Genomic DNA, 271,988 nt, shown 5'->3' on the forward strand with positions numbered 1-271,988 from the left:
AAAAATCTCATTGGTAATCATTGTTTTACAATGATTACTAATTTTTACAATGATTCCCTTTTTTGTATTCATGCGAATTCAAATTAATGGATCTCAAATCCTGCAGTTTTCTAATATTAAATATGTCGGGAGTGGGACGGAGTTAAATCTCTTATCGGATAAAATGTGTAGATTTGTCTCTATATTACAACGTATAATAAATATATGCAAACATAATTGGCATTTTTTTTTATTTTGAAAAAAATAAAAAAATAACCTAACGGTATGACATAAGTTCTATTAATAAGAAACCATACCATTGATCTAAAACTTTATTTTTTGTTAACGAACTTGAAATATACGGACAATAAAGCTTGTAATTCTTCCCTTTTTTGATTAAGACTAACCAAGACATTAGTTTAACGTACAAGTACAACACGAATAAGAAGCATTACTCCCACTGGGAACTGGGAACTTCTTTGGGTGATGGATTGAGTCCTTGACTCTATCCCTTTATCTGAGTTTTAGTTTGTGGATGAGGGGATTATTGTGGGTATTTTACCCGCTCTTTGTGAGCATTTTGTGCTGTATCAGATTTATCTTGCGATGAAGGATTTCAATTTCTATGTTTGAAAATCTGAGGGTTTGTAGTCAGCTGCCTGTCGAATTATCTGATTTAGGTGATTATTTGTGACTGAAGAATTTTCTGCAATGCTTATCATGTGGGTCTTGATATTTGGCAGGTTGAATTCTCGGTGTAACTAGAGGCTTCTGATGAACCAAGGGGCATTAAACGCCATTCTTAGACATTTGTTCTGGATCTTTTGTAACCTGTGGATGATGTTTCTTTTAGACGTGTGTCCACAGGCTGGTGAGGCATAAGTTAGTTGAGGTCTTATTATTATTCGTAGAGGAGAATTTTGCTGTTTATGTTTAGGAAGCTGTTCCTATTCAGGAGTGGACATAGCTGTGCTCTGGTCTGGTTGGCTTTAGTGGAGACATTGTTTATGTGTGTCTTGAAGTTTAGGCATTTTTTCAAGCTGAACTCCTAGATGTTTGGCTGAGCTGTGCCAAGGGATGATTTTTCCAAACATTTGTAGGTTCCGTTTTAGGTCTGGTGAATAGTATTGCGGAGTTTTTTCTGGATTGATTGAGATATGCCATTTTCTTTACCAGTTCTCTGATTCGTCGATTGCTATCTGCAGTTTGTTTACCGCCAGTTGTGGTCTTGGGAATCTAGCTATGACGATCGTGTCATCGGCATAGAGAGCGGTGATGGATGGGGACAACTTGGACAGATCTGCTATGTATAAGGAGAAGAGTAAGGGAGATAGAGAGAGCCTTGATGGACTCCAGCCGTGATTCTCCTCTCTGTGGATCTCATTCCACTGATTTTTATCCTAAATTTCCAGTTGTTCAGATATGATATGATTTGATGAGTAGATTGAGTAATGGGATTTCTAATTGGAGTAGCTTGAAAATTAGTCCATAATGCCAGATTCTGTGAAATGATTGAGTTATATCCAGGAAGGTTGCGCCAGTGTTGGTGCATTCATATCCTTGGTGATGTATTCAATGACTCTATAGATTTGGAGAGTTGTGGAATGCTCTTTCCTAAGCCGAATTGTTTGTCTTGTATGACGTGGTTGTTTTCTGCTGCCTCTTGAATCCGTGTAAGTATAGTGCATTCGGCTATCTTGCCCACGCATGATAGAAGGCTGATGGGTCGATAGTTCTGTCGAAATTGTGTATTTTTCCTGGTTTTGGAATTAGGAAGATATCTGTAAGTTGCCACCGTTCTGGAAAGTAATTTAGCCTTAGGATGGCATTGGTCATGACCACTAAATGCATGATACCTTTATATGAAGTTTGAGCGCCTTGTTCGTGATTCCATCCGGACCCAGTGCCTTTTTGTTATTTAGTTTTCTTATGATTTGATGTATTTCTGTCGGCGATATGGGTTTGCTTTTTATTGGGGTTTGGCGTTCTGCGTTATTTTATGCACTTGCGTGTGGAATTTTTTTATGAAGTTTAAGTCTACTTGGGCATAACTGGGGCTGCATTGTCTTTCCATGCTATCTACAAATGCTTCTCTTTTTCTACATCTTTATAGCTATTCCACATTCACCTTGGCTTGGATGTGTTGTGTTTTGAGCGAAGCGATCTCATAATTTTCCATGATTGATCTGTGTTTAGGTGATGTATCTTGTTATTCCAAAGTTGGTTTCAGTGGTCTTTTAGTGCACACTGAACCTGGTTAGTTGCTCTATTAGCTGCTTATTTATCTGTGGGATACATTGTTCTATGATATTGTCTTCGTAACTTGTTTTTTTTCTCGGATAAATTGTTTTATGTCCTCTGGGAGTCTCGTTGGCGGTTTGTGCATGTGTCGTTATATTTGTTACATGTGATATTGCTGTTGATATTTGTTTTTCAAAGGTTTTCACTGCCTTTTCTGTTTCTTCAGTGGATATTATATGTGGTACTGGGCCAAGGTTTTACTGGAAGGCTGAGGGGATTCGTTTCCAGTTAATAAAGGTGATGGTGTTTTCAGTTAAATCTTATATGGTGCCTAGTTGCAATATGATGGGGTTGTTATCAGAACTCAAGTCATTAATTGCTTGTATTTGATACACATGCGCTATGTTTTTTAGTATTGCTATATCGAGTGTATCTGGACAGCCAGTTGCTCCTTATGTGAGTTCTGTGAGTCCTATTACTGTCATAGTTCTCGTAGTAGAATATGAATGAAGTATCTGCCGTTGATATTTGAGTTTCTACTGTTTCAGATTGAATGCTTGGCATTAAGATCTCCAGCTATGATTACTACTCTACATGCTTTCAGATCTCATCCAGGTCTGATTCTAGGAGTTTTTTTTATTCGTAGTGGGGGTGGGGGTCGTAGGTTGCGAAGATCATGATACTGCTTGTGTTTTCCATATGTTTTTCTATTTCTATTCCTGATGTTTCCATGTGTTCTGTTTGGAGCTTGGCTATTGTGTTATGTTTTGTTCTTCTTTTGATAAACATGGCGGTGCCTCCTAGTACTAAGGTATCGCTGTGAGGTAGATTTAATTGCTGGGGGTTAATTCCCTCCTTATCAAAAAGTAACTAAATTCGCCCCCGTCGAACTGGTTTTGTGGGTGGTCGTACTAGTCGGACTGGTTTCGTTTTGAAATCAGCTGAAGTGACGTCATGTACATGTAACAGCATACGTTGCGGGTTTTCGTTTCTAGTTTTAATCGATGGTTTTAATTCCTCTCCTTATCAAAAAGTAATTAAATCTCCCCCCCTCTTGTCAGTCTCTGACTGAACTGCCTTGTCTCGTGGTTGACTGTAGTCGCCATTTGGTAGCTCCATGTCATGAATTCCTCTCCAAGGTAATTTTAATCGAAAGTTTTAATTTCTTCCCCTAATCAAAGTCATTAAATTCACCTCCCTCTTGACTATTCGTACCAGTTGGACTGGTTTCGTTTCGAGGTCATATGTAGTTGACGTCACGTGTTTGTTACTTCACCAATGATGAGAGAGTGAGTGAGGTCCCCGGACTGATCGGGCTTGGTTTCGTCTCGAGATCATCTGACACTAAGACTATGACCAATCACAGTCCTGATTATTCAGCTATGCCGGATAAAATTAGGTGTGTGTGTGTGGGGTAGATGGTGCCGTACTTCCCCATAAAAGGGTCTTCACGACCTATCATCATACGCTAAAAACAAACAAACAAAAAAAAACATGACCATGTGTTGTGTTAATACAAAAATGCCGTGTAACCCTTAGTAGGTAAAAACTGTTTGTTTCCACATTTGTTTGAATGGTCGTACATCCGTTTAAAGTTTCGAAGTCTGGGATACATCCATGGGTCACATAATTCATACTGTGAAATTAAGTAACCACGACGTTGCAATAATGTGTTCGAAGCTGGTTTTTATTTATTTATTTATGCGTAAACTGTCGAAATTTTTCAGAAATCTAAATAATTCACCTCATAATAATTCATCATCATCACGAACCATCGGATCACTGCCCGGTGATGTCCGATGCCTACTTCTCTATCTTCTTCCTCCTTATAATAATTGCTATAATTTAATTCTTCATAAAAATCTAACAAATTTCTGAACAGTGATCATTGCTTAATGAAAAACATGCGATGAATTGCTTGTTTGATATATAATCCTCTAAGAAGGATGCTCTACAATAGATCCCTGATCAGGATTTTCATTACTCTCTCAATAATACTTATATAAGATTAACTGAGTAAGAATTTAAGTCTCGGTAAAAACATTGCAATTTTCCAATAGAAAGAGATGATTTTTAATCTTAACGAATTATTGAAATTAATCTTGAGCCATTTAATTAATCCCGACATGCATTGTTATAATACAATAACTTGTTATTATTTCTTCTTCTAGCATAACAATATGCATATCAAAAATAGAGGAAAGGTTTTCTGCTGTTATTTCTGGCTTTATGTTGGTATGTAATGGAAAACTCATGAAGAGAATTACATTCTCGAGTTTCTTGAAATCCTGAAAGCGGTCGTCAAATTCTGCAATTACTTTCCGAATTTCACCAATATATTTATTTCCGTTGAAATTAGCAAAAGCAGTACTACTCACCATTGTGGGGTCATATTCGGAAAATTACATAAATTGTTATTTTCAAGCTTCACTATCAGTTAATTCAATTTTTCTTTAAAAGCATTGATAGAACTAATCATATCAAAAATTGTCTTTCCTGGACCCTGAAGTTCTAGGTTTAATTCATTTAATTTACTGGTTATGTCGGTCAAAAAAGCTAAATCCAATAGCCAAATATTATCCTTTAACTGTTCGCATTCGTCGCCCCTATCGGCAAGAAATTGTTTAGTTCTTTCAATTAAATCCCTAAATCTTTGAAGAAATTTGCCCCGACTTAACCACCTGACATCAGTATGCATAAGCAGCTCAGAAGGTCCATCATTATCACTTTCTTCCATTTGCAACTTAAAAAGGCGTCTTTGCCCGAATTGAATTGGAAATCTTGAAAGCTACGTTCATAATTTCTTTCATGTTTAAAACTTTGGCACACAGCACTTGTTGATGTATAATACAATGATACTGTAAGAAATTAGAAAAATCTTCATCATGCCTACAAAGCGTGATAAAACCATTGGGACGACCTGTTAAAGCTGGTGCTCCGTCTGTGGTAATTAACTAGTTTATAAAGAGGCAGTTGAATGGGCTTGCTGTAGCTCTTAAAACTGGCAAATTAAACATTCACCCTGTGTTTGACAGTAAGTAGTTTTTCTTTAGTAGAAAAGTCTTTAAAAACCATTCTGATAAAAATAATCATTTGGGCGATGTCAACTGCATCAGCAGATTCGTCCAACTGAAGTGAAAAGGCCTGACAATCTTTAATATCCTGCATTAGTTGCTTTTAGATCTGAATTTATTTCTACTCGTTTTGCAACTGTATTTCGTTGATAACAGCAACTATTTCTGATTTATTTTTAAAATTACAAAACGATTCAGCTGCTGCAAGAAATGCTTTTTTAAAAATTGCACCATCACTAAAGGGTTTATGTTTGGCAAGAATATGGCTCTCTTAACGATGCAGTTGTCTCTGATTTATATCATTTTAATGAAACATAACTGCTGTGATGACAAACTTTTCTTTAATTTTGACTTTTCGTAAATCAGTTACGTGGATACGCCGTTTCATAGCTGCTGTGCACCGATTTAAAGTGTCGTTCCAAGTTCCCTTTTTCCGGCAGAGAAACACTTCCATTGCAAATCAAACATTTGTCTTTGATCATAATAAAGAAATAATCATGTTCCTACTCTTGAAGTTAGGATAGTGATGTGTTTGCTTTTTTCGTAGTAGTCATGATGGTACAATTTTAAATTATATTAAAACACTTTAAACTTCAAATTTTAAACTTGTAGCAGAGCACTAGCACAAAACCAACCGAGTTTATAATACTGCTATCGTTTATACATCGAGCTTCACGTGTTACGTTTGTACAGTGCATCAAAGCGAACAAAAACCCAAAGTGGACGTATACATTTCCAAGTACACTCCATAACAAGTCTCATAGCAGAAAATTTAAATATTTTTAAAATAAAATTCTATTTAATATAATTGAATTATCGTTGTACAAAAAATTTTTACCGTATATATTATCACGTATAATACGACTAGAAATTTTGTTTGAAAACTAGCCCTAAAATGCCATGTCCAGGTATAATGCGATCTGTTAATCTTGTTCCATAACATTATAAATAATATAATACGAATTAACGAAAGAAATATTTATTTTAAAACAAAATGTCAAAATCCTTTAAATTCTTCATCTTTTGAGTCGTCAAACATTTCATTTATAAATTCATCTGTAGGGATTGCGTTATCAGTTTAGCAGTTGTCGTCTTCATGCTCTCCAATTTGTTGTGCGTCATCCTCGCTTTCGTATATGACGTGATCTTTGGATCCATCCATTGAATTACTTATTCCACATTTAAGAAATGAGCGTTGAATCATTTCAGATGCTATCGAATCCCATGCTTGTTTAACCCAGCTGGTGACTAGGGTGATCTCAGGTTTCTGAAAATTCCCACCCTTTGTCATCTTCACCAAACCAGATGACATCCATTCTCTCCATTTTTCACGTAAGTGATCTTTAAATGGCTTATTCAAGCTGACATCAAGCGGGCTGCAAAACGGAAGTTAGACCACCTGGTATGACTGCTAGGTCTGTACGTAGCTCACTTGCTTTCTCTTTGCTTGCCTCTGTTAAATGCGCACGGAACATATCCCAGACTAGCATGCTTTGTTGACGTAACAAGCTACCTGGACGTATGTTCCATGCTTGATCCAGCCACAAGTATACACCACCTTCATCCAACTTTTCTGATTGGTGAGAACAATTACACCTGGTGGAAATTTCATATGCTTCGGAATTTTCTTCCTTTTAAATATCACTGTTGGCTTTAATTTGGCTCCGTCTGCCATGCATGCTAGAACAACGGTAAAATGCGTTTTTTCATGTCCTGTTGTTTTTATGAAGACACCCTTTTCACCAACTGAGTTTACTGTTCGATTCCCAGGCATATCAATGTACATGGGGGTTTCATCCATATTGCCAATTTGGGAAAGTTCATATCCGTGACACTTCCGTAATTTTATGATAAATTTACGGAAAGACTGCACTTTTTTTCCCCAAGCTGCTTTGGTAATTTCTGCGCAATTTTTGTTTCGGTGTCGTAATGTTAATGCTTTGTGTTAACATTACGACAGTTGCACCACCAAGGCGAAGAAAGAAAAGATGAAATACCTGGTGTCCTTGAATTTACCATTCTTGAGTTGTAGAGCTCGAAAATGAATTGCATTTCTTGTTACTATAATGCCATCTTGTCGTTGCGTCAAAATCCATTCATTTAGGTCTTCGAGTTCTGGAAAGGATGCTACATCTCCACGACGGGGCTGTTTCGTTTTGGGGATTTTTTCAAGACTGTCTTTTTGCTTATGCCAAAGTCTAATATTACTCTCTGCTACACCAAACTCTCTCATAGCAACACTTATGTTCTTCTGCAAACTGCACGACACGCAATTTAAATCCTGCTTCAAAAGATGAACGTTTACGATTCTGTTGGCTCATTTTCGGACTAGGTTTGTTTAACGAATATTTAAAATGAACTGTGGTTAAACCGATATACCTCTGCTTTATCATTCGGCGACGGAGAGCGCATGCGCAGATATGATATGCGCTCAGTCGCCGAATGCGAGTGGGTCAAGTAGATTTGGTTGCATAGGCATTAGGTAGTATATATTCTGTGTGCAAGTCTAATAAGATGTTATATTTTTTTTTAGGATCCGCATATAATGCGAACCCCTAACTTTTAGTAGTATTTTTTACCATAAATTTTTCGGATTATACGCGATAATATACGGTATTTTGTTTTTAATTAAGGTAAATTTTAAATAGAACCATAATTTTGATAAATAGGTTAGCATTATTTATTTGCTTTATCGTATTCGGACTCATTATTATTCCTGATACCTCCAAGGAGTCCGAAGACTCATCGCGGGAGGACACCTACAACTGTCTCTACACCTAACCTCTACTACGAATCATCTCCATCAACGCCATCTACCGCCCACCTCCAACACCACAACTAGTAATTTTTGTCTGTATATATATTATCTATATATTATATTTATTATATTATTTTATTTTGAAAATTGAAACAAAATAAATTTACAATCGACCCCAAAGCATTATGCGATCTACGCGTAGATCGCGATCGATACCCATGATATATAGATAGAAGTAATGCATTAGAATAGAGTGAATTTGTCTCAGAGCCATCAATTAATGCAGACTGATCTCTTCTGAATATCAAGCATTTTTAAAGAAGTTTTTGGTACTATCTAAAAATGTGGGAACAGTATTCCCAAGTTTGCTGGAATCGAGATTTATAAAGAATTAGCAGCTGTGTCCCCGAATGGAAAATAAGTTTTTTTTAGGTTGAAGAGGCTATTGGTGAGATGCATGTCAAGAAAAGTTAACTAGTTTACTCCAAGGAGAGGGTGATCTGATCCTAACTACAGATGTATTATCAAAGGTAAGGGAAGTTGAAGTGAGATCTTTCTTATGAGAAATAAGACGACTACACGTTGGCAGCACTGAAATTCACTAGGTTGTTCTTGCCAAATTGGAGAATAGAAAGATCATAGTTTAAAGTGTTCATTATGAAAGATCTCGAAGTTAACATGGTTAAGCTACAAGATTTGTCAATTGAAGAGGAACAAATGTGCTGTCATCAACAGTTATGGATCTGTGGGATTATTCTCACCCACACACATATATAAAACACACATATATACACAAAACAAAATGGAAGTTACAAAGTTTAGGAGTGCAAATGCCACAGCACTGTCACCTTGCAATCAGGTAAGTCTCAACAGACAACCATAAAATGAATTTCATGGTTGTCAACCAAAATTTCAATTTCTTTCCTCAATGATGACTTTTTCTGTTTCATTGTTTCAATAGCAAAGTGGTTTACTTGCATGATGTTTAGAAATCGTTTAAATGGTCTCACGGCTGACAGCTTCTACAGGTTATATGGACACTACAAACTGAATATGTGATGCACATCACATTAACTACTCTTACTTCTGAATTTTTACTAGGTTAAAAAAAAAACAATAATAAAAAAAAAAAAAACATAATTGTTCTTTTCGGTGAGTCTACGAATTTTTTTTCATTTGTCCTTTCTCATTTTACTTGAAAGATTCAATGCTCTGACTAAAGGCAGTGAAACATTTTCAGACGAAATAAACAACAGAATGGGAAATACTCTTAAACAAGACCATTTCCTGTCTTATATTAGTTATTCTTATAAAAAGTTACTTCAAAATGTAGAAATCCTAAATCTCATTCCACTGTCTGTTGCTAATTCAGTGTTATATACCATGAAAACAATTATATTACTCAAGCAAACTGAGTTTTAGGTTTTTTTCAGAATTGAAAAATGTAAAACATTATGGTGTTCATAAAAAGAAGCGAACAAACATGAAGGGCAGCGATCACGCTCATCATACAAGTGTGGGAGATAATTTTTTTATTTTTTCTGTGAGAGAAAAATCAAGTGTGCCATAAAAATTGAAATTAAATTAAGATCAGAAACAAAGCAGATTTTTTTTTTTAATATGTGGTTTGATGACTGACAGTTTAATTTCATAATATCAAAAGACTGATATTATCCAACAATACATTTGACAAAACAATTTTATATATTTATGATTTTTTTTTTTTTTTTTTTTTTGCAAATGATACTATAAATCTCTGAAAAATTAAACAACTGTTAGGTCAATATTTTTTTTGCATGGATCACAAAATGAATACATAAAAATACATCTGCTAATAATTTACATGGAGTCAAAGTAATAATTAAGAAAATCTTAAAATGGTGCTAAAACATGATAGAATGATAATTTGTTCTAGAGATTTATTAACACTTAGTTACAAAAATTTTAGAGATATTGTACAATGATTGATGTTATTGTGTTGAACACAGTTTCAAAATTTCAAGATTAAAGTAACTCAATTGAAGTGAGCAGCTAAATTAATTTTCACAGGATGAGTTCTATCTTACAGTAAAAGGAAAAGTGAATGTTTTTCTATATTAAAAATAAATGTTAGAAATGATTTCTCTAAACTAAGTAGTTCAGTATTGCATACAAAGAGGACAATTTCCTTGACATGAATCATTATTAAAATGGTATAATGGAGGTATACATTATGTAACAAATCTTTATTTACAATATCTAATGATTATGAAGATATAGATGTCACAACCTAGTTCTAGAGGAAAATTTTCTTAAGGAGAATATACCACAAAGTAAAGAAATATATTCAAATTAATGAAAGTAACACCTGACAATTAATCTTGTAAATTATTTTAATCATTACAAGATCTTTCAAAATATAAACATAAAATATCTATTTATTATGGCAAAGTCTATAAATGGCTTACATGTTAGTAAGAAATCACTGTATTAGAGCAATAAATTCCTTGCTTTTATTTTCAAGTGATAAAGATTATCATGTTCTGATTGGTTATACATGGAGCAATCTCTGATGATTATAAACAGGATATACAGTCTTTTATATTACATATTTATTGTCCACAGATCATGTTAATATTTTAATCAATGCATAGTATTTTCCAAGTAAAATCATTTTACTCCAAGAAAGATAAAACATTAACAATACATTTCATTGTATCCAAGCAGAAATCTGATATTTGCAATTTATTATTATATTATATTTTTCATGCATTTATCATCCACACATAAGCTGTTATAGAATGAAAGAGAGAACATGAAGCAGATAATGAAGATGGCATAATTTTTAAACATTTACCAGGGTAAAGAAAAGCAGTTTGAAGTGATAAATGTACATAATGCAATAAAAAAATAATCATTTATTACATTAAAATCACCATTTATCTTTTCTATACATAGTTTAAGAAAAATAATATTTTCTTTCACAGTTTAATGTATATAACATTCTAAAAAGCTACAACTATCTAAATTATTACAAATTTATTTTCATATTTGTACATTTTTAAATTAATGTTTTACAAGGGTTTAAACCTATGAAAAACACTGAATATTTACAAAACACATACTGTATGTAAAATTTAACTTAATGATGATCTTTCAATTTGTCAAAATTTAGCACACAGCAACTGTATACAATGCCATTAAGTTGCAGTAAATACTTAATAGTTCATTGTTTATTCAAAAGACCTGTTATGGTTGACTAAAACCAAAACTTATTTCTCTCATAGAAATCTAATGTCAGAAGATATTTTTTTATATTACTGCCCAATTATAACAATTGCATAAATACTTATATAAAATTAAAAAAATTAATTTCTAGAACTTGGAAAACAAATATAAAGTTATCAGAATTTACAATTCTACTTCATTTTGGAAAACAATTTCTTCTAACAGTTAATATGCACATAAACTAACTGCTATTACAATTATACTGCTTAGAAAACAGTATATATACATTTAAATATATATATATATATTTAAAATTTTACAGTTTGGCATGCAGTGTTTAAAACAGCATAGCTTTATGTATTTATTTACATACAAATATGTAAGATATCAGTATGAAAGACTTGCATCTTTAGAGTGCACTAATCAAACATTTGTGAGCATTTTTAAATCTAGCCAAACTTGCCTCTTCATAGTGATTGATAAAATTTTTGTCATGTCAGTAAGAAATTTCATATTTACATTGTAAAATTACACAATTTTTAAAACAATTTCACTCATGAATCTGCATAGGACTGATGTTAACATGCATACAATAAAAACCTTAAAGTTTTTATGTATTTCTTTTCTAGAATAAATTATGAAACATACAAAATTAGTATGGTTTTATTATTGATTTTTTGCTGATTTTCCTCTTCACCTGTGATGTTTCCTACATAAAAGGATACAGGAGACTATAAAATAACCATTATGCAACATTGTTTATCAAACAGTTCTTTTAAATTTTAAAATAAATCATTAACACCACCATTAATATCCTGATATGTACCCCAAGGGGTGTTCAGGTTACTATGACAGTACATCATGATTAATATTACATTATTAATAATGTCAACTTATTAATAAGTTGACTATTATTAATTACTATTAATATATCTATCAACAATTTTCCTCCAAATCAATTTATTATTTGTGAGTACAACAATATTGTAATATCTAATATTTCGTGCTTCTAAGGCACTTCTGACCGAATCAATTCACTTAGACCTTGGTTTTCCTCTGGGTCTTCTTCCTGCCAACACATCAAACACCTATTTTGCTAATCTTTTGTCACCCATTCTATTTAAGTGGACATACCACCTTAGATTAGCTCTGCAGACACAATCTTGAATGCTAATAATGTCACGTACCTTTCTAATATAATTTGATTTTTAATGATTCTGCCACTGATACACTCCCCTAATTTTTCTCAAACCCTCATATTTGTGGCCTCTAGTTTTTGAGTGATTTATTTCTAACCCAACTCTCACATCTATAACTTAAAACTAGTTAAACACTGACTTGTATATTGCTAGTTTGGTGATTTGGCCAATTCTCTCTTATTCCATATAAATTTATTCGGCTGGCTATCTACCATACCAGTTTTGTTTATTCTGTGTCTATTTCCAGATTTAACATGCCATTTTCACTGAAAATTGTGCCTAAATAGCTAAAATATTTTACTTGTTCTATAGAGTCTCCATTCAGAATGTACCTGAAGTTTTCTATGCTACTGCCTATTTTCATAGTTTTGGTATTTTTATTGCTGACTTTCATGCCAAAATTTGTTACAGCTGTTATTCAATTTAGAGAATCTGAGACTTGTTTCTTTCATAATGTGATCCATACAGATGATGAATAAGAGTGGTGATAATGTGCATCCTTGTCTTACTCCTGATTTTACATCAAACCATCTTCCTCTATTTCTTTCTATTCTACTGACTGACAACTTTAATATAGACTATATATTGCTCTGTATAATGCTCCATTCATTCCATATAATTGTAGTGTTTTGAAAAGCTTTTCTCTGGGCACCTTGTCATATGCCTTTTCCAGATCTACAAAACTTAAGTACAGATCCTTGTCATATTCCCATGATTTCTCTGATCTTGACAACCTCTATTTGGCCTAAACCAGACTTGTTCTTCTCTAAGTTTCTCTTCCACAATCTTTCTCAACCTGTATTAAAGTATGCTTGCATAAATCTTATCTGGAGCACTTAGTAGAGAAATTCCTCTGTGATTCTCACATTCAGTTTTAGCCCCCCCCCCCTTTTTTTTTAACAGGTGGAAAGTATGAGAGCTCTACTCCAATCATTAGGAATTCACCCTTCTCAAAATACCCTCTGGATTACGCAGTGTAGCCACTGCAAAACTTTTATATCTCCATACTTAAGCATTTCTGATTGAATATCATCCACTCCAGCTGCCTTTCCACATTTCAAGTGTTTAATGACTTTTTTACCTCAAGTACTGATATGTACCCCTCTTTGCATTCCTCTTGAAAATTTTCTACTATGGTTCTGTCACTGTTTGGGTCATTAAACAGTCTTCCAAAGTAATTACTCTAGACACCTAGGATATCCTTATCTTCAGTTTTCATGTCACTTTCATCATCTTTGATTACTTTTACAGTACTCTTTTCTCCATTTCTAAGCTTCTTCAATAGCCTCCAGAACATTCTGCCACCTTCCTGATATTTATTTTCTATATTCTCACCAAAGTCTTCCCATGACTTTTGTTTAGCTACTTTTACAAACAGCTTAGCTCTCTCACATTTTTTTCTGTATTCTTTTCGGGCATATATCAACTTATTTACTAGGAAGGAACTTATATGCTTTCTGCTTTTCCAGGACTTCTTTAACTTGCTTCTTTAACTTCCTGTATTCCACCATGGTTTTCTTATTTTTCTATTTGTGCAGAGAACTTCACCATACCTCCGTAGCTGAATCAATTAATGTCTTCTTCAGGGTTTGCCAGTGAGACACCAAGATTTGGTTTAAGTTTTCAATTTGTTTCATTTTTTCATCAATCTGAGTCTCAGGTCTGGCTTAGTCCTCCCGAAGGTGTGGAAAGAGGGGAAAATAGTTTCACTGCATAAAGGAGGATCCAAGACTACGGTTGCAAATTACCGACCGATCAGCATATCAGGAGTCGTTGTCAAGGTCTTAGAGAAAGTAGTCAAGGAAAAAATACAGGAATGGATTGATGAAAACGATATACTGTACAGGGGACAGCATGGCTTTGTGAAGGGTAGATCATGCTTCAGTAACTTGCTCAAGTTTTATAACAAGGTGACGGCTGAACTGGATAAGGGAAATGGGTTTACAGTGATACTGCTGGACCTGGCAAAGGCGTTTGACAGGATACCACATAGAATACTAATCCGTAAACTACAACATATGGGAATGGATATAGGGTTGGTGAGATGGATAGGTGGTTGGTTGATGGAGAGATATCAAAGAGTAGTTTATTCAGGAGTAGAGTCCAAAAGACGGCCTGTGACTAGTGGTGTGCCGCAGGGTTCTGTTCTTGAACCACTGCTGTTTAATCTGTTCATTAACGATATAGGGAAGGATCTAAGTGGAACAATTCATTTGTTCGCTGATGATGAAAAGTTGGGTAGGGCAACAGTGAATGCAGAAGATGTCAAAGTCTTGCAGGATGACTTAGATAGATTGGAGTTCTGGGCTAATGAGAATGGATGTCAATTTAATGTGACAAAATGTAAGGTTATGAATTTTGGGGTGAAAAGATTAGCAGCAGTATACCACATTGGTGGAACTGTACTCCAAGAGATTGATGAGGCCATAGACTTGGGAGTGTTGGTGGATAAGGAGATGAAGTTTAGGGGGCACACCGCAAAAGTAGCTAAATCAGCTCATCAACTCACTTGGTTGTTGAAAAATACCTTGACGAGCAGAGACAAGCAAGTTATTGTACCCCTGTACCGAGCCTTGATAAGACCTCATCTCGATTACTGTGCCCAGATTTGGTCACCTCGGTTCCTTCTTGATGGGGAGGAGGTGGAGAGGATCCAGAGGAGAGTGACTAAGATGATAACAGGTCTATGGAATGAACCATATAAGAACAGGTTGAGGATTTGTGGGTTGCAGAAACTAGTTGATAGGCAGAGGAGGGGAGATATGATTGAGACATTCAAATTGCTAAAGGGATTCTATAGGATTAATTCAGAGGATATTTTTGAGATCAGGACTGGTGGTGGGAGAACTAGGGGACACCTATGGAAGCTGGGCAAGAGTGTGGTTAGCAGGGGTGTTAGAGCTGGGTTCTTTACTTTTAGAGTGGTAAATGAGTGGAATAAGCTGCCGGAGTCTGTTGTGGGTGCTATGATGGTGAACGAGTTCAAGACAAGGTATGATAGATACTGTGAGAATGTAATCGCATAGTTGTGTGGACATGATGTTTAGGGCCTCCCTCGATGAGTCTAAGGACTCCTGGAGTCACCCGAAATAATAATAATAATAATGTTTGTATCATTAATCAAAAATGTAATTCTCCAAGATTTCTTGATTTTGGTTTAGTGTCTTTAAGAGTTTTACATACTATGTTATATATATGTGAAATCATTATGATGAAAATCAAAATAAGTTCTGAAGATAGATAAGTATCTTTGCTTTCCAATCAGCAGACTATGGACTCAAATTATGATAAGGCAGGATGGGTCATTTCGAGTGACATCACTTTGGGACTGAAACCAAATAATTTTTGATTAACCAAAAAAAAGATCATTTGTTTTAATGACTGATTTCACTTTATTTCCATCATCATCATCATTATTGTAAAGCTAAAAGATTTTTTGCTTCTTATTGATTATGATATATGTTTATTAAATTACATTAACAAAACGGCAGAATAAACAACAAGAACAATAACAACAAAAAAAAAAAAAAACATACACTTTGTTCAAATAATAATTTTGAACAATTCTATTTAAAATTATACTTCACTTGATATTGTCATTACATGTCAAGAATGTATTTGCGAATACAGGTATGCTGCAGTGATATGACATGCTAAGTTCCTCACCACCATCATATAGCATATTGCTGCACCCCCCCCCCCCCCACACACACACACAGACATTTGAAGACGTGTTATGGTTTTATAAAGTTTTTAAGCAGTCACTCACTCACACATAAATAAAGCATTTACTTAGATCAGATATGCAAACGAAAAATTTTGAATCTTCTTCTACGCGTTATTCCCGCTTCCTATGCAGGGTCCGCGTGTTACTTTTAGATGCGACTTCTTGTTAGTACTACTCCCAACCGACCCGTCGCCTGGTCTGCCGCTGGGGGGGGGGATATATTTTTGACTGTAAAGGCGTATGTTCACGGGGCCGGTTTGCCTGTTTGCGGGATGAAAAACGCCAGATAAACTGGCGGAAAAAACCCTACTGACCGCGCCCAAGACCGGCTAACTTGGCTATGCCTGAGGAAGATCCTCAAATTCCTCACGTCTACAACGGGAATCGAACCTGGGACACTCCTTCCCCAGTCATATGGTTGCGAAGCGCAAAGCCACTAGGCTAACCGCGCGGTCAAACGAAAAATTTTGAATAATTTTCACAAATGAAAAAGTTATTCTGTGAATAGCCTGGCTTAAGGGAACATGCCAACCAGATTGGTCATCAATCTACAGCATAAAAACGTTTTCCTATTTCAGCAATAAGAATGTCATGCTTATGAATAACTAGTATTAATTAGTGCAGCAATTTTAACAACTGTAACAACAGTTGTGCGGTGTGTTTTGCCTGCAGCCTATCTCAGTATTCGATACACCATTACTAAATTTAATCTTACCATCCCTTGTAATAAGTTTACATCTTTTTTCTTTTCACTGGAGTAACATCATCCTTACTTTGAATTTTATCTGCTATTATTAATATCAATACAATATCACAGTTTATAATTCACATCAAAACACAAAAACCCAAAGAGATGTAGTGAGCAACAACATTGTAAACAAAGTTAATGAAAACTGCACATTGGTTGATTCACAGCATCATCATTGCTAAAACCATTGTATGAGTGGATCATTGTACAGTGAAAGGTCATAAGATGAACTTCTGACTCACTTTTAAGATATACTTCCAGATCCTCCTCCCTTTATCTGTCTTAAATGAACTAAATGTTTACATTTTTATTAATTTTAAACTTTTAAATTTTGCTTTTCCAATGTCTATTGCTATCACTTATTGCTGTTTTCATCTCTCTCTCTTGTTTAATGCTTGATTGCTTCTGAAGAATCTCTTGAACTCTAATAATTTTGACACTGTCAAAATTATTAGAGGTTTTAGGTGCACCACTCCAAACACATGAGCAGTGTTCTAAGGTGAGTTTGGGATTTGTACATTTAGTAGCTGGATGGGTAAAAAGTAGCAGCGGAAAATAATGCTTTTTTTAGAGGCCAAGAAAACCACAAATCTGATGCATTTACACTTGTTTCAACTCTCACCATTTACCTCTCTCCCCTAAAGGAGAGAGGTAAATGTCAGGCTGGGGGGGGGGGGGTGTGATACTGCTTAGATTTGTGTATTACTGAAGGCGAGTTTATTTTATTTTTTGTGAGAAAGAAGGCAAGACTGCATTTTGATAGCATTGAAGGTGACCATCCAGAGTTTAAGTCACTGAGTTGACTAAGTTTTGAAGCTTAAGATGTCAGTAAAACTGCTGATAGGATTATTGGTCTATATATATAATTTATATATAGATGCATTAGTGGAGAAGTTCAAAGAAATGAACCCATACAATATGACCCACAGTGGATGACTAGACAGAAAGTTGATTATCCAATTACAGAAGGTGGAGGGTAGCCCTCAATGTCATACACAAATGTTCCAGAAATAAAAAGTCTGTCATGGATCATAGTGGCAGGATCCACACCCAGTATTCACTGATTAATTGATATATCCCTAGGTAGTGGAGAAGTTAACTGTTAATGAACTTCTCCATTATTTTAGAGAGGATTGGAGTGCAGTCAGTCAGTCAATAGTTTGACGGCAGGTTTTGGAAGAGGCTAGATATATACTTGATTCCATGTAATAGGATAAGTTCCAGCCAAGTGCAAAATACTGTAGAGATGATACGGTACAGTTGTTAGTTCTAGAGAATAACTTTTGAGTACGGTTTGGCATATAGATCCAATCAGGACCAGAAGACTTTTTTTTATATCCAAGTTATATAAAATTTGTGTAATGTCTTTTTGCCAACAATGGAAGATCAGAGGTATGTGATGCAGTTTCTGGAATGACAGAAGGTGATTTACTGTGGTCATCTATGAAGGGATTGGAGGAGAGGAATGTCAGGAGGCAAGTTAAGTTTTGTCTGCTTTGCAAAAGACAAGAAGGCATCACTGTCATATGGAGAGGAAGAGGAGAGTATTCAGCTATTAGCCCTTTGCTGATAGTTGTTTTGTGGAGCATGAAGATGAATATCTTGTTGGAAGGCACCAGAAGTATCCTGGTCCTGGTTTTCCCTTTCAGTCATTTCTGACCATAGGTAACTTTGTAGGCATTGCCCACAAAGTATTCCTGGTGAGATTTTTTTACAGGATAGTTCACCATTGCTTTCTCCAAGCCCCCAATTTTATCCAGGTTCGGGACCACCCTATACCTGGGACGTATTCATGACTGTAATCCATGTGTGTTCACGGGGCCAGTTTGCCTGTTCTGGGGGATGAAAAACCCAGAGTTTCTGGGTGGAACCCCCCTCCCTCCATATGAGACTGGCTAACCCACCTTTAGTCGAAAGAGACCAGATAAAGGTTTCTCACATCACTGATGGGAATTGAACCCAGGTCTTATCGGCCAAAGGGCTTCGTTTCATCTATACTGACTGAGCTATGGAGGCTCTTTCTGCAAAGTACAGAAGTATATCAAGCTTCTTGCTGATTATTGGATGGGTGAAACAGCTGTGTACTTAGAATATTCTCAAATAAAAGGATTGCTTCCATTAATAGTAAACAGAGAATTAATTTTAACAATAATAAAGTTTATATTGATTAATAAAAAATAAACAAGTTCATCTTTAAGTTAATTAGACGTAATGATTTCAATAGATGTTTTGACCTGCCTGGAGCCTTTGTAATTAATGATTTATGAAGGTACATTAGATTGTTCTCTATAGCAATTGCTTTGGCTATCAACAAACTGTTCGCAGAGACAATATGAAATTGATTTCCTAAAAAAATGTTTTCTTTTATTGTCAAAGGTTGGTATGACAACCAAATATATTGGATGAAAACGTGTCATTGAACATCCAAGTTGTTTCTTGTGAATAATTTAAAGGAGCCTTTTGGAACTTAAGCAAAAATTTTGCATTTGGTAGAGATTATTCCATTAATCTTCACCTGCACTGTTCTGTCATTGAGGTATGATTTAGACATTAAATTTATTGGTCTATTTGTTTGAGGAGTTTATAAAGAAGTCCTTGGTGCCAGATTTTGTGAAAAGCTTTTGCAATGTCTAGGAATACAGCACTAGTGTGCTGTCTCCAGTAGTATCCTGTAGTACTATTCAACAAGTCGATGAATTTGCTGAACTCTACTGCTGTCTCATTGGAAACTGAATTTGGAATAAATGAACACTTGGAATAATATTTAATTTATCTGTTGTTTCTTGCAGCCTAGATAGGATGATTTTTCTGCAATTTTCCCTAAATTGGACAGTAATCTGATGGATCGATAGTTCGGAGAAAACTGCGGGTCTTTTCTCTTTTTTCAAAAGAGGTCTTTTACTCCATGTTGGAGAAAAATACTCCAATTTTAGTACTCCCTGGCTTACAGCAACAATCAACTGCATGTTTTGTTTTACTGGTCTTGATCTCACACCACACTGCTTCAAACGAACAGCCAGAAGTACACTGATCGTAATAATTTCAAGATTTAAATTCCAAATTTTCCTTAAAATTATATAATAGCCAAGTTGCAAAAGCTAAAAAGAGTGGTAATATGTACATGCTTTTTGTTCCATCAGCACTAAAACATTTTAATTTCAAATCCTGACTTGTAATGAAAGTATATGCTCAATAAGCAATTTGGGGTATTAAAAAATTTTTGCTTTCACAATCCATTTCACTCTCTTACAGAGAAGTTCAGTTTTTGCTGTAAATATTATCCACAGCACTTTCATGCTTACTGTTAATGCCTTGCTCAGTTCTAAATCTAGTAAAACACATGCCACAACTACAGCAGTCAAAATTCATCAATTCACCTTGAAAATCCACTAAATTTTCTGTCCAATTTTCCCTAAATTAGACAGTAATCTGATGGATCGATAGTTCTGAGAAAACTGCAGGTCTTTTCTCTTTTTTCAAAAGAGGTCTTTTACTCCATGTTGGAGGAAAATACTCCAATTTTAGTACTCCCTGGCCTACAGCAACAACCAACTGTATGTTTTGTTTTACTAGTCTTGATCTCACACCAGACTGCTTCAAACGAACAGCCAGAAGTATACTGATTGTAATAATTTCAAGATTAAATTCCAAATTTTCCTTAAAATTATATAATAGCCAAGTTTCAAAAGCTAAAAAGAGTGGCAATACATGCTTTATGTTCCATTTTAATTTCAAACCCTGACTTGCAATGAAAGTATATGCTCAATAAGCAATTTGGGATATTAATAAATCTTTGCTTTCAATCCATTTCACTCTCTTACAGAGGAGTTCAGTTTTTGCTGTAAATATTATCCACAGTACTTTCATGCTTACTGTTAATACCTTGCTCAGTTCTAAATCTAGTAAAACACTTGCCGCAACTACTGCAGTCAAAATTCATCAATTCACCTTGAAAACCCACTGAACATTTTTTTTATTTGTTACCAATGGGAACAAACAAACAGCTTATATGTTTGTTCTTATTACTGCTGCTCTCTGAAATAATCTCCCTTCATATGATTTTTACTTTATATATGTAATACATTATTGTGCTTATATGCAGCACCAAATTACCTCTCTTCTGTCACCTTGGCAATACCCATGCATTGTAATATGTCATAATTTCTCTCACCTTTCTTACATGAGATTAATTTATATACATAAACACAAACCAATATATATATATATATATATATATATATATATATATATTATAATAAAATATACTAACTATATAATTATTATTTTAATTCAAACTCATAATAAAATAATCAGTTACATATTGTAATGGTAAAATTATTAGAAAGATACCTTTCTTTTAACTGAAGTAGAGGACTTAAAGTTATCTGATTTATTAAAGTCTTCAGGTTTCCAAACACATATAACTGCATCTTCATCTCCTGTTATCAAAAGCTAGTGCACCAAAGAAAAAGGAAAGTATTAACGAGAAACAAAAAATAACATAATAGGAATATTTTAAATTATATAGGTACACAGATTAAAGAACTATTATTAGTTTTTTTAATTTATTTTTAATAGATATTTTGCAGAGAGAGAGGCATATGAAAAGTGATTTAATAAAGATGACACCTTCTATTCTTGTTTAAATTATCACAATGGTGTCCTCTTCTCTTCTTTAAAAATGGACACTTCTTGGTATATTTTTAAGTAGCTTCAAAAAAAAAACATTCCTTTTCTTAATTAAATCAATAATATTCTCACTGTTATAATTATAATATCCAATACATGTAATGTTACAGCTTCTATTGACAAAATTAGATGGAGGGAAACAAATGCACCAAGATAGCTAGAATAGGAATAACTAATTCCTGGATACGTATGTGTGTATCAGGTTCTGAATGAAGTATGAATGACAAAAGTGTTTAGCTGAAGAAAGGTAACACAAAGGGGTGCTTAAGGGTCAAAGCTGTATAACTGAGAGGAGACCTCCACATAGCCTTTAAAGGAATGCGGAGAACCGATCAGGGCTTCTGACCTAATTACCAATCCTCACCTTCTTGTGGTGCACCCATTTGGGTATCTACTTGGATACTGAACGAACGAGGATGGGCTGGCAATTTGGGATTTAGCCGACCAAATTGTATTCTTATTGGTTAAACCAAAATAAAAAATGATGGTACAACATGACAAAATTTCATGCTGGCTGGGGCGTCGCCCGGTTAAACAAGGCCCCCGTTGTTTTCACCAGGGAACCAGGGCGATTAGCGAAAAGTCGGCTACTGGAACAAATCTGAAAACAGACCCCAACTCAACATCACCAGAGTTAAAGATCGGTACTATCAACATAAGAAGCTTGAATGGCAAAGAAATGGAGCTAGCTGAGGAATTGATAAGTACCAGATAAGGGGTAACTGAAACAAAAAAGACCAAAACTGGTGAGATCTTTCTGAGCAATAAATACAAAATGTTATATTCAGGCAATGACAATCAAGGAAAAGAAGGAGTAGCCATAGTATTCAACACAAAATACGAGGCTAATCTTCTTGAATGGCAGTCAGTCTCAAGTAGAGTAATGTGGGAAAATATGAGAATAGGGAACTGGACAATGAGACTTATTTGTGCCTATGGTCCCACAGAAGGTTCTAAGGTAGAAGTGGAGGAATTTTTTGAGGCTTTAGAAAGAGCAACTGACACAATGAAAAAGGAAAATGTGGTCCTTGTTGGGGATCTAAATAGCAGAGTAGGAAATGATTGTGAGACATACAAAAATATTTTGGGAAAATTTGGAGAAAAGAGCAAAGCTAATAACAATGACAAATATCTGTTGGATTTCTGCTCAGGAGATGGATTGGTTATTACTAACACCATGTTCCAACATAAAAATGTACAAAAATTCACATGGAGAGAAGAGGCTAGGAATAAGAAAAGTCTCAATGACTATGTTATTGTTGATAGTGATGTTTTCTCCCTGGTGCAGGACACCAGAGTTTACAGAGGATTTGAAATTGGAAGTGATCACTATTTAGTCTTGAGCAGGATAAAATTGAATTTCGTATTGAAAAGAATAACATGTAAAAAAGTTTTAAAGCGAATAAAAGTTGAGCAGCTCTCAGATGTGAACTGTAGACTAAAATACACAAAGATTATTAAAGAAAAAATGAAAGGGTTTGAGAACAGGAATCAAACCTTGGAGATTCAGTGGCAAACTCTGAAGAAAACATTGATTGATTCTGCCAGAGAGGCATGTGGTGAGGTTGTTTGTAAGGATAAAAAAATCAGAACTCCCTGGTGGACACAAGAAGTTAAAGAGACAGTGAAGGAAAAGAAGAAAGCATATCAAAAGTTCCTGTCAAATAAGTCAGCTTGTGCTCTTAGAGAATATAGAGACAAATGCAAGAATGCTAAACACTGTGTAAAACTAGCTAAACAAAAGTCATGGGAGGACTTTGGCAAGAATATAGAAAATAAACATCAAGAAGATGGCAAAATATTGTGGAGGTTGTTGAAGAAGCTTAGGAATGGAGGAAAGAGTGCTGTAAAAGGAGTTAGAGATGATAAAGGTGACATGAAAACTGGAGAAAAAGATATCCTTGAAGTAAGGAGTAATTACTTTGAAAAACTGCTAAATGAAACAAGCAGTGATGACAGCACAGTGGCAAAAAACACTAACCAGGCATGCAGGCAGGAATATATATCCATACTTGAAGTAGAAAAAGCCATCAAAGGCTTGAAATGTGGAAAGGAAGCTGGAGTAGATGATATTCGACCAGAAATGCTAAGTATGGTGGTATAAGAGTCTTACAGTGGCTGCACTGCATAGTTCAGAAAGCCAGGACAGAGGTAATTACTTTGAAAAACTGCTAAATGAAACAAGCAGTGATGACAGCACAGTGGCAAAAAACACTAACCAGGCATGCAGGCAGGAATATATATCCATACTTGAAGTAGAAAAAGCCATCAAAGGCTTGAAATGTGGAAAGGAAGCTGGAGTAGATGATATTCGACCAGAAATGCTAAGTATGGTGGTATAAGAGTCTTACAGTGGCTGCACTGCATAGTTCAGAAAGCCAGGACAGAGGGACGAATTCCCGATGATTGGAGTAGAGCTCTCATGGTACCCATATATAAAAAGGGAAATAAAACTGAATGTGAGAATTACAGAGCTATTTCCCTACTGAGCGTTCCTGGCAAGATCTATGCAAGTATACTTGAGAAACAGTTGAGAAGAATTGTGGAAGAAAAGCTTGGTGAAGAACAAGCTGGATTCAGGCCAAACAGAGGCTGTCAGGATCAGATCTTCACTTTACGACAAATAGTCGAGAAAACATGGGAATATAACAAAGATCTGTATTTAAGTTTTGTCGATTTGGAAAAGGCATATGATAAGGTGCCAAGAGAGAAGCTATTCAATACGCTGCAGTTATGTGGTGTCAATAGAGCATTATATCAAGCAATACTTAGTCTTTATTTGAGTTGTAAGTCAGCAGTTAGAATTGAAGCAAGTACAGGAAGATGGTTTAATGTTAAATCTGGTGTGAGACAAGGATGTGCATTATCCCCTCTGTTATTCATTATCTATATGGATCACATTATGAAGGAAAGTGGTATTAAACAGGATATCAAAATTGGAGATGTTAATGTCACCTCTTTGCTTTATGCGGATGATGTTATACTTCTAAATAAATCCGCTACAAGTCTGCAAGATTCTCTGACTAAATTGAATAACTGTTGTAATAGATATGGTATGAAGGTCAGCAATAAAAAGACAAAGACAATGAAAATAGGAAGAATCATTGAAAATGTCAACTGTGTTGTGAATGGAGAACCTGTGGAACAAGTAAAACATTTCAGCTACTTAGGCATGATTTTTAGTGAAGATGGTAAATTAAATATAGAAATAGACAACAGAATCAGCAAAGCTGGTATGGTGGGAAGTCAATTGAATAAATTCATATGGAATAAGAGAGAAATTAGTTGGAACAGTAAATTAGCTGTATACAAGACAGTGTTCAAACCAGTTTTAACTTATGGATCTGAGAGCTGGGTCAGAAGTAAAACACTTGACCAAAGACAAGAGACCGCAGATATGAATAGGCATGAACAGATGGCATCAATGGTAGTATCATATTAAAAACGAGGATATTAGGAAACAACTTGACATTGTCAGCATCCAGGAATGTGTTAGCAGAGCTAATCTCAGGTGGTATGGTCACCTAAACAGAATGGGCGAGGAAAGATTAGCAAAACAAATGTTATCTGCCAGGTTGGCAGCAAAACGACCCAGAGGAAGACCAAGATATAGGTGGATTGATACGTTACAAAGTGCCTTAGACGATAGAAATATAAGATCTGATAATGTTGGAGTCTTGACAAGTAACAGACTGATTTGGAGGAAAATTGTAGATAGGGAGTTAGTAATGATATAATTTTTTCATGTAGTACTATCATATCCTGTACACCCCTTGTGGGTACCATGGCAGGAATTTGATGATGATGAGGTAACACAAAGGGATAAAGAGGAAGAGAGTATCAAAACTCCTTTAATGATTGAAACAGAATGCATACATGGAGTCATTCACAGAACAAAAGCATGAGCTACAGTACTCGAGAAGTGTCTGGCATATGGTATGGTGAAGAAGAGTGAAAAATTAGAGGTGAGAGGCACACTGAAGAGTTATGGCAATTCCATGATTAGGAATGCACTTATTTTAATGATGGTGTCATTAAGCCTCCGTATCTCAATAGGTATAGGTGAAGCCCTTTGGTCGGAAAGACCTGGGTTCGATTCCTGTCTATGAAATGAGAAAACTTTATCTGGTCTCTTTCGACTAAAGGTGAGTTAGCTGGTCTCATATGGAGGTAGAGGTTTTTCCCCTCCTAGAAACTTGAATTTTTTTGTCCCTCAAAACAGACAAACCAGTCCTGTGAACATACGCACACACACAGAACTACAGTCAAAAATACATCTTAGAAGTCCCTAAGATGACAACAACAACATTAAAAATAATAAAAACACATTCAAATTTCAAAAAGTGATAGTAAAACAGTTAATAATTTTGGCTGGAACAAATGATTTAAAAGGTGAAAGTATAGAATGGAATGTGAAAGAATAATGTTAATAAGTCTTTTGCCAAGGTATGATAGGAGTGAAATGGAAAGAAGGAACATGATTGCAAAGTCTATACATAGGCTATACAAGAGGAATGATATAAAATGTTTAGATGGTTGAAGTGAATCTCAATAAACAAAAGGACTTCTCCAAATTGGACTTAAACTCAGGCTACTTTCAAATTCCCCTTAGGAAGGAGGACAGGAAATACTTTGCCTTCACCACAAGATGGCAGAAGTATCAACTATGTCAACTTCCTCAGGAAGCCAGAAACTCAGCCATGAGTTTCCAAAGTCTGATGAATTCCATCCTCTCAGCCATGTTGGGAAGGGGAGTCATATACTTCCAAGATGATCTATTAATATACTCTTCTGATCTATTGAAGCACAAGGAAATTCTTTTGGCTGTTTTGGGCAGACTGAGTGAGGCCCGACTCTCCCTAAAGTATTCCAAGTGTCAGTTCTTTTTAAGAGAAGTGGAATATTTGGAGCACATTGTAAGTGAGGCCAGAATATTCCCCACCCGAGATAATATAACAGCTATTTAAAAGTCTAGAGTCTCCATCACTGCTAGACAAGTTTGCAGGTACCTAGGATTGATCAATTTCTACAGGAAATTCATTCCGGAGTGCTCGAGACTGATGCAACCCATAGTGAGACTAACAAAAAAAGGAGTGAAGTTTATGTGGGGGGAAAGAACAACAGGAGGCACACCAATCACTCAACCTGGCCTTGACTAGATCACCTGTTCTCACTTACCCCAAAACTCGGACAGAAATTTTTTCTTTCGGCTGATGCCTCCAGTGATACCATTGTCTCAGGTGTAGAGCAACAGGAAGAGGAGTGTTTTAGGCCCATTGCCTTTATAAGCAGGAAGCTCTCTCCTTCTGAAAAAAATTATTCGGTAATAGAAAAGGAGGCATTGTCGACGCTCTAAGAAAGTTTAGGTACATGTTGCTAGGGCAGCGGATCCTCCTGAGGTCAGATCACAAACCTTTGTCGTTTATCTCATCAATGAAGGATAAGAACCAAAAGACTATCTGCTGGATGCTAGAAATACAGGAATTTAACCTAGAAATAAAATATATCCCTGGGAAGGCCAACGTAGTGACAGACTACCTGTCTAGGTCATTAAGTTCTGACTCAGAGGAAAATACCGGTCAAAGGGAAGAGCTGATCAACTCCATACAAAGGGCCGGAAAACTAGAGGGAAACAAGAACACACCCCACGTGCAAGTGTGGGAAAAGTCCCTGATTATTGAGGTCCAGAAAGTGGACCGTATATGGGGAGAGGTATACCAGAGGTTTGTGAAAGGAGAAAAACTGTTAGAGGGGCATCAGTTCTCAAGAACGTTGTACCTGGACAAGGAAGATCTTCTGTTGTCCCAACAGGACGTCACTGGAAGGTGGAAGAACAAGATTCTGATCCCAAAGGTCATGATTCCAATGGGTGCTCCACACATTCCATGACTCGGATTTGGCAGGTCATCAGAGGTTTCCACAGGACTTGGAAGAGAGTGAGAGACAGATACTTATGGAGAGGTATGAGAGGGGACGTTGAGTCCTATGTATCCTCGTGCCGCTTTTGCCAACAAAAATCTAGCATTGTAGGAAAGGCCCCCTCTTCAACAATTTCCCATCCCCACGCATCCCTTTCAAGCTGTGGCCATGGATATAATTTGCCCACTTCCCACCACCACCACGAAAGGTAAAAGTATATCCTGGTAATGATAGATATGTTCTCGAGATTCCCGGAGGCCACAGCGATGAAAGATCAAACTGCAAAGACCATGGCGGATAAATTGTTTAAGTTTTTTATCACTAGATATGGCACCCCCAAACCCCTCCTCTCAGACCAAGGCTCCAACTTCACAGCTGAAGTCATGCTACAACTGTATAAGTTAAGATAAGGAAACTGTTCACTACCCCCTATCATCACCAAGGAAATGGAATGTGTGTGTGTGAGAGGCTAAATAGAACATTGAAACACACTATCTAAACTGGCAAACAGGCAGATATGCAACTGGGATGCTCATCTATCTCACACCCTGTTTGCTTGCAGGACCACACTTCATGTTGCTATTAAGGAAGCCCCCTGCAGTTGTGCTATATGGATTTGAGCCTCTGTTTCCAAGTGAGTTTAACAACTCGCAAGTCAATACGGGATTTCCTGATATTGATGAGTACTTGAACAACCTGATAATGGAGAACAGGGTGGCACATGAACTGGTAGCCGAATCCAGCAACAATAGCTCACAGAGAGCAAGAAATTATGCTAACAAGTTAAGGAAATATAAAGATCTGAGACCAAGGAATCTTGTCCTCCTGGAACATATCTCTAACAAGAAGAAAGGAGGAAAGCTTGGGAGAAGTGCCACTGGGCCTTATGAAATCTTAGAGAAGGTGTCACCGGTAAATTTCGAAATAAGGGAAAGCAAGGATAATGGGAGAACATGGGACAGACTAAAATTATACAAAAGTAGACCAGACAGACTAGTATGTCTAAGGAGACTCATTAGAAAGAGTGCTGGAACAAGAAGAAACACTCACACAGCTAAAAATCACTGGAGAGGGAACGACAAGATAGAGCAGCACGCTACCTTCCGAAGGGGAGAACAGAAAACTCAAGAAAGAGGAGGATATACTAATTCTAATGACCTAGACCCTATCTATTACAGATATAAGGCTTATTCTCAACAAGATCATGTAAGCGAGCGATCTGTGAACAGAAATGGAGAAGAAAGCACAACAAGAAGTAGAGATAATGAGTTTGTACAGACTAGGTATAACTTACAACCTAGGGAAAATAGGAAAATCCTCTCCAGTGATAGTGCATGAATGACATATTGAAAATTTTCTAATGCGAAAATTTTTTTGGAAAGGGAAACCTTTGTTAAATCTGGAATGAAAGGTTCAATTTGTTACTGAGTATTTCATTTGGGATTTAACTAGGATCAAAAAAACTCTATAAAAAGGGAATGCTTGTACATAGGTATAAGTGAAAACGTTAATGTATTAATATTTTGTTAACGAAATTTTGTAAGTGATAAATTGTAAACTGTCTTATAAATAACACACCAGAGTCTAAAAGATCTTAGTGAGGTTACTTTTTTTACTTTTTTTAAGCCAAATCCACCTTAGCCTAATCGACTTTTGAATATAACCCCGGGGCATCGCAACGCAAAGTCCGAGACACGTGTACGGCACCCACGTGATGGGGAACATATCGGGAGGAAGTGTAGGGGAGTGTGCAAAAACAAAGAGTTGGGTGTCGTGAGCAATCAGTGACGTAGTTGGGAGAGCGGACAAGGGGATATATAAGGATTTGGCAGCGAAAATAAGGCTCTCTCAGTCCTCTGTGGTCTCTCTCTCTCCCTCAGTTGTGGATTCTGATGGAAGCAGTTCGTGGCGACGACTAGAAGGATGGTCAACGACGACTACAAAGTCAGGGAGCAATCCGTTTCAAGCATAGCAGCGGCACAGCCATGCAGCCAATGGAGACCGCAGCTTTATGCAGAGCTTTATGTACCTATCCGTCGAAGCAGTGTCGCTAAAATTATAGGAACAGCAGTGGTTCATGATCGTAATCACTGGTGGTGGTAGGTCGGAGTAAATTACAGATAGCAGACCTAGGAACCTAATCGAAGGGAAATCAGCAAAAATTGATGTTATGTCCACGTGGTTCGGTAACGTAGAAACTTTTGTCTTTTGTACTGAGAACAAGACTAGAGTGAGTGAAAGTGCTAACCATATATGTGATAGGATTCATTGTTACTGAGTTATGCCCATGATAGAATTTTGGTATATTGTAGTCTAATCTGGAAAATTGAAAAATTGTTCATTTATATAACTGCGATAAGTTAACGAGAATTAGATTAATTGATCTGTTGAAAATATTTTAAGTGACTACTTAGTTATAATTAGATAGATTGTCTGAGGAATTTTGAGATATTCTTTCATGAACAAGTCACTATACGTCTAAAGTAAAATTTTGATCTTTATGTACAATACCTTAGTGTAAAATAAATGTTTTTGTGTTTTATACCTAAGAAACTTGCCTGATTTCTCACGGCAATGTACCGCTTGCTTAAAATTAGAACCTGTGGAAATTCAAGTTTATTAAGGAATAAACTAATAGGGTGTATAAAATAATAGATTCTAATGCAGTGTGATTATCTGCATGTTAACTCTCTGACAGGAATATTTTTTTGTATAGGAATCAAGATGGCACAGCTGTACTAACAAATAAATTTTCCTTGATTCCGAAAAGGAGCTAACTCCAGACCTGCAACAATAGAAAATTTGGCTCTTGCCCAGGGCATTCTCTTTGTCTGCAAGAATAGGACACACGATCCATCAGAAAGAAAGGTACCTGATAAATATCGGCTCTAATTAAGACTAAGCATAGTAAATTAGCTGCCAGAACAGGAGCAGCAGAACAATTAATCAAAAGACTTAACTATAGATAAGATTAATAAAGGACAATAAGACACGACATACTATGATATAACATAAGTAAGCATGAGTGGAGGCTCCCCTTGAGGTGAGTGAATGTGAGATTGAGAAAGAACACAGAATGCTAAATGCAGTGTCTAAGATCTCAGATATGAATGAGAAACTTATTAAAAGATACAATGGCACCTACCTATTGGTCCAAGCAGTTAATACAATCTTAATCTTAAAAACTCAATCTTAAGCGTAAAAATACTTTTTACGCTTAAGAATGATGAGTTTTTTTAGTACTCGTTAGCTTGATTGGCCAAACATTATAGCCATTAGTGGTGACCTGGGTTGGAAAGAAAATACTGTCACAGCAGTAGGAATGTAAGGAATGTTATATTTTTAGGAAGGAGAGAGACCACAATTGGAGATGAATGTTAATGATAGCAAAAATACATCTTAAGCAAAGCATAAGACAGAGATTGAAACAGTTTGAAGCTTTCTTTTTTTGGTGTTAGATAAAAGCCAATAGGACAATATCTCTCTCTCTCACACACACACACACACACACACAATAAATTCCAGCAGGTGATTAGTCCATTGGCAGCCATTTTATTGGGACAAATCCAAAAGAACAAAATCAAAATGAGAATATAACAGGGATTTGCTTCATTTATTTGGGGAATAATGCCGTTTAATTGGATCAGCTATAACCAATACCATATGGAGTGTTAAAAAATTATGTAATCTTGCTTCGAAAATTTAGTGCTAATACATCTGCAATGCTGACAAAAAAAAGATTACATAATTATGTAATCATGCCATATTGAGTGATTCCCTGTGTTATAAAACACTGCATCATTCAGATCAATGACACAATGAATCGTATAACAGTGCGATGTTGATTCAATATGCCAGGACCTGATAAACAAAAGCTGTTAGTTACTGAAATAAGAGATGGGTCTTGATGCTTTAAAGGGATTAGAATGGAGAATTTACCAGTTCAGTCAATACCATACAAACAAAAATGCATTGATGACATCTGCATTTTGATGAGTTTGGACATAGAATTACAACAGAAATTAATTTACTGGTTCTTGACAATTACTTAGGTCAGTGCAAAAGTAAATCTTTTACAGACAACATGGCTGATAGTTGGCAAGGAATAAGCAACAATACCATCCAAAACTGTTTTGCTCACTATGGTTTTCAATCCTGGATATGTCAGATAGTGAAAATAACATTCCATTAGATATGAATCACATAAGAAACTATGAAGAGTTTGCACCCATTAACGATAGTTTCCAATAATAGAATAAAAAGGAAGATTTTGAGAAGGAAACTGCAGCAGATCAGAGAACATTAGAACACAAAAGTGATGAGGATGATATTCCTGAGGTTGAATGACTGCTTGCCCAGGAATGCTAAAATATTTATTACTGGATTATGACAATTTTATGCAAGAAGGCAATACTATATTTGCATTAAATCAAGGAAAAAAAAAAACTATGCTTGACCAAACCCAACATCATTAACTGCTAATGACATTATTTTTATGGCAAATATTTACTTTAATTAAAGCCAACTGTTTATCTATAAGTTAGTAATTCTGCTACCCAATAAATAAAAAAAAAACTTGTCTAAGCTTGTATTTTGTCTTAAGTACACACACTCATTAAACTCTTGATATCAACTTTGTTTAATTGGGCCAAATCATGATATTCCTGATGTGGCCTAGCTCAATTTATCAGAATCCACTGTGTGTGCGCGCACACATACGTATTGCTGCCATAAGCCAGGGGAGCAAAAGGAGACATGGACAACATACATTGCCAAAGAAGTCCAACAGGCATAGAGCAAGTACTCATTACAAGGATTTCAACCATAGGAACACAGGCTGGAAAGAGCAGAAGTAGGAAATGAAATGGAATTTATGCAGCTACTGAAAAACAGTGATGGAAGGTATCCAGGTTTTGAGAGTATCAGAGAATTTGTCCAAAACTTTGATTCTGCATGGGCAGAGTGATTATGCGGTCATGACAGGGAGATGGCTAAACAGGTGGAATTTTCCATTAAGAATGGAACATAGCTGGTATTTATGACAAATTCAGGAGACAACTTAGCAGTGCATGGCTTAAGAAACTGCAAGGAAAAAAATGTCAGTAATGGATAGAAAATAGTCCAAGGGATTTAAAGTATCAGACTACATCCTACAGTTAGGAGGATAAATCAGGTGGAACTTAAATGGATGATAATTAGAATTATTAAGCAGAAAATGCAAGGAATGTTGTGGAGTATTTATTATAAAAGGAGAAAGGTGATCAGTAGGCTCATAAGAAATACAATATACAGGCAGGAAGGGCATAACCATCACGGTAAGAAAGACAAAATCACATTATGAAATTAGCTGAGAATGCTAAAGGGAATTCCAGAGTTCTTTTGCTACACGATGAGTAAAAGGAAGAATGATTATAGAAGGATAACTATAATGGATGCTGATGGCAGGGAGATGATAGAAGCATAAAAAATAGTTTAATTACTGAGTGATCAATAGAGATAACGTAGTGACTGATGTGACTTCATCTTAAGGTGTTTTCAGGATATTAAGAAATTTCTATACAAATACAACCATGGGAATGGATAAGATATCAGCCCATATGCTACAGGAAAGTAAGAGAAATGACAGTACATATTATTAGGTTGTTAAGTTTAAGCATCAGCACTGGCAGAACCACCAAAGGAGAGAGAAAACAGCATAGCTCTTTTACATGAAGTAATAAAGCAGGCCTCGAGACAGAGATAGATAATTACAGACAAATTAATAACTCAAGAAAGAGCATACAGGAATATGCCCTTTCCTGTTGTCACATTTCTCTATGGGTGAAACAACATGGCTTGTGAAGGGGAGGTGTAGTCTTAATAATTTACTTACTTTCTACAATAAAAGGGGCAGCCGAGCTGGATATGGGAAATTGAGGATATTATATAGCATTACATATTATACTGCATGCAAGATATTATTAGACTATGATAATACTGGATTTTGCCAGGATACTACATGGAACACTGATAGGTAAGCTGCAGCAATGGGGGGGATCGACATAAAACTAGTGCCATGGATAAGAGGGTAGCTGATGGACAGACACCAGAGTAGTACATGGTAGAATTGAATCAAAGAGAAGAAGGGGGAAAGCGACCAATGGTGTGCCACACAGCTCTGCACTTAGGCTGCTACTCTTCAATTTAATGATATTTGCAACGAATGGATTGGGAACATCCAGTTGCTTGCCAATAATGCTAAACTGTGGAAGTGAACAGTTTATAAAGGTAATGTAGAGATCCTGCAGGATGATCTAAATAAACTGGTAGTTTGGGCAAAAGATAATGGTTGCTAATTTGATGTGTCAGAGTGTCAAGTTATGCAGTTCAGGATGAAAAAAAAAAAACTATAGGTCATGTGTACCACATAGTTGGAACTGCACTGTAAGAAACTGATGAGGTGAGGGACTCAGAATTAGCCAGAGAGCTGGAGTTTAGAGGATATTGTAAAAGTGGGAAAAAAAATCTCAAAGAAACAACCTGATAAGCAGGAAGTTATTATCTCTCTTTATAATACTTTGATATGATCATCTCTGGACTGCTGTCCAGATGTCATCATATTAAAGTATTATTATTACCTGTGCATAAATTTAGTCACTTCGGTTTCTTTGAGATGTGGTAATGACGATTCAGAAGTGATCAAAATGGTGACTGATTTGTGGATTATAAAATTTAGCAAATAGGCAGAAAAGAGTAGATATGACAAAAATATAAAGTATGCAAAGATATGAGGAATAGATATTCTGCATAAAGAGTAGTCAATTAGTGGAAAAGATCACCACAGACAGTGGCAAGTGTTTTATCAAGGAACATTTTAAGGAAAGATGATTGACTTTGATGCTATTCATCAATAACATCTAGTGTGGGAGGAATCTTTGAATGCCAAGGAGAAGCTGACATAATAATAAGGAAAATGCAGTCTCTTTCCTTTAACTCAACTGTTGCTTTATTACAGAAAGTAAGTCAATTACTAAGAAAAGACCTCTTCAGAAAGCCATACTCTTCCCCATAGTATCATATTCCTACCAGAAGCCATAACTCTTGCTTTGCTAATGTTTAAATTAAGCCCAACTTTTTAAAACAGAATCAACTGCTCCACATCTTTCTCAGTTTCTACTATGAAGGTTGTATCATCTGCATACCTTAAATTATTTTTCTGCCACCAATTTTAATTCCAGCTGGTCTTTTATATTACAGTAAATATATATATATTTACTATAAATATTTTAATATTTATCTTTTTGAAAATAGGGAAATGATATACAACCCTTTTGCCACTCAAACACTGTTTCTCTGAAGACTATTTTGCCAAAGCTTCTTTGTTATCAGTGTTCACTGATTAAAAAAATTAATGTTCAGGTATTCATTCCCATTACTCTTATCAACATTTGACTGACTGTTATGAACAACACAGTCAAAATTTTCTCATAAAACAGACGAATACTTCCTTTTGAAATTTCCTTTCCATAATCAATCTCATGTTCTCTATATAGTCCCTAGTTCCTCTATCCCTCCTAAAACCTGCTTGCACTTCTGGCATTTCTATATTCACATATGGTTCCAGCCTTATTCTTTTTTTAAGCACCTTTCAACATAACTTTACTTGCATTTAAAATTAAAGCAATTGTTCTGTAACTCTCACAATCTTTGAGATTTGATGATTTTGGAATCAGGATGAATATGAGGGTATGTACATAGTCTGAAAAGTTCTCTGCCTCAACCATAGATGGCAACACTATTGGCACGATTTTTTTCCCCCTTTAAGTTGGTACATCTGTCATAAGCAACCACATGAAACTGCAAGTTATTCTATCAAGTAGTTTGTTTTATACAGCTGTCTGAAGCAAAAGTGTTGTCTGTATCCCTTGACATGGATAAAATTGAGTATCGTGCGGTTATAAAGTTCTTTGTAAAAGATGGTTTAACTCCAAAAGAAATTCATAAACGTTTATGGGCATTCTTCTCCTTCATTTTTGACATGTGAAGGACGTCCAAAAATTATAACACCAGAAATCATTGATCAAGTGCATGAAATTGCTGAGACTATATGCATTTCAAAAGAATGTGTAGGATATATTTTGCATGAAGAATTGCAAATGAAAAAGCTTTTCACAAGATGGGTGCTGTGCTTGTTCACAGCAGATCAAAAAACACACTTGCATGAAAATCTCTGAAGTGCTTGGAGTGTTTTAACAAGAATAAAACTGATTTTGTGCGTTGATTTATTACTATGAATGAGACTTTGATTCACCATTACAGACCAGAATCCAAACAACAGTCAAAACAGTGGACAGAAGCCAGTTGTTCAATGCCAAAATGGACAAAGTCGTTCCATCAGCAGGAAAAATCATGGAATTGGTGTTTTGGGATGCTAAAGGTATTTTGTTTATTAATTATCTTGAAAAGTGTAAAACAATAACCGAGGAATATAATTTCAATCTTTTAACCAGACTAGACGAAAAAATTTGTGAGAAAAGATCTTTGCAGAAGAAAAAAAATCATCTTTCATCAGGACAATGCACCTGCCCACAAAGGTCTTTTGGCAATAGGAAAATTAAGGTATCAGCACTATGAATTGCTGGAACATCCACCAGATTTTGCTCCCACTGACTTCTATTTCTTCCCAAAACTAAAACTCTTCCTCGCTGGTCAGCATTTTTCTGCAGAGAACCACTAGAGGATCGGGATAATGGCATTGGAATAATTGTATTAGTCTTAAGGGAGATTATGTTGAAAAATAAAAATAATTTTGAAAGTATAAATTTGTTTTTTCATTGTTAGACCGAGAACCTTTCAGACCACCCTTGTACATATATTTTCCAATCTCTAGGCCAGTATATTTCCTCAAAATCTGTTGCCAAATCTCAGTTAATATATTCACTATTTCATCCCCAGCTGTTTTTTCCTTTTTTGCAGGTGTTCCATTGGCTATATCACTTCACTTTTCATTCATCAACAAATTTTCCTTCAATATTAACCTTTCTTGTGCAAATCTTCTATATACTCTTTCCATCTTTTTTTTTTTTTTCATTTCTTCCATGAAAATTTTTCTCAAATTACTTTTTACTATTCCTAATTTATAGATAAACTTGCCTATAACTTAATTTAGCTTTTGAAGAGATCTCTTGTTCTACCTGTACTTGAATTTCTTTGCACTTTTTATTTAGAAAAATATCTTTTTTTCAACTGGTATCTGAAAATCTGCATTTAGCTCTCTAACCATTTCTTTGTTTCTCTGAAGTTTCATTTTTCTTCTAGTAAAAGAAAAATGAAACAAATGGATGGCTGGTAGAAGTTCAAATAGTATTTAAACTTCTTCTACCAGCCATCCATTTGTAATCTTTCTTGTCGATTTAATTATTATTATTATTACTGAGACCTCCAGGGAGTCCAAAGCCTCATTGAGGGAGGGCACCTACTCTACAGCTCTCTGTCTCCACCACTCAATCCACAAACACCACCTATCACCCACCACCACTAATATTTTTCAGACAATCACAAATATCCATGCCCATGGCGGGATTCAAACCTGCAGCCTTATTGCTGGAGAGCAGATATGCTACCCATTCAGCCAACCAGGCCAAATTAGATTCTTCTTTTTCATTGTTTCTTCTATCACTATATATCTGGTTTCTTCCCATGGGTCTTCTAATTCTCTTCCTACTGTAATATTCAAATGTTTTAATTTCTTTCCAACTTCTACTTTAAATGCTTCATTTATATGATTTAAATCAAATTTGATATAACCATTTTGTTTCTTCTTAGCCCTTAATTTCAATTTAACTTGAACTATTAATATATGATCTGCTCTACAGTCTGTTCAAAGCAATTGTTTGTAATAAAGAATTGTTCCTAACCATAAAACTCCAAACTATCCTTTTCACCTGCTTCATTCCTCGGTCCTAACCAAATTTCCTAGTAATGCCCTGGTCTCCCTTTTCTCTCACTTTTGCATTCCAATCACCTAATATCAATGGAAAAATCTTCCTCATCAAAACTGTAGACTATTATATCAATATTGCAATCTACTCAAAAATTCTTCTACCTCATCTTCACTTGCATCTGTAGTGGGTGAATACAACCCCCTGTATGAGTGTGATGACATTCACCAGATATGCCTTTATTCTGATTAGGATTTATTATTATTATTTTTTTTTTTTTTGTCAGACACTGGGCTGTAATCTGTATTTTCTATATTCTCTTCTAACTATGAAAGCTATTCCATTTCTTCTAAAATTTTCATGTCAAATGCAATAAATCCTGAAATCATCAGTATAAAAGTGATCCATTTCCGTCCATCTAAGTTCACAAATTCCTAGAATCTTAAGTTCTCATTTCTTACCGTGTTCCTATTTTATGTAAATCACTAAAATGGAGATATCTTCTTTTGAAATCAACTATCAGAAGATCAACTTCCTGAAGGTTTTGATCTGCCTTCATCATTTCATTACTTTTGCTGGAATCCCCCCACCCCTCTCTGCTCTTCCTTAGCAGCCATTTTGATGTCTTCTATCTGGGTGTCCTATGTTCTAGCACCATAGCTCAATAATTTAAATCTATGTGTTCATAAGATTTTCTTGGCAAAATATATACAGAAATGGTTTGCCATTGACTTCTGTATTTGTGGTGCACACTGGCCTTAGAGATCACTACTAGTCTGCAATGGGAGGACCTACCAGGAGAAACAATTCTCCAGACAGTGCAGTCAGCTTTGCCCAAGTTCACATCCCCACCACACTGAAGTGTGCATCTGACTTGGGTAGGGGAGTCAACATCAACAAGTACAATAATATGAATCAAGAGATATGAGAGAACTGCAAATTCCAATTGAGGATACTTGGCAATTTTATGACTCTCAAAATCCAGAACATTATCAAGAAAATGAAAAGGAAAAAAACTAAGATTTTTACACTTGCTATTAATTTAAGGATGTGAAATATGGTTAACAACAAAGGGTGATAAAAAGAAAACTTATTGCATGAAAGAAAAGTATATTTGAACCACATCTTGCAATCAAAATACTGGACTAGGAATGTAGACATAATGAACAACTCCAAAACCAGTTTCAAATATTAAGAATTCTATCATTCATAAGAAGAAGAATGAAAGCTGAATGGTTTTGCCATATCTGGAGAGCAGATGATCAACTGATGAAGTGAGACAATGAGAAGAAAAGACCTGCAAGAAGACCCTGGGCAAGATGGATGGATTAACAAAGTACCTAAAATAACTGGATGAGCATCTCACTTCAGATGTGGCCTATGATTGGGACAGATGGAAAGACCTGGTGGTAGCAGTATTACACCTAAATAGCCATTCAGCTGCTAATAGTGGTGCATGTGGCATACCACAGACACATAGTGCAGTTATCCTCAAATGATCAGACAAAAGGATTTATTTTTGTAAGTCTGGATTTTTTTTTTTTTTTTGGCCAGTATTCATTTTATAAATACCAATTTTTGAAAGTTTTTCAGCGTTTTGAGAATTTTCGATCAACTCTTCTGATTTCATATAGGAAGTCAGAATCAGTAAATCAAAAATGGAAGGAGAATAATTAGGTATGTATGAGCAAATTTAATGGGAATGTTCATTTAATTCGAAACTAATAACTTTAACACATTCACATTGGGCTGCGTTTTACACGTGTGCCTGCCCGATGCAGCACATTTTTAAACATTTATCGCTATATATATATATATATATATATATATATATACACACACACACACACACAACATGCAAATTTTTTTTTGGCAGAATTTTAGTTTAAGATTTTTTTCATATTTTGTTTGAGTTTATAAATATACAGCCATTCCTTGACTGTATATTTTGACAGTCATATTAGCACATTCAACAAATACCACATCACTCCTGTAACCCATGGACCAAAGTGTTATTGCTGCTACTGAGGGTTCCTCACTCTCAGTAGCAGCAATAACAGACTTTCGGAAGGAATATATCTTGCAGATGCAATATGGAGTGAGGTTGCAGCAGAGAGCCCAAATGGAGTTTGGTTGGTTGGTTTGTAGTTTATTTGGCACAAAGACAACACAGGTCATACTATGCCATACTCAAGGTTCCAACTATACATTAGCATTTCCAAAAAATTGTAAACAATATGTCTGTACAAGAATCTAGTTCCCCAAAGCAGCATCTACAGATAAACAGAACTGCAGAGGGCACAGCAACACACAAGGGCAGAGGTTATTACAGCAGTGCAAAAATAGTTAATATAAGTTAATACACAAAATACGAAATACTAAGCCAAGGAATGCAGTATCTACATACAGTGGTGCTTTGTAGTTCATATTTAATTCGTTCCAAGATTTTACATAAGAAATAATGGAAAGTGAAATAATCCGTTCCCATATCCAAAAAATTTCAACATTTTTTTTTATTTTATCTATTTTAGGTTTTTTAATGTTAATAACTTAGAAAAAATTAAACAAAATAATCTTACATTTTTTTATTAATTTTAATTATTACAACATAAAAATAACAGTGAAGAATGTTTTTTTAATATAAAAATCACAAAGACGAAAATAATGCTCCCACTGTTAAGCGTTTTCTTTCTGCTTCTTAGCTGGAGTTGAGAATGCTGATTCACATTCTAATTTTTCTGCAGAGAAGAACCTCCAAAATCCAACATATCCATTAGTGAATACAAGGCACTACAAGAATTGAAGAGAAACAAAAAAATAGTGATCACCAAAGCGGATAAGGGGAATGCCACTGTGGTACTCAATCTTAAAGACTACACAGGTAAGCTCAAGGCTTTATTATTAGATCGTTCCACTTACCTCCCCATTGATTACAATCCCACCAACTCACAAATTAGAAAACTCCATAGGCTCCTTAAGAAGGTCACTTTTTGGCCTGTGGAGATTACCAACAGACTAAAACCCTATAACTCTAGACCCCCCCCCCCCCGCATATATGGGCTCTCAAAAATACACAAAGAAAATGTGCCATTACGTCCCATAGTGGATGGCATTGATTCCCCCACTTACAAACTAGCCAAGCATTTAGCCAAAGCGCTCTCACACTATACTGGCAATACACCATCACACATAAAAAACTCAGCCCACTTCAAAGCCAGTATAGAAAACCTTACACTCCAACATAATGACAATGATCAGTTTTGATGTCTCCTCCCTATTCACGAATGTCCCCCTCAAAGAAACCTTAGAGCTAATCCAAGCTAAATTTCCTCCCGATATCTCAGCCCTATTTCAGTTTACAATGAACTCAGGCTATTTCGTTTGGCAGGAAAAATTCTACAAACAGATAGAGGGGACAGCCATGGGTTCACCACTTTCCCCACCCTTGGCCAACTTCTTCATGGAGACGTTTGAAGAGAAAGCCTTAAATTCAGCCCCACAAAAACCTACTATATGGATTCACTACGTTGATGATGTTTTCGCTATTTGGCCACATGGCCCGGATTCACTCCTCTCCTTCCTAACACACTTGAACAACCAACACCCTAGAATCAAATTCACCCTGGAAAAAGAGGAAAACAATAACCTCCCCTTCCTAGACACACTAGTCAACCGCCAACCTGATGGAACCTTGGTTTTCTCAGTTTATAGAAAACCCACCCATACAGGCAGATACATTCACCAACAACCCCCCCCCCCCTCACAACAATATGGAGTTATTAAAACATTATTCAACAGGGCAAAAATAATCTGTTCTAATGATCAAGCCCTAACCACTGAACTAAATCACATCCGTGACACTTTCTCAGCCAACAGCTACCCCCTCCAAAAAATACTTAACCCAGTTATCCACAACCCACCACCCCCTCCCCTTCACAAAAAAGATTACTCTAAATCCATCACCATTCCCTACATCCGGGGCACCTCGGAAAAAATCAATAAAATCTTAAAAAAACATGGCTTGACCACTTGTTACAGACCACATAGAAAACTGGCATCCCTTATCCGCTCCACCAAAGACCAACCACTTCCCCTAGACCTACCTGGTGTATACCAGGTCCCTTGCAGCTGTAAACTGTCCTACTTTGGCCAAACAGGCAGGACAGCAAATATCAGAATCTCAGAACACAAGGATTACATCCGATTTCACCAGTACAGCCACTCTGGGCTTGCAGACCACGCTCTGGATACTCGCCACAGAATAAGATGGAAGAAAGCCACAGTAATACACCGCAGCAAGTTCAAGTATGAAAGATTATTCATGGAATCAGCCTCGGCCCTTAGGAACATGCCAAACCTCAACAAATTTGGATGCATGAGACTGCCCCAAATTTGGGAAACTTTTATCAGAAGAACTTCAGCCCAAAGACCAAGAACTACCAATATAGCCCGCCAGGGGGCACCATCAGGATTTTAGGAAAACGCTAGCTTCCTAGCTTCAGTCTCCTTTGCTGTTATTAGTACTTGTGTGCACGTGTCTTTGTAGTAGATGGCAACGTGACGTTCGCCGAAATATCGGAAAGTATATATTAAAGTTTATTTAATCTATATTTCTAGTATATGCTGTCAATTCCTTAAATATTAGTTATCAACTATCTAATGTTGTTTGGCGCTAATGATTTTCTTTGATATTTTTAAAATAACCCATCACGTTGTCATTAAATAAGTTGATATTCCTGGTCACTACTGTCTTTTCCACATTAGAGTGCCATTTTTCAACAATAGCTTGTGTTCTAACCCAAACAGAGAACAATTCTTGAAGGTTGGCATTGAAAATGCATCCTTTGGCGTCCTCTTCCATAAAAATTTCTTTTTCCACTTCTTTTTGTTGTTGATTGTGAAAATGTTGAAGTTCTTCTGTGCTGAGTTCGGTTTTATGATCATCTATTAACTCCTCTACATCCTCATCACTCATCTCTAATCCCATAGCTTTACCCAAAGACACAATTTCATTTACAACAGACTCTTCTTCACAGCTTACTACTTCACTGACTGAAATACAATCTGGCCAGAGTTTTTTCCAAGCAGAAATCATTGTTTTAATAGAAACTTCTTTCCATGCCTTATCGAAGATCCTTAAGCAATGAAGAATGTTGTAATGCTCTTTCCAAAATTCTTTAAGAGTCAGTTCTGTGGCATTGGTTATTTATTTCAAAGCACTTTTGAAACATAGCCTTAATATACAGTTTTCTGAAGTTTGAAATCACTTGCTGGTCCATGGATTGTATAATAGAAGTGGTACTGGGTGGCAAAAACTTTATCTTGATGAAACTGAATTCACCAAGATCTTCCTCTAAATGAAACTAAATCCTCCTCTAAATTTGGGGATAAGCAGGAGCATTGTCCATCACTAGAAGAGCTTTTAATGGTAGATTTTTTTCAGTAAGATAATCTTTTACAGTGGGAACAAATTCTTGATAAATCCACTCAGTGAAAAACTCTCTGGTAACCCATGCTTTCATGTTGGCCCTCCACATAATACCGAATTTGCTCTTTATGACATTGTTCTTTTTAAAAATGCGTGGATTTTCAGAATGGTAAACGAGCAAAGACTTTATCTTACAGCCTCTACTAGCATTGCCACAAAGCAGCAAAGTTATTCTATCTTTCATAGGTTTATATCCTGGTACCATCTTTTCTTCTTTTGTGATATAGGTCCATTTGGGCATTTTTTCCAAAAAAGACTTGTTTCATCGCAATTAAAAACCTGTTGAGATACAAATCCCTCACTATCCACGTACTCCTTAAAGGTTTTTACAAATTTGTCCGCTTCTTTTACATCTCGCAGCCTCTACATGCATGACAACACTATGGATCCCAGATCGTATTTTGAATTTATCGAACCAGCCTTTACTTCCTTTAAACTCCCCATTTTCAGTATTGGTCTCAGGTGTGCGTTTCTTAAGTTCACTATGCAGATGTTTGGCTTTCTCACAAATAATTCTCACAGTAATAACGTCACCACATAATCGCTTCTCATTTATCCACACTAAAAGGAGTTTTTCCATCTCTTTAGTAACATGTGATCTCCTGGAGGTCAATGTTGTCACACCTTTAGCCACATTTGCTGCTTTTATTGCTTCCTTATTCTTAAGAATGCTACTCTTCGTTGACTTTGACATTTTAAACATCGTTGCCAGATCTGTCAAACGTGTACCACTTTCGTGTTTCGTGATAATTTCTTTTTTCATCTCAATTGTCGATACAACTTTTCTTTTAGGTTTTGTTTTTTCTACATTCTTGAATGCCATGGGAAAATGCTCTACACAAACGTATCGCGCAATGACTAGGCTGTGTAAAGTAAGAGACAACGCACAGCAGACTGAGACAGACACACACTGCACAAGCACGGGGAAGTGAGTGAGGAAAATTAGAGGGGGAGAAGCATGCCCAATGGCATGTGAAACTGTCTAATGCTATATGACTGAGTTCCTGGACTATAGTTCGAACTTAGAATCAAATTTGTTGCATTCTGAAGCTTTTGAACTCTGGAACTTTCGAAGCGTTCGAAGTATGAGGCACCACTGTATATGTAAAATTATAATAAATGCTTTTATAGCAGTACAAAAATAGGCAAAAAGGGATTATTATTATACAATATGCATGGATGAAAATTAAATTTAGCAATGCAGTATAAACAGAATTACTAGAAGGTACACATATAGACAAGGTGTCTTACAGCACTACATGATTAATCGAAAAAAAATGTATACACAAAATTTATGTTAAGCAATGCAGTATCTATATATAAACAAAATTACTGTAGAGGTTTCAGCAGTACAGGTTAACATATGTATATACAAAACAAGTCAAGGAAAGCAGTATCTACATATAGTAAGATTACAACAAACATTATTATACTAATACTTAAAAGAGTCAAAGGAATTATTATACAGCATATATGCATAAAATTTAAGTTTAGCATTATGGTATTTACATATTAACAAAATTACAACAGGGTGACACAAATATACAAGATCAAGGCCTATGGTAATACATGATTGGTCAAATTTAACCTAATGAATAATATGTATGTATAAAAGTTAAGTTAAGCAAAATAGTATTTACACATAAACAAATTTATAGTCAAATGTGTTTGAACAAATTAATTTTCTAAAAAATTATTTTTTAGAAAATTGTACAGGGTGTTCGGGATAAATTTGACAGTTTCGTAAGGAAAAAGAAAATCTTCTTTGTATCTATTAAATTTAATGAATTGACAAAAAAACATTACAGGCAGAGTTAATTACAATACTATCAACAAGATTTACTCAAAATAACCACCATTAGCATCGATCACAGCTTCAATTCTGCTTCGGAACCTCGAACAAGCTGATGCTACAGTCTCCCTGGGAAGGGCCGCAAAAACTGTTTTCATTTTATCCATTAACTGGGCTTTTGTATTACTGGAAGTGCGATTGGTGTCTTTTTCAACTGCGCCCCATACAAAATAATCCATGGGGTTAAGGTCTGGGGAGTTTGGAGGCCAAACATTTGGACTGGTGAAGTCGTAGAAATTTTCAGACAACCATTTTTGACTTTTCCCAGAGGTGTGGCAAGGGGCCGAATCCTGCTGCCATACATACGGCCTACCATTGGCTACCCTTGTTATCCAGGGCTTGACTACAGTTAGCAACTCCACGAACAAAGCCCGAATTCCAATGCCAGGGTTCTTCAACACCTGTTCCTGCAGATTTGCGAGGAATTCTGCTGTACGAACGCAATCAGATCGTCTGCTAGGGATCTTTCTTCTTGCTACATCCTCGTAGTCACCATTGCAAGTCTCTAGTTCATGCCTGATTGTTTTTACTGTATTCAGGGAGCATTGGGCAGCAGTCGTAATATCCTTATTTTGATGGCGGGCACGAATCATCATGATACAAGTTATTCTCTTCCATGATTCAGGTGGGTTCCAGCTATCCATCCTTTCTGACATCTTGTATATGAATGAAGAAGGGTCCAAACTTTTAAATGAAGAGAAGTGTGTGTTAATACATGTAACTTACGGAAAAATATAATTAATTATAAATATGTCAAATTTATCCCGAACACCCTGTATATGGCTTGGTTAGATAGGTGATAATTTCCTTCCTCTCTTGTGTGAATTTTTGACAATCTACCAGAATATGATAAATAGTGAGATGTCATCATCATCAAATTCCTGCCATGTACCCTCAAGGGGTGTACAGGATATGATAGTACTACATGAAAAAAATTACATCATCAATTTCCTATCTACAATTTTCCTCCAAATCAGTCTGTTACTTGTCAAGACTCCAACATTATCAGATCTTATATTTCTATCGTCTAAGGCACTTTGTACCGTATCAATCCACCTATATCTTGGTCTTCCTCTGGGTCGTTTTGCTGCCAACCTGGCAGAGAACACTTGTTTTGCTAATCTTTCCTCGCCCATTCTATTTAAGTGACCATACCACCTGAGATTAGCTCTGCTAACGCATTCCTGGATGCTGACAATGCCAAGTTCTTTCCAAATATCCTCGTTTTTAATATGATATTGCCATTGATGCCATCTGTTCACGCCTATAATCTTTCTCAGGACTCTCATATCTGTGGTCTCTAGTCTTTGGTGAAGTGTTTTACTTCTGACCCAGCTCTCAGATCCATAAGTTAAAACTGGTTTGAACACTGTCTTGTATACAGCTAATTTACTGTTCCGACTAATTTCTCTCTTATTCCATATGAATTTATTCAATTGACTTCCCACCATACCAGCTTTGCTGATTCTGTTGTCTATTTCTATATTTAATTTACCATCTTCAGTAAAAATCGTGCCTAAATAGCTGAAATGTTTTACTTGTTCCACAGGTTCTCCATTCACAACACAGTTGACATTTTCAATGATTCTGCCTATTTTCATTGTCTTTGTCTTTTTATTGCTGACCTTCATACCATATCTATTACAACAGCTATTCAATTTAGTCAGAGAATCTTGCAGACTTGTAGCAGATTTATTTAGAAGTATAACATCATCGCATAAAGCAAAGAGCTGACATTAACATCTCCAATTTTGATATCATGTTTAATACCACTTTCCTTCATAATGTGATCCATATAGATAATGAATAACAGAGGGGATAATGTACATCCTTGTCTCACACCAGATTTAACATTAAACCATCTTCCTGTACTTCCTTCAATTCTAACTGCTGACTTACAACTCAAATAAAGACTAAGTATTGCTTGATATAATGCCCCATTCACACCATATAACTGCAGCGTATTGAATAGCTTCTCTCTTGGCACCTTGTCATATGCCTTTTCCAGATCGACAAAACTTAAATACAGATCTTTGTTATAATCCCATGCTTTCTCGACTATTTGTCGTAAAGTGAAGATCTGATCCTGACAGCCTCTATTTGGCCTGAATCCAGCTTGTTCTTCACCAAGCTTTTCTTCCACAATTCTTCTCAACCGTTTCTCAAGTATACTTGCATAGATCTTGCCAGGAACACTCAGTAGGGAAATACCTCTGTAATTCTCACATTCAGTTTTATTTCCCTTTTTATATATGGGTACTATGAGAGCTCTACTCCAATCATCGGGAATTCGTCCCTCTGTCCAGGCTTTCTGAACTATGCAGTGCAGCCACTGTATGACTCTTATACCACCATACTTCAGCATTGCTGGTCGAATATCATCTACTCCTGCTGCCTTTCCACATTTCAAGCCCTTGATGGCTTTTTCTACTTCAAGTATGGATATGTATTCCTGACTGCATGCCTGGTCAGTGTTTTTTTACCACTGTGCTGTCATCACTGCTTGTTTCATTTAGCAGTTTTTCAAAGTAATTACTCTATACTTCAAGGATATCTTTTTCTCCTGTTTTCATGTCACCTTTATCATCTCTAATTCCGTTTACAGCACTCTTTTCTCCATTCCTAAGCTTCTTCAACAACCTCCAGAATATTTTGCCACCTTCTTGATATTTATTTTCTATATTTTTGCCAAAGTCCTCCCATGACTTTTGTTTAGCTAGTTTTACACAGTGTTTAGCATTCTTGCATTTGTCTCTATATTCTCTAAGAGCACAAGCTGACTTATTTGCCAGGAACTTTTGGTATGCTTTCTTCTTTTCCTTCACTGCCTCTTTAACTTCTTGTGTCCACCAGGGAGTTCTGATTTTTTTTATCCTTACAAACAACCTCACCACATGCCTCTCTGGCAGAATCAATCAATGTTTTCTTCAGAGTTTGCCACTGAATCTCCAAGGTTTGATTCCTGTTCTCAAACTCTTTCATTTTTTCTTCAATAATCTTTGTGTATTTTAGTCTACAGTTCACATATGAGAGCTGCTCAACTTTTATTCGCTTTAAAACTTTCTTACATGTTATTCTTTTCAATATGAAATTCAATTTTATCCTGCTCAAGACTAAATAGTGATCACTTCCAATTTCAAATCCTCTGTACACTCTGGTGTCCTGCACCAGGGAGAAAACATCACTATCAACAATAACATAGTCAATGAAACTTTTCTTATTCCTAGCCTCTTCTCTCCATGTGAATTTGTGCACATATTTATGTTGGAACATGGTGTTAGTAATGACCAGTCCATGTCCTGAGCAGAAATCCAACAGATATTTGCCATTATTATTAGCTTTGCTCTTTTCTCCAAATTTTCCCAAAATATTTTTGTATGTCTCACAATCATTTCCTACTCTGCTATTGCATTTTTCGCATATGGGAGGGTCATCTGCTCTCAGTAAATGAGAATGTGTAAGGTGACTGTCACCTATGCAAGCCTAGCAAGAACCACCACCTCCCTTCTCTTTGTATGTTGACTAAAATGCCAGTGTTTAATTTCAGGTTTAATGTTACATAATTTGTTTGTTAATGCTTCTTGACATGTTGACTCCCACTGAGCAGTTAGCTTTGATCGTATAATCTGTCTGTAGTCTGTATATGGAACTGTCAAACAGTATGAGGAGAAGGTATGGGCTGATTTAGCAGCTACATCTGCAGCCTCATTTACCTTTATTCTGATGTGGCTGGGAATCCAGCAGAACTGAACATCAAAATTAAAGATTTTCATTTTGTGAAACAGGTGTAGCACCTCATAAAGTACTGGATGTGAATTATACATAAGAGAGAAGATAGCCTGTAAAGAGCTCAATGAGTCTGTATAAATTATACACTTTTGGTAGCAATTTTCTTTTATATGCACAAGTGCAAGCTGAATGGCATGAAACTCTGCTGTATAATTACTGCAGTCTGGTGGGATCTGATTTGAGATAATAACGCTGAGAAACACAGCAGCACAGCCAAAGAGATATTATTTCATGAATCATCAGTAAAGGTGGGTAAGAAATCAGCGTGTGCTGCTCTGTGTGCATTAAACAATTGCAGGTAGATGGATGATGGAGTATAAGATTTCTGTAGCTGACAAAGTGAGAGGTTGCAGTATGGAGTGCAAACCTGCCATGGAGGAATGCTGTTATGTTTAGTGTAGCTAATGTTGTCAACATTTATACCAAAAGGATGTATAGCAGTTTGATGTGTGTGATATTGAGCTTCCCAATGCAGATAGAAGATACTATTCCATGTAGGGTGATCTGGGAGAGATTTTATTTTTAGGGCATAATTAAGAGATAACTGTTTCCGTCAAAGTGATAGAGCTGGTTCATTTGCTCCAACATAGAGATTTTGAGTAGGTGATGTGCAAAAGGCACCAGTGGCTATCTGTATACCCTGATGATGGATAGAATCCAACCATTGCAGGTTACTTTGTCTTGCAGAACCATAGACTTGGGACCCATAATCCAGCTTTGAACGTATAAGTGCACGATAAAGATGGAGCAATGAGGCTCGATCAGCACCCCACTCAGTAGAGAATAGAGTGTGAAGTTCAAAGTTCTTTTGCACTTTTCTCTTAGTTGACGAATGTGTGCTAGAAATGTAAGTTTTCTGGCAATAATGGATTCAAAGATGAGTCCCAAGAACTTGGTTTCTGTAGCTACTGGGTGTATGTCCAATTCTTAGTTCAGGATCTGGGTGATGAGTGCGTTTTCGACAGAAGCGTACACAGATACTTTTTTCTGTTGAAAACCTGAATCCATTATTAAGAGCCCACAGAGAGACATGATCAAATGCTTGCTGAAGTTGTCTTTCAATTACCCTCATGTTATGTGAGTGATAGTAAGTTGTGAAATCATCAACATATAGAGCATTGTTTACAGTGGGAGGAAGCTGTTCAATGATTAAGTTAATTTTAATAGCAAAAAAGGGTCACACTTAAGACAGAGTCTTGGGGAACACCCTGTTCTTGATGATATGGTCGAGATAGCATATTTCCCACTCTGACTTGGAAAGTTCATCTGGACAGAAAGGTTTTAATAAATATATGGAGGTGTCCTTTGAGATCTGGGTTATAGAGGTCTTTTAATATGCCATATCTCCAGGCTGTGTCATAAGCTTTTTCCATATCAAAAAAAAAGTGAGACAAGATGTTCTTGCTTCAGAAATGCATCTCTTATACAAGTTCCTAAACAAACCAAATGGTCTAAAGTTGATCGATGTCTATGGAAACCACATTGTGTATTGGAGAGAGAAGACTGTTGCTGTCTAAATACCAGAGAAGTCTGGCATTAACCATTTTCTCTAGTATCTTACAAAGACAGCTGGTCAGAGCAATGAGTCGATCATTTGGATCTTTTCCTGGTTTTGGGATAGCATTGACAATTGACTTATGCAAAGAATTTGAAACTCTTCCTCTGCAAGTATTCTATTGTATAATAAGAGAAGAAGATTCATAGAGGATGATGGTAGATGTTTTATCATTTCATAATTAATGTCATCAGGCCCTACTGCACTAGGGTGAGATTGCAGGAGAGTTCTTTTTTAGTTCTTCCTTAACATAGAGTTTGGAAGAAGCTTGAAAATACATACATTCACAGGATTTGACATAGACAAAACCTTATAAGAGAATGGTGAAAGAATAATGCTACTAGCTAGGGAGATGGAGGTTCGACAATGAAGATGCAAATCAGTTACCAGAAGCTGTGTGTGAAGAGTTCTCAGATGAAGACTGTATAGAGCTAGAAGCACAAAAAACTGCAGAAGAAAAGAGAGGAAGGAGGAGCCAAGCCATCAAAAACATTTACAATGAAAAAATTGGCAGAGACATTTGCCTCCACTTAATAAGGCAATTTGGTTGTTTGAAGAAATGGACCCCAACATGGAAAGAGATTTATCAAAGCACACAGAATCATGCCAGCTGCAGAAATGAAATGACTAACTGTGTAGGCTAATTGAATGTAACATACACATTTTTCAAGAAGTCCACTCCTGTTCTCACCTTACCACTGAAGATGAGCCTAGACCTACCACAAGTTATGCATCTCATGAACCATCCTCAGAATGCTTTGTTGAAATTTTTGAATTTGTTGTTGATGACTAAGCCACTCCATGTCTTCTCTTCTGATGAACTATTTAATAAAGCAGCAGCTTTATTAAACAATTAGTTTGTAATAACAGTATGCTCACAGAAGCTGTACACTCGTGTTTCATTATTTATTACAGTTCAGTACTGTATATAATAATTTTAAGTTTAATTTGCACATTGTGTTATTTTACTATAAAGAAAGAGTAACAGTTAAAAATATTATAAAACAGACCTACACATTTCAGCATTCAGACAGATTAATTGTTAACATATCTTTATGGTTCATATAGTGATTTCTGACTTATGATGAGATCACTGAAATGGAACCCATCATAAGTCAAAGACTGAAAGACTGACTGTGTGTGTTCGTACATTACATTTCCTTTTAAAAATATTATGATTTACATAAATGGGTTAGTTTGTTTCACGATTATATCATGTGCACTATCTGCAATATATATCTACAATACAAATTGTTAAAAGAAAACGAAGTCAATCACTGCAATTGGTAGTCTCCTCTCCTTATCTCTAGAATGTAGAATTGCACTTTCATGGGATAGTAAGTTAAACTGCTGTGACCTATACTTTTTACTTATATTTTCTATGATTTTCTTTTAAATTTAAGAAAACATTGATAATTTGAACACACATTCTTAATTCATAACTTATTTCAACCATACAAAAGTAATTTAAAAAAGGATGTTTATTAACCAGCATATATTTCACTGGATTTCAAAACAATCTTCAGAGCAAAACATTATAGTTCACATACAATAATGTAAAAGTGAAACAGTTCAAATTATAATGGATAAAAAGATCTAAAGTCCTACTTTAGTGCCCTCTAATATTGAATAAGAGAAGTATTCCCATTGAGCAGGAGTTGATCTTAAAATGACAGTTTCTAAAATTTTTGACATATTAATGCAACCATACTTGTTAAGGTTAGAAGATGGCCATTACTGAGACTAAAATAGTTTTTCTGACCTCTGTTGACTTCTATATAGCATGTTGGTTTTCTTCTGTCTAATCCTGTGAGAAGGGATATCCAAATCATGGTCTGCCAGTCCTGTCATAGTAATAACAATGAATATATATTTCTTATGTTCTCCAAGGTGGATGTTAACAGCTCTTCCTGTCTCATAGTAGAATAAGTCACAAGGAACTTCATGTACTCCAGGATATGCTAGAGTTTATCCTTAGGAGAGCAGATCAAAGTTGCTAATTTGATATGATTTGAAAGGGGTGAAGGTTATATTTTATTAATACTCTGACTGTCTTTTCAGATATACCACAAATATATGGAATAAGAATAGTGGTGTTTTTTTCTTATGTGTTAGTGGGAGGGCCATGTAGTAATTTATCTATTTTGTGCAAGCTGTAGCCATTGGCCAAGAAAGTATGTCAAAGAGAGTTGAGTTACGTGGAAAGAGGAGCATCATTAGAATTCCATAGTCCAATGGCAGGCTGGATGGTGATGTGATTGTTTGTGCAAACAACTTCCTGTGTTGGCTTTCCGTAAATGGAAAAAGACAAACAATCCAAAAGGTGAGTGAATAATGTGTCAAGAAAAGGCAAACAGTTATTTGATTATTTTTCTACTGGGAAGTGAATTTTGGGGTGTTGACTGTTAAGGCTAAGATAAGTTACAAAAGAATCCAAAGTACCTTGCTTATGGGGGCCAAATGGCAATACATCACCAATGAAACATTACTATACTAAGAGTTTGAAAGTGGCTATGGCAAGTACTTTGCTCTCAAATTATTCCACGTAAAAATTTGCTAAGTGGGGGAGAAGAGGAACCCGCTGCAGTAATCTGTTTATAGATATTTCCTTGCCAAGTAACCTGCATGCATAATAAATTGAATAATTCAAAGAGATCAGGAGGAGTTAGACTATTAAAACTGTAACCTTTAACCAATAGAGCCCACAATCTTTGTTCCAGTGGAATCTCTCTTTCAACAGAACTCAACCATATACAGTACTTACAGAATTAAAAAAAATAACCAATCTTCCTTTCCGTAAATGGAAAAAGACAAACAATCCAAAAGGTGAGTGAATAATGTGTCAAGAAAAGGCAAACAGTTATTTGATTATTTTTCTACTGGGAAGTGAATTTTGGGGTGTTGACTGTTAAGGCTAAGATAAGGATTTCAGAAATGCCATCACCATCCCCTACATCTAAGATACACCACAAAAAAATAGCCAGATCTTCAAAAAAGTACAGTCTCCATGCAGTCTTTAAGCCTCATGGGGAAACTTACCCTTATCTGTTCTACCAAAGATCAGATCAATCCTCTCTCAGTGACTGGAATATAAAAAGTACCCTGTTCCTGCTAGTTGGCATACTTCAGACAGACAGATAGATAGATAGATCAATCACCATCCATTTTGATTAACACAAAACTTACATCTGCAATCACCACTATGGTCAATCTGATCTTGTGGACCATATATTAGATACTACTGGATCTTCTGGAAGAAAACCACCACTGTTCTCCTTCACAGTAAATTTAAACAAATACAGGCACAAAAAAAATTTGGAGAATATTAATTGTCAGAGGTCCCAATTTATATCATAGGCAGCTTACAAATGCCCATAGAGGGCACACCCAGATAGGATTTTAGATCATAGCCATGTGTTTCATTGAGTATTGTGTTGTCTTTGTTACAATTGTGTGTGTGTGTGTGTGTGTGTGTGTGTGTGTGTGTGTGTGTGTGTGTGTGTGTGTGTGTGTGTGTGTTACAATAGTTGTACTCCCTGAAGATGTCTCAGTGACTGAGATGAAATATTGGAAACATTAAAATTAGAGTTTAATCCTTTCCTAGTGCTGTCAATAAGAGAAGTATTTTCCTTATTAAATCTCCAACATTCAACATGATGTCCTCTCAGCACCTAAGCCTTAACACGTGCAGACTTTGTTAAATCAAGAGTATCTGTTAGTGGTACATTAGTAAATAAGTAAGTGACATCAAAACTAACCATTACGTCTGAATTTTTAAGAATGCCATTTTTAACAAGTGATTTGAAATGAATTTTTTTTGTTTGTTTTTAAATAAAAGTAGAGTTACTAGTGGAGAAGGGGGGGGGGGGGAAACAAGTGACAGCTAACTGTTGAGCAAGTTTATAAGTTGGACTGGAAGTATGTGAATATTAGATTTATGGATTTTAAGTATCCTATAAACATGGGATGGTTTAACATAAACAGGTTTTATAGGGCTAGTAAGCATTCTTTTTTAAAATAAACCAGTTAGTAATAAAATAAAGTAATAATAAAAATATAAGCAGTTAATAAACATCTCTTATATATTAGTTTTATTTGGTGTTGTAATACAATTAAAATATTAAAAGTAATGTCCAACACCTAAACTTGTCAACTAGACACATTTTCAATGCAATCAATTTGTTAAACTCGCAATTATTGTATTCTATATATTGCAGCTGAACATTATTGTTTATGGAATTGGATAGTTTCCATTCTTATTTCCAGAAAAATTTGGTTGTTTCTTTCATAAAATAAAAATACTTATATATATATATATATATATATATATATATATATATATATATATATATATATATATAATTTATGGAAGAAGATTCAAAATCCTGTAATATAAAATTTCTCCTATATATCAGTCTCAAATAAAGTCTCTGGATACATCACCAGATTTAAAAATGCAGATTTTGCATAAAGCTTCACATTCCTCATTTCACCTTTTTACCTTAGATGATTTCTAAAAACTGAAGTATTTTCCTTCTTTGGGTTAAAGAACAGAAGGAATAGATGTGGGATCATGGAAAATTTTTAGAAAAAAATTTGCTTATCAATTGTTTTGAAACAGGTTTAGGATAATTTACTGTTCTTCCAGGGCACCTTTAACCAAAGTTCTTTATAAATGTACACATGCATAACTAGAGTTTATAGAATGACATGTAAACTGTTTCTTATCAGAGTAATTTATTGCATCACTCATAATACCTATCACAGTTGTAAACAGGATAGATTTGTTACAGATTTGTAACAATTTGTATTCATGCCTGTTCTTTGCCTTAGATGTGCTAGTCATATGTAAATGGTTTATATCCGATTACTGCAGGCTGTTGAAATATAGCTATGTATACCTCTCAGAAATTTAAACATACCAACCAATTATAGAAGTTCTCTTAATTGTTGTTTACTTATATATTATTATTATTATGTGACACTTCCAGGGAGTCCAAAGACTCGTCAAGGGAAGGTACCTACAATACAACTCTCCATCTCCGCCACTCATCCACAACTACAGTGAACCTTATCATCTACACCAACAAATTTGCTAACCTTTTCCTCTCCCATTCTGTTTAAGATTAAAACTGCCCATTCACTCTCTTAATTTTTCCCAGAACTTTAATATCTATGGTCTCTGGTATTTGATCAAGTATTTTATTTCAAAACCAGTGCACAAGCCCATAAGTTAAAATTGATTTGAATGCAGTCTTATATACAGCTAGTTTTGGGTTTTGACTAATTTCTCTTTTATTCCACATAAATTTATTCATTTGACTTCTATCACAACAGCTTTGCTAAGTTTGTCTATTTCCATATCTGGTTTGTAATCATCACTAAAACTTGTGCCTAAATAGTTAAAATTTACTTCTTGATATTTTCAATGTTCTGCCTGTTTTCATTGTCTTTGTATTGCCGATTTTCATACCAATTTTATTACAGTAGTTAATCAGTTTATTTAGTGAATCTATTTATATAATATTTATTTAGGGAATGTAGACATGATTTATTTATTTAAATAAATAAAGTATGCCTGCATAAAGTGAAGAGTCGAGATTAACGTGTTAAGTTATCTATCTTAACTTAACGTGTTAAGTTATGCTATCTTCCTTCGTAATGTGATGATCCATATAGATGATGAATAACTGTGAAGATAACGTGCATCCTTGTTTCGTGCTTGACTTAGTATCAAATCATCATCCTGTACATCTCCTTTAATTCTAACTACTGGCTTACAATTCAAATAAAAAAAATATGTATTGCTTGACACAATGTCCCATTTACACTATATAACTGCAATATTTTGAAGATGTTTCTCTTGGCATTTTGTCATATGACTTTTCCATAATTAAAGACATACATGATGATAATAGCTGTATCATAAAAATATTAGGAAAAATAAGTAAAGAGATACAAATTAGTACCAACAATATTCAATATAATAATGGATGAAATAATACAAAAAGTTAATAAAATACATAACACAGGAGTGAAAATAAATAATAGAATAATAAAAACTATATGTTATGCAGATGATCTGCCATTAATTGCAGAAAATGAAACTCAGCTACAATTGTTACTACATACATTTAATAAAGCAGCAAAATTACATAACATGAAGATATCAAAAACTAAAACAAAATGTATGAGAATAATATCACAAGAATCATTAAGATGCAAATTAAAATTGGAAGGTACTATTATTGAATAAATAACAATTTACAACTAGTTAGGTATACAACTGAATTGGGAAGGAAGGCTACATCTAGAAGTCAGGGAACAAGTTGCAAAAGCTGCAAGAATATCAGAATCTTAGAAACAAAAACCAGAATTTATAAAGCAGTAATCAAGCCTATTATGACACACGAGGTGGTATCAAAAAGTTGAGACTAGTTTTGTAACACACCAACAGATGGCAGTACAAGGCTGCACACACAGTCACAGGGAACACTGACCTTCATAAGTCAGTGTACCAAAAGACATTGTCCTGTATACATCGGGAGCTGTAAAACTGGTGCTATTCCGACCACGTGCATTACCACGTCTGCGATTTCATCATGGACAGCAAGTTAGAACAAAGAGTGAATGTGAAATTCTGCATGACTATAGACAAATCTGCTACAGAGACATTTGAGATGATTCGGCAAGTTTACGGAGATGCTGCAATGAGTCGTTCGAGGTGTTTTGAGTAGCATGCACGCTTCAAGAGCGGAAGAACATCACTGGAAGAAGACGAGAGATCAGGAAGACCCTCAACAAGCTCAACCCCCGAAAATATCAAAACCATTCAGCAACTTGTGCGTGAGGATCGTTGGAGAACACTGCACAACATTGCTGCTACTGTTGGTATGTCATACGGAACAGTCCAGACAATCCTCATGTGTGATTTGAACATGTGCTGTGTTGCTGTCAAGTTCATCCCCAGGAGCAGAAGGAACACCACATTGAAGTCTGCCAAGAACTCCGTCAGTGTACCGTGGATGAGCCATCCTTCATGTCGAGGATCACTACAGGTGACAAAACTTGGGTGTACGGGTACGACCCTGAAACGAAGCAACAGTCTTCACAGTGGAAGAGCCCATCATCTCCATGACTGAAAAAGGCAAGGCAGGTCCACAGCTCAACCAAATGCATGCTCATCGTCTTTTTTCAACATTTGTGGCATTGTGCATCGAGAATTCATCCCCAGGGGCCAGACAGCAGATAGCGAGTTCTACTTCCAGGTTTTAAGGCATCTGAGGGAGGACATTTGGCGAAAGCGACCAGATCTGTGGCACGCAAAAAACTGGATGCTCCATGATGACAGTGCACCCTGTCACCGAGCTCTCCTCACACTAGTTTCTTGTCAGAAACAACATGATCTCACTTCCACAACCACCCTACTCGCCAGATTTGGTTCCTGTGAACTTTGCCCTCTTCCCGAAGATGAAGACCAAGCTCAAAGGTCGTGATTTTGACACCATTGCGGAGATCCAGCACGAATCATAGAAGGTGCTTGACACGCTTTGAAAAGAAGACTTCCAGGACACATTCCAGAAATGGCAGGAACACTGGGAGCACTGTATTGCTATGCAAGGGGACTATTTTGAAGGTGATAAGTGTAAACGCAGATAAATAAAGTAATTTCTCGTAAACAGAGCATCTCAAAACTTTTTGATACCACCTCGTATAATGCAGAAACAAGACTAGACATTAGAAAAACAAGACAATGTTAAACACAGGTGAAATGAATATATTAAGAGAAATAGTAAATAAAGCTAGACGATAAAATAAAAAATACAGATATAAGAAAACAATATGAAATAAGCAATAAACAACTGGGTATCAACCCGAAGAATAAAATGGATCAAACATGTGGAGAGAAGTGAAGACAGAATAATAAAACAAAACAAATCTATAGTTAGAAACCAAAGAATAAGAGAAGAACAGGAAGACCTTAAAGAAGAAATCTTGGTCGCAACAGATATTACATCTAATGCATGAAGAAGAAGCCTTTTCCAGATCTAAAAAACTTAAATACAGATCCTTGTAAATATAATGATTTCTCAATTATTTGTCTTAAAGTGAAAATCCAATCTTGACAACTATTTGGGATGAACCCAGCTTGTTCTTCTCCAAGTTTCCCTTCCAGAATTTTTCTTAGCCTCTTCTCAAGAATGCTTATGTACATTTTACCTGAACACTCAGTAAGGAAATTCCTCTGTAATTTCCACACTCAGTTTTATTTCCTTTTTATAGATGGGTGCTATGAGAGCTCTGCCCCAAACATCTGAAATTCAACCCTGTGACCAGAGCTTCTTAACAATGCAGGTAGCCACTGAAAACATATCTCCATATTTGAGCATTTCTAGTTGATGTATTCTAGCTGTCTTTGCACATTTCAGGTTTTTTTAAAGGCTTTTTTTTTTCTATTTCTATTATTGATGTGCTCCTGATTGCATATTTCTTGAATATTTTCTAGCAAAATTAGTTGAACAGTGTTTTCTTCATTATCTGCCAATAAATCTTCAAGGTATATTTTTTTGTTTTCAAACTCTTCTTTTTTCCTTCTTCTCTGAATGATATTTGTATATTTGAGTCTAGAGATCATCTATGATGAAAGCTACACAACTTCTTTTTCAAACTTTTTTAAGCATTTCTTTTCAGTAAGATATTCAATTTTACCCAATTCCAAACTAAATGGTGATCACTTCATATTTCAGTTCCTCTGTATATATCTCTGAGTCCTAGACTATTGGGAAAACATCACTACTAATAATAGTCAATGAGACTTTTATTTCTTGCACCTCTCTATGTGAATTTGTTCACATCTTTATGTTAAAACATAGTTTTAGTAATAACTAGTCCATGTCCCGAACAGATATCCAGAATATACTTATCATTATTATTAGCTTTTCTCTAAAGTGTCCCAAAACATTTCAAAGTGTGTATCTTCAACAAGGACCAATTTTTCTTTTTCTTTGTGTCAACTGCCTTCTCTAATACCATGAATAATTACTCCACTTATTCCTTGGTAGAACCTTCTGCAAGACCATAGGTACAAATAAGTCTTATTTTCCAATTCCCCACTCTGATATCTGCCACATCACTCTACTTGATAGTGCCTGCCATTAACGAGGATTATCTTCATATTTAACATTGAATACTATAGCCATTTCTTCTTTTCACTAATTATTACTGCCTGAATATAACATCGTGTATTTTGATTGCCTTTATTTTCTTGAATAATCTCCAGCTGAAAGCTGCTTGATTATTTTTAAATTTTTCATATATAATTTTGTTTTATGCACAATATTCTTTATCCTGCTTTAAACTAAATACAATCACTTTCTATTTCAAATTTCCTGTATACTCTTGTGTCCAGAACCAGAATGAAGATATATCACTATTAAAAATAATGTAGATTTTTCTTATTTCTTGTGTCATCTTTCTACAAATTTACATACATTTTTTTGTTGGAATATGGTCTTGGTAATGATTGCACCATGTCCAGAGCAGCAATCAAAGGCTATTACCATTACAGTAATTTACTGTTTATCTGACATTCAAAACAACGACTCTTGCATGTTAAGTATCTTCTGGTATAACACCATGCAGTTGTTCAATTATCTAACTCTTCAATTATTAGAATGGCAAATTTGTCTTCCTGATGTGGTCAGATAAATGGTCGATTGCTGTATTATGTATTGTCCTCTTCTTCAAACATTTACAAAGCATTTCAATATGGCATTCATTTCCTACTCTGTTGTTTAGATCTCCAACATCAAGAATCAACTCTTCACTTTTCTTTGTCAACTGCTCTCTCCAATGACAAAAAAATTTGTTCCTCCCATCCCAAGTTTAGTTCTAATTTTTCCTTTTACACCTGTGAGATCACGAGCACAATAAGCCATTTCCCAATTTCTTATTTGAAAATTTGCCTACATCAACTCTACTTTGCATTCAAGAAGTTTATCTTATGTTTCGTATTCACTACAGCAGCTACTCATTCCGTTCCCTGATCATTATTGCCAGTATAACATATATCAACTTATTATAGCTGCATCCCACCTGTTTTAGTCTTTTTACTTTCAGTAATACCAATATGACACATCTGTGCAAAATGAAAACCATTGGGTTTATTTAACCTGATGACATTATAAGTGGCTTGCCATTTCATGATGTTTCGTTTGTATTGAGTCAATACAGAATACAATTTGCTTTGCCAAGTCCTATATTGCTAACACATTCTCATCTGTTCAGTATCCAATCAAATATCTAATGGAGTGCATAATGAGAAGATGAGAATTAGACTGACTCAGAAGCCTGGTCAGTTCTCTGCATTCCTTAAGGAAGGATATGTGGAACTCCTCTGTTATCTATTATCTGTTGATATTCTCTGTTATCTGCTGATACTAGTCCTACTAAGTAAATGAAAATCTTTCAAAAACAAACCCCTTTGTTCACAAAGTTAACTTTCTAAATGTGTTGCATGGATAATTATATCTAATCAGCTGATACAATTACTTCTAATATTTATCTGCACTGTTTACCTTAAACAAATACTATTTTCCTCAAAATTCTGAAGTAATAACCACAAGGGTAACTAATGCAAGAAGCTTCATTAAAACCACAAATGCTCAACTAGTTTTATGTATAATTCATCAAGAGCATGCTTATTTTATATAAGAATAATCGGAGACAAACTGTGTAACCCTGATATGTTTTATATCTTCAGATATTTACACAAAATAAGCATGATCTTAAAGCATACTTATCATCACATGAATATGATGATAAGTACACTTCATGTGGTTATTTATACTGGAATTTTGAAGAATGCCTTTACAACCAAAAGAAATCCAAAACTTTCAATTACCATTTCACACACAAATTTATGTTGTCTTAATTTTTTATATTTAAATATATTAAATTGATTGAAAATTTATATTAATATTAAATGAAATGTTTACCTCATCTTTCCAGCACAATTTTCGGACCACAGTACTATGCCCACTGTCTAAGTAGGTCCATAAATTTAGACTTTCTGCAGTGACATCCCACATGTGGCATGAACCACTGGAAATATACAAAATTATTATTTACAAGAAAGTATGAAGTGAATCTATAATTGATCTTTTATAGTAAAAAATAAACATGCTTTGCTCATGAAGCTGTACTACCAAAACAACTGTCATGCTGTTGCTGAACTCCACAAATTTCATTGCCTGAATAAATGATGAGGTTCACTAACTCCATGTGCTCTGCAATGAATGATTAGTCATTTTGAAGAAATGGGAATCATTGGGACTTAGACCTGGCAGAGGCCGCAAACCAATCAGTTCACAATAAGTGAAATAAGTTGCTACTGCCATTGTGAAGCAGGCCATGAATAACAGCGTTGGTTCCTGCAGTGCACATGCTGCATGCTGCAGACATGGATGTGCCTTACACAACCGTCTGGAAAATTCTACAGAAAGGATTCTGCATTTCTACACATTCAAAATAACCCTGACACAAGAGCTATGCCTGCAGGACTTTAAAAGTCGACTGACATTCACTTTAACATTCCTTGCTTGAGTTGGACACTGCGTGGCCACGGATGATTTTGTGGGGAGAGGCTCACTTTCACTTGAACAGAGCTGTGAATACCCACAAATGCTGCATATTGGCTATGCAAAACTTGCATCAACAAATTCCTTTGCATTCACCCAAAGTCGTCCATAAAACAACTGTCATCTTCTGGATAAAAAGTCAGCATTGCAGGATGGGCTCAATCGAGAACAATGTTCAGATATTCCTTGGAGGAACCTGACCTTCCAGTAATATCAGGGGACCCATTCTGTACCAACAGAACCTTGCCGTGTTTATAAGAAAAGCTGGGTTCACTGCTTTGTGGGATTTCTGCCAAACTCTCGGCCTACCATCGGTACAAAACAAGGTGTATGCAGTGACTCGTCAGATCATGCGACTTTTTTCCAGTCCTCCAGTGTCCAGTCACAGTGTTCCTGACACCACCACAGACAAACTTTCCAGGTCTTCGCAGAAATCAGTGGTTTCCGTATAGGAATGCGAGTACCAATACCAATCCTCTTCAATTCCCTGCACATAGTTCAGTGAGATATGAGTTGGGAACAGACTTCATTAAATGCTTCAGTGAACTGCTGCACACAGGAAGTTTGTCCACACTAACCTTCTCAGATAATGGCAATCTCGTAACTGAAAGAGTGCTCTAGGGCCAGTTACACACCTCTTAGTCAAGCAATGTGGATTATTTTTACATTGATTAAATGCCCAGAATATTGCACCTTTTGAGAAACCAGTCAACTTTGCTGTTTTCACCAGCCAGATGGCATCCACAACAAGTACTTTATCGAACTCTGAAAGATCCTTTGTTTTCCCCATTGTGATTAATACTATTCACAGTTACTGACCAGCAGCATTCATAAATAATTGCCCAAAACATGTAGTGATACATGTGACCAAGTATTTTGCATATATACTGCATAAGTGATGTTTATGCACATCTGCATTATGGTTTCTAAATTCAGTGGCTGGTATAAGTACATCAAATCAATTTCTCATCTTCTTCCCCCCTTCATTCAGCCTACCTCTGTTCTCGGGAAGAGCTTTCCCTATACTGTCACCCCCCCCCCCCCCCCCAACGAATACAAAAACCCTGCTTTTCAAGAAATTAAACTTGTTAGTAAACTCCTTTTTCCTTAACCACTTGTCCACACATAGCACAGTGATCTCTCATGTGTGGGATTATTAAAAAAAAGATTGAATTGGAGATGGAAATGAACATCACTGAGGTTGGAATTAAGACAGTGCATATTTATATAGTAGATCTGGAAAGTTTATTCCTACCCAATGACTTTAACAAATTGTATTCTCAGCATGACCCATCCTCACTCCGCATATATCATTATCCAGATTCCCTCCTCCATATACTTAGCAGAATTCAGGCAGCAAGATTATTTGCTAGCTGACTTGGAAAATTCCTAAGGCATCATAAGTTCAGTCTAGTATATTATTTATTGGTTGATCTACAAAATATTCTAAAGATGTCTCCTTAAAAGGAAGAAACATTGTGCCTTCCTATGAAGTCTGATGTCTGAGAATATCACTCGTATTGCATGCTAGAAGAAATTGGGAAAATGTCTTAAAACTCAGCTTTAAGTTGCTTCAGATTTTGAATAGGCAGAGTGATAGTCTTATGCTGGGCAATGAAACTCAAGAGAATTAGAAAAAATCACTTTTTTCTTTTTCTTTTTTTAATTAACAAGAAAATATATATGAAAAGAAGTAATTAATCATTATAATAATTTCCTTATTTGTTTTGTAATAGCATGTTTTTGGCATACATATTGTACATAAATTTTCTTTTGCCTGTCATTGAAGAGATTCAATTTGGGAAATAAAAGCCATTAGAAGATTTATTTGTATTTACTTATAATAAAACTAAATGAATTTTTTTATTAATTTATTTAAATAAATATTTTTATATAAATAAATGAACAAGTGAAAATAAATGTACATAAAAATAAATTTTATTATATTTCATCAAGTCAGGAAGGAATTACAAATATTCTGAATTATTATACAAATAAAAACAATCAAATTATGCAAGGAAAATAAAGAGAAAACAATCATAATTTTAACTGTACTAATGAAAACAAAATTATAATGACGGAAAAAAAAGCATTCATCCAGTAATCCATTCTCTTGAAACTATTGAAGAGAGGAAAGAGGGCAAATAATCCCATTACATCAAACATGTAATGGGATTATATGTTTGATATAATGGGATTGGTCTATCTACTACTTCTAAGATAGAAGTAGTATATAGACCAATTAGTATCTCCAGAGTGGAAATTAAGGGCAAAGTTCAAAAATGGTGGGCAGAAATATGGTAATCTATGGAAACATGGCTTACTTCACAAAGCTATGACTGTGAAGCCAGTACTTTATATTTCTCCTCTTAGTGACCCAGACCATAACTTCATCCAAGTCTCTTTTTCTAAAGAATTCCTTTGACCAATCCACTTGAATTCATACCGTTGGCAGTAAATGGGGAACCTTACATACCGCACAAAGTACATTTTGTAGATCAAATCGTTCAAATAAATTGTAAAGCATTTTTTTAAATTTCTTCTTAACAAAACAAAGCTGATACATTACCTTTTAGAGCCAGTTACAAGATAAATACAATCATCTTTTTGAAAGATATCCGCTAAATAGTCAACAGTTAAATTATCCTGAAAAACATCATAATACCAGAAATTTACTAATAATTGAGATATTACATAATACTAAATGCTATATTATTAATAACATTAAAACAAAATCAAGGCTAAGTAAAGAATCACTTTTATGAATTAGATTTTAAAATAATAACACCAAGTTAAATTATCAAATATGATAAGCCTATGTATTAACCCAATAACCCATGTAGTCAATCTAAAAATGATTTCAACATAATGGAATGACAAGTGGAGCTCATAATTTAAATAATAATGATGATATGAAGCAGTTGTGATGGTCATTTCTGTCAAATGAAACCCTCCTGCCAATTTGCTAAGGGAGGTGACCCTATCACATGTCTAATTTAACAATGTATGAAAAGAGCCTAATAAAATCTTTTCCATCACAGACATGCATAATTATCAGCTGCACAATCAGCAAGTGTCAGTATCATAGCAGGAAAATACACCTGTCATACCCTATCCAGAGTATTTAATTCAGCTTCAACTAAAAAAAATTCTATAAAGTGTTCCTTGCATCCTTGATGACAGGAGGATACAAACTTGATGTGTCAAAATCTCTTTCATAAAAATGACTCATGGTAAACCATTCAAGTACACAGTGATAGGCATATCAGACTCATCAAATGGCCTATTATGGGAAAGTGACTTGGATTATTATAAACCTAATTAATGCTATGTCTGCCAAATGAGTTCCTTGTTTAGTTTGCAGAAGTATGAGACCAAAGTTTTCTGGAGGAAAAACCTTACTATTTCCATATTAGACCATATCATTTTATTTTGGAAAAACTGGTTATTTAATTGAGATTTAATCTGGTTAACAATGGAAACGGAGACAACCTGTCAATATTTCCTATTTTGACATCAGACTTTAAACTATTTGAAGATAAAATCAGGAATTTTTCTATTCAGATCTGCAATCAGTACAATGTGAAGGGTGTGTGTTCAGGGAGGATAAAGAGAGAGAGAGAGAGAGAAAAAAATGAGAGAAGGAGTATTATTGATAATAGCCAATGAACTGCTACCAAAGAGAGAGCAGAAGTTCAATTGCAGGTCAGTTGAAAATAGCACATTTTAGGCTATCTGGTACACTTGGATGCTTCTATAGACCAGGATATGGAAAGGATGATGAGGACAGTATGCACTGGCAAATAAGTTCAATGAGTAGAGGATGGGTAATTATTATGGGGATTTCAACTATGGGAACATAGACTAGGAGGAGGAGATGACACATGGGAGGAAGGAACTAGAATTTATGCAGTTACTAAGAAATAATTACTTGAAGTGGCATGTGATGGAATATACTAGTGATTTGAGAGTGCTAGATCTAGTAAATGCATCAGAGAATTTGTCTATAACCAATATGATCATGTTGGCACCAACTGGTAAGAGTGATGATGAGATATTGACCTAGGCAATGGCTAAATGTGTGGAATTTTCAGTTTAGAGAGTACATGAGCAGTTACAAAGCTGGTAAATATGGCAAGTTTAGGAGATTACTTGTATCTGTGCCATGGCATGTGAAACTGCACAGACTGGATGTTGATAGTGCATGGGGAAGTGATAAAGGAGTGATTGAGGGAAGTAATCGCAGACTGCATACCTAGAGTGGAGAATAAATCAAGTGGGAGTTAAATGGATGAATATTATCATTAAGCTGGAGATTTAAAAAAAACCAAAAGGGAAAACTTATGGAGGAACTCAAGGAGAAAGGTGACACAGGCACATGAGCAGTACAAAGCACAGGCCAGAAGGGTAATAACCAATGTGGTAAGAAATTCAAAAGTAGAGTATGAAAGGAAATTAGTAGTGCAGGCCAAAGATAATTCCAAACAGTTCTTTCGATATGTTGCAAGTAAAAGGAAGAATGTTCATGAGAGAATGATTTTAAAGAATTCTCACTGTGGGGAAGGTAACTGAATCAGTCAAAATAGCAGAATTACTAAGTGAATACTTTGCAAGAGTATATTCTCCAGGTGGAGATATTGCAGTAAAGAAAGAGGCAAAAACTTGTGTAAATGAAAAAAAAAAAAAAGGAACTGAGGTAAATGAAATGGAGGTGCATAGCATATTAAAGAGCCTTGATGTGAATACAGCTATGGGATTAGATGGTATGCCAGCTTGAGTTTTATGTGAAGGTGCTAGGGAATTGTCAGTGAATTTGACTGCATTGTTTTATCTAAGTCTTGGCTCTAAGTTAGTCCCAAGGGAAGTGGAAAGAGGGGCAAAATAGTTCCATTGCATAAAGGAGGGCTCCAAGACTGATTTTGTAATTTCAAAATTATTTATATTTTTCAACATAAATCTCCCTTAAAGACTAATACATTTATTCCAGTGATGCTCCAGCACCATTATCCTATCCCTGTAGTGGTTCTCAGTAAGATTTGCAAAATACCCCTCTACAGCTGCAATCACCTCTTGATTCGAAGAAAACTGCTAACCAGTGAGGAAGAGTTTTTAGTTCTGGGAAGAGATAGAAGTGCGAGGGAGCCAAATCTGGGGAATAGGGTGGATGTTCCAACAATTCATAGTGCAGATCCCTTCATTTTTCCATTGCCAAAACACCTTTGTGGACAGGCGCATTGTCCTGATGAAAGATTATTTTTTACTTCTGTAAACGGTATTTTCTCACGAATTTTTTTGTCCAGTCTGGTTAAAAGATTGAAATAATATTCCTCGGTTATTGTTTTACACTTTTCAAGATAATTAACAAACAAAATGCCATTAGCATCCCAAAACACCAATTCCATGATCTTTTCTGACGGAACGACTTTGTCCATTTTGGCACTGAACAACCAGCTTCTGTCCACTGTTTGACTGCTGTTTGGATTCTGGTGTGTAATGGTGAATCCAAGCCTCATCCATAATAATAAATCAATGCACAAAATCAGTTTTATTCTTGTTAAAATGCTCCAAGCACTGTTCAGAGATTTTCATGCGAGTGCGTTTTTGATCTGCTGTGAGCAAGCATGGCAACCATCTTGTACAAAGCTTTTTCAATTGCAATTCTTCATACAAAACATATCCTACACATTCTTTTAAAATGCCTATAGTCTCAGCAATTTCAAGCACGTTGACTCGCTGGTCATCCAATATCATGCACTTGATCGATGATTTCTGGTATTGTTACACTTTTTGGACATCCTTGACGTGGATCATCTTAAAGGCTGGTATGGCCAGGTTTAAACTCGGCAGCCCATTTCTTAACTGTTGAAAACAAAGGAGAAGAGTGCCCATAAACTTTTATGAACTTTGAATGAATTTCTTTTGGAGTTAAACCTTCTTTTACAAAGAATTTTATAACCGCATGATACTCAATTTTGTCCATTTCAAGGGATAAGCACCTTTGCTTCAGACAGCTGTATAAAACAAACTACTTGATAGAATGACTTGTAATTTCACATCGATGCTTATGACAGATGTATCAACTTAAAAAAAAAATCTTGCCGATAGTGTTGTCATCTATGGTCAAGGCCGACAACTTTCCAGACCACTCTCATAGCAAATTACTGATCAATCAGCATATCAGCAGCTGTTGTCAAGGTACTGGAGAAGTTCGTCAAGAGCAAAATACAGGAATGGATGGATGAAAATGGGGTAATATATGGGGAATAACATGGTTTTGTGAAGGGTAGGTCATACTTCAGTAACTTGCTCACATTTTATAATACAGTGACAGCTGAGGTGGATAAAGCTAATGGGTATATAGTGATAATGGTGGACTTTGCAGAAGCCTTTGACAGGATACCATATGGAATTCTAATCAATAAACTGCAGCAAATGGGGACAGACACAAAGTTAGTGAAGTGGATAAGAGTGTAGTTGACACAGAGATATCGAGAGAGCAATTTATTCAAGAGTCAGATCCAGAAGAAGGCCTGTGACTAGTGGTGTGCCATAGGGCTCTGTTCTTAGGCTGCTACTATTTAATTTGTATATTAAGGATACAGGAAAGAATCTGAGAGGAACTGATCAGTTGTTTGCTATAGTGCAAAACTGGGTAGAACAACAGTTAGTACAGATTATGTTAAAATTTTGCAGGATGATTTGGATAGGCTGGGCAAATGAGAATGGATGTCAGTTTAATGTGGCAAAGTGTAAGGTTATGCATTTTGGGGTGAAAAGATTACCAGCTATATATATCACACTGATGGAATGTACTCCAGGAAATTGATGAAGCCAGAGATTTTGGAGTGTTAGTGCATATGGAGTTAAAGTTAAGAGGGCACAGAGCAAAAGTGGCTTAAGCAACTAATCAGATTACTTGGTTACTGAAGAATACTTTGACAAGCAGAGATAAGCAGGTTATTATTCCTCTTTATCGAGCCTTGATACAATCCCATTTTGACTACTGCATGCAAATCTGGTCAAGATCCAGAGGTGAGTGACCAAGATGCAGCAGGTCTACGGAATGAACCTCACAAGAATAGGCTGAAGATTTGTGGGTTACAAAAATTGGTTGACAGGTGGAAAAGAGGTGATATGATTGAGACATACAAATTACTGAAGGGTTTTTACAAGATTAATTCAAAGACAATTTTTCAGTCTGGAAATGGGAGAAGTGGGGGCCATCCTTGGAAACTGAGCAAGAGTGTAGTTAGCAAGGGTGTTAGAACTAGATTTTTTGCTTAGAGAGCAGTGAATGAGTAGAACAGGTTGCCAGAGTCTGTTGTGGGTGCCATGACTGTGAATGAGTTCAAAGCAAAGTATGACAGATACTGCACAAATGTTGGATAGTGTTTAGCATGATGTTTAGGGCCTTCCTTGATGAGTCCACAGAGTAGTCCATATTAATAATAATAATGCTCCCTTACATGATTAATTTTTGACTATTGGCGATTGGAGGCAATAGAGGTGAGTCCACTGCAAGACCATATAATTAGTAGGAAACTGTTCCTTTCCAAGTAAAGAATGAAGATTTTAGGCAATGTTGGAAAGGAAATTTTTATTACCAAATATATGGTCTTGCAATGGGCTCACATATCTCCACCATACATATGATTTTAAGGTTGAGATATGTGGATGATATCTTTATCATCTGGAAACAAACCCACAAAGACCTAGATGATTTTCTACATTGTCTGAATAATTACCATCAAAATTCATAAATTTTCATAAAAAAATAAAATTCATATTAGAAATAGCAAAGAAAAAAAAACATTACCATTTCTAGATATCTTTATTTAAAAAAAAAAAAAAAAAAAAAATCTCTGGAGGGTTATCATTAGAAATTTATTAAAAAAACCAGGAAGATAGTTAGAGCAAGAGTGTTAGAAATAGACGTTTTGCTTGGAGAGTGTTGAATGAGTGGAACAAGGTGACAGAGTCTGTTGTGGATGCCATGACTGTGAATGAGTTCAAAGAAAAGTATGAAAGATACTACACAAATGTTGGATAGTGCTTGGCATGATGTTTAGGGCCTCCTTTGATGCATCTAAGGATTTCATGAATATTGTCTTATATTTCTCTCCTATTCCTTTTAAGCAAATTCGGTGCATATTTTAGGTGGTAATCTTGTGCTTGGCAATGAATTTCATTGCCAAGCACAAGATTACTACTTCACTTATGGAAGGCCCTAAGTGGCTTGAGAAAGTTCCATGTTCAATCTGTAGTGTAGGGTTTCTGGACTACATAAAAAATAAGTAAAAAATACAAATACACGCATATATGTATGTATGTGAAATAAATGAAAAAAGTGTAGCATGCATTTCATTTATCTTTGTTTTTAACAACTGTAACAACAGTCATGTGAAGTAAGTTGATTATCAATATGTAAATTTTGCAGTCCACTTTGGACAACTGCTAGAGAAGAAAATGATTATTCACCATTTGCAAAAAATTACACAGGTACCTTTAAAGATTAGACTTATTCACCATCTGATTATGTCTGATGAGTCTCACTTTCATCTCAATGGTTTCATACACAACCAGAACTGCAGGATTTGGGGTTCAGAGAATGCAAGAGCAGCATGAATCAAATCCCGACAAGTGCAGAGTCTGATGTGGTATAACATCACAGGAATCATTGAACCTTAGTTCTTTCAAGATAATGATGATGATGATAATGCAGTGATGTCACTGGGGAGCAATGTACACCTTGTGGTCGAGGACAGACCTGAGATGTGGTTTCACATCTCAGGTCTGTCCAAGATGGAGCCAAGCCACTCCTACACCACTATAGCCACAATGGAACTTCTATGGCACACTTTTGGCAAGTGAATAATTAGCTTGCCAAAATCACATAAAAAAAATTATGAGATTTTCAATCATGAAAAGTCACAAATCTATAACATGTTAGTACTTTGGATGAAATATCATCATCATCAAATTCCTGCCATGTACCATCAAGGGGTGTACAAAATAAGATAGTACTACATGGAAAAAATTAGATCATCACTAACTTCCTATCTACATATAAGTCTGTTACTTGTCAAGACTCCAACATTATCAGATCTTATATTTCAATCGTCTAAGGCGCTTTGTACCATATCAATCCACCTATATCTTGGTCTTCCTCTGGGACGTTTTGCTGCCAACCTGGCAGAGAACACTTGTTTTGCTAATCTTTCTTCGCCCATTCTGTTTAAGTGACCATACCACCTGAGATTAGCTCTGCTAATGCATTCCTGGATGTTGACAATGTCAAGTTCTTTCCTAATATCCTCGTTTTTAATATGATACTGCCATTGATGCCATCTGTTCACGCCTATAATCTTTCTCAGGACTCTCATATCTGCAGTCTCTAGTCTTTGGTCAAGTGTTTTACTTCTGACCCAGCTCTAAGATCCATAAGTTAAAACTGGTTTGAACACTGTCTTGTATACAGCTAATTTAGTGTTCCGACTAATTTCACTCTTATTCCGTAAGAATTTATTCAGTTGACTTCCTACCATACCAACTTTCTGATTCTGTTGTCTATTTCTACATTTAATTTACCATCTTCAGTAAAAATTGTGCCTAAGTAGCTGAAATGTTTCACTTGTTCCACAGGTTCTCCATTCACAACCCAGTTGATATTTTCAATGATTCTGCCTATTTTCATTGTCTTTGTCTTTTTATTGCTGACCATCATACCATGGCTGAATCAATCAAGGTTTTTTCTTCAAGGCTTGCCACTGAATCTCCACTGTTCATATTTTCTTCAATAATCTTTGTGTATTTTAGGCTACAGTTCACATCTGAGAGCTGCTCAACTTTTATTCACTTTAAAACTTTCTTACATGTTATTCTTTTCAATAAGAAATTCAATTTTATCCTGCTCAAGACTAAATAGTGATCACTTCCAATTTCAAATCCTCTGTACACTCTGGTGTCCTGCACCAGGGAGAAAACATCATTATCAACAATAACATAGTCAATGATACTTTTCTTATTCCTTGCCTCTTCTCTCCATGTGAATTTGTGCACATTTTTATGTTGGAACATGGTGTGAGTAATAACCAGTCCATATCCTGAGCAGAAATCCAACAGATATTTACATTATTATTAGCTTTGCTCTTTTCTCCGAATTTTCCCAATATATTTTTGTATGTATGACAATCATTTCCTACTCTGCTATTTAGATCCCCAACAAGGACCAACTTTTCCTTTTTCATTGTGTCAGCTGCTTTCTCTAAATCCTCAAAAAATTCCTCCACTTCTACCTTAGTAAATAGAACCTTCTGTGGGACCATAGACACAAATAAGCCTCATCATGAAGGTTATTTTCTTGATCATAAATTAGTAAATAATAATATTTTTTGGTTTACCGATCAAGTGTTGATCAATTTTATTAACTGAACCAACTAGTTTCGCCACACTTATCTGTTGGCATCTTCAGGGCTTATATAGAGGTTTAAACAATCTCACAATTATGCGTAACTGCAAACTGACGAGAATAACTGTAAAAAACTGACTAGAATAATTAGAAATAAAATAGTATCAAGGCCTAATACTCCCAGAGATATGGAAAACCCTACTCAGAACCTTAAAAACAGAAGAAATAAACTTTAATACAAACTACAGAAAGTTCCTCAGCAACAACTATCTGATCTTGTACACACGATACGTGTTTCACTCACGTTCGATACTATTTTATTTGTAATTATTCTAGTCAGTTTGCAGTTACGCATAATTGTGAGATTGTTTAAACCTCTATGTAAGCCCTGAAGATGCCAACAGATAAGTGTGGCGAAACTAGTTGGTTCAGTTAATAAAATTGATCAACACTTGATCGGTAAACCAAAAAATATTATTATTTACTAATTGATGATCAAGAAAATAACCTTCATGATGAATAGAGTCAATGGTGATATGAAAATCAAGGTACGCCATTTTGAAATCCTAAAATGTAAAAAGGGAAGGTTACTAAACCATCTCACTTTTTTAAAACGTTGCCGAGATAACTGTATAATTCCTAAGTTTTTACATCTTAAACCTCGTTTCAATACTAGACAAGCTAAAAATATTTATTTGAAGACATCGATGTTACTCATTCGTGAAAGGTTACATCACACAAGATTTGTGCTTAGTCAAATTGACTCACAATGTTATGAACTGTTCATGGATCTCTCCAGCTCTTTAGATGAGGAAATTTGGCAAGTCTTAGATAAAATGATTAATACCAGTTTCACCAAAGCTTTTAACAAAAGCAGACAGAACCAGATTAAAAAATTTAACCACCTTTATACCACTCACAATGAGTCTAAACCTCCTCTACCAGACAACCAAGTTATTATTAATTTCTCAAACCACATCTTAAAGAAACCTGAAATCGATATTCTCAAAAAAGGTTTCAACTATGCAATAGCTCCTCAACAGATTCCTAAGGTAGATTTCATCTGTAGTCTAGAAAAAGGAATCTCATTATTACCGCCTCACACAGCAAATGATCTAAGACTAAAAAGTTGTATAGTACTTTCCTCTGCATATTCCACAAAACAAAACTTCTCCTCATTAGATAGAACTATTCGTAATTTAAAAAACAACAAAGACATTATAATACTTAAAGCAGATAAAGGAAACAGTACTGTAATAATGAACTCAAAGGACTATGAGGACAAAGTCAACCATCTACTATCTGACTTGTCTGTATACTGTCTTTTAACAAAAGCTCCAACATTAAAAAACCACAATGATACCAATGAATTACTATGCAATTTATCCAACTGGCCAACAGACTTGATTAAAAAACTAAAATCAATGCATCCTTTAACTCCGAGACTCTATGGTGTGCCAAAAGTGCACAAAGATGGTATTCCTTTACGCCCAATTGTTGATGCAATCAACTCTCCCACCTACTTATTGTCAAAACATCTCTCGAAACTCTTACAGCAACACATCCACAACTCAGAGAGTTACATTAAAAACTCCGGACATTTTGTGGAAAAGTTAAAAAAACATCAAGATATCGGATAATGATCTTCTAGCCAGCTTAGATGTCACCTCTCTCTTTGCATCCTATAGTAGAGGTCATTGACATCTTAAGTACCTTGTTCCCATAAGATATAACCTCATTGTTTACTCACTGCCTAAACTCCAATTACTTTTCTTGGAAAAATAAGATCTATCAACAATTAACAGGCTTGGCAATGGGGAGCCCACTCTCACCTTCATGTGCTGACCTCTTTATGGAAGACTTAGAAAACAAAATCTTATCGCAAATTTTTCCTAAACCTAAAATTTGGTTTAGATATGTGGACGATATCTTCATCGTATGGAACAATAACAAAGATGACATATATGATTTTCTCAAAAAGTTCAATGCCTTTCATCATTCTATTAAATTCACTCTGGAACTTGAAAGAGAAAAACAACTACCGTTTTTAGACATCTTAATCAAAAAACAAATTGATGGCAGTATAAATCTATCGGTGTACAGAAAACCGACCAATACAGGTCGCTACCTACATTTCAACTCCTCCCACCACATCTCACATAAACTCAGCATTGTACACATGTTAAAGAAAAGAGCGATTCGCATCACAACGGACAACAAGATCCTTCAAGATGAGTTAAAATTTATTTCCAACAATTTGTACTTGAATGGATATCCAAGAAGACTAGTCAATAAAATCCTTTTCTCTGAACCACCACAAAGAGAACAAGAAGATATTCAATATATAAAAACGATTGCAATTCCGTTTGTAAGTGGCATCTCCAACAAGCTCGCCAATCTCGTCAAACAACATAAAATAAGAGTAACATTCAAACCAATAGAATCTATTAGTAAACTACTAAGATCTCCAAAAGACAACCATCCTTTCTACAAATATGCTGGAGTTTATAATATTCCATGCTCATGTGGCTCTAGTTACATTGGACAGACTTCGAGAAGCCTCGAAATCAGGAAAAAGGAGCATATTGGCTATGTCAAAAATAACAGACAGGACATTTCTGGCCTCGTCTCATTTCTCTACAACTAACCATGTCATCGAGTGGGACAAAAGCTGTTCCCCTTACATAGAGGAAGATTACCATTCAAGAATTTTCAAACAGGCAGCCACAGTCGCCCGTTCTACTGTCAACCTTAACAGAAATCAAGGCCTAATACTCCCAGAGATATGGAAAACCCTAATCAGAACCTTAAAAACGGTAAACTATTATTAAAGTTCATTTCTTCCGAAATGAACTTTAATACAAACTACAAAAAGTTCCTCAGCAACAGCTATCTGATCTTGTACACGCGATACGTGTTTCACTCACATTCGATACTATTTTATTTGTAATTATTCTAGTCAGTTTGCAGTTACGCATAATTGTGAGATTGTTTAAACCTCTATGTACGCCCTGAAGATGCCAACAGATAAGTGTGGCGAAACTAGTTGGTTCAGTTAATAAAATTGATCAACACTTGATCGGTAAACCAAAAAATATTATTATTTACAAATAAGCCTCATTGTCCAGTTCCCCATTCTGATATTTGCCCACATCACTCTACTTGAGACTGGCTGCCATTCAAGATTAGCCTCGTATTTAGTGTTGAATACAATGGCTACTACTTCTTTTCCTTGATTATCATTGCCTGAATATAACATTTTGTATTTATTGCTCGGAAAGCTCTCACCAATTTTTGTCTTTTTTGTTTCAGTCACCCCTATTATGTCAATATGTTACTTATCTAATTCCTCAGTAAGCTCCATTTCTTTGCTATTCAGGCTTCTTATGTTGATGGTACTGATCTTTAACTCTGGTGATGTTGAGTTGGGGTGTTTTTTCAGATTTGTTCCAGTAGCTGACTTTTCGCTGTTCATCCTGGTGAATACAATGGAGGCCTTGTTTAACCGGGCAACGCCCCAGCCAGCATGAAATTTTGTCATGTTGTACCATCATTTTGTATTTTGTTTTAAGCTAAATTTAATAATTTGGTCGGTTAAATCCCAAATTGCCAGCCCATCCTCGTTCGTCCAGTATCCAGGTAGATACCCTACAGGGTGCACCACGAGAAGTTGAGGATTGGACATTAGGTCAGAAGCCCTGGTCGGTTCTCCGCAAGGGGATGTGCTTTACATTAGAGGAAAAATACTATGAAAAGTGATCAGAGCTTTATTCACCTTTACCACGAGTTGCCTCGACTGGCACTGCCTTAGGGATCAGTTGCATTAGACTTGCAGGAGCAAACTTGACTTTCTTGTCTGTTTACTTACTTGGGAAATAAGATTAAAAGCCAAGTTCATATAAAATTACTTGGTATCTTGAATACATACATACACATATATATATATGTATCGTGTACTATGATAGGAAGATGAAAATGGCTTGATATAAAATTAGGGATAAGACAAAAAAAGGATGCACATTATTTCCACTCTTATGCATCATCTGTATGGATTACATTATGAAAGAAAGTGACATTAGCCTTGATATTAGAATTGGACATGTCAAACTTAGTTCTTTGCTTTATGCAGATGAAGTACTCCAAAACATCTAGTTCAGTTCTTCAGGATTTTCAAAGTTGAATAATAGCTCTAACAAATTTGGCATGAAAATTAGCAGTATAAAGACCAAAAGTATGAAAATAGGCAGGGACATAGAAAACTTCAGCTGCATTCTGAATGGAGATCCTATAGAACAAGTAAAACATTTCAGCTATTTAGGCACAGTTTTTAGTGAAGATGGCAAATTAAATCTGGAAACAGACAAAAGAATAAGCAAAGCTGGTATTGTGGATAGCTGAATAGATTTATATGGTATAAGAGAGAATCTAGCAAAAATACCAAACTAACAGTATACAAGACAGTGTTCAAACCAGCTTTAAGATATGAATCTGAGAGTTGGGATAGAAATAAAGCACTTGTTCAAAGACTAGAGACCACAAATCGGTCTGAGAAAAATGGGGGAGAGGGGTGAATTGAGGGCATCAATGGCAGAATCATATTAAAAATGACGCTATTAAAAGCAACTTGACATTGTGTAAGGAGAGCTAATGTAAGGTGGTATGGTCAGGTTAGCAAATAGGTGTTTCATGCCAAGATGGCAGGAAAGAGACCCAGAGAAAGACCAAGTTCTAGGTGAATTGATTTAATCAGAAGTGCTTTAGAAGCATGAAATGTAAGATATGATGATATTGGAGTGCTGACAAATAACAAACTAATTTGTAGGAAAATTGTGGATAGGAGATTAATAATAATGTAAACTTAATCATGTAGTGCTTTTGCCATAGCCTGAACTCAACTCGAGGGTACATATCAGGAAGCTGATGATGTAATGTACCATCATAAAACTGATGTCAAATTTCATTTAGTACTCAAAACACTAGTTAATAAAACAACCTTGCCCTAAAAGAGAACATGAAGTAAGTTGTAGAATACCCAAACTAGGTGAGTTATGTTGCAATTCTTATTTTCATTTATTCAAAATTAACTTTTCCTTCTGAAATCACGAACTTATACATTCACAAAGTAAAAATTCAATAACCTAATCAGTCTTATGATAAATATTTGTCTACAATTAAGTACAAGAAGCTAACTTACCAAAAGAGAGCTTCCAAAATCTTCCCTAGCAAACATGTTGGATCTGTTGCCCTAAAATATAAAACATTTCTTAAATTAAAATCAGCAATTTTAATTAATCAGTATACTAATATTTAAATTTTCACATAATTTCAGTAAAACATCACTAAAATGACTTAGTGCAAACAAAGTTGAGTGCACTGTACAGGTGCAGTTGGCTTTGTTAATAAGAAGCCATTCATTTTTACTACTCTTAAGTATTTTTTTAATATTTAGTATTTAAGAGTATTTTTATTATTGCAAATTAATCTGAGTGTTTCATTTGGTTGTGTGTGTGCACACGCACATACACACATATATGCACATAGATGATTATCATATAGTTATTATTATTATATTATAGTTTATTATGTGAACTGATAAATGTATGAGAGCTATAAAAAACGCTAGAGTGAGTTCCATATTTGGATTTGAAAAAAATTTTGTTTGATGTGTAGTGTGTAGAACGTATACACTCAGGAATGTGAACAGTTTAGGAGAAATAGGAAACAATGGTGATAAAATATGCCAGAAGTATGTAACAATTAGGTAGACTGAGCAGCATACTACTAAGCAAGAATGGAGGTATTAGAATACAAGATGGTGAGAGTGATGTGAAAGAAGCAAGAGTGTAAAAAGGGAAATATGAAACAAACAAACAAAAAAAAGTTCAGCACAATACATAATCCTCATTATTCTCCCAACATTCTAGAACTTTCCTTAACCAGCTCCCCCTCCAAATACATTGCTGATATCAGCATTACTCTCAGCAAGTCTGATAATAACCTTGTCCACGTCTCCTTTTCTATATATCATCCTTCTCCCAATCATTCTCACCCTTGTATCCCGTCCTTTATAGGATGGTGCACTCAAAACCTCTCAAGAAATGCTTGATGTTGTCCAGAAGAAAGTTATTCAGTTAATTGTGACCTTCTCTTAAATACTTCATCCATCTACTATCTCATAAATGTATTGTTTATGCTTTGTGCTTCTTTTATAGGCATTTTCATGTGTACTGTTCTGCCAAACTGGCTGACACCATTCCTGCCAAAACCACAAACACACAGTATCTGTGCATCAGCTTCAATTCACAGTTCAGCTCCAAACATACAAACCAACTACTTGTCCTCTTTTATGCCTTCTCATACAGTTTCCCTAAGGACTACAACCTTCAGTTGTTCCAAAAACACATTAACAAGTTTCTTCCTTCTTGACTTCTCCACACAACACTAATGTGCCATAGGGGTCTCACAATCTCTTATGCATGGGACCGATAAAAAATTAAAATGAAATTAAAAAAAAAAAAAAAAAAAAAAAAAATCCATACCCACAGTGGGACGTAGGCTGTATTTTTGGTCAACCAGGACAGTTAGTTGTTCAAGAAACAAACGGGTTCATTCTCTCCCCTTCTCCATGCATGGTACTGTTGTGTTAAATAACAGAAATCATCAATAAGGCAAAAGTATCTTATATGCAAGTAATGGATTAAGTATATTGTCATTTTGTTTTAATATTTAAAAATAAGTCAGTCAGAAGACTTGTATCATTGTATTTTCCAAAAATGCTAAATTAATCAGTTAAACATTATCATTATCAAGTTATTTGTTTTGTTTTTTCACACATTACTTCTAATATGTTATCTCTTTTGCTTCCTTAAAATGCCAGAATAAATTCATCCAAAAAATTTTTAAAGCCGAACCTGAAGAATTCATGTTGCAAAGAGCCACTACAGAGTGCAACACAGTGATCTCATACACTAAGACACAATTTTCAGTCTGCTCACTAGTAATACAAAGTAACGTTTTGGTGGTAGCAACACAGAATAGCATTTTCTAGAATTTTCAAATCAGCATAAATCAGGGATGGACCTATTGCATTTTGTTATCCAATCTGAAAACAAAGTTTACTATTATCTTAAGCCAATTCTCACAAATAGTACTATAACTCAAACCAACCTTCATGTAATAAGTAATAACTAATTCAGATGCAATGCTTTTACATATTTTGTGAATCCAGTTCATGCAAGGTCAGGGTAAAACAGACACACTCATATCAAGAGACAGTTTAATGTAATTTTACTTTGTGCTATGAATTCCACACAAGGGATATCAGAACATATTAATGCCATGTACAAAAAACTTACAGAAGCTATAGCTTTATGGTACTCATAACAATTCTTAAACTTATTTTTTATTTTTTGAGAAATTCATTTAGTAAAGGTTGAAGAGGTTGTTATATACAGGGTGGGCCAAAAATTCCTAGGTGAGATTAAAAATCAATTACTTGTTTTTGAGACTTTTTAGGCTATTTTTTTTTTTTTTCCCAGAAGGGAAAAAACTACAAGCCTGGGAGGTTTATGATGAAGTGACTCACTCTGAACCAGAGAACGAAAAATGTGCAGTTTTACTTTGAAAATAATCATTCAATACATATAAATTAAGTAAATATAAATCCAACGTCATTTCAAAGCCGAATACAGAAACTATAAGAGTTTCTTGCGAAAATTGACTAGTGCTTTGAGCATTCATCTCTCCTATAAGGTTTGGCTAAGCCAACTCATAGTATGGCAGTGCATGTATTCCCACAAGCTCTCTCTGTGCTGGAAATTCAAAAATTGAATTTCTAGCACAATCTCCAGATTTAACAGCACCTGACTTCTTATGGGGTTATTTGAAAGGGAAGGTATACCAAAACAAACCCTTCAGCATTGCAGGACAACATCAGAGCTGAAATCTGAGCCGTAGAGAGACAGACTCTCAAAGCTATTAAGGAGAATACCCTACATTGAGAAGAGTCATGTGAAGCTGAAAACAGAAGACATTTACATGACGTTATTTTTGACACTTGATGTCAAAAAATCATTCTTTGTATTTTTTTTTTTTTTTTTTTGTAATTAAAATTTTAAAAGTTCATATACATCATACACAATAGAGTTATTACTATTTCAAATCACCTAGGAACCTTTGGCCAACGCTGTATATTATAGTATTGTGGCTGGACTAAATACTAATAAGATAATCCATGGTACTTTAAGGCCTGATCTACCCTGATTGAGTCACCTATGTTCGGAGGGGATAAAGAGGCTGTGGAAAGGGTGCAAAGAAGTTACAAAGATTATATTAGGATTATGGAATGTAGATTATGAGGACAGATTTAGAGCATGTAGACCACAGACACTGGTAAATAGGGTAATTAGGTATGATATAATAGAGGTCTATAAATGATTGAATGGATGTCATCTGATATCCTCTGATGAAAGTTTTTGCTATATGGAAGGTGGAGAGAGAGAGAGAGAGAGAACGGAGGCATCCAGTGAAGTTAAGTTTGTGCACAGTTAAATGGATAAGACTTGATCATTATTTTGCAGAGCAGTGAGTGCGTAGAAGTACCTGTTGAAGTTGTGGGTGCATCTAGAGATAGAGAGAATGAGTTTAAGAGAAGGAATGACAGCTAGTGTTGATGACATATGGTTCCCCTTAACTTGACTAGGTCTTAGATAATAATAATTTAGGATAGATGTTAGCTTTATGCCAAAATACACATTTTGTGGACTAATGGTGTTAAATCATTTGGAAGCCGTGCTGTAAAAAACATTTACAATTCACTTCAGGCCTAAATTAGAAGGATATTTATCAAAGACCAAAATATAATAACAATAAAAAGGATTCGATACATCTACTTACAAATAGACAAACAATATTAACCAAGAGCAAATCAACTAAGCAAAAAACAAATCTGTCTGATTTTTATAACACTTACTTCATCAACATTCCATACTTGAAGCTCCTCAGTATGTGTGATACAGCACAATCCATCCTGTGATCCAGTTGTCCAACTTAGTATACCCTAATCATTAGAAATACATTATTCAACAGACTTTGTTAATATGAAAACTGAAAATATATCTAGTTCAGATAATATTTAGAATGTTTAAATAAGTATTGGGCTGCACTAGTTTTCAGAGAAACCTATACAAAATCTGATCAAAAATATCCAGACACCTCTTCATAGTAGTGGCTATGGCTATATATATATATATATATATATATATATATATATATATATATATATATATATATATATATATTCATAACTGTGGCTCATACAGGTATAAAAAGAAAGCTCAGTCTTACAATTTTCATAGACAACATTAACAGTAAAATAGGCCGTACTGAAGAGCTTAACGTTTTCAACATGGCATTATCATAGGATGCCACGTCAGCAACAAAGATCAGAAAATCTCTGATCTTTGTCACTTACAGCCACTGATGTTATTGAAGTGAAAACACCTAGGAACCAAAACAGAACCAACTGTGACCTGGTAGGCCACACATAATATCACAGAGTGCAATAACCATCGCATGCTGAAGCATGTAGCACAAAAAAAAAAAAAAAAAAAAAAAAAAAAAAACCTGTCCTTGGTTGAAACTTGCTACCAAGTTCCAAAACGCCTCTGCAAGTAATGCCAGTAAATCAATTATTCATTCACTGGGAGATGAAGATCATGGGTTTCCATCAACATGTAGACCTCCCACAAGCCTAATAATCAGCAAGGGCAATGCCAAGTATCAGGCAATTCAAGTATCTGACTGCCATTGGACTCTGGAGCAATGGAAACCCATTTTCAAGTGATGAATCATGTCTCGCTATCTGGTAGTCTGACATATAAGTCAGGTTTAACAAATGCTAGGAGAAAGCTACTTACCTGAATATGATGTGCTAATTGTGAAGGAGGAGGAGACATCGTGGTCTGGGTCCCCTTGTTCCAGTGATGGAAAACAGGGAATCTTAACACTGTAGCCTATAATGACATTCTAGACAAGTCTGTGCTTCCAGTGTCATGGCAATAGTTTAGTGAATGTCCTTTTCCCTATCAACATGATGATTCCCGCTGTTCACAAAGCAAGGGCTTTGCAGGAATGATTTGATCAGATTGGTGTTGAAGAAGTTGACTGGCCTGCACAGAGCCCTGATCTCAACCCCATCAATCGCCTGTGGGATGAATTGGAATGACATTGCTAATGCTCTTCTGGAAGAATGAAAGGGAATTACCAATATACCAAAATCTAGTAGAAAGCCTACCCTGAAGATTGATATAACAGCAAAAGTTGGACCAACTCCACGCTAATGCCTTTCATATTATGGAATAAGCAGTGTCCAGATATTTTTGCTCACATTACTGTCTAAGTACACTGTGATCAAAAATATCTGGACATGTAGTTGAATCTTGAGAATGTTCACTCTGTTGCTGCAGCCAGATAAATAACAGTGAAATATGCCATTGTTTGTGTTAAAAATAATTGTAACAATAAAATTTCACAGTATTTTGTTTTTGCATACAAAGACTGGTTGACAGTGTAACTAGAAGTGCAGTAAGTATGAACAGCACTTCTAGTTACACTGTCAACCAGTCTACGTATGCAAAAACAAAATACTGTGAAATTTTATTGTTACAATTATTTTAAACACAAACAATGGCATATTTCACTGTTATTTATCTGGCTGCAGCAACAGAGTGAACATTCAAATGGTTCAACAAAAACAGTTTAAAAAAAAAAAAAAAAATTCAGAGCTGATAATAACATTGCACACTTTTTTTTATCAACTGTAGGCAGTTCCTATACAGTAAAGGTCTGATGTACTTTAAAACTGATAACTGTCATTCAATAATGCAAAATGAGACTAGTTCTTGTTCAGACTTCCCTGAGCAAATAACTTTGCTAGATCTCTTACAGAGAAAAGACAGGAAATTATTTTTGATAATGAAACCAAGGAGTAGCGTATTTTGTGATTTTTTGAGAAGACATGCAGGTTATTTCTAGAAAGGAGTATCATCTTTAGGAGGAGATTAAAAAAAAAAAGGCTTTGAAGTGTCTGAACTAGTTTATGCTGGATCCTGATGCCAATATCTTATATGCATTTCAAAATTAGATCCAAGTATGGTAAAGAAATAGTTTTTGCATCTTAAGCTTATGATGATACATGGAAGTTATTCTGTATACAGCGATTTATAGACAATTTTTTTTTTTTTAGCTAACTGTTGAGAATAACTTGGTTATAGAGTAGATCAAACACTTTCTTTTTTCATTTCTTCTTATCACTATCTTCTCAGATATGGATAACTTCTATTTTTTAGTGTAGTACTAATGCCGACATTTTGTTGAGGGTTGTGGAAAACAAGCTGGTATGAAGATACTGACTTGTAAACATCAAAGATATTCCACTGCCTGTTTTAAACCAGCTCATTCTACCATCCTCCACCAGAGTTCAGAATTATTACTTGAAAAATATATCTTAGAAGATGATTAGTGAAAAATATTTTCACCCTCTCCACAGCCAATTTATTCTTCATTCTTATCCAAAAAAGTGTTGTCCTGTCAATAAAATATTGCATACTAAAAATTTTCATGTGCCATCACAGACCAGATACAGAGAATATTTCTTTGCCATACTCAGATTTGACTTCAAATGTACAGCTTCTATTACAAGATGTGGACATCACAATCTCTTATAAGTTAGTTCAGACACTTTCAAGTCTTTTGATTTCTTCTAAAGACATCCTTTAATTTTTTTAAAAATACCTTGGTGTCTATAAATTCTATTGCTTACATGAAAGGCTTTCACAAGCAAGAGTAGAAGTTACAAAATCCAGGGAAGCAAACAGTGCAGTGAAGTCACCTGCAAAGATATAAATCATGTGTTTCTGCTCATATTCTTCACAGAAACCATGATATAGAATGGTCTTTTGCTTTAAGCCTTATTTCAAAAATAATCATCTGCTAAAGGGTCTCTAGCAAAGTTGCTTGCTCACATGCCATTCTGCAAGTCACTGGCCCAGTACTGTACATTATAACTTTACAATGCCAATAATCATTTAGAGGCTCTATATGAAACAATGATTTGCATCACACCTATGACTTGCTTTCAATCCTGAATTGTAATGTATTCGTTTTTATTTAGTCTTAGATTTTTTACACTTGTGTTTTCTAATTATTATACATATTTACTTTGATGCTACCAGATAAATGACAGCAAATCTTGTCAGTGTTCTTGTTTAAAACAAACTAATTTTAACAAGAGCATTCCCAGTATTTTATTGCTATATGAACTATTCTGATGATTAATTACTTCAAAAAAAGACCATGTACTGTTTTTGGATGTATATTTGTTTGCATTTAAACTCATCTAAAAGCATTCTAATGGTCAAGATCAAGACTGTACAGATCAGAAAAATTTTCTGCATCATGTTGCAATTAACATCTGCTGCTGTGTGACATGATATACTGTTATACTGAAAGGAACATGGGTCTCTTCCATGAAACTATTGCAGTATATAGGAAGCATTCGATTTTCCAAAGGTCTGAAAAGGTCTAAGTACATACCTGGAGCAGTCTTGGCTCTGTTACCAAATTTCACAGCTGAGATAATGCACACAGACATAAGGCATCTGATGCACCCACCTATCCAATCAGAAAAGGGTATAGCATGATTTGCTACTTCACATCAAACCTCCAACACTTTACTGAATCGACAATCTTGTTCTTTATACCAGCATAATATGTGCTGTGAGATGATGGTTGATGTTTGGCTCATGTGCAGGTACCCTTGCATGAATGCATGCACATACATATACACCAAGACTGGACAACTCCTTAAGTAGTATCCTAGTAATTATCCTAATCTCCCTGCAAACTTCTTGGACTTCTAGTTGATCTTTTCCATGTTGGATTACCAAAATTTCTACATCATATTTTTTTTTGTCCCTTGTTTAGCTATTTGTGTCCTCCTCTTGACACTGATAAAACACTTTCACAATTTCCATTGGCTGATAATGTTGATTACAGGTGATTTTGGATGATGCAATCTTTATTTTTTAGAAATATCATGAACAGAAAGGATATTGCATCCTAAAATAACACTTCTTTCAAAGTCAAAGTTGTTCATATGCCACTGAGAGTATGCAGGTGTACAATCAACTTTTAGAGTATATTTGTTATATTTGCCTTAATTAAAAATCAGAATAGAAAATGTGTGACAACAGGAATATATATATCATCCTGTCCTGGAAATATTTCTTAACTTAAAATATATCAAAGTTTTAACTCACCACAGAGGATTCTGTATTAAATGTATTTTTCAGTGCACCATTTTCTGTTCTTTCACCTATATCAAATATATTTATCAATCCATCAGTTGAGCCAGATGCTAAGTAATCTTTCTTCTCTGGATGAAACTTCACCTAGAATTGAAAGGCACAGAAAATCATATCATAAATATCAGACTGTATCGTATTTTTCAACACCATTTCTTATCAGATATAAGAGTTCCACGATGTATGCAATTATAATGTATTTGCTATATCATGGAAGTAGGTCTTAGTAGGACCAATGATTCATTATACTCACTTTTTTTTTGTTAAATAGTGTGTATAATAATATTTTATAATTTTGCACATTAAATTAAGAAGTTTAATAATTATGTAGATGATACTAAATATCCCAATTATTTAAAATTTTCAATAAAAAAAAGAAAGATAGAAGAAAAGGATCGAGTTATACATTAATAGCTCATTTAGTTTGTTTTTCTATTATGTATATTATTATTATTATTGCACAGGTATCTCCATAGAGTCCTAAGACTCATTGTGGAAGACTCAAACTATTCACATAATATCTATCATACCACTCCTTGAAACCATTAACAGACAAAGCACTCACAACTAACTCTGGCAGCCCATTCCATTAATTCACCACTCTCCAAGTGAAAAATCCGGTCCTCGCACCCTTGTTAAAAACCACACTTTACCCAACATCCAGGGATGACCTCTTGATCTTCCTTCTCTAGCCAACTGCTGAAACATTTCCCCTGCATCAATCCTATAAAAGCCCTTAAGTAACTTAAATACTTCCACCATAGAGCAATGCATGATTGGCACAGATTGCCTGTGGAGGCCATGATTGCTGGTGCGAGTGATGTGGCTTCCCTCGGTGAGCCCTGGAGGTCAACCTTGGATGTTGGGTAGTAATGAAGATGATAATAATAATCAGCGCTTTTTTTTTTTTTTTGTGGAAAACAATAGGTGTTGGTACACATCCTTTGTTAGCAGGAATAGTTGAATAAAATGATACCACATTCGTATGGCACTGTTAATAAAGGCACCAGCTATACCATTGCATAACGTTCCAAAATAAAAAGCACTGGTAATAATAATAAAAATGCTGAAGTTTACTTCATCATCCCGACCTTAACTTCAACAGTGTACTATCCATCCATGCCCACAATTTGGAACATTGTTTATCAGCAACTTTTTTTTTGTTTTGGATCCTATAATAATACAATACTTACCATCCTGGAAAATTAATTTCCATGATCTCCAGCACTACTGTCACTTTATTACAGAACTTGAATAGATTGCTAAAGCATGATCTACCTTCTCAAAAACTATACTGCACAGGAGACAATTAGTGTTATCTCTGCCTTTGGATATGATTCTTAACTGGCTTTTCTCATGCATTGATAACCATACCAGATACCGATGGTTTTGATGGTGAGGTAACTGATACTTTCTGATGTTTGTCAGTCAGCAATCAGAAAGCACTATAGATGTGCTGCTCAATTTTAAAGGATGATGAATATGAAGGTGTACTTCAGGGTTCTGTACTTTGAGGATTATCTACAGCAGCGTATTTAAACTGCGTTCTCTGGAATCCTGTGGGATCCATGAAAACTGTAGAGGTTCTCCAGAGCATACACGACCAGTGAATGGGGAAAATACTAATTTTTATTAAATTGACAATAAGAAATCAGATACAGTAGTTATGTTACTTTATTATTTGTAATATTATGTATCACATTTCCTTAAGATATTTTGTAGAAAACGGTTCGTTGTCATAATTCCTTTTCAATAATTTTTGAAAATTTTCATAGGATTTCTGTGAAAAAGAAATATGTTTAAATATGCTTCTGCAGTCTCAAAAAAAGTTTCAGAAACACTAGTCTAGAGCTGCTTTTTGTCTGAGGAGCCATTCTGCGGAAAATAGCATTCAATCAAATATTTCTAGAATTCCTGAAATAAATGCCACAATACAGAAATAAAACAATGAAATTTTCATTTGTTATGTTTGATTTTATTTTTATTTAGCGTATGATGTACAAGTCTCAGAATAAAACATACAAATTACATAAAACAGCATAAAAACAATATTATGTTTGATAAAAATTATATATCATGAATATAATAAAGGTTTTGCTATTATATTCGTTAAATATTGTTAATACAGCTGAACAATACTATGTTCCACTAACATTGTTCAGCTGTATTCTCAACTTTTTAATAAAATCATGCTAGAAAATGTTTGCTCAGACAAGCATTCTAATCTGAAAATTGAGAAATGCCCAAATGCACATCTTCTATTGGCTATATATGCTGAATAAACAATTCCACACATCGAAAACAATCTGATCTTACTTTATTAAGGTCATTTAACTTCAGGACTCTTGTGTCATATTGCAGATGATAATTTTTCTTTCAAAATCTCCAAGTTCAGTAATAAGATTTCTGAATTTTTATTTCCATAAATCTTTCATCTTTAGGTCATGTAGCTCAGGTTTTATTGTAGCCTCATCGATTCCAGGAATATGTGAAATTTTACTTCGGAAATAACATAATGTAGCTTCAGTAGGTTTTAATAGAAATATCATAATTTGCTTGTGCTTTCTCATCATCATGCATATCAAGGATTTAGGCCTAGCATGGCCTGTTTTGGCCTTAGAAGTCATTGTTGAATCGTTTAAGAGGACATCCTGGTTTTCTTTTTCCTAATGGCTTGTTTTGGTAATCTTTCTGTTTTCATTCTTTGAACGTGTTCCATCCATTTATGCTTATATTTTTAAATTTTTTCTTTTTTTAATCTTGTGCTTTCTGAACTCTTGAACTTCCTTAAATTCAGATTGCATTAGCAATATAATAATGTTGGTTCAAGATATGAGTATCCAGGGAATTTGAAAGAGGAAGTGATCATATTTTGTTTTGCACAGGATAGAAATTAATGTCATATTGAAAAGAAAAATGTGTAAAAAAAAGTTTTAAAAAAAATCAACGTTGAGCAGCTTTCAATAGTGAACTGTAGACTCAAATATACAAATACTGAAAGAGCTTGAAAACAAGACCAAGCCTTATAGACTCATTTGTAGACTGAAGAAAACATCCATTCTACCAGTCATGGGTTGAAGTTGCCTGCAAGGATATATCAGAACTCAATGGTGAATTTAGGGAGTTGGAGACAGTTATAGAAAAGAGGAAAGTGTATTGAAATTTCCTAGCAAGTAAGTGAGCATGCGCTTTGAGAGAATACAGAGAAAAATATAAAAAAAATCAAAGAAGTGTTTAAAAGAAGCTAAACAAAAATCATGGGAAGACTTGATAAGAATATAGAAGATAAATATCAAGAAGTAGCAGAATGTATTGTAAGCTACAGAAAAAGCTTATAAGTGGAGTAAAAAGTACTATAAAAGGAATCAAAGATAAATCTTGCATGAAAACTGAAAATAACAGATTAATTTGAAGGAAAATTACTGATAGAAGTTAGTACATTAAACATTTTATGTAGTACTGTCATATGTACACCCTTGAGAGAATATAGCAGAAATTTAATGATGAAGAAAGTGTAAAAACTATTCCTTTCTATTGGTCTTACCTAGACAAAGTTAACTTTGTTCAAATGAAAGTATTTCTTCAATAATATATTTAAATGTGTTGTCATATCATCATAAAATTGGATTTCTGTAAACCAGTCATGATCTTGTAGCTCAATATATTCAATATCTGTTTTATCTTCAAAACAACTTCTTTGTTTGAGATATGTTGCAAATTGCATTGAAACTTGTGCCCCTGGAATGCCATCTTATTCTGTTATTCAAAAAACATTGGCTATTTACTGATCACAAAATTGTCTATGATACAGCTTTTTAGCCATCTTTGTTCACAATTTGTACAGCTAAATCCATTACCTTTGCTATGTCACCTGAAAAGGTTTCTAAACAAAGTGACTCTTAATGAATAGTACAATGCAAGGAAAATACATCATGGGCAGTGTTCCCTCTAAGATGTATACATGTTCATGCATGTGTTGGTTAGAAAGAGAGGGCACATGCCTTATAACTATGCATGCAAAATTTTTGCTTTCAGAATTTCTAATTTCCAGTCAATAATTTTTGAACATACTATAAAAACAAATTATACAATAAATCATACTTATCACTTATTTCATTTAGTAATTTTTGCAATGTCTGCACTCCAATATTACCCTAACCAATTCCAACATAATACACACTTATTAATTACTTTTAGCTGCAGCATATTAGTAAACTGAGGCTGACATTAGCAATTGCAGAAGCATTTGTTTAGGGTGTCTACTGTCTAGACCAGCCTTTCTCAATCATTTTACACTGAAGAAATGAGTCATTTTAACTTAAGTTTTTTTTTTAACTCTGAAGAAAACATTGATTGATTCTGTCAGAGAGGCATGTGGTGAGGTTGTCTGCAAGGATAAAAAAATCAGAACTCGCTGGTGGACACAGGAAGTTAAAGAGGCAGTGAAGGAAAAGAGGAAAGCATATCAAAAGTTCCTGTCAAATAAGTTAGATTGTGCTCTTAGAGAATACAGAGACGAATGCAGGAATGATGCTAAACACTGTGTAAAACTAGCTAAACAAAAGTCATGGGAGGACTTTGGCAAGAATATAGAAAATAAATATCAAGGTGGCAAAATATTCTGGAGGTTGTTGAAGAAGCTTAGGAATGGAGAAAAAAGTGCTGTAAAAGGAGTTATAGATGATAAAGGTGACATGAAAATGGGAGAAAAAGATATCCTTGAAGTAATTACTTTGAAAAACTGCTAAATGAAACAAGCATTGAAGACAGCACAGTGGTAAAAAACAAATGACCAAGCATGCAGCCAGAAATACATATCCATACTTGAAGTAGAAAAATCCATCTAAGGCTTGAAATGTGGAAAGGCAGCAGGAGTAGATGATATTTGACCAGAAATGCTGAAGTATGGTGGTATAAGTCTTACAGTGTCTGCACTGCATAGTTCAGAAAGCCTGGACAGAGGGACGATATATAAAAAGGGAAATAAAACTGAATGTGAAAAGTACAGAGGTATTTCCCTACTGAGTGTTCCTGGCAAGATCTGTGCAAGTTTACTTGAGAAACGGTTCAAAAGAATTGTGGAAGAAAAGCTTGATGAAGAACAAGCTGGATTCAGTCCAAATAGAGGCTGTCAGGATCAGATCTTCACTTTACGACAAATAGTCGAGAAAGCATGGCAATATAACAGAGATCTGTATTTAAGTTTTGTTGATTTGGAAAAGGCATACGACAAGGTGCCAAGAGAGAAGCTATACAATACGCTACAGTTATATGGTGTGAATGGGGTATTATATCAAGTAATACTTAGTCTTTATTTGAGTTGTAAGTCAGCAGTTAGAATTGAAGGAAGTACAAGTAGATGGTTTAATGTTAAATCTGGTGTGAAACAAGGATGTACATTATCCTCTCTGTTATTCATTATCTATATGGATCACATTATGAAGGAAAGTGGTATTAAACATGATATCAAAATTGGAGATGTTAATGTCAGCTCTTTGCTTTATGTGGATGATGTTATACTTCTAAACAAATCCGCAACAAGTCTGTAAGATTCTCTGACTAAATTGAATAGCTGTTGTAATAGATATGGTATGAAGGTCAGCAATAAAAAGACAAAGACAATGAAAATAGGCAGAATCATTGAAAATGTCAACTGTGTTGTGAATGGAGAACCTGTGGAACAAGTAAAACATTTCAGCTATTTAGGCACGATTTTTACTGAAGATGGTAAATTAAATATAGAAATAGACAACAGAATCAGCAAAGCTGGTATGGTAGGAAGTCAATTGAATAAATTCATATGGAATAAGAGAGAGAAATTAGTTGGAACACTAAATTAGCTGTATACAAGACAGTGTTTAAACCAGTTTTAACTTATGGATCTGAGAGCTGGATCAGAATTAAAACACTTGACAAAAAACTAGAGACTGCAGATATGAGAGTCATGAGAAAGATTAGGAGCATGAACAGATGGTATCAATGGCAATATCATATTAAAAATGAGGATAATAGGAAAGAACTTGAGATTGTCAGCATCCAGGAATGCATTAGCAGAGCTAATCTCAGGTGGTATGGTCAGTTACATTAACAGAATGGGAAAGGAAAGATTAGCAAAACAAGTATTCTCTACCAGGTTGGCAGGAAAAAGTCCCAGAGGAAGACCAAGATATTGGTGGATTGATAAGGTAAAAAGTGCCTTAGAAGATAGAAATATAAGATCTGATAATGTTGGAGTCTTGACAAGTAACAGACTGATCTGGAGGAAAATTGTAGATAGGAAGTTAGTAATGATGTAATTTTTTTCATGTAGTACTATCATATCCTGTACACCCCTTGAGGGTACATGGCAGGAATTTGATGATGATGATGAAATAAGTAATTTTCAGGTCTCTATAAAAATTATTATATACTCATTTTCATGTAGTACTATCATATCCTGTATACCCTGTGTGTGTGTGTGTGTCATCAAATTCCTGACATGTACCCTCAAGAAGTGTACAGGATATGATAGTACTACATTAAAAACTTACATCATTGCTAACTTGCTATCTACAATTTTCCTTCAAATCGATCTGCTACCGGTCAAGACTCCAACATTATCAGATCTTACATTTCTCTCTTCTAAGGCAATTTTTACTGTATCAGTCAACCTATATCTTGGTCTTCCTCTGGGTCTTTTTTCCTGCCAACCTGGCAGAGAACACTTATTTTGCAAATCTTTCCTTTCCCATTCAAGTGATGACCATATCACCTGAGATTAGCTCTAACACATTCCTGAATGCTAACAATGGTAAGTTCTTTCCTAATATCCTAATTTTTAATGTGATACTGCCATTGATACTATCTGTTCACTCCATTAATCTTTCTCAGAACTCTCATATTGGAGATCTCTAGTCTTTGATCAAGTGTTTTATTTCTAACCCAGCCCTCAGATCCATAAATTCAAATTAGTTTGAACACTGTCTTGTATACAGCTAGTTTAGTGTTTCTCTTTTATTCCATATAAATATTCAGTTGACGTCCTACCATACCATCATGACTAATTCTTTTGTCTCTTTCCATATTTAATTTGCTATCTTTGCTAAAAATTGTTCCCTAAACAGCTGAAATATTTTACTTGTTCTATAGGCTCTTCATTCAGAATGCAGCTGAAGTTTTCTTTCTTCCTTCCTATTTCCATAGTTTCATCTTTATATTGCTGATTATCATGCCAAATCTGTTACAGCTGTTATGCAATTTAGTTAGAGAATCCTGGAGACTCGTACTAGATGTGTTTACGAGTACAATATCATCTGCATAAACCAAAGAACTAAGTTTGGTATTTTCAATTCTAATATCAGGTTTAATACTACTTTCTTTCCTAATGTGATCCATATAGATGATAAATAAGTGCAGCGACATCATTTTCTTACGTCTAATCATGTTCTTGTATTTCCTTCAATTCTAATTTCTGACTTACAACTTAAATACAGGGTGTTCGGGATAAATTTGACAGTTTCGTAAGGAAAAAGAAAATCTTCTTTGTATCTATTAAATTTAATGAATTGACAAAAAAACATTGCAGGCAGAGTTAATTACAATACTATCAACAAGATTTACTCAAAATAACCACCATTAGCATCGATCACAGCTTCAATTCTGCTTCGGAACCTCGAACAAGCTGATGCTACAGTCTCCCTGGGAAGGGCCGCAAAAACTGTTTTAATTTTATCCATTAACTGGGCTTTTGTATTACTGGAAGTGCGATTGGTGTCTTTTTCAACTGCGCCCCATACAAAATAATCCATGGGGTTAAGGTCTGGGGAGTTTGGAGGCCAAACATTTGGACTGGTGAAGTCGTAGAAATTTTCAGACAACCATTTTTGACTTTTCCCAGAGGTGTGGCAAGGGGCCGAATCCTGCTGCCATACATACGGCCTACCATTGGCTACCCTTGTTATCCAGGGCTTGACTACAGTTAGCAACTCCACGAACAAAGCCCGAATTCCAATGCCAGGGTTCTTCAACACCTGTTCCTGCAGATTTGCGAGGAATTCTGCTGTACGAACGCAATCAGATCGTCTGCTAGGGATCTTTCTTCTTGCTACATCCTCGTAGTCACCATTGCAAGTCTCTAGTTCATGCCTGATTGTTTTTACTGTATTCAGGGAGCATTGGGCAGCAGTCGTAATATCCTTATTTTGATGGCGGGCACGAATCATCATGATACAAGTTATTCTCTTCCATGATTCAGGTGGGTTCCAGCTATCCATCCTTTCTGACATCTTGTATATGAATGAAGACGGGTCCAAACTTTTAAATGAAGAGAAGTGTGTGTTAATACATGTAACTTACGGAAAAATAGAATTAATTATAAATATGTCAAATTTATCCCGAACACCCTGTATATGCTGTGTATTGCTCTGTATAATGTTCCATTTATACAGAGGGATAAATATACATTTATCCCATATCTTCAGCATCATCATCGTCAGGTGACTCAAATTCTTCAAACGCATTCCACACCACTCTTTCACATCACCTGTCCTCTCTTGCTTTGGCTATTGTACCAAGCATGAAAGTTTGATCTTTCTATGTTATCCATTCTTTAGATATAAAGTTCAAAAAACTCTAGCTCTAGTTTCCATTGTATTATTTTCTGCATTAGATTTTCTTTGCAGTTTACTTTGCAATACAGTTCTTCATTTGTTCCTTTTTGCACCATCCAATTCATAGAATCTTTCTATAACATGTTCTTTTGAGTTGATGTTTTCGATGTTTCTGTCTTTTTTTTATCCTCTCTCTTCTTCTTTTCCATTGTCTTAGCTGATTTTCATACCAATATATTATTTATACCATGTTTATTTTCTCAGCATCCCTAATGACATCTCCATTAACACTAGTTTTCTGCAGAACCCTGGTCTTGACCGTTCAGTCACTTGAACTCGTGCAAATAGTGATGATTGTTGTAGCTATGCAGATTTAAATGAATTAATTTAGATCTTGTAGCTTGTGATGTTTGTTGTTTAAGCACAGGTTACTGTACACATTGAGTCTGAGACTGGAAACTTGCACACAGAATGTTTTTCATGTGCACATGAGCTGGCAAAGATTAGAAGGAATATTGATCATGAGAAATTAGTCTTTTAAATAAAATAAAAAAAAAAAAAAACTATTTGTTCCCTTCGGCCCAGTGCCTCAACATTGGCAATAGAAATTATTTTGTTGATGCCAATTCCTTTATTTTTCAAGGTTCCAGTAATATACTTGATATATTTTCCCCAAATTTCTTCTTTGAGTGGTAACACACCAGTTAATTTTTCTTAGGTCCCAAGGAGTTGACACATCTGCCAATGAGAAAAACCTGTGCAATATCATATACCTTGCATGATTTATCACAAGCAATGGAAAATCCTGATGCTGAAATTAGATCTGTAGTCTGTTGAATGGATACATCTGTTATTTATGCAGTACTATCCCTTACAGTTTTCACAGATAGTGGAATATCTCACATCACTACATGAGAAAAAGGTAATCAGACATCTCAGGCAAAAATTTTTTTCATATACTCTTCATCTCTAAATGTAAAATCTTTTACATTTAGAGATGAAGAAAGTCTTGGAAATGTTTTGAATGTTTCACATGCAAAAGCATGTGAAACATTCTCCTTTTTAATAATCTCATGAGTAGCCACAAAACTAGCAACAGTTGTATTGATGAATTTATCCATATTACTAAGGGGCACTTAGTTAAATTTGAATTCTTTTGCTCTGCTCTTGTACTACTTTTTTCAGTGTCAACCATGGGATATGTATTTGCAAATGTAGTGGGTTAAGTAATGCCTTTCCCATTTGACTTTATTGTTTAGGAGTTTTTCATCGCATATGTGTTTAATTAAAGTCTTATCTCTGCAAAGAGTCCCAAGGGAGTGGATGAAGGGCAAAATAATTCCTTTGCATAAAGGAGAATCTAAGTCTAGGTAGCAAATTATAGACCAATTAGTATCTCAAGAGTGGTGGTAAAAGTATTGGAAAAGTTGGTCAACAAGAGAATTCAGGGATGTGTGGATAAAAACATGATACTCTGTGAGGTGTAGCATGTCTTTGTGAAGGGTTGATCATGTCTTAGTAATCCATTAACTTTTTATAATACAATAACAGCTAAGTTAGATAAAGGGAATGGCTACATGATGATACTGCTGGATGACTTTGCAAAGCTAATTGAACAAGATACCACATGGAAGTCTATTATGCGAGCTGCAACAAATGGGGTTGGGTATGAAACTGGTGATATGGATAAATACCAAAAAGTAGTATATGAAGGAGCAGAATCCAGGAGAAATAATTTGAAAGGAGATATTCAGTTGTTTGCTGATGATTCAAAGTTGGTGGGATGGTAGTTAATCAAGGTGATGTTATATAGCTTGCAGGATGATTTAAATTAGCTGACAGTATGGGGAAAACATAATAGATGTCAATTTAATGTGGAAAAGTGTAAAGTGTGGTCACCTGGGTTTCTTGGGAGATGAAGTGGTGGAGGGGATCCAGAGGTGAGTCACCAAGATGGTGAATGGTTGTAGAATGCTCCCATGAAGATAGATTGAGAGTCTGTGGATTGCTGAAAAATAAACTTTCAACATCGTTCTCTAAATCCAGAGTAATTTAATAAAAAGGTGGCACACCTTTTGGCAACTCCTATAGGTAAAGATGACCTCGCTATTGCTTCTGCCTGGTATCTCCACTTCTGGCCTGGCTCCCACTGAAGAGACCTCAATAAAGGTCAAAACTAGGTAGTGGCCCTTCCCTTAATGCATAACATTATACATATCTGCAAGGAGATGTGTTTTGCATTATGGGAGATACTACGATAGGAGTGATGTTAGCTTGCTCCACCTTTGCAATGAGTTAACCGGTGTTGTACTACCTTACCCCAGTCCTGAAGATACTTTCAGGGCAAACTTTGTTTGCTCATACTTGGATAAAGGATTAAACTAAATTTATTATAGTCTAACCAAGTGAAAAATAAACTTTCAACATCTTTCTCTAAATCCAGAGTAATTTAATAAAAAGACAGCACACCTTTTGGCAACTCCTATAGGTAAAGATGACCTCACTATTGCTTCTGCCTGGTATCTCCACTTCTGGCCTGGCTCCCACCGAAGAGACCTCAATAAAGGTCAAAACTAGGTAGTGGCCCTTCCCTTAATGCATAACATTATACATATCTGCAAGGAGATGTGTTTTGCATTATGGGAGATACTACGATAGGAGTGATGTTAGCTTGGTCCACCTTTGCAACGAGTTAACTGGTGTTGTACTACCTTACCCCAGTCCTGAAGATACTTTCAGGGCAAACTTTGTTTGCTCATACTTGGATAAAGGATTAAACTAAATTTATTATTACCTATCTATGCTTGTCAATATGTTCTTCAACATCCAAGTAATCCTCTGAATTCTGCAAACCTTTGCAAAGTTGTGTCAATTTCCTGTAATCCAGTACCATCAATATGATACAAAATATGTAACCTTTTCAACCCAAAGTGCATTATTTTACATTTTGCAATATTAAATGGACATTATCCTTTGTGCACATTGCCAATTTATTTAAATCATCCAGTAAGATACTTACATACCCATAACAATTATTACCTTCCCCAGTTTGACATCATCAGCAAACAACTGAACATCTTTCCTTAAATCTTCTGCTATATCATTAATACACAAAGAGCAGTAGCCCTAGTACAGAGCCGTGGAGCACTTAAATAGTCACTCTCATTTGCCTTGATTCCGGTCCACCATGCACTGCTCTCTGATGTCTGCCCCCCCCCCCCCCATATCCATATGGTAATCTGTCAAATGCCTCTGCAAAGTCCAGCAATATCAGCAGCTGTCCCCTATAGGAGTATCATATTCCTATCCACCCATTCCCGAATTTTACCTTTACCCACCAATACAGACACACTAATTGGTAATTTATTACTTCTGTCTTGGAGCCATCTTTATGTAATGGAACTATTGTGTCCTCTTTCTCCTCCCTTGGAACCTTGGTACAGCTGAGACTTAGACTGAACAACTTTATCAGAGGCAATGCTAATTCTCTTGCAGATTCATGTAGTACACAGGCTGCCATGCCAATCCAGTCCCACTGCTGTATTCACATCAATATTTTTAGTATGCTGAGTACCTCCACTTCATCTATTCAATTCTCACATCAACCTCTATCATATCAGTAACTTTAAAATCTCCACCTGTATGATATATCTTTGCAAAGTGATTACATAGTAACTACTATTTCTTCTGTCACTCAGTAACTTATCCTTCTATAGTCATTCTTTCTTGTAATTATTTGCTATGTAGCAAAAACACTTTTTTTGGATTTACTTTGGCCTATATAACTAATATTCTTAGTTAGGTAGTTACCCTTCTTGCCTGTACTTTGTATTGTTCATGAGCATGCTGATCACAAGTTTTGCTTATATTCTTCTACAAAGCTTTTTTTTCCCCCTCGCAGCTCCTGCTTTATAGTGCTTCTCATCCACTTAATCCCTATTCGGTTTATCCTCCTTACTCTTGGTAAGCTGCCTGATACTGCTTCTCTCAAATAATCACTGACCATTTCCCATGCAGCACTGACACTGATCCAGGTATCTTATGCCAGTATTGCACCAAGTTGCCACCAAGTTTGTTCATTATCGTTAAGCTTTGATTCCACAAACTCTTTCATGATGGAGAAATCTTCATGTTGAGCAACCTCCCAGAACAAGACTGATTGGTCACTTTCCTCAATCAAAGATAGAGTTGCTATTATGGTTATAGATAGATCTTCTGATGCTATTACCAGATCCAGCACTTGCAAACTCCTGGTCCCTACCATTACTTGATGTTTCAGATAATTATCCCTTAGTAACTGTATAAATTTCATTTCCATCCTGCCATGTGCTCTTTCCTTTTTTCCAATCTACAGTATATCCTGAAAGTTGAAGTCTCCCATGATAACTGCTTGACTTGCACTCATTGTGCTAATCTGCCAATGCATGGCATCCACATCTTCCTCTGAATACCTAAGATCTATAGCAGCAACAAACAATATATTTTGTCCTATTAGTCTCTATCTCACACCAGACAGGGACCTTAAATGAAACCATCTCCCTCAGATCTACAATCCTCCTTAACTTCTATTTTTGTTGGTTGAAGCTCTTCAGTTATCATTAATAATACCTTTCCTCTATCTTCTGCAAATACAATATCCCTTCTATCCCTGTAAACTACATCACTCTCTGCCAACCATGTCTTGCTGATGCCAAATCAAGCTGACCAATGCCAAAAACTTCTCTGCTTTATTTTTAATACTTCGGGCATTTGTGTACATGCATTTCACATCCCCTTGGGGCCCTACAGTTACCCTTGCATAACACATTGATATGCCGTATCTGCTACTCTCCAAATTGAAAATCTCCCGAATCTCTGACTTTTTGATCCCTTAAACTTGATTTTTTGCAGCAACTACTTAAACAGTAAGATCATCTTTCTTGGTGACTTTAAGACATACATATTCTGACTGGTTTAATTTTTTCCATCAACTGAACTAAAAATGGTACAAAATATCTGCTGTAGTTGATGATCTAATAAAAAATATTAATCTACTCACCAGAATACACATTACCTCTCTTTACTCTTTCAACATCCCTGCCAAGTAGAAGTCAACTCTCTTACAAAGCACTCCCAATTGTCTCAACCTCATATACATAGTCATAAAAGCACTAAATGTCACAAAAGCACATGAACTCTGAGATTTCTCTATTTCTTTCTATGGTCAGATACCACTTCCATTGCACTGATCATTCATTTGCTCTAAATAAATTCTAGAAATTACTCTAGCTAGAATGAAATCCATCATCTTGCATTCCATCAAAATTTCTGCCTGTTCATAGTTTGCCAACAAGTGTACCAAAATAGGCCAGGAGAAAACTTCAGTATATCAAAACAGCAGCTGAAACAAAAATTCTAACCCCATTCTCGGCAATGCTGAAGCATGTAGCAACTGCAAGCAACATAAACAAAATCTGACTTATAAGGAGCAAATACAGAAAATCTTTCTATTGCACAAATGAGAGACATGCCTTTGGTTCTATGCCAAGACTATTACGCAAAACTTCTGTCAGAAAGTAATAATGTTCAGCAACATTCAATCGAGAACCAGTTATGGCAGGTCAAACTGTGACTAATAGTTTTTGAAAGTAGCTATAAAGCGTTCAGGTTAAAAGTAACTGATGAGCCTTTTGATATTTCATATTTATCAAGAAATTTCTCTCAACATGCCATATCCAGGCAGATATTAATAATGAAATGCCTAAGGAAAGAAACAAGAATCATTTGAAATTCAAATGGTATAAAATGAAATTCATTAAAAAGAAAAATACAGAAAACAGAAAAAATTCAGATTACCTGTGTTATATCATCAGAATGTGAATCCCAATAGCCACCAAGTAATTCATACTTCCTGAAATCCCTACAAATTTACAGAAAGCAACTTAATGTAAATATATATATATAAATATAAAAATATTCATAGTGCTTTTAATTTTTCTATCATATTCTGAAATTAAATATAAACTCAGTGAGGCAATAAGCCTCACTGCAAACATCTTATGTTGCTAGTGATTTATTGCTGAATAAACACACAGAAAGAGTTAAGTGTTTCAGGAAAAAGATAAGTGCATGACATTTTGCAAAATGCATATACATACACACTAGAAAAGCATTCCTAAGTCCACATTTGGTGATGTCCCAACAATGAGTTCAAAATTAAACACAAATCTGTGATGGAGAAACTTGTCTTAATGAAAATGGAAAAAGATTAACTGACTCTGCATCTTACAATTTAGAAATAGTAAATAGTTTGTTTTTAGACGCAAAAATGCTCCTAAATTTACATAGGCAGCTACAGATCAAAGATCAATAAAGTGACTATTTGATAGCTAATAATAAATTAGCTATAGGCTATAGAGTGGTTTTAATAAATTTATAGGTAGCAGGTTTTTTAGTACATTATTGATTTAGATTATTTAGTACTGAAAAATTGGGTTAAAAGGGAAAAACAGAAAAAAACAGTAAAGAAAACAAGAACTCTTTATTGAGGCTGCAAATTATAATCAATCTAGCCAAGTAAGTAGTTATTACATCCACTCTCCAACCAACAGCCTGCGGGTTTGAATCTTGCTGTGGGCATAGATGTTTGTGATTGTTTTTACATTGCAGATGAATTTCATCATCTAGTGAGACCACCACCTCAATTATTGGAGGCCTGAAGTGGCTTGAAACAGTTCCATGTTTGGTCTCTAGAATAAGGTTTCTGAACAAGGGGGAAATAAAAGTTAAATTAAATAAATAATACAAAAAGTATATAAAATTAATAAAATAAAATAAAAATTTCTTAGCTACATGATGGCATGAATATCCCATGGGTTTATGATCTATTAAATGAGGCATTAAAATGAAAAATGGAAAATTACCAAAGATTGAAGAAAAAATGGCTTTAGAAAGGAAGAGCCTGCACAGATCTTATATTCACTCTTAAAATATTGAGAAGAGAATAACTTAGAAATTCATAGGCTATAAACGTTTTTGACAAGATAGATAGACCACCTGGTATACTAAAAAACCTTACCTATAAGTTTATTAAAATCACTCTACAGACTATAGGAAAAAACAGAAATTAGTATAAAAAAAGAGACAAGGATATCCTCTATTTCCAATAAGAATGAAATAATCAAAGAATAGGGGATAACCAACAAAAGAATCCAAACAGAAAATTTTATTTTTGATACCTTACTATTTTGCAGATGACCAAATGATATTTGGAATAACTAGACAATTTATAAAAAGCTGTATATAAACTGAACTTAATGATTGAATTCATACTATTCATAGTGAACTGATATCATAAGATGAGAAACTAATTAAGCAAGTAGATTTGAATTATTTGTACACAGGTAACAAATAAAGATTCAGACATTCCTAACAAAATAAATGAATTTTCGAAATTAAATGGAATAATAAACAAAACATTAAGACCAGAGAAACCAAAAGCAGAAAAAAAATGCAAAATATTTTATCAAAATAAACATTATATGGAGGTGTAGAAAGGACAAATACAGAAGGAGATAAGAAAATAATCACTGCAACAGAAATGAAATATGAGAAGAAAAGTAGTAAACCAATATTTCTAAATATTGGTTTACTAAACCAATATTTAGAAATATTGGTTTAGAAGAAACCAATATTTCTAAATATTGGTTTCTAAACTAAACCAATGTTGATAATGGAATAATCTATGATTATTTTTCATTTATCATTATTAATAACAGAACTTCATGAAGTCAGAATATACATACACTGTGGAAATCCCAGTAACATATAGCACACTGTACCTTAAAATAATTCAACACCTCAGAAAATACCAGAAAAAATCTGGATATACAAATTCTTCCTCACTCACCATTCTTATGTAAAAAATGTAGTCATCATTTCCACGCAACTTCCTGAAATGATTTCTCATTCCATATTTCTCCATTTTCCCTCACATATAGCCAGGGTTGATTGAGTAGACAGCGTTTCTGCTTTCCCAGAATCCATATTACTGTGGGTTTGAATCCCAGTTTTATAGCCTTTTGTGGATAGGAAATTACTCTGTAGTACATGGATTCTAGACCGCAGGACAATGCAATTGGTTTACATTTTCAACCCAAGAGAAAGTGCTGCTCAAAAAGACAAGATCAGCTGCACACAATGTTTTGGACACAAGAAAAAAATCAAGTAGCTGGCGAGTTTTTTTTTTCTCACCCAGCATATAGTCTAGACTTGGAACCATGTAATAATTGCTTCTCCAGATCAATTACTCATTTCCTGGAACTACATTATTAATCTTAAGAACATGACATCAATACTGGATGTTAAGGATTATGCCTGATATCATTAAGAGATTAAAATTGCTTGCAGATATAGTTCAAGCCAAATAATATGATGGCTTATATTTAGGAGAATAGGACAGTTATAATTAATTGCATGGTAATTAAATGAATGGATAACATTTTAAAGCAAAAGAGATGCAAAACAAGGCTATTGTGGAGCTTATATTTTGAGAAGGCTGACGAGACTTGGGAGTTTTAAAAAGAGCAGGCTAAGAGGGTAATAGTAATGGTGAGGAAGGTGAAATCAGATTATGAAAAGTGGTTAGCAAAACAGACCAAACAAAATTCAACAGAATTTGTTATGTAGCAAGTCAAAAGGAGAATGACCATGGAAGAATAACCTCAGTGAGTGCAGAAGAAAGAAAAATGTTCAGATACACAAGAAACAGTTAAGTGATCAATTTAGTAAATTATATATTCTAGAATATAATAAAATTAGTTTAATCCTTTATCCAAGTGTGAGCAAACAAAGTTTGCGCCTGAAAGTATCTTCAGGACTGGGGTAAGGTGGTACAACACCAGGACAACTCGTTGCAAAGGTGGAGTAAGATACCAACACTCCTATCTCAGTATCTCCTATAATGCAAAACACATCTCCTTGCGGATATGTCTAACGTTATGCATTAAGGGAAGGGCCACTACCCAGACTAGTTTCGACCTTTATTGAGGTCTCTTCAGTGGTAGCCAGGCCCAAGTGGAGATACCAGTTAGAAGCATTAGCAGGCCATCTCTACCTATAGGAGTTGCCAAATGGTGTGCCACCCTTTTTTAATAAATTACTCTGGATTTAGAGAAAGATGTTGAAAGTTTATTTTTCACTTGGTTAGAGTATAATAAAATTAGTTTAATTCTTTATCCAAGTGTGAGCAAACAAAGTTTGCACCTGAAAGTATCTTCAGGACTGGGGTAAGGTGGTACAACACCAGGACAACTCATTGCAAAGGTGGAGTAAGATACCAACACTCCTATCTCAGTATCTCCTATAATGCAAAACACATCTCCTTGCGGATATGTCTAACGTTATGCATTAAGGGAAGGGTCTTAACTTTCAAAACATATTCTAGGGAGACCCATTAGTTCTTTGGATGCCATGGGAGAGCTGAATGAAAGAATACTGGTAGATGAGGTAGAAGTATTAATGTTGTTACAAGAGTCTGAATCAAATACAACAGTTGGATTGGATGGGATATGGCAAGGGTGTTGAAGGAACGTTCAAAACAGTTAGCAATATCCCTGTTCTAGTCATGAGTCTCAAGACATGCAAGATTCCTAACAAGTGGAAAAAGAGCAAGATAATTCCATTACAGAAAGTGAAAACTGATGCAGCAAATTATAGACCAAACAGTATCTTCGTTATTATCATTTAGGTTTAAAATATTGGAAAGGATGGTTTAGTAATCGCATCTAAAGGTGGGTAGATAATTCTAGGATCCTCCACAACCCTTACCTTTAATGAAACCATGCTATCCCACAGAGGATAATGTGGTTTCATTAAAGGCAAGGCTTACTTTAGCAATCTTCTCATATTCTTAATAGAGTGACAGAGTTGCATAACAGGAATGGATATACCACAATACCTCTGGATTTTGGTGGATACTGGTGGTTGCTACATAAACCCAAAGGGATGGGTTTGCAAAATAAAATTGTGACATGGAGTGGAGAGTGGCGCACCATAGGATAGTGCTCTTAGGCCACTGTTTATATGGGGAAAGGTCTCAAGCATGATCTTCAGTTATTGCTTATGACGATAACTTCTGGAGACTGATAAGGAATGAAGCTGATACTGAATTCCAGCAGGATGATTTGAACATCATAGTTATATGAGCAAATTGCAATGAATGTTAGTTCAATACTGCCAAGAGTAAAGTTATGCTTTTTTGGACGGGACAATAAGGCAACATTATTATATTAATTGGAATTGGTTGGAAATAGTCAGTAAAGCTAAAGACTTGGGGATTATTGTGGACTCTTAGTAGAGTTTAAGCATCACACTGCATAGTGATTATTGTCTAGGTACAAAACTGTCCAATAGAACACTTCCCTGTAGGAATAAGGAAGCTATTTTCCAACTTTACAAGGCTTTGATAAAATCACATCTGGATTACTGCACCAGATATTGTCACTTGGGTTCAAGGAGACAGTAAGATAGATGAAAAGATATATTGGCAAGTAACAAAAATGATAACTGATCAGTGAAATTACAGGAGTTCATACCGAGGGAATATAGTCTTCAAAGTTGGAGAAATATAGATGATAGGAGCATAAGTTAATAAGAGGTTCTTTATAAGGGGAGACTAGAAAGTTCTGAGAAACACCTAGAACAAAAATTATATTTTTGTTCTAGGTGTTTCTCACTAGGAATGTTGCCTGGAAGCTGGCTTCCAGGCAACATTCCTAGCCTGGAAGCTGGCTAGGAATGTTGAGGAAGCATATTAGGTCCAGGTTCTTTTGCAACATTTTGTAATAACCCATTTATCCATTCAACTAATCAGCCTTGTCTGGTTGGACAAGCACAATTTAAATATTACTTTATTCTTAGCCCACTTACAGCACCAAAATGTGCTACAGATTTCCAAACATTTTATGGATGGAACCAACATAAAAAAAAATTATAAAAATTTAATATAAAACTGAGACCCATAAAGATGGGGATCTCGGTTTCAGTTAAAAGCTACAAATATGCAGTTATAACCTTAATATGGTATAACCTAAACTATAGCTGTTTAGGATTTCTTAAACCATATTGATAGAGGATTATGTAACATACCATATAATACCACAAGTATTACAAATTTTATATAAAAGCAACCCTGCTGTTATATAAAAATTGGACCTCCTCCTAATTCATTATAGTATGAATTCAGACTGTAATAAATTACCACCAAATCTCCAGAAAAATTACAGATCAAATAGTTTAATAAAATTTTAGAAAACATGATCTCATGGAATGAAGATAAGATTATTCAGCACCTAGGATGTATGAATTACCATGAATACAACATTTTACTAAGACACCAGCAGTGAGCTACAGTGACTGACATAGACCCAGTAAAACAACTGTTATTGGCCACCTTGGATTTCATAGGTAATTCTCCATATATCAAAAATGCCAATTTCAAAATAAGTTGTAAACTTCTCTTTCAGACAATTCTGACCAGCATAACCAATTTCTCTCTTCTCAGACAGTGGGAGGTTTGAGACTAGAGTTACTGAAAAAAAGACTTTCATCCAGAATACGAATTTCACTGTCAATGTGCAATATTGCTAATGTCAAGAAAAATTATATGAGCAAAATAAAAATGCAGAATTTCCAGCCATGTATCCTTAATTCCAACACATCTTATCATTCTTTATGAGCATGATGAGTATTCTTTATGTATGTTATATGGATAATATTTTTGTGATTCTGGAAATTCCTCTCAGATTGAATCACATGCCATTTCACATGAAATTTACTTCTTGAATCACAAAATTCACTTCACTTTAGAAATTGTATTCAGTAACTAACTATCTTCCATCTCTGAGAACTAGATGGAGTCTCAAGTTTTCTAATTACAGAAAGGACACCAACACAGGAAGATACATCGTTGTAAAGCCTCACCATCATTCTAGCTAAAGAATGATGGGTACGATCAAAATATTAATCCAGAATATTCCACACTTCTCATTCCACAGGTGCACTATTTACAAGAATTAGTTTATCAAGTCTACATTCTTTCTAAAAATTTTAACAATCATTCTCTCATTAATACATCCTTTTTTCAGAGCTCTCTAACATAAAGAGAGCTGTGAAGGTCTGACTCACAGATTAAATTTAAACAGGAAATTATTGCCTCAAACTCAGATTACACCTTTAACTATAGTTTTTCTGTTTAATTCCTATTAACAATCTTTCAGACTTAGCTCTTCATCTGTAACAGCACACACATCACATTATGAGATTAACTGTTTTTGTTTATGCCATCTTTGTAATATCACTGTTTGCATCAATCAAGACAACTGACTAAAAATTCTGCAAGAAATAAAGGTGGTGTAAGTTGAATATGGAATTTGTTTTCAACATTTAAATATACTCAAAAATAATTCATTATAAATTATGAAATATATATATATATATATATATATATATAATATACATAACATACCAAAACAAAAGAAACACATCATCTTTTATTAGTTCTGTTCCAGCACAAATAAAATTCTCAGTAAGATCAATATCAAAAGAACAAAGAGGTTTGGGCTTCCCTTCAGTATCATCTGAAAAATAATTCCAGTATTATATTCAAATATTCATGATTTCTTTTATGATTAAAATATACAGCTAATCCTCAACTTACAATGAATTTTTTTTTCTGACAATCCTGTCTTAAGTTGAAAGGTCGTAAGTTGGATATCACTATATGAACAATAAGGATATGTTAAGAATCAACATGCCTGAATGTTAAAATGTATAGAGAGGGGTCTGTTTAGTTATATTTATTATATAATTTTACTGTTTATAGCAAAATAATACAATGTACAATGCACAATAATACAAATACAGTCAGCCTTCGACCTATGTCCATTCGAAGATACGTCCGTGATCCCATAAGGATCACGGACGTATCTTTACTTTCAAACAAGCGAGCGTAAAGTAAAAAGGTTTCTGTTTAGCAAGAATGAGTCGTGCATTCAGCGGCAATCTCCCTCGGCACGTCTTCAACAGTTCGTCTGTTGATTTTGTGTTTGAGAAATAGGTTATTTGTGTATTTATCGTTAAATATTTCGCGATATTTTGTGCAACATGCCCCCCCCCCTACACGCCCAATCAAAAAACCCAGTGAAGAATCACAGAAAAAGAGGCATGCAATTGATCTTGAAACGAAGTTGCAAGTTATAAAGCAACATGAAGCTGGGTAAAGCCCATCAATGTGATCGTGCATGACTTCGGATGGTCTTATTCTACAGTGACGACCAATTTTGAAAAATAATGATAAAATCATAGACTGTGAAATGATCTGCTTCCATTAATCGATGATAGTGATAAAGCAACGACAAGATCCTATCAGTGATATGGAAAAGCTACTTGAATCACGGATAGAGGACCTGAACCAAAAGAGCATACTCCTTAGCACTAGAACCATAACTGCTAAGGCACCAAGTCTTGTCTCTTCAACATGTTGAAGGAGAAAGCAGGGCCCGATTATGACTATGAATTCAACGCTTCTTCCGGTTGGTTCATGAGATTCAAGCAGTGTTTTGTGCTGCATAATGTGAAAATGTATGGTGAATTTGCAAGTGCTGATGAGAAGGCTGCCACGAAGTTTGTGGAGAAATTGGATAAAATTATTATGGAGGAAAATTATTTGCCACAGCAAATATTTAATATGAATGAGACCTCCATGCTTCAGAAAAAAAAAAATGCCTGAGTGGACATTCATCCACAAAAAACCGAAATCTATGCCTGGTTTCAAAACTTTTAAAGACTGTTTTACGATTCTATTAGGAGGTAATATGGCCAAATATAAACTGAAACATTTGTGATATGGCACAATGAAAAACCACAAGCCTTCAAAAACATTAGGAAGCATACTCTTCTAGTTCATTATTGGAGCAATAAGAAGCAATGGAGGACTTAAAAATTGTTTCAGGAATTTTTAATCAACTATTATGCGAGTGAAATGGAAAGCTATTGTGTAAAAGAAAATGCAGAATTTAAAATTTTATTAATTCTAGATAATGCTCCAGGTCATCCATCTTATATCGGTGATCTCCACCAAGTTCAAGGTCATGCTTCTCCCTCCAAACTATGTCATTGATCCAACCAATGGAACAGTTCTTGCAGTGCTTAAGGTTTATTATCTACGGAGAACCTTTTCACAAGCGATTTCTGCCACTGAAGGAAATGACCACTCTCATGCAATTCTAGAAAGCATTCAATATTTATCATGCTATTAAAAATATTGCTGTGGTTTGGACAAAGTGACCTCTCAATGTATGAGTGGTAGAAAAAGACATTAAAAAGGTTTGTGCAAGATTTTGGAAGTTTTGAAAAAAATGAAGACCTTTCTAAATTGAGTAAAGAAATAGTGAGCCTAGCAAACAATCTGAATCTCGAAGTTAACAATGACGACATAGTTTGACTCATAGAAAGTGCCCATGAAGAGTTGACCAACGAAGAATTGGTTGAACTGAAGGAACAACATGTTGCAGAAGAAGAACGAGAAAAGGTAGAGTGAAAAGAGAAACAAGGAGTTAAACGATTTACAGGGAAGGGTCTTGCAGAAATGTTCTCTGCAGTTAGCGATGTTCACAAAATTACTGAAGATATGGACCCAATGTTGAACACTACTTATTAGTAGAAACGAAAGTACATGATGCTTTTGCTTGCTATAAACAAATTTATGATGAAAAGAAGAAGAGGAATAAACAAAGAACATTGGATATTTTTCATATTAAAAAAAAAAAAACAATGGTTACACCAGAAGAGTCACGGCCAGGTCCTTTACACAGGGATCATAATGAATATGTGATTGTGGAGGAAGATTTGGATGATTATTCTCCTGTTTTATAGTGGCAGTAATGCAGAGTACAGTTTTATAATAAGGTTTAAAAATTAAAATTACAGTATGCTTATTGCAGTTAAGTCCCTAATCCCTATAACTCTGTTGATTTAATATATCAATTTACATCCTGCCGGATGGAATGGAATCTCAACGTAAGTCGAGGGATGACCGTACAACTATACTATAAGAATTTGTCTATAGGGACAGATAGAATATCAGCCCGTTTGCTAAAGGAATGTTCAGCTGAATTGCCTAGGCCTTTCACATGTTTGTATAACTTGAGTCTCAGCTCAGGAATGATTCCACAGGAATGGAAGGAATGTATGATAGTTCCATTGCACAAAGGTGGTGCAAAAACTGATGTGTCTAACCACAGACCTATTAGTATCTCTGGTGTGGTAGTGAAGATTTTAGAGAAGTTGGTAAGAACTCGCATACAGAAATAGGTTGACAAGCAAGCTATTCTATGCAAGGATAAGCATGGGTTTACTAAAGGAAGGTCATGTTTTAGCAATTTGCTCATATTTTATAATAATGTTGGATTTTTCTAAGGAATTTGATAGGATACCACACTAAAGACCGTTGTATAAAATGGAGAATATGGGATTGGAATATAAACTCTCGACTTGGATCAGGGGATGGTTGAACAGACAGATATCAAAAAAGTGGTATACAGTATGTGTGAATCTGCCAGATTTAAGATGACCAGTGGTGTACCTCAGGATTCAGTCCTTGGGCCATTATTGTTCAATCTATATGGCATCAGGCAGGACAATCAGGAATGCTGCTGATATTTAGCATTTACAAAATGATTTGAATAGGGTGGAAATTTAGGCAAATGAAAATGGCTGTCAGATTAATGTTAGTAAGTGTAAAGTCATGCACTCTGGCATGATAAGATTTCCGGTGGCATATTATAATAGTGTGGTTATGCTACAAGAAACTGAGGAGGCAAGGGATCTTGCTGTATTGGTAGATAGGAATTTGAAGTTCACAGGTCACATAGCAAAAGTTGCAAATACAACTCAGAGGATAATGGCAATGTTGAAGTGAACCTTGACAAGGATAAGGAAGTCATTTTGCCTCTTTGGCTTTGATAAGATCACACCTGGATTATTGTATGCAGATTTGGTCTCCTGGGTTCCAAGGGGATAAAGAAACTGTGGAAAGGGTGCAAATTAGAGTTACAAAGATTATATCCAGATTATGAGGACAGATTGCGAGTATATGGAATGCAGACTCTGGGGAGAAAAAGGGATATGATAGAGGTGTATAAACTTTTGAATGGGTGTTATAGGATATCAATTCATGAAATTTTTCATTATATGGAAGGTGGGGAGAGAACATGAGGGCATCCAGGAAGTTAAATTTAGTTGCAGTCAAGAAAGGGGTAAGAGCTAGGTTTTTCTCCCAGAGAGCAGTGAGTGGGTGAAATAGTTTGCCTTTAGGGTTGAGTGCATCTAGTATGAATGAATTTAAGGGAATGTATGACAGCTGGCGTGGGTGATTTATAGCCTCTCTCGATGAGTCCTTGATTCCCTGGAGGTAAGGGAAGATATGACAGCTTGCATGGGTGATTTATGGCCTCTCTCTCAATGAGTCCTTGATTCCCTGGAGGTCTCAGATAATAATAACAATAATAATAATAAATAATGAAACAAGTGTACAGTGCTTCTGTTCATTTATCTACAAAATAATTAGAAACAAATTAAGCAAGAGTAATAATTTTTCAAAGCTGTGCTTTATCAACTGGACAATTCATAAGAATGGCAGGTAATCAATAACAAATTCAGTAAATGCAATAAAGCATTCTGAGAATGGTTTATAGATGCATAAGCATCAATTTTTTCACTGCAAACTTTTTGGTAATTCTGCTTCCTTTTCTTCTCATTTCTACAACTTTCTGTACCTCTATCTCTATGATGTATTTTTTGGATCTCTTATTCCACAGCTTCCAATAAATACTCTGCATCTTCTTTGTCAACCTCCAACTCTTCGGGTAGCACCAATCTCTTGCAAGGCTTTGTCTTTGTGAAATCCTTTGAAAATCAAATCTTGAATGAAGATATATTTTCAGCTGCTTCTCCCAACCAGCATTTATACACTCTGCTGTCACATGTCATGAGAAACTGCAAGGTAAGCATCACCCAATGCTTTCAATAGCAGCAACAGCCCAAGAAAAAGCATTTCTTAAATCATTTGGCTTGAAAACAACAATAATATCTTGTTCCCTGAGTTACAGGAATGAGGGAGATGGTATACAGTGGATGTGTTAATGGGATAGCTGTCGTAAATTGACAGATTATAGAATTGAGAAAAATTTTAATGATAAATATTTATTTCTCAAATACAGATTCACCCCAATTCTATAAAATGTGAGAAAAGTATTTGAATACTGTTTCTGATGATGTATTTTAAAATACACATAATTCACATTACAGAACTGTTGATTAACAGTACATCAATGTACTGTTGCAGTGAATCAACAGTACAATATATGCCAAACACTTACAACAGACCACTAGAAAGAAGAAAGTATCTAAAGTACAATGCTATCTAAAGAAAATCCAGTATAGCAAATTCTCGGTTTAATTAATTTTCAGCAGCTTCTTCCAAACACCATTTATACACGTTTTTCTTTTTTCTATTTTTTTTTATACGCTAATTTATACTCTTAAATATTTAATAATTTAAGATCAATCTATAAGCACATTAACATTACTACCATTGATGGGCAGAAAAGGGAGAAGAAAGAAACTTTAATATTGGATTTAAAGACTTAGGTTATAATACACTGGAGATACATAAAGACTGTTCCAAAAGAGACATTAGCAAAAGGAATAAATGGATATAAAATTTTTTCCTGTGAGTTAGGAGTGAACTGTGAAGAAGTGTCAAACAGCTACTGTACATGCTTTAACAGATATCGAAGAGTGTCGGGAGGGGATATATTCGCGTCATTACTGATAAAGAGTGTCCATGGAAATATTGGTAGAAAATTCAATAGAAAACAGAATAGAAAAAACATTTGTGCGAAAGAGAGTAGAGTGAATTAGTGTAATGGATCCATTATGAATAATTATGGAGACAAACTACTGTGTTAGAGAACTTATTTTAATTAGATTAAAATAACATTTGATGTTGAAACCTTTATATCAAGGTCATCCTCCTCAGGAATACATACATATAAGGGTAGTCTGAAAAGTTCTTGGCCTCGACCATAGATGGCAACACTATCAGCAAGATTTTTTTTTTCTAACTTGGCACATTCATAAGCATCCATGTGAAATTGCAAGTCATTCTATCAAGTAGTTTGTTTTATATAAATGTCTGAAGCAAAAGTGTTGCCTGTATCCCTTGAAATGGATAAAATTGAGTATCGTGCAGTTATAAAATTCTCTGTAAAAGAAGGCTTAACGCCAAAAGAAATTCATTCGAAGTTCATAAAAGTTTATGACTCTTCTCCTTCATTTTCGACAATTAAGAAATGAGTTGCCGAGTTTAAATGTGGCCGTAACAGCCTTGAAGATGATCCATGTGAAGGAATTCCAAAAACTGTAACAACACCAGAAATCATTGATCAAGTGCGTGATATTGTATTGGATGACCGGCGAGTCAAAGTGCTTGAAATTGCTGAGACTATAGGCATTTCAAAAGAACGTGCAGGATATATTTTGCATGAAGAATTGCAAATGAAAAAGCTTTGAGCAAGATGGGTACTGTGCTTGCTCACAGCAGATCAAAAACGTACTAGCATGAAAATCTCTGAACAGTGCTTGGAGCATTTTAACAAGAATAAAACTGATTTTGTGTATCGATTTATTACTATGGATGAGACTTGGATTCAGCATTACACAGAATCCAAACAGCAGTCAAAACAGTGGACAGAAGCCAGTTGTTCAGTCGATTTCATCAAAGAAGACAGTCGGTTTCATCAGCAGGAAAGATCATAGCATTGGTGTTTTGGAATGCTAAAGGCATTTTTTGTTTATTAATTATCTTGAAAAGGGTAAAACAATAACTGGGGAATATTATTCCAATCTTTTAACCCACCTAGACAAAAATAAAAAATTCGTGAGAAAAGACCCGGTTTGCAGAAGAAAAAAAATCATCTTTCACCAGGACAATGCACCTGCCCACAAAGGTGTTTTGGCAATGGGAAAATTAAGGGATCTGCACTATGAATTGTTGGAACATCCACCCTATTCCCCAGATTTGGCTCCCTCTGACTTCAATCTCTTCCCAAAACAAACTTTTCCTCGCTACAGGTGATTGATTGCAGCTGCAATCAATCACCTGTAGGAGTATTTTGTTGATCTTACTGGAATCACTACAGGAACAGGATAACGGAGCATCACTGGAATAAATGTATTAGTCTTAAGGGAGATTATGTTGAAAAATAAAAATAATTTTGAAATATAAATTTGTTTTTTCATTGTTAGGCCAAGAACTTATCAGATCACCCTCATATATATACACACTCTGGATCACAAGCTATAGCAGCATACTGTGCTATGTATAACTGCTGACCCTAGCCTGACCTCTGGTGAAAAAGAATAAATAAATACAAAATGTGTACATATTAGTAAAACTACATCAGCTATTAGTTAAGGGCTTAGTTTCCTATAACAGGGTTATTTTAAGTTTTGTTTATTGTTCAGGAACTGAACATTGGATCATCGTCAAATTAAATTTCTGTTCTTTCTGGTATCCAAGATATGGGTTATAATACACACACACTAAAAGATTCAAGAGTACCTATATGTCAAAGGGGATATTGCAATATAGGTAGGGTAATACCAAAAATATCAGGAACAGGGCTGAGTAATTTTAGCATTCATTAACTTGATATAGTCAAAAATTAGGCATTGTGAGGCTTGGAAGAAACTACTGTCATAATGTATGAGATGCTAAATTTTCAAGGAGGACAGAGAATGAGAGAAAAGGACTGGCAAAGGGAGAAGTTTTGCTAATAATTACAGCTAATAATCATAATTAGTAATGTATAAGTTCAGGAAATCGTGTATTTGAAATATTTAATGTGAAATAAAAGCCAATAAAGCAACACATATTTAGTTGCCGCTAGATATCAGGAGTGGGGCAGAGGTGGGGATCATTATCAAATTATATTTCTGTTCTTTCTGGCATCCAATATGTGGGTTATCACACACACACACTAAAAAATTCAAGAGTACCTGTATGTCAAAGGGGATATTGCAATATAGGTATGGAAAAGCAAATAACATGCATCAGCAAATTATCTGAATGAACACATGAAGAGTAATCATTATGAGAGATTTCAGCCTCAGAGACAGATTGGAAGGAGAAAAGGGCACATGAAGGGAAAAAAATGGGATTCATGTTTTAGCTGTTGTAGATAATTACATAAAGCAACATGTCATTAAATGGGTTTGAGTACTGAGTTCACTTGGCTATGCTACTAATTATATATTGGATTTTATCCTTTATCCAAGTGTTAGCTGGTTTTGACCTTTATTCAGGTCTCATTAGTGGGAGCCAGATTAGAGGTGGTGATACTAAGGTGGAAGTAATGGAGAAGTCATATTTACCAATACAAGTTACCAAAGGGTGTACCACCCTATTATTAAAGTTCTCTGGATTAGAGATACGTTTATGGAAGTTTTTTCGCTTGGCTATGATACTAATTATATACTGGGTTTTATCCTTTATCCAAGTGTTAGCAAACAAACTTATCTCTAATCCAGAGAATTTTAATAATAGGGTGATACACCCTTTGGTAACTCATATAGGTAAATATGACTTCTCTATTACTTCCACCTTAGTATTACCACCTTCTGGATCTGGCTCCCACTGATGAGACCTCAATAAAGAGGTCTGGCTACTACTCAGACCTCAAAACCAGTCTGGTTTTGAGGTCTGAGTAGTGGCCCTTCCCTTAATGCATAGCATTATACATGTCTGCAAGGAGGTGTGCTTTGCATTATGGGAGATACTAAGGCAAATGATGAGAACTAATACCACCTTTATGATGAGTTGTCACAGTCCTGAAAGTACTTCAGGTGCAATTGAAATCCAATATTAGCAAACACTTGGATAAAGGATAAAACCCAATATATAATTAGTAGATAAACTTCAACTGGTTGTTGGAGGTATATCACTTGTATACAGGTTGAATAGAGCTGGAGCAAGGTCAGATCCTTGTGGCAGTCCATCCTGTAGGATAAATGTTCTGCTCTTTTGTGAATTCAGATGCACTTTAAATTTTCTATTGGAGAACATTTGTTCTAGTACAATTAGAATTTTTTGGGAGTTCATAATTTTGGCTGCTTTATACAGTAAGCCCTTCTTTCATAGGCTGATGTTAGGTCAACAAAGGCAGGTACTTGTTTTGAAATCCTTCTGGCATCCATCTTCTATGTTGGTTGCGAGGGCCAAGTCTAAACCTAGCCTGTTCACTGGGTAAAATGGCTTATTTTTGGAGAAATCCTAGCGAGAGAATATTCTTTTCAAAGAGTTTGTAATTAGGGTAGTAATAATTAGGATCATTAGCTGACTTGTTGGGTTTTTGGCAAGACTATTATATTTGATTGTGTCAAAGTTTTGGAAGTTATTTATTACTGAGGAGAAGAAATTAGATAGCCATGTTTCTCCTCTTAGACCAAGTTGAATAAGAAAATTAGTCAAGACGTTGCCAATGCCAAGAGATTTTTACCTGTTTTGGTTAGTTTGAAGGCTGCATCAGTTGCTGGAATGGAATCTGCTGTAGATATAGGACATGACAAGAAAGCTTTTTTTGTAAAGGCAATTGATATTTTTTTTGGTATTTGTGGATTTAGCTTTTGGTGCTAAGATTTTTGTAATAATGCTTGGGTTTACTTTTCCTTTAGTTCCATAGAAAGTGGAATTTTCAACTTTATTTAGTAAAAGTTGAGGTTGTCTTAATGCCAGTGAGTTTTGCTAAATTCAAGGAACTTAAGAGAGAGAGGGGGGAGCAATATCTGGATTGTTCTGTTGTTCATATTCTGCCAGAAGTATACAACTTTCAGATGATCAGCATGGTGAGTAGATCTTTCTGAATCCTCTGGCGACGTGTCTTTTGCCAGATACTATGAGGAGTTAGTGAATTTTTCAGTTATCAACTGTAGGTGGAATTATATTGATGTTATTTTCAATGAATCCAGTGAATTTTAGCCAGTTTGCTTTCCTAAGATTTTATCAGCGTATTGGAAGCTGCTTATTTTGGGGATTATAAGCCCTATTGAAGTTGGCAGGGTCTGTGCTGGCTGCAGGAGAAAGGAGGCAGCACTTAATAAGTTGAGGTGAGAGCAATTCTTTCTGTATCAATGGTGGTAAAGCGAAGGTCAAGAGAATGTCTGTGATCCCCAACTTCCAGATCTGAAGGTTCCAGGTTACTTGTTGTTGAAGTGGAGGTTGTTTGTTGGCATCCAGTTCATCAGTTGAAGATCTGGGTTGTCATCATTACTATATCTCCATAATATACTGTGTGAGTTTAAATTCCTGAAGATGATGACAGAAGGGGCTGGGTGAAGAAGTGCAAGGAATAGAGAAGGTTATATACAACACAGACTAAGAAGTTATGCAGACTGATATATATGGAAAAGTCATTTTGTGAGTGTCCTAGAAATGCTTTCCAGATTTGCTTTTATGTACATCATCAGCAAATGTCTTTCATCAATGAGATGGTATAGACTGGTTGGTTGATTTATGGTTTATTGGTACAATGACAGTGAAGGTCATACAGAACACCATATCAGAGGATACAACTTTTGATTGTTTGCCCTGGTTACCTGAGAAAAACACCTAATGCCTTGTTTAACTGAACAAGTTCTCAGCTGATATAAGATTGCTTCCAAATTTAATTTGGAAGCAAAACAGCTTCCAAAACATTATTCTGTTTTGATTTAAGATAATAAGGATACAATTTGGTAGACTAAATCCCAATTTGCTTGAGCATCCAGACAGATACCTATTAATGCACTATGGGAAAGTGAGGATTTAGCATTAGGTAAACAGACTTGGTCTGTTTACCTAATGATTTACTTACCTAATGCTATACTTTACATTCAATCAATCTCTTAGATAACAACAAGATCATCCTCATGTGGTCAATTATTTGATACTTCTTCCAGAGGTTGATATAAATTCCTACTATCTACTGTCCCCAGTGCCACTTAAGAGTATTTTATCATCATACAATCATGGCTTTCAAATTTATAAATGTTTCATTAACACAGTAAGTTTGAATATTTTTTTATTTTATTTATTTATTTTTAACCCCCCCCCCCCCCCGCCACTAACCAGGACTAAGAATCCTATGGCTATTTATTGAAATAAATAAATACTCATGGTATCTCTTCAAGTTTTAAATACATTACTTCTTCTGCAGCTTCTCCCACTTAAGTGGGGTCACTGTTGATAATGAGTCTCCTCCACACCTTCCTGAATACATTAAATACATTACTATTCTTTCCAAAGCTGATCTAAAATGATATGGCAACTTCGACACCTCATGTACAATAGTGATGTCATATTCAATGTGAACAGAATACTGACAATTAATTAATTAACAATTTATGTTAAGTGGTAATTCTGATGATGTTTTTGTAACTATTTTCCTACATCACACATACTATTTTAGAGGTCAGTGTTTATTAGTACTTGAGACATTTTTGCAATATGGTAATCACATTATTATTCTGGCAGATCACTAAGAAACCAGTATACTAGCTCCGAAGAGTCACACAATGATGATGACACTGTCCTATGCGAGCAGAACATGAGAAAATTTATGTGTGTTAAATAAAAACAATAAAATAAATAATAACCATCTAATGCCTACAAGGGGAGGAGTAGGTGGGGCTCTTTAAAGTATTAGACTTTTGCTGACCTCGTTGACCAGATGGTTAATCTCTGCTCCAACCAACAGGCTGCATATTCAAATCTTGTTGAGGTCATGGATGTTCGCGATTGCCTTTATGTGGGATATGAATTTTATCACCTGGTGAGAGACCTCTATACTGCTTACTGGAGGCCTGAAGTGGCTTGAAAAAACTCCACATTTGGTCTCTAATCCTTAATCCATCTACAGTACTAATGTACTATAGGAGTATAACTTTTCCTAGTGGGAGTCGCAAACTTTTGGTAATTGGTAAACAGCTAGTCTCTGCCTAAGTTTCATCAATAACTGAGCTCATGGCTATCAATGATTTTCAAGGCATCAGAGAAAGAAAAGAGTATGGCATACAACTGCCATCACATGATTCGAAACCTTAACATTTGTGCTGGTGTCTGAAACTATGTATTCTAAGGTTAATTTTTGTAAGATATGGAGTTGAAAACCTGGGTTCCTGGGGAAAAAAAAACCTACTTGCTTCCAAACACACTAATTTTAAACCTAATGAAAAAAAAGCAAAAATGTTCTTCTAATTGGTGATTAGAATCAAACCTATAATGGTCTTTCTTCTACTGGTAAAATTAAATAATAAATAAATATAATAATTAAGGATTTGTGCTTCTAAATATGTATTTGCAACTACAAAAAAAAAAAAAAAATTTATGCATTATTCTTCTTCTGGAAAAATGCATAATACTGAATGAAACCAGAATATTAGAATATAAATATTTACTCATATTATGAAAGATTGCAACAAGAATCTGGGTTACAGCAAGGAATAAAATTGATGTGGAGCAGATTAAGAAAGTTTCATCATATTATAAAAGAAAATACTTCCTATCTACCTTAAGAGAATGGTCTTGACTAATGTGTTCCATTTTCCAATACAAGAAGACATAACTTAGAAAGAATGTTCTTAGGATTAGTCATACTATGAAAGACAAAGAAATGAGCTAATCAGACACAAAATTAAGATAGCTCACATAAAGATTAAAAGGCATGGCTAGAAATGAAGCTAGGAGAAAAGATGACCCACCCCCTCAAAAAAAAGTAAAATGTAAATGACCAGGCCAGTGACTATGAATGAGAAGAAAAGAAGGTAAGGCAAAGAATTTTGGATGGAATTACTATTACTAGTTGAGGATACTATTCTGCTACAAAATAACATAATACAATATAAGCAAAATTAATGAAAAAAGCAAACTAATAGTATAAAAAACATTTTCAACTAATTTTAGCACATAAATTTGAGAGATTAGAAACAAAATAGTTGATCAAAGACAGCGATAGCTATGTAAAAATCTCACAATCATTTTACTTATGTTAATTTTTACAGTTTTATATATAAGGTAATCTAAAATATATATTTATGTGTTTGCATTTATTAATGCAACTGTATATGTTGCATTAATAAATGCAATGTATTTAACATTTAACCACCATATGGTTAAATGGTAGCATAATGGAAGGAGAGACAATGTGTTTAACCAGTGAAGTTGTTTACCATATGTTGTAAATCTTAGGGATTTACAACATATTTTTTAAAATGAAAGTTAGTCCTGTCGTTTGAGATCTATACAACAGAGTAGGAAATGACTACCATATGTTTAGAAATGTTCGGGGAAAATGTAGAAAAGACCAAAGCTAATAATAATGATAACTAGCTGATGGATTTCTGTTCAGGACATGGATAAGTTATTACTAACACCATGTTCCAACATAAAAAAAATGCACAAATTCATATGGAGGGAAGATGCAAGAAATAAGAAAACTCATTGACTAAGCTATTGTTGATAGTGATGTTTTCCAACTGGTTCAGGACAGAAGTATACAGATGATTTGAAATAGGAAGTGATTACCCTTTAGTGTTAAGCAGGATGAAACTGAATTTCATATTGAAAAGAAGAACATGTAAGAAAGTTTTAATGTGAATTAAAGCAACTCAAATACACAAACATTATTCAAAAAAAAAAAAAAAAAATTAAACCTTGGAGATTTAATGGCAAACCTCAAAGAAAACATTGACTGATTCAGCAAGAAAGAAGGCATGTGGTGAGGTTGTCCGCAAGGACAGAAAAATCAGAACTCCATGGTGGAATCAGGAAGTTAAAGAGGTAGTCAAAGAAAAGAAGAAACCATATGAGAAACATTTCTGGAAATGTAAACGGACTTATGCTCTGAGAGAATAAAGAGAAAAAATAAGAAAGTGGAGTACTACTTAAAACTGGCTAAACAAAAGTCATGGGAAGACTATGGGCAAGAACACAGAAAATAAATATTAGGAAAGTGGCAAAATATTCTGGAAACTGTTGAAATTTAGAAATGTGTAATTATATACATCAACATACTTAGAAATGATGGAAAGAATACTGTAAAAGAAACCAGAGATTATAAAGGTGACATGAAAACTGAAGCTATACTAGATGTTTGGCATAATTACTTTGAAAAATTGCTAAATGAAACAAGCTATGAAAGCAGGGCCGGCGGAAGCGGGCATGCAGAGCATGCGATGCATACGGGCGCCGCTACGATGGGGGTGCCGTCGCCAGGGAACAGTTCATAAGTTAATTTTTAAGAAACAAAATTTTTATCATGAAAACAAAAAATTCTTAGAATGATCAATATTAAAATAAATAAGGCTGGATATACCTAATAAAAATTTAAAAAAAAAGTATACTGCTACCTTTTTGATCAGCCAGCTGTTTACAATTTTGCAACTAAAGCAGGCTAAATGCTTGCCTGCAGAATGTTGTGTCTACTACAATCTATCTAAAGTGAAAAGTGAACGGTTTTTTATGCCCAGAAACGAATTTTCGTACAAAACATTTGTTGCTAGTTAACCAGTCATATGGTACGCATCTCAGTAGGCTACTGACAGTAGCGCAGTGCCGACTATTATTTCGTCTCTGTGTCGTGTAATAATTTCTTGTGGGTATAAAATAGAAATGGAATCAAAAATTTAAAAAAAGTTATTCGGTGCACAAAATCTTAAGCGTCATGCTACGAAAGAATCAGATATTAAGAAACAAACTGCGGCTCTTAATAAATTTGTTAAAATATTAAAATATTCTGGTGCAGATTGTAACCAACTCGATACATCAGAAATCAGAGTTGAAGAACCGTGCAGATCATCCAGTTTGCATGAAAGTATATTGCAACTATTGAACAAGATAATTGAACATGATTTAAGTGAAAAATAGTTAGGATTTAGTCAACTACAACAAGATTTAATTGTAGTTGACCACGAAACTAACACATTGCTAGTGTCTGTAAATTTAGAAGATCCAGGTGAATGGGGAAATATTGATGAAATATTACGAGTCATTTTAATTGATATGGGGCCTGTTCAAAATAAAAATATAATATATCCCAGAGATACATATGGTCATAAATTTGGCGACATGCATTATAATAAAAAAATGGAAAACGGGAGCTCGTGCCAAGAACATGGCTCATTTATTCCAAAACTTTAAATTCTGTTTTTTGCAAACTTGTCGCACCTACTGAATCAACTGAATCACCTACTGAGTCTTGTAGAAGGTTACAATGATTGGAGAAATGTAAGTACAACTTTACATAGACAGGAGATTAGTTTAACTCACATGAAAAATTTCTTAAAAAGGAAGGAACTTGATAAAAATTTAAAAACAAAACAAAACTACTATTGATTTCCAGACTCAAAGCATGTATGAAATGGAAAAGAAACAAGTCAAGTGTTTTAGAATGCTTGATTGAAATTATAAAATTCCTTGGTAGCCGAAATTTAGCTTTTTGCGGATCATCTGTTAAATTATATGAAAGGAATAACGGCAATTTTTTAAAAATTAGTCGAACTGTTTGCGAAGTTTGATCCCGTTATGGAAAATCATGTTGAAAGGGCCCTACAACGAAACAATAGAGTACACTATTTGAGTAAAGACAGTCAAAATGAAATATCGGAAACTTTAAGTAACGCAATCAGGGATACAATTTTATTATCAATTCGAAAATCTAAATATTATTCCATAATTTTAGACTGCACACTTGATGCAAGTAAACAGAACAAATGACCATTATTATTCGCTTTGTTTCCTGTGACAATGGAATTGTCAAGATCAGAGAAAACGTTTTAGGTTTTGCAGATATATCAGATTCCACAGGACATGGTTTATGTGCAACAATAATGGAACAACTGGAAAAATGGAACATTCCCATTGAAGACATGCGAGGTCAAGGGTATGACAATGGAGCAAATATGAAAGGGAAAAAATATGGGCTCCAAAATTTCCTTTTGAACAAAAATCCTCGAGCTTTTTATGTGCCATGTGCTGCTCATTCTCTAAATTTAGTCCTTAACGATGCAGCTAAAGTGAATGCAGATACAATTAGTTTCTTTGCAATTATTCAAGAAATATAAAATTTCTTTTCATTCTCTTACAAACGTTGGGCAATCCTTTTAAAGTTTGTAAAAAAATTAACATTGAAACAGCCATCAGAAACGCGATGGGAAAGTAAAATTAATGCAATCTGCCCTCTACAATATCAGTTAGGAGAAATTTATGATGCACTTTTTGAAATGTAAATAATGAAAATTTAAATAAAGAAACTCAGCATGAAGCACAAACATTGTGCGCTAAAATAAAGGACTACAAATTTATTTGCTCTCTTATAACTTGGCATGATTTAGTTAATAGAATAAATCATGTGAGTAAAATGCTTCAAGACAAAAATATGAACATTACACTTGCTTTAGAATCTATCGAAAATTTGAAAATATTCTCACAAGAATATCGATCACATACAAATTTTAAAGAAGTTCTAAAAACGGCAAAAGAACTGAGTGAAGAGGTGGATGGAGAACAACAATTTAAAACTGGTACGAAAGTTCGATGACGAAAGAAGACACGACAATTTGACTACGAGCATCACGACGAAACGCCACAATTGCCAGAAGATAAATTTATAGTGAATGCATTTTATACACTTCTAGACGTTGCAATGTGTTCGTTAATAGAACGTTTTGAACAACTAAAAACATATTATGATAATTTTAATTTCTTGTATAGATTACTACAAATTAATAACGAAGATTTATGAAAAAATTGTGACAATTTAGAGATTCTCTTGAAGGTCTGCGATAATAAAGACGTAAATGCAATAGAACTATATGACGAGTTATGTGCTTTCCGGGATATTTTTCGGAAGGATAATTTAAATATTCAAAAGCCCTTTCGATATTCTTAATTTTATTGTGTCCAATAATTTATCCTTCCCTAACTTTTCAATTGCTTTAAGAATACTATTAACCTTAACTGCTAGTGTAGCGAGCAGTGAACGTTCCTTTTCCAAGTTGAAAATTGATTAAAACCTACTTAAGAACAAGTATGTCACAAAAAAGGCTTGTTAGTTTGGCGTTAATAGCTATTGAAAATGATATACGTGCAGAATTAGACGTTAAGACCATTATTTCTAATTTTGTGAATATGAAATCAAAAACATTAAAATTTTAATTTAAAAAATTTCAAGTATATTTATGTAATTTAATTTACTTTTCTGTTATTCTGTAAAGATGTTATTTTTTGAACACTTATATTAAATGTTCTAATTATTTCTGAATTCTTTTCTTATTTTCTCATCTATCTTGAGTTTCTTTTATTTTCCTAAAAGATAGTTCCACTTGTAAAATGCAAGAATTTTTTAAACTTTAGTTCAAATAAATTTTAACTTCAATTAAAATTCATTTTAATTTTGTTAGCGATTCGGGTCGGTGAGAAGGCTATAATCCCTGTATCATTATATTCAACGATTAAAGTGAAGTGGCTTTATCAAAATTTGCTTTAACTTTTGAGAATTTTTTGAATATACAGGTTTTTAATGATTACCCTGCCTAGTAAACACTCCCGGTTCGTTACATTTAGCGAACCAACATGTGGCTGTTCTGTCAAAATTTATTTAAGAAATTTCAAATAATTTAAATTTTTATTATCGTAAAAGAACCACATACTCCCGGATCGTTACAGGGGCGCTTAGATAGAAATTGCATGCGGGCAGCAAAGACCCTAGTGCCGGCTCTGTATGAAAGGATGGTGGTAGTAAACACTCAACAGTAATGAAATCAGGAATATATACATCAACATATTTGAAATAGAAAACAAGCCATCAAAAACATCAAACATGGAAAGGTAGCTGGAGTAGGTGATATTCAAACAGAAATGCTCAAATATGGAAAAATAAAGGCTTTATAGAGGACACATTACATAATTCAGAAGATCTGGTTAGAGGGTCAAATTCCACATGATTAGAATAAATCTCTCATAGTATCCATTTATAAAGAGAGGATATAAAACTGAATGCAAGAATTAAGAAACTTTCTTAATAGTATTCCTGCTATGATTTATACATGAATTCTTTATACTTCCATAAAAAATAGATAAGAACAAGCTGGATTCAGGCCAAGCAGAGATTGTCAGGATTAGATTTTCCCTTTAAGACAAACAGTTAAGAAATCATTGGAATATAAACAAGGGTATTAAAGTTTTGTAGACAAGGAGAAGGCATATGACAAAGTATCACGAAAAAAGCTGTTCAAAATGCTACAGTTATATGGTATAAATGAGATTATTTCAGTTGTAAGTCATCAGTTACAATTGAAGGATGTACAAGAAGATGATTTGATATTAAATTAGGTGTAACGCAAGGGTGCACATTATCTTCACTGTTATTCATCATCTGTATGAATCACATTATGAAGGAAAGTGGTTTAACCTGATATCAAAATTTATGATGTTAATCTCAGCTCCTTGCTTTATGCAGATGATGTTATACTTCTAAATAAATACAGTATAAGTCTGCAGGAATTCCTGACAAAAGTGAATAACTGCTGTGATAAATTTGGTATGAAATGATGGCATGGTTGTTAAAAACATCAAAATGCATTCTGAATGGAGAAACTACAAAACAAGTAGTTTCTCCATTCAGAAAAACATTTCAGCTATTTAGGACACAATTTTTAGTGAAGATGGCATATTAAATATGGAAAGAGACAACAGAATAAAAGAGAAACACTAGCTATACACTAGACAGTGTTCAAACCAATTTGAATTTATGGATTTGAGGGCTGGGTTAGAAATAAAACACTTGATCAAAGACTAAAGACCATAAATATGAAAGTTCTGATTAGCTGGCATCGGTGGCAATATGATATTAAAAATTAGGATATTAGGAACGATCTCGATATTGTTAGCATTCAGGAAGGTGTTATCAGAGTTAATCTCACATGGTGTGATATGGTCACTTAGAATTGGAGAAGAAAGGTTAGCAAAATGAGTGTTCTTTGCCAGGAGGGCAGGAAAAAGACCAGAGGAAGATCAAGATCTAGGTGGATTGATATAGTAAAAAGTGCCGTATAAGGCAGAAATATAAGATATAGTATAGGAGTCTTGCTACTGGAACAAATCTTAAAACACCCCTCCCCCCCAACTCAACATCACCAGAGTTCAAGATCTCACATGGTGTGGTATGGGCATTTAGAAATGGAGCTACTATCAACATAAGAAGCCTGAATGACAAAGAAATGGAGCTAGATGAGGAATTAGATAAGTAACAGATCGACATAATTGGAGTGACTGAAAGAAACAAACAAAAAAAAAAAAAAAAAACTAGTGAGATCTTTCAGAGCAATACATACAAAATGTTATATTCAGGCAATGACAATCAAGGAAAAGAAGCAGTAGCCATAGTATTCACTATATATTTATCACATAGCATTTAGTGAATACCACTAAATATGAGGCTAATCCTCTTGAGTGACTGGCAGTCTCAAGAAGAGTGATGTGGACAAATATCAGAACGGGGAACTGGACAATGAGACTTATTTGTGCCTATGGCCCCACAGAAGGTTCTACTAAGGTGGAAGTGGAGTAATTTTTCGAGGCTTTAGAGAAAGCAACTGACACAATGAAAAAGGAAAAGTTGATCCTGTTGGGGATCTAAATAGCAGCGTAGGAAATGATTGTCAGACATACAAAAATATTTTGGGAAAATTTGGAGAAAAGAGCAAAGCTAATAATAATGGCAAATACTTGTTGGGTTTCTGCTCAGGATATGGACTGCTTATTACAAACACAATGTTCCAACATAAAAATGCGCACAAATTCACATGGAGAGAAGAGGCAAGGAATAAGAAAAGTCTCATTGACTATGTTATTGTTGATAGTGATGTTTTCTCCCTGGTGCAGGACACCAGAGTGTACAGAGGATTTGAAATTGGAAGTGATCACTATCTAGTCTTGAGCAGGATAAAACTGAATTTCATATTGAAAAAAAAAAAAAGAAGATAACAGAAAGTTTTAAAATGAATAAAAGTTGAGCAGCTCTCACATATGAACTGTAGACTAAAATACACAAACATTATTCAACAAAAATTGAAAGAGTTTGAGAACAGGAACCAAACCTTGGCAAGTCCTGAAGAAAACACTGATTCAGCCAGAGAGGCATGTGGTGAAGTTGCAGTGAAAGAAGCAGTGAAGGAAAAGAAGAAAGCATATCAAAAGTTCCTGGCAAATAAGTCAGCTTGTGTTCTTAGAGAATACAGAGACGTGTGTGTGTAAGAAAGCAAAAAACACTGTGTAAAACTTGCTTAACAAAAGTCATGGGAAGACTTTGGTAATAACATAGAAAATAAATATGAAGAAGGTGGCAAGATATTCTGGAGGTTGTTGAAGCTCAGAAATGGAAGAAAGACTGCTGTAGAAGGAATTAAAGATGATAAAGGTGACATGAAAACTGGAGAAAACAATATTTTTGAAGTATCGAGTGATTACTTCGAAAAATTGTTAAATGAAACAAGCAGTGATAGCACAGTGGCAAAAAAAACTCAACAGGCACGCAGTCAGCAATACATATCCATAATTGAAGTAAAAAAAGGCAGCAGGAGTAGATGATATTCGACCAGAAATGCTCAAGTATGGAGGTATAAAGGTCTTACAGCGGTTACACTGCATAGTTCAGAAGGCCTGGACTGAGGGAAGAATTCCGGATGATTGGAGTAGAGCTCTCATAGTACCCATATATAAAGAGGGAAATAAAACTGAATGTGAGAATTACAGAGGTATTTCTTTGCTGAGTGTTCCTGGTAAGATTTAAGCAAGTATACTTGAGAAACAGTTGAGGATTGTAGAAAAAAAGCTTGGTGAAGAACAAGCTGGATTCAGGCCAAATAAAGGCTGTCAGAATCCAATCTTCACTTTAAGATAAAAAGATCTTAATTTAAGTTTTGTAGATCTGAAAAAAGCATGACAAGGTGCCAAGTGAGAAGCTATTTGAAACGCTAGTTATATGGTGTCAATTGTGCATTATATCAAGCAATACTTAGTCTTCATTTGAGTTGAAAGTCAGCAGTTAGAACCGAAGCAAGTGCAGGAAGGTGATTTAATATTAAATGTGGTGTGAGACAAGGATGTACTTTATCCCATCTGTTATTCATTATCTATATGGATCACATTATGAAGGAAAGTGGTATTAAACCTGATATCAAAATTGGAGATATTAATGTCAGCTCTTTGCTTTATGCAGACGATGTTATACTTCTAAATAAATTCACTACAAGTCTGCAAAATTCATTGACTAAATTTAATAAATGTTGTAATAGACATGGTATGAAGGTCAGCAATAACAAGAAAAAGACAATGAAAATAGGAAGAAGCACTGAAAATACCAACTGCATTGTGAATGGAGAACCTATAGAGCAAGAGATACATTTCAGCTACTTCAGCATGATTTTTAGTGAAGATGGTAAATTAAATATGGAAATAGACAACAGAATCAACAAAGCTGGTATGATAAGAAGTCAACTGAATAAATTTATATGGAAAAAGAGAAATTAGTCAAAACACTAAATTAGCTGTATACAAGACAGTGTTTAAACCAGTTTTAACTTATGGATCTGAGAGCTGGATCAGAATTAAAACACTTGACAAAAAACTAGAGACCGCAGATATGAGAGTCATGAGAAAGATTAGGAGCATGAACAGATGGTATCAGTGGCAATATCATATTAAAAACGAGGATAATAGGAAAGAACTTGAGATTGTCAGTATCCAGGAATGCATTAGCAGAGCTAATCTCAGGTGGTATGGTCACTTAACAGAATGGGAAAGGAAAGATTAGCAAAACAAGTATTCTCTGCCAGGTTGGTAGGAAAAAGACCCAGAGGAAGACCAAGATATTGGTGGATTGATAAGGTAAAAAGTGCCTTAGAAGATAGAAATATAAGATCTGATAATGTTGGAGTTTTGACACATAACAGACTGATTTGGAGGAAAATTGTGGACAGGAAGTTAGTAATGATGTAAATTTTTCATGTAGTACTATCATATCCTGTACACCAATTGAGGCTACATGACAGAATTTGATGATGATGATGATATAGGAGTCTTGACAGATAACAGATTAATTTGGAGGAAAATTGTGAATAGGTAGTTAATAATGCTGTAACTTTTTCTGTAGTACTATCACAAGTCAAGAAATAACTGTATTAGAAAAGAACTTAGGCACTATTATCAATGCTTAAGAATATAAAAAGAAATGGCTAGCAGGAAGTGGATAAAGATGACAGAACAGGTATTCCAACCCCCACTTTCCTTTACATATTAAGCTTAATGCCATTATTGCCTAGTAACCCAACTTCTTGTAAATAATTTGGATAATAACAAGGAGGTTTATATTATCTCTGTATTCTAATATGCACTAAGTAATCACTACAAAATTAGTACTCACAGTTTTAGTTAATTGAAACAGTTCCTCTGAGTCTCTATTAGAAGAATTAAAATAAAACGCGTTCTATCACCAAATCCACAATACAGAAAATAATTGATAACTATCATCCCTCTTCCAGATTGCAATCTGATGTTAAAAGGATTTGCATATCCTATCTTAAAGGATATGCAGATCAATACTTCTGAACAAATAGCAAGGACTCTTTGCAAATATAATCTGTATACCACCTTCAACCAGCCCAGAAGGTATCTTCTTTCTTACCACTTATTAAGGATAAATTATCACCTCTATCCTTGCCTAGTGTTTAACAAATACCATGTTCCTATCATCTTTGCTACTTGGGACAAACTTACCATTCTGCTGAGAATAAGCATTCTGCCTTGCATCTCATCAAATCCAACAACAATAGATTAAATTTGATCATCTATTTCTTGAATAGTGTGAAGCCCTATGCCACTGTCCTAATCATTCAAACAGACTGTATGCCTATCTCTAAGTTTTGGGATGTGACTACCATTAATTGTTTATATTATTACTATTTTTTCATTACATAACTTTTTTTTTTTTTTTTTTACCCATATACAGTACTAATGTACTATAGGTTGATCAACCAACATCTCGTGTATGGGCTCAAAAAAAAAAAAAAAAACACATACCTACTTCTCTAGAATCCTACTTGTGCAGCTTCTGAAACACATGTAAGTATGCTGTTACGTTTCTTTTTCTCTATATTATACCTTGTTCTACCTCTAAATAGCCCGCTTTCTAATCTACTGTTGTGCCTTTAAAATATTAATTCAGTACTATTTCCTTTTCGGATATTGGCAAAATTTATTTTTTTTGCTGTGCCAGCCAATATCCTATAACACAAGAGATTCTTGTTCAGGGAAACAATTCTAAATTCAAGAGGGATACACACAATAATTAATCTTACACTAGCGCCGCGCAGATTCAGTTAGCAGTCGTGACCTGAATCTCACTTAAGCAATAATATCTAATTCCTTCCTGCCAAAAGGTTCTATTTCATAAGTGGTCGTTTGAATTCATAATCAGGTATAAGGTACAAAACATGTTTATTGGAAAAATACAAAACATTTACAGTTAAGAAAATTCAAATACTCAATAGAACAAAACTCACTCTAAGCTAAGGTTCATACTAAATCACAACAATGAATTCGAGTAAGCTAAATCCTTATTACGAAAGGATAAGATTAAGTGTAAGCATAACACTACTAGGATATAATTCCTTTCACAAGTTATTCACAGAACACACATTGAACACTTTCATTAATACTCTATCAATAATCATCTTAATTCTAAATTCCATTAGTCAAGCCTAGCCATTCTCAATCAAAATACTGCCTATCAACAATTCTTCTTTGTTCCACATGGTCTTAACTAATTCAATCAAATTCTCACTTAAAAGTTCTCTATTGGTGTCCTTAGTTTACAGTATAAATAAAATTCTCATTCTTCTAAGCGATTTTTAACATAGAATGAAATTCTTTATATTACTGGATCCTTTCTGATTTCATGCCACCATCTCATGTAGATCTGGATTACCTTACTCTATAGTTATCGGCTGTCTTTTGTGCCTGGCGATGCACTATGCTTTTCTTTGGATCATTTCCAGACTGTGGCATGCTGTCTACCACTCCGAAGGAAATTTTCTCCGTTCTCTTCGATGGGACTTTATTCGAAGGCTCGTTTCTGCATAGGCCGTCGTAACACAATCAGCTTTGCTTGGAAATCCTCAAGCGTTCTCAAGAATAGCCCTCGTCGTCATCCGACATCGCTGTAGTCGACCCACCGCTCTCTCACGAATCCCCGACAAACCTCCTAGAACTGGAATCCAGGAACCGAAGAAGAAAAAGCCCTGTAATATGGCGTGCATCGTCTTTTATTCACCCTATCGGGCGTCCTTTATTCGATGTGTTTTTTACCCATGAACTCCACTGTTCATGCCCCTTGGGTGATCCTACACTCTCCCTAATCTGTTAGGTTACCCCATTCCGGGTAGTCATTCTGATGTCACTTTCTGCGTAGGTACAGCCTCCATCGCGACGCTCGACTCATACAGATTATACACAGTTATTCCGGATTATTACTTATTATCTTTCTGGAAATTTCGTAATGTACTAGACAGCTTAATGGGATTTACAAGTAACTTAACAATTCCCTTACGTAATTCTTACTATTCTGACACAAAATTCTCTGCTTCTCATTTCAGTTATAATGTGTAGTCCATATGTGCCATATTCAATATATGGCACATATGGACTACACATTATCACATAAAGAAATTTCTCATAATTATTAGCTGATGTGCAGGTATCTCCTTAATTAGTAATATTTATCATGTTAAATCCTGAATAAAGAATTTACTTGTAAAGATCTCCATTCAGGATCTAACAATGCACATGCTGTATGACTTGTTCTGTGTTCATAATTTAAATGTTGTTAGCCAATGCTTCAGCTTTGATCCTGAATGATGCTCATGACATATTGAACAAAATATGTAGGCATATTTAATAAATTCTAGTTTTCTTTTACATGCGTGAAACCATTATTTAAAATATTGATCTCTACCATGAATATCACTATTAAACATCTAGTGATTTAGTAAATTCATCTAGTAAATTCTGAATTTACAAGATATGCAACTATTGGTATCATTCACAGTCCTAACTGATTATATGGAGAATGAAAAAAAAATTTTTTTATAAACTACAGCACATATATGTTAAGGAAATTTGTGAAAAATCTTATATAACTCACAAATTGCATACCTTGTAACACCTGTGAAGATTCACCTGAGTTTTCACGAACATCCCACAATCTGAAATAGAAAGAATAAAAAATAAAATAATAATAAATAAATAAATCTGATGAATAATCTTTTCTTAACTAGTATACAAAAACCACTCCAGCTCACATGCCAAAGTAAATATAAAATATACACATAATATAAATGTGTAGAATTTAAATAAAATTACAGGTAACCCTCGCATAACACGAATGTTAGGTTCCACAAAAATGCCGCATTATATAAATCACATTATGCGAGACTCAGATCACATAGAAAAAGTAGTTAGTTCCCAAAATAGTTTTTTTTTTTTTTTTTTTAAGATTATATAAACAATGACATATTGAACAAAAATATATTTTTATTTAATTCAGGTAATTAGTGTAAGTTAAGAAAACATAAACTATGACAAATACATAGTATAAAATTATAAAAAATTATAAATTGTACGTAAACTTCATTGCACATAATAAATAAATGTTTTAGGCAAAATAAAATAAAATGTATATTTTAATAGTCATCACTCTCTTCCAAACTGACATTTCGTAGATGTTCTTCATTTACGATTGGCCGGATGTCATCATCACTTGAAATCTCTTGGATACTATTTGCATAATTCTCATTGCCTACTTCGGCTGTTTAGTTATCAAGAAGTCAGTATAAGACCTTACCACTATACTGCAAATTTTTATCAAGTTCATAATATGGAGCTAAACAAATATCCAATTGTCTCATGAATTTTTTGGGAGAGCTCCACTGAGAGATCATTATCCATAAAATAACTTTCCTGCCAAGTCCAATCCTTCTGCTAATTTCTTTAAACTGAATTCTTTAACGGATTCATCACAATCAGAATCTTTGACAGAACTTTCCCCGCCATTTGGTTTGATTATTTAATTCATCTATTAATTGTATCAGTTCCATCTCATTTAAATCTGTTTCCCCCATCAATTAATTCACTATTCAAGAGATTGGAGCACTTATGAAGTTTGCAAAGGTTGAGTCTCATGTGCTAATCGAAACCAAATGCATCTTCAGTCTTGTTCAATTGTTACCATTGCAGTTTACAGTGGGTGGGTTTATCCCTATTAACAAATGTGTATATCGCAAAAGCTCTCTAAGTGGCGATTACTATAAAAATATTTTTTAAAATTATTTAAAGTAAAGAGCCAATAGGCCTCATTTCGGCGATGTAAAACATTATTTAAATTAAGGGGATATTAAATCCCACATTGTTTTAAAACCGAATAAAAACTTAAAGATCGAATCAACGAGTTTCATGCCGAATAAAAAAAAAGCATTACATATTGTATGTAACTCACCAAAAAATAAAGTGCTCAGCTTGAGATAAATACACTTATGAGTTTTGATGCACTTTCCTGGCAGAAAATGAAGACAATTTTCAACAATAAATACTTTATACAATAAACAATTGATGTACATGCATGCTAAAGGATATTTCCCCTCATATAAATTCGCTACTTATAACTACATGTGTGATATGGTGAGACGCAAATTTAACGAAGATAAAATTTGATTTTTAAATCACGCGTTGAAAAATATATGAAAAGATAAAGGATTACTACAGTTTGTAGACCGTCTTATATCGAAAACACATTGTATAAGTACCACGTTCATCAAGGGTTACTACAACTTGTAGACTGCATTATACGAAGGTTACCTGTAATTTAAATTTTATACTGAGTATCTGCTTTGCAAATACTCAGTATAAAATTTGTTTCCTTGACTATAGCAAGGCTTTTGACTCTGTAGATCATGTGAAACTGTGGAATGTGTTAAGAACAATGGGAGTACCAGAGCATTTCATTATCCTTCTGAGGAATCTTTATTATGAACAAGAAGCTACTGTCCGAACAGATCTTGGAGAAACTGAGTATTTCACAACAGGTAAAGGGTGTGACAAAGATGTATTTTATCTCCATGCCTGTTTAACTTGTATAGCAAATACATTTTAAGAATGGTAGGGATAGAGGAGACTTCAGTTGGAATTAAAATTGGCGAAAGAAATATTAATAACTTGAGGTATGCAGATGATACCTCCTTGCTAGCAGAATGCAAAGAAGATTTGAAGGAACATATTATGAAAGTTAAAGAAGAAAGTACTAAATACAGCCTTAAACTTAACATCAAAAATACAAAAGTTATGGCAACATGTGAACTTAACAACTTTGAAGTAGATGGGAAGAAAATGGAAGCAATTAACAATTTTGTGCTCCTAGGATCCCAAGATGACCAAGAGAATTGATCAAGATGGTTATTGTACTGAAGAAGTTAGAAGATTATTAGTCGGAAAGAAAACAATGACAAATTTAAGCAAGATCTTTAAAGATATTAGCCTCGCAACAAAAATCAGAATCGTGAAAGCAATAGTATTCCCTGTGGTACTGTCTAATTTTCCTTTCCCCCTCTTTTACTTTGCAGCGTCAAGGGTTTATAATCATCGGACCTAAACTGTTCACAGGATAAGGTGGTCAAGCCCTACGCCCCAGTGTATCCTATGTCTGCAGTGGTGTTGAGTTCTCATGGCCGGTTTGCCTGCTTTACAGGATGAAAAACCTCAGATAAACTGGGGAGAAAAACCCTACAGTTCACGCCCAAGACCAGTTTAACTTGGCTATGGCTGAGGAAGATCCTTCAGCTCCTCACATCTCCAACAGGAATCGAACCTAGGTCACTCTTTCCCCAGGTCATGAAGTGCACAGCACTAGGCTAACAATGTGGTACTGTATGGATGTGAAAGTTGGAATCTGAGAAAGAGTGAAAGACGGAAGATAGATGCATTTCAAATATGGGTTCGGAGACACTTACGATGGACTACAAAGCAAACCAATAAATCGGTGATAGACAGAATAAAGCTAGATTGCTCCTTCAAAGCTATGATCATCAAGCCAAAATTGTCATATTTTGGACATATAATGCGAGCAAATGACAGTCTGGAGAAGACGATGCTTGCTCAATTTGATGGAAGCAGGAGAAGAGGAAGACCAAGAATTAGATGGGTTGTAGTTAAAGAAGCAACTGGAATGCATTTGGAAAATTTGAAAGATATGGCTAAAGACAGATCTGAATGGAAGATATATGTTCATAGAAACACCAGGAGTTGAAAACGATTCGATGGAACATAACATCTGCATTGGAATTCAGAAAACTCATTTAATATTGACTGGAATAGAGCTTTTTTTTGTAATAAATGATAAAAAATGAAATAAAACTATGATAATAGTACATGAATTTCCATGCTGAGAGTTTCAGGAAAGATTTATACAAGTATACTAGAGAAAAAAGTTAAAAACTGAAGAGAAACTGGCAACTGATTGTTACCTTTCATTTCGTGGTACCTCCACAATGCTTTCTTTCCAATTGCAGCTTAATCTTTTCATTCATCTATTTTAACTACCTTATTTCACCATTACACCTTTGGAATATAATGAGACATTGTCCCATTATATTCCTAACAGGTGCTGGAGGACAATTCAAGGTGCTGTTAGGTTAAACAGCACCTAACCATCATCCAAGCAGTATCATTATTATTACAAACTCCTCCTGGAGTCAAGACTCATTGAAGGATTTATATCCTTTTAAAATAATTCTTCACTGCACACTATAGATATGAGCTCTTTCCTAAGTTTTTCATAATCACAGGCCTTGTAGTTCCACATACATCCTTGCCTCACTGAATTCTTCATATCACCAAGGTGTTAAAAAAGTTTTCTCACTATAATTCATCATCCATGTGCTCACCTTATGTTCACTCTAGCCAAATGGAGGAAGGTTCAATACATCATTTACAATTACATCCTCTGATATATGAAGGACAAACTAGACTGGATAGTGATTTTTTCATAATCCATGGTAATATGCCTTAAAAAAAAGTGCAGTGCATTATGGAATACTGAAGCAATTTAATGCAAAGTATGCTATTTTCAACCACAAAATTAATGTAATAAAAATAATTAACACTGGGTTTAACGGTTTAGCATCCACATCATAAACAAAATGATAAATGACAAACTTCAAAAACTTTATCCTATGTAATTAAGGCCACAAGAATATGGGATATTGTAAACTCCAATGATGTTTGTTGAAAGAGTTGTGGTCCTTGAGTGAACATAATAGATTTTTGTACCATCATAATTGATTTGAAGGCAACTCTAATGTCATGAGATTTCAGGTAAGCAATTTTTTGCGAAAGCTTGTTAACAAAAGGGATGGAAATTGAAGTTCTCTAATGAATGTCATGGATTTGTTGTGAAGAGGGATTAGAGAAGTATTCTTTTTGCTATTCTGTTAGGATATCCAATGCTGATCAATAGTTGGAGAATAGAATGTAATTCTTCTGTTAATGTTCCTTCATCTCTTATAATAGAGATCACCCTCTTTTTCAGCATATGTACAATGACTAATTTTTGTGAAATATGGTACAACAAGGAGAAATGTAGATAATGACCTGTGTGGGTCATTATCTAAGAGAAATGTCTACATCAGCTTGTTTCGTGATTAAAATGTCTAGAAAAGGTAATTTTCCTTCATTCTCAAGATCCCGGTGGATTTTGAGAATGAAGGAAACTGATCCACTAGGTCTGTAACAACACCCTCTATGTAATTGATCTTGTTAGATTCCACCTCACACCAGATGGCTTCAAATTCACTGCCACATGAAACAGCGTTACTAGTACTCAACACTAACTGGATTCAAGATATCATTAGCAGCACTGCCCCTCCTCTCCTATCCTATATATCCTTCCTAAAAATACTGTAACCTTTACACTCAATATCAGTTAGTATGTCTGATTCTGATAGCTAGGCAGTGGTGTAGCTAGAGCAGTTGCTGCCTGGGGTGGTCCCTGAATTTGCTGCCCCTCTCACACACCAAAAATACTATAAAAAGTTAAAATGACGTATAGGGAAATAAATTAAAAACACAGTTTATTTTTGAAGTAAAACTTTAATTTCAGCATTCTAAAATGTTATTTTTCTTGCTTTTCTGTTAGCAAAATCGTCAATGACATTGGGGAAGTCTATTTCATAGTAATGTAGGCCATTCTTAATCAAATGTTATTTTAAAAAACTCCTCTCACAACTAGCAACACTTACAGCAATTGTGAGAAAAATTTGCAGTAGCATTACAATATTTGGAACTGAGTTCTCGAGACTTTATTTTAGAATTAACTGCAAAAGTTCAAAGAGGTTCAAAGTGCCACCCGGGGTGGATCTGCATGACAAAATTGGTCAACTTGCAAATCTCTATTCTTCTCAAGTGCCTTATACATCTTTGTACGTATTTGATGGGTTTGAACCTGATGAACACAAAGTCGAAATCATTCTCTCCCTGTAATAATTTCTATGATAATGCCCATTCCTGTCATTAGCACAATTATATAACATTGTTGCTCTTACACTCATATTCTCACCATTCCTCCCATTATAATTTAGTTTTTCCTAACTCTGTGTGTTAGGTCTCGTACCAGTTATTAGTTTTTCAAGACCCCTGATACTAAACGCATTCAGGTGTAGGTCATTCCTCTTAGACAAATCTAATATTCCCTCAAACTCTCCACACATCCAAAAACTTGCATCCACAGCCTATGCATCAAATCATTTGCCATCATAGCCCTTCTTCTTAATTCATTTTTATCATATCAAGGTAATATACTTACTATTTTCACTTTCTCACTCTTGCCTCTTCCAACAACCTTTTCATGTCATCCCTCATACTGAACTTATCACTACTTAAGTTTAGTACCTACTACAATTAGGTTGTTTACTTTTCTGTTTTTGATTGCTTGTGTTATATTTTTAATTTTTGGCTGGTAATCAACAGCATGTTTTATGATAGAGTCGCAATACTAAATAACATCCTTCCTTTTACAAACAATACTACTTACCCGATTCCATGTTTTGTTGTCTCTTATTTTGCTGCTAAATTTTCTTTTCCTCTTTATGTTCATGTAAATGTATCTTGACTTTCTGTAATTCCCATATCACCTCTAAGATAATCCTGGCTTCTTAAAAATATAGAGTGGAAAAGCAACCCTGAGCTCAAATCCTGAATGGATGGTGTATATATCATAAACAAAATGATAAAATGATGGATGATAAAATAACTTATCACTGCCAGTCATCTTGGTGAGTCTTTTTTCCTCCATTATGTGAAATTTGTTGGTCACTATACAAAAAAGTGTATAGTGACCTCAATATACATAATGAATCAAGGTAACTTGCATATGTATGCACTTCTGTGAAATCAAATAAAGAAAAAATGCAAAAACAAACAAGAAAGATTTATCTTATCTACTTACCGTATGGTACCATCAGCAGATGATGATAACAAGTAATGTGGATTCACTTTGCAAAACCTGAGGCTTGTAATAGTGTTCTGATGACCTGAGAAAAGCAATTAAAGTGAACTGAATAAGTAATAATCATTTACTCAGTTTATTCATCTCTTTTCTCTCTCTCTCTCACACACACACACACACATACCAACCATAATCTTTAACTAGATGATTAGCTGAATATATGTTTAGAAAGTGTGGTTCCATGCCTAACACATTCAAGATCAGATACATAAGAGGTTATTATACGCTATCTGATCAAGAGTATCTGGACACCTACTCGAAACTGTAATCAGACTTTCCCCTGTAACATACTTTCCAGTAGTGGACATTAATAAGGGGTGTGTGTGTCCACCCTTTTCTTCTATGACAGCTCAAATTCTGCTGGGGAGACTTTCTACCAGATGTTGGAATGTCTCTAGATGAATGGCAGCCCATTCTTCCTGAAGAGCTGTAGCCAGAGCAGTTTGTGATGTGGGTTGTTGGGGTTTAGAGCAAAGTCAGCATTTTAATTCATCCCAAAGGTGTTCTATGGGATTCAAGTCAGGGCTCTAGGCTGGCTAGTCCATTTCTGGAACATTATTGTCCACAAACCATTCCCTCACAGACCTTGCTTTATGGAAGGTAGCACTGTCATGCTGATACAGACAATAGTCATCACCGAATTGATCTTCTTCCGTAGACAGTATGCAACGGGTCAAAATGTCTTGTACCCTTCAGCATTTAGATTTCTGTGTAGTGTTAAGAGAGGGCCAAGTCCATTCCATGAAAAACACCCCAACACTGTAAACACTACCTCCTCCAAATTTCACTGTTGGCACTAGACATGCTTGCAGGAATCTTTCTCCAGGCATTCGCCACATCCAAATCCTTCCATCGGACTGCCACATGGAAAAAACACGATTCATCACTCCAAATCACACGTTTCCAGTTGTCCACTGTCTCCAGTGGCATCACTCTTTACACCACTGTAGGTGGCGCTTAACGTTCACAGGAGAAAGGTTTGGTTTATGGGCAGCTGCTCGACCATGAAACCCCATTCCTCTAAACTCTCGATGCAGTCAAGGTGCTGGCTGGATAGTTAGTTAGTAGCACTGTGGAACTCCTTTCCACAAATCATCTCCTTCAATGCTCAATTGGTCTCTCCCCGTCTCTCATTAAACGTGGCCTACGTGACCGTGGGTTTGTTGTGGTTGTGCCTTCACGTTTCCACGTCACCCACTGTTGACTTGGGCAACTCAAGGAGGGTTGAAATGTCTCTGACAGATTTCTTACTGATGTGGCAACCAATAACTAGTCCACGTTTGAAGTCATGAGTTCCACTAACCTATCCATTCTGCTCGTACTTCTTATCTCTGAGCAACACACTCCGTGCCTCCTTTTATACCGGTAAGTGAGGTCGTAGTGACATCTAGATGTCAGTTTACGAACTACAGAGGGAAGGGGGGGGCGGTCCAGATCCTTTTGATCAGATAGTGTATATGAACCGTTAAAGGATCAAAGATAGATAACTGGGAGAATATCTCTACATAGACTTTTAAGGAATAAACCAAAGTTTCTGGCATAATATCCAATCCTCACCTTCTCTTAGTCCATCACATTAGAAGTTTAAAAATGTTTCATCTATTAAATCTTGCCAACTGCAGTATTTGTAGAAAGTTTTAAGTATTATATCCTTCTGACTGTGGCATTTGTGAATGTTTTAATTATTAAAATCCTGCTGATTGCAGCACTATAGAAGTTTTAACTTTTATTATCAATAAAAAGTTTAATTTATTAAATTATAGCAATCAATTTTGTCTTATGTAAAAATAAACTACCAGTGATATCAGATTTTTATACTGAAATCTAAGCACACACAAGTAAGATCCTAGATATATGTAATTTGCTATGATAATTCGCTATCTATTTTCAAAATTCAATCTTGACTTTAATTAATATTGAAGTGTGCAGACTCAAATAATTAATTTGAGTCTGCACACTTCAATATACAAAAAAGAAATTTACCAATTTACAAAAATATACCAACTAAAAAGAACACTGTTTCTTAACTGCACCTGGACTTCTCTCAAAAGAAACAGTTTCTTTATTTCTTTGGTGAAACAGTGCTTTTCCTGAAAACCACTTTATCTTAGAAATAACTGTAGATTTCCTATTCTTAGTTAGTGATATAAAAAGTTCAGACTTGGCAATAAAATCTTCAAATTCAAACACTGTATAGCATGACTACTTTAATGGTGTCTAAAAATGCACATAAATTTTGCTACTTTCTTCAAGATTCAGAATTTTTTTTCTTCTTCCTGTACGAAGGATTTCCAAGGAAAGATAACACTTAAAAATCAACTCACTGTATCTATTCTCCAAATCAAACATAAAAATCATTACTTTACTAATGGAACTTACAATATCTCATACACATTTTCTACCTGTATGAGAAACTTAATTTATCAAGTTTCAAAGTTCCTATAAAATTTCTTCTACAACTGTTATTCCAGTTACTTTTGTAACATAACATATAAATAACTTTTAAAACATCTTTCTTTCTGAAAGACCGCTACTCATGGAACTATATTCTCACTTGTTCCAAGAATTATTCCTTATTTTCATTTCTCATCATCAAATTCCTGCCATGTACCCTCAAGGGGTGTAAAGGATACTGATAGTACTACATGAAAAATTTACATCATTACTAACTTCCTATCTACAATTTTCCTCCAAATCAGTCTGTTATTTGTCAAGACTCCAACATTATCAGATCTTACATTTCTATCGTCTGAGGCACTTTGTACCGTATCAATCCACCTATATCTTGGTCTTACTCTGGGTCGTTTTCCTACCAACCTGGCAGAGAACACTTACTAATCTTTCCTCGCCCATTCTGTTTAAGTGACCATACCACCTGAGATTAGCTCTGCTAAGGCATTCCTGGATGCTGACAATGTCAAGTTCTTTCCTAATATCCTCGTTTTTAATATGATATTGCCATTGATGCCATCTGTTCACGCCTATAATCTTTCTCAACACTCTCATATCTGCGGTCTCTAGTCTTTGGTCAAGTGTTTTACTTCTGACCCAGCTCTCAGATCCATAAGTGAAAACTGGTTTGAACACTGTCTTGCATACAGCTAATTTAGTGTTCCGACTAATTTCTCTCTTATTCCATATGAATTTATTCAATTGACTTCCTACCATACCAGCTTTCTTGATTCTGTTGTCTATTTCTATATTTAATTTACCATCTTCACTAAAAATTGTGCCTTAGTAGCTGAAATGGTTCACTTGTTCCACAGGTTCTCCATTCACAATCCAGTTGACATTTTCAATGATTCTGCCTATTTTCATTGTCTTTGTCTTTTTATTGCTGACCTTCATACCATATCTATTACAACAGCTACTCAATTCAGTCAGTGAATCTTGTAGACTAGTAACAGATTTATTTAGAAGTATAACATCATCCGCATAAAGCAAAGAGCTGACATTAACATCTCCAATTTTGATATCATGTTTAATACCACTTTCCTTCATAATGTGATCCATATAGATAATGAATAACAGAGGGGATAATGTGTACATCCTTATCTCACACCAGATTTAACATTAAACCATCTTCCTGTACTTCCTTCAATTCTAACTGCTGACTTACAACTCAAATAAAGACTAAGTATTGCTTGATATAATGCCCCATTGACACCATTTAACTGTAGCGTATTGAATAGCTTCTCTCTTGGCACCTTGTTATATGTCTTTTCAAAATCAACAAAACTTAAATACAGATCTCTGTTATATTCCCATGATTTCTCGACTATTTGTTGTAAAGTGAAGATTTGATCCTGACAGCCTCTATTTGACCTGAATCCAGCTTGTTCTTCACCAAGCTTTTCTTCCACAATTCTTCTCAACTGTTTCTCAAGTATACTTGCATATATCTTATCAGGAACACTCAGTAGGGAAATACCTCTGTAATTCTCACATTCAGTTTTATTTCCCTTTTTATATATGGGTCTACTAGAGCTCTACTCCAATCATCCGGAATTCGCCCCTCTATGCAGTGCAGCCACTGTAAGACTTTTATACCACCATACTTCATCATTTGTGGTCGAATATTATCTACTCCTGCTGCTATCAGAAAAAGCTATCAAAGGCTTGATGGCTTTTTCTACTTCAAGTATGGATATGTATTCCTGACCGTATGCCTGTTGAGGGTTTTTTTTTTACCATTGTGCTATCACTGCTTGTTTCATTTAGCAATTTTTCAAAGTAATTACTCCATACTTCAAGGATATCTTTTTCTTCAGTTTTCATGTCACCTTTATCATCTGTAACTCCTTTTACAGCACTCTATTCTCCATTCCTACGCTTCAACAACCTCCAGAATATTTTGCCACCTTCTTGATATTTATTTTCTATGTTCTTGCCAAAGTCCTCTCATGACTTTTGTTTAGCTACTTTCACACAGTGTTTAGCTTTCTTACATTTGTCTCTGTATTCTCTAAGAACACAAGCTGACTTATTTGCCAGGAACTTTTGATATGCTTTCTTCTTTTCCTTCACTGCCTCTTTAGCTTCCTGTGTCCACCATGGAGTTCTAATTTTTCTATCCTTGCAGACAACTTCACCACATGCCTCTCTTGCTGAATCAATCACAGTTTTCTTCAAGGGCTTGCCACTGAATCTCCAAGGTTTGGTTCCTGTTCTCAAACTCTTTAATTTTTTCTTCAGTAATCTTTGTGTATTTTAGTCTACAGTTCACATCTGAAAGCTGCTCAACTTTTATTCACTTTAAAACTTTCTTACATGTTATTCTTTTCGATATGAAATTCAATTTTATCCTGCTCAAGACTAAATAGTGATCACTTCCAATTTCAAATCCTCTGTACACTCTGGTGTCCTGCACCAGGGAGAAAACATCACTATCAACAATAACACAGTGAATGAGATTTTTCTCATTCCTTGCCTCTTCTCTCCATGTGAATTTGTACACATTTTTATGTTGGAACATGGTGTTAGTAATAACCAGTCCATGTCGTGAGCAGAAATCCAACAGATATTTGCCATTATTATTATTATTAGCTTTGCTCTTTTCTCCAAATTTTCCCAAAATATATTTGTATGTTTGACAATCATTTCCTACTCCTATTTAGATCCTCAACAAGGACTTCACAAGGATCTTTATCTCTCTCGCTTTAATAATTACCATGTTCTTTATATTTGTGCACACTTCAGCATGCATGATACTTCCGGTTCCACTTAAGTCATGAAATGGGACAAGATACCACTGTTACATGTTATCTTCATGGTGCTTTGCTTGGAAGAGGTAAAATCTCACAGTTTCAGTCAACTAAGTTAGTCTTTTTAACTCATATATTTTAAACATACACATACATTAAAATATAATACTAATTTTGGATACAGTAAGCATAATACATAAATCTTACTTTTATGTGTAGCATAACCATTTTATGAAATGAATGGAGTAGAATATTTGTAGTTTACTGTATCCAAAATCAGTGTTTTAATTTAATGTTTTTGTATGTTTAAAATACATGAGTTAAAAAGATTTACTTAGATGACTGAAATGCACAATCCCCCCCCCCACACACACACAAAATGGCCACTGGATTAGAAACCTCTATGCAGGTGCACGTCTCTGTAGCTCAGTTGGTATAGATGAAGCCCTTTGGTCAGAAAGACATGGATTGGATTCCTGTCCATGATGTGAGGAAGTAGAGGGTTTTTTCCCCACCTGGTCTCATAAGGAAGTAGAGGGTTTTTTCCCCACCTGGGCTTTTCGTCCCTCAGAAGCAAATAGGCCCCGTGAACAGACACACAGATTTTCAACCACAAATACTTAATAACGTGGAAGAGATAGGATCCTCACCACATTATCCTTAGACCTGTGGTCAACCATAAGTCACATCATGGTAGTTGTCTGGACAGAGACAACAAATGATGATGTACATAAACATCACTTACACAGCGTATATGCAAAATAGTTGGTCACATGCATCACCACATGTTCTAGGCAACTATTTAAGAATACTGATGTCAGTAATCATAAACATTGTTGATCACAATGGAAAAAACAAAAAGAATCTTTCAGAGTTCAATAAAGGGCTTACTGTGGGTGTCTGTATGGCAGGAGCCACAATTTTGAAAAACCAGAGCTGACTGATTTCCTTCAAAGTCCACTGAAAGATTTCAGTGGACTTTGAAGCTTCGTTCCATATCAGGATCAGCAAACAAAATTTCCTTAGCATATTCAGTGCAATTGAAAACTAGCTCAAGTTCTTTTACAGTTAGCTTCAAGAAGAAGATAAGGAGTGCGAACAAGAAGAGAATGTTCGCACTCCTTATCTTCTTCATATGCATACCATTCTTCTAGTTGAAGGAGATCATTCTCACTTAACTGTTCTGAATGGAAATCGAGCAAGTTTCTCACATCTTCATCATCCAGTTCATTAAATCCAAGTTCTTTTTCAGTTGTGTGATTTCTTCAATAATGTTAGATTTTGGCACGATAAACTAACATAGGCTTGAGTTTAAAGTTATGCATTGCCTCCTAATAAAAGCATAAAAATAAAAGACAATCTTCAGATACTTTGCATCCTGGTTGAGATAATTCAGTTTTAGCTAGGAAAGTTTTTGTTGGCATACGTTTCCAAAAGAGACCAGTTTTATCAACGTTGAATATTTGTCAATCGTCATAATCACCCTCCTGGATTATCCTTTATAATTATCCTGAATTATCCTTGGAAACTTGGCCACAGAATCTTTATCAGCACTAGCAGATTTCCCAGCCTAGCTCGATTTTTAAAATGGTCAAATCATCCTAAACTCGTAGCAAAGCTTTCACATTCCACTTGAAATGTGGTCTCTTTCAACGAGGTGAAACTATTGAGAACTTTTGCGTGAATATTCCCTGTACTAAGGGGTATTCTTTTTTGGTTATAATCTTCAATTCAGAGTGATAGAAGACGCTCCATCTCGATCATTAAATGGCTTCTATTTCGGGTGATCTGCATGCTTAAAGAACCAGTAGCAACTTTCTTTGTATTCTTTGCTCTTATTTAATATAGTTCAAACTGTAGATTCACTGTATCCCAATTCTCGCACAACCATTGTATTAGTGCCACTTTCGTGTCTCTAAATGACTTCTAGCTTTTCCACTGCAATAAAAAATTTCACATAACGTTAAATAATCACGTTAACTGATTAATCACTCGCTTAAAGCGGGAAATAGTATCCTTCCACTCAATCGTGCTAATTGATTATCACGCATATTGGATTCGTGTTAAGCGAGGTTTTTCTTGTATTATCATCTACTCCAACTGCCTTTCTACATTTCAAGTTTTTGATTGCTTTTTCTACCTCAAGTATTGATATGCACCTCCTTGAATTCCTCCTGAAAATGTTCTAGCATGGTTCTGTCACTGCTTGTTTTTTTTAACAGGCTTTCAAAGTAATTACTCCAAACATGTATGATATCTTTATCTTGCCTTTCCACATTTCAAGTTTTATTGCTTTTTCTACTTAAAGTATGGATATGTACACCTCTTTGCATTCTTCCTGAAAATGTCACCTTTTTTTTTTTTTTTTACTCCTTTGTACAGTGCTCTTTCTTCCATTCCTAAGTATTTAGGGCACCTGCTGCCTTATTTGATAGGAACTTTTGGTATGCTTTTTTCTTTTTCAGAACTGCTTCTTTAACTTCTTGTGGCTTGGGGTTCTTATTTTTCTATCTTTACAGACAACTTCATCACATACCACCCTAGCTGAATCAATCGATGTCTTCTTCAGAGTTTGCCATGAGACTCCAAGGTTTGGTTCTTGCTTTTAAGCTGTTTCCAATTTTCTTCAATAACGTATGTACAGTTGAGTCTACAGTTTACCTGCAAAAGCTGCTTAACTTTAATTCTTTTTAAAGCTTTCTTACATACTTTATTTTCAATGTAATATCCATTTTTATCCTGCTTAGCACTAACCAGCACGAAGATATTATTATAACAATGATGTAGTCAATGAGGCTTAATGTGAAATTATGCACAACTTTATGTTGGAACATGGCATTTTCTCCAAATTTTCCCAAAATGTTCCTATATGCCTGGTGGGATTCATTTTATTATTATTCGTGATACCTCCAAGGAGTCCGAAGACTTATCGCAGGAGGACACCTATTGTACAACTCTCCATCTCTACACCGAACCTCTACTACCAATTATCAACATCAGCACCATCTATTGGCCATTACCACCACACTGCTAGTAATTTTTTGTCTGTAAGTTGCATGTGCTCTGAGGTTTACAAGAACCACTTTTTCCAATTTTTTTATGTCAGATATTTGTTCTAATGACAAAAAATTCTTCTACTTCTTCCTTAGAAGAACCATAGGCAAAATAAGTTTCACTGTCTGTTTTCGCTATTTTGAAGTGTGCTCATATCACTCTACTTGAATCTGCCTTCCAATCAAAAAGTTTATCTTATGTTTGGTGTTGAATGCTATTGCTACTCCTTCCTTTCATTGATCATTATTGCCTGAAAATAACAGCCTATACTTATTTAATATGATCTCACCTGTTTTTGTTTTCATCTCAGTAATGCTAATTATGTCCACGTGGTACTTTTCCAATTCTTCTGCAAGTTCGATTTTGTTTCCATTAATACTTCTCATATTGATGGTTCCTATCTTGAGTTTTTCTGACTCATTTTATCCTTCTTCTAGATGTTGAGTTAGAGTGTGTTCCAGTAGCTGACTTTTCACTGTTTGCCCCGGTTACTGGACAAAAACAGTAGGGACCTTGTTTAACTAGGCATAGCCCCAACTGGCATGAAACGTAATACCATCATATGCATTTGTGGTTTAAGCCAATAGAGAACGCAGTCTGGATGGCTTAATCCCAAATTACCAGCCCATCTTCATTTGTTCAGTACTTAGTAAATACGTATTAACAGGGTGCACCACATGAAGGTGAGGATTGGACATTAGGTTAAAAGCCCCAGTAGTGCTCTGCATTCCTAAAAGGCGATGTGAATGTTTCCTCCAAGTTATTTGGCTTTGATCCTTAAGTGATCTCTAATTATCTCTTAATGGTAATTTGGTACAAGTAGTCATTGAAGTTTGGAATGATGTTAGAGTTTAGGACCACGCTGCTAAGGTGGTTAAAGGCATCAAATCAGATGACATCTAGTGGAGGATAAACAAGATGAAACTGGCCTATGGAATTATGTTTAAAGCCATACTAAGGGAATGTGGTCTTCAAAGTGTGAGTAATAGATAAACAAGAGGAGATATGATAGAAACATTGCATATGATAGAAATATTACAGTGCAGACACAAATGATATTCAACAGCTCTTTTCAGTTGGAAGAGGGAGAGCAGCAGGATCAACCCAGGAAAGAGGCTTAAGGATGAAGAAAGTAAAGATGTTAATGCAGGAAGAGTTAGGAAGCATGTGAGGTCTGTGTTGTTTTCATTATGTGTAATGAGTGTATTATGCCAGTGAATGTTGTGTATATGATATGTATTTAGGCGCTGTGCAACCAGAAAGGGATTTTTCCCTTGATAAGTTATTGACTCCCAAGAGGAGCCTACTAATAAAAAAAAAAAGTCTCTGCATTTTGAAGCAGCTTCAGTGCAAGTTGCCCCAAATATCCTATAATGCAAAGTACATTTCCTAGGACATGTATATAGTCTTACATTATATTACATTATAGAAACTAGTTTGACTATTATTGAGTCTTATCATGGAAAGCTAGACCCATATCCATCTCATTATCCATAGTAGTGATGTAAATTACTTCCAATTAAAAGTCCTTTGATCTGAAGCTAAACCTTAAAATTTTCTGAGTTCACTAAAAATGAACATACTTATCTTCAACATATATAAATTAATGTTTTCTACAGCAAGTTAAAACTGTATAACAGTATAATTAAAATATAAGTATGAAAGAAAAGTTAAGCTATCAGTAATATAAAGTATTAAAATATAAGATTTATATAGAGAAATTTATTACCTTTAAGAGATGAAACTCTCTGTAATGTTTCCCCAGAAATTAGTTGCACAGTGAAATCAGACAATGATGCAGCAACAAGGAAATCCATATTTCTAAAAGCATTAAAAAAAAAAAAAATTATGTGATGTCCTTGTAAGAACTGTTTCATAGGGAGAAATTATAATTTCTCTGTGCACGTGTATACATGTGGGTGTGTGTATATTAAAAGAAATTCTTCAAGCATTCTGGAAAGTTTTGGTGAACTTCTAAGCTGCAGATTTTTGTGCCTATGTTATTTTATTTATTTTATTATTTATTTTCTTGAAGTTACTCTGAATCTAGTGATAACTAAATGCACTATCATAATTATAAAAAAGATAAAACAGTTTTGGAAGCTACCTTATTACACAAACACAAAATAAAGAATTTTAGTGGATTGTTGCTTAAAATGCTGATAAGCCCTATTTAGCATTCATTTTATTCTCAACAACATCTGCAAAAATCTCACCTGAACACTTGCTAGGATAATTTTTCTGTAATTCTCACGTTAAGCTTATTTTCCTTTTTGAAAAATGGGTACTATAAGAACTCCACTCCAAACATCCAGAGTTGTACCATCTGACTTTTTTCACATCTCAGAGGTCTCTCCCCCTTCCCCCACCTCCAATAATGATGCACTCCTGACCATATTATTCTTGGATATTTTCTACCTCTGTTCTGTTGATGCTTATTATTATATGGGCACCTAGAGAATCAGGAACTCAATGAAGCCCTTGGAAGGTCATACAATGTCTAGGTATGTATCATACCTCTTCTTAAAAACACAATGCACTTAAGATGTCCACTGGTAGCTTATTCCATTCACTTACAACATGCCATGAGAAGAACCTGGATCTAACATGCTTCGTAACTACACTGTTAGAATTTGGAATCATCCATGAATGACTAAAGCATTCTCCCCCACCACCTGTCAGGAGCTTCAAAATTTTCCTTGTATCTATATTGCGATTTCCCTTGCCAACCTAACATGTTCTATCATATCTCTTCTGTTCATCTCAAATTCTGAAGAACACATTCTTTTAATCTGTCTTCAAATGCAAAATTCCACAGGTCCAATATTATCTTGGTTATCCAGAACTCAATATTATCAATGGTTCCCTCATTCCCATGGAAACCAGGCAACAATATCTGAGTGCACATACAGTAGATGAAGGGAGAGGAGGTCTTATCAAGTCTTGTATAAAGTTGAGGAATGACTTCCTTATTCCTATAAGTTATCATTCTCTTCAACATTATAGTTATTTAACTCTTCACCATAATAGCTTTGGTTATTTGACTGTCCATTTCCATAATTAATTTACCATCTTCACTAACACAAATGTATTACATGCTGAATGCTGAAATATTTCACTAGTTATAGAGGTCTGCCATTGGGAATGCAGTTGATGTTTTCCAAGTTCCTGCTCATTTGCACATTTTTTGTCTTTATATTGCTGATATTCATGTTACATTTGCTAGAGCAGTTATTCAATTAAGTTAAAAAATCCTGAAGAATTGTGATAGACTCATTTAGAAGCACAGTATAGTATTATTTGCATAATTTAAAGAGCTAATTCTTATAGAAAGGCTTATATGTTGGCTATTCATAATTAATACTTTTGAGGTAATTACAATAACTTTAATTAATATTCAGTATATGTTGTATTTCCAAAAAATAATAGTTATATAAAGGGCTGGGTATCTCCAATTATGCTATTACATTTAATGCCACCAGATAGTGTGCATCCTTGACTTATATCTGATTTTAAATTAAGCATATTCCTGTATTGCCTTCAATACTAACACTTAAAGCAAGCTATGTATCTCTGCATATGACCATTTATCTATATAGCTGTAGTGTTTTGAACAGTTTTTCTTTTGTCATTATGTCCTTTTCTGGATTTAAAAAACAAATATCTTGTTATATTCATATGATTTCTCAAATATTTGTTTTAAATTAAAAATCTGATTCTGACAATCCCTATTTGGACTGAACTTTGCTTGTTCTTTCCAAGCTTCTAACAATTTTCCTTAGCCTCTTTTCAAGTGTGCTTGCATGAATATTTCCTGGAACTCAAGTAGGGAATTCTCATTCAGTTTGATTTCCCTTTTCACTGCATAGTTCTGAACTGTGCAGTGTAGCAACTGAGAAACTTAATATACCTCCATATATCATCATTTGTCATCTAACATGGAAGTATAAAATGTTGTCATTGAGTTCCCAACATTTGGTTTGTTTTCAAACATCACTGTTTAATTTCCTATTTTGAAATTTCTCCAAAGTACACGAAACTACCTGCCATTCAAAGTCTACAGCTGACCAATGAAAGATGCTTGTCTTTGCATGATTTTTTAAACCTTCTTATATATTTTTCTCTTCAATATGAAATTTGAAGACTTGATCACTTTATTTCAAATCTCCTGTATATTCTTTTATTCTGAACCAGCATGAAGATATCACTATGAACAATAAAGGCTTTCTTATTTCTTTGCCTCCATATAAATTTGTGCACATCTGTATGTTGAAACATGGTATTAGTAATAACAAGTATACATCCTGAAGAGAAATCCAGTAGGCAGTACCATTATTATCACTAACTCTTTTCTTCAGATTTTATCAAAAATTTCTGTTGGGTATTCCAACTCAGCTGTTTAAATCTTCAACAAGGACCAGCTTTTCCTTTATGACAGCTTCTCTAATGACTTGATAAATTCCTCCACTTCTTCCTTTTAGCACATTTCTATGGCTTAGGCACAATAAACCTCATTGTTCAATTTCCCATTCTGAAATTTGTCCAAAGCACTACTTTGGACTACCTAGCATTCAGAGATATGAAAATTAATTTTCATATTTAAATATTAATGTTAAATTTAATCTCAAATTTAATGTTAACCACCTTTCTTTTTTAATTCATTTTTATGTTTGATGTTTTCTCAGCCAGCTCAAATTAATACCCAATAAACAGCATGCATCATGAAAATGAAAACCAGTACAATGTGAGCATTAAGATTGTCAGCTGCAGAGTGTTCAGCTTAAAAGCCTTCATGGCTCTCTGCATTACCATATAAGGGGCAGGAGCAACATTTCATTGTTATTTTACAGCACAACCTGGCATGAGTTCTCAGAAACAAAAGTGAAAATAAACAGTTAATTTGTTATGGAAATATAGCCACAATGTCAGTTATATGTATGTCAAGAAGTCATTACAAGTTCAGTTCAAGATTTGAGTGTACCTGTAAGTTCCTCATTAACAAACTTGTTACTGAGATTTACTTTATAAAAAAAAAAATAAATAAATAAAAAAATTAACCATGGAAGAGAATTCTGAGTACAGAATAAATTTTACTGGTAACCAGTTCTCTCAAAATTCTTGAACAATGTTTCTCTTAAAAATATTAATCATATAATTTTATTCACTTAACTGTCTACTCAAGCATGACTATTTCTTGTAATATTACTTAAGTTTATTTTACTTGACAAGAAACCATATTATTGTTTTAATCCTTTATAAACTGTAAGTAGCAAAATGTTCAAATGAATTATCTTCACAACTAGTCTACTTGTATGTACATAGAAGTAGTTGGACCATACATCAAATTGCCTTAGTATTCCATAATGCACAGCGCATCCTCCTTTTCAATGTGTATATTGCATATGAATTATGGGAAGGTTAACTACCAAGGCTGGTTTCAATCTTTATCAAGGTCTCATCGGAAGAGCTAGACAAGTGGGGATACTGAGAGCTAAACCAATGCAAAAATAATCATAATCAAATTCCTGATATGCACCGTCAAGAGATATACTAGATGCTAAATGATACAGCTTATATTACTATTAACATGATGCCTGCTCATCATCATCCAATTCCTGACATGCACTCTCAAGGAGAGTACAGGATATTATGACAGTACCACATGAAGAACTTACATCATTACTAATTTCCTATCAACAATTTTCCTCCAAATGAATTTGTTGTCTGTCAAGACTCCAACATTACCAGATTTTATATTCCAGCCATTTTTTACTATATCAATCCACCTAATACCTTGGTCTTCCTCCAGGTCTTTTTCCTGCTAATCTGACAGAAAATATCTCTTTTGCTAATCTTTCCTATCAGATTCTGTTTAAGTGACCATACCACCTGAGATTATAAGTTCTTCAGATCCATAAGTTAAAATTGGTTTGAACACTGGCTTGTATGCAGTTAATTTAGTGTTTGACTAATTTCGCTCTTTTTCCATATAAATTTATTCATTTGACTTCCTACCATACTGTCTTTTGTTGATTCTGTTGTCTATTTCCATATTTAATTTACCATCTTCACTAAAAATAGTGATTAAGTAGCTGAAATGTTTCTGCCTATTTTCATTGTCTTGTTATTGCTGATTTTCATATTTATTACAAAAGTTATTCAATTTAGTCAGGGAATCTTGCAGACTTGTACTGGATTTATTTAAAAGTATAACATCATCTGCATAAAGTAAAGAGCTGAGATTAAAATCTCCAATTTTCTCTGCACCTTGTCATATGCCTTTTATAGGTCTCCTGTCCTGTCAGATGTCTTCTCCCTCCAGGAGATTGACTACCATGTGTCTCCACCATGTCCTATTCTGCACTTCTCTGCTGCATTCCTCATATTTACAGGTCTACAAAACTTACATACAGATCTTTGTTATATTCCCACGATTTCTCAACTATTTGTAGTAAAGTGAAAATCTAATCCTGACAGCCTCTATTTGGCTTGAATCCAGCTTGTTCTTCACCAAACGTCCCTTCTACAATGATTCTCAACTGTTTCTCAAGTATATTTGCATAAATTTTAACAGGAACACTCAGTAGGGAAATACCTCTGTAATTCCCACATTCAGTTTTATTTCCCTTTTTATATATGGGTACTATGAGAGCTCTACTGCAATCATCGGGAATTCGTCCCTCTGTCCAGGCTTTCTGAACTATGCAGTGCAGCCACTGCAAGACTTTTATACCTTCATACTTGAGCATTTCTGGTCGAATATCTTCTATTCCTACTGCCTTTTGATATGTATTCCCGATTGTATGCCTGTTGAGTGTTTTTTTACCACTGTGCTGTCACTGCTTGTTTCACTTAGCAATTTTTTGAAGTAATTACTCCACATAGCAAGGATATCTTTTTCTCCAGTTTTCATGTCACCTTTATTATCTCTAATTCCTTTCAAGCACTCTTTCCTCAGTTTCTGAGCTTTTTCAACAGCCTCCAGAATATTTTACCACCTTCCTGATATTTATTTTCTATGTTATTGCCAAAGTCTTCCCATGACTTAGTTTTACACGGTGTTTAGCTTTCTTACATTTGTCTCTGTATTCTCTAAGAGCACAAGCTGACATATTCGTCAGGAGCTTGTGACATGGTTTCTTCTTTTCCTTCACTGCCTCTAACTTCCCATGTCCATCATGAGGTTTTGATTTTTTTTTATCCTTGCTGACAACCTCACCACATGCCTCTCTGGCTGAATCACTCGATGTTTTCTTCAGGGCCTGCCACTGAATCTCCAAGCTATGGTTCTGTTCTCAAACTCTTTCATTTTTTCTTGAATGTTTGTGTATTTTAGTCTACAGCTCACATCTGAGAGCTGCTCAACGTTTATTTGCTTTAGAACTTTCTTACATGTTCTTCTTTTCAGTATGAAATTCAATTTTATTCTGCTCAAGACTAAATGATGATCACTTCCAATTTCAAATTCTCTGTACGCTCTGGTGCTATCAACAATAACATAGTGAATGAGACTTTCTTATTCCTTGCCTCTTCTCTCCACGTGAATTTGTGTGCATTTTTATGTTGGAACATTGTGTTAGTAATAAGCAGTCCATGTCCTGAGCAGAAATCCAACAGGTATTTGCCATTATTATTAGCTTTGCTCTTCTCCAAATTTTCTCAAAATATTTTTGTGCCTGACAATCATTTCCAATTCTATTATTTAGATCTACAACAAGAACCAATAATATAACAGAATGTGAATGCCAAAAGTTTTAAGTAGCTTTCTCTAAAGTCTACCTCAAAAAATTTGCTTTCTCTAAAGTGAATTTTTTGTACATCCTATCATTTTGATTTGTCAGAAAAATGTAATTGAAGTAACAAAGTGAGGGCAATTTGTTACTTCAAACTATTGCAGCTCATAACAGAATGCGAATGCCAAAAGTTTGAAGTTGCTTTCTCTAAAGTCTACCTCAAAAAATTCCTCCACTTCTACCTTAGCAGAACCTTCTGTGGGACCATAGGCACAAACAGTTCAGTTCCCCATTCTGATATTTGCCCATATCACTCTACTTGATATTGCCTGTCATTCAAGATTTAGCCTCGTATTTAGTGTTGAATACTATAGCTACTCCTTTTCCCTGATTGTTATGGCCTGAATGTATTTATTGCTTAGAAAGATCACCAGTTTTTGTCTTTTTTTTTTGTTTCAGTCATCCCCAATTATATCAATCTTGTACTTATTCAATTCCTCAGCCAGCTCCATTTCTTTGCCATTCAGTTCAGACTTCTTATGTTGACTGTACCGATCTTGAACTCTGGAGATGTTGAGTTGGGGGTGTGTTTCAGTAGCTGACTTTTCGCTAGTTGTTCCCTGGAGGAAACAACAGGGGGGGAGGCTTAACTGGGAGACATGCCTGGCATGAAATTATGTCATGTTGTACCATCATTTTATTTGTGGTTTAAGCCAATAAGAATACAATTTGGTCGGCCAAAATCCAAATTGCCAGCCCATCCTCGTTCATTCACTATCCAGGTAGATACCTAACAGGGTGCACCATGAGAAGGTAAGGATTGGACATTAGGTCAGAACCCCTAGTCGGTTCTCTGCATTCCTTTAAAAGGCTATGTGGAGGTTCCCTCAGTTATACAGCTTTGACCCCCCCTTAAGCATCCCAGTGACTGCTGATTATGAGATAATTCATTGTTGGCATCTAAACCAGGAGCCAGCTGCAAATTATCACATCTCTGTCATAATGAAATTTGTTGCCAACTACAAGATAATTCATAGCACATACAGGTATTTCAAATGGGGGAGAACAAGAAGCTTGATGTAGTATAGGCAAAGTGAACTGGCTCAGGGAATTAACAACAAAATTTCATTCCCCCCCCTCACTCAATAGCATACTGGATATGTATATACATATCCAGATGTATATGCAAATGGCATTTTTTTTTTTGAGTCCTGCGCTTTTCTTCAGAAACGAGACAATTATATCATATTTCCTTGAGTTCCTTTTCTGTGGTACATACACACCATACTTTCAAGTTGCGTAAACTAAATTTTATACCATTTGACTGCCTTTCTCAGAGCCAAATAATAAGTATTTTAATCAGATCTGTCAATTTCAGCATTCCTTTGCTGTGGAACTAGGACTAATATAACGAGTTCATGTGCAAACTAGTTGCAAACATCAACAATTTCAACTGCATGCATATTGGGTATCGTGAGGACGTCTCTCTTATCCATCTATTTACAAATTACTTCAAAATCAGAATGCTGTTGCATCACCCTTTTTTAGTTTTTGATTTTCTACTCAGGATTTTCTTTATCAGTTTTTCTGAACATTGATTCATGAGTACACAATCAGGTGAGTACATAATTAGCATGCATCACTCAAGTGATCCAAAATAGGATCACTTGTATTTTGATCACTTTGATTTTGTACATCCTATCATTTTGATTTGAGTTGTCAGAAAAATGTAACTGAAGTAACAAAGTGAGGGCAATTTGTTACTTCAAACTATTGCAGCTCATAACAGAATGTGAATGCCAAAAGGATGCATTCTATTCTATAAACAATCTATGTTCCAATAATGCTCTATGAAGGAAAACTGCATGCCTCATAAGCAAAAATCCAAGAAAAACTGATGAATCAGTATCTTTCCATTTACAGTCTAGAAGATCTAGGTAAATGACCATCTACAATTTCTTGTGCAGCGTGCGCATGATTGTGTGTGTCAGTTCAATTAAATAAATTCTCCAGTAAAAAAAAATTTAACAAATTCTATACACATGCACAATCAATTTTCAAACCTGGGATTTTTGTGAAATCAAATACTGCTCCCTGAAATATTCTTGTTCATAGATGGTAAATGTATTATTATTATATGTATATAAATGGAAAATATAGATCTGTTTTTCATTTTAAGGACAGACTAGATATAAACTAATTTCAAAATTTGTAAAGTAGAGACAGCAGAGCAAGTGAGAGTCCAAAGAGCATAACAAAGGAGTTATGCAACAAAGCATAGGCTTTTAAAATAAATTTGAAGGATATCACTGAGAACAATCACAAACTTTGAACAGTGTTCTCCTATTTAGTATCTTGGTTTCTCATGCTTTTCTTCATCTGCTGATAAAGATTTAAGGCAGGCAGAGGGTATAAAACATTTAGTGTAATAATACTATCAAAGCAATGCTAACAAACACAGTCCTATCTCATTACCCAGAAGAGAGATCCTACTTCACTTCCACTTTTTATGTTCTGATTTTCATTTGAGATCAGTTTTTCCTTCTTGAGGAAAATGACTTCACATCTATTACATTCTTTTCTCCTGCTCAACTCTTAAAACTTTATAAATCCCAAATCCAACCAACCATGGAATACTGTTCTTGCATCAGGGATAGTGCACCAAACTTCCCTAAGAATTCTTGATTGTATAATACAGAAGAGGAAAACCCTCAAGGGCTAACTTCAAATGATTAAGGGAGTGGCAAACTGATGCTGAATCATGACTTACTTAATGTAACATATGCCTATATATTATATGTAGACTGGTACGTAGATCTTCCTTTCTTTCTGTTCTTCTTGCTCCTTTTTCCCTCTATCAGACCATGAGGGCTAGAGATGAATCTTTCCTATTTTACCATTTCTTTTTGTCTCATGCAGTGGAAGCTTGCCTTCTCTCCTAGGTATCCACCTCACCTAGTAGAGTGAAGTCTCAACCTGCCTAATCAGTACATCATCATCATCAACAAATTCCTGCCATGTACCCTCAAGGGGTGTACAGGATATGACAGTACTACATGAAAAAATTACATCATTACTAACTTCCTATCTACAATTTTCCTCCAAATCAGTCTGTTACTTGTCAAGACTCCAACATTATCAGATCTTATATTTCTATCGTCTAAGGCACTTTGTACCGTATCAATCCACCTATATCTTGGTCTTCCTCTGGGTCGTTTTCCTGCCAACCTGGCAGAGAACACTTGTTTTGCTAATCTTTCCTCTCCCATTCTATTTAAGTGACCATACCATCTGAGATTAGCTCTGCTAACGCATTCCTGGATGCTGACAATGTCAAGTTCTTTCCTAATATCCTCATTTTTAATATGATATTGCCATTGATGCCATCTGTTCACGCCTCTAATCTTTCTCAGGACTCTCATATCTGCGGTCTCTAGTCTTTGGTCAAGTGTTTTACTTCTGACCCAGCTCTCAGATCCATAAGTTAAAATTGGTTTGAACACAGTCTTGTATACAGCTAATTTAGTGTTCCGACTAATTTCTTTCTTATTCCATATGAATTTATTCAATTGTCTTCCAACGATACCAGCTTTGCTGATTCTGTTGTCTATTTCTATATTTAGTTTACCATCTTCAGTAAAAATTGTGCCTAAGTAGCTGAAATGTTTTACTTGTTCCACAGGTTCTCCATTCACAACACAGTTGACATTTTCAATGATTCTGCCTATTTTCATTGTCTTTGTCTTTTTATTGCTGACCTTCATACCATATCTATTACAACAGCTATTCAATTTAGTCAGAGAATCTTGCAGACTTGTAGCGGATTTATTTAGAAGTATAACATCATCCGCATAAAGCAAAGAGCTGACATTAACATCTCCAATTTTGATATCAGGTTTAATACCACATTCCTTCATAATGTGATCCATATAGATAATGAATAACAGAGGGGATAATGTACATCCTTGTCTCACACCAGATTTAACATTAAACCATCTTCCTGTACTTCCTTCAATTCTAACTGCTGACTCACAACTCAAATAAAGACTAAGTATTGCTTGATATAATGCCCCATTGACACCATATAACTGCAGCGTATTGAATAGCTTCTCTCTTGGCACCTTGTCATATGCCTTTTCCAAATCGACAAAACTTAAATACAGATCTTTGTTATATTCCCATGCTTTCTCGACTATTTGTCGTAAAGTGAAGATCTGATCCTGACAGCCTCTATTTGGCCTGAATCCAGCTTGTTCTTCACCAAGCTTTTCTTCCACAATTCTTCTCAACCGTTTCTCAAGTATACTTGCATAGATCTTGCCAGGAACACTCAGTAGGGAAATACCTCTGTAATTCTCACATTCAGTTTTATTTCCCTTTTTATATATGGGTACTATGAGAGCTCTACTCCAATCATCGGGAATTCGTCCCTCTGTCCAGGCTTTCTGAACTATGCAGTGCAGCCACTGTAAGACTCTTATACCACCATACTTCAGCATTTCTGGTCGAATATCATCTACTCCTGCTGCCTTTCCACATTTCAAGCCTTTGATGGCTTTTTCTACTTCAAGTATGGGTATGTATTCCTGACTGCATGCCTGGTCAGTGTTTTTATCACTGTGCTGTCATCACTGCTTGTTTCATTTAGCAGTTTTTCAAAGTAATTACTCCATACTTCAAGGATATCTTTTTCTCCTGTTTTCATTTCACCTTTATCATCTCTAATTCCTTTTACAGCACTCTTTCCTCCATTCCTAAGCTTCTTCAACAACCTCCAGAATATTTTGCCACCTTCTTGATATTTATTTTCTATATTCTTGCCAAAGCCCTCCCATGACTTTTGTTTAGCTAGTTTTACACACTGTTTAGCTTTCTTACATTTGTCTCTGTATTCTGTAAGAGTAAAAGCTGACTTATTTGCCAGGAACTTTTGATATGCTTTCTTCTTTTCCTTCACTGCCTCTTTAACTTCCTGTGTCCACCAGGGAGTTCTGATTTTTTTATCTTTGCACACAACCTCACCACATGCCTCTCTGGCAGAATCAATCAATGTTTCCTTCAGAGTTTGCCAGTGAATCTCCAAGGTTTGATTCCTGTTCTCAAACTCTTTCATTTTCTTTTCAATAATATTTCTGTATTTTAGTCTACAGTTTACATCTGAGAGCTGCTCAACTTTTATTCGCTTTAAAACTTTCTTACATGTTATTCTTTTCAATATGAAATTCAATTTTATCCTGCTCAAGACTAAATAGTGATCACTTCCAATTTCAAATCCTCTGTACACTCTGGTGTCCTGCACCAGGGAGAAAACATCACTATCAACAATAACATAGTCAATGAGACTTTTCTTATTCCTAGCCTCTTCTCTCCATGTGAATTTGTGCACATTTTTATGTTGGAACATGGTGTTAGTAATAACCAGTCCATGTCCTGAGCAGAAATCCAACAGATATTTGCCATTATTATTAGCTTTGCTCTTTTCTCCAAATTTTCCCAAAATATTTTTGTATGTCTCACAATCATTTCCTACTCTACTATTTAGATCCCCAACAAGGACCAACTTTTCCTTTTTCATTGTGTCAGTTGCTTTTTCTAAAGCCTCAAAAAATTCCTGCACTTCTACCTTAGTAGAACCTTCTGTGGGACCATAAGCACAAATAAGTCTCACTGTCCAGTTCCCCGTTTTCATATTTGCCCACATTACTCTACTTGAGACTGACTGCCATTCAAGAAGATTAGCCTCGTATTTTGTGTTGAATACTATGGCTACTCCTTTTCCTTGATTGTTATTGCCTGAATATAACATTTTGTATTTATTGCTCAGAAAGATCTCACCAGTTTTGGTCTTTTTTGTTTCAGTCACCCCTATTATGTCGATCTGGTACTTATCTAATTCCTCAGCTAGCTCCATTTCTTTGCCATTCAGGCTTCTTACGTTGATAGTACCGATCTTTAACTCTGGTGATGTTGAGTTGGGGTTTGTTTTCAGATTTGTTCCAGTAGCTGACTTTTCGCTGTTCGCCCTGGTTCCCTGGCGAAAACAACGGGGGCCTTGTTTAACCGGGCGACGCCCCAGCCGGCATGAAATTTTGTCATGTTGTACCATCATTTTTTATTTTGGTTTAACCAATAAGAATACAATTTGGTCGGCTAAATCCCAAATTGCCAGCCCATCCTCGTTCGTTCAGTATCAAAGTAGATACCCAACAGGGTGCACCACGAGAAGGTGAGGATTGGACATTAGGTCAGAAGCCCTGGTCGGTTCTCCGCATTCCTTTAAAGGCTATGTGGAGGTCTCTCAGTTATACAGCTTTGACCCTTAAGCACCCCCCTAATCAGTACAGGATGATAAATTGGAACCAAAACCACCAAAATTTGTGGAAAGGGCCTCTGCAACCCTACCACCACTCTTTATTGCAATGATATCACTCCAGAAATCTAATATGGTTGTGCCTTATAATAAATCTCATGCTGCACTGGCTTTTGTACAGAATTTTTTGCAAGTTCAAGGCTTAGGCAGAGGGTCTTGTTCAAGAAGTATATTAATCTCCAACACAAGTCAGTGTTACTGTGAATGAGGAATACAGAAGGCATGGAATTAACCTTAGAGGTGACTTTACATAAGCACATGCAATGTATGGGGACTACAGATGGATACTCTTGACACTGTCTGTAAAGAGATGGAAAAGGTATAAAACTGACATGCTGAGAATTGCCAAGACCATATGAACTGGAGAAGGTGATTTTAAAGACCAAATTATTTATTCAGGAGGTGATTCAAAGCATTACGGACAGCTGTGGTACTGAGGAAAGAGCTTTTTTTGATTATAATTCCATTAATGACAGGACTTTTTTTTTCAGGAGACATGTCCAGAAAGTAAGGTCCATTCAGAATTTACCACCAAATAAGATATCGGAAGAGAAGTCACACATGAGTAGTAGCATAGAGTGACTCATTAGCTAGCTGCTGACCATTTTACTTTCATTCCATTATTGTTTGTTGTCTTCTATGAATAATTTATATATGGTTATAATCTCATTAATGACAGGATTTGTTTTTTTTGAGATACCTTTTTTTATGTCCAGAAAGTAAGGTCCATTTGGAATTTATCACCAAATAAGATATGGGAGAAGAGTCACATCGCACCAGTTACGAGGTATGATATGGATTTTGTTGGCAGAAAACAATAGTGCTGCAAAAATTCACCGACAATTGTGTAAGGTTTAAGGGCCTAACATAATGAGTGACAGTGAAGTTAGGCAATGGTGTTGTTTGGTTGAAGAAGGGGACAACAATATTCACTGAAGAGCACAGTGGCCAGCCAAGAGTGGTGATAGATGATTTGGTGGAAAGAGTGAACACAAAAATTGATTGTGGTTCCTCACTGAAGAAAATCAATGAGGAAGATCCCTTTTCTGTCACAGAAAACAGTGACCATTATTTTTTTAATGGCGACACTGCACCGATTGTTATTTTGACTATGTTTGTGTACAAAATCCATGTTTTGTCACCAGTCACAATACAAGAAAAAAGTATCTCCTTCATTTTCATAGCACTCCAAACATTTTTGAGCTGATTCCAATCATTGCTGTCTGTTTATGCACATCAGTTAGTATTTTTGGGGTGCGTCTGGCACACAATTTCATATACGCCAGTTTTTCTGTCACATTTCATGAATGACTGAGCACCAGGAATTAAAAAAAAAGTTCCGTAATTGTGGAACGACAATTCTCACTTCCACCAAATCATCTGTCACCACACTTGGCCAGCCACTGCGCTCTTCTTTAAAAAACTACACCACTGCTTAATTTTACCATCACTCATTATGTTAGGCTTGTAAACCTTACACAGGCATCAGTAAATTTTTGCATCACTAATGTTTTTCACCAACAAAATCGATATCACACCATAAGCCTTGCAACTGGTGGAATTTTTTTTTTATTTTTTTTTTAATCACAGCATTCATTATAAATTATTCGTAGAAGACAACAAACAATAATGGAATGAAAGTAAAATGGTCAACAGCTAGCAAATGAGTCATTCCATGCTACTACTCATGCATGACCCCTCTCCCATCTTAATTAGTGGTAAGTTCTGAACAGATCTTACCTTCTGGACACCTCGTATTACACTTAAGGCTCATCCTGCCAATGTATCAATCATGACTGTTTAGTCTCAATTAGAAGACCACAAGAACCATGGATACTAGATTCAACATGGAATCTGATCAAAAGGAGGCAGATGGAGAGACAGAAGAATATAAGAGACCATGTGAAGAAGTCAAAAAAAAAAAAACCATCAGACAGGACAAGGAAAATTATTATGCTAATAAATGTGAAGGTTCCGGATGAGGAGGCACAATTACAAAAGAATGTTTCATTTAGTTTGTGACCTTAAGCATAAAGTTTAAGCCCAAATTGAATGTTATCAAAAACAGGAACAGAGCAGTGCTAACAGAAGAGCTGGAAATCATAAACAAATGAAAAGATTACTGTGAGGATATGTACAACAGATAAGGAAATTTTGGAAGAGCTCTCTTGTCAGAAGAATTTAGATTTGGAACCACCTCCACTTAGGCATGAGTTTGAAAGAACAGTTACAAAGATTAACAACAATAAGGATCCAGGTGCAGATGGAATCCTAGCAGAGTTAATTAAGGTCACAGGGGACGGAGGGATAAGAGTGTTTCATAGAATGATTACAAGAATAGGAGACAGGGTCATTGACTAGAGATTGGAAGAGGTCGGTATTTATACCACTGCACAAGAAGGGAGATATGAAGGATTGCAAGAACTATAGAACTATTAGTGTAATCTCTCATACAAGCAAGATTTCATTAAAGATCATTCTAAATAGGATTGAGGCCAAAGTCAAGGGAGAGATGATGCTTGGGATGAAGCTTTTTGATTGTGTTCAGCATGTGGAATTGTAGGTGGTAATGAAAATAATGGGTTTTCCTCAACACATCAGGTTGATAGCTAACTTGTACAGTGAGCCAGAATAGATATTGGATTAACTGATTGGCTTGAGGTAGGCAGGAGTTAGGCAAGGATGCCTACTTTCTCCTCACCTGTTTAGTATCTGTGTTGAGGATATTGTGCATATAGAAATGGATGAGCTTAAGACATGAATTGGGATAGGTAGCAGATGAATCAGTAATATGAGGTATGCTGATGGTACAGTACTCCTTTGTAATGAGAAGGAAGAATTAGGACAAATCCTTGACATAGAAATAAATGAGGAAGTCAACAAATTCAAGTACCTGGGAGCTATCATTAATGTAAAGAATTGTTGTTTCAGAAGACATGGGAAGAAGATTAAGAATGGCTAAAACAGTCAGAGACTTATCTAAAATCTACAAAGTTAAATCCATCTCCTCAGGAACAAAGCTGATAATTCTGGATGCAGATGTTTTTAAAATAGTGACTTATGGATGTGAAACTTGGAACCTAAAGAAATCTGACAGGAAAAGGATAGCTGCTTTTGAGACGTGGTGACTGTTGAGGATCTAATATACTGAGAGGATAAATGGGCATGTGCTAGAAAGGATGGGTAGAATCCCATAATTTACATAATAAGTGACCCCACATATTCCCTCCAGTTACTTTCTTGTAGACATTCTGTTTCTATTATGACTCTTTTTATAGATAATTTCATAGGTGGTGCCCCGCTGAACTGGCCACCAATCTTCAGCTTTCCTTCACGTAAGAACACAAGCAGCCACTAGTCAATGTCTGTACAAAAATCAACTCTACACATCACCATCATCAAATTCCTGCCATGTACCCTCAAGGGGTGTACAGGATATGATAGTACTACATGAAAAAAAAACTACATCATTACTAACTTCCTATCTACAATTTTCCTCCAAATCAGTCTGTTACTTGTCAAGACTCCAACATTATCAGATCTTATATTTCTATCGTCTAAGGTACTTTGTACCTTATCAATCCACCTATAGCTTGGTCTTCCTCTGGGTCGTTTTGCTGAAAACCTGGCAGAGAACACTTGTTTTGCTAATCTTCCCTCGCCCATTCTGTTTAAGTGACCATACCACCTGAGATTAGCTCTGCTAACGCATTCCTGGATGTTGACAATGTCAAGTTCTTTCCTAATATCCTCGTTTTTAATATGATATTGCCATTGATGCCATCTGTTCACGCCTATAATCTTTCTCAGGACTCTCATATCTGCGGTCTCTAGTCTTTGGTCAAGTGTTTTACTTCTGACCCAGCTCTAAGATCCATAAGTTAAAACTGGTTTGAACACCATCTTGTAAACAGCTAATTTAGTGTTCCGACTAATTTCTCTCTTATTCCATATGAATTTATTCAATTGACTTCCTACCATACCAGCATTGCTGATTCTGTTGTCTATTTCTATATTTAATTTACCATCTTCAGTAAAAATCGTACCGAAGAAGATTAAATGTTTTACTTGTTCCACAGGTTCTCCATTCACAACACAGTTGACATTTTCAATGATTCTGCCTATTTTCATTGTCTTTGTGTTTTTATTGCTGACCTTCATACCAGATCTATTACAACAGCTATTCAATTAAGTCAGAGAATCTTGCAGACTTGTAGCGGATTTATTTAGAAGTATAACATCATCTGCATAAAGCAAAGAGCTGACATTAACATCTCCAATTTTGATATCATGTTTAATACCACTCTTTCATAATGTGATCCATATAGATAATGAATAACAGAGGGGATAATGTACATCCTTGTCTCACACCAGATTTAACATTAAACCATCTTCCTGTACTTCCTTCAATTCTAACTGCTGACTTACAACTCAAATAAAGACTAAGTATTGCTTGATATAATGCCCCATTGACACCATATAACTGCAGCGTATTGAATAGCTTCTCTCTTGGCACCTTGTCATATGCCTTTTCCAAATCGACAAAACTCAAATACAGATCTTTGTTATATTCCCATGCTTTCTCGACTATTTGTCGTAAAGTGAAGATCTGATCCTGACAGCCTCTATTTGGCCTGAATCCAGCTTGTTCTTCACCAAGCTTTTCTTCCACAATTCTTCTCAACCGTTTCTCAAGTATACTTGCATATATCTTGCCAGGAACACTCAGTAGGGAAATACCTCTGTAATTCTCACATTCAGTTTTATTTCCCTTTTTATATATGGGTCTACTAGAGCTCTACTCCAATCATCGGGAATTCATCCCTCTGTCCAGGCTTTCTGAACGATGCAGTGCAGCCACTGTAACTCTTATACCACCATACTTCAGCATTTCTGGTCAAATATCATCTACTCCTGCTGCCTTTCCACATTTCAAGCCTTTGATGGCTTTTTCTACTTCAAGTATGGATATGTATTCCTGACTGCATGCCTGGTCAGTGTTTTGTACCACTGTGCTGTCATCACTGCTTGTTTCATTTATCAGTTTTTCAAAGTAATTACTCCATACTTCAAGGATATCTTTTTCTTCTGTTTTCATGTCACCTTTATCATCTCTAACTCCTTTTACAGCACTCTTTCCTCCATTCCTAAGCTTCTTCAACAATCTCCAGAATATTTTGCCACCTTCTTGATATTTATTTTCTATATTCTTGCCAAAGTTCTCCCATGACTTTTGTTTAGCTAGTTTTACACAGTGTTTAGCATTCTTGCATTTGTCTCTATATTCTCTAAGAGCACAAGCTGACTTATTTGACAGGAACTTTTGATATGCTTTCTTCTTTTCCTTCACTGCCTCTTTAACTTCCTGTGTCCACCAGGGAGTTCTGATTTTTTTATCCTTGCAGACAACCTCACCACATGCCTCTCTGGCAGAATCAATCAATGTTTTCTTCAGAGTTTGCCACTGAATCTCCAAGGTTTGATTCCTGTTCTCAAACTCTTTCATTTTTTCTTCAATAATCTTTATGTATTTTAGTGTACAGTTCACATCTGAGAGCTCTTCAACTTTTATTCGCTTTAAAACTTTCTTACGTGTTATTCTTTTCAATATGAAATTCAATTTTATCCTGCTCAAGACTAAATAGTGATCACTTCCAATTTCAAATCCTCTGTACACTCTGGTGTCCTGCACCAGGGAGAAAACATCACTATCAACAATAACATAGTCAATAAGACTTTTCTTATTCCTAGCCTCTTCTCTCCATGTGAATTTGTGCACATTTTTATGTTGGAACATGGCGTTAGTAATAACTAGTCCATGTCCTGAGCAGAAATCCAACAGATATTTGCCATTATTATTAGCTTTGCTCTTTTCTCCAAATTTTCCCAAAATATTATTGTATGTCTCACAATCATTTCCTACTCTGCTATTTAGATCCCCAACAAGGATCAACTTTTCCTTTTTCATTGTGTCAGTTGCTTTTTCTAAAGCCTCAAAAAATTCCTGCACTTCTACCTTAGTAGAACCTTCTGTGGGACCATAAGCACAAATAAGTCTCACTGTCCAGTTCCCCGTTTTCATATTTGCCCACATTACTCTACTTGAGACTGACTGCCATTCAAGAAGATTAGCCTCGTATTTTGTGTTGAATACTATGGCTACTCCTTCTTTTCCTTGATTGTCATTGCCTGTGTATAACGTTTTGTATTTATTGCTCAGAAAGATCTCACCAGTTTTGGTCTTTTTTGTTTCAGTCACCCCTATTATGTCGATCTGGTACTTATCTAATTCCTCAGCTAGCTCCGTTTCTTTGCCATTCAGGCTTCTTACGTTGATAGTACCAATCTTTAAATCTGGTGATGTTGAGTTGGGGTTTGTTTTCAGATTTGTAATATCTTCTAAACATATGAAACCAATATTTCATAATCTTTCTTCATTCTATCTATCTTACCTCTGTTCTCCTATGAATACAACTCTCAGCTTTTCAAGAAACTTGTTAACAGCATTGTTCTTTCTTTTTAAACACCTGCCCAAACAATGCTACTGATGTGTTATAGTTCTTATGACCTCGTGTGTGTGTAGTGGAATCAATAAAAAAAATTAAAGATATTTTCTTGGTTAATGATGCAGTCTAATTTTTTTTTTGTTGCAATGTCACTGCAGAACAATCTGAATGGAGATGAAATGGGTAGCTGGGATCGGAAGAAGTGCAGCCAGTAGTAACAATTCTGCCAATGAACTACAGGAATTACTATCATTTGAGATTGAGGCAGTCTCAGGAATTTACATTTTCAGTGTCAAACTTCAATTTGTTGATGTTCACATTAGAAATAGAAGGAAGTTAAGATTTATTTTGAGCCAAATGGATGTGTGTTTTTATTATGAGTTGCTCAGAAAAAGCAAGAATTCAAACTAGAATGAAGATATACTATTTATTAAATCATATATTCTCTCATGCACCATGTAATTAAAACCTTAGAAATGATCTAGGTATTAGCTGTTCTAGTGCCCAAATGATATGAAGCTGGAAAAGACTGTTGGAGATGTGCTATATCAAGAAGAAAATTAGTACGAAGTTATCAGAATTATCCATGGTTGTGGTACATCCATAATACAGCTGGAAAAGTATATCAGCAAGGGCATTGGGAGAGTGGTTATTACCAATTCTGATGAGGCTATTTGGATAGAGTAATTATTGATAACTAGTAAGCATGCAATTCAGTTGATTATTGATACTATGGGTATGGCATATTTTCTAGCTGGATCAGTAGAAGTGGAAAAATTAAGTCACTTTGAATTGCTTATGCTAAAATCATTGAGTCATTTGATGAAATTGCTAGCCTATCATTAAATCCAGCTGGCAGAGATTATGTTTGTTGACTAGGTACTATGCGAGTTACTGCCCTTTCTTTTAGTGTTACAGTGATCAGCATTCATTTCAGTAAATTATGGAGACTATACATGTGTTAGGAATATAACAGCACTCTTTGCCCATGTATTACATTCTGGCTATTTCGTGTGCCAAAATTCTTTTTACCTGCAAAAAGAAGGCACAGACATGGACTCACTGTTATCCCTCCCAATTGTTAACTTTCACATGGAAGCATTTGAGCAACGTGTTCTAAATTCCTTTACTTTAAAACTCAAAGTCTGGCTTAGATATGTTGACGTTTTTGTTATCTGGTCACATGGCTGCCAGACAGATACTTTCCTCAGCCACCTAAACAAACAACACAAATGCATACAATTCACAATTGAAAGTCAGAACACACTTCCTCTTCTTGCTTTTTTTTTTACACTTGCCACACACGTCTTCCTTCCGGCAGTCTTTCCTTTACTGTTTACCGTAAGCTTATACATACTGGCCAATATATACACAAACTCTTACTACCATCCAACACAAAAACTAGGTGTCATTAACACACTAACAAAAGGGACTTTAAAGATTTGCTCTAGTGAGTAAGTGCTTAAACATGAATTAAAAGTCATTAGCAGTACCTTCCTGAAAAATGGCTATAGCAAAAATACTATTAACAAAATTCTTCATAAGACTCCACTTAAAAACAAAAATAAACTAGATTAATTACAATAAAACTTACATTCCATACATTAAAGGGATATCAGACAAAATAAACAGAATACTACAGAAATACAACCTTAATGCCACTTTTAAACCTCCTGCAAAATGAAATTTTTGCAGGAGGTTTGTAATTTTCCCTATATAGGTGAAACAGGATACACAATTCCTATTTGAAAAAAGGAACATAAATGGTATATTAAATTTAATAACTACGATAAATCTGGCCTTTCTCATCATGCCCTGAATACTCTATATAGAATTGATTGAAAAGGCACCTGTAGTTTACATCCCACCAAACCATGGTATTTTATGTTGAGCCCATACACAAGAGGTTGGTAGATCAACCTATAGTACATTAGTGCCGTGTATGGATTAGGAAAGAAGGTATTTGCTCACGTTAGATTTGAATGACTGTATATTGTATTCCTTAGGGAACACATCAAGGGAAAGACTGTTCCATAGTATAGCAGTTGCAGGGATGGAGGAGGAGAAGAAGAAACTTGTTCTTTGGGTTTCAAGGTGCACTGCGTAGGGATGTTGAGCAGCAGCTGCACATGTTCCAACAAGCTCAGTACTAAGTGGGGGAATTATTGATGCTAAAGAGGCCAGTGAAATTCTTATAGACTACCCTAAACTTAACAATAATGGTGGTTTAAAAATCTCAAGAATATGGATGGCACATAATCTACCCACATAACCTTTTAATATAAGAGTTAATTAAAATTAGGACTGTAGAAATATAGGATCTTAGCTTTAATATAACACTTATGTTAAATTATTGATTGGGCCACCAATTTTGCTGTATTAAAAGCATTTATATGAATTTGTTCTCTGATGTTATAAATAGGTTATAGCTTTGATGTAGTTTTTTTTTTTCCCCCATTATAGGTCAGGCCAATAGAATAATGGTTGATCAAATCGTTGTCATTTTAGCATACTGTTTGAAGTGTAATACAGCTTGTCTTTGTATACGAGTATGTTGAGGATGACCTTAATATGAAGGTTGAAATGTCATGAAATTAAAGTAATTATTCCTAACACGGTATACTCCATAATTTACCAAAATGAATGCGAGTTACTGTAGTCTGAGCAAACTGAATAATGATATAAAATTGAGTTCTTATAGCAGGAGCAAATATCATATCAATGCTATATAGAACTGTACATATAAAAGATTACTCACTTGTTTAAGTCCATATCAATAACATAGACATCTCTCTCTTTAGACAGCTTGGCATTCTTTTCTAAGGCATATGTATTGAACAAGCTTTCTGGATTATGTTTCTTTTTAGGAGTACTTCCACTTACTTCATTCATTGCTATTTGTTTTCTTTTCTTCTCTTTCAACTACACTAATCTGAAAGCTTTAAAAATTAAGTGCATACAGTCAACTCATAATAAACTTATAGATCATATTATAATTATAAAAAAATTCAATTGTATATACTAAAATAAAGAGTCAAAAGGCTTCAGTTCAGCGATGCAAAATTATATAAGTGGATATTAGATCCAGCATTATTTCAAATGCCGAATGGAGAAATTATGAAAGTTTTGCAAAAAATAAGTTGACCAGAGAGCTTACAGGAATACACTCACCGGCATTCACAAGTTGCCTTAGCACGGACTACTTAGGAAACATAAACGCTGCCCAAGCATCTATATATTCACTTTCTATTAGTCCATTTTGATAAGGTTTCACTGGCCTGACAGCTGCTTCGAACTGGTTGGTTCTCCTCAGAGACCAGGCAGAAACCTTAAGAGAGCAAAAACTCTCATTCAGTACTAAGGAACTTGAAATGTTGGAGAGGTGTATTTTTTCGTAAGCAAACTCTCAGTAGATGCGTAAAAGTATTTACTAAAATAAAGAGCCAAAAGACTTCAGTTCAGCGACGCAAAATTATATAAGTGGATATCAGATCTAGCATTATTTCAAAGGCCAAATGTAGAAACTATGAAAGATTTGTAAAAATAACGAATTTCGTAAATAAAAACTGAATAGTTTCTACATTCGGCTTTCAAATAATGCTGGATCTAATATCCACTTTACTTATATATTTCATAATAAAGTTATTTCACTGTTTTTTTTTTTTTAATGGTACTGACCAAAAGCTGAATATATAAAATAATTAAGGGAAAATATTGAAAGCATAATTACTTTCAATGAGTAAGCAAAATAAATGAAATATAATATTTCAAGTGGATGATTAGAAGAAACTGACTGGTTTGGGTCTCTCTCTTTTTAAATATATTCACAATGACTAACTAAGGTAATTGTTATCACACCATGACAGAGCCAAGAGATCTTTGTTATCCAACACAGTGTTCAAACTGGGCCTTAAATGTCTTCCCTGTCACCACACTTTTGGGTAATGCATTCCACTCACCTATCACTTTGAAGTGACTAAACAACTCAGAATCCCACTCTAGAAAAGTTTTTTTTTCCATGGCACATCAGACCTCCAATTAAGCAGGTGGGGGGGGGGGTTTGCCTCTCACCATGCAACAGGCAAGAAAGCAGTTACTCATTTAAACCTACTTACCTTTAAGCTGTAGGTTTCTCCACAAGTTCAAGTACTACAGTTAGATTCTGTAATTAAATACAAAAATCCACAACATAGCTGTGCAATTTATGACGTCATTGGTGCACAGAAAATTATCTTTGTTGGCATCCCTATGCAAAAAACCAAAAACCTTTTTTTTCTGTGATTATTCCTGCTCACAAAAGTTTGTAAACCTACAAGTATATATTAGTACTGCAACTGAGCTAAGAATTGTTTCTATTTTTTTTATTACTTTTTATTATTTTTATTTGTTTATTTTTATCTAGTCTGGAAACCCTGCTCTAGAGACCAAACATGGAGCTTTTTCAAGTCACTTCAGGCTTCAACAAGTAGGATGGCAATCTTACACGAGGCAATGAAATTCATCTACCACCTAAAGATAATCACATACATCCAAACAGGGATTCAAGCCTGTTGGCTGGAAGGCAGATTCCACTTAGCCAACCAGTCCAGTCCAGTAATTTCTTAAATAAGCTGGGGTTATTTGACATGAGAAGTAAATGGAGGGAAGAATGGACATTCGTTCAAACTGCATACCAAAATCAAGCAGAATAGATAGTATATACGTACGTACGCGCACACACATACAACGTTGCCAAAAGTGTCTGGACAGCAAGTGCTTGTATTTTCTGTTGCTACAGCATTGCTGTCAATACAAGGTTGGGCCTCCTTTCACTAAGTTCTGGTACACTGCTGCTGGAATTCATTTACATACCTCCTGTAGTATGACAAACAGTTGATGAGTATTAGTATACAACCTTCACTCCAACTCACTCCAAAGATGTTTGATAGGATTGAAGTCGGGGCTTTGGGCTGGTCAGTTTAGTTCTTCCACCTCCATGTCTTCAAACCATGCATGTGAGCAGATACATTATTGTGCTGATACAGGAAATGACTTATTCCAAGCTGTTGCTACAGTGTGGAAAGAAAAGATTGTTCAAAATGTCATGGTGAGCATCAGCATTTAAGGATCTAGGCACAGACACCAATTGGCCAAATCTAAACTAGGAAAAACAGCCCACCATTATGTTTCTTCTTCTTTCTCAGGCTTGGTTGCTCCACTGCCAGATGAAGGCCTTCCCCTTTTTTGACCACTTCTTTCTATCTTTGGCAGTCTTCTTCCACTTCTTGTCAAAGTTTCTAAAGTCATCATCCAATCTAGTCCTTGGCTTTTATCTGTTTCTTCTTCCAGTTGGTATCCAGTAGTAATCTCCTTGGTCCAGTGTCCATCCTCTCCTCATTTCTTGCCTGCCCACTTCCATTTTCTGGTCTTAATATGAGTTAGAATGTCATTTATCTTGGTTTGCTCTTTAATTCAGGAGTTTATTTTATCTTTTAAAGAGATCCCTAGGATGTTTCTTTTAAATTTTCTTTGAGCAATCTTCAATTTGTTTTTCAGTCTTTTTATTAGGTTCCAGGTCTCACTATCATAAGCAATGACTGGTAATAAGTCATTGCTTATGCATCAATCAATTACTTTCCTTTTTAGGCACAGTGGAATGCCACTCTTAAGAATGGAACTTAGTTTTCCAAAAGCTGTCCATGCTAACTGTATGTGTCTAGATTTCTGATGCAATGCTTTTATCTAAATCAAAGAGCTGTCCTAGATATACAAATTGATCTACAGTATAGGTGATTTTATTGCTGATTTGAACATTACTTTAGTTTCCCCAGTATTTATTTTTAGCCCTTTTTTTCAGACTTTCTGTATTAAGTTGGTCTATCATATCACCAGGCATCTGACAGATCCAGACATGTCTATTGGACTGCCAGATTGTGTACCATGATTCGTCACTCCACAGAACCCTCTTCCATTGATTCACAAATCCAATGATGGTTCTTACAGACAGTTCTTTGCAAATATGGCTTCCATACTACTTTCAAACCTTTCATTCAACTGGCTACTTTCATGCATTCTTCTAGAGATCAACTGAACCTCTTGAACATCCAGGAGAGCCTGACAGATCACTTGTAGAGTCTAGCATTTTGGACTTGGAAGTATCACGTAATAATAATCAGTTAACATATGCCTTGAAGAACATAAAAATTACGTTCGAAATCATCTGTGTGGCAAGTCAGGATTGGCACACCATGCTCTGGATACTCCTTCACATAGGAAAAAAACATCTTTATTACATAGAAGTTGTTACAGGTCTGAGAGGCTATTCTTAGAATCAGCATCAGTCATGAAGCAGTCTTTCAACCTCAACAAGTATAGTTGCATTAACTTACCAAAGATTTGGAACATGTCATTTTAAGACCAAACAGCTGAAGACCTCTGAATTAACTTTGTACTTATATGACCCATAGAGGATATTAAGTATTAGTTACAATTTAAACTGTTTCTACAAATACTTGGTTTAGTGCAGCTTACCTATCAGTTTCATTGTGCTCTTGATGACGATGATGCTGCTGGGTAAAAAACCAGCAAAATATTAGTGAGTTTAATCATCATCATGCTTTTCAAGGATTTAGGATTAGAGTGTCCTGTTCTGGACTTGGAAGAAAGAAAACTAGGATGTCCTCTTTAGAGGACATCCTGGTTTTCTTTTTCCTAATGGTTTGTAATTTAAGGCTTGTTTTGGTGAGCTTTCTGTTTTCATTCTTACAACATGTTCCATCCTATAATAAGTTTAGTTTAATCCTTTATCCAAGTGTGAGCAAACAAAGTTTGCACCTGAAAGTATCTTCAGGACTGGGGTAAGGTAGTGCAACACCAGGAAACTCGTTGCAAAGGTGGAGAAAGCTCTCATCCCATCTCAGTATCTCCCATAATGCAAAGCACATCTCCTTGCGGATATGTGTAATGCTATGCATTAAGTTATGCACGAGACCTCAATAAAGGTCGAAACCGGTATGGCTAGTGGCCCTTGCCTTAATGCATAGCATTACACATATCCGCAAAGAGATGTGCTTTGCATTATGGGAGATACTGAGATAGGATGAGAGCTTTCTCCACTTTTGCAATGAGTTGCCTGGTGTTGCACTATCTTACCCCAGTCCTGAAGATACTTTCAGGTGCAAACTTTGTTTGCTCACACTTGGATAAAGGATTAAACTAAACTTATTATAGTCTAACCAAGTGAAAAATAAACTCTCAACATCTTTCTCTGAATCCGGAGTAATTTAATAATAAGGTTGCACACCCTTTGGCAACTCCTATAGGTTAGGATGACCTCTCATTGCTTCTGCCTTTGTATCTCCACTACTGGGCCTAGCTCCCACTGACGAGACCTTAATAAAGGTCAAAACTGGTATGGGTAGTGGCCCTTGCCTTAATGCATAGCATTATGCATATCCGCAAGGAGATGTGCTTTGCATTATGGGAGATACTGAGATAGGATGAGAGCTTTCTCCACCTTTGCAACGAGTTGCCTGGTGTTGCACTACCTTACCCCAGTCCTGAAGATACTTTCAGGTGCAAACTTTGTTTGCTCACACTTGGATAAAGGATTAAACTAAACTTATTATGTTCCATCCATTTATGTTTATATTTTTTAATTTTTTCAAATATGCATTCCTGGTTTAGTTCTTCCATAATTTCTTCACAATTTATAAAACATTATAAATTATGGAATGAAAGAATAATAGAAGCTAGAATAAAAATAGATAGAGGTTATTTAACAATAATTGGTTTATATGCCCCAGAAGAAGAAAGAGAACAGGATAATATTGAATTTTATAATCAGCTACAAACTATATATAATAAAATAAATAAAAATGATTAATGTAATTTTAGCAGGAGACTTAAATGCAAGAATTGGAAACACGAAAATTAATAATAATATAGGAATACATGGAGAACACACTCTAAACAGAAATGGTAAAAAATTGATTGACTTTGTAGTTTATAATAACCTAAAAATAATGAATTCCTTCTATAAACATAAAGACATACATAAATATACTTGGGCAGCAAGAGAATGGAAATCAATATTAGATTATTTTATATTAAATGAAAAGACAAACTTTTCGTTAGATGTTAGAGTTCACAGAGGATATGAAATAAGTAGTGACCACTTCCTCATTACAATAAAATTAAGATTACAACCTAAATGGCTACAAGTAACAAGAACAGAAAGAAAATTTAAAACGTCTGTTTATAAAACTAGACTATTAAATGATACAAATATACAATGGCTACATGAACAAAGAATTAAGCAATACCTAGATAAAATAAAACAAAATGAAGAAATAGAAATAGAATGGCTTAATATAAAAACGATACTATGTAGGCTGTTCAATAAGTAATAAGACTATATTTATACAGAAAACAGATTACCTTTAATCGTCATCATTTACATGATCTTTTTCAAAGTAACTACTGTGAGATGCGATGCATTTGTCCCACCGTTGCGTCCACTTCTTAAACACATGCGAGAGTCCGTTTTTTGAAAGTTCTTTCAAAACCCCCTCCTCAGCTTTTACACATGCTTTGTTGCTTTCGAAATGGCAGCCTCTTAGTGGTTTCTTGAGTTGAGGAAACAGCCAGAAATCGCACGGTGCGAGATCATGACTGTATGGAGGGTGTGGTAGGATATCTGTGTTGTTCTTCTGCAAAACGTCCACTACACAACCAGCAATATGTGGCCTTGCATTATTGTGGTGCAATAAGAAGCCATTCTTCAGCAATGGATGCTTCCTTTTGACATGCTTGATGATAATCGCTGCTGTGTTGATCATTGCCTCTGTGATGGACGTTGAAGGTCTTCCCTCACGTTCAAGATCTTCCACATTTTGTCTTCCTTAAAAGTTTTATGCCAGCGAAAAGCACTTGCCCTCGACATTGCTTGATTGTGGAAAGCTTCGCGTATCATGTTAAAAGTGTCCGATACCAATTTTTGCAAATGCACACAAAATTTAATCACATAATGCTGTTCCAAGGATGCTTCCATTTCGAAGACTGGTCGCGCCTCGTAGGCACGGCGATGAGCACTTGTGTTTAGTCACGTGACACTCTGGCACATCAGCCCGTATACGCCATCTATCAACCTCTTTTGTTAATACATACAGCAACATATTTTTATTCCACAGAAATTAATATTCTGATGAGTGGTTTCGCCACAGTAAAATTAGTCTTATTACTTATTGAACAGCCCACGTAAATGCAGCAGTAAATGAAAGCTTAGGAAAAACCAAAATATTCAATAAAAGGAAAAAAACTGAAGATATGGGATGATACAATCAAAGAGATAATCAAAATGAAAAAAGAAGCCTATCATAAATGGTTAAGCGGTAAAAGATTAGAAGATGAAATAGAATATAAAAGAATAAGAGCCATAGCTAAAAGAGAAGTCAGAAAATGCCAGAGAATCATGGAACAAATTTGTTTCTAATTTAGAACATGATTTATATAAAATAAGACCCAATGTATATATGATTTTGAAACTTAAATGCAGATACTAAAAAAAACATAAAATTAAACACCGAATTGAAATTAGAAGACTTTCTGAATTTCTACACAGAATTGTGGACAGATAAATATTTTAAAAAAGACAACTGGCAAACATTTAATGAAAATGAAAAGAAAATAACTAAAGAAGAATTAAAAATCAGCTTGAAAGAAACAAGAAACGGAAAATCACCTGGAGAAGATAAGCTAGGTTCAGAACTCTATAAATATGCAGGAACAAGATTCAAAGAAAGACTCCTATTATTTTTAAATAAAATCTATTCAACTGGTAATTCCCCAATAGAATGGAAAAAACAATCGTGATTCCTATCTTTAAAAAAAAGGTAGTAGAGATGACCCTAAAAACTAGATGTATAAGTATACTAAATTCCTGTTACAAAATATATAGCAGAATTTTAAATAGCAAAGTAATGAAATATTCCAAAAACTTTATTTTAGAAGTTAGAGAATGGATTTAGAAAAGGATGATCATGTATAGAGCCTTTTGCCTAAAATTAATAATAGAGAAAAGAAGCGAATACAATTTAGTAACACATATTGCATTTACTGACTTTGAAAAAGCATTTGACAAAGTTAAAAGAAGGATTTTATTTAACATATTAAAAGAAAGATAAATATCAAATAATATCCAAAAAGCTGTCATAAGTATATATGAAAATAATCAAATACAAATAAGATTAAATCATGAGCTATCATATACGAGAGAGATAAACCAAGAGGCCCGACAGGTATGTCCCCTCTCAGAAACTCTTTTTAATATTTACCAAAATGAAATAATAATAAAATGGAATAAAAATTTCCATCAAGGTATTAAACATTCTCCTACTATGAACTGTCGACGACCAAATAATAATTACAAATTCTGAAGATAACTTACAGAAAGCTATTTTAGATCTAAATGAGATAGCCAAAGATTATGGTATGATAATATCAACAGAAAAATCAAAAACTATGGTCTTGAAAGGACAAGATCCAGTAAGAACTAAAATAGTAATAGATAACAAGATCTTAGAACAGGTGAATTCATTTAACTACCTAGGATGTATGATCACATATGAAAATGAAAAAGATATAAACGTAAATATAAACAAAAACAAACCAGACTAAAAGTATACAATACATTAGCCCTACCAGTCTTATTGTATGGAAGTCAAATATGGACAATAAAACAAAAAGACAAACATATATTAATAACACAGAAATGAAGTTTATGAGAAAAACTGCAAAGTATACTCTATTTGATCACAAAAGAAACGAAGAAATTATGAAAGAATTAAACCAAGAATCAGTAATAGAAAAAATTAAAAAATATAAACATAAATGGATGGAACACGTTCAAAGAATGAAAATAGAAAGATTACCAAAACAAGCCTTAAAGTACAAGCCATTAGGAAAAAGAAAACCAGGATGTTCTCTTAAAAGATTCAACGATGACTTCTAAGGCCGGAACAGGCCACACTAGGCCTTCGATGAGTTTTTGGATTCCCTGGAGGTGTCACATAATAATAAATCCTTGATATGCATGATGATGATGATTTTGCAATTTTTAGGTTTATATCTTTTTCATTTTCATATGTAATCATACATCCTGAGTTAGAATTCATGTAGGCACTGGGGGGGGGGGGGGGACAGAGCTCCCCTTCAAAATACGAGTCATCAGAATTCAAGGAGAACCATCCCATCAGGTCCGGAACTCAGGGGATTGGGTGGCATAGTCACCAGACCCACCCACCCCTTTCGAGTCACCAGAATTCAAGAACTGGCCTACCAGTCTGGAACTTGGGGATTGGGTGACGTAGGTGCCGTGGGGGTTGCCCCCCACGGCACCATATCAGTACATGGACAAGTGGTCAAGAAAGAAGAAACCTATTGATATGCTTTTTGAACAACCAAAGGCTGTAGTCCATAGGAAACACTGAGGTAGCAATGAAATAAGACAAGAAGTTGGTAGAGTGTGTTTGCAACTAGACAGTGATTGAATGTTGAACAACTATTACTCGTGTTTATGGGTTTGAGTGAAAGTGGAGGAACAGTGTTGGGCAGTTTTCAGCTCACATCACCAATGAAAATACCAGTGTAAGAGGTATGAAGCAGAACCAATATATCTATAGAATCATGACAGGATTAGCCTGTGAGAGAAGGGTCACCAATTAACTAAATTGTTCTCCTTTGAAGAGCATCAAGCATTTTTAGAAGTCTTTAAGTATATCATCCCATATGGTACATCAAAGAGACGGTACTATGCGCTATAGAATGTAGTTCTTTCAAACAATATTCCAAGGCAGATAGATATGGGATTTACTTAGCACTGTATGAATATATTAATAATTATTACTGTAGAACGTTTTTTACCTTGGGTATAATATAATATATGTTAAAGATACCAAGCTATTTTAAACCTGGTTTTACTCCCTTTCCCAAGTAAGCAAACAGACAAATAAGTCAAGTTTGCACCTGCACGTAGTTTGAGTCTAACTGACCCACAAGGTAGTGCAAGTCTAGGCAACTCGTGGTAAAGGTGTAATAAACTCTGATCACTATTCTTAATATTTACCCTTAATGCAAAGCCCATCTTCTTGAGGAGATGTATGATGCTATGCATTAAAGGCAAGGGGGCCACTACCCAGACCGGTTTCGACCTTTATTGAGGTCTCTTTGCCTGTTTGCTTACTTGGGAAATGGAGTAAAACCAGGTTTAAAATAGCTTGGTATCTTTAACATATATTATATTATACCAAAGGTAAAAAACTTTCTACATCTATCTCTCATCCTGAGATTTTTATTTAATAAGGTCAAAGCACCTTTTAGTAACTTGTTTTGGTAAAATACTTATAAGCTCTGTATTATTTAACCTTGGTATTTCTAAGCCTGGCTCCCACTGATGAGACCTCAATAAAGGACGAAACTGGTCTGGGTAGTGCCCCCTTGCCTTTAATGCATAGCATCATACATCTCCTCTAGGAGATGGGCTTTGCATTAAGGGTAAATATTAAGAATAGTGATCAGGGCTTATTACACCTTTACCACGAGTTGCACTACTTGTGGGTCAGTTAGACTCACACTATGTGCAGGTGCAAACTTGACTTATTTGTCTGTTTGCTTACTTGGGAAATGGAGTAAAACCAGGTTTAAAATAGCTTGGTATCTTTAACATATAATAATTATTACTATTCTATAGGCATCTCCATGGAGTATGGATTCATCATGGAAGGCCCATATCTAACCATTATTTGCACACTATCCATCTTACCTCCCCAAATCATTTACTGACAAAGCAGAACCACTGCTGGTAACGATTCCACTCATTCACCAGTGTATATAAACAAAAAATTTAGTCCTCATGTCCTTGCTAACTATATTCTTACACAACTCCCATGGACGCCTTGTTCTTTTCCACTCTTGTCATGTAATGAAAATTTTCTTCAGCATTGCTGTATAAAACCATCTTAGTAATTTATGTTTCCAGCATTTTCTCCCACCCTCTTTTTCTGCCTATCGAACCTTCAGTCCATCCTTATGTTATTATCCCGATCATTTATCTCAGGCTCCTCTCCACCACTTTGTCTCCCAAAGTGACCAAAATCTGTGTACAAAGGATAGTAACATCTCATCTCTACTTACAAGTATGTTCTTTAACAATGAAGACCCTTTGAGCTATTCACCCTCCCCCTCTTTTGCCACCAAATTAACCATACCTGATATCTAGTTTTCAACTATTTTATTTCTAACCCAACTCTCAGATCCATAAATAAAAATTACACAAACAAGAAATTCTTATAGATTCCTGGTCACAGTATGAGACTGTCTAATTCACCTTTAGTCAAAAAGCCTTTATAAAGGCTTTTTTGACTAAAGGTGAAACCTTGTTTTTGACCTGTAACTGAAGCAGAAATCATAATGCATTCATATTCTTAAACATAAAACTATTTGCATCCTAATTTCATAATCTGGAAACTGCAACAGGATACATACATTTTAATGCTATAATATACTACTGAGCTGAAGGGTTAGAATATCTTGATTATCTCAAATTCAACTCAAGACATTCAGAATTGCCTTTACAACAAAATATTTAGACTTACTAATTTAATGGTACTAAATGAAAGACTTTACTCTTTGGAATGCAAAGATCCAATGAGTCCTAAGAATCATCATGGTAGGCACAAATCAACCATTATTCACACAATGTCTATTAATAGTGTTCCACCTTTACTGAATAGCTCATTATCCCTTTCCATTTATACAAAAACCATACTTACAGGAAGGCATTTACATAAGTACCCATTCAAACAGTATGGCATCCTCAAAATACACACTGAGCCAGAGCTATTTGTTCAAAGGACAGTGCCTCGAAACTGAGCGCAGAGCTACAATCCCTATAAAACAGATAAAATGCTGCATGCCATGCACATCCCTCCTGCAACCAAAACCAACACACAATAAGACGATCCCATACTATTTTCAAACCACTCCTTCAGCTAGCTGTCTTCATCCATTCTGCTAGAAATTGGATTCTTTGTGCATGTACTTAATCTACTGGACTGGTGGATCATCTGACATCTGGCTTGAAGAGTACAAAAATCACATCAGCAATCATCTGTATGGTTGATCTAGACCTAGCGGATCATGTTCTGAATGCTCCTTCACATGGAAAGATATCACATGAAATTAAATGGAGGAAGACAATCAATATTATGTGGAAGTCACTACAGTGTGAGAGACTTTTTAGAATCAGCATCGGGTATGAAGCACTTCCACAACCTCAACAATATGGCTGCATTAATTTGCCAAACATCTGGGAGGCAGTCATTCTGAGACCAGATAGCATGGCTTCTCCACGGCATAAATTAACTTTATGGTGATTTTGATCCATGGATGACGCTGTGTTTGGACATTTGTTTGTGGACAATTCGAATTGTCTCTACAGTGATTTAGTTGTGCGCTTGTCCCAGTTGAAATTTATGCTCTGGAGATGCTGGTAGAAAACCAGCAAAATATTGATGGGTTCAATGGATTAATTATTTTTATTTCTGTTTTTATTTTTTTATTAGATTTATTAGATTAGATTTATTTCTGTTTGTGTTGTTTATACAGAGAAGCATTATTATGAATAACTAACAACACCTCATCTTTTCTATATATGCAAACTTTTGCAGATTTAAAGTTTAAGTTATCTACATAAGAAGCATTCCAGACATTACAGCATAAGAAATGTCTATTATGCCTCTAGATCCTCTCCACCACTTCCCTCTCTCATCCTTCAAAAAATCGGAGCGACCTAAGCAACCCTGACATATTTGCATTAGTTATACAAAAAGGAAGAATAACTTACTTATCCTTACTCAATGTTTTCTCCACCATCTGAGTGATTCTTTGTGCCATTTTACTTAATTCTGCTATTTATCCAACTACTAAAAAGACCATTAATGTAAACATATAGCCTCTCATAGTCAAGTCAATCCCACCTTTCTGAGGTGATACACTGAAAAAAAATTCATTATATCACAAATGGCTGAGACTAAAACTTCAGCATCATACTCAGCCTACAGTTCAGCTTGCCACAACTGCAAAAAATCTAAAATAAATCTAAATGCTGATTTTAAAAGGGACAAATGCCACACACATCTCTTTTGTTCTAATGTCAGCCAAGCCTTCGGGTCCCTAGCCAAGGCCATTAGGCACTTCTGTCCACTGTTGCTTCCACTGATCTCACATCCTGATGATACTATTGTAATGTTATCCAAAGACAAGGCTGATCTACTAGCATCATTCTTCTCTTCCAGTTCCTGCACTGATGACCATGGCAAATTCCCCAATCCCATCTCACCAAGAACTACTCACTCCGTGTAACCTCTACCATTCTTCTGCTAGAAAGGAAATCAAAGATTCCTCGATAACATGGACACGAACAAAGCCAAGGCATCTAGTCTTGGTGGTATACCACCTATTATACTAAAAACTTGTGGTCTGAAATTAACACTTATCCTATAAACTCTTAAATCTTTCCTACTCAAATGGCATTACTCTATAGCACGGAAACAAGCTGAGCTTACATTCAATCCATTCCAAAGAAAGGTAATAAAAGTCAACCAACAAGCTACCATCCAAATATAAATGCTCTCACTTCCATTTTCTCAAAAAAAAAGGTCAGCAATAGCTAACTCCTACACCACCTAGAGCCCCACCTGCTAATTAGTAACCAACAATATGAAATCTACCATTCTTTCTCAAAGCATAGTTCAGCTGCTACCATTCATCATCTACCATTAGATTCATGCCATGTAAAGATCTGGAGAAACGTGCTTGTTCTATACATTTCGAAGGCATTTTTATCAGGTCAGGCACAACAGAAGTATGCTCAGCAAACTACCGCCCTATTGTCTGTCTTCAACCTTTTGCATATGGGCTGCCAGCTTCCTCTCTGGTCACTTACTGTTATGATAGATGGATTTCCCTGCTTTAATTTCCCCCCACCAATGCAGTATCTGACGGCTCTGTACTTTCATCCACTCTTCCTTCTGTATATAAATGACCTGCTTTCACTGATTCAAATCCTATCCATAACCATAATAATGATGATACACCTCATTTTTGTCACTCTTTTGACAAGCCTGGTAGTGCTCAATCATTAGAAGCCTCAAGATGCTCCATAAAAAATGCCTTAAATTCCGATCTCCTTGCTATTCTTCAATAGGGAGATGATTTTAGTACTTAAAAGTTCACAAAGTGAACTTTTAATCTTTCTCAGGACTCTCATATCTGCAGTCTCTAGTCTTTGGTCAAGTGTTTTACTTCTGACCCATATCCATAAGTTAAAATTGGCTTGAATACTGTCTTGTATATAGCAAATTTAGTGTTTTGGCTAATTTCTCTCTTATTCCATATAAATTTATTCATTTGACTTCCTACCATACCAACTTTGTTGATTCTGTTGTCTATTTCCATATTTTCATGCCAGCAAAAGGTTGGTCGATTGGTAGAGCCTCTGATACTAATGGCTCATTCAAAAAGTTAAGCAAGTTTGGGCGCAGTTAGTAGTTGGACGGATATCCATTGTTTGATGATGTTGGCACACTCTCCCTTAATAAGTCTTTCAACTCCCTGGAGGTGTCACTTAATGATAATAATTAATTTACCATCTTCAATAAAAATCATGCCTAGGTAGCTGAAATGTTTTACTTGTTCTATAGGTTTTCCGTTCATAATGCAGTTGATATTTTCATCGTCTTTGTCTTTTAAATGCTGACCTTCATACCATATCTATTACAACAGCTATTCACTTTAGTCAGGGAATCTTGCAGACCTGTAATGGATTTATTTAGAAGTATAACATCATCTGCATAAAGTAAAGAGCTGACATTAACATCTCCAATTTTGATATCAGGTTTAATAACACTTTCCTTCATAATGTGATCCATATAGATAATGAATAACAGGGGAAAATACATTCTTGTCTGACACCAGATTTAACATTAAACCACCTTCCTGTACTTCCTTCAATTCTAACTGCTGACTTACAACTCAAATAAAGACTAATGCCCCATTGATACCATACACCTGTAGCGTTTCGAATAGCTTCTCTCTTGGCACCTTGTCATACACCTTTTCAAGATCTACAAGACCTAAATACAGATCTTTGTTATATTCCCATGATTTCTCAACTATCTGTCGTAAATTGAAAATCTGATCCTGACAGCTTCTATTTGGCCTGAATCCAGCTTGTTCTTCACCAAGCTTCTCTTTTTCAACAATCCTTCTGAACCGTTTCTCAAGTATACTTGCATATATCTTACCAGGAACACTCAATAGAGAAATACCTCTGTAATTCTCACATTCAGTTTTATTTCACTTTTTATATATGAGTACCATGAGAGCTCTACACCAATCATCTGGAATTCATCCCTCTGAACTATGCAGTACCGCCACTGTAAGACTTTTATACCTCCATACGTTTCCGGCCAAACATCATCTACTCCTGCTGCCTTTCCACATTTCAGGCTTTTGATCACTTTTTCTACTTCAAGTATGGATATGTATTCCTGACTGCATGCCTGGTCATCACTGCTGGTTTCATTTAGCAATTTTTCAAAGTAATTACTCCATAGTTCAAGGATATCTGTTTCTCCTGTTTTCATGTCACCTTTATCATCTCTAATTCCTTTTACAGCACTCTTTCCTCAATTTCTGAGCTTCTTCAACAACCTCCAGAATATCTTGCCACTTCTCGATATTTATTTTGTATGTTCTTAACAAAGTCTTCCATGACTTTTGTTTAGTTAGTTTTATACAGTATTTAGCTTTCTAACATTTGTCTTTGTATTCTCTAAGAGCACAAGCTGACTTATTCGGCAGGAATTTTTGATATGCTTTCTTTTTTCCTTTCACTGTGTCCACCATGGAGTTCTGATTTTTCTATCCTTACAGATAACCTCACCATATGCCTCTCTGGCTGAATCAATCAGTGTTTCCTTCAGGGCTTGCCACTGGATTTCCAACATTTGGTTCCTGTTCTCAAACTCTTTCATTTTTTCTTCAATCAAGTTTGTGTATTTTAGTCTACAGTTCACATCTGAGAGCTGCTCAATTTTTATTTGCTTTAAAACTTTCTTACATGTTCTTATTTTCAATATGGAATTCAATTTTATCCTGCTCAAGACTAAATGGTGATCACTTCCAATTTCAAATCCTCTGTACACTCTGGTGTCCTGCACCAGGGAGAAAACATCACTATCAACAATAACATAGTCAATGAGACTTTTCTTATTCCTTGCCTCTTCTTCCATGTAAATTTGTGCATTTTTTATGTTGGAACATTGTGTTAGTAATAACCAGTCCATGTCCTGAACAGAAATCGAACAGGTATTTCCCATTATTATTAGCTTTGCTCTTTTCTCCAAATTTTCCCAATATATTTTTGTATGTCTGATAATCATTTCCTACTCTGCTATTTAGATTCCCAACAAGGACCAACTTTTTCTTTTTCATTGTGTATTGCTTTCTCTAAAGCCTCAAAATATTATATTTTTTTATTATTAGTATTTTTTTTTTTATTATTAATATATTATTATTATGTGATACCGTGCTCAAACTTGTTTAACTTTTTGCGAGCCATTAGAAGCAGAGGCTCTCCCAATTGACCAACATGCAAATTACATAAAGAAAAATATTTAGTATAAAACATTCATATTTTGGAATGAGTATATTAGTGAATACACAAAAAGAATGAACAGTACACTGAAGAGAGAGAATAGAATGACAATTGACATTACCTAGTGCTTTCTGTCTACTGCTCCAATCAATCACATGATGCTATAAGAAATATGTGGGAATCTGTAAACATGGTCATTAACACAAAAATAAACAAACTTAGCCAAAAAGTAGAGAGACCGTTTAAAAAGTTTAATTGTAGAAGTCACAAAATTTCATTAGACATTATAGACTGCTCTCTGGGGGTAAAAAGAAAGCAATCTATATTTTGTCATTTCATTCTCGCTTCATGTAACCATCCATTCTTTTCATGTATTTGCTATGATGATATGAGATTCATTATGAAATATACATTTTATATTGAATATTTTTATTTTCATAGATATAATTTACATATATAATAAGTTCAACAATCATACACAATTTCCAATAAGAAAGCCCTTTCACTTCCCTTATTTTCAATAACATTTAGATATCAAAACATGATCAGATTTCTCTTCTTGGACTTCTATGACTTTTTAGAGTCAGCCATGTGTTTGAGTATTGTGTTGTCTTTATGCACGTTACAAATATTAGTTGTACTTTCTGAAGACGTCTCCGTGAAAGATGAAATTTACATATATATAATTTACATATATAATAAGTTCAACAATCATACACAATTTCCAATAAGAAAGCCCTTTCACTTCCCTTATTTTCAATAACATTTAGATATCAAAACATGATCAGATTTCTCTTCTTGGACTTCTATGACTTTTTAGAGTCAGCCATGTGTTTGAGTATTGTGTTGTCTTTATGCACGTTACAAATATTAGTTGTACTTTCTGAAGACGTCTCCGTGAAAGATGAAATATTGCAAGCATTAAAATTAGTTTTTAATCCTTTCTTAGTGCTGTCAATACTCTATTAAACCTCCAACATGATTACTCCTTTCTCACAGAATCTTTTTTTTTTTCTCTCGCTCACACAGATGTCCAGTTTCTGCATTACCTCTCCTACAGATATTTTCTTGGTCCATGGATAGCTGAACTATCATTCCTTCACCTCCTTCAAAAATTGTAAGAAAGCAGCTACTGGTTAACATTCATTTACAACCCATCTCCAAACTTATTAGACCAATTTCTCCTTCTCTTTCATTGCATCTACCTCTTTTCTCTGGAACAGGCTTCCTCACTCCATCTTTTCTGAAGAAAAAAGACAAGAAAGAACATGAAATAACATACCAATCACACCTTGTCATAATAATGCAAGGTGGTAGTAGTGGTAGTGGAGAGACTGATATGTTTTACATATATCATTTCTGTACTACCACCACCATGACTATCTTGCATTGTGTCATTTGATCTACCTTGTATGTTATTCATTCTATCTACCTCTTTTCTCCAGAAGGGCCTTCCTCACTCTGTCTTTGCCAAAATGAGCTGCTTCTAAATGAACTTCTTCACTTTCATTCAATCTACTTCTCTTTTTTCTTGAAGAGGCCTCCCTAACTCAGTCTTTTTCAAAGAAAGACAAGCAAGAAGAATAAAATAAAGCAATGAATCAATCATACTGTGGTACAACAATGCAAGGTTGTGGTGCTAATGAAGGTGGAGAGATGATCTGTTTTCCTGGTACCTGAATTGAATCAGGTATCAGGAAAACATACCTTAAGAAGGGTGGTACGTTTCTACATACCTCAGATCATCTCAAAAGCCTTCGTACCTCAGTCGATATAGACTAAGCCCTCTGGTCAAAAAGAGACCAGGGTTTGATTCCTGTTCATAATGTGAGGAACTGTTATCTGGTCTCTTTCGATTAAAGGTGAGTTAGCCGGTCTCAAAAGGAAGTAGAAGGTTTTTTTCATCTGGAAACTGGGGTTTTTTTGCCCTTCAGAACAGGCAAACCACCCAGGGCAAGATGAGCATCATTTAATGAATGTGTGACTGTAAAAATCATTTTTGCAGCTGATGAATTAATAAACCATCCTGATGAAAGTTTATTTTTCACTTGGTTAGACTATAATAAATTTAGTTTAATCCTTTATCCAAGTGTGAGCAAACAAAGTTTGCACCTGAAAGTATCTTCAGGACTGGGGTAAAGTGGTACAACACCGGGCAACTGGTTGCAAAGGTGGAGCAAGCTAACATCACTCCTATCTCAGTATCTCCCATAATGCAAAACATCTCCTTGCGAATATGTATAATGTTATGCATTAAGGGAAGGGCCACTACTCAGACTAGTTTCGATCTTTATTGAGGTCTCTTCAGTGGGAGCCAGGCCCAAGTGGGGATACCAGTTAGAAGCATTAGCAAGGTCATCTCTACTTACAGGAGTTGCCAAATGGTGTGCCACCTTTTTATTAAATTACTCTGGATTTAGAGAAAGATGTTGAAAGTTTATTTTTCACTTGGTTAGACTATAATAAATTTAGTTTAATCCTTTATCCAAGTGTGAGCAAACAAAGTTTGTTCTGAAAGTATCTTCAGGACTGGGGTAGGAGTGATGTTAGCTTGCTCCACCTTTGCAACGAGTTGCCTGGTGTTGTACCACCTTATCCCAGTCCTGAAGATACTTTCAGAACAAACTTTGTTTGCTCACACTTGGATAAAGGATTAAACTAAATTTATTATAGTCTTACCAAGTGAAAAATAAACTTTCAACATCTTTCTCTAAATCCAGAGTAATTTAATAAAAAGGTGGCACACCATTTGGCAACTCCTATAGGTAGAGATGACCTTGCTAATGCTTCTAACTGGTATCTCCACTTGGGCCTGGCTCCCACTGAAGAGACCTCAATAAAGATCAAAACTAGCTTGGGTAGTGGCCCTTCCCTTAATGCATAACATTATACATATCCGCAAGGAGATGAGTTTTGCATTATGGGAGATAATGAGATAGGAGTGATGTTATCTTGCTCCACCTTTGCAACCAGTTGCCCGGTGTTGTGCCACCTTACCCCAGTCCTGAAGATACTTTCAGGCGCAAACTTTGTTTGCTCACACTTGGATAAAGGATTAAACTAAATTTATTAAAACCATCCTGATATGAACCACATCAATGCCATTTATATATATACTTCATTTGTGTGCAAAATAGCACATTTTATATTGAATTTGTTCTTCTAATTACTCCATGCAACAACATTACTTTTGGTATTATTACTGAAGATTCCATCTTCCTGAAAAAGCTATCAATATTTTAATTTCTATAGTGGAAATTAAAAAGCTTTTTAAAGAAGTTGCAAATATGCTTAGAATTCCAATGCAAAGCAACAAAAACCAGGGCCTAATTCTTCACCAAGTTTGGTCAGCATTAGTGGCGTAGCCAGAGCATTTGCCGCCCGGAGTGGTCCCTGAATTTACCACCCCTCTCAATACACACCAAAAATAGTACAAAAAGTTAAAATGATGTATAGGGAAATAAATTAAAACACTATGTTTATTTTTGAAGTAAAACTTTAATTTCAATATTCTAAAATGTTATTTTTCTTGCTTTTCCATTAGCAAAATCGTCAATGACATTGGAGAAGTCTATTTCATAGTAATGTAGGCCATTCTTAATCAAATGTTATTTTAAAAAACTCCTCTCACAACTAGCAACACTTACAGCAATTGTGAGAAAAATTTGCAGTAGCATTACAATATTTGGAACTGAGTTCTCGAGACTGTATTTCAGAATTAATTGCAAAAGTTCAAAGAGGTTCAAAGCGCCGCCTGGGACAGACCCCCCCCCCCTAACTACGCCACTGGTCAGCATTGATAAAAAATATACCTAAGTCAGACCTCGGACAGTGTGAATGTGAACAACAGAATGTGACAACATCCAGCATTGTTCAAACTTAACATGCAAGGATTCTGCATTCGGATTTTTTAATTTAATGAACAGTTAGACGGCCATAACATCACAGAATGAACTATTTTGAGTAATTTCTCATTTCTTATGTTTAAACTTTTAGTTACCTTTAACCCCTGAAGATGTAAGTCAAACGACATAAGAAACTTGTCAGGTTTGTTTATTTTTATTTATCTTAATAAACATGTGGTCACAATACCGGAATCTTTCTTTTGAACTTATATTTAGTAAGAGAGAAATGAGCTAAAATACTAAGTTAGCAGTACACAAGATAATGTTCAAATCAATGTTTAAATCACTTGATCCAAGACTAGAGGCCACAGATATGAGTCATGAGAAAAGTTCAGAGTGAACAGCTGACAATTAATGAAATATCATATTAAAAATTAAGATATTAGGATGGAACTTGACATTATTAGCACTAAAGAATATGTGAGCACAGATAATCAAGACAGTGTAGTCACTTAAACAGAATAGGAAAGAAAGTTTAGCAAAACTGTTTAATGCCAAGATGGTAGGGAAAAGTTCCAGAGGAAAACCAAGATCAACATAGACTGATTCAATCAGAAGTGCTCTGGAAAACAAAATATCAGATATTGGAGTGCTGACAAATAACAGACTAATGTGAAGGAAACTTGTTGAGAGGAGATTAGTAATAATATAAACTTAATCATGTGGTACTGTCACAGTATCCTGTACACCTCTTAAGCATACATATCAGGAAAATGATAATGGTAATCAAATAAATGTAACATCATTAATGCAAAATAAATATTTCTAGTTTATTATATACATGTTTACTTCAGTTGTCTGGCAATTATTATTATTATTCAGGCCTCCATGGAGTCAAAAGACAAGAGATACATACATTCTCACACATGATGTACTATATCAAGCCATGAATTATATCATCAATACATAGAAAAAATTAGTATCAGTTCCACAATGGAACCCTGTGACACCACTGCCCAAAATGGCAGTTGCTCCTTCAGGTCCCTTGCTAAGGCCAATGAGTGCAACTTCTGCCCACACAGGGTTCCACCACTCTCACATCCAGATGGTGTTGTAGGTACTGCAGTGATGACCTGAGCAAAGCTCCCTCCATGTCTCCCAAGTGCTGTATGGAGACTCGTTAGTACGAGGTGTGTTAGTAGAGGATTTGACAAAATCTTACCAACCTGGTGCGACCATAAAGGACGTAACTGCGTCTATTAGAGAGCAAAAGGAAAGGGTGAAAGAAATGATTGTTGTGGCAGGTACGAATGATTTGAAAGGAGATAAAATGGAAATGATAGAAGACCTGAATGAATTGTTTGAGGTAGCAAAAGAAAAGAGTGAGAGAGTTAGAATGATTAGTCTTTTGCCACGGTATGACAGTGAAATGTTTAAAAGGAGGGCTATAATTGCGAATGACTTTATGCGTGGGTTATGTATGACGAGTGGTGTGGAATTTGTGGACGTGTGGAGTGAGTTCGATGGGCGAAAGGATCTATATAAGATGGATGGCTTGCATTTGAATGGTTACGGTGTAAGAAGACTTGAGAAAGTGTTGCTGAATGTAGTGGATGTGCAAATTCAGGGAAACTAGATTTGTTAGGGGGGGGGGAGTAGAGATACAGTCCTTATGGAGGCAGTTGAATGTAAGAATGAATATAATATGCCAGAGCAAATAAGGACAACAAATCTGAGTGGGATAGTTAATATAAGGCATCAAGGTAGGGTTGGGGCTAATGGGGGTCTTAAATTCATGTACACTAATACTAGGAGTATTAGGAACAAGAAGGAAGAGTTTTTGGCTATGGTTGGCACTTCCAGACCACAGGTTATAGGTATTAGTGAAACATGGCTGACTGTAGATGATATAACTAGTGGGATTGAATGTGATGGGTATAGTGTGTTCAGGAATGACAGAGAGAATAAAATGGGGGGAGGAGTATTGTTGATGATAGCTGATGAGCTCCAGCCAAGGAGAATAGAAGTTGAATTGCAGGATAGAGAAAAGAGCACATTTGAGGCCATTTGGTGTGAGATTGTGGCTAGCAGAACTAAATATACAATTGGGTGCTGCTATAGACCAGGTGATGGAAAAGATGGTGGTGACAGTATGCACAAGCAAATAGAAGAAATGGGTGGAAGGAGGGTGATTATTATGGGAGATTTCAACTATGGTCGCATTGATTGGAGTGAGGAGAGGACACACGGGAGGAAGGAACTGGATTTTATGCGGTTATTAAGGGATAACTATCTGCGACAGCATGTAATGGAAAATACTAGGGGTCAGAGAGTGCTTGGCCTAGTAATTACATCTGAGGATTTGGCTGTAACAAATATGACCACATTGCCACCAATCGGTGAGAGTGATCATAGGGTCTTAACTTGGGAGGTGGCTAAAGGTGTAGAATTTTCAATTAAGACAGGGTACATGTGGAATTATCGGGCTGGAAAGTATGACAAGCTTAGGAGTTTGATTGGTTCAGTGCCATGGCATGTACAACTGCAAGGACTAGAAGTTGATAGTGCATGCGAGGTAGTTAAGAAGTGCTTGCATGAAGCAATGGCTGACTGTATACCTAAAGTCCGAATAATAAATCAGGTAGGGGTTAAATGGATGAATAACACCATTAAGCTTGAGTTGCAAAAAAAGAAACAACTATGGAGGGAATTTAAGGAGAAGGGTGACCGGCAGGCACATGAACGGTATAAAGCGCAGGTCAGAAGGGTGACGAGTGTGGTAAGAAAAGCAAAAAAGGATTACGAAAGAACATTGGCCATGCAGGCTAAAGAGAATCCTAAACAGTTTTTTAGATATGTAGCAAGTAAAAGGAAAAATGTACATGGCAGATTGATTTTAAAGAATGCCGATGGTAGGGAGGTAACTGAATCAGTTGAGATAGTTGAGTTACTGAGTGAGCACTTTGCAAAAGTATATCATCCAGGTGGTGACATTGCAGAAACGAATAAACCAGTAGATTATACGGGAATTGTGGTTAATGAAGTGGAGGTGAGTAGTCTATTGCATAACCTCAATGTCAATACATCTGTGGGATTGGATGGTATACCAGCTCGTGTTGTACGAGAAGCAGCTAATGAATTGTCAGTACCCTTGACCATTTTGTTTAATTTGAATCTCGGGTCTGGGTTAGTCCCGAGCGGGTGGAAAGAGGGGAAAATAGTTCCACTGCATAAAGGTGGTTCCAAGACTGCTGTTGTAAATTACCGACCGATTAGCATATCAGGAATCATTGTCAAGGTCTTAGAGAAATTAGTCAAGAAAAGAATACAGGATTGGATAGATGAAAATGGGATATTGTATGGGGGACAACATGGTTTTGTGAAGGGTAGATCATGCCGCAGTAACTTGCTCACGTTTTATAACACAGTGACGGCTGAACTGGATAGGGGTAATGGGTTTACAGTGATACTACTGGACCTTGCCAAGGCCTTTGATAGGATACCACATGGAACCCTAATCAGTAAACTGGAGCAGATGGGTATAGATATAGGGTTGGTGAGATGGATAAGAGGGTGGTTGAAGGAGAGATATCAAAGAGTGGAGTCTAAAAGACGTCTTGTGACTAGTGGAGTGCCACAGGGCTCTGTTCTTGGACCACTGCTTTTCAATTTGTTCATCAATGATATTGGAAAGGATCTGAGAGGAAGTGTTCACTTGTTTGCTGATGATGCAAAGTTGGGTAGAGCAATTGTGAGTGCACAAGATGTCAAAATTTTACAGGATGATTTGGATAGTTTGGAGGACTGGGCTAGGAAAAATGGATGTCAATTTAATGTGGCAAAGTGTAAGGTTATGCACTTTGGGGTGAAAAGAATAGCAGCAGTATATCGCATTGGTGGAATCATACTCCAGGAGATTGATGAGGCCAGGGATTTGGGAGTGTTGGTGGATAGGGAGTTGAAGTTTAGGGGGCACATTGCAAAAGTAACTAAAACAGCTCACCAAATCACTTGGCTTCTGAAAAATACTTTAACATGCAGAGACGAACAAGTTGTTGTTCCTCTGTATCGAGCCTTGATAAGACCCCATCTTGACTTCTGTGCCCAGCTATGGGCACCAGGGTTTCTTCGTGATGGGGAGGAAGTGGAGAGGGTCCAGAGACGAGTGACCAAGATGATAGCAGGTCTGTGGAATGAACCTTATGAGAATAGGTTGAAGATTTGTGGGTTGCAGAAATTGGACGATAGGCGAAGGAGGGGTGATATGATTGAGACATTCAAATTACTGAAGGGTTTTTATAAGATTGATCCAGAAGATATTTTTGAAAATATGACTGGTGGTGGGAGGACTAGGGGCCATGCATGGAAGTTGGGCAAGAGTGTGGTTGACAAGGGTGTTAGAGCTAGGTTCTTTACTTGGAGAGTGGTAAATGAGTGGAATACGCTTCCAGAGTCTGTTGTGGGTGCTACGACCGTGAATGAGTTCAAGGCAAGGTATGATAGATACTGTGTGAATGTGGAATAGTTGTTCTTGACATGATGTTAGGGCCTCCCTCGATGAGTCTGTCGACTCCTTGGAGTTTCCCGGAACAATAATAATAATAATAATAATAATAATAATAATAGTTTTCTGACAAAAAGAAATCCAAAAAAATCCTTAACCCGAAGGATTCTTAACAAAGAAGCATTCACAGCTGCTTTGTAACTCTATACAAAGCCCAAATCAACCCAGCCATGGAATATTGCTCCCAAATTTGGAATTTTTCCCTCTTCTGCTGTTCTGGGACTGTTCAATATCTCTAGACTCAATTATATTAACATTAAGCAAACTTAAAATTACTGAACTGTCAACATCTCTTCTTTCTCACTGTTATTTACCTTTACTCCAACCCACTAACAGGAAATACAAAGAATTGTGCATTGAACATTTCCACTATAAAGTCATTCTTTCATATTCACTCATTCATCTACCGGCCACATAACTGCATAATTCTGCTATCACGTACCAATTTCTCTTTCCTCACCACACTCGTCACCTTATGGCCATGTCTCATAAATTCCCCAAGCTACTGAAGAGTACCCTCTTCATAATACTTCATCCATAATATCTTCTTTGAATCACAAAATACAGTGCATGCATAATTCTATGTTTCATCTATTTTAAGTCATTTTATTTATCTTCTTAACTTCATATTCAACACTGATGGCATTTTGTATTAATTCTTGAACAAAGTCCCAAGCACTAGTGATTTTCTCTTATTCAACTGAAAAGAAACCTCGAATCCAAATTTGATGGGATTTTTTTTTACTGCTCTGCAAGACCAATAAGCACAACACTCCATTTATGCTTTTAAAACTCTCATATATAGATGGCCCACCATCTTAAGACAAAGCCAATATGATATCATTCTTTTCCTGCATAGACAACCAAGACTCAAAAGGTATCACAAAATGAAACTTGGTTGACAATGCAGTGCACCAAATGCACTCTGATAATCTTGTACTTTCTCATAAAGCACAGCAATATACATATCTGAAACGAAGTGTTTTGCATTGGATATTAAGGTAATTGATGTGAAGTCTATATACAAATAGACTACTCACGAAGATACTTCACACACAAGCTTTGCTTACACTTGATAAAGAATGAAAACTAGGACATTATTTCTTATCAAGTATAATATACTGATAGTCTTTCATTAGAAATATGCTGATGGTAACTTTCCATCCACAAATGTACTCAAAACTTATCCTACTTGAAATCACTACTTTTCTCAAAAAACTAGTCCTATCATTTTAGGATTATCTCTCTCTCGACAATCTCCATCTTTCAGCTTAGTGCATATGTCCAAGTTCTGATACAGCCATCTTATGATTCCTTATTTCCTTTAACTACTTATGTTCATTCTTTCAATGAACAGTTTCTCCAAGTCCTTGCTACCAAATCAATTTGTAAGTGTAATCTATTCTACAAGTATATATTCCATATATCAACATACTGCACATCACTGTCTTGCACAGTCTGTGCACTAAATTATTACCAATCACAGTTCTCCATCTCAGCTAATTCATATCACACTATAACAACAAGCTCACAATCTTAATCCTTTTTCATTCATGCAACAACTTTTTCGTATATTATCTCATATCATATAAGTACTTTTTCTAACTAAATCAATCATATCTTCTACTTGTTCTACCTGCATGCATGCACAAAGCTTCAGAACCCTTCATTATAAATCTTTATTTTCATATGCTTTCATTATTTGCTCATCTAGCACAACCCAAAATAACAGAATCATTATATCTTCTTTCACTCCCCCAATACATACTTTGTCTCCTTCCTTAGCTATCCTGAAACTTACTGCACGGTTTTCTGTCTCTCCAACTCCTGTTTCATTTAGGCTTAATATTTCTGTCACTGTACTATACTCCACCCCCCCCCCCTTCTATTACTTCTAATCATTTCATCCTCTCATGCACCTTATCAGTTCAATTTGCACTTATATTTTTCCTCCTTCACACATTACTACTGGCCATGTCAGCTCATTTGATTCTTCATAACCTCTCAAAAATTCATCTCTGTCTAATTACCATTTATTTCTGAAAAATTCTTGTATGATCCTATCCTTTCTCCAAAAAAGTATTTACATTTGTAATATATCTCACTGTATTTGGCAAAAACTAAGGAACTTGCATAAAGTTTAAAAAATTAGTTTTACTCTGTTTTTCTCATTTTCTGTTTCATCTCATTCTTTGGAAATAAATCCTACAAATTAATATAAAATTTACTTATTTATATATCTTCCTGATAGGCAGAGTGCTTTGAAGCTCACTTTTAAGTTACTTTATGATTATCCTAGATAGAAAGTGTATGTTGTTGAACCCACAATACCTACTGAATCCATAATAATATAAAGCCACAAAAAATAAAATAAAATAAAAAATGTGTTCCAAAGAAAGAACTAGGAAGAAATTAATGGGTTTTAACAATATGAGTGGTGAGAAAATGTAATCTGCAAAATGGAGTAATCCAACACACTCCGGCAAGACTAACAATAAAAGAAACCTATTAATTCTTCCCCTTTTTTGGGGGATTGTAAGTGGATAACTTCTTGCCAATTTAGTGGTTTAATGTATGATATGCATAACACAGGCATACTTTGTCATATCACACCAAATCCAGAATTTGGCTCCATTAAATTCATTTAAAATAACAGTTAACTTAATCAAATGTTTTGATCAGTAACTAAATTAAGAAATATTATGGAATTGGGAGATGAGAAAGTGAAGAAAGTAAGATTGGGATGCCATCTCTCAAAAGATATCAAAACAAGAAATTACAAAATTCAATTAGGATTTGGTACAACAATAGTTCAAATGAATCAACTTTTATATGCTTGACACTGGATAACTGTGTTACTATTAGATAATTACAAAAGAAGGGTTCCAAAACTTTTATTTAACATCTCAAACACATCAAGTAGAAGCAAAAATAAACTTACAAAAAATGCTGATAACTTTCACAATATGCTTTTGTGTAATCATATTTGCCAGGTTACATTTCTGTTTGTTAAAAAACAGCTTTTCCCATTAGATTCATAATAAAATGATTATACACACATACACAATTTGATAAAGAATTTTATCAAAAGCTCTCACATCCACAGAAGGTTGCAAACCTGAAGTAAATTAGAAACATGGGTGGGTTAATGATGTTTTCTATTTTTATTTATTTATTTTTATGTTAGCAAAAATATGCAGAATACATTTTTTGCTTGGAGAATGGTGAATGAGTGGAATTGATTGCCAGAGGTAGTTGTGAATGTCCCAATGATGAATGAGCTTAAGGAGTGGTATGATAGGTACTGTGTAAATAATGGTTAGTGTGGATCTCCCAGGATGAGTCTTTTTACTCCATACAGATAGCGATCAGGGGCAAATATTCAGGGTGTGCTAGGTGTGTGGTGCTCATCCACCAAATAACAATATCACTGATATTATATTTTTGCATTTATTCCCATTAAAGACTCCCTCAATTGTTTCATGTTTGTTATGGCTTCATGTGATTCCTAAAATTAAACATAATGTGATTCCTAAAATTAAACATAATATACTAACACTTCATGAAGAGGACGTGTAAATATTGCATCACATGTGTTAATAGCGGGTGTGCCATTCAAAATACATACACCTTTGAGCACTTTGAAAAGATGTACAGATGGCGTGGCAGGTCAAATTCTTAGCATTCTAGTAGTTTTAAACTGTTTGGAAGGCGAGGCAGGGCGAGTTCTGAGACAATAGCACCTAGAGGCTGTGATTAGTTATTGTGTCAACTAATCCAACCGAATACTGTCATTTCTCATGAGTTGCTGTTTTTGCTTTCTGAGTTTCATCTGTTTTGCGTACGTGAGGTGTGAACTGACATGGTAGACAAGTTTTTATATATAATATAAAAAAGTTTCTAATATATAATTTTCAATAAATTTATAACTTTTTGCCAATATTTAAATTTGGGAAACAGTATTGCAGTCAAAAGAGATAACTCTTGTCCTCCTCTTCCAAATTTTATACCTTTGAGTATAAGATATACCAACCAAATATAGCATTCTCCTTCATTATTGTTTTCTAATATACAGTATAGATTGAAGATACCAAGATCCTTTATCCAAGTGTAAGCAAATAAAGTTTGCACCTGAATTATTTTCATTACTGGGGCAACTCATGGTAAAGGTGGTATGGCTTCACATCACTTGCCTTGGTACCACGAGTTGCCCTAGTCCTGAAAATACTTCTGGCACAAACTTTGTTTGCCAGCAAAGGTGGGTCGATTGGTAGAGCCTCTACTCCTAATGGCTCATGCTAAAAGTTAAGCAAGTTTGAGCGCAGTTAATAGTTCGAAGGGATTCAATCTTTCAATGCTGTTGGCACGCCCTCCCTTGATGAGTCTTTGGACTCCCTGAAGGTGTCACATAATAATCTCTTGGTATCTTTAATTTATAGTATAACCAAGTGGAAAAACTTTCAACAACTAATATACAGCATCTTAAAACAAATACATTGTCCTCCACTCTGCACAATTTGATTACAATTAATTGATAAAATATTCAAAGTTATCCTACAATTAATTGCATTGGACCAATTAAGATGAGCACTGATGTGCTATACATTCTTAAAACTTTAATGCATCAATAAAAAGGCAATATAAGATCAAACTAATTTGAATTTTGTAGCACGGTTGCATAAGCCACGACAGCACATCTAACCAAAATGGGCACGTGACACCACTTTTACCCTTATAATAATAATCCAGAAATCTTACTCTAGAGACCAAATATAGAACTTTTCAAGCCACTCTAATATGCAAACTAACAATAATACATATTACTGTTATCCTACCATATACTCGTATATCATTAATAACAAACCCTCATGGAGACAAACTCAACAAAGAAGGTCTCACTCACCCACTATTCTCTATGCAAAGAAAATCAACAAATTGCTCCCTTCTTCACAACTTCATACAATTTTCCACAATACTCTTTCATCCTCTAGTCTATATAATTCCTTCCATATTAATCGTGTACGATCCCCTCACAAACATCACTGCTATCAATTAAGCCCTACAATTTACATTTCTTCACTGTGTGCATTCCTCTACTGTGGTTATTTGACTACCATTACCACATACCAGTATTACCATTTCATAATGATTCTTACTCTTGTTTACCACATATCAAAAGAATTCTCTTTGGAATTCTTATGCTATGCAAGAAACAGTAAGTAAAGAAAAAGTGCAACATGAGAAGAGGTTGGCCAGTCTCTTTTCTAACCTACATTTTATACTAATCATGTACCTACTATCTTATATCTCCTCTATAATAACTTATTTTCCAACACTGTCTGATTACACTGTTCATCCATTTCAATTTTACATTATTTACTTGCCTGACTTGGTACTAACCAATCATCATGCTATACGTTCCTTTTTTTCCACACAGATCATCATTCACAATAATGTTTTATTATTATTATTATCTAAGACCTCCAGGAAGTCAAGGACTCATCAAGGAATGCTGTAAATTACCCAACCAAGCTATCATACCTAACCTTGAATTCATTCACACTAGATGTACTCACCACCTGTAAGGGCAAATTATTCCACTCACTCACTGCTCTCTGGAAGAAAAACCTAGCTCTTACCCCTTTCTTGACTGCAAATAAATTTAACTTCCATGAATGCCCCTGTGTTCTCTCCCCACCTTCCATATAACAAAAAAGTTCATCAGTTGAAATGCTATAACACCCATTCAAAAGTTTATAGACCTCTATCATATCACCCCCTCTTTCTCCTGTTAACAGTCTGTAATCCACATACTTGCAATCTGTCTTCACAATCTAAATCCCATAATACATATATAATCTTTATAACTCTTCTTTGCACCCTTTCCACAGCTTCTTTATGCCCTTCGAACCCAGAAGACCAAATCTGCACACAGTAATCCAAGAGTGGTCTTATCAAAGCCTTATAAAGAGGCAAAATTACTACCTTATTCTTACATGTCAAGGTTCGCTTCAACATACCAATTATCCTCTCAGTTGTATTTACAACTTTTGCTGTGTGACCTTTGAACTTTAAATTCTTATCCACCAATACACCAAGATCCCTTGCCCCTTCAGTTTCTTGTAGCATAACCCCGCTAATATAATATGCTGCTGGAACTCTAATCACGCCAAAGTGCATAACTTTACACTTACTAACATTAAACTGACAGCCATTTTCGTTTACCCAGATTTCCAGTCTATTCAAATCATTTTGTAATTGCTGAATATCAGTAGCATCCCTGATTGCCCTGCCTATCTTCGCATCATCAGCAAACAATTGCAAATCTGATGATAGACCCTGCTTGATGTCATTAATGTATAGATTGAACAATAATGGCCCAAGGACTGAACCCTGAGGTACACCAGTGGTTACCTTAAATCTGGCAGATTCACACCCACTGTATACCACTTTTTGATATCTGTCTGTCACCCATCCCCTGATCCAAGTCGACAGATTATGTTCCAATCCCATATTCTCCAGTTTACACAACAGTCTATCATATGGTATCCTATGAAAAGCCTTAGAAAAATCCAACATCATAGTGTATCCATTCCTTTTATCCAACTCAGCCATTGTTATAAAATATGAGCAAATTGCTAAAACATGACCTTCCTTTAGTAAACCCATGCCGTTCCCTGCAGAATACAGAATGCTTGTCTACCCATTGCTGTATGTGAGTTCTTATCAACTTCTCTAAAATCTTCACTACCACACCAGCGATACTAATAGGTCCATAGTTAGACACATCAGTTTTTGCAGCAACCTTGTGCAATGGAACTATCATACATTCCTTCCATTCCTGTGGTATCATTCCTGAGCTGAGACTCAAGTTATACAAATGTATGAAAGGCCTAGCCAATTCAGCTGAACATTCCTTTAACAAATGGGCAGATATTCCATCTGTCCCTATTAACAAATTCTTATCCAGGTTATGCAAGAGCTCTTCAACCTCATTTTCATGAACCTCTAACTCTTAAACCAACGTAGCAGTAGCACAATTAATGCTATATACACCTGGTTGATATATCTTAGCAAAGTGAGCACTCATTAACTGAACAATCTCCTTAGCTTCTGACACTCGTGTACCACCTGCATTCAATTAAGTTATTCTTCCACATTCATTCTTTCTTTTGCTTGTGACATAACGATAAAATTCTTTTGGATTGTCTTTACCTTGCATGGCCAATTTCTTTTCATATTCCGTTTTAGCTTTTCAAAAAATACCCGTTATTACTTTTCTGGCCTGAGCTTTATATATTTCGTAACTCCTATTACTCTTATTCTCATGATATTCTTTCCACAGCATCATCTTCTTGTGGATCTCTAGCTTAATAAGTTGCACATCCATTTCACTCCCAACCTATTCATTCTGCAAACACTAGGGATGCATCCAGATACCGCCTCATTCAAGCACTTTTTCAAAGATTCCCATGCATTGCTCACATTTTTTTCCATTCAGTAACTATACCATGGGACCAAAGATAGTATTCTTCTAAGTTGATCGTAATTTCCAGCTTTGTAATTCAACACGTAGCCTGATTTAATCAGAGCTTCAATACAAGTAGATACTTCCCAAGAAAGAACAGCATGATCACTGTGACCTATTGGTGATAAAATAGCCATATTCTTGACAGAGATCCCTTTTGATGCTATGAGCAAATCCAACACTCTCTGACCTCGAGTTCCTTCTTTCACATGCTGCTTGAGAAAGTTATCTCGCAACAATTCAATAAATTCCTGTTCTTTCTGATCATGAGATTTCTCTTCTACCCAATCAATGTTTGGAAAATTAAAGTCACCCATAATGATCATTCGCTTGGTGCCCATAAGGCTAAATTGGCAATGCATTTCTTCGTCCCCTACAACTGAGCTGCCAGGTAGCAACACCCCACCAAATATTTCATTCTGTTAACCTCCACTTCACACCAAATAGACTCAAACTCATCGCTACATGGGACATTGTTACCATCATTGTTTCTTGTATTTCTACCCTAACTGGACTTAAGTCATCTGATATCATTAGCAGCACTCCTCCTCCCCTCCTATCTCTTCTGTCATTCTTAAAAATAGTATATCCGTTACACTCAATCCCACTTACCATATCTGATTCTGATAGCCAGGTTTCACTAATGCCAACAATCTTAGGCCACATCATATTCAATAAAGCAACAAACTCAACCCCTTTGTTTCTAATGCTCCTGGCATTTGTGTATAGCCATAATAAATTATGACCTAGCCTATTCTTATAATTAGATATGCAATGTATTTGGTCTTGTTCTAGAATTTTCTCTTTTCCCCTCCCCAGACATACTTAAAAGGTCCGAACCAAAGCATATTTTTCCACTCCTTCAACACATATATAACCATGTTCAAAGGCATTTATATCTTTATCACATTTGTATACCATAGCTGAACTTTCATACACATTTTCCACATTCCTCCCTTGATGATCTAGTTTCCCTGACTCTGTGTATTAACCACCTTACCAGCCATTAAAGATCAAATGCGCATCATCAAAAGCTTCGTATCCATCATCAATTTCAATGTAATATCCATGGTATTACAATTTTAATATGCACTTCGCATCCATAGTAATGTGGACGTATATATACGTCCTAGCCGGTAGCATGGTTAAGTCTCATACCAAGAAATAATTTCTCCAGGCTTCTGATGCCAAATGAATTCAAGTGCAGGCTATCATTCTTATACAAATCTTTTCTGCTATCAAACACACCCCACACGTCTAAAAACTCACATCCATATCTTCTACATAGCTTGCATGAAATCATTTGCTATAATCGCCCTCCTTAACTCAGTACTATCATATCTAGGAAGTAATCCTACAATTTTTACTCTTTCACATTTCTTTCCCGCTTCTTCCAACAGACCTTTCATATCTTCTCTCATAGCATGTTTATCACCACTTAAATTATTTGTACCTACCAGCACTACCATTTCTTTTTTGGTTTTGAATTACGTTTGTCAAATTTTTAATTTTGCTCCCAGGAAACTAGAAGTCATGACTTCCTCGGCAAGCGCAAATTTTAAAATTGAGTCACCATACCATAACTCTTTTTCTTAGATATTAACTGACTTACCTTGTTGTTATTAATATTTTGATTACCAAGTTCAGTATTTTCCTGCCTGTTATTGTTCTCATCTTTTTTCTTATCCTGTCGAAGTTTAAACAAACATTTTTCCACCTTTTCCAATTCCCTGTTCGATTTCCTAATAATTTCTTTTAACCAAGCTATTTCTAATGTCAGCGTATCCTCAGATAAATTATTATCATCACTGCAGCAGTGTTTTTATTCAGGAAAAACTCTCTCCTCAGTAGCAACTTCAGCTTTAGTCACTGCCTTGTTACGATGAGTTTTTGGCACCATTTTCAAGAGTAGTAAAAACTAATAATTTCTCTGAAATAATGTTATAAAACACTTGAGTACAATAACTACACTAATAAAACTACAATAATATACTAAAAATACACAATTAAATCTAAGAAAACACTTAATAAATCAACATGTTAATGACTAGAGAGTTCCATCTCCTTCCCACCATAATTATAGTTCTACATCTATTCTATTCTAACTGCAAATTTTTCTTACTTGGCCACCACCTAAGCCAGTACCTTCGCTCACTTTCACCAAACTAGTAGCAATGTTGATATCCCCATTTCCAACTGCAATTTATGAAGCTATCATTAAATCACCACTAAAACTCATTCTGGCTCCATTACATGCTACCTAAGACAGTTTTCCCTGATAATCTAGACATTCAAAATTTTCAGTACACTATCTGCTCCTTTCAATCCATATAATCATAAATAAATTCCTCCAACTGTGCATGTTTTTCTGGATAGGTTTGCAGGATGAAAAACCTAAGTTAGGGAGAAGAAAATTCTTACCATCTCTGTATGAGACAGAATTCTAATCCAGGTCTTTCCAAAAGAGCATTATAGAAACCGATTGAGCCACAGAAGCTCCCCATAATTAGATTTATTTATTTTAACCTCACATACCAAATAGCATTAAACCTATCATATATACTGTCATTTTCCGCCTCCACAATTCCTCTGTTATCATTAGCAAATGTACTCCTTTTCTTTCCTATCCTTCCATTTCTATTAACACCTGACATCCTCAGTTAATCAAGTTTCGTGTATGCTTATTATCCTTGAGCACACTCACTCAATCACTGCATTGTTACAACCTCAGTCCTGTTATTTCCAATATATCTTGCTTCAATATACAAATCTAACAGTTCACATAGTCTCATATGTCATGACCATGTCAATATTTATCTACACTGTAACAAGTTCTCACCATCATTCCTTTCTTCCCATATTATATTACAATTTTTCAAGATAAATACCAATCCTGTTTCATTTGAGAAAATTCCAACTACACTACCATTTTTTCTCACTCCAATTGCTATGCCACATCTCTTTCCCTACTTCAACCATTCTATTCACTTCCTCACTCTCATGTATTTTATACCCACAACCATACTATAATCACACTCTCATCTTTATATGTCCATGTCATTTCACAACTTGCTTTTCAATCTCTCTCTCTCTCTCTCTCTCTCTCTCTCTCTCTCTCTCTGTGACATGTTGACAAATATAAAATTACATTTAAATCAGTTATCAATCACTGGACTAATGAAATCTTGTAGCATATTGTAGTTTCCTCAGGCCAACATCATTAAATTAATTTGTGCTGATTTTCATTGACATATCCCATTCTGATCACCAAAAATTTATAATATTATAAGTACTTACGAGTGAATGCAGACTTTTTTTTTCTCCTATGTGCTGGTAGTTTTCCCCTCCTTTTATACATCCTGGAGATCACTTTGCAGGCTGGTGGTGGATGATTAACAATAATTCATGAATATTTTCATGTTTAAAAATATGCCGCTTGGTCACTGACATTTGCTACACAGATGTCATTTCCCTCAGTTTTGAGAACAGAGGATATGCCACCCATTGTTATAATCTGCTTGCAGGCAATTTTTATGATGGTTATAAACAGTGGTATTCCCTTTCCCAAATGTTGAAAGGTTTCAATGTGCTAAAATTAATAATAATTCATGAATACTTCCACGTTTAAAAATACACGGCTTGGTCACTAATATTTGCTACACAGATGTTATTAGACATTCTGAGTCTGAGCTGCTCGACATATTCACGAATATTATTCTCCTCAGAATATTTCCACTATAAAATATTTATTCATGAAAAATGCTTAGAAAACTAAAATGACAAATTCCAGGAGAACTTCTCGGAGAACAGAGTTTGGGAAACCCTGATGTATATGATCTTATACTCTTAAATAAATTCAATATTCTCTCTCTCTGTGTGTGTGTGTGTGATTTGTATCTACATTCCAGTTATCTTACATCTCCACATTCTCTCATAAAATAGCAGCTACTTCAAATGTCCTACAACAAGTCCATTCGAAAGCAACCATTTCTTTTTAAACATTCCACCTTTCTGATGCATACATTCACAAAATGAATACCTTTGCCTAACAGCACAGCAATCATGCTATTCATTTCCTCCTCAACCCACTATTCTCAAACTTATTCTACATACTAATCACTTTCCCAGTTATACCATTATCCTTCACCTTCTCAGTGTTGTCACTACCACCCTGAATCTTTTGCTGAACTCCTTTTCCACTAACATCAGATCTCTTGATTCCCTACTTATGCAGGATCATCGTGTATTATGATATGTATCATGCAAAACTCTTTAACCCAGAATATAAAACTCTATCCTTTTTGATACAAAGATGGCATACATTTGCAGCTACTCACAATATCAGTTTATTCAAGATTTCCTAAGAAGATATCACTCATTCCAACTTTGCACCATAAGAAAAACTGGATGTTCCCTTTCAGTTGCAAACCAAGCAGAAGAACACAATACAGTCAACAAACATAATACAGTCCTAAGCTTCATCTTTTATTCAAAACAAAATTCCTATCAAACTCCTCAGTATCACTTGCAAGAACAGACCTTATGGCACTATAATAAACAGTCATCTTAGGAAACGTTGCTCTCTGTGTCTCTTTCTCTCTCTCTGTAATACCTTAATACATACTGGTCTGCTACAGTTACTATTATTATTATTCAGGCCTCCATGGAGTCAAAAGACTCATTGTGGGAGGTCCTTCCTAAGAACATAAAGTCTGTCAAGACTCATCAAGGGGAGGTCCCCCCTAAGAAACACAAAGTCTATCATACCACTCCTTAAACTCATTGACTGTTCTCGCTCTCACCACTCTATCAGGCAATGCATTCCACGGTTCAACCACCCTCCACGCAAAGAAACCACTTCTCACCTTCTTGCTCACAGTTTCCTTTCGTAACTTCCAGGGATGGCCTCTTGTCATCACTCCGTCCTGCTGTTCAACCAAGCGAAAGAACTCCCCAGTGTCAACCCAATAGTTTAAAAGTCTCAATCATATCACCTCTCCTTCTATCCACCAAACTCTGCAGTCCACATTCCCTCACCCGATCCTCATAACTATCCTTGTACAGTCCTGAAACCATTTTTGTCATCCATCTTTGTATCCTTTCCACAGTTAATTTATCCCCTTCAAATTCTGGGGACCAAATCTGAGAACAATAGTCCAAGTGTGGTCTGATCAGAGACTTATACAGCGGAATGATAACCCTCTTATCTCTGCAGGTCAGTGTCCTTCTCATAATTGCAGCAATCCTCTTTGTTACCTTCACCACTTTTGCAATATGTCTCCTAAACTTCAGGTTTCTATCAATCATCAACCCCAGATCTCTGGGGTTGATAATTGATTCAACTCATCTACTGTATAAGTAGATGAGTTGAATTATTATCAGATGATGATCTACCAGACACCATATTATCACATGTTATTAGGGACTTCAACTTATAACTTGTAATGCAATATAGTCAAATTCCTTTACAAAATCAAAAAATATCACTACAAATTCATTTCCTCTTAACCAAAATAGCCATTACTTTAAAAAATATAAACTGCTAAAACAAAAATTCCCATTAACAAATCTAAGTTGCAACATATTAATTCATATCCAGTTTACTTAATCCTTGGTTATAGTTCTGGACACGTCTAAAATCCTAACCACTATGCCAGAAATATACAAACTAGTATACAATTTCATACTTGATTCCTGAACAATACATCATCTCTGTAAGCTGCATAAGGAAGGCATGAGCAAGGGAGTAAGCAGCAGGTTTTTTGCACAGAATTGTAAATTACTGGAATGGCTTGTTTGAGAACATTATCTGCAGAGAATTGCACGAGAAACAAATTGTCTGCAGAGAATTTGAATGTATTTAAGGCATGGTATGATCAGCTGCATGTATGACAATGGGACCTCCTAAGATGAGTCTTTGACTCCATGGGGTCTTGGGATAATAATAATACTTGTTTTCATCAAAACATTACAAATACTACCAATCTAATCTTTGTTTCACTACTGCAGTATCTTATCTTGTTAAAATTCTTTGCAAATCACAAGATTCAAGTTATTGACATTTCTTTCAAAATACAATGAGATATTCAATTCCACTGTCCCATTAGACAATCAGACAGCTTGTTTAACTACTACTATCCATCCATTCATCTCTCCTTTAATTGATGTTTTCATCACTTTTTCCACAAATAATATAATTATTCTGTACTGAATAATTTCAGTCAAAATTATTCTTCCAATGCCATTTTTTGATTCAATCAGAAAGTTTTAATTACCATCATCTCAGTGGTGTCTAAGATCAATCTCAGGAGACCAAAATTAACCATTATTCACACAATACCCTTACCTAAACTCATTCACTGACAAAGCTCATAACTATTTCTGACAACTCATCCCACTCTTTCTGCTTTCTATGCAAAACATCTAGTCATTATATCCTTGTTAACCACACTCTTACACAACTTTTATAGGTGACTCTTATTCTGTCCTCTCATTATGTACTTGAAAAACTTCCCCTCTTTTCTACTTGTCAACAAATCAATTATCCTTGTACAGAAAATTCCACAACCCTATCACCATCACCTGCCTCTGGATCCACTCCAAAAAATCCTGATGACCAAATCTATTACTATTACCTGGCACTTCCAAGGACTCATCAAAGAAGTGCATCCTACTCTACTGTACACAACTCCAATGCTTACTTAATTTACCAACTATACACAACAATATCTACTGCCCACTACCAATAATACTTTTTTTTGTTTCTAATGTGTATCTGTTTGTTCTACTAACTTATTTGACTGTATGTGGTATGAAAAACCAGTTTCCAGGAGAAGAAAAAAAGCTACCTCCATATGATATTGGCTAACTCACCTTCAACTGCAAAAAGCTCCATAGAAAGATTCCTTTCATCATGAAGATATTCGAACTTAGGTCCATTCCAACTGAAGGGTACTATGTACCACACAGCTATGGGTCACAGTGAGTCATAAACATGGAGATAATTTCCTTATCTCTAATTGTGGATTTGTCAACATTCCAAATGATTCTTTGTGCTTTTTTAATTTTTTTTTATGTGAATCTTATCCATGAGAGACTGCTAGACTATAGTAAAATTAGTAGCAGGTCTAAGAGTTAGATAATCTGGAAAATGATCTAGAGACCAAACATACTTTTCCAAGTCACTTCAATCCTACCATAAGTAGGATGGTGGTCTCACATATGGCAATGGAATTCATCTAATATCTAAAGACATTCATTCACAAAGCAGCCATGCAGGACAAGATCTGAACTCACAGCCTGTTGGCTGGAAAGCAGATATGATAACCACTTGGCCAAACAGGTCAGCTGACAGGCAATTTTGCTCATGATGATTAAAATATATCTTCTGAACTTCAACTTCTGTCCATCATCATTCCCAAATCTCTACCTCCAGAAATTCCTTTTAGTAAAGTCCCATCAATGTAATACAGTTTGTAATTTTTTCAGTCCAAAGTGCACTTACACTTTCCCACACTGAACTGGCAACCATTATCCTTTGCCCAAACTGTCATTCTATTTAATAACTGATGCTGTAGGATCACTAAACTACTGTTCAATCCAGTTTGGTATCATCACCAAACAAACCAGTACCATTAATGTACAAAACAGCAGTAGTCCATACATTAGATCTCCTTGATTCTGCTCTACCATCTCAAAACTGATGTCTATCAACTATCCTGCCCATATCTATTCCAATTTACAAAATAAATTTCCATTGTAGTATTCTGTGACATCTTACTCAACTTTCAAGATCTACTCTTCACAAAGAGGTACTGCCTTCATGAGTATATTTCTATTCATCACTGCCTGAATTCTAGTAATTTCTGAGATTCTTACCTGTGTATAATTTTCTAACTCTGTTTTGGAGCTTTCTTTATGTAATGTTCGCTTTCCAATCTTTAAGATCCTGACAGTGCTAAGACTTTAAACGGTCAGACAGCACTGCCCGATTCTGGAATTTCTCGTAATACACAGACTAATATCCAATCTAATACCAGAGCTATATTCCCACTGAGATTTCATAACATACTAACCACTTCATCCACCTGCTTACATTAACCACTGCTTATTTGTACTTGGAAGACACCTTCACAAACTGACCATATTGAGTAACAGTTGAATTACTATTATTCAATATAATACACAGATTACGTTTTCAGGGTTACTGGACATGTTTCAAAATATAATGTATTTGGCTGTATAGCTGAATGCTAAAATGGAAAATAACTAATTTATTTTTAAGGAATAAATCTTTTCCATTGAATTACTCAATGGGAAAGATTTATAATGACCTTATTTATAATGAGTTTCTAGAAAATTTTATTTTGTTTTTCCTTTTTTCTAATCAGAATTTGTTCTCATCTGGCCTTATCTTTCAAAATTCAGCTCTTTATTATTTTACTTATATTTTCTCAATAACGTCTCTGAGTATACCCTCTTGATTAAAGTAACAATTTAATTCACCCACTTCAATCCTCATTAAGCTGCATTAATCTAAGAATGCAGCTTAAATAATAAACTTTGCAGGTTTGTAGTAATAAACTTTTGCTGTTGATATGAATGCTAATTCCATACAAATATTACAGTGAAAATATATCTGATATATATATATATATATATATATATATATATATTAATCCATAATGCTGTGGGAACTGAAACCGCACAAGATTTTATTATATCCTCAACTTGCAATTCATAATAGAAATTTGTGCAAAATATACCATCATCCTGAGCAATTAATTTACATTACATAAAATAAAAATAAAACTTTCAAGATTTATTTTAAATGTCATTTACTTCATGTTAAAAAAAATAATCTCATAATGCTTTCAAAATATATCATTTATTATATACATTATGATTACTTTCATATGCATACTAATCTGCAAAAATTAATAAAGAGAATTATATATGTATATATATTAAAAGACTTGCACTGTTTGTAGGCGAAAACTTGACTTTGTGTTTGCTTACTTGAGACATGGATTAAAACCAGGTTTAAAATAGCTTGGTATCTTTAACGTATATTATACCCGAGGTAAAAAACTTTCTACATATATATATATATATATATATTAAACACTTACTGCATAACTCTTATCGGTACCTTAGTTTTTTTTTTTTTTTCCGAAGTATTTGGTACTTCAGTTCTAAATTTAAGGAATCAAATTATTATGTCAGTAATACTTCGTTCATTAAAGAACTGCATAAACTTGTGTCATAAACTTATGTGAATAAGTTTCAAACAGCATCACTGGTGAAGCATTTTTAACTTATGAAATAGAAATGTGATCGACAATGAAGAGAAATCACTGATAAGTACCTAACATAAAATAGCACATATAAATTGTATGACAACGTTTTAAAAAATCTTCATTTAAATTCATTCTTTAAAGTACATAAGTATGGCAACTATAAGAAATGTAACTTACAACAATTAAGAAAAGGAATGCATTATCGAATATGGAACAAAAACAGCATAATAGAAAAAATGACAAGTTCTATCGTAAATTAGGGCACATACACTGGTTATCACAACTAAAACTGATTATTGCATCAACATAATCCCATTCACCGTTAAGTTGAAAATAAAATGGGTTGCATTTCAGAATAATTCACGCTATGAAAGAAACATTTCAAGTTTGGAAGTGAATACCACAAATTTACAGATTCGCGAATAAATAAATCTCTGCTTCTAATCAAGATTAGATATCTAAAAAAATAAATAACATCAATCCAGGGGACTCCAAACAGAAGAAAAAGTATACCTTGCCCTCTCTTGTCTTGTTGGAATAATAATATACAACTATTTCAAAAACTTATATTCAATCTCGTTAGCGAAAACAAAATTTGGAACTAAAAAAGAAATAAATAAAACTCTTCTACTACCAGAGCAACACGTGGGTAGAGGAACGCATCCACAACAGCCAGAGCACATATTCCACTGTCACATTATAGAACCTAACGCCTCCTGGTGATCATGATTTTCTATATCGAGCCGATAGAGGTGATACTTTTGAAGAACTTATACTTCGTGTATGTAGTATTTTCGGTCTATCTATGCAGGAGATTCTAAATGTGTGTGCTTGTGAGTTTAAAGGTATATTGCAACATGTCACTTTCTTTGAGAGATTCTATGTTTGGGGGGGGGGGGGATAATAATTTGACCGTCTTAATTCCATTTCTAAAACATGAATACAAACAGACAATATACTTAAAGACAGTGATCTCAACTTTTATACTGACAAGTTGCAAACGACAAAACACGAAAATAACTAACATGACAAGAGGAACAAGACATAGAGATACGACATGCAGGTATATAAACAACTACATAAATATTTTAAGATAATCTTATTATTATTCTGAATAATCTTATATTATACTTTATGCATAATACCAAATTGGAAAGGAAATTTATATTCTAAATAGAGGTAATATTTCAGGATTTTACTTAGGATCAGTACGTATACTTGAGATACAATACAGTATATAAACTGTTGGCGTAAATTTGGAGCGACCGCAAATCTAAAAGAAAATAAACGTTTTCTGATCTCGCTGTTTTTCTACTATTATTATTATTATTATTTTAAAGGAATGCTGCTTCCTGTGTGCTTTATGGTCGCTAATTCTATAGTACCTTCTAAGTGTATGTGTTATGAAAACTGAAAACTGCACACTTTTAAAAGTGCATGGTCTTCAACAAAGGAAAATTTAACGGTTTGGCGATTTCCGGGAGAATTGTAATAGTAACTCATTCAATTTGTCCGTTTCGGCTTAGTAAGGATTTTCTTGTTCGATTGTTTGGTTTTCTTTTTAGCTTAGCAAGACACCCACTGCGGATGTAATGTTATGCCCGTACTCCTGCCAGCCGATTCAATACAAAAAAAAAAAAAAAAAAAAGAAAGAAAAAGTAATAAAGAAAATCTCTATTTTGGACTGAATTTCTCAAAAAAAAAAAAAAAAAAAAAAAAAAAAAAGAGAGGGGCAGTATAAGGAAAGTATTTATTAATTTTTCTACCCCCCCTCCCCACACACAAAGGTAATGTTCTCGAATTTAACTTTTGTTAAATTTCATTTAACGAAAGAAGTGAATATCATTTTTTTTTTATCTATTACTATTTTTTTCATCTAATACATACATACATACATACATACATATTATGTATGTATGTATGTATGTATATATATATGTATGTATATGTATATGTATATGTATGTATGTATATATATATATATATAATATATATATATATATATATATATATATATATATATATATATATATATATATATATATATATATATATATATATATATATATATATATATATATATATATATATAATTATTTATTTATTTATAAAGAATTGAATGACTAGAACCGAGATTTAAGTAAAAAGATTTTAATATAAAAACACGACTAGTTTCGGCTTGTAACAACCTTCATCAGGTGACATTATAAAAGAAAGAAAAAAGGAAAAAACACTAAAACACTGAAGCTTAATAAACTATGAACATTATAGAGAGTCTCTATACATAATTGACACTAAATCGTTGTGGTTGTATTTAAAACTGTTCTTTCGTTTGTTGCATTGTTGGGAGAGTGCATGCTAGTAGCATCTCGTGAACGCCAGTACATGATTACATGATTACATGATTACTGAATGACAATCTAGGAGGTTGTAGCTCAAGTTATTACTTAGATCAACAGGACTGAAGATGATTTTTCTAGATTCCACGATTTTTCTCTCTAGTTCATCATTCCAACGGAAGATGTTAGTAGATTTTTCCCAGCAGACTTTGTGACTTTGGTTTTCATCATTAAGATTAGCTGAGAAAAGGATATGACTTGATAATGCACTGGCTCGCTGTCTCTTGTAAGTAATGTCCCTCATGTGTTCTTCCATACGCAATTCGACAGATTTGTCTGTCTGCCCAAAATAAGGAATATCACAATCACACAATATTTTATACACACCAGGGTATTTCAGTTGATGATGACAAGGTTTTGGGTGGCTAATTAAGAAACGGATCTTTGGAAGTGGAGTGAACAAGGTTCTGATATTGTATTTTCTTAGAACTTTTTGGTAATTTATGTACTTATGTAAGGAATAGATATATTGCCTTTGAATGTATTTGTTTCTTCTGAGTGATGTCTAGGAGGATTAAGAAGGAATTTTTCAATGATTCTCTTGGAATATCCATTAACTTGAAAGAAGTTTTCAGATGGTTTATTTCTGAAAGAAGTTCATTTGGTTCATCCAGAAGAGAACGGCTCTATGTCCCAAGGTGGAAATTATTCCAAGCTTATGAGGAGGGAAGTGATAGGACTGACTATGCAGATATCTGCTGGTATGTGTGGGCTTTCTGTATATCGATATTTTGAGTTTATCAGAAGAGCGATTCAGTTTGACATCAAGAAAAGGCAGGGAATTATTCGTTTCAAGCTCGGCAGTAAGTAAACTTAACACTTTGATGTCGGCTATTGAGATGTTCGAGGAAAACCATAAGGGAATCATGTCCATGGCTCCAAATAATGAAGACATCATCTACATAGCATTTCCAAACTTTAGGTGTTAAAATAAAGGAAGAGATAGCCTTGGTTTCAAAATCCTCTAAGTAAATATTTGCGAGTACAGGGGATAAAGGATTACCCATAGCCAGTCCATGATTTTGTTTATATATATATTATCTTGAAATTTGAAGTAACCGGACCTGATGCAATGTGTAAGCAAGTCTATCATTTTTTTGGATAACTTGTCCTTGAGTAATGTTAGGACTTCATCTGTTGGGATATTAGTGAACAAAGAAGTTATGTCCAAGCTAGCCATGATGTCATCTTCATTAACTGTAATATCCTTGATGTATGTAACAAATTCTGTAGTGTTTTTGATAAAAGATGGTGAGTTGCAATATTTTATACCCTGGTGTGTATAAAATATTGTGTGATTGTGATATTCCTTATTTTGGGCAGACAGACAAATCTGTCGAATTGCGTATTGAAGAACACATGAGGGACATTACTTACAAGAGACAGCGAGCCAGTGCATTATCAAGTCATATCCTTTTCTCGGCTAATCCTAATGATGAAAACCAAAGTCACAAAGTCTGCTGGGAAAAATCTACGTTGCAATTATGAACTAGATTTACGATGAACTACGATTAATAGATGAACTACGTTGCAATTATGAACGTATCTTCCGTTGCAATGATGAACTAGAGAGAAAAATCGTGGAATACAGAAAAATCATCTTCAATCCTGTTCATCAAAATAATAACTTGAGCTACAACCTCCTAGATTATCATTCAGTAATCATGTAATCATGTACTGGCGTTCACGAAATGCTACTAGCACGCACTTTCCCAACAATACAACTAACGAAAGAACAGCTGTAAATACAACCACAACGATTTAGTGTGTATAGAGATTCTCTATGATGTTCATAGTTTATTTAAGCTTCAGTGTTTTAGTGCTTTTTCTTTTTTCTTTCTTTTATAATGTCACCTGATGAAGGCTGTTACAAGCCGAAACTAGTCGTGTTTTTATATTAAAACCTTTTTACTTAAATCTCGGTTCTAGTCATTCAATTCTTTATAAAAATATGTATGTTAACCGAGTTAATGATCATTCTTTCATATATATATATATATTAGGATAACCAAGTTATTTTATAAACTTGGTTATTTGAACTCCTAATCCCAAGTATGCAAACAATTAAGTTTACGCCTGAAACAAAGTTCAAGTCTAAAGATGATACAACACCAGGGCAACTCATTGTAAAGGTGGGTAAAGCTCTGATCACTATTCTTAGTATTTTCCCATAATGTAAAGCACATCTCACTAGAAGATGTATACTGCAATGCATTATGGATGGGGTCACTACCCAGACCGGTTTCAACCTTTTTTGAGGTCTCCTCAGTGGGTAGCTAGACCCTAAATACCAAGGTTATAGTAATACGGAGCCTTATCAACTTTACGTATAGAAGTTGCAACAAGGTGTTTTTATGTTAAGAAAAATCTCTGGAGGAGATATAGATGTAATAAATTTTTCACCTTGGGGATATTGTATATTAGGATAACCAAGTTATTTTATAAACTTGGTTATTTTAACTCCTAATCCCAAGTAAAAGCAGCTTGTTGCAACGTCTATATATATATATATATATACATATATATATATATATTTGTTGCCAACAATGCAACAAACGAAAGAACAGCTTTAAATATAACTACAACGTTTTCATGCTAATTATGTATAGAGACTCTCTATGTTGTTCATAGTATTTTAACCTTCAGTGTTTAGTGTTTTTTCCTTTTTTCTTTCTTTTATAATGCCACCTGATAAAGGCTGTTACAGGCCGAAACTAGTGGTGTTTTTATATTAATATGTGTGTAAATAAGTTTTTTTAACTTGGGTAATGTATATTAGGGTTACCAAGTAATTTTATAAACTTGGTTATTTTACTCCTAATCCCAAGTAAGCAAACAGTTAAGTTTGCGCCTGAACGTAGTTCACGTCTAAAGGTGGTGCAACACCAGGGCTACTCATTGTAAAGGTGGGTAAAGCTCTGATCACTATTCTTAGTATTTTCTATAATGTAAAACACATCTCACTAAGAGATGTATACTGAATACATTATGGGTGGGGTCACTACCCGGACCGGTTTCAATATATATATATATATATATATATAAATTGAAGAAAAAAAAAAAAACCTAGCCTATCCTTATTATAAATGTATGGAGGGTTGGTTAAGGATTTTTGTGCAAATGTGCTATAAGTTTACAACATTTTGTGAGTGGGAATAACGTATCTCATCACATTCCGACGTCACCCAGAGATGGCAGGGAAATTTGCCGTATAAAATTTCGTTTTTTAATCTCTCAAAACATAGAAACCAGCCGGAATCAATTAACAGACATAATGAGCTATCTCATAGCCTTGGTTACGCTGGCTGTAACTCAAAATAACCCAGCCTAATATCATTTCAGCTTTCCCTTAATTGTTAAACTGAACGACCGATCACGACCAATTAACTCGTCTTCGTAGAAACCTCATTAATGCTACAATAGGGCATTAAATTCACTCTGCATACCTGTTAACTCCGCTTATTCTCTAGGCAGTTTGTCTGTCTTGCAAAGTGAAAAACCTAGGGAAAATGCTATTTCCGTATGACACGTCTAACTCACCTTCAGTTGAAAAAACTTTTTAAAGTTTTTTCGTATCCTAGACGGGATTTGAAACAAAGTCTTTCCAACTAAAGTGCATCTTCGTTATTGACTGAGATTGATGGCTCTATATACGCAGTGCACTTAGTTAAATGACTACGCTGGAAGTGTATCTTGAGTCACCATCAATCGGAAATCGTGAATTTGCTATACTGAGGTTACGATACCTCGTCCGACAACAACAAATCAGCTATACCTAAAAGCATCACAAAGATCGCAAAGTGTGAGTTTAGTGATCGCTGATTCAATTCGAGCAATATCCTATTTCGAAAGGGGGAAAAAAGAGCAAAATCGCAATTGCGAAGTAGAAATCAACGAAATAAATCAATTCCCAATATTTGTGAAAAAAAAAATAAAAATAAAAAGTTAATGCCCGTGAAAATTCATGAATCTATTCAGGAAGAAAGACACTTCTCTACATATTCCTATCATCGCTGAAGACCCATACTGCTATATAAAGCTAAATACAGCAGCAGCAGCAGCAGTACACATGCATCTCTATGCTATGGACGGCATCTGGAAAATAACTTATAGACTTCGAAAGATATGCTATCATATGATGCCATCTAAATAGCCAATTCTCTCCTTAAAATGGCAAAAGTTTGCATCACCCAAAATCAACTGAACGTAATATTATCAGGTAATCAATAGAATGATATTTAAGTAGCCCATTCGTTCCTCACGTGTGCAAAAGGCGGCATCACTCAAAATCAACTGAACATAATAGTCTCTCATGTAATGGCAACTACCAAGAAACACACAGGAAGACTCAGAAAGCTAACACCAAAGGACCAATGATTAGCACAAGAGAATATCGGCGACTATCCAGAGAAGTTCACGTTAGCGGAAGAATACAATATAAAGGCAACATAAATTTATATAATTCTGTTTCTAAGGATTGGAATTGTGCATATACCAAACAAACCTAGTAATAAACAACGCAACTATAGCGTAAAGAGTATCTGCGGCATTAAATAGCAACTGAAGCTCATTATACAGAGTATTAAATCAAAAAGAACTATTTTCTCATCTGCCGAGTATGAGTGAGTATGGTGGACCTTGAAAATGCCTTGAGCAACAACACATCACTCATCCGCTGAAGTCTGGTAGTGACAGTATTATTGTCTGCAGTTTTTTATTCCTGGAAAGATATCTGAACTTTTAAAATACCCGAAATGACGAATGTCAACAGATACTCTCACTTCTGGAAAAATTATATATATATATATATATATATATATATATATATATATATATATATATATATATATATATATATATATATATATATATATATATATATATATATATATATATATATATATATATATATATATATATATATATATAGGTGAGTAAGAAATAACACAAAACTTATAAAACTAACAAGGTAAAAAACATGAACTTTCCAGCTTAATAAAGAAGAAGAATATTAACAGTCATATTTGAATTGGTGACCGCGTGCTATTGTTAGCATGAGTTGAAAGTGAGTGACAGCTAATTTTAGAGCGCCAGTACTGGATTACTGCGCTATGGGAATCAGGCAAATTTTAGCTCAGATTGTTGTTCATGTGTGAAGGGTCCAGGCTATTTCTTTGGATTCTACAATTCGTCTTTCAAATTCATCCTTGCATATATATATATATACTGTATATAAATTGGTTGTGCGGTCCTAATCAACTTGGTGTTGACGTTCTTCGAGGTCAGAGTTGGCGACGAAAAGAACATGACTGGAAAGGGCGCTCGCTCGTGTTCTACTGTAGGATATGTCACGTCTATGTTCCTCAAGACGTAGTGAAATAGATTTATCTGTCTAGCCAAAATAATGTCGACCACAGTCGCACATAACTTTATAAACACTAGGAAAATCAGTTGGTTGTGTTTTGATTTGGTCGACTCAGAAAAGAACGAAGTTTTGGCAGAGTTGTATAGTCGGTCTTTATGTTGAATTTCTTCATAATCCTAGATACTTATTATAGTATCTAGTACCTTATTAAAGTTATATATAATATATATATGTGTGTGTGTGTGTGTGTGTGTGTGTGTATTCTTGATCTTCTACTCGGTTGTAATGACACATTTTAAAGAATAAATTTTAAATGACTTTAAACAAAGATAATATATTAAATTTTAATGATAATGATACAACTAGTTTCAGCCTTTTACAGCCTTCTTCAGGTATCCACTAAAGGTAGAACACAGTAATTAAAAATTGAAGTTACAAAAAAACTGAGAATTACAGACAAAAATTGCAATATATAATTGACACAAAAACGTTGTATTTTTCAAGTCGTTCTATCTAACATGCTATTGTTTGTTGCATGCGTGCTTGCAGTTTTTCGTGAGCGCCATTATTGAACAACTGCAGTATGGCTATCAGGGATGTTATAACTCAAATTGCTGTTCAAATGTTCAGGATTAAGGAGGATTTCTCTGGACCACGATTTTCCTTTCAAACTCAACACTACAGCGAAAAATGTTTTCGGATTTATCCCAGCAAACTGAGTGACTCTGTAGATCGTCATGAGGGTTATTAGAGAAAAGAACATGACTGGATAGCGCAGATACATGTGATCTTTTGTAGGAGATGTCTCTCTTATGCTCCTCAATACGCAGTTCATCAGATTTGTTAGTCTGTCTAAAATAAGGAATATTACCTTAGGACACAGAGCACGATCTCTTTTAAATGAACCAGACGAACTCCAAAAAGAAATTGAACAACCTTCTCTTATCTTTAAATAAACTGGATATTCTGAAAAAATAATGAAGAAATTTCTTCTGGATCCTCCTAGACAGCATACTACGGAAACTACTGATTTTTAAGGTAGCATCTCAATACCTTACATTAGTTCAGTCTCCAATAAATTGGCTAAAGTCCTTAAAAAATACAACATCAGGACGTTTTTCACTACACTAAACCTAAAGTCCGTTCTCTTATAAGCCATCCGAAGCCTATTCATCACCTGAAATATCCAGGTGTTTACAAGTTATGGTGCGACTGTAATATTCCTTATTTTGGACAGACTAACAAATCTGTTGAACTGCGTATTGAGGAGCATAAGAGCGACATCTCCAATAAAAGATCACATGCATCTGCGCTATCCAGTCATGTTCTTTTCTCTAATAACCCTCATGACGATCTACGGAGTCACTCAGTTTGCTGGGATAAATCCGAAACCATTTTTCGCTGTAGTGATGAGTTTGAAAGGAAAATCGTGGATCCAGAGAAATCCTCCTTAATCCTGAACATTTGAACAGCAATTTTAGTTATAACATCCCTGATAGCCATACTGCAGTTGTTCAATAATGGCGCTCACGAAAACCTGCAAGCACGCATGCAACAAACAATAGCATGTTAGATAGAACTACTTGAAAAATAGAACGTTTTTGTGTCAATTATGTATTGCATTTTTGCCTGTAATTCTCAGTTTTTTTTGTCTTCTTCTTCTCTTCCGTCTAAGCCAGGTTGAGTCTTCTCTTGAGCAGAATCTTCCAGTCATCTCTATTCCTTGCTGTTCAAAAAAGTTCCTTATATGTTCTGCATCCCGAGATGTTCTTGTAACTTCAATTTTTTATTACTGTGTTCTACCTTTAGTGGATACCTGAAGAAGGCTGTAAAAGGCTGAAACTAGTTGTATCATTATCATTAAAATTCAATATTTTATCTCTGTTTAAAGTCATTTAAAATTTACTCTTTAAAAAAAAAAAATATATATATATATATATATATATATATATATATATATACGTGGGTGGTCTGAAAACTTCTAGGTATAACAATGATGAAACGAATGTATAATTTCAAAATTTTTATTTCTCAACATAATCTCCCTTAAGACTAATACATTTATTTCAGCTCTGCTCCAGCGCCATTATCCAGTCCCTGTAGTGGTTCTCAGCAAGATCTACAAAATACCCTTCTATAGCTGCAATCACCTCTTGAATCGAAGAAAAACCCTCACCAGCGAGGAAGACTTTTAGTTTTTGAGGGAAGAGATAGAAGTCAAAGGGAGCCAAATCTGGAAAATAGGGTAGATGTTTCCAACAATTCATAGTGCAGATTCCTTAATTTTCCCATTGCCACACCTGCCCACAAAGGTGTTTTGCCTTTGTGGGCAGGTGCATTGTCCTGATGAAAGATGATTTTTTTCTTCTGCAAACCGGGTGTTTTACCAGACTTTTTTCGTCTAGTCTGGTTAAAAGATCAGAATAATATTTCCCGGTTATTGTTTTACCTTTTCAAGATAATTAATAAACAAAATGCCTTTAGCATCCCAAAACACGTATGCCATGATCTTATCTTCTTTGTCGCTGAATAATCGGCTTCTGTCCACTGTTTTGACTGCTGTTTGGATTCTGGCGTGTGTACTGGTGAATCCAAGTCTCATCCATAGTAATAAATCGACGCATAAAATCAGTTTTATTCTTGTCAAAACGCTCCAAGCACTGTTCAGAGATTTCATTGGAATGAATTTTTGATCTGCGGGGCACCATTTTTGCGAAACGTTTTTTCATTTGCAACTCTTCATGCAAAATATATCCTACTCGCTCTTTTGAAATGCCTATAGTCTCATAAATTTCAAGCACTCTGACTCGCCCGTCATCCAATACCATATCGTGCACTTGATCAATGATTTCTGGTGTTATTACACTTTTTGGACGTCCTTTTTGGATCATCTTCAAGGCTGGTACGGCCATGTTTAAACTTGGCAGCGCATTTCTTAATTGTCGAAAACGAAAGAGAAGAGTGCCCATAAACTTTTATGAATTTCGAATGAATTTCTTTTGGCGTTAAACCTTATTTTACAAAGAATTTTATCCATTTCAAGGGATACAGACAACACGTTTGCTTCAGACAGCTGTATAAAGCAAACTACTTGATAGAATGGCTTGCAAATTCACATGGATACTTATGACTAGGCTGACCATATGTACCGTTTTGAACGGAACAGTACCGTTTTAATGAAAATGTCAATTTTGTCCCGTTTTAATAAAAACTGTAAATATACTTTAATATTAGTCAATCATAAATTATTATTTTTGAAATTTTAAGTTCTTATTTTTTTAAAGCTTTAAGTCTATCCTTGCAATGTCAAAGAGGCGAAACTGCAGTTTTAATGACGATCTCCAGAAAGAATTCAAATTTATTAAACTGGACAAGCTGTGTAGTGATGGAACAAAAGTGGTATGCCAAAATTATAATATCCATTTTTCCGTTGAATACGGAGGCAGAAGCAACATCAACCAACACCTACATAGCCAGAAACATAAGGATGCTGAAAAAACTCTGGCTTCGTTAAAAACATTAGCTCGTTTATGGTGAAACGTGATGTTGATAGCGAAAGTGATAAAATTGCAGCAAGTGAAGCTCTTGTTGCTTATCATACTGTGGGTCGCTGCCGAAGTTTTCGCGAAAATGACTGCTTGTCGACATTGATCAATAAAATATATGAATCAAAGTTTTCTTCAGCACGTACCAAATCAGAAGCAATAATTACCAAAGTTTTGATGTTTTAAGGATACTTGTGACATAAAGACTGAATAATATAAGCACGTATACACAAGAAATATATTTAATTAACCAAATATTTCGGTCTGGAAATAGCAGACCATCTTCAGTGGCACTACAAGAACAAAAAAAAAATACAAGGTGGGATACTAACAATAGATCATTTTAAAATAGAACAAGCCGCGTGATATTATATCACTAACTATTAAGGGGAATATTTTTAAGCAGAGAATGATTGAAATAAAGATCAGGAAAAAAATCAGCTAACGCCTTTTTATTCCCGGATATAGGGAGTAGGTGAGGCCGTTTAACCTTATCTAACTTTTGGAGACTGAGTGGGCAGTTCAATCTCCAATGCTACCCTATCAGAGATAGCTGGCCCAAGGCTATCACTAATTAAGCGGCACGCAGTGAAGAGAGGCGGCTCAACAGTGCCGCCATCTCGTGGTCCCTAACCCTAGCACTCGTATTTTAATGCCTGAACTAGTGTGGGATCTACGGTCGATTTTCTTGAGTTTACGGGACGAAAAACCCGAGTTTCCAGGAGAAAAAATCCGCTTGCCTGTGCCAGAGATCGGCTAACTCGGGAACCGGTCGAAAAAAGGCTTAGAAAAATTTCTTCTAGTCGCAGACTAGAATCGAAACCAAAACGTCTTTCTTCATGCGGCCAAGCGCCATGGTGTGCAAACGCCACATCCACTGAGCTACACAGGCTTATTCGATCATCGAATGCAATGAACGCGGCGTCGTCGCGTTCGCTTCTCAACGTTTCGACTCCATCGCAGTTGGGGTGCTCCTTCCTCCTTCCTAATATTCATACCGTGAGCACCACGGTATGAATATTAAATAATATAAAATTAATATGAATTAATGAGTAATTCTGATTAGACTTTCCCAGATTTTTGATATAGATATACAGTCATTCCGATTCAGGTTAGGACGATGGAGTAAGGTTAAGTAAGGTTTTAGTAAGGTTTTTTGGACCAACGTTTTATCACCATGCATATTAGACAAAGTAAAACTTTTTTCTTTATCATCTTACTTTTTCATGAATACAGAATATTACATAACTCCCGTCCCGTTTTGGCCATCCCAATGTCCGGTTTTTGTCTCGAAGGAAATATGGGGAGCCTACTTATGACAGATGTACCAACTTGGAAACAAAAACCTTTCTGATAGTGTTGCCATCTGTGGTCGAGGCCGAGAACTTTTCAGACCACCCACGTATATATAAACTCAAGAAAAATCACTGTGGCCCACACTATTTCAGACAATAATATAGTGTGTTATAGTTAGGGAAAGAGATGGCGAATCTTGTCAATCGTCTCTTCATCAGATGCCACTTTCAATTAGTCATAGTTACAGGCCAGCTATTTCTGATTGACTACTGGTAGGGATTGAACTGCCATCCTCAGTCTCAAAAGATAGGGCTAAAAACGATCTTATTTGCTCTGTATAATATAAGGAAACAAAAAGCATTAGCTGATCTTTCACACACACACACACACACACACACACACACACACACACACACACACACACACACACACACACACACATTATATCACTTTATATTTATACCGTACATAAAATAAGAGACTATGGTAAGCACATGTCATGTGTGAGCAGAGTCAGGAGAGAGTAATCTGCACTGAAATTCTACTTCAACTGTTGGAAATTGTAGTCCTTTGTAAATGCTTCAAGGAGGAACTGTTGCACAGAATTGAAGTGGAAAGAACAAAAGATGACTGCGAGTAGCATGTTCGGTAAGTATGCAGTTTGACTGCAGAGAGATTTTGAGCAGCTGTTGCTCAAGTTACTGCAGGTCTGGTAAAAATAGAATGCATAACGAATGTTGTTTCTGCCGAATAATGGCCATAGTAATATCTGTAGATGAGATACAATACAGAAACTGATCTTCTGTGGGAAAGAGATTGAAGAGAGTCTATAAGACGAGTGGCGTTATTTAACAAAAATGCCCATTTCGGAACGATATCAAAAATTTTTAGGGAGCTCTTAGGTGGATCACTCCATACAGGAGAGCAATATTTCAAGATTGGTTGGATTTGGAATTTATACAGAGTAAGCAACTGTTCAACAGAGAAGTATTACCATCATGAGTAGAAAAGGATGTCAAGTTTTTGGAAGATGTTAAAGTGACATGATTGTGCCATGAATGGTTAGTAGTTAGAGTCAGTATGAGAGGAGAGATTTGGTATTGACTATAAAGGTGACCATTATCAAAGATACGTGGAGAAGATCTGAGGGCTTTTTTTACAATAAAGTAAGCAAAACTGGGTGTAGGAAGCATTGAACTTCACTATGTTTCATTTCACCCGAATCAAAGATACTGAGATCGTTATTAAGGGCACTTATTACAGAAGATCTTGAAGCTCGAGATGTTTGAACGCTGCAAAATTTGTCGTATGAGTTGCATGGAATGTGTTTTCATCAGTCAAACTATGATTATGGTTTGCAGTTTGCAATGAGAGCAATTCGTTTATATAAATCAGGAAGAGCTGGTGGGTGACAGAGCTCTGATGGACACCAGCACTGACAGGAAAGTCTGAAGAAAGAACACTAGTCACCACTAACCACAGGTATCGATGTAAGAGAACATTGACAATCCATATACACAAGGAAAGGCAGTCCAAATGATGGTAACTTGTTGAGTTACCATAAGTTAGGTTGCCCTTATCCAAAGCTTTGGAAATGTTAGGAGAAATGGCACACATTTCTTTGGAATGGATCCAAAGGTGCGCGATATAGGCCTGGGGATATTTTGTGGATCTAGATTGGCAAAATCCATTCTAGTGATTGCTGATTTGATGGTAACCAATTATGTCCTATTTTCTAGAACTAGTCATATATGGGCTTTCTTCCTTGCTGTAGGATGGATGCCAGCTGAGTTCGGTTTAGTGAAGAGATAATGTGGAAGGCGTTAGTTCAGGAGCACATTCCTGAACTAACACCTTCCTCATTATCTCTACACTAATGAGGAAGGTGTTAGCTCAGGAGCACATCTCTTGAGCTGCACGATGGGTGATATTTCATCAGGACTGACTGCCTTAGTGGTATCTAAGTTTTTGAAGATTCTTCTGATGCTTTTCTAGATGAAAGTGGCAGTCGGCATTAGATGCAATATTCTAGGCAAAGAAGAAGATATTTTGCAATGGTCATCTATGGAAGAATTGAAGGAGAAAAATAAAGTGAAGACATCGGCCTTGTCTTTAGGTGATGTTACCTTGCTACCATTAGGATGAGATAGACCTAGCCGTCATAGGCAAAAGTTGTGTCCAATAATTTTGGTGAGGGACCAGAAGGTTCAAATGCCAGTGATGTAAGCATCAAGGTTTTTCATTTATCATTATTGAATTTATACTCTGACCTTTTAATTATGGTTTTACAAATGTTAGAAGCAACTATGTAGGTAAAGGGAGCTAATGTTTTGGTCTCAAGACTTGTAAAAGGCTTTTTTTTTCTTGGTCAACCCTTGCATACTTCTTGGAGAACCATAGTTTAGATATGGGTGGGAAATTTTGAACAGAGTAAGGAATGAAAGTTTCCATTCCGATATGGATTATTTATTTAACAAGATCACAACATGCATGTGGATCTGAAGAATGAAAACAGTAGTCTGAACATGGAAAAGTAGAGTAAGAGTGAAGTATGTCCTCCCACTAAGCATCGTTGTAATGTCTTCAAGACTGTGAATGGCTGAAGGAAGGATATTCCACCATAACTTGGATGAGATTATAATCTCAATTACCAAGAAGTGCTCTCACCTGAATAGAATACCCTGGAAAAGAGAACTAGTTAAGAAGAAATACAGAATGTTGGGCGAGTAAAGAGGATTTGGGGGAATTCAGGTAGGGAGATGAATGATTTGTTTTTAAGTCATTGCATAAGGCAAATATTTCTGACCGTCTTTCAGATTTGTCAGTGAAATTCGAAAAAGTGAACAAATTAGAAGTGTGGACATTGAAATCACAAAGAAGGATGCCTTCAGTGTTTGGAAATTTTGACTGAATGAAATCAAGTTTGGAAGATAGCAGTTCAAAGAACTTAGAATGAGTTTGAGAATTTGGAGAACTGTAGAGAGGAGATGAATGAAACAATTTGTGGTAAAGAAATTTTACCACAGAAGATGAATAGGTGAGATTCTAGGTTTGGCATCCTTTGGCAAGGAATATTAGAATGCACAAGCTGTCATGGTAGAAGGATTCATACACAGGGTGATTGGGACAGTTAGGATGAGCTGTGGTTGATTTAGTTCAAATTTCAGGTTTTTTTAGTTTTTTTAAAAAAAAAATATTTTTGATGTAATATGATCTCTATCTTTAAATAGTATGATTTTTGTCTTCTTTATGGAATCTTTTGATTATGTTGTTTTCTTATTTTACTTAATCCATACACTGATTTTTGAAGGTCATCTTTATTATCTTGTGATATAATCTGATCAATGATCATCTGCATAAGAGTTCTAGTTATGCAGATTATCATAATTAACTAGAACTCAGGATATCTTGTGGATCTAGATTGGCAAAATCCATTCTACTGATTGCTGATTTGATGGTAAACTGGGGAACAAATTAGAAAATGCGAAGTTAAAGTTCTATTCTAGCTAACTAGATACCTTTTTCCATAAGAGTTGGAGATAATACATCCCTATCATAGACTTTGATTAATTCCAATCTATTCTGTTAACTTATTACCTAATCGATAATTTATTTGTCGGTTTTTGTACTAGTATAAACTTTGAATAGCATTAATGGATATTCTTGTTTTGTATTATACTTAACTTTTCACAATATATTTCACTATTTATCAATAGCTTTTGCATAATATATAAAGGGAAATGTGTATCCAAATTAAATTCTTGTCTGTTTCCAATTATCTGTTTCAAGACAAATATTGTCTATACATGATCTTCTGTATCTGAAACTCCATTTGTATTCTATAAACATGAATACCACTAAGGCGTGGATCTAGTTCATGATTAGCAATGATATAGTCAGTTATATGCTCAAAACAATTAGGGGATATATTTGGTTTTCTTGTCAATTATAAAGTTATAAAAATAATTTACAAATGTAACACATTTATTTTAAAATATTCTTAATATACAACAGTGTAGAACACGCATCTGCGTACAAAATCATGTCAAGACTTGTCGAAATGTGTCTTAGCCGTGTTATCATGTGGGATGGTTATAAAAGCGTGGCTTGTTGCGCTCCCTTCCACAGTGTATAATTATCACTTCAATTGTAACCTTGCGTCACCTACCGCCCATTATTTTGTTAAAAATGGCAGAACAACGTGATATCTCGGAATCCATGGCTTGGAGAGCTATTGGCAGATTAGAAGCTAGACAAACGCAGCAAGTTGTCGCTCAAGCGTGTCGTGTATCTCAAAGCATAATTTCGCGACTTTTTAATCGCTTTCTGGAGACGGGAAATGTTTGAAATCGTCTTCATGCCATAGGTTTATATGCTCGAAGACCAATAGTTTGCATTACTGTAAATCACAAAAGAGCACGAAGAATTTGGCACATGAGCACCGCATTTGGATAAATGAGGATTGGGAACTCGTGTGCTTTTTAGTGATGAGTCCAGGTTCAGTCTGCAACCAGATAACTGACGTATCATGATATGGCGTGAAAGTGGAACAAGAAATAATCCACAGTTTGTTCGTGAAAGATCCCCAACATCAAAATGGGAGTTTGATACAAAATTAATAACGGAAAAAATCTCACGTATAAAGATTATTTAATAGTATAATTGTCAGGCATCTTCAGTACATATTAAGCTCAAATTAAACAATAACTGACAATTCCAAAAAGCGCCACCTAAGTAGCTGGTGTAAGATAACTAAAAAGGTCAATAAACTCTAGAGTTCATTGGAGAAAGACAAGAGTTCTTCACAAAAGTCAGTTCCTCATGGAACACCTTTGTAAAGAAACATGTGAAACTCTACTTCATTTTCCTAACTTAAACAGATCCGACGGCTTACGTCTATCCCCTTTATGGGAGATAGTATTTTACAAATCAGCTAATTTTTCCTAACTTTTTATTGTATTGATTTTTTTTAGGAAATTTATTGACCTTTTTCAGTTATCTTACACCAGCTACTTAGGTGGCGCTTTTTGGAATTGTCAGTTATTGTTTAATTTGAGCTTTATATGTACTGAAGATGCTTGCGACACACAGGCGAAAATTATACTATTAAATAATCTTTGTACGTGAGTTTTTTCCGTTATTAATTTTGTATCGATATGTCTACTCACGGTATATCTCTTTTAAAACTTATTGCTAGACTTCACGGGAGTTTGGTGTATGGGCTGGAATAAGTATAGGCGGCCATACTGATCTCTATTTTATCAGAAACGGTTCCTTAACAGCCAAAAGGCATCACGATGAGATTTTGGAATCTATAGTTCGTCCATGCTGTTGCAATTGGCCAAGAATTCATTTTTATGGGTGACAATGCTCGTCCACACAGTGCAAATTTGGTACAGGAGTGGTTTGAGGAAGAATGTATTGAACGAATGGACTGGGCTGCCTGTTCACTGGATTGTATTCCAATTGAACATGCCTGAGATGCTTTAGGTAGGCGCGTTTCCTGCCTGACTGGTACCACCACGATCGCTTCAAGAGCTCGAAATTGCTCTCACAAAAGAGTGGGAAAATATCCCACAAGAACTGTGTGATTATCTTATCCGGTCCATGCAATTAAGATGTACTGCTGTTTTGGCTGTTAATGGAGACCATACATCCTATTAAAAATTAACAAAAGCGTTTTGGGCTATTCTTGTTGTTATTCTTGTTAAAATCATTTCATGCTAAAATGTATAATTTGTTAAATTTGTCATAAATATATTATTTAAATAATATCTCATTAATTACACCCTATACATAAGTAAGAAATATTTATTCATGTATAAAGTACCCAGTAGTTATAATTATTTGCAGAAAGTTATAATTATCCTACAGAAACTAAAATATCCCCTGATTGTTTTGAGCATTGCGTTCCCTACAATTCCAGGCTTCCTTCCTCTTTTATTTTCATTTTTTTTTTTTTTTTTTTTGAACAGCACTATTAAAAAAGCACTATTAGCTCATTTTATATTTTTGAAAATGTGAAGGTCTAATAATTCTTGTCCATTAATGTATGTGCAAATTTCGCTATTTTTTCTTATACACATTTGTGATTGGATTATAGTCATTTTTATTGCACTCATTTAACTGCTTTTGTATTTTCTCATAAAAACTATTCAGAATCCTCTTTACTATCCTCCTTAACATTACATCATTCGATCATTTACAAAAGTATATTTTTGTTTTTAATTTTCCCGTTTATTATTAATCGAAATGGTCACTCCACTGAAGCTTATCAAATAAAAATAACTTTGACTCAGAAGCGTTAGATGACAAATTTATCTGACAGAAATAATCTATTATATCTGTCCGATGAAATGAATTACTCCACTACATTTATATAACATCATCACTTATATCTTTTTTTTACCTGTAAATTATTTTTTTGTTTCAGTTATCACTACTATGTTAAAATCTATTTTCTTTCTTTTTTTTCCCCTTTTTTTATGCGATTCCAATTCCTTTGCAACTTGGCTAGCAGCTAACTTTACATGTCGGAGATCCTCTCCTGGTTGAAATCCATTATTCTGTTCGATGAATTTTCCATTTGAAGCTTCTGTATTATAGAGATTTTTATTTGATAAAGCAATCCCTTATCCAAAATCCCCAACCTGGAGGACAGGGTATGTTTCTCTCTCTCTCTCTTAGTCTGGCACCCATCTCTTGACCTATCCAACTAGACAGGCCATACCAATAGCATAGCTACCGCAGTGCATACCTATCCTTACTTAAGCTTCCTTACCGCTTCAAGGTAAAGGTGGCATCGCGTAAAGGTGGCATCGCGTATTTTGCAGAAAAGGATCCCTAACTTACACCAAATGAATCTTCACGATAAGTTAATCTCAAGATGAGTCATGTCATTTCTCTTTAAGATAAATTTATCTTCCCCCTTACAGCAAAACTGTAAAGGGAAGATATATCATGGGTATCATCGGTATGTTTTGATATATCATGGGTATCAGTATTTCACAACATTCAAGAAAGGCGACATCCGTTTTACACTACGATCAACGTTACTTTTGAACCAAGTTCTACAAAACCATTCTGTTTTTTGAAGAATAAAATTTTCTATGAATTGAGCTTTATAATCTGGTTTCATGCCATTAAATGTTCAGTGAAATTTTACATAAATATTTTCTCTTTCACACCAGTGCACCTTGCTCCTTATCTTACAGATGTTTACTGTTTGTTGCTTGCATTTGAATAGATATTCAAAATCATTGGTAGTTTATAGTCGCTTAAAGTCCGACAACCAAACAAATTTCCTTAACTTCCAAAATCGTACTTTAAAAAAAATAAATAAATAAAATAAGGTGGTTAGTCTTCAGCCAGTCAAAATATTCTTAATATTTTGAACGTCACAGCAGTTAGTAGGCTTCCTCTTACTACTAGAAAACTGTCGCTATACGGTCTCGTGACACGGAATCTACAGTATAAGACCTTTGAACATTGCAAGAGGATTGCTTCTTGTAGATCTACGGGTGTACGAAGTGAAGGATCTAAATGTCACATCTCTCGATCCGCGTTATAAAAGATGTGATCTATGGACTTCAAATCTGGTGCAAGTGAGCGGTAATGTAAAACCTGGAAATGTCTGTCCTGTTCGGTGAACTATTCTCCTACGATACAGTAACGTGGCACAACGTATTAAGCTGATGAAAGACATCTCTGATGACAATCACCACGCAAGGATATACCTACTCAGCCACACTGGATACTTTAGCATTCTTCATGTAGTCTGGAGGTGTAAGGAACTCCCCCCCCACCCCAAGAGCTTCTTAGCAAAACATCCCATATATAGCTTTCTACTCTTTCTGCTAGACCATAGTATCAGGGCGATTTCTTACCTCTTGCTTTCAATTAATCCACTACCTACCTTCAACACGCATAATGAAATGAATTATCCGAAAAGGCAACTTTTTTCCAGTCTTCAATAGTCCAATGACGTCTCTCGGATGCAAACTGTAGACGTGGAAGTTCGTGATTAGGCATAAATATAGGTACATGCTTCATCGCTACTTCAGAGGCTAAACTGAGAATGGGTGCATTGGAATATGGTCAGGGAAACCCACCGTCCATCCACTGGTTAAATTCCATGATTGGTTGTGCCACAGTTTTTCGTCTATGGGCTTGCACAGAACATGACAACTGGTATAAATCATGTCCATATCATGCTTCAGTGTGGCAGTAGTTCTTGTAGGAAGAACTCATTAGAGGAACTTTTTCTAAGCCTTTCTTCGACCGGGTTCCGAGTTAATCGATCTCTGCTACGGCAAGTAAGATTTTTCTACTGGAAATTCGGGTTTTCATCGTGTATACGCAATAAAATCCACTGAATAATTCGCATTATTATTATTATTATTATTATTATTATTAATTTATTACTATTATCATTACTACTACTATTATTATCAGTATTATTATTACTATTCAGAAAATAAAAACATAATGTTATTGCTAGGGACCACGAGATGGCGGAAGCGGTTTGAGATACTGTCCTTCCCACATTAATTAAATTCACTATATATATATATATATATATATATATATATATATATATATATATATATATATATATATATATATATATATATATATATATATATATATATATATATATATATATATATATATATAGTGAATTTATACATAACAGCCAGTGAATTAGAAACTTTTATTTTACTTATGGGCATGCGACTTCCAATCCTCTTTGATTCGCTGTGCATATTTCGGTGAAATATGGATCGGGAACAGCTTTCATTGAATGCTTTGGTCAATTGCTTTGGAAACACGTGAAGTTCTGTTTGCTGGTACAGGCCTTCTCAGACGACTGCGATTTTGTTCCTTACAGACTGTCTTAGAACCACCCTTATGTCTCTTAGGCAAGCAATGTGGGTTATTTTTCCACTGATTAAACACTCGGGATTTCTTATGGCTCCAGCCAGACGGCTGGAGCCTCAGGATACGAGCCGATACAATAAGCGGCTTATTGTAACGGAGTACAATAAGCCGTTTATTGAACTCAGAAGAATCCTGTGTTTTTCCCCCCATTGTGATCAACACAATTGATGATTACTGACCAGCATCATTGTTAAATGGTTGCCTAGAGCACGGGGTGAAGTACGTGGCCAAATATTTTGCATATAAGCTGTGTAAGTGACGTTTAGATACATCTGCATAAAAATTTCTAATTCACAGTAGCCTGTATGTGCGTATAAGGAAAAATACAACTACCTTTGTATGAGACTAACTAACTATCCTCCATTTGAAAAATTCTTACAGAGATTCTTCGCTTCTCAGATGGCAGATTCGAACTCAAGCCTTTCCGACTAAAGGACGTCATCAATACCAGCTGAGCTAAATGGAGGCTTGTTTCTTCAATTATTCAATGACCACTGATTATCAGAAGTGTCGTTAAAAATCTTCATACTTTATATCTGTTAGGGAGGCTGTAGTAACTAGCCGCCATTATACAAAGAACTTTTAAAAAAATGAAATATAATTCTTCTCTTCTGTCAATGTTTCTTTGCAGCCATTTGCTTTTATATGTATTTATTCAAAGGTGCAATCTCTATGCATTCATATAAATTGATTCTCAGACAACAGAGTAGAATATTAGGCGAATAGTAGAATATATTTAACAAACAATGGTATAACTGACATTGGATTCAAAAGTTTCCGATAATAACACTGCTTTAATTAATTATCATTAACTCAGAAAGTATTTATAAACCAGGTGTGGTTATAACTAATTAATAATTCATTATTTTAGAATTAGTTCTATTAAGCTGATTTCCGTCATTGTCGAAACTTTTCGTGTTGAATTAGAAATAATAATAAGTAAAATAATCAATCACTTAATTAATTAATTAATTAACAAGTTAAATAAATATGTTATATATATATATATATATATATATATAGAGAGAGAGAGAGAGAGAGAGATGGCACTTTGCCACACTTTCAGTAATATACAGGGTGGCCATAAATTAACTTTCCTTCTTTGGAGGTATCTGTAGCTGAAACTAATACACGGAATGAGACCATATTTTATATTTTATGTTCAGACTTTCGAAGGCATGGGGAGATGAATTCCGCGAAAAAAGATTTAGTAGCAAAAGTCGCCGACAGGGGAAATTTTGGCACTGGCGGAGCCGAAAGCAGTCAAATATTTGTAGTGAACGCTGGTTAAAAGGATTATGCAAATTTTACTGTGCGTACGTCACAGCACCCCCACCAATTCCACTTAAAAAGGGATTGCGAACGTTCAGGCAGTTATTCGAATGACTGACGAATTTTGCTCAATATGCATCCTACCTTGCCTCATCGTGTTGTTAAGTTGTTTTACCTTAAACAGTGCAATGCCGTAGCGGCCCTTCGGGAATTTAGAAGGCTTCATAACCTGCGTACAGGTCCTATGTCAGCTGTAGCACTGAGAGCTATGATTAAGAAGTTTGTTGTTTTAAGGATACTTGCGACATAAGACTGAATGATATAATCACGTAATCACAAGAAAGATATTTAACCAAATATTTCGGTCTGGAAATAGCAGACCATCGTCGGTGGTATTACAAGAACAGTTTAAAAAATATACAAGCTAGAATACTAACAATAGATCGTTGAAATTAGAACATGCCGCGTGATGTTATATCACTAAGTATGAAACGAAATATTTTGAAGTAGAAACATGATTGAATTTGCTATTTAAAAAAAAAAAAAAAAAAAAAAAAAAAAAAAAAAAATTAATGAGTAATCTTGATTAGGCTTTCCCAGATTTTTGATATAGATATGCAGTCATTACGATTCAGGTTGGGATGATGGAGCAAGGCCTCCACGCTTTCCTTGAACAGACGTTCGAACCTATAACGCGATCTATGTAAGAGGCGCGTTTTGGACCAAAGGATGCTGTGGTCAGTTTCAATCCCGTGTTGAGCCAAACCAGACTTTTCAGGTTTATTGTGAAGAATGGATGATTGATGTTCTTGGATTCTTTTTTCAAGAGAACGTCCAGTCTGTCCAAAGTAAGAGAGATCACAGTTGCAAGGAATTTGATAAACTCCAGGAAGAGATAAAGTTGAGCGTTTGTCTTTAGGAGAAGGAAAATGAGAAGACAATTTGTTAATAGGAGAATACGTAGCTGTTAAATCATATTTCTTCAAAATTCTTGCGATAGGTTCTGAAATACCGGAGATATAAGGAATAGGTACTCGACGTATTGAATCTTTGTTGTTTTGTGGAGGATTATAAGATGTAAGAAGACGTTGAATACTTTTTTCAGAAAAGCCATTGAGTTTCATGTGTTGCTGGATAGTAGAAAGTTCTTTCTGTAGATAATCAAAAGTAGAACAATTAGTTTTGGCTCTTTTGATGAGACATTTTATAATTCCTGTTTTATGACATGGATGATGGGCTGATTCTTTCAGAATATAACGACCTGTGAATGTTGGTTTCCTGTATACTGTAGTTGTAAGAATATTTGAAGATGATCGGATGAGGAGAACGTCTAAAAAAGATAACTGGTTGTTTTCTTCTAATTCCATAGTAAACTTTATGCGATGATGTAAGGAATTAATACTGTTTAAAAAGGAAGATAAAGTGTTTTTACTGTGAGGCCAAATAGCAAATATGTCATCTATATATCTTACCCAAAAAGATGGTAAAGGGAAACTAGATGTGAAGAGGACTTTTTCTAAATGTTCTAAATAAAAGTTGGCTAAAGCTGGAGAAAGAGGACTTCCCATGGCTGTTCCTTCTACTTGGCTATAAAATTTGCTTTGACATATGAAATAACCAGAATGTATAACGAAATCGAATAGTTTTATAATATCTTGAGGAAAGATGTTAGCAAGTAGTTTTAAAGTTTCCTTAAGAGGTACATTGGTGTATAAAGATTCTATATCAAAACTAACCATAAGATCTGTAGGTTGTAATGAGATATCTTTTAATTTTTCTAAGAAATCTGAGGAGTTTTTTAAAAAAGAACTCGAGTTGCCAATGTAAGATTTCAGTAATTTAGCTAGATATTTGGCTATACGGTAAGTAGGAGAATCAATGCAATCTACTATTGGACGAAGAGGATAGTCAATCTTATGGATTTTTGGAAGGCCATAGAATCTAGGAAATCCTCTGACTATCCTCTTCGTCCAATAGTAGATTGCATTGATTCTCCTACTTACCGTATAGCCAAATATCTAGCTAAATTACTGAAATCTTACATTGGCAACTCGAGTTCTTTTTTAAAAAACTCCTCAGATTTCTTAGAAAAATTAAAAGATATCTCATTACAACCTACAGATCTTATGGTTAGTTTTGATATAGAATCTTTATACACCAATGTACCTCTTAAGGAAACTTTAAAACTACTTGCTGACATCTTTCCTCAAGATATTATAAAACTATTCGATTTCGTTATACATTCTGGTTATTTCATATGTCAAAACAAATTTTATAGCCAAGTAGAAGGAACAGCCATGGGAAGTCCTCTTTCTCCAGCTTTAGCCAACTTTTATTTAGAACATTTAGAAAAAGTCCTCTTCACATCTAGTTTCCCTTTACCATCTTTTTGGGTAAGATATATAGATGACATATTTGCTATTTGGCCTCACAGTAAAAACACTTTATCTTCCTTTTTAAACAGTATTAATTCCTTACATCATCGCATAAAGTTTACTATGGAATTAGAAGAAAACAACCAGTTATCTTTTTTAGACGTTCTCCTCATCCGATCATCTTCAAATATTCTTACAACTACAGTATACAGGAAACCAACATTCACAGGTCGTTATATTCTGAAAGAATCAGCCCATCATCCATGTCATAAAACAGGAATTATAAAATGTCTCATCAAAAGAGCCAAAACTAATTGTTCTACTTTTGATTATCTACAGAAAGAACTTTCTACTATCCAGCAACACATGAAACTCAATGGCTTTTCTGAAAAAAGTATTCAACGTCTTCTTACATCTTATAATCCTCCACAAAACAACAAAGATTCAATACGTCGAGTACCTATTCCTTATATCTCCGGTATTTCAGAACCTATCGCAAGAATTTTGAAGAAATATGATTTAACAGCTACGTATTCTCCTATTAACAAATTGTCTTCTCATTTTCCTTCTCCTAAAGACAAACGCTCAACTTTATCTCTTCCTGGAGTTTATCAAATTCCTTGCAACTGTGATCTCTCTTACTTTGGACAGACTGGACGTTCTCTTGAAAAAAGAATCCAAGAACATCAATCATCCATTCTTCACAATAAACCTGAAAAGTCTGGTTTGGCTCAACACGGGATTGAAACTGACCACAGCATCCTTTGGTCCAAAACGCGCCTCTTACATAGATCGCGTTATAGGTTCGAACGTCTGTTCAAGGAAAGCGTGGAGGCCTTGCTCCATCATCCCAACCTGAATCGTAATGACTGCATATCTATATCAAAAATCTGGGAAAGCCTAATCAAGATTACTCATTAATTTTTTTTTTTTTTTTTTTTTTTTAAATAGCAAATTCAATCATGTTTCTACTTCAAAATATTTCGTTTCATACTTAGTGATATAACATCACGCGGCATGTTCTAATTTCAACGATCTATTGTTAGTATTCTAGCTTGTATATTTTTTAAACTGTTCTTGTAATACCACCGACGTTGGTCTGCTATTTCCAGACCGAAATATTTGGTTAAATAAATATCTTTCTTGTGATTACGTGATTATATCATTCGATTAAGAAGTTTGAAAATAGGAGTTAGACCTGGAAGAGGTCGGAAAGCAGTGCAAGAAGAGACAGTAACAGACGTTGCTACTGCGGTGCTCGTGCTCGACGAAAATCGTGTATGTGGTCCAGGGGACCTTGATTCTGATGAATAAAACATTATTTCCTGTGAGTTCAATCACTACATTAATTTCTGTGTCTCTCACAAGTTGTTGTTTTAGTTTAATTATTATTATTATTAGCATTGTAACGCGCCACATATCCAGCTTGAATGAGTGACGTGGCTGTCGCTTACACCGTTGAAATATTATTATTCCATTTTATCTGCCTTTAATGTAATTATCCGCTTGTTTTCGGTTCCACCAGCGCCAAAATTTCTCCTCTCGGCGACTTTTGCTACTAAATCTTTTTTTTTTTTTTTAATATAATATAAAATTTGGTCTCATTCCGTGTATTGGTTTTAACTACAAATGCCTCCAAAGAGGGAAAGTTATTTTATGGCCACCCTGTATAATTGCATGAAATAGTTTGAGTTCTACAATAAATTTTCTTAGTTGGAAGCTGAATTTCAACTCAGGTTGAATTTCTGAGAAGACAAAAAATACTTTTCATTGCAAAGGATCCTGTAACTTGGGACCATCAACGGTCCGAAGTTACAGCTAAAAGTTTCTCTCATTGACCACTAGAGTCGAACCTATGGCGGCTTTTTTTTTTTTTTTGTATGTGTAGGTTAGTGGAAGTGACTGTGTGTGGTCCAATACGATAGAACCCCAGAAGGAAGAACATCGCAAGTTCTATTCTAATCGCCGATTAGAGGGAACTTTTACTGAGCTTTTTTTCAACAGTTTCCGAATTATTCGAACTCTGGCACTTGAGTTTTTTCCTCCCGAAAATCGGATTTTTCGTCCCATAAACTCAAGAAGATCGTTAACCGTAGAATCCATACTGATTTCAAACAATAAAACATGGTTTTAGGATTAGGGACCACGAGATGGCGGCACTTGCAAGCCGCATCTCTTCAACGGTGCCGTGTCGTAATTAGTGATAGTCTTGGGTCAGCTGTTTCTGATTAGCTACCGGTCGAGACTGAACTTCTCCCTCAGTCTTCAAAAGTTAGATAGGGCTTCGCCTACTCCTCATATGGGAATAAAAGGCGTTAGCTGATTTTCATTCTATCATTAGAGATATTTGAGCATTACTACTGAACTACACGCACTTTATTAGCAATATGGGAGAAATGGCTCTTTCTGGTTCAGACAAAGTTTGGTAAATTCTCTAAAGACAGAACGGTTTTTTTTTTTTTTTTTTTTTTTGCATTTTGGAGAGAATTTCATTTCGCGAATGTACTGAAGTTCATCAGATTTTTTTTTTTTAATTAAAAGAAGTTTTACTTGTAAAATAATAGAAGTTAAGAGAATGTTATAAAAGTTTGTGGTCAAGCCAATATCGGATTACGTTTCATAACTTTATTCACCTCAATGTTTAGTGAATATCAAGAGAATTTGAGATATTCAGATAAGATGAGGTGATTTAACTAGCGTTTATAAAGCTATAACCGATATATTTGTCGACCAAAAAAGTAAATAAAATAAATAAGTAAATAAAAAAAAAAGAGCATACTTGCTCGGCATAGGTACATCTGATAGGCTGTTTGCCTTCTGCTCAATGTATTTAAAGTACAAAAGGAAACCTAAACATTTCAGTTATATTATATCCTTTAGTTAATTATATCATTCGAACATAAGAGATGAGAATTGATAGAGATCAATTTTGATCTCTGTCAGGATCCATCCAAGGAATGATAAAAAATCATAGCTCATGCCAGTAAGCTGTAGGCGTTATCTTCCATTAACGCATTTCAGAAAATCAGCATAATCGTTAACAAACTTTCTAAATAAAACTGGCGTTTGGTTTTTATTCCTGTTATTTTTTTATTTTATTAAGATCTTTGATTTTATTATTTTTTAAGGAATAAGGAATGGAAAGAATGCATGATAATCCCATTGCACAAGTGTGGTCCAAAGGTGGATGTTTCTAACCATCAACTTATCAGTATCTCTGGAGTAACTGTTAAGATTTTAGAAAAGTTGGTAAGAACTCGCGTAAAGAAATGAGTAGGCAAACAAAATATACTTTGCAAAGAACAACATTGGTTTATTAAAGGGAGATCATATTTTAGCAAATTTGCTCATAATTTATAATAGTGTTATGACAGAGTTAGATATAGGGAATGGATACACTATGCAGGGCCGCGCCGTGCGGTTGTGCAGATTGTACCCCGCACAAGGGCGCTTGAAGATGAGGGGCGCCATTTCACCAAGGGAAATAATAAAAAATGGATATATAAATTTTCTTATTCTTGAATTATATCGTACTAAGTATAACTTACACAATTACATATTATAGTTAATGCAATAAAAATGAAATTTAAAATCAGTCAAATTATTATGAATTCTTAATAATCTAACAATATTTTTAACTTAATACATCACCAGTTTTATTATAATTTGTTTGAAGTGAAATTATCAATATTACCACAGATTTTATTTTCAGAGTAAGCATCGACTCAGCAAAAATTGTTTAAATATTCTTAATTGTTTATTATACTGTATTTTTAGTAGAAATTATTAGTTTAAGACAGACCGTGAATTCATTCTCACGCTGTGCTTTGCCCTTTGTGGATGTGTGATTGTGACTGAAACAGTGACATTGTTCTGAAAATTTTAAGGCTTTTTTCAAGGGCTTAATTCAAGGGTTTTTTCATTCCATGTGCTGCTCATTCATTAAATTTGGTAGTTAATAATGTAGCTGAGATATCCTGTGAACCTGTAAATTTTTTTGAGGTAATACAGAAATTATATAATTATTTTTCAATATCTGTGAAGCGTTGGGCTATATTAAAAAAAAAACATATTCGTGTTTTAAATTTAAAACCACTTTCTGCTACTAAGTGGGAAAGTAGAGTAGAAGCAATAAAGCCACTTAAAAATAATATCCAGGAAATTTACCAGGCTCTTTTTGATATTACGGAAGATGAAACTAGAGATATCGATTCTAGAGTTCAGGCAGACAACTTAATTTCAAAGATTTATTCGTTTAAATTTATTTGCTCCGTTCATGCTTGGTACGAAATCTCAAGTCTCGTAAATGTTGCAAGCAAAATAATGTAGAATCTGACATTTGATAAAGGAAAAATTACAGAAAGTCTTGATTATGTTATACAAGAATTAAATACTCGCCGAACAGACCAATATTTTGAAAATATTATTAGAACTGCAAAAGAAGTAGCAAACGATCTTAATATTGATCCCATTTTTCAAGATATTCGCAAAATAACGAAAAAAAACAAAAATGTTTGGTTACGAAGCATCAGATGAGACAACGCATGAGCTAAACAAAATTTTAAAATAAATTTTTAATTCGCGATTTTAGACACGACAATAACGTCAGTCACTGAAAGATTCATACTCTTAATACAACATAGCGAGGACTTTAAAGTTATAAGAGACATTAGCAAATTAAAAGATTGGAACGATGAAGATTTAAAGAAACATTGTAAAGGTTGCACTTAAAACTGAGCGACAATCGAGATTTCGACAATCGCGATATTGGTGGTATGACTTTATTTGAGAATTAAAAACTTTGTAATGTTCTATTAAAAGAGAGTCGACTCCTCAGGATGTTTTAAATTATATATACGAAAATAAATTAACCGACACGTTTCCGAATACTGCGATTGTAATGCGTATTTATTTAACATTACCCATATCCGTAGCATCAGGGGAAAGAAGTTTTTCAAAACTGAAATTAATAAATCATTATTTGCCGTCAACAATGTCTGGAGAGCGTCTAACGGATTTATCAATTATATCAATTGAAAATATTATTATGGATTCATTAAAAATTAAAGAATATATATATATATATATATATATATATATATATATATATATATATATATATAAATTTTATTTGTAATCACTAAAATTCGTTAATAAAGAATTTTTAATAATAAAAATTTTCAATTTTTTTATTTCGTTAATATATAAATACAACAGAAGATATATATATTATATATATATATATATATATATATATATATATATATATATATATATATATATATATATATATATATATATATATATATATATATATTTTTTTTTTTTTTTTTTTAATAATAAAAATTCCTTTAAAAATTCCGAATTTTAGTGATTACAAATAAAATTTATTTTTATGTATGCGAATAAACTGTTTTGTACTTTTAACAAAGTAAAATTTTTCGCGAATATTTTTCATGGAAACTTATTTTATGGGGGCGCTGAAAACGTTTTGCACAAGGGCACCTCCTACCTACGGCGCGGCACTGACACTATGATACTGATGGACTTTGCTAAGGCATTTGATAAGATACTACTGGGATTGGAATATAAACGATTCGCTTGGAAAAGGGTGGCAGACGGACACGTATCAGAAAGTGGTATATGGGGGATGTGAATCTTCCAGATTTAAGGTGACAATTGTGGGTCCCAGGGATCAGTCCTTGGGCCATTGTTGTTGAATCTACGTATATATCAATGATGTTGGAAAGGGCCTGACAGGAGATCTTCATTTGTTTGCTGAGGATGCAAAGATAGGAAAGGAAATCCGGGATGTTACTGATATATAATATTTGCAGGGTGATTTTAATAGGCTGAAAGTGTGGGCAAGCGATAATGACTATCAATTCAATGTTAGTAAGCCTAACGTTATGCACTTTGGCGCCATACAATATCTAATAGCATTTTATATCGGCGGGATTATGCTTAGTATAGCTTACGAGAATAGAGATCTTGGAGCTATAGATTATGGCGAACAGCAGGTTGAAGTTCAAAGCTGACATACCAAAAACTGCACATACAACTCAGAGGATAACTGAGATGTTATAGCGAACGTCCAAACGCAAGGATATTAAAGTGGGTTCCAACCGGATAAAGAAGCTGGGATAGGCTGAAAAGAAGAGTACAAAGATAATATAGGAATTATGGAATGGAGATTACTAGTATAGATTGAAAGTATGTGGATTTCTGACACTAGTAGACAAGAAAGAGGGATGATATGATAGAAGTCTATAAACTCTTGACATTGTTATAGCACATCGGTTAATAAAATTTTTCATTATATGGAAGGTGGGGGGAGAGGACAAGGGGGGAATCTGGGGAAGTAAATTTTGTGTACAGTAAGAAAGGAGTAAGCGCTAGATTTTTTTTCATAGATCTGTGAGTGAGTGAGTGTGGATGAGTTTAAAAAAAAAAGATATCAAAGCTGGTGTGAGTGATGTATGTCCTCCCTCGATGAGTACTTTACCCTCTGGAGGTATAATAATAATAATAATAATAATACTTTTTTTCACTTTACTTTTACTTTTTATTACCTCCCAGAGAAATGACATATACAAGTATTTTATATTATTTAGGCAACAGTGCTAAATTTCTTACGTTACACTTTTCACTCTTAATACCTTTATAATTTGCATAATGTGGAATTCATATAACAGAATAATAACGATTACAATAATCGTTTGCAAATATAGTTCACAGTTACACAAGGTAGATAATATGATTACATGCTGCATTTTACATTTTATTATTATTTTTCCTTTTTTTTTCTTTTTTTTTTTTTAATTTGACAAAGTGTTATCGTTCTCATATAGGCTATTTGCATTTAGCCTATTCACATATTATATTTTCGGTTTAGTACAGAACGTTATGTAACTTTTTTATTTATTTACATCTATTTATAATAATAATAATAATAATAATAATAATAATAATAATAATAATAATAATTATTATTATTATTATTATTATTCAGGCGGTTGCATAGCTGCCAGCAGGGCCACCCTTGTCACGCAGGTCTCAACTGAGGAGCCAGACTAACAGTGCTCCATCCCCCATCTTAATGGTGAAAAGGAAGAAGAGATCCATACCGGATCAGTCGACGCTCGGGCCATCAAGGACTGCGTCAGATGTTGGGGATCCTGGGCATCAGGCGACAAGTGGGCTACAGGACCCAGCTTTCCTTGCTGGGCAATCAGGGCAGGAAGCTGAAAAGCGACTGGAAGAAACCAAACGTAAAAAATGGACTGTAGAAGAAAACAGAGACATTATGAAATGTTTTTACAGATCAACACCAGAAAAGCGAGGTTTCAGGAAGCGTATGCATTTAATTTGGAAACAAAAATTCCCAGAATCTGCAATAACAGAACAAAGACTTAGGGACCAAAAAATTTTCATTTTTCGTAACAAAATATTTATAGAACTTGAGCCGCAAGAGTTACGTAATAAACCAACAACTCCAGTAACAGAAAATCATCAGGAAGTAGCTATATCAAACTTTCGAATTCAACTCAGTAAACATCAAGCTGACGACATACCTCAGAATGTTTTGACAGAAGGGCAGTGTAAAATTAAGTCAGGGATATTGGAACATATGAACTCCATAAATGACCGTATAAGACTACCACCATTAAAAGCTTCACAGCAATCTAAGCTAAAACAGCTCCTCTTAGACGCAAATGCTGTAATTGAAACCATCACAACCAACAGTATAAAGGAAACAAATCAGCTTCTATACAGCACAGTCTATATCATTTCAGTGAAGCTTGGTTGCAAACCGAAAGAGCAAAATCCGAGGAGGAAACAATCTGCACCATGGAAAATCCGGTTAGAACGAAAGGTTAACAGGCTTCGAGCTGATCTAAGCAACTTAAAGAGTTTTAAAGAAGGACGGTTGAAAAATAATAACATCAAAAACAAACTGATTAACACATAATTTGGTCAACAAAGCAATTGCTGAAGTTACCGAAGAGCTAAAACAAAGAATTACAGCGACTGCACAGAAAATTAGAAGATATGAAGCAAGAATAAACCAATATATACAAAATATGAAATTTTGACAGAACCAACGTCAGTTTTTTCAGTCTCTCCAGAGAAATACAAATGCAAACCATCATTCACCCGGAAAAGAAGAAACACTGAAATTTTGGAAGTCAATCTGGGATAATCTTATTAAACACAATAAAGATGCTTCATGGATTAAGGAAATAGAATCAGAAATGAAACAAAAACAAATGCAAAATGTCATTATCACTAAAGAAATGGTCAGTTCTCAAGCTAGAAAATTAAAAAACTGCAGTGCACCTGGCAAAGACGAACTACATATATTTTGGTTAAAACATCTAACCAGTCTACATGATCGAATGGCAGAACAATTTAATTATTTGTTGCAGTCTGGCTCAGTGGAAGACTGCATCTGCATGATATCTGGGCGCACTTTTCTCTTCATGAAAGATATGGATAAGGATGCAGTCCCAAGTAACTATTGTCCAATAGCATGCCTACCAACTATGCTTAAGCTGTTCACTGCAATCATAGCAAATTCCATATACCGTTACTTATCGGATAATCAGATTTATCCGATTGAACAAAAAGGCAATTTTCAAAAATCTAGAGGAACAAAAGACCAGATCCTTATTAATAAAATGATTCTCAGAAACTCAAAAAGACGAAAAACTAATTTAAACATGGGATAGATTACAAGAACGCATTCGATTCCCTCCCACACTCCTGGATCCTAAAATCACTAAAAATATTTGGAATTAGCAAAAACATATGCTCGTTTCTGGCTACTGCTATGAAATCATGGAAAACAACATTAATAGTGAATAATGAAGGATTTGGAGATATCAGCATTAAACGTGGAATTTTCCAAGGTGATTCCTTGTCACCATTGCTCTTCAACATCTCTTTGATACCTTTGTCTATGATTCTGAAGAAAACAAAATTTGGATATGAAATTCCTAAATGTAATATTAAAATTTCCCATCTGTTGTATATGGATGACTTGAAGCTATATGGAAAATCGGCCCAGAAAATAGACTCTTTATTGAACATAGTTCGTATTTTCAGTCAGGATATCAAAATGGAATTTGGTTTAGATAAATGCACAATTTTATCTATTAAACGAGGAAAAATTAATGACACTAGCAATTTTAATTTTAATCAAGAGAAATATTTAAAAGTAATTTTAGCTGACGAACACTATAAATACCTAGGATTATTAGAAGCCAATGATATTCTCCACTAGAACGTTAAACAACAGGCAGCATCAGAATACATCAAAAGAGTTAGAAATATTCTGAAAACAAAACTAAATGGATTAAACACAATTACAGCAATGAATTCTTGGGCTATACCAGTGATCCGATACACAGCTGGCATAATAAATTGGACAAAAGAAGACCTGGACAAACTAGACCGCAAAACTAGAAAACTAATGACTATGCATCATGCATTACATCCACCAAGTGATGTTGACCGGTTGTACCTACCGAGGAGAATAGGTGGACGGGGTCTGCTGCAAGTGAGACAGACTGTGGAAGAAGAAGAAATTGGTTTAAGAAATTACATCGACAATAGCTCTCAGCCAATGCTTCAAGCAATTACACAAGAGGGCCTTCTAAAAGCAACAGGAAACAAATCCGATTACAAAAAGGAACAACAAAATATCCGATATGTGCGCTGGAAAAATAAACCCTTGCATGGCCAATTTCTTCGAGATACTGAGGAGAAAATTGACGTGAACAAGACATGGCAATGGCTACAACACGGATACATTAAAAAAGAAACAGAAGGATTTATTCTAGGAGCTCAAGAACAGGCATTACAAACCAATGCAATCAAAGCAAAAAAGTTTCAACATCAATAATAACAGCAAATGCAGATTATGCGATCAGAAAGATGAGACTGTAGAACATCTAATCAGTGCCTGCAGCAAAATAGCACAAACTGACTATAAATACCTCCATGATCAAGTTGCCAAAATAGTTCATTGGCATGTATGCAAAAAATATGGCTTTCCTACTTCTGATAACTGGTGGCAGCATAAAATAGAGACTGCATTGGAAAACGAAACAGCAAAAATTCTCTGGGACTTTAGAATACAAACTGATCGACATTTGGAACACAATAGACCTGACATCACAATTATCGAACATCGACAGATTTGGATTATCGATATTGCAGTACCCAGTGATAACAACATCAACAACAAAGAACTGGAAAAAATTACTAAATATCGAGATCTAGTAATCGAAGTTGACCGACTGTGGCTTAAACACACCAAAGTCATTCCAATTGTTATCGGTGCACTTGGTGCAACTTCAAAGGAGCTGTCCAACTATTTACAGCAATTAAAAATCAATGAAGTGACCCCCATATGACCTACAAAAAACAACATTACTTGGAACAGTCCATATTTTACGACGCGACCTGACGGACTATTCTTAGAATCTTGGGTAGAATCTGAATTGTTCTGAATCACCAGTCAAATTTTTACTTATATGATATCTTGTTTTCACTGTGTATCAATTATGTGAATAAAATAATAATAATAATAATAATAATAATAATAATAATAATAATAATAATAATAATAATAATAATAATAATTATTATTATTATTATTATTATTATTATTATTATTATTATTATTATTATTATTATTATTATTATTATTATTATTGACGGTTAAGGTGTTGTGATCTGGAAGTTAATTGAAGTGATTGGATAATGAGGATTAGTTGATTAAGATGTGCTAATCCTTCCTACTTCAAAGCTAGGGTTAGCTTTTATGAAGAGAGTGGGATTAGGATACACTATATATGTTTGGTATTGTTTATGGATGGAATGTAGGTGTTGGATGCTGGTGATTTGTGAAGTGTGTATATAGGTGTGAATGATATATTAATTGTGCATTGTGCTAATAATAATAATAATAATTTTTGACACAGTTTATTGTCTTTCAAAGAAATTACATGAGTGTAGGGTACATTTTCTTACATGTTATTCAAATTATTATGATTAGGACAATGTAATATTATAATTAATGTTAAAATTAATAATAATCCTGAAAAACAATTTACAGTTACTGTTTTACATTAAAACAGTTAAACAGCTATTTTTGCATTTTGTCATTCCATTTTTATTCACAATTCACATTAACAATTACTTTTTTTTTATTAACACGCAATAGATAATGCTAAATGCATTCATCTCACTTTTCACAATAATAATTGAAAAATAAATCGACAGCAACAACGAACAATGATACTTGACAATTTTACAACTTGACAATTCTGTACTAACCATATGTACAATTCGGTACAATAATTTTGTATCACGTTACTTTCACTTTTCATTACATCTCAGAGAATGACATATTTTATATTTAGGAAACAGTGCTATAATTTTTTACGTTACACTTTTCACTCTTAATATATTTATAATTTGCCGGCCTGACCCTATTTGACACTATGTTTATCGTTATTTGTGATTTCCAATATTAGTGTTTCCGCATGTTCGAAACGAGTTGGTTTTTCTGTTACATTGTATTTTCTTTGATAAATGTGATTCCACCTCCTCTTTTGTGTGGTCTACATAAACTGTAGGACTAGTAGTTATTGGTGTTGTATGCAAAAGCTTGTGTGTCATTTATTTCAACTTCGGTCAGGATTAGTACGTCTATGTTTGTCAAGGTGTAGTTGAGCAGTGTTATCAATGTAAGCCAGTGTTTCTTGACACTTCTTATATTTGTGTGTATGATGGTGAAGTCGGTTTTTGTGGAAATATTGCCTGTCTATTTCTTCAAAGAGTTTAAATTTATATTTTCTGACTGGATATATTCGCCCAGATTTGGGATCTCATGCTATAGTTTTTGAGATAATTTTAAATATTGCTCTTAAGGATGGGGAGAGTTAATGCACTATATTGGTAGACTGCTTAGGTCGGATTCTCTCAATTATATAAACTCGAGTGTCTTCATTCTGTCTCATAAATATCCGTAAATCGCTAGTCCACAGAAACTTGTAGTGTATTTCTGTTTTTTTTCCTTGTCTGGGTCTGGTATAGTAGATTTTTAGAGTATGGGGTCGAGTGTTCTGATACAGATTGGAGTAGAGCACTGTTTGTCAGTTAGGATCGATGTTGTCTACCTTGTTTCTTGCTTGCTGCTAGAACGTGGTCTCCCAGACTTCTGCTGGTAAAATAAACGATGATCGGTGGTGGTCTCTCTTTGTTTTTTGTGGGCCTCGGTTAGTAGAGGTGATGTCTGTGGTTTTGACTGAAATACCAATTTTGGTACCTATCAGTTACACTATGGTGCTTAAATCTTTTGTCTTTTCTTTTGGGATTCTCTTTATTTGAAGTTATTATTTATTTTTTTTTTTGTTCTTTTTGTAGTATGTGCTCGATTTGGCACTTGAGGGTGTTTACCTCTTTCCGCAATTCTTCATTTTCGCGCTTGAGGTTTTCTTGCGCTTCTATCGCTACCGTTAATTTTGTCTTTATGTCTCGTACAGTTCTTAACATTTCTTCAACGGTTTCGTTATTGTACTTCATTTTCTCGCGGCATTGTGGACAGTGCAATTCGGTACGTTTTTCAAACACTTTTGCTTTCCCTATGGTTTTCCAGATCCCTGAGGAATGGTAGTGTAGTTTTCGATCGCAGCCAGAGCAATGCGGCCCATCCCGTTCGTTGCTTCACGACTTGGTACATTTTTTACAGGACAGTTTGATTAGTGACCTTTGGACTTTCTTCCCCTGAGCAACTGTAGTTTATCTGTTAAAATGGTGATGTCCTTTGTTCTTCACTTGTTGGTGACCACCGTCCTCTTTGACTAAGACTTTCAGGCATACTTTCAGGCATACAAAATTTGAATTCTACTTAGCGATTTTGATGATTACACATCTCTGTCTTATGTAGAATTACCGCGTGATATGTAGAATTACCTTGCAACACTTATAAATTAAAAACATGAATTAAAACTTTTTAAAACTATAAAAATATGTGACATTATTATGGTGGATGATCTCCTTTCACGACTAAATAGGCCTTACAAAGGTAGCTGTGCTTATTATCATGAGGTCTATAAGATTCTGTGGCAACAAATCCTATTCTTCCATCAGATGAGACTTTAACTATCAAGCGACAGGCAGTGGCTATTGATGTGCAATGCGATGTCCAAGTGGAGGAGATCCACATATGTTCAGTCGGATTAAGTCTGCTGATTGTGGTGATACGGCAGTTGTTGAATATCTTCTGTTTCAAAATACTCCTCCGCTAGTTGAGCGGTATGGACAGTAGAAATATCATGCATGAAAAGAAAATATCCTCCGCCTCCAGAAGTATCTTCACTGCTTGTGTACGATGTGGTATGGCATTGTCATCTATAAAAAAGAATTCTTTGCCTCCAGCACCACGGAACAATCGAACATAATGTTGAAGAAATTCATTGCAATATCGTTCACCAGTCACATTCCTTTTATCTAGCACTTAGCTGGTGCATCCATTAAGCACAATGCCTCCCCACACCATGACCCATCACCATCACCAAAGACTAAAACGACTCTCATCTTGTAAAGAGAACATTAGCCCATTGATATCTTGACCAATTTTTATGAATACAACACTGAAAAGGTGGTCTATGATGAGCTGTGGATAAAGGAAAGCAGTCTACAGGTCTTCGGGCGTATAGCCCAACTTGTCGCAGATGTCTTGCCGATTCTTTGTCGATATATCTGCATACCTGTACTTGAATGGAACTGACTCGCAAGCTCACCTGTTGCGTCGTACTGTCTCGATTATGTTTTGCTGTTATAACCAAAAATTTGTCTTTATGCTCTGTTGTAGAACGAGGGCGACCTCTTAGCAGACGTCTGAAACACGTTCCGTTGGTTTGAAACGCTGCTTAGAGTCTGAATACAACACTATGTGAGATCCCAAACTCTCTGGCAATATTAGTAATTCTGAAGCCTTCTTCAAGCTTTCCAGTAATTCCTCCCCGCATAAAAACCATCTAGACGTCTGAGACATTACAAAAAATCCAAGTTTGCAACTTTATTCCTTCAAGAAAGGTTTTTGCTTCAAACATAATTTTCGCTTAGCGCAACCTTTTGTCTTTTATTCTGTTGAGTGCTTCCACGTGACCTCTTTGTGCACGATTCGAAATTTTCAATGTGTACTACCCACTTTCTACTCGAAATCGTCAGTTATACAGGTGTACAAATTGTCACAAGCTGATGCGCCTGAATTTGAAGTTGTAGTCTTCAGAAATAGTCTGCGTCCTTAGGTTTTGGACATCAATGTATATATTTAATCTGCTAATGTCTTTACACCTTCCGCCCCTATTATATATGTGTATAAAATTGATATAAAAATAGAAATAAAAAAATCCTTAGTCCACCAACAATACAGAAATTTACTATAAGTTTACAAATGATCTTTCGTGAAGAGGAGCAAATTAAACGGGGAAAAAAAAATAATGGACTCAGAACAATAGGCTTAATACTCTTTTTATTAATGACTCTTTCTTCACAGACTCACATTCTCTATTTCCTCTCTTTCTCTCGCTCCCGCAGTTACAGATCGCGTACTCTTGCGTTTTCAACAGATATTTCTCTTTTGCTGTTCATCAGAAATGACACCAGTCATTCTTCTTCTTAAAATCAATCCAGATACGTATAGCGGATTTCCGTTTCCCTGATTCAGTTTAACTTAAAATTCAAAGAATAAATTTATCTTTTTCATTCGTCTACTGCTGACCTTTGAAAAAAAAAAAAAAAAAAAAAAGTACAATCTGCAGGTTTTCGAAGTTAGTGCTAAAAATTAAATTTTTTTTATTTTTTATTTTTTTTTTTTAGATCTCTCCATAATTAGTCTAGTGTACTCTAAGACGAACAATGTTTCGTATTTGGGGTTATAGCGTCGTCATAAAAATAATAAATAAATGAAGTTAACTTCCGATTAGAGAGAAATCGTCAGAACTACTCTAGTCTCACTGCTGTTTAATAAAGAACTAAATAAAGAATAAAAAATCTTGAATAAAGAATGATAACTTTAATAAGTTATTCTTTGAGACCTGAAAATATCATTGGGCTCATTTACGAAGAGTATTAATTATTGGTTTTAAACAGGAAGTCAACAACCAGAACAGTCCCTAACTAAAGGGACTATTTTTTTGAATTATGGCGGCAGCAACTAAGACTTTGGGCACAAGTATTATGTCTGTTAATTGGCTGCGTGTTCTTGCCTGTTTGCCTGTTTTATAGGGTGAAAACCTCCAGCTTCCGGGAGATAAAAACCCCTTCATCTTCAATGGGAAAAAGTAATCCGACCAATTCACTGCTTTCGGAGTTTTGATGTATCTTTAATCGTCAACAGGCGAAGTGTTGTAATACTGTGGAAAAATTTGCACACTTAAAGGGATTAGTATCGCAACTCACACTGTAGCGCAGTGGTTTCTCAAACTTTTTGAGACTGTGGCACACTTGGCAATGCAAATTTCTCTCGTGGTGCACCTGTATTCTTAATTCTAGATTCTAGGGTAATTAACAGTAAATTTATAATATTTTACAGTTTATATTACATGACTATATTCAAATTCTATTGCAATATATATTTTATATATGACGGAAACATTGACAAAAATGAAAAATTTGCGAGATATTTAAAATTTTATTATACAAAGTGCCTTGTTTTCAATGTGAAATGTGAGCCAGCTTGGAGGCACAGATTTTTTTTGGATGTGGAGGAATATTGGACAAATGTATATTAAATACAAATACGTTATGTGATTCTGGGTTAGGCTCTCACGCCATACTACTATAACCAGGTCATCATGTACCGCAGGCTGTTAACCCAAACAACTTGCGGTACATTGATGACTTAAACATTGTCGTATTACTGTTAGGCTATTACTGATGGCGTTCGTTTAGCGTTTGCAACAAAATAAACCAAATGTTACCTAAATATTAGACTAGCGAAAGTTTTTATACAAATGTAATTGTATAAATATGTCGGCCTGGTTGGCCAAGTGGTTCGCTTTCCAGCCAAAAGGCTGTGGGCTCGAATCTTGTCGTGGGCATGAATGTTTGATTGTCTATGAAAATACTAGTGGTGATGGTGGTGGTCGGCATTCGCATTCTGAACACTCCGGAGGTGTCATGTAACAAGCCAGCCTGATTGGCCGAGTGGTTAGCCTATCCGTTCTGCAGCCAGTCTGTGATTGTCTGTGAAAATACTGGTGGTGGGCGGTAGATGGCGTTGGTATAGATGATGATGGTAGTTACTGTAGGTGCCCTCCCTCGATGAGTCTTTGGACTCCCTGGAGGTGTTATGTAATAATAATAATAAAATAGGCAAAAAGTCTCTGAAAATATTTTTTTATTATCAAAATTTGGCGGCACTCCTCTGGCTCTTTCTCTCTCGCGGTATACCTGCTGCGGTACACTGTTTGAAAAACACTGCTGCGAGGACTTATTTGTGAGGACGTAGCGACACTTGGCTCTTGGTTGGAAAGTCTTGACTTCGAATCCTCTATAAGGTGCAAATAAATGTTTGCACCCGATCTCTCTAAAAAATAAAAAAAAAAAGTGTAAATTTACGAGCCTTGTAGGCTCCCTACAGGGAAGTCGCATTTTGCATCGCGCAAAATACGCAAGCTGGCTAGAGCACGCGCAATTAAGAGACATAATACGCGGACGCAGTTTTAGTTTCGTTCACACATTCTGAGTCCTCTTACCCTTAAAGATCTTTTTTTTTTTAAATCTATATTATCTGTATTAACGATAAGTGAATTCATTTTTCGAAATTAAGGACATGCTACTGTTTAATAAATTGGCATTTTTCATAAAAACTAACTTGAGTGAAAAGTGCTGCCGCTAACTTGCATTAGTCGTTCACCGACTGACGGCTAATGTTAGAAGTTCATTCAACTATTACGTAAAGGAAATGACACTTTCTCGTCAATGAAAAAATCCAGCAAAGAGAATTCAGAAGAACAGTCTGAACTGCTTTTATATTTCGAAATAAATATTCTGCTGCATTCGTGAAGGACCAGTTTCCCTATTTTGTATTGCAAATAAATTGATCTATTCGGTTGTGTAGTAGAGAAGTTAATTTTTTCGTATCTTAAAATAGACATTTGTTAATCAGGAAGAGAAGTGACTTACTTGAATTTAGTTTTTTTTTTTTTTGAATTTTATATTTTTAAACTTTTATTATTATTATTATTTTTTTAAAGCCAATTTCTGTCTCGGGCAACCTTTACAGCAGGTAAATAGGATTATTCACCAGAAAATTTAAGTTCTTAATTAGAATATCAGGAAAAAAAAATGATATTAGTTAGACTTTAGGATCAAGATACGACAGTTGCCTTTTTCTTTCCTCTCTGCTTCCAAAATCATCTATCTTGTCCATGAAATGAGCTATTTATGACGGCAAAGGCTGGAGACCGGCTGCCCACTCATGTCCGCAAGTTAGTTAGGGCTAAACCAGTTCTACCTACTCACTTTGGCAGAAAAAAAGCCTCAGAGTATTTTTTATTTTATTAAATTTTTTATTTTTTCGCTCAAAGAAGTTTTTCCCTCCATGGATTGTGAAGCCGATATGAAACTTAGAAAGACTCGAGTTCGAGTTTTGTAGAACACAGCCTTTTTCTAGATCTAAACAAGATTGAATTAAATGATCTCAAGAAGTGGTTTTAGATTTCTGATCAGGAAAATTATAGTTTGTTTTCCTTCAAACAAACAATCTACTCTAACAAATAAATCTAAACACAACTGTGTTAAAAGCAATTTTAACACAGAGCTTCTCGTTGCCTTAATTTCCTCTGTAATACCCCACTAAAAAAATAAGAGAAACGACAGTCCACTTTAGTATATGAAAACTTTTCTAAGTGTACATGGATAAGTGTGTAAACACGTTTAATTCATCAATAAAAGCAACTACTCTTTACTTCTATGATAGTGCTAATTCAGTTTGAGATGCTTCCAATATACAACCGTAAAAGTTATATTCCTCTTGAGTATTTTCGTATATTTACTATCAAGTGCCTGACATAATATTTCCATGGTAAAAGTAGTCTGAACTAGCAGTTACCTCACAGATATTCTTTTGGATTTAGCGGACACACAAAAAAAGTTTATAATAAAATATTAAACGAAATATTAAATAAAATATTAAATATGAATGTTGAATAAATATATACTGGAAAAAATTTTTTTTCCATGTGATTAGTTTGAGCTCAGCTCCATAATTTCCCACATGATAATGTATTGTAATCAGCGGACAATTTCTAATATGTTTATTATAATGTGGTACAGTCTCAGAAATTTTTATTTACTAATTAAATTTAGTGCAAAAGAACATCGTGTACTAATCAAGTTTTGTTGTATGTCAAATGAATGCTTCGACGAGTTTAAAGAGTTTTTTTTTCAAAGCACCACGAGATAATTGATTTTCCTGTTTTATTTTGTGTTTTTTTTTTGTTGTTGTTTTTCCTGTGCGTTCGACCGTGAACGAAAGACAATTTAATGCTGAAGAGTATGACACTTTAATGATTAATAAGAAAGAAGATAACAGAGTCCATAACTAATTACTGCTTTTTCCCATTTCTCCCCCCCCCCCCCTTTTTTGTGTGTGTTTTGCAAATTCACATATTCTTTATAGGTTCGTTTCCTCAAAATAAATAAATAAATGAAAATAATAAAATAAAATAAATAAATTCACATTAAACCTAGGGTTTCAGGAGATTTTCTTTTAATCAACCCATGACAACTTTCTATTTGTTAGTCATGCGTATTTAAAGATTAAGTCACGGACACAAATCACACATAAGCTGTAATACTTGAGACAAAGGATTGGTTAGAATCACACTAAAGGACTGTTAACACCATGAAGAAATGTATTATCTGTTAAATGAGTGTGTTCTCTGATCCTCTTTGTCTGTTTAGAAGGAAGGGAACTAGAGAGATTCAAGTTTCCTAGAAGTAAAGACAAAGGTCAATTTGAAAGGTTTATATAGGGTGCTTTGAAACCAAAAGTGGAATATCTCTACAGAAGCCACGATCACATCGTATATGAAACAACATTAAAAAAATAAAAGTGATGAAATCGCAAACATGGCAAGACTATGATATAGTAAACAGGTCTTTTCGGTGAAGCTTCAAAAGTTACTCAGAACTTACGTTTAATGCTCTTTATTTCGGCAATGTATAATCATCATACTCTTACAGTGGTTATGGTCGATATTTAAAGCTCGTTAAATAAAGTTAAGGTATTTTTGTGCTGTAGCTTCCAGCTCGGTACATTATCGCCAGGTGGATTATCTCCGAGAATTAAAATCTTTTAATCTACGAGATAGGTTAATTTAAACTCATCCCAGTTCGGAAGAACACAGACCAAGAAATGTACACTACTCTGCAGAAATAACTAGCATTATTCCTCTACTTTTCAATAAATATACTTCACAGGATTTCATCTTAATGTATTCTAAAGGATCATACGCTATTATGAATGATAACATTCATGTTATCATTCATGTTATAAGCGTGTTTTTTTTTTAATTTTTTATTCGTCACTTTGTGACACTCGTTAGCAGAATAAATTCGTCGTATGCGCCAGCTGTAGCTGAAAAAGCGATAAATGAAAATTTCAAAATTGTCTTTATGTGACCGAAGCAACTCAAGGGATGCTAAAGAGGTTAATGATGACAAGGTTTCCCCTCCAGAAACTTGGGCTTTTGATTTAGCGAAACAGGCAAATTGACCAGAGATAACAAGGAATGAACAGACCTTATTTCGTTATTCTTTCGACTCTCTTTTCTTTCTACTACTCTTGCGGGGACTCACCGTATGCTATAGACTCATCGCCACCTTGACCGTGTGCGTACTCCTGTCATAGGTCGCTCCATCGACGAGACAAAAGTCTCAATCTCCTACATCCTACTAGAGGACCTCTCCTCAAAAAAAAAAAATGTATTAATGTATTCCAAAGGGATACATTCCAGAGACTCATCGAGGGAGATCCCTCGATGACTCTCTGGACTCCCTGGAGGTGTTACATAATAATAATAATACATTACATACCAATGAACAGACTTAACACATTCGCCCTTATAGCCTTAATTGCTTCAGCCGATCAACAAATGTGTCATGAATATATTTGATAAGAAAATAAAGACTGGCTTTAACTTGTTATGATTTTCACTACTCCTGTATTAAGATATTGTTTCTATGTTCTTTACTGTTCTCAGAGCGTTTTTCATTTCATTTGAAAGTGGAAAGTGACTGGGTGCAGCTTTCTTTAATCATTTTTTGTAAACGTGTATTTCGCTGCTAAATTTATTCTCATTAATTAACAAAAATTAGTTTATCGTAACAGTTTCGACTACTAATATAACAGTTCGAAGAATGAGCCCAAAAGGACCAAATCATAGCGGTAGAAATATCTTTTAATATGTAACAGTATTTCTGAATTAAAAAAAAAAAAAAAATAGAAACTGAAATGACAAAAATTTTCCTTTTATAAGATTTATTTATAAATTTCTCCTGCACAGTTAATCTCATTAACATGATTATAAGCGTTATCCGAATTAATCTACAATAAAAAAGTGCTCTGACCAGAATTATTTCTTCACGATTATCAGAAACGAGGAAGAAAGTTGCAATAAAAGGTCATTGCTTTTAACTTCCTGAGGAAGGATGATTTGGTTTTTGAATGATAGTTAAGAAGGGTAGAATTTATGATCTATTAATAGACAGAATTTCCCCTGTTACTAGGGGAAAAACGACAACATGCATTTTGGAATCGACGGAAGAACAATTTCATAGTTTTTAAATCCTTCCTCTTTATTAATATATAAAGAACATCCCACTGAACAAAGTAACCACATTTGCGGATTAATTCTAGAATTTCATCTTTAAAGGCAGAAGTACGACAATGCAGGTAATCAGTTTATAGTTCTGTATTTATTCTGTGCGTTGCATTGGATTACTTATAGTCCATATTTACATTCATATTGTGGTAATTTCTGAGCTTGCGTAATTCATTCGGGATAGATTTTTTTTTGGGGATGGGAAGACGAAATTCGATGGGAAGATTCGAATTTTGTCTAGGATGCGAAGCGGCGTTATTAGGGTTTTTCCGTTGAAAACGTTAATGTATGAACTTTCATGCTTGAAAGTTGAATTTTTCATAAAGAGAACTCTGTTCTGGGTGGGTCATACATCATCTTAAAAAAGATGATATACTAATCGAATATTGTTGCAATACTTAAGAAAGCATTGCAACAATAATACCAAGACAACTCCAGTACCAAAGATGGTATTCTCACAAGTTCTCGGTTTTTTCGAAGCCTATGCAAACGAAATCTTGTTTTGTTAGTTGGCAATGGCGTATATTTATCATTTTTTCTTGTAATAGCTCTTGGTACTAAACAAATAATTTAGACTTTTTATTTATTTATTTATTTTAAACTTCGTAGAACACACAGCTTAATAGAAACTGCTTATTTTAATAAGCAGTTTCTATTAAGATTTATTTTAACTCATTTGTTTTTATATTACGAGATGGAACTTTTAAAGGTATATTCTATGTTTTTTCAAGTTTAGGAAGTTTTTTCAAACTATTCAGCAATGTTGAATCATAGATCGCAAATAAAACATAACTTTGTTATGGTTAATAGAAATGAAAAATAAAATAAAATATGCTGCTCCTAACACCAAATTATTACCACCTGCCTAATTGAGGCAGCCTTTCGCAAGTTGCTATACTCGTTATGACATTGATTGTACCTACCTATCTAATGACGTCGATGTGGATTTCTACTGGATATCTACAAAGACATCCTACATTCCCTGGGCAGATCCGGGGATCCAGTGTTTATGTCTTCGCATATTTAAGAGCACTTCTACAATTGAGGATTGGTTACGATCTGGTGAATTCGCCTGACATTCCAGATGAATGATGTCCACCACGTACTCCAACCAATTCCTTACAGCCTGCGTTCCATGATAATGGGGATAATGTTCTGGAAAATCGTCTCCTTCTGAGGACATGCAACATGTCAGAGTACACATGACTGGTAGTCCACCAATCGTACTTGATCAATATGCAACAGGAACTTACTAGCAAAACACATCCATACCATCATCCCTCGACGCTCGCTACCCGGTAGAAATCACGGGTTCCATGATTTCTACCAGAACTACTCATCTATTTGTGTTTTTTTTTTCGTCATACGCATAGTCATCCACGGCGTGGCGCAGCAGGAACCCCGACTTGTCATACCAGCACAGCCGATTCCACAGTAGCGCTTCGAACGATAGTACTCGGTGGGTTTGAGAGTGACTTTCAGACCTTCTGCTCTGGAATTTCGTAAGTGCGCAAAGTGCTGCATTTTTTATGTCCTTTAATGACTGCTTGTTATGACTAATCTGTGTTATCTGGGATGTAGGCATCATTCAGAGCTTGAATCCTGATAATCATCTCCTTTTCGAACTCTGTGATATGGTTGCCTTTTCCAATTACCTTTAATATACTAGTTTATACAACATGTACCTGAATATACATGACGGAAAGCTAGACAAAATTTCTCATCTTAAATTTCTCAAAATAAAAAAAAAAAATAAAAAAACTGTTCTGTGCAGATTTCTAATAAACTTTCTATGGAGTTGGGAAATTAAAAAATAAAAATGTTTTCATTTTATAAAATATAATAAGAACACTTTTAATTTCAAAGAAAATATAAAATCATTTTCATGGTTGTATAGAAACCGGAAAAGGCAGAGTTAACACCACTACGGAAGGAAACTGCTTCAAAGGTGATCACCAGATTAAAAGTGTAATAATTTTTTTTTTGTTTGTACATATTCAGCAGAACAAGCTCATCACTTTATTGCCATATTAATTCTGAATTTAGTGTAATTTTCAACTGAAAAGTGAAAAAAAAAACACATTAAGGATCTGAAATATTTTGCATAATATAGCATACTCAATTATAACATTTAAAGTATTTAATTATAACAGATTCCATTCAGCTAATGTGAGTCGATACTGACGGTGGTTAAATGGAATTTATTGCTTATTCATTTGGTATATTTTACCTGTAGGAGTTGTCAAAATTCACTTATTCAAATATGACATCAAAATAATATATTTGAATAAATTAATCTGTTAATATTTTTAATTATGATAAGTATCGGCATTTAAGGGACCGCTCTACGTGTAATATTAATCACATAATGAACATTGTTTAATTAAGAGATTCAATGAAAATTGTACAATTATCGTTCTGTTGAGGTGACTTCTTGAATCTAAAACACATTCCCTGGGCATGGATATTTATGATTGTTTTTAGGTAGGAGATGAATTTCTTGCCCCAGTGTGAGTTCACTGCCCTGCTAATTGGAGGCCTCAAGTGGCTTGAACGAGTTCCATATTTGGTCTTTACAGAAGGGTTTCAGTATCAGGTAAAATTAATAAAAGAATAGACAAAAATTACAAAATTAATCAAAAATAGAAAACAGAAATCCTTAGCCCATCCAAAGGCTTATAAAAACTTAAAAGAGAAAGAGAGAGAATTCATGATAACTACCAACAACCTTTATTTTATTATTTTTTCAATGTATAATTTTTCATTCTTATTGTTGTAAAAGCTATTAATTTCCTCCTTTTCACCATTTTTCGATGATTTCTACAATAAGATTTGGCTTCTTGGCACTTAGTTACAAGCAGCAGAATGAGCTTTGTTTATTTAAAAATTAAAAAAAATAAAATAAACAAAGCTCATTCTAATAAATGAAGAGAGGCCGTGTTACAGTCTAACTTTTCATTCTCCACCAGAACTAGTCAGAGATAGCTGGCCAAAGACTATCACTAATTATATCCAGAATCTTGTAAAGAGACGGCTGACAAGTGCCGCCATCTTGTGGTTCCTTAACATAATTTATTTATTGTCTAAAATAATGTGGGTTCTACTATCGTTTTTCTCGAGTTTAAGGGATGAACGACTCGAGTTTCTGGGAGAAAAATTCCTCTTGGCTGTGATAGGGATCGACCAACTCGAGAATCTGTTGAAGAAAGGATTAGAAAAAGTTCTGGCTAGATTCATAGGACAGATTTCTTTGGGCGGCTTAGCGCTATGAATACAACCGCCACTTCTACAGGACTGTTTCGTATATTTATTTATTTTTTTTATTCCACTTCGTAGTATTTTAATTTTACTTTCCACAAAGTTGGTAAACAAATCACTCCACGTCTATACACATCAATAAATGTGCACACGAACTCTCTTATGAATCATGGTCGACTGTTGAGTCAATTCTGGTTTAGGAGAATGCTCTGTAAATTGACGAGATATAGCAGAACAGTAATCCAACACGATACAATAAAATTGATGCCAGTCTATTTATACAATATAATTTCAACTTGCCCAATGTTTTCTATGCCATTGTATAAACCGTCATTTTACTGTTTCTAGACATTACTTATATTTGCTGCGTATATCCGGTATTGCGCATTTGTGTTGCGAGTGTTTGGATGTATAAAAGAAATAGAGATTTTTTAAAATTTTATTTCAAGTTGGTTAAAGTATACATTCGATTATATTGTGACAAAAAAAGGCTACCTGCGGATAGTCATCTTATATCTTGAATAGATAGCAGTGGAATTCCATTCATTGCTATATAGAGTTATACTTCATCTGAGAAGATGATGCTCAAGGAGTAGTTTGCTGCGTGGTTCTCCACAAGAGAACTACGCAGCAATTGGTGAATGACCAACTTTACTTGTGTTTTTGGTGTAAGTTTTAAATAATGGCTTGTGTAACAATAGAGAGAGAGAGAGAGAGAGAGAGAGAGTCGAATATCTCTTGTCTCTTATGATTCATATGAAGTAGATGCTGGTATTCTTCTAGGCTCTGTGCTTGATTGCAAGGTGGAAGCAGTGATCAGGGATTTAATAATCTGATGTATGGTCATTTTACGGTCCAGGATTTTAGAAATGTTGAAGAACATGCGAAGATCTGAATCAAAAAGCTGGAATTTATGGTGCTTCTTCTTTTCTTGTGATAGTGATATTCATGGGAGAGCTCACTTTGTAAGGTTTTTTTTTTTTTTTTTTTTCCGTAAGCGCGGCATGAGATGCTGTTCCTATCCTCAGTGACTGATGAACGTTGGAAAAAAGTGTGTGTGTGTGTGTGTGTGTGTGTGTGTGTGTGTGTGTGTGTGTGTGTGTGTGTGTGTGTGTGTGTGTGTGTGTGTGTGTGTGTGTGTGTGTGTGTGTGTGTGTGCGTGCGTGCGCGTACGTGCGTGCGTGTGGACTAGATATAGTGTCCAGAACATAAGTGATCGCTTTCTTTGTTGGCCACGTCATTTATGCATGTTACAAAGCACCTAAGATGCTGCAGAAAAGACAAAGTTCTGATTGTTTGAGTTGTTGGAAAGTTGTGGAGGGTAGTTGGAGTAATAGAGTGCACCATTATATATTTTCTTGAATTTGATAGGAAGAAGTGGCAATGAGGCAACTTGTTGAAAGATAAGTTCGTAGGAGTTTGCAGAAATAATTCGGATTCTGTGAGATATCATGATATCTAAAAAGGCTTTTATAATAATTTTTCATCTACTGATGTTTCTTTTTTCTTTTTTGATTTGGCAGTTTTCATCCGCAAGCATTTGAATGCTTCCCACTTTAAGGTCAGGAAGTCTTCCAGGATTCTTATTCCTGCCCAATTCCATGTAGAGAAGGTTTTAACCACTGTGGGATTCATTATGTTTATTTTAAGGACAATGGTTCTCTAATCATAGCTGATTACTTTGTTCCTGCATTTTTCCAGCGTTGTAGAGCATCTCAGCAGAACGAAGGTAGTTTGGGAGATGACGGTGCATTAATGACCATTCGCAGGATTGTGAATACCATCTACCAGAGGACGCATGCGTGAATAGCGTGCGTCCTCTGGTAGATGCTTTCAGAATGTGTTCGAGACTTATTGCATATGTCTCTTGGTCGGAAATATCGTGAGGATAAAGATAAGTCTGAAAGATATGATTTTTCTGAGTGCCTTACAGAGTGGTGCGTAGGATGTTTAGTTAGTTGTGTTCCATAGAAAACATGTGATTGCAAATTTGGTTTTTCGCAATCACATTCATTGTGATTGCGAAAAAAAAAAACGTCTTTAGGAGGTGTAAATAGTTTGAAGGTGCCGGAACACTCGCAGTCATCTGGTTGATGATTGGAACTCTTTTCCTCAAATGAAGAAGTTTCTCGTATGCTGTTCCATTTATCTAGCGAATGTTGTGCAATTGTGTCCAGTTAAGCATTTTAGAAATTTGGGTGTTGACAATGTGATTGCCTAAGTATTTCTGACTTTCATATGATCAGGTGCATTCAATTGGAGTCTTCTATTTGCCTGTCCACAAGTGAGTAGTTTCTGCAGAGATTAATTTTGCAAGAGAGAGAGAGAGAGAGAGAGAAGAGAGAGAGAGAGAGAGAGAGAGAGAGAGAGAGAGAGAGAGAGAGAGAGAGAGAAAGAGAGAGAGAGAGAGAGAGAGAAAGAGAGAGAGAGAGAGAGAGAGAGAGAGAGAGAGAGAGAGAGAGAGAGAGAGAGAGGAGTTCACATGTGCACAAATCAAAAAACCAACACAGCATAAAATATATGCAATATGAGCAGATACAATTGCAGAAAATAAAAAATAACGTATTAGATTAGCTCAGATTCATCATTAAAAGTGGAATCACATCTCCCATCAATATTTATTTTTAAGCAACAGAAACCAGTCAGAAACGGAATTTTAAAATAAAGAGGAAAATATTTCTATTTCTTTTTACTTTTCCCCTCTATCCAAAGTAATTTTTACACTTTTCATTTTGAATAAAAAGTGAAACTTCCGCTGAAAAGGCAAATTAAGGATGAAACTTAATTTGATAAATCTGAAACTTGATTAATGAGATGGTCGAAAGTTTAGGATTATTTAGAAATTTCATAGTCATTAGTAGCCAAATTTCAGAACAGTAATTCTAGTTACAACATAAGCACATATTATTTTCCTTATAAAATCAATGTACGGTATATATACTTTTTTTTTTCTTTTCTTTACAGGCAGCTTTGTTGTTATTACCCTTGATAGTGTTGGCTGGCAGCTTTCAATGTGCATTTACTAGATTTATTCCCGATGATGATTACGATAATGACGAAATCAAACAGCTGTTGCTTAAACATAGGCATTCAGGTGATCAATCTCGCTTTCCTAGCCTACCACTGCTCTATGCACAAAGACAAGCTCGTCAACATAGTCCAAACGAAGAGTTTGGCGGTGACGTTTTGGAAAGTAAGCTCAGACAGGATTCTAGAGAAGCGAGAGATAGTTTAAGCGACGAAATTTCTGAGGGATTTCCAAAACACTTATATATACACCGTCATCCTGAACCTAAACCACGCTTTAACAAATTCGAGCTGCTTTATAACAAGCTCAATGATGAGTAGATAAAGGCTTATTACATTTTATTATGTAGCTGTTTCGGATGTTATGAGTTTGATACTTATGATGTATTTGATATTTAGTGTCCTGTAGTAAAAATGAAATCATTTCCATGTATTTTTCTATATAATTACACTCGCAGATGTCGACTAGCTATAAAAACATGCATAAATAATAAATATTTTTATTGATATTAAAATTTTCATATGTATAGTGTAGTTAACAAACAAGATTCCTTTTTTAAACTTTATTGATCTTATACGTTTCTTGACTACCTTGATGTTTAAACGATTCTACTTAATTACGTACGAGATGTTTTAAGTTTTTGCTTATAATCTGTTGTTAATACATTTTATGTATCATGCCGATGCTGAGTTATGTGAATTATCTGTGAAGTTGTAATCGTATCATATAATGTAAGCATATAATAAACAGATTAAATAAATGGCATTGTATTTTCCATTATTTAACTTTTCTAGTTACATTATAATAACAATACTGATTGCAAAATGGAAACGAGTTTTATAACAGAGTTCATATTATTTTAAGGGTCATATTACATGTTTACGAAACCTATGATATAGAAGAACACAAAATAACGCATTACAGTGGTGTCCTAAATGTCGCGAGCTGGATGCAGTAATGATTTTCATTTTCAACCCATGAGATTACATCAAGACTTTTTTAAGCTATATTAAATCTTATAATAACGTGTAATTATCGTAATCAATTGTAATCATTACAATAATCGTAAAGAGTTATCATAATTATAACAATACGTGTTTTAATACACTGAAATATTTAGTAAGCAGAGCATGTATCGATTTGATTTAATATTTACCAAATTTCTATCCTTTTTTTTTTTTTCAAAATGAGATTAAAAATAATATCTGCTTATTTAAGACACAAACAATAGATTTCTGCTGTTGTTACTGTTCTCAAAAGAAGCATTGGGCGTCATCTCTGTTTTCTGAGAAAGATATTTATCATGAAAGGTTATCCTTGTGAGATATTTTTATGCTCTAGTTGTTTGTATTATTTTTCTATGTTTTAGTGAAATAGCAACGATTATTGAATCCTATTCTAATGTGAAAAATAGGGAAAAAAGAAAAGAAGCTTTAAATTTAATTATTGATCAAGTTTTGTATCAGGAAACATTAAGCAAATTAAATTGTTCCAATGAAAGAAAGAGATGAAAAAATGTAAAAAAAAAAAAAATGCAACATATTTAATGGATTTAATACTGAAAGGAATAAATGTTGTTGATAGAAATATTTATAGAAACGTCACTGCGACAGGGATTTCGGTGAATCTGTGACTTTTCTCTCTAGTTTAATAATTAAGTAAATTATGAATTAAAGAGGATGAACAGTTATCCCTATCACTGTCATCATGACATGTGATGTACAGTTGAACTGATCATACACCTTTCAATCTCATTCTAACTTTTGCAAGAGCGAAATCGTATAGTCTGAACTTGCACAGAATGCCTTTATTTCAACTTAGATCAAACACTTTTGAAACGTCGTCTCATAAGAACACTTTCAAAGATGTAAAGACCATGGTAGAGACAACACACTCCGATGTACTCGAGAACGAAGCTGACACATTTATCGGTATCACATAAAGTAAAATATTGCTATTATAGGCCATCATTATCGATCCACTGATTGTTTTTCTTATTATGCTGATATTTTTCTTGCTTTCTTGCCTTAGGCCACTGCGCCATTCATTACTTCATGTTGTGAACTACTAACGCTCTATGGGCTTGTAACTGTATTCTTCACATCAGAGTAGTCTGAGTATTTGAAATGGTATGTTTTTTTTTTGTTTGTTTGTTAAATGCACCTGTCCTTACTATTCATCTGAATCGCTGCAAACTCTCTATATCCCTGACCAGTGGTTTCTATATAGGACTACCAAGAGATATCCATGCTGCCATTTAATCCCTTGGTGTCAGCTTCATCTTCTTGTGCGTTTCTTGGCTGAGGTGGCATCATCATTTTTCTATCAGCTGTAATGGTGCCTAAACTCAATTTAGGTAATGCAAACATTTATCATTCTCGCGAACGGCTAGGTCACCGAGACAGAATCCCATGATAACACCACTTCTTTCGACGTCCATAAGTACATTCAGTTAACTGTAGGGTATAGGGGATATGTGACATATTAGTACCTTCCATTCTAAAACAAAAGAATGTCCTTATACTTATTTCTAGATAGTATATATATACTACAAGAAACTTGGTTTCTTCTTGGTGTGAGTATCTGCATATACTCACATCAAAATCGTGATGTGAGTCCAACCCACATAAATCTTTTGAACGGACAAACAAATATTAGTAAATTAATAAATAATTTTTTTCTTAATTATTTTCCAAACATTTTCTAAACATTGAATGACATTTGCGCTATTGGGGATCTTGTATTACATAATGAACTAAGGAACCACAAATCACGTACCTTGAAGGTTTGTGTTTTTGAGCTTTTAAGTACTGATTAAAAAAAGAAAGGAATCAGAGGGCAGCCGATGTTTATCTGATCGACTACCCTTTGTAGTCTGATTAAAGTTCTTCTATCGTATTTTTCTATCGTATTCATTAGCTGAAGTAAGGACGACGTATTTTTTTGTTGCGTGTATGGTTTCGATCGAGCTCTCGACTCTAAGTTCCATATCCAGCGACAATGTTACGAACGGTTTCATTCCGAAGATTAACTTTCCATCTCTCTGATGTTCCTGGTATTCAAATGCAGATTTAATACAATTTGCATTTGACCCAATCTCACTGTATTAAAAAAACAGCACTTTAGCTGGAACAAATTCAAATGATATCAAATCTTTAAAAAGTAAAATGTACAAAAGTATCACTTCTATTCTGTGCAGTTTTTGATTTACTCAACGATTAAAAATATTTAATAGACAAAATATACCATAACATTGAAACTCAGACGTTACTGACTTTCAGGCGCATCTCTTTCCGTAGATAATGAATTGTAGGCGATGCCATTCAAGTGAACAGAATAGAAGAAGAAGCGGAAATAGCTTCAAGAGGAACGAAGTAACTTTTTCTTTGAAAGCCCCTCAATCGCACAATTTTTAATGTATGAGAAGCATTTCACTTATAGAGGAAAATTAAGATTTTAATACTGATTCTAATCTTGAGACGGTTTATCCTAACTTAAAATTATGCTCATCTATATTCAGTATGTTTTCCATATTATCTGATTTTCCCTAGCAATTATATTTTCAGCAAAATGTTGGAAATACGAATAAAGGTTAACTAAGTATACTCATCAACTTGCATTGTGATGTAAAGAAATTCATTGGCAATAAATCTGTAAAACGCAGAAAGTAGAACAAGTTAGCACATATTCATATTCATGCTGAAGCCATAATATTATCGGTATCTAATCTTTGAACTCATGCTTTTGTAGATGAAAATGAACTAGCATATTCCCATTTCTCCCAAAGAATAATCTCTTTTTAATGGCATATATAATCTCAGTAAAACATCAATCTGTCGATATCCTTTTCAAATGCCAGCCATGATATTACCCGTTATTCAGAACTTTTGCAAATTCTAAACACGCAACGATTGCCTGATTCGGAAATTGCGTGAATATTGTTCCGTCAGTTACCATAATTATAGTGTTGAACTATTCCCCAAAAAAGCTATTTGTCGTGCTTTAACTCCATATATTTTACTAACTTCCCTTCTTGGTTGTTGGTTTTGAATAATACAATTTCCATGTACCATTCTACGCAAATCACATGTTTCAGGTAAAATCAGATAAAATTTCAACAGGGAACATGCTAAGCCAACCAAGAGACAAATTTAAATACAACAGTTATGAAACACCGGAACAAAATATATAACCATAGCTATCTGATGTTCAAGATTCAAGAATTCGACAATATGAGCCCATCTGAGAGAAACCAATTAGAATTCAAAATTTTACTTTACAAGAAATTATTTTCTCGTTTTAATTCTTTACTGGAGTACGAGAAGACAAAAGTTTGTTCATGAAGTATCTTCAATAATAGGGTATTTTTATATGGAGACTGTTGATTTCACATCAAACTGCCTTAGTATCTCATAATGCACAGAATACAAAATGGTTTATTCCGCCATCATTATCTCTTTTGGATTGCAACTCTGTATACTTGTGTACATATGCAGTGTTGCTTTAACATAAAAGAGAGGGTTACATTTTGGCAGAGAGTTTAGATTACCCAGCGGGTCAGTAGAGTGTCATCACACTCTTCCACTATATCGATTCCCATTGATATTTTTGATACATAAAACTAAACTACAACCTCTATAGTTGACCAATATTATGCACAAAAATATAACTAATTATAGTATAAAGCAATCAATGTACAATTGGCTGTACAGCTTAATGAAAAAGTGTACAATATGTTTTTCATTCGCTTATGTATATATATTTTATCCTTTCGCGTTCTACAAAAGGTCGTGTATGGGTTTGTTTATGTATTTATTTATGGGGGTCCTTTATTTCTATGATTTGCAGTTGTTCTTCGAATTCTGAGATGAGACCTATTTTCCGCCATTGGTGTTTTGTTATTTTGTTTCTGTTTATGGTATCGGTGATTGTTTCTTTTAATATGTTATTTATTTTCCTGAGTACGTCTGGTCCTGTTTTCCTTCCGTAGATTTTGTCGCATCTGTATGTCCAAATCGAGTACATTGTTGTTATGATGATGATTGCTTTAGTTGTGTTAATGGTACCTTCGTTTAACCAGTATAATGTGTGTTCTGTTAAGGGTTCTTTGTGTTTTATGAATGTTTGAACCGTGTTCCATATTTGGGAGGTGTGAGAGAAGTACATCATTAATATGGTAAAGTGTTTCTGGTTGGGGACAAAAATGACATCTGGCGGTGCCTTGAAGTGGGATCCCTTTCGCTGTGCACCATATTTTGGTGGGCAATCAAGCGTGGTGTACTTTGTAGTAGAAGGTTTTTAATTTTGGATTTATGGGCGGGTTGAAAACTTTTTTAGTGCGTTTGATAGTTTTAATGTCCCTCTTTCAATCTCCCGGTGTTGTGGTGGTGGTATAACTGTGCGCGTGAATTTGATGTGTGCTGCTTTAGGTCTCATCTTCAAGAATTCGTTTATTCCTATGTATTTATTGATAAAGTTGTAGCCTTCCACAATCTCGTGGAACATTATTGGTGTTTTGCCACTCGAATGCGCAAGGGAACATATTACTTTGTCGGGCATTATCTTCTGCATATAATATATTATATATACGCTCCACGCTTTTTCCTCTGTGTAAGCTCTCTCCATGATTTTCGCTCTCGCACTTAGAGTTTTTAGGTGGATGTTTATTAAGCCATCAATGTCATGGAATATTGTGGATCTTCTGATGGGTTCGTATTTGGAACCCCAGATGAATTTTGGCACTCTCTGTGTATGCTGTCTACTTCTTGACCGTTGTAGTTAGTATTGTTCATGAGGTACCATATCTTAGACAGTAAGTATTGATTGCATATTTTAGCTTTACTTGTTAGTGATAGTTGTCTGCGTCTCATCTGTGTAATTTTCTTGGTTATTTTTATATGTGCAAGCTCCCATTGTGTGTTGTGTTGTATTTGTTCCCCTATGACGATCCCAGAAGTGGTAGGTGTTTGTTTATTTTTATGTCGTTCGGCATGGTAGGCCTTTTTACCCACCTGCCGACGAACATCGCATGCCACTTGTGCAGGTTTACTTTGAGTGCTGACGCTGTTTCAAATTTTTTGAGTATGTTGTATGCGAGTGTGAAGGACTCGGCTGTAGTTACAGTTAATGTTACATCGTCCACAAGCTTCCTATCATTTCCTTTCAGATATGAATTCCTTTAGGAATGAAGTGTTCAATCTATACTTCTGATTTTTAATTTACGGTGAGAATATATCGAGAAATAGTTTTATTACGTTTATATACCGTTGACCCATGGAATTCAATGGATTTGCACGCACATCTTTAAGCTTCAAAGCCATGGATATGGAAGCATATGTAATTATTATAACAAATGCTTATCAAATTCTAGTTCTAATTACTATTGACCCAAATGGCATTGAAAGTAAACTTTTCTGGGATGAAATCGAATAAACAGATTTAAAAAAAAAAGTCGATAAAATTTAATAATACGATATCGCATTGTCATCACTATCATCACAAGAAGATGAAGGAGCTGAGAAGGAAGTGAGATGCAGGATCCAAGCGGGTTGGAGGAACTGGAGGGAGATGGCTGGCGTGTTATGCAATAAGAGGGTGCCGATCAATCTGAAAGGCAAAATCTATAGGACAGTAATGAGGCCAGCTATGACATATGCTATAGAAACTGTGGCCCTGAGGAAAAATAACATCAGCAGGATGGAAGTAGCAGAGATGAGAATGCTTAGGTGGATGTGCGGTGTGACCAGAAAGGATCGTCTGAGAAATGACTATGTGAGGGGAACAGTGAAAGTTACGAACTTAGGAGCGAAAATACAGCAGGCAAGGTTGAGATGGTTTGGTCATGTGATGAGGAGGGAGGACGAATATGTGGGAAGAAGGGTGATGCAGATGGATGTGCAAGGAAGGCGGAAGCGTGGGCGGCCAAAGAAGAGATGGAGGAAGCTGGTAGAAGAGGACTTCAGGATGAAGAACTTGGATGTGGTGACAGCCCAAGACAGGAAGGTGTGGAGGAGACTCATTATCAACAGTGACCCCACTTAAGTGGGAGAAGCTGCAGAAGAAGAAGAAGAAGATCACTATCATCACAGTTGTTCTTCTTTCACTATGTAGGGTCCGCATGTTACTTAGATGCGACTACTTGTTAGTTACACTCCCAACAGACCTGTCGCCTAGTCTGCCGCTGGGGGATATTTTTGGCTGTAGAGGTGTATGTTCACGGGGCCGGTCTGCCTGCTTGCGGGATGAAAAACGCCAGATACACTGGCGGGGAAAACCCTACTGTTCGCGCCTAAGACCAGCTAACTTGGCAATGCCTGAGGAAGATCCTCAAGTTCCTCATGTCTTTGACGGGAATCGAACCTAAGACACTCCTTCCCCAGGCATATGGTTGCGAAGCGCAAAGCCACTAGGCTAACCGCACGAACTTCACTATCATTACACTATAATATGTTTATTACAACTTCATGATCACTAGAACTACAATTTCAAAATAAAAGGAAAATGCAAATATAACATACCGAACATGAATACCTTTTAATGAATCCAACCATACGCAATCGTATAGTCATCTGCATTTAAGAAAGATTTCGCATGGGTAGTTTCATAAAACGATCATATATGAGAGAAGCTGGCATAAAATCCTCTAGATTGCTAAAAGTCTCGTGGTAGCTTGATATAAGTACTGAATCCAGAAAATGATGCAATCGCCATTTGGCAGGAGAATGAAGAATTACACGTGTCTGGATTCGGAACGTGTATTTCCAATTCCCAGATGTCAGACTCTGTGCTGATATCTTTTCTATATTTTTGTGCATTTAATTTCTAATAATTTTGATTAACTATTCTCGCATATGCTCAATATGTTTTCACTTAAAGTCCATTTTCCATGACAAAAAGGCTGAACTACGAAATTATAACTTTAGTGGCCAATTGTTGTTCGTTTTCTGATCCAATTCTTAGAGGTTTTTCAAATTCCCATTTGGGAGATCCTCTGCTGATTTTTTCTCTGTATTTTTGAGCATTTTATTTATATTTTTTCCATACCGGATAACTATTCTCCAATTTTGGATTGAATGAGCCCTCAATCATATTGCCCTTAAAATTCAGTTCTCAACCCTGAAAGGGTTGGACCCATTCGACTAGAAAATTACAACTGTGATTTTTTTAATTACTTCAAGACATATTTTCACTGTTGATATCCAATATAGAATTTTAATGTGTCTTAATTGTCGATGGGAAAAATACCATTAACTTGGTATGATAATTTTTATCTTGTAATTTAAGTTATAAATTCAAATTCTGGATAGTAAACGACGGAAATTTAATGTATAAGAGCTAGTGTATACATCATAATGTGCACCTGTTCTTACATATTTTTCGCATCAGTTGAGTGAATAATAAGATTTATATCACTAATTAATTTAGGAATAATTTTAAAAAGATCAGCAAAAAAAAATTGTTTGATGTAACGGAAGAAATTTAATATCTGTAAATACATCTGCAGACATTGTCGTCATTCCTGTATATATTAAAACGACATACGCACGTGTAAGAAGAAAAAGAGCACAATTGCCTCTCTTAATTGTGTTGTCACTGCCGACAGAACCAGAAGAAATCAGGCTATCAAGTAAGACCGAAAATGACGTGGGTTACAAGTCAACTACCGCAAATAACAGCTTTGAATCATGCGGTGATTTTTTTTTTTATCCCACAAACGTGGTCTTTAAAGCAGTGTCGCAATTCGATAAAGTCGTAAGTGATATAAATATATTTTTTATATTTATATATATCGAGTGAATCGCCCTAGCAACAAGCCGCAAACAACTTATGCCGTAGGTAGGTGACCCGAAAACTTCTGGAGCATACTCTTGTGGGCAATTAGAAAGACATTTTTAAGACACTTTTCCTACTCT

General features: G+C 35.1%; 1 protein-coding gene across 4 annotated transcripts; it reads right to left on the bottom strand.

The window, feature by feature from the left end:
* Window positions 1-9,654: 9,654 nt before the first annotated feature.
* Window positions 9,655-211,365, bottom strand: LOC150110284 (WD repeat-containing protein 89). 4 transcript variants are annotated; one of them, XM_090392484.1, is made up of 14 exons: window positions 211,321-211,365; window positions 169,512-169,692; window positions 147,874-147,965; window positions 137,827-137,911; window positions 131,490-131,539; window positions 106,650-106,761; window positions 99,980-100,043; window positions 85,512-85,643; window positions 81,164-81,250; window positions 77,387-77,437; window positions 64,354-64,430; window positions 61,143-61,248; window positions 21,284-21,385; window positions 9,655-11,968 (listed from the first exon to the last, which is right to left on the bottom strand). In XM_090392484.1, the coding sequence occupies exons 2-14, from the start codon at window positions 169,643-169,645 to the stop codon at window positions 11,912-11,914; spliced, it is 1,149 nt and encodes a 382-aa protein (XP_090248610.1). In that variant the 5' UTR covers window positions 169,646-169,692; window positions 211,321-211,365; the 3' UTR covers window positions 9,655-11,911. The 4 variants fall into 4 exon arrangements, with proteins under 4 accessions (XP_090248610.1, XP_090248619.1, XP_090248637.1 ...); XM_090392493.1 differs by lacking the exon at window positions 211,321-211,365 and adding an exon at window positions 211,200-211,309; XM_090392511.1 differs by lacking the exon at window positions 211,321-211,365 and adding an exon at window positions 210,864-210,951.
* Between the last annotated feature and the right edge of the window lie 60,623 nt (window positions 211,366-271,988).

The sequence above is a fragment of the Typopeltis vanoorti genome, chromosome 1 (genome assembly GCF_054136105.1).
Source record: "Typopeltis vanoorti isolate ZY-2024b chromosome 1, IOZ_Tvanoo_1.0, whole genome shotgun sequence".
Classification (NCBI taxonomy): Eukaryota; Metazoa; Arthropoda; class Arachnida; order Uropygi; family Thelyphonidae; genus Typopeltis; species Typopeltis vanoorti.

Excerpts from the sequence above, each read along its gene's own strand:
- LOC150110284 (XM_090392484.1), bottom strand. The coding sequence starts at position 169,645 with ATGAATGAAGTAAGTGGAAGTACTCCTAAAAAGAAACATAATCCAGAA. Across the intron at positions 77,438-81,163 it reads AAGTATGGAATGTTGATGAA|GGCAACAGATCCAACATGTT; the intron begins GTAAGTGTTATA and ends TTTATATTTTAG. Across the intron at positions 21,386-61,142 it reads AATTGTGCTGGAAAGATGAG|CTTTTGATAACAGGAGATGA; the intron begins GTAAACATTTCA and ends TTGGTGCACTAG.